The sequence below is a fragment of the Meriones unguiculatus genome, chromosome 4 (genome assembly GCF_030254825.1).
Source record: "Meriones unguiculatus strain TT.TT164.6M chromosome 4, Bangor_MerUng_6.1, whole genome shotgun sequence".
Lineage (NCBI taxonomy): Eukaryota > Metazoa > Chordata > Mammalia > Rodentia > Muridae > Meriones > Meriones unguiculatus.
Window position 1 is genome coordinate 56,928,377 of NC_083352.1, and position 288,358 is coordinate 57,216,734.

At 37.4% G+C, this 288,358-nt stretch overlaps 1 protein-coding gene and 1 pseudogene across 1 annotated transcript; both read right to left on the minus strand.

Moving 5' to 3' along the window:
- Positions 1-15,689: 15,689 nt before the first annotated feature.
- Tll1 (tolloid like 1) lies at positions 15,690-223,002 on the minus strand. The gene is made up of 21 exons (XM_060381848.1): positions 222,022-223,002; positions 140,125-140,235; positions 137,149-137,229; positions 135,057-135,209; positions 134,449-134,566; positions 120,175-120,353; positions 116,052-116,157; positions 113,375-113,499; positions 103,397-103,512; positions 91,826-91,928; positions 88,609-88,725; positions 82,715-82,860; positions 59,427-59,622; positions 57,810-57,935; positions 55,920-56,080; positions 52,050-52,230; positions 46,045-46,170; positions 43,521-43,648; positions 27,574-27,787; positions 20,870-21,120; positions 15,690-19,730 (listed from the first exon to the last, which is right to left on the minus strand). Exons 1-21 carry the CDS (start codon positions 222,188-222,190, stop codon positions 19,596-19,598), a joined length of 3,042 nt encoding a protein of 1,013 aa, XP_060237831.1. The 5' UTR covers positions 222,191-223,002; the 3' UTR covers positions 15,690-19,595.
- On the minus strand, positions 167,257-210,674 carry LOC110562506 (small ribosomal subunit protein uS2-like; annotated as a pseudogene).
- Positions 223,003-288,358: the final 65,356 nt, after the last annotated feature.

The following is a 288,358-nucleotide window of genomic DNA, read 5'->3' on the forward strand; positions in this document are numbered from 1 at the left end:
GACAGCATTTTGCATCTCTTCTCCTTATCTTCCAGCTCTTACATTCCTTATATAAGCTCTTATATTCTTTTCCTCATCTCCACAATGCTCCCTAAACCTTAGAGATAGTCTGCTATTTAGGACTGAGCATTTGATAGTCATTTCTCTGAGCTCTGATTAGCCAGGAGTCTCTCAGTTCACCTCTGTTGGTTGTAAAAAGAAGCTGTCTAATTAAGGATGAAGGTATCTGTACAAACATATCCTGGCAACTCAGTGACTTTTACTGGGAGAAAAATCATGACAAAGGTAGCTCTTATAAAATAAAGCATTTAAATAGGGGCTTGCAGACAATTTTAGAGGGCCAGTTTGTTATCCTTAGGGCAGAGAACATGATGCCAGGCATGGCACTGGGACGCTGGGTCAGAGCTATATTCTGATCTGCAAACAGAGAGAGAGAGGTGGGGAGAAGAGAGGAAGAGACTAGGTGTAGTATGTGATTTGAAAGCTCAAAACTAGAGACATACTTCCCCTGACAAGGCTATGCCTACTCCAAAAGGCCACACCTCCTAATTATTCTAATCCTTCTTAAATGTTTCCACTCCTGATGATTAAGCATTCAAATACATGAGCTTATGGCACATTCTTATTCAAATCTTTACAACTGATTTTGTATTATTTTAATTACATAAAAAATTTAGATATTTTTTCTGGAATTTTGAAACATCAGATGATTTCACCAGGTTACTTATTTGAAAAACCACATGGTTATTAGTGCTCCATTTGTAATTTATAAAAGATGCTAATTATTGAAAATGAATCTAACAACTTTAAATTTGAAATTTCTTTGTTGTGAAGGAATGTAAGAAAAACAAGGGTGGTAGCTGGAGATACAACTCAAACTTTAAAAGCTCCTACTGTTCTTGAAAAAGTCTGAGGTTCATTTCATAGGGGAAATTGGGTGCGAGGTTGTATGAGCAGATATGGTTGAAAGGCATGGGTAACAGCTTAAGAAACGTGGAAAGCCAGGGATCACTACACAAATTGCAGGCAGCTCAAAAAGTTGGGAAGTATCTCTTTCAGGCAGCTTAGGTGCTCTGAGCTACTTCCAGAAGTGAGGAGCAGAGGTACCTAGCCCATTCCCTGGATTTGCTAAAATTTTGAGGCTGTTTATTGTCTAGCTTAAGGACCTCCCCTGCAAGATGTGAACTTTCAACTTTCTACAGAACACCCTGGTGTTTGCCCTCTCTTTTAACATTCTTCACTTTAAGAAAGTTCTTTGTAGGATGGGATGTTTCTTTCTGTCAATCGCCCATCTCTCTGTCTCTCTGTCTCTGTCTCTCTTCCCCCACTCCCGAACCTGTCTTAAAATATACTACACCCTAGAGAGCTTTCCTCTAAATTAGGATGTTTCCTCTCAGAGGAAATTAGTGCACAACAGCATCTCTCAGAAGTAAAAGAGGTTCTTCAAGGTTTTGCCCCATGATCAGTGGCTTTACAGGGTCCATGCAGGATTAAATAGAAATAAAAACACCTGTCTTATTCAATATAAATGACTGTCTTACTTGAGCTTCAATTGACCTAATTTTAGCTTTTATCTTTATAATATACATAAGCTAACAAATTGTAGTTACATATATGAAGCATAAATTATAATATGATTTATGAATATGATGTGAAATAACTGTCATGCTAAAAAACACTATCTTGTACATTTGTTTTGTGTGGAGACACTGACTTTTTCTTAGCCTTTTGAACAGTACATTAATACTCATTATATTACTCTATAATACTCATAATACTCTATAATGCAGTGTGTTCCTGTTGAGTAACTGAATACTGAAATCCGTTGATCATTAACTCTGTGTTTACTATTCCCACTATCCTCGCCTCTAATGTCTGATCATTCTACAATCTGCTTCTTTGGCTTCAGTTGTCTTAGATTCCACACATGGTGAAAACACAGGATGTCCTAGAGTACCTGGAAAACTTCACTTGACAAAATTCTTTATAGCTCTATCTACATTGTCATGTTTTGTTTTAAGGCCAAATAAAATTACACAATGTATATGTAAAGTATTTTCTGTATCCATTAGTTGTTGGTGGACACACATGTTGATTCTATAGCTTGGCTCTTTGAATAATGATAATATGGCTATGAAATATAAACATCTCTTTGATATACCAACTTTATACCTGTTGATTGAAAACCCAGTTGTGAGCCTCTTAGGTCATATGCTCTACTTTTAGACTTCTTAGGAAACTCCATATGTCTCTTCATGAAGTGTTTACTAATGTATTGTCCCACCAAATTTGAACAAGGCTTTTCTTCTCCATATTTGTATCATCCTTTGTGGTCTTTGTGTTTGTTCATTAACCATTAATAGGTGTGAGGTACCATTTTATTGTGATTTTAATTAAATTTCTCTATTAGTGATATGTATGCAGGTTAGGTTTGATATATCTACACACACATATAACATATACATATATAAACTCTAAACATCAAATAATAAAACCCCCTGGCTAAGAATATACATAGATTAAAACACTGAACTCCTATCCTATTAAGTTTAGAAGAAGGATGTTCATTCTCACCACCTTAGTGCAAAACGGCACTGCCAGGCCAGCTAAAAGTATGAAAAACAAAAATAACATGTGTATCCAAAGTGGCTGACCCTGAGTGCAGTGCTTAGCCTTGCATCCTGAGCATTTTAGCTTTTTATTGATGCCCCAGGTCCCGCTTCTGAGAAAAAGGTATCAGACGGGTCTGATGCTCTTTGGGTGGATGACACCTAAAGGAACATTGGTACAAAGTCCCAATTTATTTCTAATATCAGAGATCAGACCTCTACTCTTGCCTGATGCGTCTAAAACAAAAAGGGGGAACTGTAGAGAGCTGCGTAATGCCGCGCCTGAAAGATGGAGCTGGTTTCCGCCTTCCACCTTCCCGATGGTGAGTGCTCTCTGTCACGAACAATTCCACATTTGGCTAAGGCTGAGGATCTGGCTTGCTTCCATGTATGTGGACCTATCTGCATTGCCCACGTGGCATGCCTGGGTTGGCTACCCAGAGGCTATTTAAGCTGTGGGCTGGCTTTCCCCAGCGTCCGAGGATTGTTCAAGGTTCCTGAATAAACTGCATTGAAAAAAATAAATAAATAACATGTGTGCAAATAAAATAAGAACAAGTGAAAGAGAGATACTTCATACTTTTATATTTTGAAAATCAAGGTTCTACTAAAAGAAAAGAAACAAAACTAATAAATAAATGTGTAAAGTTCCTGAATACAAAAGCAATAGACAAAACTGGCAATAATAGTAAGCTTTTCATAAAGAAATCTGCTTATTCAGTGCAATTTTTATCAAAATCCTAATGCCATCTTGAATACAAGTAGAAAAGCCGACAAATGAATGTAGAACAATAAAATTATATCTCCAGAAGTCAAAGGCATCACACTTCCTTAAATCCTACTACAAGGAAACAGAGGTCTGAATAAAACCAGACAGCAATGGACTAGAACAAAGAAAAAAAAAAAAAAAGAAACCTAAACAAACCCACATCCATGTGGCCAACTGGTGTCCACCAAGTTTACAAGAATACACAATGAGAAAGACACCATCGTTTCAACAAATGATTCCAGAGAAACCGGACATGTAAAACAATCAATGCAAAATGAATTAAAGGTTTAAACATAAGACCTAAAACTAAAAAACTACTACAGAAAATGGCAAAAACCGAATGATAGGATATTACTCTAGGAAGTGAGTTTTTGTTATTATTCTTACTTTTACAATCACTACTACTAATATAATAATACTACTGTTATTATCATATTATTCAGCACCAAACATCAGAAAAAAAAAAAAGCAATGACAGTCAAATTGTACCAAGTAACTCTTGTACAGGAAAAGAATGCATTAACAGTGGACAAATCACTTACAGATTAGGAAAAATATTTGAAAGCTATTTGTCTAACAAGGAATTGACACAGAAGATACATAAGAAGCTGGACTCTATAGAAATAAATGTGGTCTTGTTTAAAAATGGCTAAATGACCTTAAAAGACATTAGAGTTTTGGTTTCTTAAGATTTATTTATTATTTATACAATATTCTCCATGCATGCCAGAAGAGGACACCAGATCTCGGTATAAATGGTTGTGAGCCACCATAGGAACTGAACTCAGGACCTCTGAAAAAGCAGCCAGTGCTCTTAACCTCTGAGATATCTCTCCAGCCCCTTACATTACTTAAAGGAACCATACCACAGCCATTTAACTTCTTGAAGTGGGTGGATGATCTCCATTGGTATTGTACCATGCAGTTAATTTGGTCAGATTGATAGTGCTGACTTGGTGTCAGGGGTTTAACTGCTTCTGTTTAAATCACCAAGTCTCTGCTCTGTCACAGTCTCCACTTTCAGACAGTATTAGGGACTTTATTTTCATTAGAGTCCAGGCAGCCTGAGAATCCCCTGATAGAACTTAAAAGAGATGAACAAATAAATGCTCTAAAAACTATGGCAAATAATTCCTGGTCTTTTAAAAATTAAATTAGGGTAACAATCTATTCACTAACAACTAAAATTTCTGATCATTCCAGATGTGTAGACTTTTCTCTCTGAGATTCTGACCTACTTTTTTCTAGGAATAAAGTGAACTATTACAACAACAAAAGGCTTTGAAGCCAACAAACAAAAACCAAACAAACAAACAAAAGTGCTAATTCTAGCTTGTATCTCTGGCTGGCTTGAAATTTAATGTGTTTTCAAAAGTAGGAGGGGGTGCGGGTAGGAAATGCCCTGAACTTGCCATAATCCTCCTGGCTCTGCTCCTGAATATGAAGATTACAGGCATTCATTAGAAAGTCCAACCCCAAAATACCCAATTTTGCAAAACACAAATTTTCAAATAGACTAAAAAGTATGTAAATTTAATACCACTTATCATTTTTTATCCTTTTCTCATATATTACACCCTGAGTGAAGTTTCCTCTCCCTCTGTTCTTCTGAATCCCCAAACCACCCCCAACCTCCGTCTCCTCCAGATCCATTCTTTTTACATTCCCCTTCAGAAAAGAGAAGGTCTCCCAGGTATCAACCAAATACAGCCTAACAACTTACAATAAGACTAGGCACAAACCCTTATATTGGGCAAGTTAACTCAGTAGTAAACAATGGGTCCAAACAGCAGGCAAAAGAGTCACACACACACACACACACACACACACACACACACACACACACACACTCCCACTGTTAAGCATCCCACTAGAACACCAAGCTACTCACTCAACCATGACATATGCAGAGGACATTGCTCCAACCCAATCAGGCTCTGTAATTGTCAAGTCAGTCTCTGTGAGCCCCTGTGAGCCCTTCTTAGTTGATTCCGTGTGTCATGTTTTTGTGGCGTCCTTGACTTCTCTGGCTCCTACAGTCCTTCCCTGCTTCTTGCTTCTTCAGGGTTCCCTAGCTCCACCTAATATTTGGCTGTGGGTCTCTGTATCTGCTCCCATCAGTTGCTGGATGAATCCTGTCTAATGACAATTTGGCTAGGCTCTTCTCTATGAGTATAGGAGAATACCATTAGAAATTATTTCATTGCCTTTGGGGAGGATGCAGTTGTGTTTGGTTCTATCCTAGGTCCCTGGGCTTTCTAGTCTCTGCTTCTCAGCAATCCAAGCAGTGTCAGGTGTGAGCTCCCTCTTGTGTTATGGGCCTCAAGTTGCACCAGTCATTGGTTGGCCACCTCCACACGTTCCGTGACATCATTACCCAAGCAAATCACTCAGGCAGAACAAATTTCTAGGTCAAATGGTTTGTGATTCTCTTGATGTCCCAGTACCACCACTGGAAGCCTTGCCTTATAGAAGATAGCAAGTTCAGGCTTCATATCTCCCAGCATCATTTTTTCAGCTTTATCAAATACTCTTGCATTTTGCTATTAGAGCGATAAAAACCGCACTAAGAAAAATTTTTAAATGTTCTTTTAATTTGTTCAACTGCAGTTAAGAATACTTTCTAAAACCAAGATTGTAAGTTTTCCATATTGGCACTACAGAAAGCTTTTATAAATTTATCTTAGAGTTATATACTAATTCTGTTCATTTTTTAATCTAAAAACCAATGAGAGGAACAGATAGGAGAAATGTCTCTTTACTTTCAAACAAGCTTTCACAGCACTGTAGTATAATTAAACAATATTGTGAAGCTAGAATTATAATAAAATACATCTTATAAATAGTGAGATTCTTTCTATTATTAGTATCATTATTTATTAAAGTTTGACAGCATTACTGAGAAAATATCACAGCACTCATGGTAATGAGGACTTTATGAATGGAATTTTCTTAAAAGATAAGTTTTAGTTTATTAAGCTAGTAAAACTTAGTAAAATTGAATTCCATTTTAATTTGACTCAATTCAGCCAGTGTATATTAACTGATTTTATTGTACAATTCTGTATGAGCATAGGAAAACAGTGACTAAGTCCATATTCCACGAATGTAAAAACTTTGCATAGAAAAAAAACATTCAGTTAAAGAAATATAATCAGCATGATACACAATTTGGAAACACATTGAACAATGCTTTCCAGAAAATTTTCAAAACCTGATCAATCCTCCTTTGAAAAACACACTATCTTAAAAGAGAATTTTTAAAAGAAATGAATAGTGTGCATTCCATTGGAAGCACAGAACAGTTCTAAACTGAGCCATTGTTCTTTCCACAGTGATCTGAAGGCAGCTACAGCATAAATGTGCCTTATCTTTGTTCTTCTTAGACAACAGCTAAAAAAATGCTTCATCATTCCTGCTGTCTGGGGTGGTTTTCTCTTGTTTTACCCAATATCATCTTGATTTCATTAAAAGTCAATGGGGCAAAAAAAAAAAATACACAAGGGAAAAGAGTGTTCTTTAAAATTATTGTTTTAGTAATGCTATTTCCTGGAAGCTAGCACAACATTTTCGGGGAAAAAAAATCTGTAACTTGCAATTGTCCAAACACATTTTAATTCCTCGATTTCCATCTGATCACAGTTTTGATCACAATTTCCTGCCTTCACTGGAACAGAGTTGCTTAGGGTAGTCATTGTCAGACATCTTCCATTGCAAGTACAATTTTCTATTGTTCATTTTTATTTTGTTTCTTATTAACTACATCATTGTCTTTTTCTCCTCTGAGGTATAGTAATGCCTTCAGTTTACAAGTCAGTTACAGTTTACTCAATAATGAGTTGTGTTTCAACATTTCCAATTTCCCTTCAATTGTCATTATGTCAGTCAGTATTTAAATAAGTTAATGATTCAACACATTGATCTCAAGTGAAGCTTGGTAGAGATGAATCAGTCAAGGCGCACATAGTTTCTTTGTCTGTCTAAAGAACAAGGACATATTTAGAAAGAAAACGGAAAAGCCATTCTGGGGTCATATTTGACCCCAGGTTTCTTTTCCTTGAAAGTCTCAAAAGGTTTAAAAATAAAACTCTTTTCAGTTTTTAGGATGTCATTATTGTAATTTGATGTCTGTTTTGGGTGGAATCTATCAATTTTTCAGAAAACTACTGCATCATTAACTCAAATAAAAATTCAAACTCTTTAATCAATTTTATATCAAAATAGAAAATCAGTTAGCTATTGTAAACATAACTGGTTGGTTTTGGTTTAACTTTAAACATTCAGAATTATAAAATCAAGAGTGGCAACACCTAAAATCTAAATTTATGATTACTTTTTTAAATGTGTTTGATACTTTTTAATTCTTTGAGAATTTTATACATTTTATTTTGATCATAGTCACTTTCTCACTATTAGCACCTAAATCCACCTCCTATTCTATACCCACTTTTTATGTTATTTTATCTTTTTTATTTATTTATTTATTTTGAGACAGGATTTCTCCGTGTAACCTTGGGTATCCTGGACTTGCTTTGTAGACCAGGCTGGCCTTGAACTCACAGAGATACACCTGCCCCTGCCTCTGCCTCTGCCTCTCCGGATTAAAGGCTCATACTTTTAAAATTCAGTACGTAAATTGTGTACCTATTCCTCTTCAATGGACTTTCTTTACCATAGAAACTTGAGAGCCTTACCCTACTTTTTATTTCAGAACACTGATATAAAATTATAATAATATTTATCTCACAAGTCTAAGGCATATGTTGTGAACCACAAGCCTACACAGACACATATCACATATAATATCTTGCTTATTTATATAAATAAGGCATATTTATTTTCATAACAGACCCAAAACTGTAAGTAGAAAAATGTTTGGTGATATCTTCCTAGGGTTTCAACTTTGTGTGATAAACACCAGGGCCAAAAGCAAGTTGGGGTGGAAAGGGCTTATTCCAGCTTATAGGTGTAGTCAAAGGAAGTCAGGGAAGAAACTCATGCAGATACTGAAGCAGAGATCAGGAAGGAATGGTGCTTAGTGATTTGGTGCCTCTGGCTTGCTCAGTTGCTTTCTGATACAGTGCAGAACCACCTGCCCCGGAATGGCATTGCTTACAAAGTGCTGAGACTTTCGTAGCAAGTGTCAATAAAAAATAAATAAATAAATAAAAATGTCCTCATGGTTTTGCCTACAAGTTGAGTTAATGTGAGATTTATCTTAGCTGATGTTTCCTCTTCTCAGATAATTTTGGCTTGTGTCACCTTGATCATAAAACTAAACAAAACAGGTGTAAAATGAGAGAAAGGCATTGTACCTTCTAGCCTGAAGATTTAATTTTGAAAAGCTATGGCATGCTTGTGCCTTCATTTTTTTTAATATGGTTAATATTTAATTCTGCATTAATTTTCAAGTTAAATGCCACGTAATAAGTTGTATAACCACATATATATTCTTACATAAAATATACATGTCAGTTATGTGTCCAATTTCTCCCAATTTCAAGTATTATATTTGTTACCTACTGTGGAAATGAAGTTAGCCCTTTCCTACAATGCCTCAGTGCAGAGCCCTGGAGGGCACTTTTGGAAGAAGGCTTTTTTTTTTTTTTTATGCCCCAAGTTCTTACAGACTTGACAGCCTCACAACCTATGGGGAGATTGCTGAGTTGCCTTCATCAACACCAAGCAAGAGTATAGGAGCTTTGTTACACTGAAGGGTGGGGTTGTCAATCAGTGGTGGTGGTAAGATTTTTGCTTATATTGAGAAGGTGTGTGTCTTAGTTAGGGTTTCCGTTGTTGTGAAGTGATGCCATGACGAAGGCACTCTTACAAGGAACGACATTTAATTGGGGCTGGCTCACAGTTTCAGAGCTTTAGTCCATTATCATCATGAAGGCAGCATCTAGGCAAACATGGTGCTGGAGGAGCTAACAGTTCTACATCTTGATCCAAAGGCAGTCATGAGGATACTGGCTTCCACAAGCAGCTGGGAATTTTGTGCTGACAGATAGCTAAGTGCTAGCAAAATTTTGGTATGGTAATTTCTATGGCCTATCCATAGATTTTTATTTGTAAATTCTTGTCCTTCTTTATTTGCCAAAGAGCAACCAGTAAGAGATGGATTCTGTGTTGTCTTGATGCTGATTGGTTTAGAATGGAATGTGTCTTTTTGTGTAATAAATAGCTGACTGCCCAGAACTGGGGCAGGATGTACGTGTATTGGGCTTGGGGACAGGCAGAGACATGAGCAGAGGTGCAGGGAGTCACTGGAGACTCAAAGAGACTCAGAGAAAGCAGATGGAAGACATGTAAAGAGATTTTATCTAGCAGCTTAGAGACTCTGGCAGGAATACAGACACACCCTTATTACACACCTTTAATCCCAAACAATGAATGTAAAGTTAGTTTATAGAAGGAAGCACCCATGTTTGAAAGTGACGTCTAATTGAGAGGAAGCAAAGTAACTAATCACAAAGAGTTGACAGAATAAGATATGTCCAACTTTCATGAGACAGGGAGGAGAGAGAGGTGACTTAAAAGAGAGCAGTGCATACAGTTGGGAGGGTCGAGGTCATTTCACCAGGACAGTTTTACATAGACAGGTTGTAGAGAGAAAAAGTTAGACACAGGTGAAGACAGATGAGCCAGAGAATGAGAATGAGCCAGAAGATTAGAACAGATTAGTAGAATTAGTTTGAGGCCATTTAAGTCAGAGAAATTAAGTCAGAAGCTAACAGAAACCAGTTTAAGCCAGTCAGATTGGAGAAGAGTTTGAGCCAGAACAGCAGAGTTGAAACAGCCAGCAGGAATTCAAAAAGAACTAGAAAGGGTGAGCTTTTTCAGCAGTAAGGCACAGAGGCTGCAAACATTCTAAGTCTAGAATAGATTATGTGGAGACTAGAAGCTCCCAGGACTAGGGCTAGGTTGGCAGATGGAGGCAGTAAGCCTCTGACAACAATCGCCATTTCACAAATAAAAGTTACTTTTACAAGACGGAAGGACCTTGAAGCAGAAGAGAAAACCATGTGGAGAGATCGATGGGATGGTGAAGGAGTTAAGATAAGTTTAGGGAGATAGCTGCCCCAGGTTTAAACTATATAGAAGTCTTCGTGTCTTTATTAATGAAACTGCAGACTGGATCCACAAAAGTCCTGCAATAAATTAAAAGGGTACCCTCAAGTCCTAGAGTTGTCCAGCGCTGTTTCTCTCTTGTGTCATATAGAGTAATTCCTGTGCTGCCATGCTATTCATCTCTGCAAAGTACTTCACAATGTTTGAATTGCATACATTTGTCTTTTAAATATGAGTTGCCCAAATAACTAAATTATCCAAACTCATTTTGTGTTTTTATAAAGATTTTTTTTTCATTGTGTGACTGTGTGTGTGTGTGTGTGTGTGTGTGTGTGTGTGTGTGTGTGTGAGTTCAGCTGCTTCTGGGTTTGTCTTGACAATTATGCCATGTCTCCATCCCCCAAAACTAGTTTTACATACTTATTGGCCATTCTGGTTTCTTCTTTTTATGACTATATACATATCCTCTCCATATTTATTACTTATAACATTACATTTCATAACATAACATATCATTAATTACAGGAAAATTTTGGGAAATGGCAAATAATATGCTAGGATTTACAGGCCATAGGCAATGTTTTCCTCCCTTTCATGATCTTGCTCAGGCACTAACAGACCTTCATGTTCTTCATAGTCTACAGCCTATAAACAGGCAACAAGGTATATTTTATTCATGGGTAGATTTTTTTCAACTCCTTATCTTTTGTGTTCCTCAGATCTAATCAAATCTGAGGGTTCTCTTTCATAATATGGGATATAATTCTTTATTTGGAGTTGTTAATATGAAATATGAAAAAATCATATAACATGGCTTTAAATTCTTTGGAAAAAATCTTTAAATCTTTAAATCTCAATGCCATTCTCACTGAAATCTAAATATCTTCACTTATTTCATGGGCTATATTTTATGATTTTGATGATTTCATATATTTAAAAGTTTAATTTTTACATTCCTCTATATTTATTTTAAATTCCCTGAATTTGTCATTCATTTTACCACTAGAGTCTCTGTATTTTTCAGTGTTCTCTGGAGAAACAGAACTCATACATAATATACAGTATGTATATTAAAATTATTAATGATGCATAATTAATAGATTGATTATTGCTATATTGTATATGTATTCTACATTCTCCATATAACATGTTTTTATGTTGGAAGACTTTTTATATGTCTAAAAACCTTGCAGAAAAAGTCTTTTTGTTTGATTAATTTTAAGAGTTTTCTCTTTTTCTGTGTATTGAGCAACCTTCAGTACTGCATGTCAGGTTTGGCCTTGTTTTATCTGACTTTGCTTGGGTGTGTCCTGTCTCCCTGCTGTGTCCTGTTTTTCCAAAGTGGGGCTCTATGCCTTCCAACAGTCCTTGGAAATTTGATATTTAAGTAAAGGCTCTTCATTAAGTATTTTCCGTTATTAAACTCTTATAATATGAATTCAAAATTTTCAGTCTATTCTACCTACTAAATAGTCTATTTTATGTCTTTGACTTACTGCTGTACCCTGTGACTTGTTCTCTCACCTCGTGAATTATGCTATTAGCTGTATCTATTATGAATTTCTTTTTAGTTACTGTGTTTAATTATCTGTACAGCTTTAGTTTATTTTGTTTTTGAAATTTCAAAATTTAAATGCTAGTACTTTTTCTCATATTTTTCATTTCCTTTCTTTAATCATTTCAAAATACTTTCTTTCTGATCATCATGTGATTATTCTAAAATTATTCAGTGAGGGAATTTTAGATCTATTATTTGTATTACTCTCACCTTACCATTTTATATCTCTTTTGTTGTGGTATTATCATCTTTTATCAGTGGTTGAGCCACTTTGAGCCATGCTGTGCTTCCAGAATGCTTTGCATGCTGTTTACACGCTCACACCCCTGGGACTTCAGTAATGTTTCTTGGAACTGAGGGTGGAGCTCAACAGTAGAAAGTGTGCCTGGTGTTCATGAGGGAGAGCCAGATCCTTTCAAACAACAGGAAAATATGTAAACTAAATGGAAAAAGAAAAACTTGGTAGTTAAGAAGAAAATGCAAATAATAAGACCATGCGACATTTCACTGTCCTTAAATTGAAAAGCTTCCTTTTGTTGTATTAAGCGATAACTGATTGTGATCATAGTTTTCAAGTGTTTCAATGCAGACTCTAATGAAATCTTCAGTGTGTCACTCACATTGGTGCTGACATTTGGTGGTATGTATGTATGTTTGTATGTATGTATGTATGTATGTATTTCTGAGAGAGGGTGTTTCTATGTAGCTCAGGCTCTATTGAACCCACATCCTCCTGAGTTACTCTCCTCAGTGTGTGCACTACAGGGTCAACAGTCCATACATCAATGATTTTGGTTTGTTTACAAAGGTCACTTACTAACCAACTTGAAAACTTAGATGGTTAAAAGTACAATAATTGATGTGAAATAAGTATTTTTATGAATCAACTGAATTTGTTTAAATATTCCAATGTAAAATCAAGTCTAAGAGAAAAGAATGTATATGATAATTCTGGTTTCACAATAGTGACTACATTAAATTCAAAATGTGACCAACATGGTACTAGGACACACAACTATGTTTCACTTTTACAAATTACTTTGGAGAATTACTTTTAATAAATACATGTCTTTCTAATTAAAACTTAAGCTTCATCAGAGGAAAGATTATGACTTGTTTCACTTTAAATGGAAGCAGTCTGTATAGTACTTGGAATAATACTGGACCTTAACAAATATCTGTTGACCTTATAAGTAAATAAACAAAAAGTATATGAGCAACAAATTATGTGATGCATATATATGCATGTCATTTTGGGAATAATATGACTTATTATGAATGATAATTTAGTCTCAGGAAATTCAAACAGTTAAGAAACATACAATGCAAAATTATAATTGCCACATTTATTAGAGCCCTGCAAAATAACTTTCCTGAAAGGTACTTAAGGTTTTAATATAGCCTCTAAGAAATGCCCATTCAGTTATATTTTAAAGTTTTTTTTTTTTTTTACAGACCTGAGATTTATTATCTATGACTCCTTTACTTCATTTGTTTCTAGCAATCACCTGTTGGTACAGTGTTCTTGTGGAATGTATATAATTTACCCTTCTTCATTGAAATGTTGATTTTTCTACCCCACTATCTGGTTTCAAGCTGGACATTGCATTGTGATGTTTGTTCTAAGTATCATCTGTCTCAAGTCTGTGTAAACATGCCACCATTTGTCCTCTGTATTTTCAATTAAACAACCAGCCAATGCTGAGCAATGGAGAGAATAGGGTGGGACGTCCAGGTCCAGAGGGAAGGAGAAGGCAGCAAGTGGGAGGAGCTGGAGGGAGAGGTCAGCAGGTCGGGACTTGGAACCAGGAGGAGAGATGAACTGGACCTAAGACATGACTGAAAGTAAGTATAATGGGTGAAATCTGAATGATAGGAAACTATGCGGGCTTGGAGGTTTAGGATGGAATAATTTTAGCCCAGCATTGTGCTCTAGGTTAATTAAATAAATCCTAGTCAGTGTGGTGATTTGGGTATACAGCTGGTTTAGGAAGAACCACTGATTAACTAAAAGATAAATCAATAAATATTAATAACCAATAGCAATCACCCACTTAGGTAAACATAAAGAAATTTCTTGAACCCCCTGAAACCTTTTGGCTCTGTTTTATTAGTGCTCACTCTTGATTTTGTTAAAATCTAATTCAAACATAAAAATACTGTGAAGGACTGTGGTCTCCTCTTCCCTTGGGGGTTGTTGGCCAGCAGCCCAGGAGGGCAGGAGTTGCAGAGGCTGGGCACAGGTCGTGAGCATGAAGGAATTGCATCAAGGGTCAGTAGCAGGAGGCAGATCTACTTTATTCCAGGGCTGAGGGAAGCAGCTAGGAATTACTCTGATAGGTGTTCACAGTGTGCTGCATTTACATTAAGCAGCATGGTCTCACCACCTGGTGTCACCTGTGCAGAAGCGGCATAATTATCAGATGGATGGGGGCATTCTGCAGGAAGCTGTATCAGAGGTTATGTCTGTGATAAGCCAGGCATCTAGCTCAGAGACATTCTCCAAATAAGGACAGGCAGAGAGTAGGAAGCCCTGCTGGGGGAAGGGAGTCCTGCATCTTTCACAGAGGTCATCATCAGGTCATGGAGGCTCCAACCTTTACCAGCAGTGCCCTCCAACAAAGGACTGTATGTGTTTACTTTCTCTTTTTTATTGAAAATGTTCTTTAATTTTCTACACTTGCTTAGCATAAACAAGTCTAGGAACACTTTGGGCAGATCCAGTCTTAGATTTGTTATAGAGCTAATGACTAATATTATCATCCTCTAATATTCAACCAAAGCATTGCAGAATGGCTCTTAAAACATGGTTTACAAAAAATAATTGATGGGTGAGCACGTGCTTAAACGAGTGAATGTCGGTGTGGTATGGTTGGTTGTTATTTTTATGAAAGATGAGTGTAGACTGAAAATTTTGTGTATTAAAAAAACAAACAGTTCAGCTGCATGGATATTACAGCTGGACAGAGCAAGGTGAAGTCAGAAAGGTTGGTAAAGTCATAACTTGTATCTGTATGAAGGTGAGACACATAATACATGTAACTTCACCACTTATTTCATAGTGTACCCTAGCACCACAAGGCCCACTGGGAGGACTACCTAGACACGGGCTTCATTATTTATACTGAAACCTTTAGGGTTTATGTTTTTTGTTTGTTTTTGTTTTTTTTTTTTTGGGAGGTGGGATTTGTTTTTTTTAAATTAATTTTAAATTCAAGCATATTTCCATAAGTATTTTAAAGTTGAAGGTCAGTATGCATATTCTGTTCTGTTCATTTCTACTTCAATTACTAGATGAGGTAGAGGTTATATTTAGTGAATTATACTCAGGGCCCTAAAACTGCTTTGTATTTCCTGCATTATCTCCTGAACTAGAACGCCATGGCCAGGATATGATCATCATAAATTGAGAATCAGCACTGGAGGAAAATGAGAAGTAGGCAGGTTGAAAGTAGGCATTGAAAAGAGTTGACCTAAGAGAATGACTGGAGACTGGTATTTCATGTTGCATCAGTGCTAGCACGTCCATCCCTGGTTCTTATGCCAATGACAATATTTCCTAATTATATATCGATGATAATCAAAAACCAAAGGTTAATATCTTCGGCAATGTTTTACCCTGCCTTAAAATGTTAAAAAGCTCCGATAATCCATTAGCAGACCACTTGTCTTTGTGGTAAATTTATGTTATATATTTGCTCTGGTAAAATAGAAGAATTCCCCACCATTTAGTTCATAAATATTTAGAGAGGAATACATTTTCCTACCTTTCCCCCACCCATGCTATCTTAATCAAACATTTTCAAAAATTCAAGTCACCATCATTAAGCTTCTAATTATTTTCATAATTCTTCTTAGTACAAACTTATTTTAATACAAAGTATAGATGTAGTTTAATAAATAAAAAATAAAATTTGTATGGCTTTTAAAAGTAAATTTTAACTTCATGAAAAAATAAAATTATTAGATACCATAGAGAATTCTACATAGCAAAAATATTGAAATTTGAAGTTTACTATAAAATATCTCACAAATAAAACAGAATAGGATATTCGAGGAACAAACATGAACAAAGTTTGAATGGGACAGCAGGCTACATTAACATTAGTCCATGAAAGCACAAAGTCAGTCAGTAGAGGTATGGATACAGAATTCCTGGTTCTCATCTATATATTGCTTTATAAGTTGTATAAATATTTGTGAGTGTGTGTGTTTTGGGGAACTGGAATATTTAGTCTTCATTATTTTCAAATGCAGGCCAACTTAACCTCCTCACATATGTGCACCCATGCAGAAGTCTATACATGTGGTTAGAGGACAACCTTCAGGAGTCATGAATCCCCTCCTTCCTTGTTGAAGCCAATGTACATCTTCAGGTTTGGTGTCGAGCAATGCTTCCTGCTGAGTGATCCTCTCAGCCCTCACCTATTTCTTCCAAAATCTTGTCTTGTGCAATTACTTGAACTCATGGTCTCCTTAGTAAATTAGATTTCTCTTTCTAATATACTTATTGTGAAATAATACAGAAAAGGTAGTTTTGTTATGTGTACAGCAAGAATTACAAGGTATTCAGAAACTTGGCAAATACAGAGTACAACTGACATATTATAGAGGTATAAAATAATTTACAAAATTAATTTAATAAAATGCCTAGGGAAATAATGCTTATGAAAAAACAATGATGGTGTCTCTGTTTTCATTTAACAACACATTTAAGGCAAATGTTGAATTACTTTGAAAATATGTTGTATTGTCTAATTTCTGAAATAAAACACAATAAAAATAATATGTACAACGATGATCTAAAGTTATGACAACACACATTTACATAGTCTCTGTAATTTCCTCGTTGTCTCAAGGTTAGTGCTCATGGCCTAGGCGAACATCAACTGGAGTGTCTGAGCTAGTTCTGAAAATAGCGGTGCCTCCCCACCATGATACTTAACATAATTTAATACATTAATTTTCATAAAAAGTTCATGTAGGGTTAGGGTCGTTTTTGTTTTCAGTACTATTTTGATGCGTAAGGACTTTTATGTGTAGTTGACATTGTAATCTTCATGCTGCTTTTGAAAGGAAAATCTTATCTACAAACTAATAACTGTCTGTGGCTCATTATGTGTAGTTGACATTGTAATCTTCATGCTGCTTTTGAAAGGAAAATCTTATCTACAAACTAATAACCGTCTGTGGCTCATACCTGCAATTTATCTGTGTAGAACCTTATGATCACTTAAAAATTCTCCTGCTCAAGTGCACAGTGGTGAAATATACTGCATATTGTAGAGTAAGCACACTTTTTGATAGCACACAGACTGAGTTTCTACACTTAACTTTCTCTGTTACCCTGAGAAGTGATATAGTATCTCTAGGTCTCATTTTCTTCACTACATGGTTTAACACAGAACTTACTGAAGAGTGGGATGCATGGAGTTTAGGAGCTAGCTCCTGACTACGCACAGCCTGGAGCAGTGCAGAACACTTTCAGGGTGGATGCCTTTTTTTTTTTCTTTCCCCACAGAGCGGGGGAGAGAGTTGTATCTTGGTTATGTGGAGATGAGTGATAAAAAATGAAAGAAGTTCCTGGAACAAATCATTTTCACTCACTGGTGCATCTACATTACAGCTAACACATACATATTTTCAATGCAACATTCAATGAGATCCAAACATTGGTTCAAAAACTGTATTTACACTTTACAAGTCATAAGTATAAGAAGAATGATCAAAGGAAAAAAGAGAAAAGGAAGAAATTGTTATCTAGATGTAGAGTTTAATTTTGTAAAAATAAAGACATATACCCCATATTTTTCAGACAATGAGTATTCATGGACAATTAAGAGAAAAAAGCTCCTTTGCACAATAACTCACAACAACATAAAAAATTCAAAGTAGTTTTTCTAAGGGAAAGAACCTTTTTTTTTATGGGACTGATGATAATTAGAATTCTCCATTTTATGTCCATGAAGCTTCAGTGGGGCACTACTTCAAACACAGTTCTAGGACGACCTGGCACAAAGAACTAAACCTGTCAACCACCCGTAGCTCTTCACCTTTTAGCAGACACTCTCATTTGGAGTCTCACATATAAATACCTTAATATTAGAAATGGACACGGCTATAAAGCAAAGGTTTGTTCTAAAATTACATTTCTACACAGAAGCATATTGGGATGTACACATGTATATGTTTCTGTATGCATCCAATGTCTTTGTTATGGAAGTGGATTTTCCTCTTGGAGTTCTTGATTTACACGTGTTACTAAGATGGTCAAATTGCAAGAGGCATGTCTTTCAGATTGGTTTGAGTGTGTGCAGAATTCTAAGGCATTGGAAGTATTTGCTCCACAGGGCAAACTTTGCCCTTGCCATGATACACTCTTGAAATATTTAACAAGTCTTTAGTCTTATTAGCCAGCCACATATAGGGAAGCATTCATAGTCTACAGGCATTTGGCTCAAAGCTCAGAAACTTGTCATTGTTACTGATTTAATGTTTATGGAATAGCACCATAGGAAATATTTCAGAAACAAATCATTTGCCACCCAATATTGTATTTTTTGAACTGAATTCAAGAAGAGAACAAAAAGAGAGATTTCATGTCTCCCAAACTCTACTTCCACTTCATCTCATCAGTTTTAAATATAGTAACACATCAATAACAATAACCATAACAGTAACACATCAACACATTAACAATAAAACAAGACCATAGCAGCAGTAGTAGTAACTGGAGAGAGAACTATCCAGCAGTCATTTGGAAGAAGGCTGCACACATGTTGGGATTATCTTAAAGATTCATAAAGACGTGATGGATTTCTTGAATTTAGTGTGACTATTCAGCACTTTCACAGAGAGAAATGAGTTTACTAATGAACTGGGTATTATCCAGTAATTAAACATGATTGGGATTAACTTCATTGCAGACAGTATAGATATTTTCCAAGGTATAGATACAATGAAGTGGTCACAAAATTATTTGTGTGAGGAGGTTAAGCTGGCCTGCATTAGAATAATAAAGATGAAATATTCCAGTTTCCAAACACACACACAAACACACACACACACACACACACACACACACACACAAGCACACATCTATGTTTATATGATGAATCACTTTCCAAAGACCACTATTCCACATCACCTTACATGGAGTTGGTTCACGCTGTGTCTGACCTACAAAGACTAAGCCAACATGAAAAAACCCAAGAAGTATGTTTCCACATTATGATCTGTCTGGTCATTTTATGTCCCCAGATCTTGAAAAAGTAGTCAAGAAATCACTCCAGAGAAGCACAGCCCCTGGAATGAACTGTCCGAAGAGTGAGGCATCTATCTCAAGCTGTTACTCTTCCTTGAAGCATGTGGTAGCCTTCCACCGTGTTTATTGATCTTCAAGCATGACTTTCAAACATCCTTGCAATGCTAATCAGGTTTTAGTTCTCTTTCATTTCAGAGATAACTTTAATCTTGCAGTTCTCTTTTATTCAAACTCATTATACAAAACATTTGTACTAATATTTTCAATTTTAAAAATGTCTTCTTTCCACATCATGTTCCTTTATGCTCTGAGGGAGGGTCAGCATTAGTTCTCAGCATGCATAGTTTCTGGGTACCTTATACTTTTGTATCTTATATAAAATCCTTTTTTGTTGATAGTATCATCAGTATGAAAATGAACTAAAACTGCATCTCCAATTGAATAGATTTCTTCTGGTGGCTGAAAGGACAATAAGAAAAGAAAAAAAAAAAAGCAGAAACCAAATGAGCAGAAGAATGAGCTACTGTTTCTTGTAATGCACATGCTCTAACAATTCAACCCACTTAGCAACCTAGGAAAGCTCTCATGTTGTGTTTCTTTAGATTTAGGGAGGAAAATGGCATACGGAAGATCTCATGTTTTAGTTCCCTTCTAAATTCTAGAATTTTCAGTAAGATTGAATATTTTTTTCAAAACTTTAATCCATCTTCTTTTAAGTTATATGTAAATAAAGAAGACCACAAAACAATAAGGAGATATTGAGTCATTGTTCTGAAGTGAGTCACTTGTGAAATTTAAATCATCTAAATCTTCATTTCTTCCTCTTTTAATATTCTAAAACATTCTAAGAAGATCTTTTGACACAAGTGCTATTTGGGTAGAAGTTTGATATTATTATTACTATTATTATTATTATTTAATTCTTAGATAAGTCTTAATAAAAAGCCTCAGAAAGTTGAGGCTATTTTCATCTCAAGCAAAAACAGACATTCAGAATAGTTTGACTTTGAGTGCAGTGAGTCCTGGAAGACATAGAAAGTGCTTTTCATTCTAGTTTCTCATGTGGCTCCCCACTTGCTACATCTCGACTCTGTCTGTGCACGGAGAGCAATGGAGCGGGATCCAACTTGGCTCGGCCTACCTTCATAGCTGTCCCTGCCACTCTGACAAGAGAGGTTTCTTAAGAAAGGAATGTGAACTGGAGCAATGTGGATTTACTTTTCTGTCTTGTGCTTTAACGTAGGAGGGAATAACATTGCCGAGGCTGTGTATCTGGATATATTGTTTTAAGATTATTATGCATTTAAATATCCACTGCACAATAAGAACTTAGAATTTGGAAAAAGACAAGAAATCAGAACTAAGTTCATCTACTCACATGAACTGTAAACTCATAAATGAAAAAAAGAAAGGGAAGAGAAGAGCCATGCTTACTTTTGTCAAGCCAATGATAGTAAGAAAGTGTGACTTTTTTTTCAAGAATCTTTATAATTTGTAAATATTATATATATATATATATATATATATATATATATATATATATATGATCAGGCTCCTTATTAACTGGGTGTCAAATATCAATAGTGATGTGTACTTACGCCAGATCCACAGAATCTACCAAGACCCATGGCTTTTGAATTGAGACCATCAAAGATCTCAACATAGTCATAGCCACAGTCAGCTTCTTCTTCTACTTCGAAAGTCTGGAAGGACAATTCCAGTCGAGAGCCTCGTTCTGACACTAACAGCCACTCACAGTCCACTTGTCCTGGGTAGTTATTGTCACCAAACTGAGCATGGGAGTACAGGTCTCTGGGCTTGGGCTCTGCTTTCAATCGACCACCGCACTCTGCCCAAAGATAGAAAAAGGAAATTATTAAGGCGGTGAACTTCCATGGTCCTGCCTCCATTTCAGTGGTCTCTATCCAACCTCTGGCTCCTGTTTCCATATCTAGTTTTAGGTATGTGTTTGTGACCAGAGGTCAGAAAGGATCATGTGTACAGGCAGAAATGGCACACACATCCTGTCTGGCTTCTCAGCTTAAACATCTGACTAGCTATATGACTATGGACAAATGTCTTTGATCTCTATTTTTCCAAAAGTAAAATACATATGATAATGACATCAATTTTTTGTGAGTTTTCAAAATACAGTACCCAAAAGTCACTTGGAAGATTATCTGTCACATAATAATGCTCAATGGAATTATGGGAGATACACCTAATGCTGTTTGTATTTTTAAATGATTCTATTTATGGAGAAAACTTTGAACTCAGTAACCATGGGAATAAAAATAACCTGAAAAATATTAAAACATATAAAATTCATGTATGCATGTACTATATAGGACGGTATGTACATCTATTATTATATATGTTTAATAATGTTATTTAATTGAGCAGTAGTATTATCTCACATGATCAGCAAAAGAATACACAATTCATCACAGAATATGTCTAGATATAATTGGTGTATTTGCTATAATAAAATTTTAGCTTTATTTTTTAGAGAAGTACAAATGCTCTGTGTACTGCCATCATCACCCATGGAAAATACATCAAAGAAATAGAGCTGTGTGAATAAAATCTCTTAGCTTGTCTAATTTAAACAAAGGGTTATTCCCAAAACACTGTAGTAGTTAACTGTGGTCAGAGCCCCCGATTTATTATAACAGATTAAACAGAAGCATCTGCAGGCTAAAATGGCCTGTAAACAAATACACCTGTAAGCACAGATAAAGAAGGAGATGTGAAGAGGTTGGCAGAAAGCAGGCTGCTTGCCAACATCTGAGAGGTTTCCTACTATCTGTGACAACTTTGGAACTAGGGATTCCAAAGCCAAGACCAGGAAATGCCCCAGAAAATAAAGATTTGTGGGACTTGGAATGCTAAACCACTGGGTATGAAAACACGTTCTTAAAAAGTGTCACCATTGGTCACAAGATAACCTATAGTTTGGATGGGCTGGGCAGCAGAAATGCCTAGGACAGTTTTTAGATTAGTGTTTGTTAAATTGCATCGTGCTTGGGGGATTTGTTCATTTTTATTCACCTTGTTTTTATGTGTGTGTGAAGATACTGTGTGCATGTCCACACATTATGGAAATCAGAGGTAGACACCAGGTGTTTTTCTCAATCATTCTTTACCTTATTTTCTTAACACAGTATGTTTCACTAAGCCTAGATTTTGCCAGTTGGGCTGATTTGGCCAGAATATTGGTCAACAAATCCCAAGTTCTCTCTGTCTCCCCAGTAACTAAGTAGGGAGCTGTGTGGCACAATGCCTGCTTTCTAACCTGCTTTTGGGGAATCTGAACTCAGGCTTTCATGCTTGGGAGGTAGGCAGTTTACTGACTGAGATACCTCCCCAGCAATCTGCTTGCTAACAATTTTAGATTAATGTTTCTGAATCTGATATAAGAATCCCACATCTGAATGTATAGGGTCAATAAATCCTTAGGATTTGTTCCAGTGCAGCTTCTCATTCACAGATCTTTATACTTCTAGCTCCAAGAATATCGTCCTCATAGAGTTAGCTAATATACTAACAGAGATGCTACTATTACAGTTATTTACACACCAAATAACACATTAATGATACTATCCCTAAGGACTGGAAATTCCATCAGATTTGTGATTGTGTTAGTCTAAAATCACACATTGGAAGCCAAACACTGCTTCCCCACAGTAGCTCTTCCTTAATCAACTCCCAGGAAATATTCTGTTCTATATGCCACAGACCTTCACAGTCAGATTTTGTATGTCCAAATCTAGGCTCTGTTCCACTCTGTACAGGAACTCTATCCTGTTTATTTTTATTTTTTAATATTTATTTAACATTTTCTGTGGTGCTAAGGATCGAACAAAGGGCAGTGCGTGCAAGGCTTATACCCTACCACTGAGCTAAATGCCAGGCTCTGCTTCATTTCAAAATGGATATCACACACAGTGCTCATGGCAGACAGTCATTGTGGAAAACGGATGATCAACCCATACATAAAATTTAATGCTGCAAGACTCATAGCTAAAAGCAATCTTAAATGCCTTATTTAAGCTATGAGAGTACATGGAATATTCAGGTGTTTTAGTGAAAGCAACAACAACAAAATGGAACAACAGCTTTAAAAAGTATTAATTTTCTATCAGAAAGGAATCGTTTGTATCTTTAGGAGCTGTAAAAACACCACCTGAAAAATGCATCTGATTTTGGGGGCTATAAATGGTTCAGTAGTTAAGAGCACTGGCTGCTCTTCCAAATGGCCTTGATTCAATTTTCAGCACCTACAAGATGGCTCACAACCTTCGGTGACTCTAGTTCTAGGGCATCTGATGCCCTCTTCTGCCTTGCACAGGCAACAGGCATGCTTGTGATACACACACATACATGCAGGCAAAACAGCTGTCCTGAAAAATACAAATGAGCCTGAAAAATACATCAGATTTCAAGGTAGAATTATGTGAACCATTGAATTGAAGTTTCTTATTTTAAAAACTGCCACTTCTTAAGGTTCTGTATGCTGATGGATTGATGTTGTTTCCAATTTTTAAGAACGGTCAGCACTTTAAATACAATAACTCCACGGGTCAGAAAGAACTGGGGCCATGGCAGCAGGAGATACAGGGTACGCGTGTTTGGAATGCCTGCTTCAGAGGCAGTCTTCTGTCATCCCCAAATTGGAAGGAGAGATAGATAAGGTTGAAATGAAATAGAAGAACAAAATGTGTAAAGACACTTAAGACATCTAAGAACTTAAACATAACAAAGTTGTCAACACTTGTTTTTATTAAAAGTCATAGGGCATTAGGTTTAGGAGAGTGTAAAATACTGGAAAAACTACTCTTTTGTGTTCACCAGGTTTAGTCATTCCTCAATGCTCATACATCTCTGTTCATTCCAATAAATGTAAAAATTATTTTACTATCATTAAAAACCATAGAGAAAATTTACTCTGCCCATGATGGTTTTAAGATAAACATTTGGGATCTCATGTCTGCCAGTGGTGTGAAATTTATATGCCCGAGAGAAACCTCACATCATAAAATAATATATATCATGAGGTAATTCATTGTTTTTGACTTCTCCTAGTTATTCAAACACAAGCCAACATAGTGTTTGACAATTTCCTGGAAAAGACAATTCATGTAGTCAAAATGTTGTCAATAAATATCTGTATTAATTTGTCAAGCCAAAATATATAAAACCAGTCTGAGCATGTCAGCAATATAGCTTTTAAATCAATAGCTTAACAGTGTTTTATAAGGTCCCAAGGCCTCATCCATACTTCTGAGAACCTGAAAACAGACCTGTGGTAGATTTCACTTTAATCTGCAAAGACATATTTGTTTGTGTCCTGGTAAGTATTAAATTCCAAGAAGACATCCTGTAATTTGACCTATTAGTGCGTTTAGTGGTCTATTCTAGTTTAGCTGACCTCCATATAAGTAACTTATTTAAAAGGGCATGATAACATATTATTGGAGTTTTAAATGTCACTTGCAAACAATAAAATGCTTGCTACTAGAGAAAAATCATGCAAAAAAGTCAAAGCTACTCTTTTACTCCATTCCCTGTCTACCTTCCTTTCTTTCTTCCTTCCTTCCTTCCTTCCTTCCTTTCTTCCTTTTTCTTCTTTTCTTTCTTTCTTTTTTTCTTTCGAGACATCTGATAAAATACACATTATTTACTGCAAAATTTCTTTCTTTCAATTACCTGACTAAGACAAATTGAAGTTGAATTTGAGCCAACTGTCAGAGGAAAATAAAGTTCTCTTCCAAATGAAGTCCACATCTGTGGCATGGATAGCATCACTTTGTAAAAATTACACTACAGGCACATTGCAACCGGCTGTTTAAAACTCTTTTGGAGACAAAAATTAACACTGTATATAGAAAAATAAATTTAGTCAAATTAACATCTATAGTTGACACCACAAATTACTGCATCTGTTCTATGAGGAGGTAAGTAATATAAAAGTGTTTTACACATATGATGAAATTAGCAGATGTGATCCCAACTTGGGCTTGGACTGAACTAACTGCGAGATGTTAATTTATAGGAATTTCCATTGCCCTTTTCCCATAAATCCCTGGGTTGTTTTTGCCCTAAGTAATGCTAGCACATCACACTGTCTGAGCAAATGCCAAAACCAAATTTTAATGGGAAGTTATGGCACAACTGAATCCAATAGAAATACTGTTACTCAAGGAGATGCGCCCAGCAGGTGGAGGCTGACTAATTTACTTAAGTGCTGTTTTGCAACAGCACGGGAGAAATCCATCCAGAGTATTCTAAGATCACTCATTATTTGAAGACAAAATTTATAAGTACATGGAAAGGCAAAAAAAAAAAAAAAAAAAACCTAGCAGACATATTGATTAGAACAAATGATTGGATTACATTGTGGAAGCTAAAATTCTAATGACAAATGTCACTACTGCTATGATAATTCAGGTTCCTCATATTTTGAAGTGACAAAGCCAAATGAATATTGCTCGAAGACCATTTTTTTTTGTTCTTTGTGTTTAAAATCCACCAACACTTTACCATCAAATAAATTCAAAAGAGGAAATGTACATGAAATTTTCTACACCTTGAATATTTGGCAAATAAACAGGAATATATCTAAAATACCAAATGTATAAAAAATAAGAAGAAATGTGTATAGTTTGGATGTCTTTTTAAAAGCATAATATTTATGACAATTGTTAGGAATGATTAGTATTATTTATGAATGTTGAATAATTAATAGTGCATAACATAATATTTTAACAACTCCCAGTTTCTCAGAGAGTTAAGTGCAAATCAGTTATGCAGTAAGGTAAAAACAGAGTGGAAATATTGCATGAAATAGATAACACATAGATTTCTAAAGTAAAGTTAAAGGAAACCAAAACAATTACCAAGGAAACAAGACAAATACGGCATTAAAATAATTTTGCGAATGAATGTGCATTACTTTTACTTTGCACTATACATTCTCAATCTTTTATTCCTTATAATGGCCACAAGGTGGCATGATAAGCTCAATTACTATTACAAAAAAGCTCTCTCTCTCTCTCTCTCTCTCTATATATATATATATTAACCTAAAATTTTACTGGAAAAGGGAAAAGTCCTTAGATTATTTTGTGGACCTCATATTTCATTTGGCCCCTGGGTACAAATAATTTAATTTAATCTGACTTTTTAACCTTTACATATTTATATAGTTCTAAAGTAAACTTTTCCCTAAATAGCTAAAAACCAAGTTAGAGATCAAGATTAGAGAAGAGATCATATTGCATACCAAATAAGAGTTAGGAAGAAATGAGAGTGGGTTGAACAATGAAATAAATCCCAAAGCCATTAAAAAGAAAAAAAAAAAACAAAACAAAAAAACAAAAACATGTACTAAAGTACTAAAGCAAAAGCTAGCTAAACAATTTAGTAGATGAAATAAAGGTTTTAATAGCAAGGTATAGCTTTCTATCTTTAAAAGGTAACACCTTAAGTGAACCTGCTAAGATTAGTTATACAATTAATTACACGAACATTTAGAAATGTTTCTACTTCTGCATTTTACACTGATAACAGATCAAACTGAAATTCGTTATGACTTTATTGTTGTATGCTTTATATTTCTTCCATGAATCTTCAACTTCTGCAAAGGCATCAAGGTAGACCTTGAAAAGTTTTCCAAATATTCCAATTATTCCTACAGGTTTCAATGAGATTTTACCAGCTGTGATGTTTACTTTTAATTGGCAACCGACACAATGTAGAATCACCTGGAAGAGGGTCTCCAGGAAGGATTTCCTAGATCAGGGTCTGTCCGTGGGGGACTTCTTGATTACATTAATTGAGAAAGGAAAACTTGGCTCACTGTGGTTGCATTTCCTAGCAGGGGATGCTGTCAACTGTGGGGAGGAAGCTGTGATGAAGAATGACTGCATGCGTTTCTTCTCTGTGTTCCTGGGTGGGAATGTAACTAGCTGTTTGTAACCATGTAACTTGAACTTCAGCTTCCTGCTCTGACTTCCCAGTAATGATGAACTGCAACACCGAATTGTGAGCCAATTTTTTTTACAAAGTTGCTTTTTGTCAATGCATTTCATCACTGCAACACAAACAAAGCTGGGACATCAGCTATGATTAAAATTTTGGATAATTTTATTAATAAGACACATCTACATACCCAAAATAATGCCATATATACACATGTATCTATGCATTACATTCATTAAACCCATTAGTTTATATATCAATTTAAAAATTAATTTAAAAGATGATTTTTTGGAAGAATAGATGAAGGTAATTTGCTGACCTGTGGAATGCGTGGCTTGAAAGCCTTTCCTCTGAACAGAGGCATCAGAAATAAACCGAATAAACATTTGATTCCCAGTAGCCATGAGAGGATCTGGAATCTTGCTGCCACATAGTCGGCCAAGGATTGGTGACTTCTCTGTTTCTCCATCAAAAACTTCCAAGTGATCATATGCACATTCCTGATGTTGCTCAACTTCAAACTCATTGAAGGCCTATTTAAGAAAAAGGAAACTCTTTTCCAGCAACAAATCACTCAAAAAGTTCTGTAGGGGATGAAAATAAAATATTTTGGCAGCAAACAAGGGAATTAATCCAAAGAACATCATTGAAAGGGTTGTGAAAGTCACATGGAGTTAACCTGTAGAAGCATAAGAATAAACACAGGTTGTCTGCGGATGTAACTGTTAGCGGTCCAGAGATCCAGGATCCTACAAAGGCTACATGTAACAGATCTGGTCCCAGAGAGACCAAACTGGGAAGTGCTGAAGATGATGGAAGAAATGTTTCAATGGCAGACCTTTGGACATTAGGGACATGTCTCTTCCTTCAGCTTTTCATGTGCTCCTCCAGCCATGGATAAAGAGTATTTTCTTGAATCTTTACCTCCTACTGTGAAGTATCTATCACAAGACAAATAATAGAGTAATGACTCACACCTCAGTAACTGTGGATCAAGATAACTTTTCCCCTTGAACTTTTTTTCTCAGGTATTTTGTTTAGGCATGGTAAGCTGCCTCACATGATCTGAAATTACTAAGCAGGATATTGCAACTAATATTCAACTACTTAACTTTTTTTATTTTTATGAACTTATAAAAAAAACTTGCAAATAAATTAAAAATCACAGTCCAAATAAAACAAAACACAAAGTCTATACAACTGAATAAACTTCTACAGAGTTAGAACAGGCATCAGAATGGAAGCTGTGGAGTGTAAGATTAAATCTTACCAAACTATCAAACAAGCAAACAAAAAAAACCTCAATGGCAGAATTAGAAATAGAGAAACCATTAACTTTACATCGTCTTTCATAACTCATGTCTCTTGCCTACATTCAGACCTCTGTATTCCCTTTATTCACGAATATATGTGTTTACATATGCACATATGTTATTGGCTAAATTCTGCATACAAGAGAGTATGTGTGGTTTCCTTTTTCTTTCTTTCTGAGATTGTGTGACACAGATTAATATGATACATTCTAAGTCTGTCCATTTTCTTGCAAATATAAAAAATTAATTTTCTTTCACATCTGAGTACTAGACATATATATATATATATATAATACACACACATCAAAGTATCATTATCCATTCTTACTTTGATGAACAACTGAGTTGATCCCAATTCTTTGCTACAGTGAATAAAGCAGCAATTAATAGTAGATACCCAGGAATAAATTAGATGTGTCATATAATAGCTCTTGTTTTTTAATTTTGAAAGCTCTCCAAACTAATTTCCACCATCAGTGAACAAAGATTCCTTTCTCTTCACGTCCTCACCAACACTTGCTTTCTGGTTTCTTGATGATAGCCATTCTGGGTTCAGTAAACCATCTGACGGTAGTTTTAATTTGAATTTCCCTGATTGTTGGGAATTATCAACTCTTAAAAAACAGTTATTGCTCATTTGTATTTTTTAACTTCTCTTATTTATTTATTTATTTATTTATTTATTTATTTATTTATTTCAGTTTATTCACTTTGTATCCCAGCTGGAGCCCCCTCCCTCATCCCCTCTCCAACTCCACCCTCCATCCTTCATCTCCTCCCATGCCCCTCTGTAACTCCACCAACCATCCCTCAACTTCTCCAATTCCCCTACTCAAGTCCACGGATAAGGGAGGTCCTCTTTCTCTTCACTCTGACACTAGCCTATTAGGTCATATCAGGACTGCCTGCATTGTCTTCCTCTGTGGCCTGGCAAGGCTGCTCCCCACTCAGGGGGAGGTGATCAGAGAGCCAGCTACTGAGTTCATGTCAGAGACAGTCCCTGTTGCCATTACTAGGGAACGCACTTGGAGACTGAGCTCAAAAACTCAAATGACAACACATGCTGGAGAGGATGTGGAGAAAAGGGAACCCTCCTCCATTGCTGGTGGGAATGTAAACTTGTACAACCACTTTGCAAATTAATCTAGTGCTTTCTCAGATAATTAGGAATAGTGCTACCTCAAGACCCAGTTATACCATTCCTAGGCATATATCCAAAATATGCTCAAGTATACAACAAGGATATTTGTTCAACCATGTTCAGAGCAGCTTTATTCATAATAGCCAGAATCTGGAATCAACCCAGATGTCCCTCAATTGAGGAATAGATATAGAAATTGTGGTACATTTACACAATGGAATACTACTAAGCCATTAAAAACAAGGAAATGGAAATTTGCAAGAAAATGGTGGGAACTAGGAAAGATCACCCTGAGTGAGGTATCCTAGAAACAGAAATACACACATGGTATATACTCACTTATAAGTGGATACTAGACCTATAATATAAGATAAACATACTAAAATCTCTACACCTCAAAAAGCTAAACAAGAAGGAGGACCCTAGGTAAGACGGTCATTTGTATTTCTTTAAGAAATCAACAATACATTCAGTTCATTTGCCCATTTGTTGATTGGCAGTTTTCTTTCATTTTTACTTAATTTCTGCTATTCCATGAAAATTCTGCATATTACGATCCCCTTGCCTGTTAGTTTTTTGCCTTCTCTGTCAAAAATTAAGTGTTCTTAGATATGAATTTTATTTCCAGGTCCTATATTATAGCCCATTGTTTTCCACGTTTATTCTTATTCAAATATCAGGCTATCTTTATCAAAATTGTCAATATTATAATTAAGTCTACATAGAATTTAAGCTATTGTGATATTGGATAATATGTATGATAAATTAAATACTAGAGAAATTTTATCAAAAAATTGGGGTAAACATTAAAAAAATGCTTTCTTTGATTACCACAGTGAGTGAACAACATTTTACCATTTAACCTAAAAAATAATAATAATAATAATAATAATGCTCATTAGGCAACTATTGATGCTTTACGTTTCAGAAAATTTAAGAGTTGTAAACCATTATAGCCTGAGACAATTTTTACTCTATCATTTTAGTTGATCTTACAAACCACAGTATTATAAAACACTAAAATAAATGTTGTGTTAAGCTATTTTAAGATTATTTTTCTGTTAAATGCAATACTTATTCTCTGGCACGTTGGAAACATTGGGGTGTTATTTATACTATTTAAAACTATTTTGTTTTAGCTCTGCAGAAATTTTATATGTAGGTCTTACTAAATTAAAAATAAAAGTTCATTAGACATGTGACACATTGAATGCCCCCAAAAAGTTTAGTTGGGTTGGCCTGAATTTTCTAAACATTCAGTAATTCATACCTCCCACAGAGTATAGGCTATTTACAATTGCCAATTAACTGTCTCTTTTTCTTTCTTGGAATCTTCATAAATTCAAGAAAAAAAAATAGTAGCTTTATTGAAGTCTAAAGAGCAAAGCTAAAACTTATGAAGAATTGAAGTTAAGAAATACAAAGTATGTGTCAATCATTAGTTTTGCTATAACCCCTTTAGTATATATGTACATATTTTTTCTCTGAAGCAATTTGAAAATGACCCTAATAGTCATTTTAACTGAGAAAACACTAAGAAAGTGTACTCTTGGCGTTAGCCTATTTAAATATGCCACACTAAGCTTCTTGCCTTTGGACGAGAAAACACAAAAGAAGAAACTTATAGTAGGAGGTAAGAGAAATGAGTGGAATCAATAAAGCGACCAATGAGAGAAGAGTAGGGTGTCAACATCTCTATTATATGTTATCCCATTGCACACTGCTTAAAAGGTTACTAAAAATGTGCCATCAGTTGCGAGAATGAGACATTGCTTGTTATGGTCGCTATGAATCAAGAGCTATGCTCACTTCATGCAACCCAAAGCACTAGTAAACACAAAAACAAGATTGACTATAGCACAAAGACTCTCACTAGAAATCAGAACTGCTTAGGAAAACAATGAACCAGGAGTCAGTTGCAGAAATTATTTTTCTTGCAGTGCAGCAAACAAAGCAGGCAGTCATCACTCTCTAAGCCAGGGCTTGGGCACAGTAAGGGAGACATAGGTTATGGGATACAGAAGAGACTCAGTTGGTATCTAGATGCTTGACTGCATCTGTCAATCAATGCACCTACCTAACCACCACTCTCATCTCGCCCTGAAAATGCTGTTGATGTAGCCAATCTAACTTTCTGTTTCATGCCTCTCATGAGACATTATTCAATAGCCTGTTACTATTGGGCACACATCCACATTCTTAGGATCAATGTGGAACTTGTAGAAAACAAAAACAAACAAACAAAAAAACAAACAAACAAACAAAAAACAATAAGAGAGAAATTGGCTCAACTATAGCCAGATTCTTTATTAGGTAGGAAACCAAGTGTCTGAAGAACCATTTTACTGTAAGATAATAAAACATTGTTTCAGGAAATCAGAATCTGAAAATCATCCCATGCTGTATTGCTTACTTTTATATCAACTTGGCATAAACTATAGTGATTTTGGATTCTCAGTTGAGAAAAAGCCTGCATGTGACTTGACTGTACACGAGTCTGTAGGCCATTTTCTTGATTGATGGTTGATGTGGGAAAGCCCAGCTCAGTGCAGATGGGGCCACACCTGGCCAGGTGCTATAAGAAAGCAGACTGAGCAAGCCATGAGGAGTAAGCCAGAAAGCAGTGTTCATTACTCCAAGGCCTCTGCATCAGTTTCTGACTCTAGTCTTTGACATCCTGCTCAGATTCCCTCAGTGCTGGAGTGCCACCTGGGAGATGTAGAATGAAATGTGTGCTTTCCTCCTCAAGCTGCATTTGAATGGTATGTTAGAACAGCAACAAAAACTCTAACCAGAATACCTGTCAAGTAATTATCATTCCTGGTTGTGAATTACAGTTACTTTTCTATAAACAGAAGAGGCATGGGAATCTCCCATGTGGAAAAGAACATTTTAAGAAGGGTTGGGGTAATGGTTTTGAAACGGATATCCCATAAATAGCCAAAATCAGATTGAATTCACAAACTGCATGTGCTCAGTTCATTTACTGTTTCATTGAAAAATGAGTGACTATTTCATCCACTACTGAAATTCAGCCTGTTTGGAATAAATAAGAACATCTGCTTAGCGTTGAACAAAGTGGCATTGGGCTAGCAGGCTGTGGGCCATACCCACACTTGCCTAGAGCCAAGCAACTGCAGCTCACCATTAAATTGCTACTAGAACCATCTTCAGCACCAGAGATTCACTCCTCCATTGCTGGTGGGAACGTAAACTTGTACAACCACTTTGAAAATCAATCTGGCACTTTCTCAGACAATTAGAAATACTGCTTCCTTATGATCTAGCTGTACCATTCCTAGGCATATATCCAAAATATGCTCGAGTACACAACAAAGACATTTGTTCAACCATGGTTGTAGCAACTTTATTCATAATAGCCAGAATCTGGAATCAACCCAGATGTCCCTCAGTTGAGGGATGGATATAGAAATTGTGGTACATTCACACAATGGAATTAAAAACAAGGAAATCATGAAATTTGCCGGCAAGTGGTAGGATCTAGAAAAAAAAAATCATCCTGAATGAGGTATCCCAGAAAGACACACACGGTATATATTCACTTATAAGTGCAATATAATATAGTATAAACATACTAAAATCTGTACACCTAAAGAAGCTAAACAAGAAGGAGGACCCAGGGTAAGACGATCAATCCTCACTTAGAAAGACAAATGGGATGGACATTGGAAGTAGGAGAAAAATAAGAACTAGGACAGGAGCCTATCATAGAGGGCCTCTGAAAGACTCTACCTAGCAGTGTATCAAAGCCGATGTTGAGACTCATAACCAAACCTTGGGCAGAGTGCATGAAAGAAGGAGGAGTTAGTAAGACCTGGAGAGGACAGGAGCTCCACAAAGACCAAATGTATCTGGGCACAGGGATCTTTTCTGAGACTGATTCTCCAACCAAGGACCATTCATGGATACAGCCTAGATCCTCTGCTTAGACATAGCCCATGGCAGCTGATTATCCAAGTGGGTTTCCCTAGTAAGAGGAACAGGGACTGTCTCTGACATGAACTCAGTGGCTTGTTCTTTGACCTCCTTCCCCACACACACTCAAGGGAGGAGCAGCCTTGTTAGGTCAAAGAGGAGGACATTGCAGCCAGTCCTGAGGAGACCTGATAAACTAGGGTCAGATGGAAGGGGAAGAAGACATCCCAGTGGACTTAGAGAGGGGCAGGGAGGAGATGAGGGAGGAAAAGTAGGATTGGGAGGTAATGAAGGAGGGGGCTACAGCTGGTATATATTGTAAATAAGCTGTAATTAATATAAAAAATAAAAATTAAAAAATGCTACTAGAATCAGGCCAAATTCACAGAAGTGGAATTATTCAAAGATTCCACATCTTATAAATAGTCACTGGAGTCAAGCAGCTCTCATTCAGTGGAGTGTTAATGAATTTTCCTCTTGAAATAAATAGCGGCTTGTTAGACCAACTGCAGAGAACTGATGGTTCTTATTCTAAAAATCAGCACTACAGTAAGTTCTGTGCGGCTCAGTGGAGGGTCACAGGGCTGCATTACAGATCCCAGAAGTCTGGCCTTTGTGCCATAAAGACACATGTATAGATGAGTGTCCACAAATAATGACATTATCTAAATTTAAAAAAAAAAATCTAGGCCATACAGTTACTGGGGGAGCTCCTCAGAAATCAGAATTATTTCTAAATTCCCACTTAGGGTTCTAGTGGTAACATGTACATTGGATTTGAATCTGAAATGTCCTTCACGGGCTGGTGCTTGCATGCTTGGTCCCTGCTGGCACTGCTATTTTTGGGAGACTGTGGGATGTTTAGGAGATGGGGATTCACAGGCAGAATAGGTCACTAGTGACAGGCCTTTGAAGGATATGCATGACCTGAGCTGTTCTTCCATGCTTTCTCCACTATGACGTACTAAAACGTGTGGATTCAGGAATCAACATATGCATTTCTTACCTTCAAGTTGTTTTTATTTCAGGTTGCTTGTCACATTAACAAAAGTGACCAATATGATTCACAGTATATTATATGACACAGGCTGAGAATGAATAGATATAGGGCAGTCAATTTTTTTAATATTGTTGGTCTTTAAAACATTTTTATTTTATTATTTTTTTCTGTGCTGGAGATTTAACAAGGACTTCAGAGATGTTGGTCATGTGCTGTATCACTAAGCTATATCCCAGGGCGCTACAGGTTTTCTCAAGCACCAAAGCTTCATGAGGATTTAAAATAATCAAAACATATCCATACCAAGATTATATTTCTCCAGTTTGGGAGGAGGACAGTAATATAGGAAGGCTAAAAAACAGGAAATAACCATGAATTCTAGTCAGAAAGTCTAATGTATTTTAATAAACCAAACCAACATTAAGTAGTAGACTTTAAATAAAAGAAAATTATGCTCTTGCTTTGCTAATAGCCTATGCATAGAATGATCATGTGCTTCTAAAAACCCAGGCAAGCTATTCTACATAGCCTTAGCCAGGCTATGTCATCTTCTTAGACAGCCTCTGTAGAGGTTCTTTCATTTGCAATAGACATTGGAGGAATGATGGCACCAGGCAAAGCACACATACATTCACAAAGAAGAAATAAAATGATTGTCCATAATGTAGTTTATATTACGTGAGGTTTTAAACTAAGCAAATTAAAGAATCAGAGAAGGAACAAAATTAGGGGGAAAAGAAAGAGAAAGCAAGGAAAAGAAAAAAAAATAAATTGAGCATCTGTATGATATGAGCCGTATTTGGCCTTTTCTTATTTTGGCCAAGAACTACTGTTTGGATTCAAACAAGATATTTGAGAGAAAAAGATTAGTGGTCACTGAGGAAAATAGAGTGCAATGCAAACTCAGTCCTTTGAGAAAAGGCCTTTTCTTTTCAATACTTCCTTCATAGTTGAGATCAAGTATAATTTCATTGACTTATAATTGGAAATTATGTGAGTTTGTAAATAGCTTTGCCTTCTACATATTGATACCTAAGTTTATGAATTGCCACCAGCATATTATAAATCAAGCAACAAACAATATAAGCAATTTGTTCTATTGTACCATGTCTTTACGCCTAGAATGTGAGTTTTTGTTTTTTCTTTATTTAATGAAGACTGACTCAAAATAGAATAAAATAGGAAAAATAATGGTCAATTGTATTTCTTTCATCCAAGACACAATGAAGACAGAGATGAAGATCCACATCCTCATTCACTCAGAACTGTACGGGTTTTCTAGTGGTCTTTTCATTTAAAGTTATAATACAATGATCTGATCATCTCATGATAAAAACACAGGAACACATACAGTCATTAAAACCAAGGCTAATGGATCCATTTTCTATCATTGCTGTACAAATTGACTATTAGTGGCTTAAAACAATACAGATGTGTCACACATAAAAACATCACATGAAAGGGAGAGAATGACATGAAAAGAGGTCTCAGCAGGAGAGAGATCAGGGATGAAAGAAGATAGGGAAAGGTAAAAGTGGGTGAAATTCATTCTATGCATTTGAGAAATCATCAAAGAATACGAAAAAAGTACTTTTTAAAAATGGTTCTTTCTTTTGCCATCCTTAGCAACACTAATCTGAGATGATATTTAAAGGGGCTTTCTACACATCCAGGTTGAGAATCTCCATCTTTGCATCTTTCCAGTCTCTGGAGTATGTTTACATTCCTTAGCTCCTGTCTCCTCATCAAATCCATGTCTTCTTTCTGGGACCCAAGAACTCATTTTGTAATTGTTGCTTTCATCTTAAAGAACCTTTATGAACAGGTCCATCTTGATAGAGCTGGATAACATCCACATTTTATGCTCTTCCTTTATCAGTCTGTAAAATTCCTCTGAGAAAGTACCTTGCAGACAGGTCACATATTTGTTCATAGAGTCTTGGGATTAGAATGTGGATAGTTTGACAAGGAGTATTGCTCTACCTTGCAGAAGACCAGGGCTAAATGTTGTTGTCTCAGTACATTGTTTTTTTTTTTCAGAGAAAATAAACACACACACACACACACACACACACACACACACAATGCCTCCATGACTACAGATTTTTTTAGTCAAGAAAAGGTGAACGACTGAAGCTATTTTAAAAATAAGACTTCACTAGAGTACAATGAAGCAATACTGGGTATAAACAATAAAGGAATCATAGTTCTTTATTTCAATAGAGCTTACAAAGCTGTAATTACCAAGAAAAACATAGTAGCTGCATAAAAAAATAGACATGTTAAACTTATATAACAGAATAGAGAGCCCAAAAATAAAATCATATATCTAGACCCAACTTATTCTTTCTTTAATTTTTCCAATTCTATCTTCAGATCTTGAACCATTTGTTGATTTCCTTCAATTCCTTCACCTGTTTATTTGAACATTCCTCTGTTTCTTTTACTTCTTCTCTGAAGGCCACAAACTGGCTGCATCTTCCTGTGTTTCTTTATAGATGACCATAATCTCTTTGACTTTATCTTCCTCTGTTTCTTTACGCATTTTATTTGTTTCCTCCATTATCCTCTTCGTAAGCATAGATGTAAGGTCATCTTCTTCAATTTCACTTATGTTAGGGTGTCCCAGGCTACTTGCCCTGGATAACTGGGTTCTGGAGATACCATATTGCTTTGGCTTTTGTTGGCTTTGCTTTTCCTCTGGCATCTACCCATGTGGCTGGTAGTATTGGGCAGTAGTTTCTGGTGCCTCCTGGAATCCTGGGGTAGGGAGAATCCCCTGGGCAGAAAGATGGTTTTTTCTGAAGGAGGCCTCCTCAGGTTTTTGGGTATGGTCACCAAATGACTGGTACTTCTCAGGAATTGCCACATCTTACCTCAGGTGTATGGACCTGTGGGGTAACTGGAGTTGTTGGGAGTCAGGGCATCTCTCCTCTCACCAGAAGTCTTGGAGATGGCTGCCCTGCCACTGGGTTTAGTGAGCTGCTACTGCTGCTGTTCTTATACTGTGTTTGCTGGGTGCAGCCCTCTTGAAAAACCAGGAAGTCCTGCAGTTTTGTCTGCGGTTTTAGCTGGGAAGACCGGTTGCACCTTGGAGCAGTGTCTGGGGCCTTATCCTGTGGATCCCAGGCTTCTGTAGGTCTGAAGTTGGAGCTCTGTGCCCTAGTACCCAAGAGAAAATCAGTGGTAGGGGAGTGCGCACTCAGGAGTGTGGCAGGAGGCTAGAGATGCGATGGGAGTCTATGGGAACCCAGAAACTTTTCCTGGGATTATCTGGGTGTCGTGAGGTCTGACTTGATGTTTTCTTCACCGTGGGGTTTCCTCCTGACAGGTAGACCCAGTCTGTGGTGTTTGGGGGTCCACAGTTCTGTCTGGGATGATGACCAGAGCACTCAGGCATGTGGTTCTGAGCTGATGACTGAGCGCCTGCAGAGACCCAGAAACTCTTCTGGGGTTTACCTAGGTGACCAGAGAAGGGACCCCGTTTGCTTCCCACACAGTGAGATTTCCTCTCACCTGGGAAACACAATAGCTGGGGTTTTAAGGTTGAGAGTTTGGTCTGTTGGTCGCTGTGCAGTCACTGCTGTCCAGGTCATCAGACATAGTGACCTCTTGGCGCCGCCATCTTAGATCCTGCCCCAAGTCATGTTTTATGATAATGTCAACAACACATAATAAGAAAATTGGTTTCTTTGAAAACTGATACTGCACAAAATAACCTGGTATGTTCATGAAAATAGAAACTAAGACCTTATCTCGTGCGAGTTTAGGAAAAAAATAGACCAAAACCCCAAAAGGATTAAATGTATGACCTGGAACTAAGAGCATTCTTGAAAAAAATATAGGAAAAAAAAAAAAAGTCCATCGTATGTCACATTTTCTCTGGAATTAAGCCAATTTTTCCATTTGTAGAAATTTAAATGTAAAGTTCACATTTCTGGGATTTACTAAATTTGTAAATAATTTTAAAGGTGAGACCTTTAGATAGATAACATAGGTAAAATGTACTTAAAAGGGTAGAGCTCTATTGGCATTGAACAGGCATCCTCAGAAGGTCAAGAAAATCCAGAATTTCCCCTAATTTATTAAGGAGAAAAGTAATGTGAGCTGAGCTGATGGCTCAGGATAAAAACACTTGCTGCATAGGCTTGATGACTTGAGTGCCAAAAACCAGAACACATTTAAAAGCCAGATGCAGTATTGCATGACTTGTCCTTGTGGGGAGATGGGAGCCAGAAACAGCAAGTCTCCTTCAAGCATCTTGCTTTCCAGGTAGCATATTTCCAGCACATACAGCAGCTAAGAGAACCCGTCCCAAACAAGACAGAAAGACAAGGACTAATGCTCATAGATGGTGCTCCAAGCTTCACATATGGACAGACTGTGGTACATTCTCACATCTACCTCCACACATGAACAAACACACAGTAAGACATCAGGTGTATTAGACACACACATACACACAAACAACAACAATAAAAGCTGTGTGAGGACACATCAAAAAGTTAAGCATTTAAAAGGCCAGAAGAGAAGCCAACCAGAGACCCAAACAGTAGGCAATTTGACCTTGTACTTTAAGTCTTTATAACTATGAGGAAATTATATTAATTTTGGTTATCTAAGTTTTCCAGTCTATGATACTTTGTTATGGCAACCCAAAAGATGAACAGAGGCATAAAGGATAGCCATGAGCTGAATATGAATATTACAAAAATAGTAAAAGCAATCAATTAGTGCTAAAAAGTCTATTAAGTCTATCCGAGAGAAAATGCACTAATCATTGAAAGGGAAGTTAATTCAATAGAAACCATCCAAGCTATACACTAGATCAGTGTCAACCTCAGCCACTGTCAGAGGCATTTTCTCTTGCAGTAAACGAGAACAAATACAGAGACCCACAGTTAGACAATGTGCACAGAAAGACTGGGAATACTCAGTACTTAGTGAGATGTCTCAATCAAATCCCTCCCCAAAGAGCTCACATAATCTGGAGGAAAAGGAGGCAGAGAGATTGTGAGAGCCAGAGGGGATGGAGGATGCCAAGGAACAAGGCTTTCTAAACAGGACCATTGTACATATGAACTCAGAGAGACTATGGCAGCACAGACAGTGCAGCACAGATCTGGGCCACATAGGGTCCCAGCACTATATAGCTCCAATTAACACACAAGGAAAATTTAGCTTTCTCTAATGGAATCTCACTGGGTATATAAATCACTCTTAAGGCCAAACTCCAGGCCCTGCTCAGCAGTAGATGGACAACACCAAAATGAATTTGCTGGCATTTTTGGAGGGTCTTTGTCTCATAATATTTTGTCGGAGCATTTTTTTTAACCTTATAGGTCTTTCGCATAGTTGTTATCCATGTGTGGGAACATGCATGTCTCTGCTCCTATATGTGTTTCTTGTGATTTTTTTGGCTCATTTTCTTTAGTTTCCTTTCTTTCTTTCTTTCTTTCTTTCTTTCTTTCTTTCTTTCTTTCTTTCTTTCTTTCTTTCTTTCTTTCTTTCTTGTTCATTTCAGTTTGTTTCTTTTTGGTTTATCTTCTTTTATTTTATCATTATTTTTATGTGGCTATGTGTTTTCTACTGAGAAAGAAAAAGAAAGGGAGTAAATATGGACTAGAAGGAAAGTGGGGGGTGTCTTAGAAAATGGAAACCAAAATAAGAATATATTGAATAAAATATATTTTGAAGAAAATAAAAAAGAAGATATAACTCAAGCTGAATCTCAAAAGCAATCAACTGACAAGAATTAAGAGCATCCAAGAGATGTGGGATAAGGGGTGTCATTCAGTCTTGGATATACAGATACAGTGATACAGAAAAGTTAAAGGAAGAAATATTAGAATCTAATGGTAAAGACCACAAGACAGATGAAAGAAATTCCTAGAAGTTTGTAGAAAAATAAGCATCACAAAATAAGACTATCTTGCACACTCAAGCAAACCTAGGTATGGTATTTTCAATTTTTTTATTCAAAAGAGAAAATTTTAAAGATAACCATAGAGAAAAATAATTACTATATATCCAAGATCAATATCCAGAAAACAATGAATAAAATATTGAAAAGGTACAGAAAGGAAAATAAAATTGCCCTAGAACTCTAGGTCCAAGAAAATATTTTTTTTAAGAGCAAGGCTGCATGTATTCTGTGCACAGGATAAAATGAAGTAGTTCAAAGAGAAAAGATACAGTATCAGAAGGAAAAAATGATTTTTATGAGTAAATATGATCAGAAAAAGCCATATTCCCAACTGAATGGCATTCTCTCAATCAACACCTTCGACAGGAGTAGGACTCTAAACTGCTGTGGTGCAGCTAAGCTGTCCTCTCCTCATCTACCATCCTCAATACAGTGACTGAGCTGTGATCACTCAGGAATGTCTCCTACAAACATAGCAAGTTCAAAAAGTTTCATGATGGGAATGTGGCTCTTTTGTCTCCACCTCTGATTTCATTATAGTACCACATTTTCATAGGTCATTTATAGATACAGCAAAAATTAAAAAAGAAAAATAAAAAATCTTTACTCACTGAAAGGATCTAAAGAGGTGAATCTTACAATAAACCTTTTGGCTGGATTTGTCTTGTGCAATGTTTCAGATCAGTGGATTCTCTTTCTTAAGTGTTTTTGCTCTTTAACATAGTGCCTCCTAGACTGTGATGTAAGTGTTGTGAACAACCTCTATATACACATGTGCGGGCAAATATTTACAGTACCATGCGCATTATTTTTCAGTTTATGAGTGTTTCTAATATACAGAATATATGTTCTATAAAAATTCTAATAATTTACTATTATTGGATGATCAGGCAGGAATTCAAGTCTCAGAGAAAATGGGAGAGAAGAGTAAATTATATATATATATATATATATATATATATTGTCTCCTAACCTCGGTATTCTATATATGAGATTTCACATAATATTCTAAAGTATCTTTATTTTCAAAGCTCTTAACATTAGAGTTTAAAATGTTCCTTAAACTTGAGTGTCTTTTGGATATATGCCTAGGAGTGGTATAGCTAGCACTATTCCTAATTGTCTGAGTAAGCGACAGGTTGATTTCCAAAGTGGTTGTACAGATTTCCATTCCAGCAATGGAGGAGGGTTTTCATTTCTCCACATCCTCTCCAGCATGTGTTATCACTTGAGTTTTTCATCTTAGCCATTCTGATGGGTGTAAGGTGAAATCTCAGGCTCGTTTTGATTTGCATTTCCCTGATGACTAAGGATGTTGAACATTTCTTTAAGTGTTTTTCTGCCATTTGATATTCCTCTCTTGAGAAATCTCTGTTTAGCCCTGTACCCCATTTTTTAATTGGATTACTTGATTTGTTGCTCAACCATGTTTGTAGCAGCTTTATTTATAATAGCCAGAAGCAGGAAACAACCCAGATGCCCCTCAGTTGAGGAATGTATACAGAAATTGTGGTATATCTAAAAAATGGAATATTACTCAGCAATAAAAAACAGGGAATTCATGAAATTTGCAGGTAAATGGTGGGAACTGGAAAAGTTCCTGAGACACACAGGGTATATATTCACTCATAAGTGGATATTAGACATATAATATAGGATAAATATACTAAAATCTGTACACCTAAGGAAGGTAATCAAGAAGGAGGACTCTGGCTAAGATGCTCAATTCCCATTCAGAAAGGCAAAGAGGATGGACATAGGGGGAGGGATAAAACAGTGAACAGGACAGGAGCCTACCATAAAGGGCCTCTGAAAGGTTCTACTCTGCAGGGTATCAAGGCAGATGCTGAGACTCATAGCCAAACTTAGGGCAGAGTGCAGGGAATCTTATGAAAGAAGGGGAGATAGTAAGACCTGGAGAAGACAGGAGCTCCACAAGTAGAGCAACAGATCCAAAAAGTCTGGACACAGGGGTCTTTTCTGAGAGTGATACTCCAGCCAAGGACCACTCATGGAGATGGCCTGGAATCCCTGCACATGGGAGATAGATCAGTATCCAAGTGGGTTCATAGTAATGGGAACAGGGACTGTCTCTGACATGAACTGATTGTTCTGCTCTTTGATCACCTCCCCCTGAGGGGGGAGCAGCCTTACCAGGTCACAGAGGAAGAGGATGCAGCCACTCTTGATGAGACCTGATAGACTAGGATCAGAGGGAAGGGGAGGAGGATCTCCCTTATCAGTGGACTGGAGGAGGGGCACAGGTGGGGAAGAGGGAGAGAGGGTGAGATTGGGAGGGGAGGAGGGAGGCAAGTACAGGGGGGAAATGAAGTGAATAAACTGTAATTAATAAAAATTAAAATATTTTTTAAAAAAGTTCCTTAAAGCAATGAAAATGTATCACTTCTTTTCATTATTTGAATTGGCCATACATAGTACTGTGTGACACAATTATAAGGATATTATAAAGATGTAAAAATTCTATTATCAAGATTTATAGATTGTGTAAATTAATATTCCTCAAACCACAATGCAAAATTAATACTGTTTTTAAAAACCATGCTTTGTCTAAGAGGAAAATAGAATTTATACAATCAGAAGAATACATCCTGCTGTTTTCAGGTGAAAGATTAGTCTATTGTTTTTCTCAATGAATTTCTGACATTTTTATTCCTTTACTTATTCTCCCATCTGTAAGTATAATTACCAGTAATGTTAGAATTCAAATCCTCAAGCTTAGAGCAATTTTAATAATGCCTTTTAAAGAGGCCTTGGGAGAACATGGCTTTCACCTCGATCTGGGAAATCAAGCATTTATTTTGTTTAAGTAGGGGGGAAAAAAAGCATAAAAAATTGTCTCAATTCAGTTACATAAAACATTCTTCCCCCTTCTCTGTGCATTAGCCAGGAAAGATACAGACACTCAGCCTAATCAAAGGGGCTCACTTACTAATTTGATGCGGTGGCCAGGAATGGCACTGATCGCCCATGCGCACGCCTTCCTGCTTGGATACTTGTCTGGCCAGTTGGGACTGGTGATGAGGCCACTTGGGCTGTGGATCTTCTGTTCACACCCGGCTGTGCCAATAACAATAACAATAGTGTAATTTGGTTATGGGAATCTAATGCAGGGTTAGGCCAGAAAACATGTAGCCTATTTGCCCCTGCTCTGCTGAAAGATTTCCCTACATGCTAGATAATCATCACACTGTCCGGTGTTGCCATTTTCATCTGCTTTGGAAAATCTGTTGCTGAACAGAATCAGGCAGGGTTTGTAGTCTGAATCACTGGAAGTGTATGTTTGCCACAGGCCACATAAGTGTCTAGAAGAAAATGAGCTTCTATTTTAAACTATTGGATTGGAAATTTCAGACTTTAGTAAAGCAACATACATTGGAAATCAAGCATGTCAACACTGGGCCTCAGCAGAATATGTAATATGTCACCACTAGGAAAAGTCCATGGACTGTGTCTTTTCCCATGCCTATTCTGCTGTCAGCAGAAACATCGCTTAACGATAACTAACTTTGTTAAAGTATTCTATGACTCATAGATTTATATTTTCTCTCTTCTATAGTTAAATATCTACTTGAATGTCTACACTGTCATTTTAGCTGGCAAAATGAATTATCTCCAATGTGATTTGGTGGAATTAAACTCTAAGGTTAAAAGTGAACAAATTGTTACTAATCTTGAGGGGAAAATCTGAAGTAACTTTAAGTGTCTCAGTAAATTACCATAATATGTCATTATGTTTCTCACAACTGATGCCACCTTAAATAAGACCATATTTTGAAGATTCTTTCTTAAATAGATAATATGCTTATTTCACTGAAGGGCTTCTGTACAGTCAATTGAGACAGTTTTTCCTGCTGTCATGACAGTTTCCTTCCTTCCTAAAACACCTTCTATGTTCTCATCGCAACATCTGATTTTCAACAGAGGAATATAGAAGAAGGAAGAGGAAGAGGAGGAGAAGCAAAGAAGAAGAAGAAGAAGAAGAAGAAGAGGAGGAGGAGGAGGAGGAGGAGGAGGAGGAGGAGGAGGAGGAGAAGAAGAAGAAGAAGAAGAAGAAGAAGAAGAAGAAGAAGAAGAAGAAGAAGAAGAAGAAGAAGAAATATGTAGCAAGAAGGTAGCTTTAAAATCTCATGATTTTTCGGCATGAGGCCGAAAACTGCAAAAAGATAAAATTCTGGGCTGAGATCTGGCTTCTAGTGGCCATGTTTTAGCTTTGCCCTATGAAACAGGACATCTACAGGATGTGAGACAGCCCATGGCAAAGCTGGAGTCTCCCAGCAAGGCAGTACAAGGTGTGTACTGTACAACACAAGTAGAGGAAAACTCAACCCCTTTCCTGGCAATAAAAATGAACCACAATGGGGAGTATCTGGAAATCATTTCTCTAGCAGGAAGTTTTCTATAAAATAAGTTCCAGAAAGCTACTGTCAGAAACAGATTTGAGCATGGATTCTACACATAATCTGTAAAAGCTGTTTTCCTTTCTTTGAATTACTTTATGTGTCTACAAAATCATTGGCCTTTTGTCCCAGTCTTTGATTTAGTAGCACGCCCCACCAAGTTATAAACATCCTGTTCATAAATGTAGAGGCAAAACTCCTTGCTTGCCTGTGATTCTGCACAATGCCATTATCTCAAAGAAAAAGAAAAAAAAATCCCTGATATGTGATTCTGTCTGAAAGGAAGGTCCATATTGAAATTATGTGTGATTCTAAGATGTATAAAAAAAATCTTCAAAGGTCTCTGATTTTATACAGATCACATACTGATGATGCAGTTATAAATTTTTTAAAAAATAATTTTTTTTTCAAGAGAGGCTTGATTCCAGTCTAAGTAGGCAATTCTACAACAGAACCACTAAGAAGAAAGAAATAGATAACTGCCTTTTGTTCCCACTTAACTCACAGTAGCCAAAATTAAGGTCATTTAACAAAATCTTAAAAACAAAACTCTGGTAAGTTATTATCATACAGCTAGGACGCTTTCCCCTCCCTAAACTCTTGCTTATGACTTTAAATGGCACAAAATCTACCCTTTGAGTTTGATAGTTCTGATATTTAAAGGAGCATCACACATACAGCAAATGTACACTATATTCAGGAGGAATGTCACACACCAAAAGTAAACTACTTTGGAGGGCATTATCTTCAGAGAGTGTTATAAGGTCTCTCTAAGAAGACCTGGAACTAGGGGCTGAAATTGCATCTTGTAGCAGCTTCTCTATTAAATAAGTTAGAAAGTTGAATTCCATCCATGTGTGAAGTGCAAAACCTTTGGGTCATTTAATGAGGTGTCGGAAAGCATCCTTTGAATCCCTAAACACTACGCAGAATTCCTTAGTTTAATTTTTTTTTTTTAATTTTAGGTTTAGAGAGTCCACCAGCATGCAAGCCAGGCTTCGATCAACCTATGATAGGTTTGAGTTGTTGTCAAGAAGAGATAATTTCTTCCCATACCTTCTTTGCAATCATGTTTGTTCTCGTGCAACACAAATCCATTCCGGCACTGACACATGTAGCTTCCCATTGTGTTGACACACTCGTGTTGACAGCCACCATTATCCTTTGAGCATTCATCCTTATCTAGTAAAGAAATATTTAACATTTGTTACCAGTTTTCAAAAGTAAGTTTTAAATAATGAAGATATGAGGTATAGAAAGGCAATAGTACAACCACAACAGAAAGCTAAACAAGTTTCCAAGATATGTGTGCAGTCTGTCTTAAAAATTGCTTAATGTAACTATGGTAATTGTTTTGTTTTCATTAATTTTACAGATATACATAGACTTAACTACTTTGGGCATTTCACAACAAAGGCAGAAAAAAAAAGGCATTCATAGTCCATTGTAAACATGGGTCTAAATTTATGTATTTTAAAGAGTGATCTGGTTCTGGGTTACCTCACACAAGATGATCTTTTCTAGTTCCCACCATTTATCTGCAATTTTCATGATTTCCTTATTTTTAATTGCTGAGTAGTATTCCATTGTGTAAAAGTACTACAATTTCTGTATCCATTCCTCAGCTGAGGGACATCTAGGTTGTTTCCAGATTCTGGCGATTATGAATAAAGCTGCTATAAACATGGCTGGGCAAATGTCCTTTTTGTATACTTGAGCATATTTTGGATATATGACTATATCTATGCCTGTATTGCCTATAGCTGGATCTTGAGGTAGCCCTATTCCGAATTGTCTGAGAAAGCGCCAGATTGATTTCCAAAGTGGTTGTACAAGTTTACATTTCCACCAGTAATGGAGGAGTGTTCCCCTTTCTCTACACCCTTTCCAGCATGTGTCATCACTTGAGATTTTTATCTTAGCCATTCTATTCAATATAGGATAAACATACTAAAATCTATAGTACTAAAGAAGCTACACAACAAGGAAGACCCTAGGGAAGATGTTCAATCCTCCTTCAGAAGGGAAATGCAATAGACATCAGAAGCAGGGAAAGACAGGGAATAGGACAGGAACTTAACACAGAGGGCCTCTGAAAGATTCTACTGAGGTATTGAAGCAGAGGCTAAGATTCATAGCCAAACTTTGGGCAGAGTACATGGAATTTTATGAAAGAAGGAGGATATAGAAAGACCTAATGAGGACAGGAGCATCAAAAGGAGACCAACAGAGCCAAAAAGAAAACAAACAAACAAACAAACAAACAAACAAAGCCTGAGCCCTGGGGGCCTTGATACCTCAACCAAGGACCATGTATCGAGAAGACCTAAAACCCTTGCACAGATGTAGAACATGGACTGAGTCTCCAAGTGAGTTCCTGCCAGAGACATGAACTCAGAGGCAGGCTCTCTGATCATCTCCCACTGGGGGTTTCAGCCTTGCCAAGCCACAGAGGAAGCTGATGCAGCCAGTCCTGATGAGACCTGATAGGCTAGAATCAGACAGAAGGGGAGAAAGACCTCCTCTATCAATAGACTAAGGGAGGGACATGGGGGGAGAAGAGGGAGGGAGGGAGGGAGGGATTGGAAGAAGAAAGAGAAAGGTACAGCTGGGATACAAAGTGAATAAGTTGTAATAAATAATAAATTTAAAAAAATAAAAGTTGTGTGGTAGATAAGTTTATTAATAAGTCATCTCCTAAAAGGTTTTTGGTATGTGATAAGTAAAACAACAGTTAGAATAGGAAATGAATAAAAACTTTTAGAAATAGCCAGCATATTCACTACAGGGAACAAAGCCAAACTGGATTAACAGGCAATCAGTCCAGTGAGAGCAGCAGTTATCACAGGATGAGACTGAGCTGTCATTCTAAGCCCAGCATTTCCATATAAATCCAACTGGAAGCCTGTCCCTGATGCACATGTAATGCAATATCTTTCAGATGCTTCTTCCACCCATGGAAACAAAAACGGCACAGCAATCTCAGGGCGGCTGAATCTGAATTCTACAGCTGATATTTTCAGCAAGAGCTAGTGAGTTTATAGTAGTATACAAAACAATCTAGTTTTCTTGATTTCATCTGATAAGTGTGTTTCCTGTAGAAGGGACTTAGGGGAAATAGGTTTGTTAATAACCTTAGAACAATTTAAAAATATTTAATTTAGTATTCATACATGCATATAATGTTTGGACCAAATCCAGCCTGGCTTCAACCCTTGTTTCTCATATCCCACCACCACTTTTCACTCCTAACTTCCTATGCACTCTCTCTTTGTTTCTCTCTGTCTGTCTCTCACTAAACGCTCACTGAATCCACTTAACATTCCCAGTATGTGCATGACTACAAGGCCATCCACTGGAGTATGTTCGGCATATCAAAGGTCACATCCTTGAGACAAGCTGACTTTCTATAGCAGCTATCAGTTACCAAGACTTTCTCAATTAGTAGGTAGGGCTTAATGGCCACCTCCCTCCTCCATGCTGGGATTTTGTATGGCTTGAGATTATACAGGTCTTGTACATGCTGTCACAACTGCTGTGAACTCACAAGTGTAACTGGCCTGTGGTATACAGGAAAGTTTTACTAGAGTTCTCCGCTGTCTCTGACTCTAACATTCTTTCCACTCCTCCTCCTGAGATTATTCCTGGCCTTCAGCATTGGCTATCAGATATGGATGTCCCACAGAAATCAGGAAATGAGTAAGGGCCCATGGAGGATGTAGTGATCTAACGGAAGGGAGTTAAAATGCAAATGCTATAAAGGTGGAATGGGGAATAATGGAGCAATAAAGTTTAAGTGGGGTGTAGGATAGAAAGGCAGGGTAGATGAGTATGAGGAGAGATAACTAATACTAAAGAACTTTGAAAAGTTATATAGAAACCTACTTTCATAGAAGCTTTGTCAAATATGTATATACATGCACATTAAAAAAAGAGTCCAATTGGAGTTAGCCAATAATGAGAAACAATGACTTTTCTAGATACACATGGACTTACCAAACATAAAATCAATTAACCTAAAATTTCTTCTGACTAATATTTTATAATTACCTAGAATTGATACATGAAAATTGTGTTAATTTCTCTAAAATGGAAGTGACAAATCATTTTAATTTCTCAGATAAGTTTTCTAAAACATACTTTTTATCCTTTCTCTTAAATGTAAAAGTACATATTTAAAAGCTATGACTGTTTAGCCAGTTCTGAAGATACCTGATAAAACAGGATCAGATGAAAGGGGAGGAGACCCTCCCCAATCAGTGGACTTGGAAAGGGGCAGGGAGGAGATAAGCATGGGAGGGAGGTTTGGGAGGGAATGAGGGAGCAGATACAGCTAAAAGCTATGACTGAAAAAAACTAGAATGTCTGTGATTATTCTATTAGACATATCAAAAGTAATACTATGCATATTAATTTTGCTGAATACATTAAAATTTGAATACATTTGTTTGTCTTTATTCCTGATGAATAACTTCTTGCAATAGAACTTAATTTTTAAATAGTTTTCCTTTTTGGGGTAACATAGAATAACTGATACAATTCATTTTATAATAAATGTTTAAGTTTTCTAGTAATTTTTATTCTAAAGCATGTAAAAATATCTCCATATATTATATTCTTGATTAGAATTTCATAGATTATAATAATATATAATTTTAAATAATAAAATAATAACTTTAGTTTTCCAAGAATAAAAATTTCCGACTAAGGCTTGACAAAATCATCTCTATTTGTATATTAAAGTAGCATGCATATTCAACTGTTTGCCATTAGATAATTCAAAACTAATTCAACTATATTTTCATCATAGGTCAGTATCCTTCACCTCTTGCCATCCCTTATTTGCACATCATGAAGCAACTTATGTCAAATACAATTTTACCCTCCTTTCCTGGAAGCAGATTACTACTTATTTGACATAAAGACCCAAGAGTTTAGGTGTACTGTAGATCTAATTATGTATCCAAACTATTTTAAACCTGAATCTGAAAGATTTCTAAGACCTTCCATTGGAACTAAAAGAGAATAGTGGAATTTTATTTTCTCTAACAATTATTGTGGTCTTTACCACGTGGCAATCTATTAGAGAAACAGAAAGCTGCCAAGGTCATGGCTGACTCTTATGGTTAAACAAATGGCTGGCAGACCAAGAAAAACCAAGGAGTAGATACACTGTGCATTGGAGCAATGTGTTTAATTCCTTCGATGTCACAGCCCTCAGATGAACACATACAAATGAACGTAACACTAGCAGAGTGGGGGCTTCAGTTGTCTCTTTATCTAAATTATTTGTTACACTCATTAACATCACTCTACACAATAAACTTGTGTGAAGTTTTTCAAAATTAACATATTATATAATCTGCATACACAATTTTTTAATTAGAGGATTGATATAAATACCAATATCAGACTGGCTTCTTGAATATGATTATTACCAAGGAACTTGCTTTATAGCTAATTAGCAATTACAGGTGCTGCCAAGGAATGTGGCTATTTCACAGAGCTCACAAAGCAAATGTGTTTGCTTGTGCCAGATGCCCTGCCCTGAGTGCCTTGATACATCTATGTTATAAGAGTGAAACATCTTATTTTTTTACACATTTTACACATTTTTACAGCATTTTACACATCCACGCTACTGTTCACAAAGCCTTGTCTGGACAAAAGTAATAAAATTTAAACTTAACTAATCTATAGAGTTAAACATCCTTTGGAATCAGGATTTGTTTTATTAAATTTTTAAACAGTTTTTAGATAAAATGTTCACTTAACGTAATGTAAAAGATTCTAGATGTTTTAAGTGGCTTACAAAAATTCTTTCATTTCATAAATTCAACTTTTAAGATAAATATTTAGGCAGTACTAAGGTAGGCAGTCTTTTCTCCACATAATTACTGGATCACTTAGAAACTTCAAGATATACAACATTTACAAAATAGATAGGTCTAAAAATGTCTTCTTTTTGTTAAAGTAGGATATTTAAATTCTGCTTTGAATAGTATAAATCTTAAAAAAATGGTTGAAAAGAAAATTTAAAAGGTAATTAAATCTCAGAGAAAAAGTTGAAGGAGAACAAGGAAAGTAAGATCTATTGACTTGGAACTCAATAGTGCTTACACTGAAAACTGCAAGCAAACCCTGGACAATTGGAAATCTCATTAATTTTAAGCTGAGGTAAAACGGCATAGGATGACATAAATACACTTTGAATTAACTCAAACCAAATTACCTAGTATTAAAATATCATTGGGATTCAGCTGTGTTAAACATGTTGCTAGCTACACAGGCAGACTAGATTTCTACGGGGAAGTTTATTACAATGTAATTTTGAAGGTCAGCCCTCAAAACTGCTTTATTAAAAGTGAGACTGAGAAAACAGGATTTACTTGTGTTCATACACATATTTGCAAACATTCGGCATTTTTTACATTTTGGCTTTTATGTAAAAAATGCACTTTTAATTAATTTTAAAGACTACTTACACTGACAACCCTTTAAGTGGCAGTTATTGTTATATCTCTATAAAATAAAATTTAAATTACACTTCCATATATCTATGGAAAGCTATGTAAGATTATTTAAATGAAATCTTTAAAAATTACATTTTCCATACCTACCACAATGATTTCTGTAGAAACTAGACAAACATTATGTTGATTTTAGCCTAATATATTAAAGAAATATAAAAGAGAAAAAAATTTAGTTCTCAAATGAAATCACATTTTCTGAAGCAATAAATATTTGGAAAATCTGCAAATTTTGGGAATGCCTGGTGTCATTATTAACATACACGAGTAGCGAATAGTCAGTATATGAAAATATTGTAGTTCTTGTATCAGCCTTTGCTATATTTAAATTTATTAAAGAGCTATTATTTAGGGAAAGCATTTCATTGAGGTCTATATTATTAACTAACATTTTCATTGATCAAGCTGCTAAACCTAGCTCAGGCTTTCCCTATTATGTGAACAGAAAACAGTGAAGAAAAGATTGCAGCTTAAAGGCAGTACACACAGAGGATAGAAACTTGTGTACACACAACATGCACACACTTATACCTGAGAAAAAATGTGCCTTGAAGCCTTTTTTGGATACCGTGTTGTCCGACTTGAATTCGATCCTCATGTTGTTGAAGTGGGATGTGATCACTTCAGGTACGTCAGCTCCACAGAATTTGCCATGCAGCTTAGACTCAGACGAAAGGCCACTCCAAACCTCCACATAATCATATTTGCAAACCTGGGCAAACATGGTGGTCAAGATCACCAATTAGACAGAACTGGTTGATTGACATTTGTGTTAGAGATAACTGTCACAGTTTTAGTTTATCAGTCCCATGGTTGTCCTACTGGGATTAACTCAGAAGGGGGGAAAAGAAAAAAAGAAAAAGAAAACCAGCAGTAATCATCTGTGAGGAAGAAGGCATAAAAGTTCATGAAGTTTATTGTGGAGAAACACCTGGAGTGTCACATGCTTGTGTCAATTTATTTGTATGATTCATTGTACGTATCTTCTACAAAAATACCAAAATATTAATTAAGATGAGCATTTGTTCAAAGCTGGTGTCAACAGACAGAAGATAAGCTACAGTTGCTGCCTTCTTTTTATTTTTTTTATTTTTAATTTCAGAAGGAATTGTGAAAGCATCCGTCATGTCTTATCTAACATCGATGATAAATACATAAAATTATTTGCTACTTTTTTTTCCCCTGAAATGACAATTATCAATAGAAGTAATCCTTTTCATTTTGTGGATCAACAAGAACAAAAAAAATCTGTGTTCAGATTTTTTTTATATATAATATGTACAAAGGTATACTTTTCACACATTCTTACAATTGACTAATAGACCACTGTAGGTTTAGACCACTGTTGTGTCCTGTAAGCAGGGCTCTCTGATCTCAGCAGCACCAATCATAACTCCAAGCAGAAGATAGGCAATTAATGTGTAGTAAAAAAATCCTGTCTTTAAAGCTTATTTGAACACTCGTGTTCCTCAATTCCCTGCAATGTTTGGTACTGTAGATTATTCTGTAGGACTTCTACTGGATTGTAAACAAATGCTAAATCTCTTCAGTAGAATAAGCCCCTCCATTTGTAACAAAATGAAGCAAGCCAGTCTAATTTATTTACCTAGCATTGTGAAAATGCAAGGAGCCAACTGAATGCCAAGTATTCTTAAGCTGTTTTACGGCCACTAACAGATGTTTCCACAGCACACTTTTCCCAAGCTCTAACAGAGCATATTCTGCAGAATGTATCTTGCATGAACAACTTTATTATATAAACGTGTAATTAGCAAGGTTTAACAATGCATGCAAGTGAACCCTGGGGCATGATCTGTACTTTGAAATATGTCAACTCAAATCACTGGGAGTTTTTGTGATATTAATTAGGTGCTAAATAAACAAACTGCTACTGGGAAGAATGAGGTAATTTTTCTACATACTTTGTTAGTTTGTGGGATTTGTTTAGAGAGAACCCCAAAATAAGAGAATGTTTCAGATTCTGAAGGTCTTCACCGTTGACTTTCTTCAAAGATATCAGTACAGGAAATAAATTAATGAGGTTATGTCTTATTCTAATATTTTAGAAGTCAATGTTTTGCTTGGGCCTTTTATTGTAAACAGTTAAGTTATCAAGCTGTTAAAATACATAGAATGCTGAGATGGCTTTCCACACAGTAACACCATTGTAAGTTTAAGAATTCTGGCATATGTTAACAAGTTCACAGCCAGCTATTCTGTGAATGGGGGCCATTACAACGAGAATGAGGCTTTCCAGGACACAAAGCTTCACTTGGATGAATCCGATTCTGCTCCTCCCTCCTCCTTTTTTCTTCTCATACCATGTGTAAATTCAAAATGTCTCCCCTGACACAAGTAATACATGCAGCGACAATTATGATAGCAGAGCTAATTCAGTAATCATTAATTATAACTCATAGGCTGATCGAGAAATCTCATTTCTGGAATGTGTTGAGCATATAGAAAGCTTTTCTAAATGTATGTTAAAATCAGTATCTTCATTTCAATATTCACCTTGATTTGAAGTAATTGTTTAAAAAAAGTTATATTATGTGGATCAAATATTTAAGAGGATTATTTGATGCCCATCATGTTTTTAGATATGATATTGGAAAGTAATCTAAATAAAACTATTAATGTGTGTGTATCTTCACATGTTTGTAATACGTAGGTGTGCATGCACATGTGTAAGTCAGATGTCAACTTCAGTTTTCATTTTTCATGAGCGGTCTACTTCCTTTGTTTGACAGGGTGTCTTGTGGAGCCTGAGGTTCACCAACTAGTCTAGACTAAATGTCCAACAAGTCTCCCCAGTGATGGAACTACAAGCATGCTCAACCATGTCTAGCTTTCTGTGTAGGCGCTGCATACAGAATTCAAGTCCTCATGTCCACATGACAAGTACTTTACCAAATCAGCTTTGTACTCACGCCAGCCAATTAAGTTTTGTGATCCTACAGTTCTCCAAAATGCCTAAGTTGAGCACCCAAAAGTCACCCATGACATTTCACTTAAAGCCTCCATGGGATTTTTTAAATGCATAAAAGTACCTTAATGGCTACATGTTGAATTACTGGAAAAAATAATATTTAAAGGCAGAATGAGGAGGAAAAAAAAGGAACAAGAGCCAAAAATAAGTACACCAGAGAACCTGTATATAAAACCTGCCACCCCAAAAATGACATCCCAGAAGCATTCATACATTTCTGATCCCATGTTTTACAAGTTTCACTAGGTATACAGTAAATCAAAATGATTAATATTTTTTCATTATACTTAGTGGAACTTAATCAGGTTAAATTAAATGTAAATGCAAAAATAAAAGTTAAGAAAGGAATCAGAACCAACCAAGGACCATGTATTGACTTGACCTAGACCCCTACACATAAGTACTCCACAGACAGTTTGGTTTTTATCTGGACCCCCTAGTAAAGGGAGCAGGGCTGTCTCTGACAAGGACTCTTATATGATTTTCTATCACTTCCTCCTGGCATGGTGGGCTTGGTAGAGGATATGCTCAGTCCTGTTACAACTTGATGTACTGGGATGGGGTCCCCTTTTCTGAGGAGGAAGAGGTGTGACAATACCTGGAAGATGGAAGGTGGGTAGGACTGGGAAGACAGGAGGAAGAGGTTTACTATTGAGAGGTAAAGTGAATGAATGAATGAATGAATGAATGAATGAATGGTTTAGTCAATTAAAAGAAAGGAATCATAAAAAGGTTTTAATAGAAAAAAAAAGACATCAAAGGAAACAGGTATTCATAACCTTGTTTCTAAATCAAAATCCTAGGCAACATTTTCTCAATATCATTCCTAGGTTTACAATTCCACCTGAAGTTGTTTGTGGATTGTTTCCAGAGAAGTAGTTTCACAAGTTTCGATGTGTTCATCGTTCAAAAAGCTGAGCTTTCAGTCCAATAAGCTATATATTGAACAGAAATAATGCCACCTAAATTTATATTTTTATGCTAAAATTAATATTTTGGTCTCTTAACCACAAGTACAATCCATAAATGAAAAAATACATACATAAAAATACACTAATTTCCAAAAGTAGAATATACCTTTTTCATAAGTGGACATTTTTTTTATCTCATTCAATTATTTTTTTGGTTTTCTTTTACTATTTTGCTAAAAATGTTTATGTAATATGAAAGCATATCCTAAATACTCTGTAGCTATTTTGTGAATTTTGAAAATATTGTACTTTAAAACCTCCTGTACTGAAGGTACTGAAAAACCTTCCAGGTAATTTTCAATCTTCCAGACAAAACTAGGTATCACCGATGTCAGCAGACTCATAAGTACTTGCAGAAGTAATGAAGGGACATTTACATAGCATTGTGCTCTTTCCGGGTCTCAAAACATGGTAAAGACATTGCAGATATTGTTCACTTACTTCATTTCCTTCCAATTCAAAAACCTCAAACTTCACAGAGATTCTGTACTGGCTTGGTGCAATCACTTGCCACACACAGTTTTTGTTTGGGGGGTATTCTTTGGGCCAGCCAGGAGTGGTTATGGTGCCATTGAGCTTTGTAAGGAGTCCTCCACAAGCAGCTGGAAGAGAAAAGTTTGTTCCTTAATGGAGGTGCCCCACTCTGCACCCCCCCCAATCCATCACCCACTATGTCAGCATTAAATGCGAAGCAGCTTCTAGTTGTCAGCTCTAGAAGCTGAATACGTAGGCCCTGGTTTTTAGTAAAAAGGTTTTGTCATCAGATCCCACTCATTAATCGGTAGCTTGGGGCAATGCAAATTATGGTAAAGGTATAACATTTTAAATTTCTTCAAAGTTTAAGTGAATAACACAAAACCAGGTCCATATTTTTTTTTCTCTTCTAAATACATGTAAAATATCTTACACTATCTTGGTGACTAAAAAATTAAAATAACTTTTTTGGAAATTAGTAAAATTGTGGAAAACAAGAAAAACATACATAGAGATATATAATAGATAAATGATTGGGAGATGATGGCTAAATAGAGAGAAATAGATAGTTGAGAAATAATAGGCAGAGAGAGGCATACAAACATACATAGATGATTATAGAAAGATGATAGATAGATATAGATGATAAGTAGATTGATGATAGATATCATAAAATGTTCTAATACAATAGTACAAACCTATTTTTAAAAATTGCTTTACTTTATTCAAAGGCAAGTAAGACTATTTAACCTACATTAGCAAGAAAGATAAAATAACAGATAAAACATGTTATTCCAAAGCATTTCATTTAACAACTTGTTTTCTTTGCTATTTAATGGTCTTTTTGGAGTAGACACTGTTTATATTTCCTTTCTTGGTTGCTATTGGAATTACCAAAGTCAGAGGCAAGTTGAATAAAATGAGCACATACTACACCCAGCTTATAACTGATTCCTGGGATGTTCAGTAGTTGCCTGAGACTACTGGCATGTTTACATGCTCATGTAACACACAAGTATGTGTTTCGTACCATATTAGTAAATATTTAGTTACTGGTACACTCAATTTTACTAGGTTTTTGATAAATGACTATGAAAAGATAGATTTATTTCTAGGAACCACTATTAACATGAATAGTCATGTTAATCTGGGGGATACAGGTCAGTGATACAGCACCTGCTTATGACATGCAAAGCTCTGGCATGGAGCTGCAGACGGCAATAGCAGTAGTTAATATAGAGATTACAGTTCCTGGTAACAGAACATTGTTCATAAACCCTCATGTGATATTTTAATGAAGAAATGTGGATAATCACAACAAAAAGTCATTGTATAATAATTTGTTAAATCATCAATATATGCTTAAAGTTTTGCTAAATGCTTACTTATGTCTGTAGTAGATGATGAAGATATGAAGATGGTCAAATTAGGGCTGGTTAATCTAACAAGTGAACAAGTATGATCTATGCATATAGTATGTCAAGAAAACAATAAAAACAAAATATATAGAAATATGTAGATGAACACATGTGGAAGAATACATTCATGCACAAAGAACAGAAAGGAGGGAGGAGTGTACTGATACTGGGGGGGGAGAATAGATGACTGTAGGAATGATGTGAGAATGGGGGAAAGGAAGCTGAGCGCTAGATGCTGGGGAAAGCAGAGCTAGGAACACATACATGTTTCATAACCAAAAGAGGAAAGGACAGAGGTTAATGACAAGAGACCGGGTGAGGTTTTATGTCAGCTGTATTTGCTATGGGGGAAAAAATGAAAGCAGAGAGACAAAGAGAGAGAGAGATTCAGAGACAGAGAAACAGAGAGAGGGCGAGACAAAGAAGACAGAGGTCTCACCTTCACAGCTTCTTCTGTCTGGCCCCAGCTCATAGCCAGGCTCACAGGCACACTGGTAGCTGCCCAGTGTGTTAAGACACCTCTGTTCACAGCCTCCTCGATCAGGCTTGGCACACTCATCTTCTTCTATAAAATCAAGAAAGACACAGAACAACTAGAGTGCTTAGTCTCTGTTAACAAGGCTAAATAAAATATGATGCTTAGTGGCTCTGAATAAAACAGTCAACTCATTTCTCAGCACAGGGTCTGAGGGATAAGCCTTTGCCGTTGACCTGTATGTAGGAAAGCATGATATGGCAACTGACCCCAGAGAACAGGGAGAGTCTGGAAACCTACATGCTACAGGGGCAATGAAGGTCCCATTATCTCACGTGCAGTGTGTTTTGTTTCTGAACATAAGGGCAAATGGAGATCAGTAAATTCAGAGATGTTTTGGAATTAGTTGAAAAAACACAGCATCACTTTATGAATTCACAGCATAATTTCTTTTTTTCATTTTAATTTTTATTAATTACAATTTATTCATAATTTCTTAAATATATCTGAGAACATGCTTTTAGAAACTAGAGACATACAGTTGAGTGGTAGAATATATGATTTACATATGAGAAGCCCTGGAAGTACTTATTAGCACACACAGACACACAGACATTCACACAGATACACACACATAAATACACTCCACACAAATGCTTGAAACAAATGTCATCATCAAGAAGTAGACTGTGGTGACAACAAATTTAAAATACAGGGAAACTTAGTAGTTGACTAGATTTTTTTCATGGTTATAGTGTTTTTTATAAAATATTTATAATATAAACATTTATTTGTATAAATATATGCAGTTTATTGTATAAAACATAATGTAAATGTACATCAATTATGTTATATATAGCCAATAAATATTAATGCATAATAAGCTTCAGTGCCATTTTTTTCAGATGCAGATGTAATAGGCATTATTTTTAAATGTACAAATACAAAGTACTCTATGACTACACTCTTCATAAATAAACTGATACGATTTATGCAAATATGTACACCTTACAAAGACACATATGAGCAAAATATTAAGAACTTTGACAGCTAAACACATAAACACAAAAGGTAGTGTTTTTATCACTGACACATGACCTATCCGAAAGAATTTACACATTTTAATGCATATTTTAATAAATTTGTATAACTGAAATGACAACTTTATCTGCCTTTCAATTTATATAGTGAACTCCTGAACAACTCTTGATGAAAATGAACTGTGCTATTTAAAATATGGAAACACTTAGCTACCTGATGGTGAATTTGGCACATAAAATGACCCATTTACCCTATAAAAGCCAACACAAAGGAAGATTTGTACATTTTTCCTATTTTCCTTCCTATTTTCATTTACGTGTGATACACTTCAAGTAAGTGCCTATAAATGTCCTACATGTAAGTTTGATGTAACTTTTGAATTAAAATAGCTTTTCTTTTTCCTAGTAATATACACTAGTTACAGAATATGAGAGCATACTTCAACTTGCAGTGAACTGCAGTCCAGTTTTGCCAAGACTCAAAGCTTAATGCTATGAAAAATAAAAACAAAACTCAAATTTGTAAGCCGTTGAAAATTACCTTTAAAAAAGTTAGCGGCAAACCCTGCCTTGTTCACAGTCCCATCAGAAACAAACTTCATCCATAGAGTATTGGAAGTAGATCTTATGTCATCAGGCTTGTCATAACCACAGAACCGTCCTATCAAAGGACTGTTTTCACTGGTTCCATCCCGAATTTCCAGGTGGTCGTAGGCACAGCTGTCGTGTCTTTCAATCTACAGTTGGGAATATTTTTGTAAAAATAATCTGTCTCATTAACAGATATTAATAAGACAAGTGCAGTGGGAAGGTTACTAGGTATTTCTAGTGGCATAGCACTGACTTGTTAATATGAAAAATGACACAACTAATGAAGACACATCCATAAAAACGAATTCAAGCTACACTGCACACAAGGAAATCTTAATAAAAATCTAAGAAACAGTGCATCAACATAAGCTAGAGTGATCAGAGGTAGACACACTGGTTGGTTGGTTGGTTGGTTGGTTGGTTGGTTGGTTGGTTGACTGATTGATTGACTGATTCTCACTGTAGAACCCAGCTTATCTTGGAACTATTTATGCATTCCATACTGACCTCAAACTCAACACCTTTTTTGCTTCACATTAAAAGTAATGCAGATTATAATTTAGTGATGTTAAATACAAAGAATCTCAATGGTAAATTGATTACTGCTTTCAAAGTCAGTACCAACCAGGTTGAGAGCAACAGAGACACTATTGGGCAGAGTGGAGGGAATCTTATGAAAGAAGGGAAAGATAGAAGGACATGGAGGGGACAGGAGCTCCACAATTAGAGCAACAGAACTGAAATATCTAGGCCCAGGGGTCTTTTTCTGAGACTGATACTCCAATCCAGGATCGTGCGTGGAGATAACCTAGAACCCCTGCTCAGATGTAGCCAATGGCAGCTCAAGGTCCAAGTAGGTTCCCTAGTAAAGGGAACAGGGACTGTCTCTGACATGAACTCAGTGGCTGGCTCTTTGGTCACCTCCCCATGAGGGGTGAGCAGCCTTACCAGGCCACAGAGGAAGACAATACAGCCAGTCCTGATGAGTCCTGATAAGCCAGGGTCAGATGCAAATGGAGAAGGACCTCCTCTACCAGTGGACTTGGAGAGGGGCATGGGAGGATAGGATTGAGAGGGAATGAGAGAGGGTGCTACAGCTGGGATACAAAGTGAATAATAAAAAAAGAAGAAAGGAAAAAAAACCAGAAAATTTTAAAGTAATTGGTTCTGTACTTAAGAAAAATAATTGATTTTACCGTGTTGTTAACACTCATTATGTTTTAAACTAACTACATACAATGAATCACTTCAATTTTTAAATGATAACAACTTCACTGTTTACTTAGTTACAGTTATAAGTTTGAGTATTTATATGTATAAAATTATCTTTCCAAAGAATATTTCATAATATCACTAACTTCATATTTTATGATATTTTCACTAGTACCTATATATAGATCTGAAATTATTTACATACTAAATATTATGTATCTAGTGCTGATAAATAATCAAATAGAAATGTAAATTTTAATCACACATAGTAAACATTTGCAAGTGCATTGCTTAGCAAATGGATTGTTCCTCGTGTATGTAAGTCTATACTATTCAGAAATGCTTCATTGCATCCCAACACCAACCTGAGAGATATCACTGAATGGTATGGTGGTGTTTACATACTTTTTCAGGTTAAATATGAGTGTGATTAAACACCAACAAAGTAATCCAATTAAAAAATGGGGTGTGGAGCTAAACATAAAATTCTCAACGAAAGAATATTGAAGGCAGAGAAACACTTAAAGATATGCTCAATGTCCTTAGACATGTGGGAAATGCAAATCAAAACGACCCTGAGATTTTACCTCATACCCACCAGAATGATTAAGATTAATAACTCAAGTGAAAACACATGCTGTAGAGGATGTGGAGAAAAAGGGAACACTTCTCCATGGCTGGTGGGAATGTAATCTTGTACAACCACTTTAGAAATCCAACTGTTGCTTTCTCAGAAAATTAGGAATATTGCTACCTAAAAATCCAGCTATTCTACTCCTAGACATATAACCAAAAGATGCCCACCATTCAATAAGGACATTTGCTCAACTATGTTCATAGCAGCTTTATTGGAATAGCCAGAATCTGGAAACAACATAGATGTTCCTCAACAAAAGAATAATATGGTACATTTTCATAATGAAATACTACACAGCAATTAAAAACAAGGAAATCATGAAATCTGCAGACAAGTGATGGGAACTAGAAAAGATCATCCTAAATGAGGTAACTCCAGAAGCAGAAAGACACTTATGGCATATACTCACTTATAAGTGGACATTAGCCGTATAATATAGTGTAATCATACCAAAAACTATAGTCCTAAAGAAGCTAAACAACAAGGAGAACCCTAGGGAAGATGTTTAATCCTCATTCAGAATGTGAAACAGGATAGATATCAGAAGTAGGAGAAGACAAGTAACAAGACAGGAGCTTTCCACAGAGGACCTCTGGAAGACTACCCATCAGGGTATCGAAGGAGATACTGAGACTCATAGACAAACTTTGGCCAGAATGCTGGAAACCTTATATAAGAAGGGGGAAAAAGAAAGACCTGTAGGGGACTGGAACTCCACAAGGAAAACAACAGAGCAAAAATATCTGGGCCCATACTCCAACCAAGGACTTTGCATGGAGAGAATCTAGACCCTCTTTTCAGAGGAAGACGAGTTTCCAAGTGGGTTCTCTAGTAAGTGGAAAAGGGGCTGTCTCTCAGTTGTCAAGGGATGTTTCTGACATGAACTCAGTAGCTGACTCTTTGTTTACCTCCCCCTGGGGGTGTAGCCTTTCCAGGCCACAGAGGAAGATGATACAGCCAGCCTTAATGAGACCTGATAGGCTAGGGTCAGATAGAAGGGGAGGAGGTCCTCCTCTATCAGGCCACCCTGGGAAAGGGTCACATCATGCATTCAATATTTTTCAGCTATGTTACATTATTTTATCAACTAGTATTTGGTATGTGTAAAAATAAGGCTAGATAAGTTAAAAATTGAATCAAAGAGTTGGAGAGATGTCTCAGTGGTAAAAAGCACTTGCTGCTCTTGCAAAGAATACTGGTTCAGCTACCAACACCTACACAGCAGCTCACAGCTGCGTGTAACCACAAGTAGCAGGGCATCCAACCCACTCTAACTGCTACAGGCTTCTGTAACTATGTGGTGCACATATACTCACAGGCTAACACACATACACATTCATTTAAAGAATTAATATCTAACTCAAGTCCATGAATGTTAAGCCAATAACTATAAGTTCCATGAAAAAGAGAAGAAAGCCAATGACAAACAGAAGAAAAAAATTAAAAGAAAAAGAGCAGTTTCTTCTCAAGTTAAAGCAAAGAAAGTTCACAGCTGACTTAAGATGAATATGTTTTGATAATAGCATTGTTGATTGATTACAGCTTTTGAGATAACCAAGTCATAACCTCTCTATGAATCTGGCAAGTTCATTACAATGTCACCAGATCTTATATCCATAAAGACTATGGTGAAAATAAAAGTAAACATTGGACATGTTTTTTCAAAAGCTGATATTTAACTGGCCCTTGAAGGAGATGTAAACACAGAGAAGCGATAAGAAGTTCAGAATCTCAGAGGGGCTCTGTGCTTCACTGAGATTCAGGAGACTCATACTTTTTATTTTTTGTACTACTATTATTATTATTACTATTTAAATTGTTCACTTTGTATCCCAGTTGTAGCCCCCTCCCTCATCTCCTCACTGTCCCACCCTCCCTCACTTTTCCTCTCCTATCCTTCTTCCCTAGTCCACTGACAGGGGAAGTCTTCCTCCTCTACTGTCTGACCCTAGCCTATCAGGTTCCATGAGTACCACTACCTGGATCTTCTTCCTCTGGGGGCTGGCTAGGAGTCCCCACCAGGGAGAAGTGAACAAGGAGCAGGCAACTGAGTTCATGTCAGACTGTCTTTTTTCCCCTTACTAGGGAACCCACATGGAGACTGACATGTCTATGAGCTGCTTCAAGGGGAAACAAGAAAAAGGTGAGTGGTTTCTACTTAGTGAGGACTAAAATAAAGTTAATTGGACCAAAGGGGTCAAAAAACACCACTCTTTCCACAATTCCCTGGGGACTGCTTATTGGAGGGCTCACAGGAAGGCACTACCCTGACTAAGGCCCATCCATTCACACAGTTCCTTTGTACATAGTATACATCATTCATTCACATACATATACATATATGCTTACAATTGTATGTCCGTGTTTAGAGCTAAATGACTGACAGTAGTCAAAAGAAGTAAATAACATCCATCAATTAATATGAGTAGACAAAGAAAATCTGATATGAAAATAGAATGAAGCACTATTTGTTGTTAAAACCGAACGACATTTTGATTGTACTACATTGTGAATGAAACTTGAAAGTGAAAGAAACTAAAAATAATTCTGAATTAATCTACTTACATGAGATACTACACTACTCAAATTCAAAGACATTAAAAATTGGTGTTATAAGGGTCTGGGGTGAAAGAAAAGTGGAGCTACCATTTACTGGGAACAATTTTAGATTGTAAGATAAAAGGGGTCTAGAGATTGGTTCCAAACTATGAAGAATTATTTTATTTTTTTATTTTTATTTTTGAGATTATAAGATTTCTTTTTTTTTTTCTCCAGATCCTTTCACAAAATTCTCCCAGCGCTGCTTCAGATTCATTGCCCCACCCATTTGTCATGGTTGAATACCTCATTTGTCACAGCAGTTTTGAGGCAGAGGCAGGCAGATCTTTGAGTTTAAGGTTAGCCTGGTCTACAGAGTGAGCTCCAGAACAGCCAGATCTATATAGAGAAACCCTGTCTCTAAACAAACAAACAAAACAAAACAAAAAAACAACAAAAGAATTCAAGGTCCCCTTTCTCTAATTGTTATTGCATGCATTTATGTATGTACATACATATTTATAGATATAACTTGTTTACTCTTTATAATGCTATCTGTATATTTTCAGAGCTGAATGGTGCATCTAAAAATGATTATGGTGGTAAATGTTTTACTATACAGTTTTTATTATAGTAAAGAAATCTCATAAATCAAGGTCTAAAGTTAGTTCATTGTAATATAATTAACATAATTAAACATTAGTATTACAATCAAAATGATGCAATATTATAGATACTATAACATATTGGTATACACTTGGCAAAACATTAAAAGTGTTATTTTTTTGCTTTTGAGGAAAGTGATAAAGAAAACTATTTTTAATAATTAGTCAACTTATATTCTTAATGGAATACTCCAAAACATTAACTAAATGATCAACAGAAAAATATAAATTAATTACACCTTCCTGTTGTGGCTTATTAATACATTCACAAAGCATGTTCATTTATTGTAAGCTAATCAAACGTATATAAACAGACAAAATGATTGTTTTTTGTCAGGCACAACAGCAAGGCAAAAACTCATGCATAGTCAGAATGCTGAAGCTTATTTCAAGGACAGCTCACGCTGTTAAATATATCTGGCTTACATAAGAAAAGTTTCATCCAACCAGGGTGTAAAGCAATGTTAACAAGTCCCTCAAACTTAATCCCACTTGAATTAATGCATGTGGGGATTTCAATCTAAACAGAACTAAGCTCTGGGTTTATTTTATTTCTTTCTGTTTTATTGGCATTTCTTTGAAGCTGTTCCTGTAAACATTTCCAGTCTCCCCCCCCTTTCCCCTCCGATGTAGTACTACATGCCAGAAGTTCTCAAATAAAACAGTACTAGAAGATCCTTTCCTGGTAACACTGCCAATGAAAGGAGCTGAAGTGTTACAAATTAATTCCACATTCACACACAAATTTACTTTATTATGTTGGTGTTGAGAGGCAATATATTCAGTAGCAGTAGACAAACTCCCAGTGTTGATCCATTTAGGATACATTTTTGTTTGTTGTTTTGTTTTTGTTTTTAAGACCATAGACCACAGACTGAGTGGCTTGTAGACAACAGAACTGTTTCTCTCATTCCTGGGAGCTGACAAGGGATTCATTACCTGATGGTGGCACTCTTTTTAGTGGATGCCTCCCTACTGTGTCCTCTTGTGATACCTCTGTTAAAGGGCCCTGACCCTACTCATGAGATGCCACCTAATCATCCCTAATTACCCCAAAGACTAGCATCAACATGAAGGACCCAGGTCTCAAGCTATGAATTCTGAGAGCACAAGCTTATGAAACACAGCATTCTCCAAATGACATAGTGTGTCCTCCTAACTCACGTGTATTCCTGCAGAAAACAATATGAAATTCATTAATAAAAAGAACTAATTTTAGTGATTTTGTCTGTATTTGCATAATAGAGCAAGTAGCAGTGTGAACAGTAAAGCTATGGCACACACACAAAACTGTAAATGACGGACAGTCAGTGGGTGCAGTCCAGCAGATGTCAATCAAATGTGGGGCAATTTTATCTTAAAAGCCTTTTGTCTAAAGGGGAAAAGTTACGTAGAGAATAAAAATTCAAAGCCAGAAGCACTTTTTAAAAAGGTATAAAATTGAACTAAACAAATTTAAAGCTGTTTTATTAGACATCACAACAAAAATATTGAGAACCAGTGAACTTGTCTTCTACAATTTTACATTTTCAATACAAAAGACATAATCTTTTGTGCATACCCCTGCCTAGCTCCTGCTTTCAGTGGGATTGCATTTCTATCTGTTTAGTACTACATTGGCTGTACATTTGTTACAATTACAGCCTTTATTTTGTGATGGTACATTCCTTCAAGCCTGGTTTTCTCCAAGACTTTTATCATGAAGAATAGCCAATATTGTGAAAGGAGGCTTCTGAATCTATTGAAACGATTGTTTGATTTTTGTCTTTAAATCCATTTACATGATTTATTACTTTTAGTTAACTTAGGCATATTGAACTATCCCAGCATCTCTGTCCTAAGGCCAATTTAACCTGATCATCGTGGATGACTTTTTATGTAAAACTGTATTCAGCATGTATTACTTTATTGAGGATCTTTGCCTTTTTGTTTATCAGTGATATTGGCCTATAGTTTTCTTTCTTTGTTGAGTCTTTATATGGTTTTAACATTATGGTTATACCTTCATAGGAGGAGTTTAGAATTATTCCATCTGTCTCTAAGGTTTTAAATAATTTAGGAAGCAGTGATTATAGTTCTTTGCAAATTGGGTCTACTTCACCTTTGAATCCATCTGGGCCTGTGCAGAGTTTTTGTTTGTTTGTTTGTGTTAAGTCACTGTTTCATCTCCTTGTTTTTTACAGGTTTGCTTAGGCTGTTGACCTCTCCTTAGTTTAACCTTTTTGATTCGGATGGATTTAGAAATTTGACCAGATTTTTAGTTCTATTGCTCTTCTTGTAGAGCTCATGTTCCCTCCAGGTCTTTCTATCTCCCCTTTCATTCATAAGATTACCTGCACTTTGCCCAAAGTTTGGCTATCTTAGAGTCTCAAATCAGTCTAAAGCAAAGTCTCAGCATGTTTTGATACCTTGCTGGGTAGAGTCTTTCAAAGGCCCTCTGTAGTAGCCTCCTGTCCTGGAGAGCAACAGAACCAAAAAATCTTGGCACAGGGGAGACTGAGACTGATCCTCCAACCAAGGGCCATGCATGGAGGTAACCTAGAATCCCTGCTCATATCTAGCCCATGACAGCTCAGTCTCCAAGTGGGTTCCCTTGTAAGGGGAACAAGGACTGTCTCTGACATGAACTCAGTGGCTAGCTCTTTGATCACATCCCCCTGAGGGGTGAGCAGCCTTACCAGGCCACAGAGGAAGACAATGCAGCCAGTCCTGATGAGACCTGATAGACAAGAGTCAGATGGAAGGAGAAGAGGACCTCCCTATCAGTGGACTTGGGGAGGAACATGGAAGGAGATTAGAGAGGGAGAGTGGGTTTGGGAGGGGATGAGGGAAGGAGCTACAGCTGGGATACAAAGTGAATAAACTGTAATTTATAAAAAAATAAATTAAAAAATGAAATTTGTCCATTTATTTTTGGTTTTCTAGCTTAACAAATATAGGTTTTTAAAGTATTCTTTGATAGTGTTATAAGTTTATTTGATGTATGATAAAATGTTTTCTGGATCACCTCTAATTATGTCAGTGCTAGAATCCCAAGCTAGAGCAAAAGAACAAAAGAATAGGGATACAAATAGGCAAAGAAGAAGTCAATTTATCCCTATTTGTAGATGATGTAATATTACACATAAAGGATTCCAAATATTATATCAGTAATTTTCTGGAAATATTCAAAGCTTTTAGTTCAGTAGCAGGATACAAAATCAACTTACACAATTTATTAGCTTTTCTAAGGTGCACACTAAGAAAGAGATGATGGACATGTGACCATTCACTTTAGCCTCTAACTAATAAACTCTCCAGAAATCAATCCAACCAAGAAAGTAAAGGAATTCTACAATTAAAAAATAAAATAAAATCTTTGAAGAAAGAAATTAGAAAAATGGAAAGCTATCTCACAATCAGGGATTGGTAAAATATCCTACTAATGACCATCTTATCAAAACCATTTATAGACTGGGTGCAACTAGAAGAAAAATCTCCATAATATCATTCACATTAATTAGCAAAAAAAACAAAAAACAAAAAACAAAAAACAAACTCCTAAAATTTATATGGAACCAAAAAAGACCCAAGAAAGCCAAAGTAACTCAGAACCAAATATTTACTGCCAAAGGATTAGCTACCAGATTTCAAGCTTTATTACAAACTATAATAATAAAACCATCATGGTACTGATACAAAGGCAGAGATATAGATCAATGGAAAAATAAACAACTCAAATGTGAAGTCACGTAGCTGCAACAATCTGATATTTGACAATGATATCAAAAACACACCATGAGGAAAAGCCAACATCTTCAACAAACGGTCATTAGAAAATTAAATGCCTGTGGGTAGGAGAATAAAATTAGATGTCTATCTGTATCTGATAAAGGATTAGTACCAAGCATATAAAAACAACTCCAAAAACAAACTCTCAAGAAACAAATGACCCAGTAAAAATGGGCTATATATTTTTTTTCCAAAGGAAGATCTCAAAAAATGAATTTAACTAAAAAAAAAATCTTAATAATTATTTCACATGATTACAACTTAGGAAAAATTCAAATTACAACTACTCTGAAATTTCATCTCACCCTAGTCAGATGGCTAAGATCACAAAAAACCTCTGATAAGAAATGCTGGTGAAGATGCCAGGAAAGGGAGCCTTTATTCACAGTTGGTGGGACTGAAAATTGGTATAGCCAATGTGGAAAACAGCAAGGAGAATTTTCAAAAGCTAAACACAAATCTATGACATGACCCAGCGATCCCACTTTTTGGCATAGAACCAAAGTACCTGGCATCCTAGTACAAAGATTACTCAGCCATGTTTTTTGATCATCACTTCACAAAAGCTTAAAGATTAAAACAACTTTAATGCCACTAAATTGAAAGAATAATGAAAACTGTGGTATATATAAACAAAATAAAATTCCTTTCAGCTAAGAAGACAAGGAAATATCCAGGTAAATGGAACTAAAATATATGTTGCTAAGTGAGCTAACCAGTCCCAGAAAGACAAACACAAGTTCTTTTTAATTTGCAGAACTAGTTCTACATTTTTAAATCTGAGTGTACGAATTACAGCGACCTCAGACCAGAGAAGTAAGGGCAGAGGCAGTAGGACAATGAGCTGCTGAGAGGCAGAAGTAGAAGACAGGTGCAATGAATGGGGGTAAATGAGAATAATGGAAGCATTTTAATTGGGTAGCAAGGTAAAAATAAGTGCAGAAGTAGAAGGAAAGAGATAACACCAACGATGTTTGAAATTAAAAAAAGACACATTTCTAAACTTTAGATATATTATAGATATGTATAATACAGATACAGTATCGATATGTCTCTGTGCATATACATATATTGCATATTTAAATGATATTACACCATATGGAGTGATGGGCACATTCCTCAAGAGTCATACATTATCTGACATAAATCCATGGAAACCTCCTTCAGGTTGTTTTTCAGAAAAATGCAAGAGTCTCCCTAAACAAAGTGACCTATTGCCTTTGTCCTTGGTTGCCTTCCTAAATGTGAGCATGAGACCATATTGCTGAGGGCAACACACACTTCAGAGTCAAGACTTAAAGGGATTGAGCTGAGACTGACCTGAAAGCCTCCTCCCAGAGGACTGGCTTCATAGTATGAGACTGTTTTAAGCAAGCTACCCAGAGAGAGGCAGAATCAGTAGTCCTACCTGTCTGTAAAGCCTACAGGTAATAATAACAATCAAGCCAGCAAGATGTTCCAAATGTTGTGATAGTGGTACTTTTATCTCGGGGTAAGCAGAAGAGTTCTAATTGTATTTAAGGTCCACTCAAAAGGATGGAATTCTTGCCTGAAACTTTACAGCTAGTCAACTACCTCTGACTGAAGAGGTCATGGTCTTGCAAGAACCAATACAATTTATATCTATATTCTACATATTTATCTTTATACCCACAGTTAAGTGCACCCCCTAGGTCTCGTCAACATTTCTTTTTGCAACAGATAGAGACCATTACAGAAATCCACACCAGGTAAAAATGAAGAGAAAAGTGACTGTTGGGTGCCCAGTTCTAAGTGTTACTTCTGCAATACAACCTTTACACCTTAAACTAGGAGAATACTGGGGAAGAGGAAGCAGAAAGATTCTAAGAACTAGAAGCCCAGGATGCCTGTTGCTAGGTAGTGTCTCATAAGCTTGACAAGAAAAATGCACTTGCAAAATTGCAACAACATGATTGCCTAAAGAAGACCAACATAGAGGGGCGGAGCCAAGATGGCGACTAGCACGCACAGTTTCTGAGCGGTGGGATACCTGATCTTCTGAGTTGGAGAATGGAAGGACCCCCAACCCAGGAAAACCACAGTGAGGCTTTCTGAACACCAGGGAACATCGCAGGAGGTGAAAACTTTGGCCTCCGGTCACCCGGAGACTTGCTTGGGGAAGGAGAGAAATGATCCTTTGTTCTTGCGGCACTCCCTTCCCCCAGACCTCCTTCCTCCTCGGCACAGCAGCACAGCGGACTCATCTTTCTAACTGCCTGGGGTATACAGCCGCTGAGACGGAGCCCCAAGCCCTTTAGCGGCAGACAAAAGCCAGCAGTACGTGTCCGGAGTCCCAGATTCGAGCAGCTGCTGCACCATCCTCCCAGGGCGCGAATCTGCTAGACACCATACTAGCTCCACAGGATCGCCATCACTGACTGTACAGCCCGCCCAATCCCACAGTGACAGAGAATACGCTATATACTCACCAAAACCAGGCAGAAACATCATACAACCTGGACACACCAGGCGCTGGGCCTCCCAAGCTTGGAGAGCACAACGAAGAGATCCCAGGACTTCCCAGAAAGCATTGGGATTAGCAACCCAGTCTCCAGTTACAGCGGGACATGGCAGCGGAGCAGCACTGAACTGGCGGGGCACCACAGCCCTCCAGTTTAAGACTAACCAGGGCCAAACCAGAGAACAGAGAGCCTGGTTACCCCATTCCTGCTGAAGTGACCACCCTGAAATCTCCAGCTGCAGCAAGACCTCAGAACCTGGCAGTGACAGCAGCACAGAACTGGCGGAACACATCAAAGAAGCAGGGCCAAACCAGAGAGCAGAGAGCCCCGGATACCAAGATATCTGCCAAGAGACCTGCCTGTAAGTGAGTGCACCCTTGAGAATCTGCAGTTCCCCAGATCCTGGGTCCTTCTAAATCAGAAGCCAGGCATCGAACACCCTCCCACCCACATACCCACTTTGGGAAACAGAGGGGCACTAGGGACATTGAAGTTCCTGCCCTGTGGGCCTGATTGAGGAGTTAAGACAGTTAATGCGAGAAATTGTGCTGCGATCATCATTAGTGCCTGCGACATATACAGTGCAGAGCCCCTCCCACACACTCAAGGGTTCAACATTAGCCATCACTCTGTCCCTCGAGAAACTCATCCACGCACACTTACACACACAGACACTCACACGCGCGCGCACACACACACTTTCATTTGCCCCGTTTGCGCCTGCATACTTTCCTCCCACAGGTACAGCTAGTCCTCAGCACACGCTGAGAGTGCTCAGCTTCCTGAAGAACTCTCCAGACACCAGAGAGAGACAGCACCAGTCTGATCTGCAGAACCCAAAAACAAACAGGGAAGGTTTCAGATAAGCCAATGGCCAGAGGTAGGCGAAAGAACACTGCCAACATAAATCAGGACATCATGACTTCACCAGCAAACCCCAAAATTGATGGATACACCAATTCAGCAGAAGCACAGGAAAATGATTTTAAAGCCATGCTTGCCCAATTATTTGAGGCTCATAAGGAGGAAATGAACAAGTCTTTCAAAGAGATGGCCAGTCAATTGGAGGCAAAGAAAGAAGAACTAGACAATATCCTTAAAGAAACACAGGCAAACATAGCCAAACAAATAGATACACAAGTAGAGGAAAAATTAGTGGCATATAAGAAGGAAATGAAAAAAGAAATAGAGGCCATCGTAGAGAGACAGGAATCCAAATTCAAACACATGAAAGAAATGGTGCAAGGCATGAAAACAGAATTAGAATCAATAAAGAAAACACAAAATGAGAAAACCCTTGAGCTGGAGAACTTGGAGAAAAGATCAGGAACCACAAAAGTAAGCATCACCAACAGAATACAAGAGATGGAAGAGAGAATCTCTGGAGCTGAAGACACACTTGCAGAAATGGATACTTCTCTCAAAGAAAAAGTAAAATCAGAAAAGTTCCAATCACAAAATATCCAAGAAATCAAGGATGCTATGAAAAGACAAAATCTAAGAATAATAGGAATTCACAAAAAAGAAGACTCCAGACTCCAAGGTCCAGAAAATATTTTCAAGAAAATCATAGAAGAAAATTTTCCCAACTTAAAGAAAGAGATGTCCATAAATATACAAAAGGCCTACAGAACTCCAAATAGACTAGACCAGAAAAGAAACACATCACGTCACATCATAGTCAAAACACTAAATCTACAGAACAAAGAAAAGATATTAAAAGCAGTAAGGGAAAAAGGCCAAGTAACATATGAAGTTAGACCTATCAGAATCACACCGGACTTCTCATCAGAAACTATGAAAGCCAGAAGGGCCTGGGCAAGTATCATGGAGACTATAAGAGATCACAAGTGTCAACCCACACTACTATACCCTGCAAAGCTTTCAATCAACATAGATGGAGAAAACAAAATATTCCATGACAAAACTAAATTTACACAATATCTACACAGCAAACCATCCCTACAGAAGATACTAGAAGGAAAACTCCAATCCAATGAAAACAAATTCACCCAAGAAAACAGGGCATACAGATAATGTCCCAACAAAAATGAAAAGAAAACAAGCAATGAAACAGGGTTAGATCATCGACTCCATTACAAAAGGAACTAACATGCATTGGTCACTACTATCTATCAATATCAATGGACTCAACTCACCAATAAAAAGACACAGGCTAAAAGATTGGTTAAGGAAACAGGATCCAACATTCTGTTGCATCCAAGAAACACACCTATGCAACAAAGACAAACACTACCTCAGAGTAAAGGGCTGGAAAACTGTTTTTCAAGCAAATGGTTCCAGAAAACAAGCTGGAGTAGCCATCCTAATATCTAATAAAATAGACTTTCAACCCAAGTTAATCAAAAAAGATAAGGAGGGCCACTATATTATCATCAAAGGAAAAATCCACCAAGAGGACATCACAATCTTGAATATCTATGCCCCAAATACAAGAGCACCGACATTCGTAAATGAAACATTATTAAAGCTTAAATCATACATTGATCCTAATACCTTAATAGTGGGAGACTTCAACACTCCACTCTCACCAAGGGACAGATCAACTAGACAGACACCAAATAGGGAAATAAAAGCACTCACAGAATCCCTAAATCAAATGGACCTAATAGACGTCTACAGATCATTTCACCCAAACTCAAAAGAGTACACCTTCTTTTCAGCACCGCATGGAACCTTTTCCAAAATAGACCATATAGTGGGCCACAAAGCAAGCCTCAACAGATACAAAAGGATTGAAATAATCCCTTGTATACTATCTGACCACCATGGACTAAAGCTCGACCTCAACAACAACAGAAACAACAAAAAGCCGACACGCACATAGAAACTGAACAACTTACTACTCAATGACAGCTGGGTTAAGGAAGAAATAAAGAAAGAAATTAAAGACTTCCTAGAATTCAATGAAAAGGAAGGCACAACATACCCAAATTTATGGGACACATTGAAAGCAGTGCTCAGAGGAAAATTTATAGCACTAAGTGCCTACAAGAAGAAATTCGTAACATCACATACAAACAACTTAATGGCCCAACTGAAAACCCTAGAAAAAAAAGAAGCAGATACACCCAAGAGGAGCAGACGGCTGGAAATAATCAAACTAAGGGCTGAAATCAATCAACTAGAAACAAATAAAACTATCCAAAGAATCAATGAAACAAAAAGCTGGTTCTTTGAGAAAATCAACAAGATAGACAAACCCTTAGCCAAACTAACTAAAAAGCAGAGAGAAACTATCCAGATCAGCAAAATCAGAAATGAAAATGGGGACATAACCACAGACATTGAGGAAATCCAAACAATTACTAGGTCATACTACAAAAGCCTATATGCCACAAAATTTGAGAATCTAAATGAAATGGATAATTTTCTTGAAAGATTCCATCTACCAAAATTAAGTCAAGATCAGGTAGAAAGACTGAATAGCCCTATATCTCCCAATGAAATCGAAGCAGTCATTAACAGTCTCCCCTCCAAAAAAAGCCCTGGACCAGATGGCTTCAGAGCAGAATTCTACAAGACCTTCAAAGAAGTGCTAACTCCAATTCTCCTCAAGCTATTCCACAAAATAGAAACAGAAGGAACACTACCAAACTCATTCTATGAAGCCACAGTCACCTTAATACCTAAACCACACAAAGACCCAACAAAAAAAGAGAACTTTAGGCCTATCTCTCTTATGAACATTGATGCAAAAATACTCAATAAAATACTTGCAAACCGAATCCAAGAACACATCAAAGATATCATCCACCATGACCAAGTAGGCTTCATCCCAGGCATGCAAGGGTGGTTCAACATACGGAAATCCATCAATGTAATCCACTACATAAACAAACTGAAGGAGAGAAACCACATGATCATCTCCTTAGATGCCGAAAAAGCATTTGACAAAGTCCAACACCCATTCATGTTTAAAGTCTTGGAGAGATCAGGGATACAAGGCACATACCTAAACATAGTAAAGGCAATATATAGCAAGCCTATAGCTAACATCAAACTCAATGGAGAGAAACTTAAATCAATCCCACTGAAATCAGGGACAAGACAAGGCTGTCCATTGTCCCCATATCTCTTCAACATAGTACTTGAAGTCCTAGCCAGAGCAATAAGACAACTAAAGGAGATCAAGGGGATACAAATTGGAAAGGAAGAGGTCAAAGTCTCACTATTTGCAGATGATATGATAGTATACATGAGCAACCCCAAAAATTCAACCAGAGAACTCCTTCAGCTGATAAACACCTTCAGCAAAGTGGCAGGATACAAAATCAACTCAAAAAAATCAGAAGCCCTCCTATATACCAAAGACAAAAAGGCTGAGAAAGAAATTAGGGAAACAACACCCTTCACAATAGCCTCTAATAACATAAAGTACCTTGGTGTGACTCTAACCAAGAAAGTGAAAGACCTGTTTGAGAAAAACTTCAAGTCTCTGAAGAAAGAAATCGAAGAAGATATCAGAAGATGGAAAGATCTCCCGTGCTCATGGATTGGTAGGATTAACATTGTGAAAATGGCCATACTGCCAAAAGCAATCTACAGATTCAATGCAATTCCCATCAAAATACCAACTCAATTCTTTACAGACCTTGAAAAAAAGATTCTCAGCTTCATATGGAGAAACAAAACACCCAGAATCTCCAAAACGATCCTGTACAACAACAGATCATATGGAGGTATCTCCATTCCTGATCTCAAGCTGTACTACAGGGAAACAGTAATAAAAACTGCATGGTATTGGCATAGAAACAGAAAGGAGGATCAATGGAACCATATAGAAGACCCAGAAATAAATCCACACACCTATGAATGCTCGATATTCGACAAAGAAGCCAATTCTATTCAATGGAAAAAAGACAACATCTTCAACAAATGGTGCTGGACCAACTGGATGTCTACATGCAGAAAAATGAAAATAGATCCATATTTATCACCCTGCACAAAACTAAAGTCAAAGTGGATCAAGGACCTCAACATAAAACCAGATACCCTAAATCAATTGGAAAAAAAAGTGGGGAACAGCCTAGAACTCATTGGCACAGGAGACAACTTCCTGAACAGAACACCAACAGCACAGGCTCTAAGAGCAACAATCAATAAATGGGACCTCATGAAACTGAAAAGTTTCTGTAAAGCAAAGGATACCATCATCAAAACAAAACGACTGCCTACAGATTGGGAAAGAATCTTCACTAACCCTTTATCTGACAGAGGACTAATATCCAGTATATACAAAGAACTAAAGAAGCTGAAAAGCAGCAATCCAAGTAATCCAATTAAAGAATGGGGAACAGAGCTAAACAGAGAATTCTCGACAGAGGAATATCGAATGGCAGAAAAACACTTAAAGAAATGCTCATCCTCATTAGCCATCAGGGAAATGCAAATCAAAACGACCCTGAGACATCACCTTACACCCATCAGAATGGCCAAGATGAAAAACTCAAGCGATAACACATGCTGGAGAGGTTGTGGAGAAAGGGGAACCCTCCTCCACTGCTGGTGGGAATGTAAACTGGTACAACCACTCTGGAAAGCTATCTGGCGCTTTCTAAGACAAATAGGAATAGTGCTTCCTCCAGACCCAGCTATACCACTGCTAGGTATATACCCAAAGTTTGTTCAAGTACACAAAAAGGACACTTGCTCAACCATGTTTATAGCAGCTCTATTTGTAATAGCCAGAACCTGGAAACAACCCAGATGTCCATCAACGGTGGAATGGGTACAGAAATTGTGGTATTTTTATACAATGGAATACTACTCAGCAATCAAAAAGGAGGAAATCATGAAATTTGCAGGCAAATGGTGGGATCTAGAAAAGATCATTCTGAGTGAAATATCCCAGAAGGAGAAAGACAAACATGGGATATACTCACTTATATAGACCTATAAGATATGATAAACATAATGAAATCTATACACCTAAAAAAGATAATCAATTGAGCGGACATGGGGTAAGATGATCAATCCTCATTTAGAAAGACAGATGGGATGTGCATTGAACGTATGACAGGAGTCTACTGAGCGCATCTGAAAGACTCTAAGTAGCAGTGTTTTCAAAGCAAAGACTCATGACCAAACCTTTGGCAGAGTACAGGGAATCATAAGAAAGAAGGGGAGTTAGTCTGATGGGGAAAGGATAGGAGCTCCACAAGGACGAAATATATCTGGGCACAGGGTCTTTTCTGAGACTGACATTCAACCAAGGACCATGTATGGATATAACCTAGAACCTCCACTCAGATGTAGCTTGTGGTAGCTCAGTAACCAATTGGTTTCCCAAAGTGAGGGGAACAAGGACTATTTCTAACAGGAACTCAATGACTGGCTCTTTGGTCTCCCCACCCCCGAAGGGAGGAGCAGTCCTGTTAGGCCACAGAGGAGGGCTTTGCAGCCAGTCCTGAAGATACCTGATAAAACAGGATCAGATGAATGGGGAGGAGGTCCCCTCTATCAGTGGACTTGGAAAGGGGCACGGTGGAGATGAGGGAGAGAGGGAGGGACTGGGAGGGAATGAGGGATCAGGACACGGCTCGGATACAGAGTTAATAAAATGTAACTGATAAAAAAATAAAAAAATAAAAAAAAAAAAGAAGACCAGCATAATGACAATACCAGTTGACATGGACAGGGGAAATTCAATATGGCCCCAGCCCTAAATGAAGAGTTGTGGTCAATGGCTGCTGAGAGGGGGAAAAACAATTTTCTCAAGGGATAAGCTCCCACGTAGGTTGCCCAATTCCAAATAATTACCCCTTGCCACGTATGCATGAAGACAATCAATGCTAAACACCTCAGTAAGTTGTGTATGCATATGTGCAAATAGGTACATATACATGTATATATACATACATATACATATGTATCTGTAATAATAATTGAGAAGTCATGAACTAGGGAGGAAAAGGAAGGAATGTTGGAATAAGTAGTTGAGAAAGAAAAAGTAGGAGTGGTATAGAGTACTTGTGTATGAAGTACTCAAAAATGAAATTAATAAATACTGAAAATAAAAGATATAATCTTTACATTAGAAACATAGCATTTAAATATTCTCTTTTTAGATTTCTTTATTTTTATTTGATGTGTATGATTGTTTGCTTGCATATATGGACTGCAAGCACGCCCAGTGTTTGCGGGGGTCAGAACACTAGAGTTATAAAAAGCAATGATCTGCAATGCATGTTCTAGAAAAAAAAAACACATGTTTTCTTCAGTGCCATAAATACATATTTAAACAAAAATAGATTCATATAAACAGATAAACAAATTAAGCCAAATGCTTAATAAATAATAAATAAATAAAATAATTAAGGAAATATGTACAGTAGATCTTTTCTATACTTACAGTATTATAAATACTTATGTTCTATAAAGTTGTTGAAAATATATGAATTAACTAATATGGATTCATTGCTCCTTGGCAAATACAATATTGAGTTAGTGAGAGATTCTAATCACAAAATGTTTTATCAACAAATCATTGCATAATCTCGTTTTAAGTGTATTTATATTTTGGGATTCTCTGATTTATATTGTCAATTCATTAGTACCAAACTCCCAGCCAACAGCACTATGACTCATGCTTGAGTGGGGTTTATCTACACACATTCTCTTAGTAAGGCACATCACAGCTTGTAATGTGCTTGCTAGGTGTTGAGTAAGTGTCTATAAATAATCTAAAAACATGAACAGAATTGATTCAGAACTTCTATAATTTTTACTGAGTAGGAATATTAGCAAGTAAAACAAGAATCAACTGTGTAAATATATCAGTGCTGGTTTTATTTGAATTGGTGTAAAACTCTGTATCAAAGCAGATGCTGAGACAGCCAAACTTTGGGCAGAGTGTAGGGACTCTTATGAAAGAAGAAGAAGATGAATGAAAGATCCGAAGGGGACAGGAGTTTTATAAGGGTAGTCACAGAACCAAAAACAAAAACAACAAAAAAAAAAAAAAATTGGGCACAGGGGTCTTTTCTGAGACTGAAAGATACTTCAACCAAGGCCCATGTATGGAGGTTATAACCTAGACCTCTTGCTCAGATGCAGCTCAGTGCCCAAGTGGGCTCCCTAGTAAGGGGAACAGGGGCTGTTTCTGACATGAACTCAGTGGCTGGCTCTTTGATTACCTCCCCCTGATAGGGGAGCAGCCTAACCAAGAGGAAGACAATGCAACTAGTCCTGATGAGACCTGATGAGGCTAGGATCAGATGGAAGGGGAAGAGGATCTCTATCAGTGAACTGGGGAAGGGGGATGGGAGGAGAAGAAGGAGGAAGGGTGGGATTAGGAGGGGGCAAGGAAGGGAGCTACAGCTCGGATACAAAGTGAATAAAAAAATTAAAACATTGAAAAAAAAACCAAAAAATAATAAAAACCTCAAAAGAAGAAAAAAAGTCACTTAATGGCCCAGGCTTGGTTCCTTCTCCTGGAAGATTTAGGGTTCATGAGGGTATCAAAGTCTTTGCTCTTTCTGAGTTTCTTAGAACTCCAGATGTCTGGTCTAACTTGAGCCAGAAAGCACATGAAGACCTCCATAGCCTTAATTTCACTTACCTGTTTATTCTTATTGCCTTTGAAACTCGTGTGCCTTTCCTAAAGAAAGGGTGTGCCAATTTCCAACCACAGAACACCATGCACTCTCATGCCAATATCTATCCTTTATATAATCAAATATTACTGAGAGACCCATTGGTGTTGAAGATACAGTGACCCATAGCACAGGCAATGTCTCTGCTCTTTGTGAATGTATTTTATCGAGAAATATAAAGCAATCCTATAGGTAAACCAATCCTTAGCTTAAATTCAAGTAGTCATAATTGCAATGAAAAAAAAAAGTACAATAGTTTAGAGATAACTATGGGTAAGAAAATGGTTTAAAGTAAGCTGTCAAGCACATATCTTTTGAAGAATTAAATGAACAGAAATCTAAATAAAGAGAAAGAGGAAAAAAAGGAATGTCTAAAGGCCTAAATTCAGAGGAACACTAGAAGAAAAGCTGTCATATGGGAAGAAACTCTTTTTTCAGGAGGTGAGGAAGATAGAAAGACTGAGAATGAAGGAGTGAGAAGGGGAGTGGGTTGAGTCATAGCAACTGAATCTGGATTTTATTTTAGACTCAAAGCCTTTGGGTGATTGTCAGTGATGTTACAACCTTACATGTACAGAATAAGGTCTGTAGATCAAGAGCTAAGGCCTGCAGTTCTTTCTCACCATGAGCTCCAAGCAAGAAGGCAAAGGGTGAGCAGAAGAGTGGTTGGATTGCTGACATAAACTATTATGTATTGTTGTTTAAATGAATGAGTAGATTTGGATGAGTGTTGATATCAAGTGCTGAAAAAAATAAGAGAGGAGGGGTTTAGTAAGTCATCACGATTCAGGTTCAGTCACTTAACTTAAGGAGCTCAGCACACATTTAGATGTGTCCAGCGCATAAATGGAGATAGAAACAATAAAAATAAGGCAAAATGAAGAAAGCATAGAAAATTAAAGATAGTAATAAAATTATGTTGGCCAAACTCAATCTCAAAAGTACAGTGGTCACTGAATCATTCTTCAAATCAATAAAAATTAAATAGCTTGTTTAATATAGTGGTGAGTGCCTGAGGTGATATTTATCTTTATACTGTCTTACTTTTGAAAAATTTCTACTACTGAATTGATCATCAACCATTTAATTGATATAAATAAACTTCAGAAGAGCCCAGCCACCATCCACAAATTTCTCAGTTTTTCTCAGTTTTAATTTCTGCAATAAGAGAATTTCATAACTTATTGAATTATGTGTTTATTGGTGGTTCATCTTTTGATGCTCAATATATCAGAAAACAGCAATGGGAATCGTAGGCATATATATATATATATATATATATATATATATATGATTATTTAAGGTTGTTTAAAAATTTTAGGCATGTAGTTCTGAGTGAATGATGTGTAGCATGCATTGCACCATGTATGTTCATTTCCTTTGGAGGCAAAAAGGGAGCATCAGAGAACCCAGAACCATAGTTACTGGTAGTTGTGAGCCATCTGAAAAGGGTGAAGCAGATTTGGATCCTCTGCAATATCAGCAATTGTTCTTAACCGCCAAGCCATCTCTCCAGACCAGTGTTTACACAGCTTAATCAGACAGCTTAGTGCATCGTTCATTGTAAGCTAGTGTATTTAAATGATGTTTATTATTGTAATTAAAATAACCAAAATCAAATGTGAATCAATTTCAAATCCAAGATTTCCCAACAGTAAAGCTGTCAGACCCATAAAGCACAACATTTCAGTCAAGGGTGAAAGAAGAGTGTGAGGGAATTAAAGTAGCAAATGCAAGAGAGAAACACAAGCATTAAAGACACATCGCAGAGGCCTGAAGGTGATATGGAAGAGTCTCTAACTTCATAGATGTCTTCTAGGTATTCCTTTTGCTGTTGCTATGCTGACAAAGACATAACCGCAATCTCTGCTCTCAGAGCTGAGTACATCTCACCAGTGATTGCATGAAAGACCCTGCTGCCTTTTGGTGGATCGAACACTGAGTCAGGCTTATTCTGGTCATTAGAGAAAGATTCCCCAACCATGACATCTTGATTCCCAACTCTTACTTGGACTTACCACACACATTCATCCCATTAATCTTTCCCACATCACCTTGAGCTCACACTTTCTTGATTCTTTGACTGACTGAAGCATGCTGTGGAGTTCTTAAAATGATTCTGTCCTATATTCACTTTTAATTGATTCTCCTCTTAGTTTTTATTGTATAAGGAAGGAAGGAAGGAAGGAAGGAAGGAAGGAAGGAAGGAAGGAAGGAAGGAAAAAAGGAAGGGTATATTAACCTTCTTGATTAGTAATTTCAGAGTCAGAATTTGGTCCAGAAGTTTGATTGGCCTTGGTATATTCAAATTCTTTACTGGGGAGGATGCTACAGCTGGGATACAAATTGAATAAATTATAATAAATAAATAAATAAATAAGCACTGTAAAATTTAAAAAATAATAATAAAAACCTCAAAAGAAAAAAGCAAATCCTTAGTTAATGACCCAGGCCTGGTTCCTTCTCCTAGAAGATAATATAATAATTCTTCTGATCTCATGGTGTAGTTTTAGCATGCACGTGTGTGTGTGTGTGTGTGTGTGTGTGTGTGTGTGTGCGCGTGCACACATCAGAAGTTGTACAATATCTTTTCCAGCATTTTCCCAATTTATTTACTGAGGCAGAATCTCTTGTTGAGTCAGATCTTAGGGATTCTGGATAGTCTGGTGAGCTGATTTTCCCAACCCTCCCTCCAGGAGCGCTGGCATCCCAGGTGCCTCCACACCTGCCTAGCTTTTAAGTGAGTTCTGGGGATCAGACTCTGCTCCTCAGGCAGGTCTGACCCAAGGAGCTATCTTCCCAGAGCCATCACAAACAGTTCTTGATGAAGTTAAAAAGCTCCTAAAGATGTTTGGAATACTACGCTTGATATAAATAAGTTTTGTAATTACATAAAAGCAAAAAAAAAAAAAAAAAAAAAAGACTTTTCTCCCGTGTAACATAAAAAGAAACCTCTAGAGGGAAAATAAAGGTTCTATGATTTAATGGACCCTCTAAGAAGTCTTATGACACAGGCCCGTGCATTTGCTTTAAAAAAAAAATGGCTTCAAAAGCTATTGTCAACACTTCAAACATTCTAATTCAAATAGCACAGTTAATGTAAACTCACTTTAATCTTCTTGCAGATGTCTGTAACAAGCGAAAGGAAAAAAAAAACTTTCCCTCTTGATGTTACATTTTATAGGCTACCCTCTGCTTCATCGTTGATTAAAAGGCTGATTCTCTACATCTATGTTGACTTAACGAGGAAGCCCTTAAATGCTGCTGTCATTTATAGAGAATATGCCCCATGAAGTTTCTCTAAAATGCTTTACCTCAAAGGCCTGAAAGGTCAGTCCAACATGGTAGCCCTCAGACACCATTATTTTCCACACACACTCTTTCATTGGTCGGTAGTCGTCTGGATAATTGGGAGACTGGATCTGTCCTTCGTTTTTCCGTATCTCACCTCCACAAATTGCTGAAGAAGGCAAAACAAACAAGCAAATGAGTCCTGACATGCTATTTCACTTTACTTTTCTTCAAAGGTATTAGTCAAGATCAGTTGCTATGAGATTGCAAAGAGCCATGTCATAAAGAAAATCAAAGCTGGACAGTTGTGGGACTGTAAAGATTATGGGATAAACACAGTCACTTAAGTGTATACATTAGAGAATGATCAGCCAAGGAGTATATATGTTTTAATTGCTGTGATGCCTTAACCAAAACTAAAGTCTTTCTTGTTTTTGCTTAAAAGATGATTGTAAATGTGTTCCCTGAATTTTCTGTGTGATTCTCTGAGGTGTTTCCTTGGGTTTTTGAATACAGGTAAAACAGTTCATTATCAAGGAAGCTTCATTCTGGATGGAACCCCTGAGGCTTCTGATGCCAGCACCCATGATTCTGTCCAGTGATCCTCTCCCCAGGAAGGAGGGCAATCTTTAAAACAAAATGCTTAGAGCCTTAAATTTTTAAGAGAAGCAGGAATCTCCTGTTTTGGAAACTACTTGCTCCCCTGCACTGGGGAGGGGTTTATCCACCCAACTTGCCCAGAAAGGCAGACTTATAGCCATGAAGCTTGATGGCCAGCCATTGTCTTCAAGAAATATAGAACAAAGCATGTAATAACTTCTTCCTTGCATGCTGACTCTCCAATTTAGACAAAGCATACTTCAAAACTCTACACAATCACCCTCTGTGCAGTTTCCTAGAATGGACTGTTTCACCACTACAGGGGTCAAACAGATTTTTTTTTAAGAAAATTCAGTACAAAGAAAATTACTATTTTTTCTTAAATTTTCATTGCATTATGAAACAAACAGAAATGCTGTTTATCTCCCTGTTTCATTACTGTATTATGCAAGAAAACCTGTTGTTCCTGTTGTTAAAATTTGCGAAGTATCTATGTACGTATGTATTTATTACAATTTATTCACTTTGTATCCTGGGTGTTGCCCCCTCTCTTGTCTCCTCCCAGTCCCACCTCTCTCCCTCTTCTCCCCCTTGTCCCTTCCCTAGTCCACTGATAAGGGAGGATCTCTTCCCCTTCTCTTCCCTACCCTAGCTTATCAGGTCTTATCAGGGCTGGCTGCATCAACTTCCTCTGTGGCCAGGCAAAGCCACACCCCCATCCCCACCCAGGGGGAGGTGATCAAAGAGCCAGACACTAAGTTCATGTCAGAGACAGCCCCTGTACCCCTTAGTAAGGCACCCATTTGAAACTGAGAATCCTATGAGCTTCCTCTGAGTACAGGGTCTAGATCCTCCTCATGCATGATCCTTGGTTGGAGTATCTGTCTCTGTAAGCCTGACTGGGCTCAGGATTTTTGGCTCTGTTTTTCTCCTTGTGGAGTTCCTGTTCTCTCCAGGTTTTCCTATCTCCCTCATCTTCCATAAGTATTCCACACTCTGCCCAAAGTTTGGCTATGAGTCTCAGTATCTCCTCTGATACCGTGCTGAGTAGAGTTTTTCACAGGTCCTCTGTGAAAGGCTCCTGTCCTGTTCCTTGTCTTCTCCTACTTCCAATGTCTATCCTTTTTGACCTTCTGAGTGAAGTTTAAGCCTCTTTCCGGGAGTCTTTCTTGTTGTTTTGCTTCTTTAGGACTATAGATTTTAGTATGTTTACCCTATATTATATGGCTAATATCCACTCATAAGTGACTATATACCATATGTGTCTTTCTACTTCTGGGTTGCCTCACTCAGTATGACCTTTTCTAGTTCCCACCATTTACCTTCTATGGAACACCAAAGAGACTAGACCAGAAAAGAAACTCCTCCCACCACATAATAATCAAATCACTAAATCTACAGATCAAAGAAAAATATTAAAAGTGGCAAGGAAAAAGGCCAAGAAACACATAAAGACAGAACTATCAGAATCACACCAGACTCCTCAACAGAGACTATGAAAGCCAGAAGGGCCTGGGCAGATGTTATGCAGACACTGAGAGATCACAGATGCCAACCTAGACTATCTATCCAGCAAAACTTTCAATCAACATAGATGGAGAAAACAAAGTAGTCCATGACATAAATAAATTGAAATAATATATATTCAGCAATACAGCCCTACCAAAGAAACTATAAGGAAAACTCCAATGAAATCGACTACACCCAAGAAAACACAGGATAAAGACACCATCACAAAAAAAAACAAAAGAAAACAAATACACAAATACACAATCACCATCAACTCCACAATAAAAAGAACTAACAATCATTGGTCACTAATATCTATTAACTTCAAAGCTATCAACTCTCCACTAAAAAATACATACTAACAGATTGGTGGAGGAAACAGGATCCAACATTTTGGTGCATTCAAGAAACACACCTCTGCAACAAAGAGACACTACCTCAGAGTAAATGGCTAGAAAAAGGTTTTCAAAGCAAACAGACCAAAGAAGCAAGCAGGATTAACCATCCTAATATCTAATAAAATAGACTTTTGAATTAAGGGAGGGGACTTCATTTGGGATATATAATGAATAAATTGTTGAGAAAAAGATAAAACTTTAAAAAATTTTAAAATAAACTTTCAACTAAAATTATTTAAAAGACATGGAAAGGGACACTTCATTCTCATCAAAGAAAAAATCCACCAGGAGGAAATCACAATCCTGAACATAGATGCACCAAACACAAGGGCTCCTGCATTTGTCAAAGAAACATTATTAAATCTTTTTAAATAAACTTTTTATTTAAATTTTATTTTTTATAGTAATTATAGCTTATTTACTTTGTATCACAGCTCTAGCCCCTTCCCCCATTCCCTCCCAATCCCACCCTTCCTTCCTCATCTCCTCCCTGCCTCTCTCTAAGTCTACTAATATGGGAGGTCCTCCTCCCCTTCCATTTGATCCTCGGTTATCATGTCTCATCAGGACTGGCTGCAATGTTCTCCTCTGTGGTCAAGCAAGGCTGCTCCTCCCTCGGGGTGGTAGGGAGGAGGTCAAAGAGCCAGCTACTGAGTTCATGTCAGAGTCATTCCCTGTTCCCCTTACTAGGATGACCACTTGGACACTGAGCTGCTATAAGCTACATTTGAGCAGGGGTTCTAGGTTATCTCCATGTATGGTCCTTAGTTGGAGAATCAGTTTCAGAAAAGACCTCTGTGCCCAGATATATTTGGTCCTTGTGGAGCTCCTGTCCTCTCCAGGTCTTTCCAACTCCCCTTACTTTCAAATGATTCCCTGCACTCTGCCCAAGGTTTGGTTATGAGTCTCGGCATCTGCTTTGATACACTGCTAGGTAGAGTCTTTCAGAGGCCCTCTAAGGTAGGCTCCTGTCCTGTTTCTTGTTTTCTCCTACTTCCAATGTCCATCCCATTTTTCTTTCTAAGTGAGCATTGATCATCTTACCTCAGGTCCTCCTTCTTGTTTAGCTTCTTTAGGTGTACAGATTTTAGTATGTTTATCCTATATTACATGGCTAATATCCACTTACAAGTGAGTATATACCATGTGTGTCGTTCTCCTTCTGGGATATCTCACTCAAGATGATCTTTTCTAGATCTCACCATTTTCCTTCAAATTTCATGATTTCCTTGTTTTTAATTGCTGAGTAGTATTCACTTTGTATTTAGCTGTAGACCCACCCTCGTCCCCTCCAAATCCCACCCTCCCCCTCTCCCTCCTTCATTTCCTCCCATGCCCCTTCCCCAGTACACTGATAGTGGAGAACCTCTTCCCTTCCACCTGACCCTAGCCTATCAGGTCTCATCAGGACTATCTTTCATAGTCTCCCTCTGAGGCCTGGTAAGGCTGCTCTTAAATCTTAAATCACACATTGATCCCAACATCTTAATAGAGGTAAACTTCAACACCCCACTCTTTCCAAGGGAAAGATCACCAAAACAGAATCTAAACAGAGAAATAATGACACTTACAGAGATCGTAAATCAAAGGACCTAATAGATGTCTGCAGAAATTTTCACCCAAACACAAAAGATTATACCATCATCTCAGTACCTCATGGAACCTTTTCCAAAATTGAGGATATAGTCAGGCACAAAGCAAGTCTCAACAGATACAAGAAAATTTAAATAATTCATTGTATCATATCAGAACACCATGGTCTAATACTAGTCCTCAACAACAACAGAAATAACAAAAACTTACATACACATGGAAGTTACACAAATCTCTACTCAAGGACATCTAGATCAGGAAAGAAATGAAAAAAGAAATTAGAGATTTCTTAAAATTCACTGAAAATGAAGGCACAACTTACTCTACCTTATGGGACACAATGTTAAGAGGAAAGTTCATAGCATTAAGTGCCTTCTTAAAGAAGTCTAAAGACATCTAATACAAGCAACTTAATGGCACACCTGAAAGCAATAGAAAGAAGAAAAAGAAGAAGAAGAAGCAGAAGAAGAAAAAGTGGAAGAAGAAGAAGAAGAAGAAGAAGAAGAAGAAGAAGAAGAAGAAGAGGAAGAAGAAGAAGAAGAAGAAGAAGAAGAAGAAGAAGAAGAAGAGGAAGAGGAGGAGGAGGAGGAGGAGGAGGAGGAGGAGGAGGAGGAAGAAGAAGAAGAAGAAGAAGAAGAAGAAGAAGAAGAAGAAGAAGAAGAAGAAGAAGAAGACATACCCCAGAGGAGTAGATGGCTCGAAATAATCAAATTCAGGGCTGAAATAAATAAATTAGAAACAAAGAGAACAATTCAAAGAATCAATGAAACAGAGATCTGGGTTCTTTGAGAAAATCAACAACATAGACAAACCCTTAGCCAATTAACTAAAAGGCAGAGGGATACTTTCCAAATCAACAGAATCAAAAATGAAAAAGGAGACATAACAACAGACACTGAGGAAATCCTAAGAATCGTTAGGTCCTACTTCAAAAGCTTATAGGTAACAAAATTTGAAAATGTAAATGAAATAGACAATTTTCTTGATAGATTCCATTTACCAAAACTGAATCAAGATCAGGCAAATAGATTAAATATGCCTATATCCCCTAAGGAAATAGAAGCTGTCATCAAATATCTCCCATCCAAAAATAGCCCAGGTCCAGATAGATTCAGCGCAGAATTCTACCAGACCTTCAAAGAAGAGCTAATACCAATCAACACTTCTCAAACTATTCCACAAAATAGAAATAGAAGGAATATTACCATCCTCATTCTATGAGACCACAGTCACCTTGATACCTAAACTACACAAAGACCCAACAAAGGAAGAGAACTTCAGACCAATCTTGCTTCTGAACATTGACGCAAAAATATTCAACAAAATATTCACAAACTGAATCCAAGAACACATTAAAGACATCATCTAACATATCCAAGTAGGCTTCATCCTAGGCATGCAGCGGTGGTTCAGCATACAAAAATCCATCAATGTAATCTGCCATATAAACAAACTGAAAGGAAAAAACAAACAAACAAACAAACAACAAAACACATGATCATCTCCTTAGATGTCGAAAAAGCATTTGATAAAATCCAACACCCATTCATGTTTAAAGTTTGGGAGAGATCAGGACACAGTAATAGCAATATACAGCAAGCCTATAGCCAACATCAAACTAAATGGAGATAAACTTAAATCAATTTTACCAAGTATTTTTAATAAAATCATCCTGTGTATGTTAACACGTTGGTTCAGAAAATTACATAATTGCAAAGAAGGCTTTCCGTATTGTTTTAATGAATCCAAAAGGAAAACAGCATTTCTGCTGAGAGAGAGATTGTGGGTGAAATGTTCTTAAATTTAATGTGACTTGCCTTCATAGATAGCTGCAAACCCTTTTCCTACCCAGTTACTGCTGCTACGAAACTCGATCCACATTCTGCTGTCTGTAGATGTAAGAACTCCAGCCACTTTGTCCCCACAGAATCTACCTAAAAGAAATAAAAAAATAGTAAAGAGAGGCTCCTAAATCTGAAGATGTACTATGTTCTACTTGTGCCTCACACTAGTTATAAATTATATATAGCTATATTACATATACGCATATATACAAAGGCATGTGGCTCATCTCTAGTGATTAGAGCAGTGGTTCTCCAACTGTGAGTCACAATCCCTTTGGCAAACCTCCTTCTCCAAAAACAAAAAGGGGGAACTGTAGAGAGCTGCAGAATGCTATGCCTTAAAGATGGAGCTGGTTTCCGCCTTCCACCTTCCCGATGGTGAGTGCTCTCTGTCACGAACAATTTCACATTTGGCTAAGGCTGAGGATCTGGCTTGCTTCCATGTATGTGGACCTATCTGCATTGCCCACGTGGCACGCCTGGGTTGGCTACCCAGAGGCTATTTAAGCTGTGGGCTGGCTTTCCCCAGGGTCCGAGGATTGTTCAAGGTTTCTGAATAAACTGCATTGAAAAAAAAATAAAAAACAATAACACAAAAAAAATTATTTTCATTGTGATTCATAAAAGTAGAAAATAATTACACTTAGGAAGTAGCAATGAAAATCATGAGGAACTGTATTAAAGAGTCACAGCATCAGAAAGGTAGAGAACCACTGGATCAGAGCCATAACTTTAAAAAATAAAGCAATCTCTTCAAACCCACTCCAAAAAATCTTCAATCAACTTGCACCAGAATCATCCATTATCATATAAAGAATTAAGAGTTAACCCCTAAAATTCACAATCACATGGTACATGAAGATGGTGCAGTGACCCCATGTGAGAAGCAGAAAAGTTCTCAAGCCATCCTGAAGAACTGGAGCATTTACCAATCTGTTCACCCTTAGATGGGTACAATTTGCTCCAAACACAAAAAGGATTTCTCCCCTCATCAAGGTAAGGATAACATGTCAGGACAAAAGTGTAAGACCCCAGATGTCATACATTAACATATATTCTAGCTCAGATAAAGCTATACTTGTCTGTGGTATTATAGGCAGAATCGCAGTATCAATTTAATTATGAACGTGGATCACATTCTACACACACACACACTCACACACAAGTTATTGGGAGAAAATGAGTAAATAGCAGAATTAGGCCTTCCTTTCTACTTCAACCTTTCACCTTGCTCACTTCATATTACCTGTAACTCTAGCTTCCAAATGAAATAACTCTTTAAACAAACACACACACACTAAATACATATACAAAAACTCTAAAATCATACTATATTGCTATCTGTTCTTACAACTGTTTTTGTTTTAAATTAGCACAAAGCTCCTAAATATCAGTGTAGCAGTTTTGAATGAAGTGTGTTTAATAGGTGTTCCTTCTGCTTCATCTCACCCATCCTTCCCCACTACCCTGGTCTCCCTGGATAACCACCCTCCTTTCAGTCTTTTTTCTCTCTCTTCATCTCTGTGTCCTTTAGTCCAGACCCTGTCCTCCATTACCTAGTTTTACTTCTTTTTTTTATTTTTATTTTTATTTTATTATTATTTTTTCTATCAGTTACATTTTATTAACTCTGTATCCCAGCCGTGTCCCGATCCCTCATTCCCTCCCAGTCCCTCCCTCCCTCCCTCATCTCCACCGTGCCCCTTTCCAAGTCCACTGATAGGGGGGACCTCCTCCCCATTCATCTGATCCTGTTTTATCAGGTATCTTCAGGACTGGCTGCAAAGCCCTCCTCTGTGGCCTAACAGGACTGCTCCTCCCTTCGGGGGTGGGGAGACCAAAGAGCCAGTCATTGAGTTCCTGTTAGAAATAGTCCCTGTTCCCCTCACTTTGGGAAACCAATTGGTTACTGAGCTACCACAGGCTACATCTAGTTTATTAAGCTTTAATCACTTTTATAGCCACAGTGTTGGAAAGAGAAGAAATGCTCAGCATTTACCATGCATGTTTTTGTACTGCGGAAAATAATTATGCACAGAAATTTAGTGTAAAAAAAGACAAAGTAGCTAATTTGAATATTTCTAACAGGAACTCAATGACTGGCTCTTTGGCCTCCCCACCCCCAAGGGAGGAGCAGTCCTGTTAGGCCACAGAGGAGCAAATGGTTCTTTCCAGAGTGTGGATTCAGGTTGAATTCTCCAACTCGCAGCCTCTGAAGTGTTTTCCTGGGATTCCAATTATACATGCAATACATTATTTCATCTAAGCTAAGGAAATAGATGTAGAAAACTGTGGTTTTGTTTTTTTCAACTTGAAGTATCAAATCAGTTAGACTCTTTTTTTTTTTTTTTTTTGTTCTTGTTTTAAAATATTTCCAGAGATGGACTTACTAAGGCAATATCAAGTAAAACAATGTCCATTCAGCATGTTTTAGATGTTAAGAGAAAAGACCAATATTGGACAAAACCTCAACTGAGCAAACTATGACTAAATGTGAAGGAAAGCCCACAGTGTTAAAGAGAAAGGAGGTGAGTGCTGAGGAGCTGGTGGCCTGTGGTCTGGCTCACAGCACCTCTCACCACAGGGCAGCCAAGCTTCTGTGTAGGGTGTGGCTCAAAACTGGAAACAGACATTCATAAGCACCAATCTAAGCTGCAGTTACTGTCACAAAATACAGGTACCTGCCTCTTCTAGGCCCCTGAAAGATTCTCCAAGAAAGAAAACTGAGATGTCTGTTATAAGAACAGCTTTGCTTGTCATAGAAAGGCATCTAACATACCATTGATGTACCCAATGACTTACTCTGCTACCTTAGGAAAGAGACTACACACACATACACACACCATATACATATGCAATCTATCAAAACCATTATCCTTAAATTTCAAATGCAGAAATAAATGTTGTGTGGAATCAATATGCATAATGCTTGGGAAGCTATGCTCAATCACTGTGTTCAGATCAAATAATCAATCCCATATTTAGGTTACTTTAAATCAGTGAATCAATCTATTCATCTGTTTGTCCTGGAGCAGTTTTTGGTATGGTTGAAAAAAAACCCATATAATTAAAATATAAACAACTTCAGTCATATAGATCGAAACTTTCAGATAACTCATGAAAACACCATCTGCCTCTTACCCTGGATAGAATACGTACACAGTCACAGAGGAGATGATTCATATCTTACCAAGGAGAGGGGACTTCCTCCAGTAGCCATCTCTTACTTCAATGTAGTCATACCAGCACAAACTACTCTTGTATAGATCCATCGTGGTAAAATTTAACACAATCTGCAAAACACAGAGAATAGAAGCACAGTGCTTTGATCCAGGAAGGAATGCAAGACAACGAAAATACACTCCTTTGTCTTTCCTTCTCTTTTTAATATTCATGGAGCCCTGGCCATTTAATTAAAAACATTTTCTTATTCTCATTAGTATAGTTTGTGTGTGTGAGTGTGTGCAACCACATGTATGAGAGCACATAAGTGTTGGGGTGTTGCCTGTGTGCAGAAGACAAAGAACAACTTCAAGTGTCCATACTCTGACATCTTCCAGGTTTTGTTGGAGACAGCATTTCTGATTGGTCTGGAACTTTGCTAAGTAACCTAGCCTGGAGAGAGTTTGTAGAGAAGGAGGGAGACCTGTGCCTCTAGAACCTCTGCTGGGACTGAAAGTGTGATCCCTTTGTCTGACATTTTATTCAACTTTGAGGTCAGAACACAAGCCAGCACTTTACCAAAGAAGCCATCTTGAGGTGCATGTCTATTAACAGTTAATAGTAGTTAATCATTGGGAAAAGTAAACATTTTAGCAATTTACTCGAAACTCATAGTGTTAATTTCAGCAGTCCTAAAACAAGGAGAAACATTTATTCAAAAAGTTCAGTTTGAATTTTATAAGATAAAAGATTTGAACCATGAATAATTTCCAATTTTTTCGCAAATGAATTCTTTTTAATAATTTATTTCAAAGACAACCATCAAGACAACTATAATTATGTTAAAAATAAACACCATGTGCTATATTCCCAGAACATAATAATTTTGTGTGTGCTGAAATGTTTAAATACAGCCCTAACATTCAGATTTATCCCTCTGAGTGTAATTAAAGGCAGATGGTGCAGCAGCTCCTGAGATTCAAGAACATACATGGGGAATCTTCAGAGTTAGATGACCTTGTACATGACCCCCTTTCTCTCCTCTTTGTTTGGATAGATGCTGCTTTTTATAAAGATAATTCAAGAACAATCTTTGGAAAGATCATTTTTCTCATGACTTCATAAAAGTTTTTACTTTCAAACCCTTAACTTCTTTATTTTTACTTGATTATATAAAAAATAGAATGGATTTAACACGAGGCATTTACTTCAATGATGTCAAATTTATTTGGAAACAATTTTGTATATGCAAAAGCTCATTTCAACCCTCTTGTACTTTAAATATTCTTAATAGATTTAAGACTCATAGAGATCATTTTTCTTTAGAAACTGAAATGGATGTTAGCCAAAAACAATAAATTGTGAATATTTGAAATGCCTTCCTATAACACTATAGTTTGTAACAATGTTCAAAGAGCCTTTTAGTGGCAGTGGAAAAACTGGATACAAAAAGTTGAGAAAGAGAAGGGAGAAGGAGGAAGAGAGAGAGAGAACTAACCTTCCCACATCCATATTTCAGAGAAGCCTGCCAACTCTGATAAAACATCTGATAATGACATCGTTATTAATATTATTTTAGATGTCTCTCCCATTCTGATGGACACAAAAGGAAAAGGGGTGGATTTGGGTGGGTGGGGAAGTGGATAGGGTCTACAAGAGGAGGGGAAACTGTACAGAGTATACTGTATAACAAATCTATCTTCCATAAAAATAAATAAATATGGAAAATGAACAATAGCACTAATCATCCAAGAAATGTAAATTAAAGCCACAGTGGTTTACTACTTCACACATATTAAAATAACTATTTGGAAAATACAGTAAGAAAAAAAAAAGAACAGGTATGAATGTAGCAAAATGAATTCTGTGTACTGATAGGAATGCAAATTGGTACACCCATTATGGAAAGTAATGGTGCTTCCTTAAGAAACTGATATTTAAACACCATTGTATCTAAAAATCCTACTTCTGTATACACAAAGATAATAAAAACTGATATCTTATGGGAGAAAAAAAGAAAGAATATCACCGAGCTAGTGGATCACACATTAAATAAAGGACTTGCAGCAAAAACATGAGGACTAGTTTGGCTCCCAGTAGTAATTTAAATGCTACGAAGGCATGGCAGCCTACTTGTCATCTTAAGGATTCCGGGGATGAAAGGACCAGGAACATTTGATCCACGCTGACTAGCTAGATTAATCAAATGGGTAAGGTATGCATTGAAGTGAGAGCCTTTACTTCAATATATAAGATGGAGAACAATGAAGGCAGACACCCAACATTAGCCTCTGCTTTCCACATGCTGTGTACATATGTGTATACACATACACATTCCCACATATGTGTGAACACAAGTACACACACCTATGCACATCATAGACATACAAATACAAAAGAAAAAAAGGAAGAAGAATCATTAATTATAGTAAAGCTCATCCTGAGACCACACGTTCGAAGTGTGAAGAGACAAGGTCACTGTAAATAAACCTTACACATCTCATGTCTAGGTACCATAATGATCACTGATGAAATTTTACTACAAATTTCGGTTAGTTTGTCTACATAGCTCAATATGTAAAAGATAAAAACTCCCCAAGATAAGACAGTGGGAATGAATTTCAAAGTTGTAATCCAATATTTTCTGGCATAATTTGGTTTTAATAAAACCACCTCTTCGTTTCTAATATTCCCAATTTGCACTTCCCCTCTACTTTCCTCATTCTCATTTTTCTTTTCTTTTCATCAGTTTATTATCCCAAATTGTTTCAAAATTTTTTCAAAATTTTCCAGTATCCAAGGACAAAGTCCTGATCACTGTTTTCTTTCTGTCTCAGTCTCCTTCCATATTTGATTACAAGAAGACCTTATTTCTGAATTATTTATAGCAACTTCTCAAAACATTTTCTACAGCAACACAACTTTAGCCTATTCTTCGGATACAGCTGAAAAATAATTTCTGGGTTTTTCACCTTAGTTCATGCTTCATTTGTGCCTACTAAAGTAGGAGAGAGAATGCCTGTGCCCAGTCCTTCTGTTTGTTTTCTACCAGCAGCGGCCTAAGGGGCTTCAGATCCTCGTTATCATGTGAAAACTCCTCTAGCGGAGCAGAATAGCAGAAGCCAAATGAAGCCATAAAGAACATAACTGAGGCTTCTGTATGGCCTCCCTTAAACTTAAGAGGAAATTTTATAATAGTGTGCAAATAGTTTCAAGTCCTTCCTAGATGAGGAAAAGAAATCAAATAGATTGGAAATACATTTATAATCAACCTTGACCCCAAACTAAAAATGATGTGGCTGGACCGCAAACAGTTAATACATGAAATCTTAGAACACCCTGCTTCCCCTCTCCCCCTGCCTCCCACAGAGCTGGATGGGATAATTCTGAACAGAAGAGTTCCCTATCTTGTTTTTAATCTTCTAGTTTAAGCTCCAAGCACTGTGGAGGAACAAAACTGGCCTGACACTAATATGAAACACAGAATCCTTCAGAAGTGGAAAATGTAATAAAGATAGGTTTTCTAAAATCAAATCTTAGGGCTGTGACTATGGAAGTAGAACCTGTGCCTTTGAATATTGCTGCTAGGAGAATCCCTAGTTTAAATACAAATTAAAAGCACTTGGTAAACACTGATTTGTTTTGTATTATACTAGTTTATGTAAACATATTGCATCTCTCAAAGAATGATAACTGAGTGTTGCATCAGAATAACTATTTCACTCCTGGTGGTAATAAGCATCAATTTGAAATTAATCACAGCTCCTTCGGAACCCAGAGTAGAGAGAGAAAGCCAGGGGAAGTTCTCAGGTTTCCTGGTCTGTGAGGAGTTGGAGTTGCAAAGCTAAAGTGATACAATTGCAGCTGAGATTGCTCATTAAAGATTCTGTTTGACAGTGCTGCAGAGTGAAGAATCTTGAAGAAAGGCAGATCAGCTGTTCCAGGGTCTGGAAATCTGCAAGTTCCCTGAGCGACAATGAATGAGCATCAGCGGAATGGAGGCAATAGGGACAACTTACAATATTCCACAGCACTGTTAAAAGGCCAATCACAATAGTATCTGCATCTTTGAAAGATAAGTTGAGGGAACATATATACCTAGTCTATTAGATTTATATTAATAAGTGGCTTTTTGGAGAAAGATATTAGCAACAGGATGCAATAGCTTATTGGACTCTTGTCATTAGGAAACCTAGGGAAATCTAATGCACTGTGTTGGCTACAGGGTTTTCCTTAGTAATAAAGTTCAGAAATCACAGATAAAGTGAATAAACTGTGTTCTATAGACAAATTCTGTCTGCAACTTATTTTCATAAATAAATAAATAATTGTAAGCATTCTCTACTGTATTGTCTTTTATATGTGTTTGTGTGTGTCTATGTAAATGTTGTACTGACAATACAGTTTAGGTCAGAAATGAATATATATGGCAAACCTATAAATGTAAAGCTATCAATTGCATGCCATTTGTAATAGGAGAAGCTATTAACTCTTAAGGTTATATTCAGATCAAAACCTGATTTATACTAAAGGGGAAAATATTCTATCTTCTCCTGTAATTAGAAGCTATTCTTCATAGTACTTCAAGGGATCTAGGTTCAAAGTCTAGCACTAGCTTCTCAAATTTTTAGTTTACACAAACATTTAGATGTTGAAAAAAATCTTTTGAATAGGATGTCATCAGATCAAACTTGCATTACCATAATTGCAAGGCTTTAATTGGATGTTGTGAAGGAAAAACAACTAAGAAACCCCAAAGCACTGTGAAATATTCATATGTATATCATTGTCACTGTGAATATGCAAGTATCATTAATAACATAAGCTATGAAAACAGTCATAGAAAGAAGCTGGACTACCAAAACAACAATACAACAACAATGAAATATTTCTTAATGATATTCTGCTATGCTCATAAATCAGTGCCCTTTTCAGTCATCATTAGAGAGGGAACAGATGCAGGGACCCACAGCCAGACATGATGCAGAGACAGACAGACAGACAGAGAGAGAGAGAGAGAGAGAGAGTCTAAATTGGTAGCATCTATCAGGTTTCTTCTCTTGGAGATCAGGAAGAAAAGACAGGGAAGAACGACTGTGTCAGAGGGGGTGGAGGACACCAAGAGAACATGGCAGACTGAATATAATAAGCAGTGCCCACTGGACTCGAAGAGACTGAAGTGGCAAGCATGGGACCTGTAGGGATCTGCCCCAGGCCCTGTGTGTACATGTTACGGCTGTTAGGTTGGTGTTTTTGTGGGACTCCTAACTGTGGAAGTTGGTGTGTCTTTGACTCCTTTGTCTGCTCTTGGGACTCTTTCCCTCCTGCTGGGTGGCCTTGTTCAACCTCTGTGTTACTGCTTTTGCCTTGTCTTAATGTATTTTGTTTTATCCTGTTTGGTTGTCTCTTGGATGCCTGAAAGGAGACAGAGGGGGATTGGATCCGGAGTAGAGAGGAGGTGATGGTGGGTTAGGAGGAGTGGACTAAGGAGAAACCGTAGACAGGATGTATTGTATTGTAGAAGAATCTATTCTCAATTTAAAAAATAAAAGTATAAAGGAAATCATCAGTTCATTTGTCCTAAACCAAATATGCTGTGAAACATTTTTTAAGAAGACATTAATTTTAAAGTTTCATAAGAAAACCAACCAATTACAGTGAGGGATGTAAAAGAACCCAAGCATAGATGAAAGACCTTGGGACCTTCACTGAAGTTCTGCCTTATGGTTTAGGTGACCTCAAGTAGTCAAACTTCCCTTGGAGGTCAACTACATGGCAGACTGGGGGAAAGACTGGGGATTAGGTTTTTAAAAGAATTTCGATACTATGTGGGTTTTAAATTGTGATCTGACATTGCCTGGTGTTAAGTAGTCTCTACGTGTCTTTTTCATCATCACTCTACTTCTTCCTCTACCTGATTGACAACTTGTACATGCTGTGAGGTCTCTAAACATGCCACCTTCCATTCCAAGCTATTACATGGAAACGCGCTACTTTCTGTTTTCTTGATGACACAGTAGCACCAAAACTTAATGCCCTCTGGTTTTTACTTTAATGCTACTCCAGTGTTTCCTGTGCTACCTTCACTTCACGGGTGTTCAATAGACAAGGTCTCTGAGGCCTTTTTGCTGAATTACATTTATGATTTCAAATATATTTATCCCTAACTAAAGACCTACTGGTTATTAGTAGCTTTTGTGCCTTGAAAAAAGTGCCCAGTCGTTAGCACCTATTCCTCAAAGAATACACAGGTGTGCCTGGATTTCTCTTTCCGGTTCCCATGCCTTGAAACTCTTCCAGTCTTTGTGAAAATCACCATAGATTCAGTCATCTTTAGACATTCAGTGAGATCTGAGTGCTACTATATAGCCACAATAAGTTGCATTTTGATTTTCTTCTGATGTTTTCTAAATTTGAGAGTGATAATACTGGGCTACAGGATTGTAAGTTTATTGACAGCAAATATTTATATTACATATCAGTGTATACATTTATTTGAGTAGGATAAGAAATTAATGAATATATATATATATATATATATATATATATATACACACAAAATGCTCGCTGTACATGATACCTTTGGCAATATAAATGCTGGGTTGTGAATCATTGTGATGTACACAACATATACAGATGATTAAAAATAAGGGTTTGCAAAAAAGAGAATACTTGAGTAATAGCTTTTAAATGGGTAACTCAGAAAAAATTGGGAGGCTATTTTAACTCTATTTGAGACATAAACAATCTGCCCTTGTTCAAAGGTCAATCAATTGTAGTGACAGACAGATCGATACCATATGCTTCTGTGTGGCCACCACAGCTAAATTCTGAGCTGTGCATGCTTAACTGTTAAAATGCCAAGAGTAAGCTTGACCTGAATGGTAATGTCGTTACCTGGGGAGACTGGAGCCTTAGAACACACAGTTGTTAACTGAAGGCCTTTGGTTGTGATTGTGGGAGAAGGCCCTTGAAGCCCAACTTGCTATCTTACCCACTTCAAGTGTACAATCCCATAATGTTAAGTATATTCACATGCCATCATATTTATGACCTTATTTTGAAATGAATGTTTTTCATATAAAAACAATGCACTTGTAATGTAGAAAATAAAAAGACAAAATAAGATCAATTTATAAGCTCCTCATAGAGAGCTACCCATCCACCTATAATTTTGTCTCTGCTGCACACAATTTAAAAGTTAAACCATTTAGGTATGCGATGCATAACTTGTGATTTCATTTTCACACCCTTTTGCAAACCTTTTTTTTCCCTCAAATTTGTGTTTTCTTGTCTTATCTTATTCCCAAGTTTTTATTACCAGAATGCACCCAGATCAATGTTCCAAGATATGTTATTGCTGAAATTGCAGGTATATCTTTTAGAATGTAGTACAAGTTGCCAAATGTTTCCCTAGAGATCACTTCAATTTCTTCTTCCTAGAATTTGAACCCTGTCAATCACTTGATAATATAAAACTGTTCTATCTATAAAGGTTTGAGAGATGAAGAGCGAGACACCGCTGTTGGTTCAGAGGGCATCTCCTTGACAGAGTGACAGCCAGTGACTTCTTGGTAAGTGAATGGACAGCTAGCTGCCCTTGCAACTGGTGCCTCCGTCGTTCGCTTCCGTGAGGCTCATTTTTACTGAGAGTTTTTTTTTTTTAAGAGGTTTGATGTGTGAATAACACCAACATCCTCTTGAGCATCTGGGTTATAAGTGTATATTTTAATTATTCTTGAATTTATATTTTAAGACATATGCAAATAAATACTTCATCTTTTATTAATTTCCTAATTCAAGTGCTTGATACCTTTATTTGACATATGACATGACAGAAAATTCTATCATTTTTATATACCTTTATAAATTATTTCAGGATTATTTGTTGAAAAAGTGTTATTTTAAGTAGCATGTTCTTTATAACAGAAATGTATCAGAAGTGCCCAGTGCCACCTGACATAACTTGAACCTTTTTGTTAGTCCATTGACAATGTCATAATCTCTAAACTCTGGAAGGTTCTCATGTTTGTCTACTGTATTCAGATTCAATGTACTCAACCCCATCAACACTTTGGCCAGTGTCACCTTGCTTATGTCAATATTTTGCATCTTAAATAATCTTAAGAAAAAAAATCATTAGGTTAACAAACCCAATCCTTTGGAAACAGGTTTAGAATTACATTTTTACATGAATTTGTAGAAACTTGTACACCTGTAACTCTACAGTGCTTTATCCTGAAAAATAATCTATCGTTCTGTTCATTTTTAGTTGCATAGCAAGCTCTTCTGTTTCTAAATTTAGTTACATATTAATAACATTTTTACTTGAACATCTCTGGAGTCCTGCTTTAATTCTTGCCTGATTCTTTTGAATTATTCTTTGATATGAGAAAAAAAGAACAGGTCTGAAAAAAAGTGAAAAATAGAATATAGCCAATGGGAATAGTCCGAGTTAATTATACGGAATAGTCAAAGCTGGAAAAGAGAGTGTGTATTATTTAAATCTAGTCTTGTAAAGAAAAAAAATCTATAGAATGAAGGAATCAAAAGACAGATTATGGGTCTGTAATTCTTAAAGCTATGTGGGAAAACCTGGGATTCATATATAAAAAGGAACAAGAATGAACAAACAAATTTGAAGAACACATACACATGCAGGTAAGCTATAATATCAAAAATCACAGTAAGTAGAACAGTAATTAGAATTATAGGTAAGGAAAAAGTCATCACTCTGAAATTACAGGATGACTAAGTACATAAGGCAGGATGTGTGTATACCAGCAAATATTCAAAAAACTTGTAGGAGTATCAGAAAAGAGGGTTTAAGATATTTATTCATATATCTATTCATTTACTTAATTGCTTGGTTTCTCAGATTGGTTCTCTTTATATAGACCTTGTTATACCAGAACTCACTATGTATATCAAGTTGATCTCTGCCTCCAAGTGTTAGGATTAAAAGCATGCACCATTATGTCTGGCTTCAGAGTTTTAAACTGAGCCCAGACTAGAGATAGAAATCCCTTATATAGTAAAACTAGATAAATATATCACAGAGATATGATATCCTATGCATGTGATAGTCTATGAATATATACAATAAGATGATATATGTACACACACAAAACAAAAATGTATTACCTCACTTGAAGAAAGCAAAAATATAAAAGTTTAAAGTGCAATTAAGAAAATTACACAATGACGATAAGCAGTGGCATAGCGGCATTGTTAGACAAACTGAAGCGAACAGCAGAGAATGTTAGCTACACCATTTAAAAGCTAATAAAACAAAATTTTAGCATGCATTATTGGACAGGATATATTTTTAAAAGACAGACTATTCTTTATAAATATGCATCCTAGCCAAGGTCACACTAGCCCTAAACTATTTTGTCCAATGAAGAATAAAAGAGAAAGAAATAAGAAAAGAATGCTAAAAGTATATTTTATAATTAAAAGGTAAATGGTGTTAAAATTTAGGTTAAGAAATAATGAGAAAATAATTTGACAGTAAAAATAACCAAAATATGATATTACTACCTGATTGGAATAAGAGGAAGTAAACTTGAGAGACATTACAGTCTCCATTGTTTATACTGAAAAAAATATGTGTTCAAATGACTGAAGCGTGTGTTCAAGTCATTCCATTTGAATTAAGGGGTCAAATTCAACAATAAATTGTAGAAACTAAAGATTACCATCAATTTATATTTGTTAATATTAATACATAGAGCCATTACTATGACAATTACAGGCATGAAGTTTGTTTTTAACACAGAATCCAGGATACATGTTCATCAATTCCATTCTTACCTATTTCTAAGGCAATGACCTAATGAAATTAAGATAATGAAGAACACGAAGCTTTCTTTTCAATTTTGTATGTTAATTTTTTACTCGTTTGGCTTAATATGCAGGCTATGATTTCCCAAGATCAATGTTAATAAATAGAAATGGAAGGAAATTATAGGTTTCTTTTGTTTTTATTTTTTATCTGAAAAAGTTATTTTTAAATTTCCTTAATAATAATGGATTTTTATAATGCATTAGAAAGTATCTTCCCTGCCTTCTTTTTTCGGGTTTGCTATTGCTTTACAATCATTAATACAACTGTTGTGGGGGACAAAATATGCATTTAATGGGTTGTATGTCAATAGTTTATATATTCATACTAATACACAAACGTACACATAGAGGCATCTAAGTTTGGTTTGGTAACTATTGTGGGATTTTATTCTTCTGGTCTCATGTGATTTGGAGGAATATAAATTCCTTTCTTCACTGTCTATATTAATATCAATGTCAAGGTTTTCTTCCCATATAGATAGGATATTTCCTTTATCTGTCCACTGAAAATAACTATTGAGAGGTTCTCACAGATAAAGGCCATTTGAACCCGAGGTTTCTTATTACAAAAAATGTATTTAAAATAACCATGATTACACAATTTAAGTGAGGCCACAATGTTCAAAATACATATTTATGTTAATTTCATGTCTAAATCATACATTTATTCCCCTGTAAGAAATATAAGCTGGGGGAGAGGCATAGGAGAAGAAGAGGGTGGGAGGGTGGGATTGGGGAGGGGATGGGGAAGGAAGCTTCAGCTGGCATACAAAGTGAATAAATTGTAATTAATAAAAATAAAATTAAAAAAGAAATATTAGACAGTTGTGTTTATCCATTATCAGTCTTTCATGATCTCCTTCCCTCCATTTTCTTTCTGAAAAAAAGAAATCTCTTAGTATTTGGAACTTTGTTCAGCCTTTCTGCCAATTTTTTTTGACTTTACTCTTTTATATTTTTTTTCTTTGCTTCTCTAAGTAACTTTTACTTAATTCCATGTTATTTTTTTTCTATATTTTTCTATGGTTATGAGCTGATTGTATCATGACCATTCTATTTCCTATTGCGAATATTTAAGTCTCTTAATTTCCTGCTAATTACTTCGTTAGCTGCATTTTATGGGCTTTTTATTCAAGAGTTTTATTAGACTGTAGTTTCAAATAGTTTCTCATTTTCCTCGTAAGTTCTTCTTGGCTAACTTGACCTTTTATATTTTAAACATTTTTAAATATAGAAATTGAATTCTCTTTCTGGTAGTTTTCAAGTCAATTTCATTGTGTCTGGTTATATGATTCATATTATATCAACCATTCTAAAGCATTCAAATGTTTTAAATTAAGGTTTTCAAAAACTCTGAATTTGAGCCGTTTCCATTTTACTTAAATATTTGAAGAAAGAAACAAAAATAAAACCCAGGCTTGATAGTGTAAATCCCAGTTGTAATCCCAGCTGTTTAACAGGCTGGGGCAAACAAACTCCAAATTAGAGGCTAGCCTGGACTACAGAGTGCATTTAAAGACAGGTGGGACAATTTCCAAAGACCCCACCTCAAAATAAAAAACACCAAGACGCTGTAGCTCACTGGTAAAGTGATTGGCTAGCATGTTTGAGGCTCTGGGTTCAACATCCAGCATAGCAAAATAATAATAAGGAACAAAAATGGTTACTAAACAATTAGCAAAGTATAGTTAAAACCTGTGAAATGTTTTACTCAGAGGAGACTGAAGGTGAACTCCTGGGTGTCAACTACCTTTTCTCCTGGGGTCACAGACACTCTCCAGATGCAGTGTGTATAAGAAGGGTAGCCATTTGGGAATCCTGGGGAAGAAAGGTTGCCACTGGATTCTTGTAGGGTTTCTCCACATGCTGAAGGGGAAAAGGCAGGAAATTATTGACTGATCATTATGAAAGGCATGAACATAACAAATTAAGTATTAGATAGTAACATGTGCTTTTATATCTTTATTTTTTTTTTCTTCTGACTTTCTCTTTGTAGCTAGTGTTAATCTCTAACTCCATATCCCAACACTGTAGCCTTGTGTAATTTGGGGCTTCAGGTATGTACCATCATGTTTATTCCAGAGTCTGGGTACCTTTCTAAATGTATTTCTTTTTATGTCTTTCTTAGAGAACTTCAGTATGCTTCCTGGTGTCACTAAAGATAGCCATAAAACAAGATGATAGGTGATAAATAATTTAGCATATGTAAAGTTGTCTTCATGGGAACTTTTCTCACTCATTCTTACAGCAAGCAATTTCAAGGACACCATATTCATTCAGGCAAAGGAAGGCCTAGCCTGGGTTCGTGGAACCATGATAATATAATCAATATGAATGGAAGCTATATTGAAAAAGTTATAATATTAAAAAATCAAAAATGATAACAATAAATATACAATAAAGGTAATATCAAAATATAATATACAATGATTTAAAATAAGCAATCAAATTTTAAAAAGAGAGAACATCATGAAGAGGCAGGAGCAATGGCTCAGTGCTTAAGAACACTTATTACTCTTTGAGAGGATCTAGGTTTAGTCCCCAGCACCCACACTGTAGCTGACAACCCTCCAAACTCCAGTTCAGGTAACTTTTGCCTTTGTGAGTACCAGGCACTCACATACACAGATACCAATATAGGCAAAACACTCATACACATAAAATAAAAATAAGTTAGTCTTTTAAAAACCATAATGGCAAACACCTATTTTCTAGACTGTTCTATACACATTATTTTTGTTTTATTTTCTACACTCATGAGTAGAAATTTCTAGAGAGGTGATTATATAGTTTCCTCTCTCTAAGCTTGTATTATTCTTTGGAAATAGGTATCAGTGACCTGAAATTGCAAATTGCACATGGTTGCAAGGCTTGTTGTGGGCCCATGGACACAATTTCATTAGTTTTCTCTAGTAACTTCTGCAAGGGTCATGCTCTTTGTGGACCTGAGTGGATTTCAGTCTTCAAGAACTTCCTCCTGATTCTGGCTATTATGAATAAAGCTGTTATGAACATGGTTGAGCAAATGTCCTTGTTGTATACTTGAGCATAATTTGGATATATGCCTAAGAGTGGTATAACTGGATCTTGAGGTAATACTATTCTTAATTTTCTGAGAAAGCACCAGATTGATTTCCAAACTGGTTGTACAAGTTTACATTCTCACGATGTTCCTCAACTGAGGAATGGATACAGAAATTGTGGTACATTTACACAATGGAATACTACTCAGCAATTAAAAACAAAGAAATCATGAAAATTGCAGGCAAATGGTGGGAACAAGAAAAGCTCATCTCAAGTGAGGCATCACAGAAACATACACACATGGTATATACTCAAGAATAAGTGGATATTAGACATACAATATAGGATAAACATAACATAAAATCTGTACACCTAAAGAAGCTAAGCAAGAAGGAGGACCTTGGGTAAGATGATCAATCCTCATTCAGAAAGGCAAGCAGGATGGACATCAAAAAAGGAAGAAAACAGAGAACAGAACAGGAGTTAACACAGAAGGCCTCTAAAAGAGTCTACCCAGCAGGGTATTGAAGCAGATGCTAAGATTCATAGACAAACTTTGGATAGAGTGCAGGAAATCTTATGAAAGAAGGAGGAGACAGAAAGACCTGGAGTGAACAGGAACTCCACAAGGAGAAAAACAGAACCAAAATATCTGGGCCCAGGGGTCTTTTCTGATACTGATACTCCAACCAAGGACCATGCATGGAGATAACCTAGAAGCCCTGCACAATGTAGCCTATGGAAGCTCAGTCTCCAAGTGGGTGTCCTAGTGGGGAACAGGGACTGTCTCTGACATGAATGCAGTGGCTGGCTCTTTGATCACCTTCTCCTGATTGAGGAGAGCCTTTTCAAGCCACAGAGGAAGACAATGAAGCCAGGACTGGTGAGACATGATAGGCTAGGGTCAGAATTCCAGAAAGAGAGGAGGACTGGGGAGGGGCATGGGAGGAGAAGAAGGAGGGAGAATGAGGCTAAGTGGGGTAAAGGGAGAGGGCCACAGCTGGGATACAAAGTGAAATAAATCATAATAAATTTAAAAAATAAATAAATAATCAAAAAATAATTTCCTCCCGACTGGAGCTGTTACAACTTTCATTCAATCTAAATTTAAAGTCTAAAACCACAGTGCCTTCCAGTGAAGGATACTGCACTCAAAACTGAGACAGTCCCTGGATCCAAGGCAAAACTCTTAGCATGTGAACTCTCATCTCATCGAATACTCAATAAATTATAAATGACTCCGCATATCTTGTGTTAAATAAAGAGGGATAATGACTCTGAAAAACATAAAACAGAGCTATAAAAACAGTCTGAGATGAGATAAATATTTATATCATCAGCAAAACAGACACTAAGTTTGCACAACAAAGTAAATCTAAAGAAGGCGAGGAGTGAGCTACGGCTATTCTGGTGAGCCAGGCCAATAAAGGGAATCATCCCAGAGAAAAGAGAAAACTCTCAAGGTCAGAAACACAAAATTTAGCACAGCTACTGCACGACCTGGGGTCCTTGATACTTGATGTTGCAAGGAGACTTAAGAGTCTGTTCCCATTACACCATGTGCTACTAAAAAGGTTGTGTTTAGATGTTAAATAACAACTGGGGAGCTGAATGTGTTTCATGAAAAAAAAAATATATATATATATATACACACACACACACACACACACACACTTTCTATAAACAAATTCCAGGATGAATCAAATCCTCTCCTAGCTAAAATTAAATTTAGGCTGTATTTTCTATAGTAGAATAAAGCAATAGAATGTTTTATTCACAAATATTAACAAATGATACTGTTCTGACTAAAACTAGATCATCCTAAAATACAAACTAAAATATAATTTTAAAAAATCACTCTATAAATTATAGCCTGATTATGTTGTAAAAAAAAAAAGTAAAAGCATTACAATTGAAGCTTTAGCAAGCATTTGAATTTTTTTTTCAATAAACATTCCTGTTTCTTTTTCACAGTCTCCACCTACCACACCCTTAATTGATTTATGCTCAAATATAAAGATTAAACTTTGGCTGGGTATGGGAGCTCCCATCTGCAATCTCAGCTCTCTAGAGCCTGGGGCAGGAAAATTGCCTTGGGTTGGAGGCCAGCCTGGACTACAGAGTGATAGCCTGTCTCGAAACAGCATCATTCAAAGAACTGGGGAGAGGGGGACTAACAATGACAGATGAACCATTTATTCTAATACTTGTCCATTAACACCAAATATAGAAACGAGAGGGCAAATTTAATTCCAATACTCTCATTTACTAATTCCAAAACAATAGCAAATTTCAAAAGCTTTCAGCCTGAAAAGTACCCATGTTGATAATCAGATTTCATGAGGTTGTCTGGTTAGGCTTAAGGATAATACCATGACATGTTTTTATTCTTACATAGTTCCACCCAGAATTAGGAAGACGGAGGGGTGAAGGATAGATATGAAGGTGGTGTGGATTACAACTGCTCCCTCAGTGGCAATTGGGAAAATGAAAACAATAAGCTATAATGAAACAAATGGTTGTTTGTAGTGCTCACAGGTGAACCTAGGAACCTGTGCATACAAGGCAAATACTTTATTACTGAGCTGTATCCCTGAATCATTCTGAGTCCAGATAAGATTTGAACTTATAATATTCCTGCCTTAGCATCTCAAGAGGTTAAGATTGTAAACTTGTGCAAAATTCCCCAGGAGACAATTTATCATGATAAGTATTTTAATCAAGTATAAAATTAAAAATAAAATTCTTTACCATATGGTAAAGAATTCTCTCATGTGTAAATTAGATGACCCATATATAACCACCTTCAACACAAAAAAATTCTAATTTGATACTCTAAAATAGTGTATTTTGAGCAGTTACATAAGTCTCTTTTTTCTTTAACAGTGAGACTAAATTTACAGTGAATGGCATATTCTTCTAGAAATACTTTTCCTATCAATGTTCAAAATTTCCAACAAACATCAAAAAATTCCCCCTCTCTAAATTTTGTAGGAATAAATTTATAACTTTACTTAGGATAATGAAAACATAAGTATTTATAAAATAAAAATACCCTTAACAATGTAGAGTCCCTAATAAATTTACATTATCCATTTCCTTTCAACATCTTAAATTTTGGATTTTGTTTGGGTTTGAAATGATTTTCCAAATAAAAGATAGTAATGGTTGAATCCATAGTTCAGTGAGTGAAGAGCTTGCCTAGATTTTATGAAACCATAGAAACCACTCATGGCACTTCAAGTGTGTAATCTAGAACACCAGTGATGGAGACAGGAATATCAAAGCTTAGGCCATCCATGGCTATGAGGCAAGTGTGAGGTTTTTCTACAAGAGAGCAAGTGTGTATATGTTCACCCATGAGCTTCCCTCCCATTCAGAGTTACTCATGCATGAATTCATATTTTCTTTCCTGTGCCTGGAATATCTGGTACAATATCTTTCACATATTGAAGCTTATTCACTCATATCAATTGAGCACCTAATTTATAGCATGTTTTAATGTTCATAAAATCCTGGGGGAGCTTATAATCCACTGAGGGAAATAACACATAAAGTAACAATGATGAGAGGAAGATATGAGGGCACTGAAGAAATAGACATCATAGTTCTAAGGGCAGAAGGAAATAAAATTGAGAGGCAAGGCTGTAACAGAAAAGCCTCCAAGAGGCTGAGAAGAGAAAGGGGACAAGCTTGGAAGAAAATAGCTTGAAAGGGAAATGTCTTAAGATGTGACAAGAAAGATTTGCATTTTGAATGTCACTTGGATAGTAGTGTGACTGGAGAACAGAATGCAAAGGTAAATTTAAGAGGACAACTCCTGAACCTACTCAGACCTCAGACACCACCACTGCTAGTTCTAGAACTGATGCAAGATGTTCCAATGAGGAGGTGAAGGCTTCTCATAATATTTCCTATAAGCCCACACCTGTTTGTTTATATCCCCCATTTTTATTCATTATTAGCCAGATAGAGCCAAGTAATTGTGGTAATGATACTTGCTTTTTTGCCCAATGCTGGAATGCTAGTAAATTTACTAGCAGGTTACTCGCATGCCTCGCTGGGTGCCTGTGCCCGTTGATGCCCCTCACGCTATGACTCTCTTCAGACAGAAAAGGGATCTTGGAATTACAGCCACCATTGTTACTGCCATCTCATTGGCGGCTGTTGGAGCTACCACCGTGGCATTAGCCAGGAGTCATACTGTGCAGACTGCTCAGACCCTGAATAACCTTTTAGCCAATGTAGCTCATGCCTTAGATGTACAAAAAGGAATTAATGCTCAACTAAAAGGAGGCTTGATGGTGTTCAATCAGAGGATTGACCTCGTGCAGGAGCAAATTAATACCTTATGGCAAATCGCTCAACTTGGCTGTCAATGAAAGTATGCTGGACTTTGAGTCACTAGCATACAACATGAGAATTTTCCCTGTGCTGCAAATCTGTCTAAACAATTGTCTAGCTATATTTTAGGTAATTGGACTGGAGAATTCGATACTATGATGGAGCAGCTGAGAGTGGCCATTGTCACGATAAATTCTACCAGAGTGGACACAGGACTAGCCACAGGATTATCATCATGGATTGCTGCAGCCATGAATCATCTGAAGGAATGGGCTGGCATGGGAGTGTTAGCAGGCCTTCTGATGTTGGTCTCCTTGGTTTGCCTGTGGTGTATATGCAAGATTAGAGTCTCACAACAGCATAATGCAGCCATGACCATTCAGGCCTTTACAGCCATTAAAGCAGGACATTCTCCCCAAGCATGGTTGGCTACCATAAAAAGCTAAAATGTTACCCTCAGGATGCGAGGCTAAGCACTGCACTCAGGGTCAGCCGCTTTGGACCCAGAGAAGAGCATGTCTGATTGCATGCGGATTGATACCCCAGGTCCCGCCTCTGAGAAAAAGGTATTGGACGGGTCTGATGCTCTTTGGGTGGATGACACCTAAATGAACATCAGTACAAAGTCCCAATTTATTTCTAATATCAGAGATCAGACCTCTACTCTTGCCTGATGTGTCTAAAACAAAAAGGGGGAACTGTAGAGAGCTGCGGAATGCTGTGCCTTAAAGATGGAGCTGGTTTCCGCCTTCCACCTTCCCAATGGTGAGTGCTCTCTGTCACGAACAACTCCACATTTGGCTAAGGCTGAGGATCTGGCTTGCTTCCATGTATGTGGACCTATCTGCATTGCCCACGTGCCATGCTGGGGTTGGCTACCCAGAGGCTATCTAAGCTGTGGGCTGGCTTTCCCCAGGGTCAGATGATTGTTCAAGGTTCCTGAATAAACTGCATTGAAAAAAAAATGCTAGGATAGTCCTCTTCCACAGAGCTATGTCCCCAACTTTCATCTTTTTTATAAGATGGGTATCTCTTCAAGTTCCCCAAGCTGGCACTGAACTCAACCTGTTGTCCAGACATGTTCTGACTTTGTGATTCTCTTGTTTCAGCCTCCTGATACTCAGGATTCCAGACCTGTGCCACAAGCTCATAAGACATTTTAAAGGGAATTTATTCAAGTATGATGAATTATGTAAATCAATGACACTAAGTAGAAGGATTTCATTCAGTATTTGTGATATCTGGATAAAAAATATGTTTATATCCAAAATATTTAAAGTTTGCTTTCAATACTGACCATTAGTATGTACAAGGTTTTACATCAGGTAGAGAGAAAGCCAGCCTGGTGGTCTCCACGGGTGCCTCCACTTAGAGCTCAGGGAATGCCCCTGGAAACAAGGGAGGAAGAACTGTGGGAGCCAGAGGGGTTGCAGACAACAGTAGAGTACAGCAAAATCAAGTAATGACGACTTAGGGGGCTCCCAGAGACTGAGGCAGCAGCTGAGATCCTGGATGCCTCTGCACTAGTTCCTCTGCATACATGCTGCTTATTGCCAGGAGGTTTTGGGGGGACTCTTGACACTAGGAGTAAGGGTGTCTCTGACTCTTTTGCCTGTTCTTGAGATCCTTTTCAACCTATTGAGCTGCCTTGCTCAGCCTTGATGTGAGGGTTTGTGCCTGGTCTTATTGTATTTTGTGCTCATTTCTGGAGGGATATGAAGGAGGTAGTGGTTCTGGGGGAGACAGGAGATGGAGGTGTTGAAAGGAGTGGAGGGAAGGCAATCTTCAGTCAGACTGTATTAGGTGAGAGTATAAATTTAAAAGGTTTAAATAGAAAATTAATCAATAATTATTAATTTTCATAATTTTAATCTTTTAATACATTGTGTTATAATGCTTTAAACTTCTACTTGGTGTTCTCAAAATATTTCCCAGCTAGCCCTCAAAATTTAAATTATTGTCTATTATATAATAAATATATATAAGACAGTGAGAAAAAAAAGATGTACTAGATTGTAAGTACAGGCTTAATTGTAACTATATAACTATATGAACATTTAATAGGCCTATATTTTAAGAAATCTATACAATAAAAGTTGAAGGACAATTCTTTTTATTTAGTTTTTATTTATTACAATTTATTCACTTTGTATCCCAGCTGTAGCTCGCTCCCTCATCTGCTCCCAATCCCACCCTCCCTCCCTCTTTTCCTCTTATGCCCCTACCCCAGTCCACTGATAAGGAAGGATCTCCTCTCCTTCTATCTGAGTGTATCAAGTCTCATCAGGACTGGCTGCATTCTCTTCCTCTGTGGCCTGGTAAGGGTGCTCTCCCCTCAGGGGGAAGTGATCAAAAAGCTAGCCACTGAGTTCATGTCAGAGACAGCTCATGTTCCCCTTACTAAGGTACCCACTTGAAGACTGAGCTGCGATGGGCTACATCTGTGCAGGGGTTCTAGGTTATCTCTATGCATGGTCCTTGGTTGGAGTATCAGTTTCAGAAAAGACCCCTGCGCCCAGATTTTTTGGTTCTGATGGTCTCCTTGTGGAGCTTCTGTCCCCTCTAGGTCTTTTATCTAGCCCTTCTTTCATAAGATTTCCTGTACTCCTCCCAAAGTTTGGCTATGAGCCTTTGAAAGATTCTACCCAGCAGAGTATGGAAGCAGATGCTGAAGGAACATTCTGAAAGTCTTCTGGAGGGAGGGTGGTATTGGGAGGAGATGAGGGAGAAAGCCACAGCTGGGATACAAAGTGAATAAATTGTAATAAATAGCAATAATTAATAAAAAATGCAAAAATTCCTCTACAAATTTTGATTTTGACAGATTAAACTTCTTGTCTTAGAAAAGGTTCAGTAAAATCTATTGTCTCAAATCAGTGAATTTATGTCATCACTTGTACTGAATTATGAACCTCCCAGGCATTCCCAGGGTTGTTCAGTGGATTCACTTTTTCTTGCTTTACTCCAGTTATTTTTTTTTTCTTGTACTCTGGTTCTTAATCTATCTTAAGAGTCTAAGCCATATGTCCTTGAACACATCTTAACTTTTGCAAGTGAACCAGCTTTTACATTCTTATATCCTATAATGAAAGTATCCATGACCAACTCAAGAAGTCCTGACAAATTGAATATAAGAGCCTCCATTAATTTAATACAAGAATATCATTTAAGTAAGTTTTTTTTATTAATATATCTATCATATCCTCGATTTCTGCCTAAATTATTACTATATTAGCCAACAGAATCTTTTCTACCTATGTGACCATCTATAAGTTTAATAATCATTCCAGCTTCCAGAAGTAGATTCAACAAGTATGTACTGGGGTGAGAGGACTTCCTTCGCAGTCTGAGGAAACAATCTGAGGAAAGCTTTCTAAGAATCAAGCATGTTTCTTTGACAATGTCAGGGACTTAGGTGAAATATATAAGAGGTGCATGCAGTCCAAACATTTTTTTAAAATTTTGATTAGCTGTTTATTTTTTTTATCTTGTTCCATCAAGGCACCGGATTTCCATTATTCCATTAAGACATTCTAATTAAGACCTTTCATTAATCCTCCTACCCAAATTTATTTGATTAGTCTCTGACTAACATTTACTTTTTGTAATACATTTATAAATCTTTACTAATAAAATGTCCTATTGGTGATCTATTCAAATACAGACCATTCAGACTCTGCCTGTGGGAGTCGTACCTAGGTGAGGTATCCACATGAGTGTTTGGGTTCTACCCATGAAAAAGAGAAGACAGCAGGTATCTTCTGCAACTTTCCTGCTACCTATTGCCTTGAGACAAGGTCTTTCCCTGTATCAAAAACTTAACTGATGAGTTGGCTGTCCTAAAGTCTTGGATCCACCTGTCTCATGTTCCTCCTCAATGCTGAGGCTACAGATTCACACAGCTTTCTCAGATATCTATGTGGGTTCTAGGGATTCAAACTCAGATCCTCATGCTTGTACTGTAAGTGCTCTTACCCATCAGCCCCCCTTCCAATCCTCTGGAATCTGATTGGAAAAGAAAGATTATTCTATTTAATGTTGTCAAGGACACAACATTTGACTACAAAATTTCCTGGTTATTTAATAATTATCAACAATTCTGTTTGGTGTTTTTATCCATTAATTTAAAGGAAATGAAATATACCTCTCTTTGAAATTTGACTTCTGCCAGCTTGTTTCATTTTACAACCACACTTATTCTAAAGTCCTCTTTGTCTTTATTTACAATTGCTGAGTTTGAAATATGGATGTTATTTGCGAGAATAATGACAGACAAGAGAACAGTTGGGGAAATCGAGGCCTGATTATCTTAAGAAGCTCAGGGACACATACAAAGATCCCTGTGTTTGTTGTGCAGTACCTGGACATCGATACAGCTTTCGTGCTTGTGCAATGTCTCCTTTGCTTAACCGGGTCCGTTGGCCAATTGCAGGACGGATGCCATTATCATCACGGGAAGGTAGTATTGTGTCCAGAAACATCCCTCTGGAAAAGCAGAAGCAAAACACACCTAAGTCACCAAATTACACATCATATATCCATAAAAAAAAAACAAACAAAACATAAGGGTCATTTTTCTCAAATTCAATTGGCAGTTTTAATAGTTAAGGCAGAATATGAGGTTCTCAAAACACACTAGGAAAATTTTTAAATGTGTGGAACTTCCCAAAAGTCAGTGGTACATTTTTATTCTTAAATGTGTGTTATGGTTTTAAAAATAAGGATTGTTTTATTACCATACTGATCTGAGATTTCTTAGATCATCCGATTGTGAAATAATTCTTACAAAGGAAAAAAGGCAAGGCAATTATGAGGTTACAAAATACAAGAGCCAAAGTTAAAGTAAAATTTTAGTTAACCTACTAACTGAAGCTGGCTTTCCTTGGATTCAAAGTATTACTGCAGTTTGTGTTGAAAGAATAAGAATAAACAGAGTAACAAATTATACATGACAATGTAGTCAAATGTATATATTATTCAATTTATCAGGACAAAATCAATGAGCAATTTAAGAAACTTTTCTGAAGGTTTATTAAATATTAGCTACAGACACTGATCTCTCTTCTACTCAAGGTTGTGGGGAGAAGTTGCTGTTTCCTTAATATACATAATTTAAAATTCTGACTGCAGTGCACTAAAGACGTTTTCTAACTTTGCACTGTATATCAAACATTTATAACAGTGAAGGAATGATTATGATTGGACTAGAAATGTCTTTGAAAGGGTAGAAGTCAGGAGTATATAAATTGATTTTTAGCAGGAACAACAGAAATAATAGAATACTTTGCACTTTATATAAAATTTTTTAACTTAATTAATAAAAATATAAAGATATTTTTAAAAGTTGATATGAACAAAGGAATATTCCATTCCAAAATATGAAACTGAAAAGTATTGTACTTGAATTGAGGGTAATATGACAGCATTTTCACCTCCACTATTCCTTCCAATAGAAAACATTTATTAAGCACAGTTCTAGGCCTGAATTAAAAACAAAAACTTAAACAAACTGGAATTCTGTCCTTTGTCAAGTGACTCTAATGTGAGAGGGATGTAGATCAAAATCACAATGTGATGTCATTGTACCCTTACTCTTACTCTTGCTATCAAGCTAACACAAACCAATGATGTACTTGTGAGGGCCTGAGAGGATGCAATCCTTGTGGCCACGTACTGGGACTGCAAAATGGCACAGTCACTGTGAAACACACTGTGGAAATTCTTCAATAAACCAAGAGTCAAACTAGCCTGTGACTTTGCATTTCAACTTCTTGGAGTGACAGAGAAAAGAACAGAAAGCAACATCTCCGAGATATTTCTATTCACCCTGCTCATGGCAGTGCTTTTTCAGTTGCCAGAAAGCAGAAGCAACACCAATGCCCTAGTAGACCAAGAGCCCTCTGATAAATATGTGCATGTGTGTGGTCATGTGTTCACACTTCACACCGACACATGCATGCACACACTCATAGACACAAGCACACATGCACGTGATATTACTCTTAAGTATCATGCTGTGATAAGTCTTAAAAACTAATACTAAATGTAACATAACAGTCACAAAGGAAAAAGATACAAGTGATTTCAGTTACAGTATCCAAAATAGAACTTGGGAATGCAATGGTACTGATGGTACTGAGAGATTAAAAAAAAAGAAAAAAAAAAAAGAAAAAGGAGAAAGCAGAGTTGTCTAATTGTCTAATAGATTCATCATTTCCACTTTGAAATGTAAAAGTGTTCTGGAGATACATCATATAAAAATGAATTATATTTAACACTATTCAAATGAACACCTTAAAATGGTTGAAATGATATTTTTTTATTAATATATTTCTGAGAGATGGATAAACTCAATATTTGAATCCCAACTTCCTTACCTCATTGCTATTTGCTAAGTAGAATCATCTTTAGAATAATATAGATAAAAACCCGGACTTATTACAACTCAAAATAAGACATTTAGTTATTAGTGACACAATTTTGAATTGATAGTTATTAGCTACAGTTGTAAATTACTCATAAAATGTTAGGAAGTAAAATATCCTCCTAACATCGTCTTTGAGAAGTCATCTACTAAAATCAATTCTGTAGCATAGGAAGTGCAAAAAGAGGAAGCAAACAGCCTAAAGCAGGATTCAAACACACAATACGGCATTTTCATGCAACAGGAGAATCACACATTTGACTTGTGAATTCCTGGTTTCTATTAAATAATTTTTGCCAATTTAACATGCTGTTGTTTTAAGTAGTTTTCACTAAACATTTAAAAATTGAGGATATAAAATTGCTCAAATAATCTCTATTGCATTGTCAGCATCAGTTTCAGTTAATGCGTTTAGTAAGAACAGAAAAAGTGTATTTTAAATGTCTTTTAAATAAATGTCTGCTGTTGGCATGAGTATTAACTACAATTTCTAGGATTTGCCCCAGGGTAGCGATCTTTGAAAGTAGTTCTAGTTGTAAAGATGAACACGACCTAGTGGGAGTCACATGGGAAAGGGAATTAAAAGTCAAAAGGTATAACCTGAGACTCCAACCTTGAGAAGGTGTTCCTGGCGTAGTGCATAATACTGTCAAAATCGTATCTCTCTCCAAGGGAGTTCACTTCTCCAGGCTCCATCTTCAGAAAGTTATACTCTTGACCTAGCCGACCAGGAAAAACATTACACAAGACTTGTAAGTGAGAGAAAAGAGAACCGAAATCCAGAACCTATACTTGGGTTTCACTAAGTGACGTGGTATTGTTGCTGGTGTCAATACACACATCTGTTCATATGCAAAGTAATAAAGCAAAACCTCATTTTTTGTAATTCCTGATCTCACAGGGAAAGCTGGAGTGGAACCATGAGCTAATTACTACAAAAGAAGATAAAGAGAAGCATAATGTTCTTTCAAATACTCTTAATATTCTTACCTGTAAAATTATATTACTGTTGAGGTGCTAAACAAATAATTATAATGATTATTTACAGCCATAGTATAATACAAATGCAAGTAATCAGGTCTCCACACAAATTTTATTTTTTATCATGGTCATCTACATTACATGTAAATTTCAAGTCACATTTGTGTATTTTAGACATTGCTCTTGAAAACCCACCTAGTTTCAAAATTTTCATTTACAGTAAATCATAAATGCACAAACAATTAATCTGCAATGTGGATTTTTCAGCCGAAATCTTCCTGCTCTGGTAGTTTCAGTCAATCAGGAAACATAATCAGTTAGTGTTCTTTTTCCTATCAGCCTGAATGTTTAACCAAAAAAAGAATTCAGAGTCATAACTTCTCTAGCACTATCCATATTTACTTACATACTGAGTTTTGCTACATTCACACTTCTTCCTTGTTTTGGCATAAGATTATCTTGAATCAGAAATATATTCAAGAGAAGGAAACATTTTAAAATACTGTAACTTTTATAAATTTGTTTTGTTTTCTTGGTCCACATGATAAAAATGATGGGCAGACAGAAAACAAGCAAACATCTCGTCTATTTGATGCTTCAAAGGAGTTTCAGTAATTACCTCCTTTTTAATTCACTTTTTAATTAAATTTTTATTTTTTAACATTAATTACATTTTATTCACTTTGTATCCCAGCTGTATCCCGCTCACTCATTCCCTCCCAATCCCACCCAGCTCACTCATTTCCTCTCATGACCATCCCCCAGTCCACTGATAGGGGAAGTCCTCCTCCTCTTCCTCTGACCCTAGCTTATCAGCTCTCATCAGGACTGGCTGCCATGTCCTCCTCTGTGGCCTGGCAAGGCTGTTCCCCTTACTTCACTCTTAATGATATAAATGTAAGATGAACACTGACAAACTGGTTCTGGTTCCTAGGTATTCCACATGGTCATGTACATTTTCTTTGATTTTTGTCTACTGATTACATCTTTCTCGAAAAAGATTTATTTCCTTGGTTCTGGACACCATACTCCAATGATTTTGCTCTTACTTCTAGGTGTTACCATACTCTTTTAAAAGGCAATCTCTGAAGTTTTCTTAAGCATTGCTGCTACCCATCTTGTATATGCAATCTTTTCTTCCCTGTTCCCTAGGCTTGCCCCTAAATAGTCACATCCACTCCAGAGAGTTATCTTTTTATCTCCTCCAAATCCACTCTTATCTTTCCTTTAATAGCCTGGAGAATGATTACAGAGTTTCCAAATTCAGAATTAGGCTAAAATAAATCAGTATTTGTCTTTTCTTTCTCAAAAACTAACTAAACAAAATAAACAAACAACAAACAAAAACAACCTTGTATTTAGTCCATGTTTCTTATTCCATGTGATAGAAACAATATTCACATTGTTGCCTGGAATAAACCTTTGAAGATTTTCTCTTGTGTTCCCATGAAATAATTTTTGAAACTACTCTTGCCCTTTCCTGCCTAAATACTGAGCAGCTACTCATCTCACAGAAACTATTTATGCAGGATTCTCCTAGTTCTCCAGGACTGGAGCATCTTCTTTGCTGTCCCAAGTTAAAGGTCCCACAGCAGGTAGAGTTTTTCAAATCTGTGCTTTGTTTACTATCCGTGATGGTTTAATGAGCATATCACCCATAAATTGAATACACTTGAATACTTGATCCTCAGTTGGTGGAGCTGTTTGGGAAGGATTAGGATGTGTGGCCTTTTTCAGAGAGGTGTGTCACTTGGGGTGTGGTTTGAAGTTTTAAAAGCCCACAACATTGTCATTTAGCACTTTCTTCCTCCTATTCACAGATGAAGATAGAAGCTTTCAGCTGCTCCTCCAGTGCCATGCTTGCCTGCTTGCTGCTATGCTCTCTTACATGATAGTTATATACTCCAACTCCAACCCTCTAAGACAGTAAGCCCCAAATAAGTCTTGTTTGTATAGGTTGCCTTGGCCAGGGTGTTTTGTCACAGCAGTAGAAAGTAATTAGGATGCAATTCTTCAATTATTCCTCAGTAAGAGTAAAGCATATATTTCCTAGACCTATATAGATGCTTCTGAATCTTTGTAATCTATCTCCCACAGAAAATTAGTGAATAAAAACTGATTCCCCCCACATATAATTTGTCATAAAGTAGTAGAACAGAGCTAAAATAGCTTATTAGGTATTGCAGCCTGAAGATTGAGATAACCTAGAACGCCTGCACAGATGTAGCCCATGGCAGTTTAGTGTCCAAGTGGGCTACATGGTAATGGGAAGAGGGACTGCCTCTGACATAATCTGATTGGCCTGCTCTTTGATCACCTCCCCCTGAGTGGGGAGCAGCCTTACCAGGCCACAGATGACAATGCAGCCACTCCTGATTAGATCTGATAGACTAAGATTAGAAGGAAGGAGAGGAGGACCTCCCTTATCAGTGGACTTGGGGAGGGGCATGCGTGAAGAAGGGGGAGGGAGGGTGGGATCGGGAGGGGAGGAGGGAGGGGCTTATGGGGGATACAAAGTGAATAACATGTAATTAATAAAAAATAAAAAAAAGATTTTATCACCTTTCTTGATCACTGTTTACTTATTTTCTTTGAAATTTTTATGGATTCTAATTTTTTAGGTTATGACTGTTTTTATTTGTCAAAAGAAATATTTGTCATGCTTTTCTTAGACTTTGCAGTGTTCCCAAATCACACAAATTCATTTGTGTCTATCCACAGAGTCAGCAGTAAGCTTTGTATTTTCCAAACAGTATTTCCACAACCAGTGCTGTGGTAACTGGAATGACATAGATGATGAACAGACAAAAGAATCAGTGCTATTGATTACAGAAATTAAGTCGATTAATTGACTGTGAATAAGAAAATAAGACAGTCTTTGACTGCTTGTCCTTAAAATTCACAAGACAACAAAATGCCAAATAGAACTTAGAATTTCTTTTTCTTTTTCTTCTTCTTCTTTCCGCCTCCCAAGTTCTACAAGGAGATTTATTTAAGGAAAGACAAGAGGAGAGGAGTAAAGGCCTGAGTGAGTCATGAAGGTGTACAGCTACAAAAAAAAGAAATAGAGAGACAGTGCAAGAACATAGGAGGAGAGAGACAAAAGAGATGGAAAGAGAGCAGAAGAAGGAGGGCTCAGGGATTGAGGGTGGGTTGATGTCAGAGCTAGGCAATATAGAAACAGGCTAGATTTTTTTTTTCAAATGAAATGTACTGGTATTTCTGAAAATGAAAGTTGAAATAAATATATAATTTGACAATGAGGGTATTATCAGTCACAAGACTCTTAAGAGAAAGTTAGATTTTAACAATAAACTATATTTTAATTAGTAAAAACATTCATTGAAATTTGTCTTTAGGATAGTCAAGTAAAAGAAGAAAAATATCCAAAAACTCTTCAAACTATTTTGAGAATGACTCATTTCTCTGGGATTTTCTCCAGAATTTATACCTGACACAGCATTGGTTCCTGTGGTTGTTGTGCATAACCTTAAGCCCTTTTAAGTCTTTCTAGCATAAATCAAAGAACTGAGTATAAAAACAGTTCATTAAATATTATTAAATCTTAGTAGCTTATTGTTTAAGAACTCAAGCCTATTCATAAAAGGCACAGGTATTTAAAATAAAACGACTACATCTTAGGAAACAAACTTTAGAAATGGCAATTTTTAATGCAGTAAAAGGTTGACTCTATTACATTACAAAAGGTTTGTTTGGTTTAGAAATGTGAGTTTGCAGGCCCCAGAAGCTCTCACCTGGCTGGATGTTCTCCCTTATGATGGTGACATGGTTGTCTCGGTCTGGGCGGGTGTGTTCATGCCAGAAGCCTATCACATGGCCCAGTTCGTGAACAACAATTCCAAACTTGTCACAGTTCTTCCCAATAGAAATGGCCTGAGGGCCATTCCCCCGCCGACCAACATAAGAGCAGCATCTATAAAAATGGAGAGTAGAGAAAGGACTTGTGAAGAGAAGAGAGATGGGCATGACAGCATGGAGCTCCCTGAAACTTCAACGATTAATTGTACAGTCCAACACATCCTGAGTCAGGACAGCCTTTCATTAGTGAGTTTTAAGTTCATGGATGATAAGAGTTTCCCAGTAATTAGGTGCTTGGCAATCATCTTTATATTGGAAGGTAAGCTTTGCCACAAATTTACAAGTATTCAGAAGTTAGATGAGAGACAACTATAATAATGAAGACATAGAACGTGCCATTGAAAGTATATTCACCCCTCAATATACCTATAATCACTACATTGCCAGTGTGTTATGTACCAATAATCCAATGCTACTTTTCTTTTCAGTTAAATTCTGCTTTTATCTTTTGGAGAAAAAGAAAAATATGTATATGTGAAAGACATTGGATGATCAAAATATGAATTAATCTTCTTTACCAAAGGAATAACTTTTAAAAAAAAGAAAAGAAAAAATTGTTTTCAATAGTTAATTGAGGGGATTGGGACAAAGCTCAGGAGTTAAATAGCTGACACTTCATGTGTAAGGACCAGAGGTCAGTTCCTCAGAATCCACGGAAATGTCAGATGGGCCTGGAAGCTCTTATGACCTTAGTCACTCAAGGCATAACACAGGGAAATCCCCAGAGCAAGCTGGGTAGAGATACAGATTTACCCTATGGGCCTAGCTGTGGTTTATTGAAAGACTATGCCTCAATAATAAGATGGAAATGCCATTGAACACAACTCCCCACATCAACCTAGGCCTCCAGATGCAAGCACACACACACACACACACACTAAGCAGAAAAAAAATGTTAATTGAGAAGATCAGACAAAATAGCTGAAAGAGTAAAGGAGCTTTTCTCCAATGTCAAACATGTATATTTGATTCACAATACTCATGTGATAGGAAAAACAAGGGCCCACTTTAGGAAGTTGTTCTTTGATCTCCACACGCATGTCACGGCATGAATACCTATACAAATTAACGAATACATGCATATACAAATTAACAAGTGTAATAATATTATTAAAGCTGTGAAGATGAATTACCTACAGTTAGTAGTGAGTTGGAGAAAGAGGCTCAAGATCAATATCTCTCCAAAATGCATATGTCAAAGTTCACCCCTGATGAATGAGACCTTGTTTAAAGTGGGGCTTTAAAAGAAAATTGGTCATGAGTACAGATTTCTCGTTAATAAATTCAGAGACCTGATGAAGGAAGCCATAGAAAGCTGCCTTCAACCTTTCGAGCATGTCAGAACACAGCATGAGCATATTCATTTAACATCCAAGGAGTGTCCTCAGCAGATGCAGAACCACAGAGTTCACAGTGTATAAGATCCCCTGGCTATGGCGCTCAGGGGCAGAGCGCTGCGTGGACTGTGACAACTCAGGAAGGAGAGTCACCGATTGGTAGCCATTGCAAACACTTATGCTCTTAGACTTTTATGAAGTGTGTGTGTTGATCAGTTACTTAATAGTAGAATGCAATATTTCTTACACCTGCTCAAGGAGGCCTCTTGATAGTCAAACAGAAGTGGTGAGGTCTCAAGAACAACTTACAGCACATTTTTGAACATTTATTAATTAACACTTGTACAGATTTGATTTTTTCATCAAAAATACAAGTTCCATGTATGTAGTTATGTATGTAATACATGCACATGTATGTGGGTTTGTGACAGAGAATCCTATATATACTCACAGGAACAAACACACACACTCACCAGATATCTACTTTACAGTAAGTTTTAAGTAAGTGTAGTCATAAGCGCAAATACATTTCATCTGAATCACTAAAAATTCCAGTTTACAAGTAAATATTCTTTTTAACTATTCTGAGAGACATCAATAGACAGCATCAAATAGTTGATCTTGAAGTTAGGAATCATAGGGCATTAGACACTATCAAAAGCCTCATTTTGATTATTAATGAATTAATTTTTAAATGCAGTAGATTTATTGCACAAATAATGAGAAGGGAATTCATTCCCTCAATATCACTCTTGTCAATTTGACTGTCTTGCTAATGTCCCACAAATATAAATTCTCTTGTTTCTCCCTTGTTCTTCCCAAGTTAAATTGCAGACTTCAAATATCTGTACATTTTTAACTCATGCTATGACAATTTGAGGTATTAATACTCATGTTTTGAGTGCTATGCCAAATAAGTAAGGCTAATACATCAGTAATGGAAGTATTAGAAAAGAGGTGGGGGAGGAGTGATAAATTAATACGTTCTCTCTTGTATACCTGTAGGTATTTTATAAATAATATATACAATTCAAAACACTGCATACTAAAATGTAATTGCTCACATATCAAAAAATATTTATTTACAAATAAAGCTGGTACAAACATGGTTGAGCAAATGTCCCTTTTGTGTACTTGAGCCTCTTTTGGATATATGACGAGGAGTGGTATGGCTGGATCTTGAGGAAGCGCTATTTCTACTTGTCTGACAAAGCGCCAGATAGCTTTCCAGAGTGGTTGTACAAGTTTACATTCCCACCAGCAGTGGAGGAGGGTTCCCCTTTCTCCACAACCTCTCCAGCATGTGTTGTCCCTTGAGTTTTTGATCTTGGCTGTTCTGATGGGTGTAAGGTGAAATATCAGGGTAGTTTTGATTTGCATTTCCCTAATGGCTAATGAGGTTGAGCATTTCTTTAAGTGCTTCTCTGCCATTCGGTATTCCTCTACAGAGAGTTCTCTGTTTAGCTCTGTTCCCCATTTTTTAAGTGGATTACTTGGTTTGTTGCTTTTCAGCTTCTTTAGTTCTTTATATATACTGGATATGAGTCCTCTGTCAGATAAAGGGTTGGTGAAGATTCTTTCCCAATCTGTAGGCAGTCGCTTTGTTTTGATGACAGTGTCCTTTGCTTTACAGAAGCTTTTCAGTTTCATGAGGTCCCATTTATTTTTTTTCACTGCAGCATTTTTTTATTAATTACACTTTATTAATTTTGTATCCCCCCGTAAGCCTCTCCCTCCTCCCCTCCTGATTCCACCCTCCCTCCCATTTCTGCATGCATGCCCCTCCCCAAGTCCACTGATAGGGGAGGTCTTACTCTTCTTCTTTCTGATCTTAGACTATCAGTTCTCATCAGAAGTGGCTGCATTGTCCTCTTCCGTGGCCTGGTAGGGCTGCTCCCCCCTCAGGGGGAGGTGATCAAAGAGCAGGCCAATCAGATTATGTCAGAGGCAGTCCCTCTTCCCATTACTAGGTAACCCACCTGGACACCGACCTGCCATGGGCTACATCTGTGCAGGGGTTCCAGGTCATCTCCATGAATAGTCCTTGGTTGGAGTATGAGTCTCTGGGAAGTTCCCTGTGCTCTGTGCTGTTGGTGTTCTGTTCAGGAAGTTTTCTCCTGTACCAATGAGTTCTAGGGAATTCCCCACTTTTTTTTCTAGCCGATTTAATGTGTCTGGTTTTATTTATAATAGCCAGAAGCTGGAAACAGCCCAGGTGCCCCTCAACTGAAGAATGGATGCACAAATTGTGGTACATCTATACAATGGAGTATTACTCAGCAATGAAAAATAAGGAAATCATGAAATTTGCAGGTAAATGGTGGGACCTGGAAAGGATCATCCTGAGTGAGTTGTCCCAGAAGCAAAAAGACACACATGGTATATACTCACTCATATAAACATACAACATAGGATAAACCCACTAAAATCGGTACATCTAAACAAACTAAACAAAAGAGAGGACCCTAACTAAAATGCTCAATCCCCATCCTGAAAGGTAAAGAGGATGGACATCAGAAGATGAAGAAAAAAGGAAACAACCTAGCAACCTGCTACAGAGGGCCTCTGAAAGCCAGAAGAAGAAAACAGGAAACAACCTAGGAACCTGCCACAGAGGGTCTCTGAAAGCTTCTGTCCTGCAGACTATCAAAGCAGATGCTGAGCCTGATGGCCAACTGTCGGGCAGAGTGAATGGAATTTTACGTAAGAAGTGGGAAATAGCAAGAGCTGGAGAGGACAGGAACTCCACAAGGAGAGCAACAGAACAAGAAAATTTGAACACAGGGAACTTCCCAGAGACTCATACTCCAACCAAGGACTATTCATGGAGATAACCTAGAACCCCTGCACAGATGTTGCCCATGGCAGTTCAGTGTCCAAGTGGGTTACATAGTAATGGGAAGAGGGACTGCCTCTGAAATAAACTGATTGGCCTGCTCTTTGATCACCTCTCCCTAAGGGGAGAGCAGCCTTACCAGGCCACAGAAGATGACAATGCAGCCACTTCTGATGAGAACTGATAGTCTAAGATCAGAAAGAAGAAGAGTAAGACCTCCCCTATCAGTGGACTTGGGGAGTGGCATGCATGCAGAAATGGGAGGGAGGGTGGGATCGGGAGGGGCTTATGGTGGGATACAAAATGAATAAAGTGTAATTAATAATAATAAAAAAATTAAAAAAGAAAACTTCTCAAAAATATTTATTTAGAAAAAGGGATTTTTTTTTGCAAACTTTGAGATTTAAACTAAAGTATTTGCTATTTTAAAGCAACAGTAAAGAAACAGAAGTATCTGGTGATTATACAGCAATTAAAGTACCCACATTGAGTCATTCTAGCAGGATATACTCAGAGAACACAGCACTTTGCAAAGGGAATTCCGAGGGATAGAAAGGCTGACTATTTATTTAATCCTAAAACACCCTTTTGGCATAATTGAACCCAGAGCAATTTCCCATAATAAGATGGCTTTCATAGGGGAAAGAAAAAATAGATTTCATAGTGCCTATTTCATAGAGCTATTATTTTCAATGGCCCAGGGAAATTAAAAAAGTAGTACTTTGATCCTCGCCTAACTAAAGGTCTTAGAAACAGTAGAATTCTAGACATTATTGTTCATTAAATATACGCTTATAAAAATATCAGGCATATGTTGACACAGGAACATGCAATTCAAAAATACATGGCTTAATCAAAACACTGTCTTAGTTTCTGGCAAAATTCTGGTTGATGCTATTTTCTTTTATTTGGTTCTTGGCATTTCATGTCTAATTTATTTGTCACTTTTTACAGCCTGACACCTCAAAGGTCAATCTGCCCTCTAAGAATAAAACCTATTTACACACATAGGAAAGTTTTATTTCACCTTAAATTATAGAAAGTAATGCAAATCTCCTGTTTCTGACTTTCATTCAAGGTTTACAGACCAAAACTCCATAAATGTTTTCCTTATACATAACTTAGGATTGCTTTTACGTTTTTGTGATTCCTTTTTAAATTTCTTCCAATTACTTTCTTTACTCACTCTATGATCTTCATTAAAATGATTCAATTCTTTTGCTCTTTTCTATATTTAAGATCTCAGACCCCAGAATTTCAAGTGTTCCATTATACAGGAAGATACATGAGGGCGAGGGTCTCAGTGACTCCTACTCACTGAAGTAACACAAGCATCCAAGGCAATGAGCTCATGGCAGATAACTGCGTACTGAGGAGCTTTCCTAAATATCTGCCCATCTTCATAAGCTTCTCTACAAACAGTATCTCACTGACTACCTTTCCAGTTTCATTCTCAATAAAGGGAGTACTAAATAAATCAATTATCATCACTCCCCCCCACACACACAAATTAACTCATCCTGGTGAAATTAATGGCAACTTTAATCTTCCTTTGACTTTTTCAGTTCAAGTACCACCAGTAATCCCGAAGTCTCCTTTCTCCCCTGTAGTTAGTCCTGTTTGCTATACCTTTAATCTATGTTCAGAATCCATCCACCTTTCACAGATCACAGTGTGACTGTCCTTTTCTAAGCTGTTACTTCTCATGTGGAGTGTTGAAATTATCCACCATTTTTTTTTCCCTTTTCTTTCTTCCCTCTATATCACAGTGTGCTTCTTAACATCCTGATAGTTTTTGGAGTGTCAAGTAAGATTACACCATTATTCAGCAACTCTGTGGTAAATTGTGCCAGTGCTCAATTTCCTCATTCCCCATCTCTGGCTGGTGATTACATGCTCCTGTTCCACTAATGCAGGGTTTGGTTGCAGGGTTTGGTTACACGGTTTGCTCTGGACAATATCACAGAAGCCCAAACTGTCATTTCTATAGAAAGCACTGACGAGCCAGCACATGGCTGACCATGTGGTTGTCATTTGGTCTGTCATAAGAAGAGCTATGTCCAGAGGGAGGCATCTCTCATGAGACTGTACATAGGACTTAGATGGCCATGTGACAGTTAGACAAATTGTTGGTCTAAGCAACTGAGAGAGAGGGATCATTTGTTTTGGTAGCATGAATTTACTGACCTGACTAAATCTGGCTGTCTGAAATCCTTCTAAATAATCTTATAAATATTAGCACACAGAGCTCATGTCTCTTACCACTATACATGTTATCACTTCATTCTCTCCATTCTTGCCCCTGATTTGCCTTGAACTCATGCCTCATTGTCTTTTTCTATCACAACAGAAATTACAACATCCAAAATACCCCTTTTCTATACCTTTTTCAAGTCTTTGCACAAATGTGACCTTTAATCTTCTCTTTTTACCTTTCCTTTAAGAATGTGTGTGTGGGGGGGGGGGGAGTTGTTGTTATTTTACGTTTTTTTTTTTAGTTTTGTTGATTCTTTATTGTGGGTGTGTACTTTGTTGGCAAGCTCTTTAATTTTTTTTTCATGTAAAATCCAGCGAGTGTTGTTTTTTTATTTAGAGAAATCCATTGCATTTCCTGGTTTTATTAATACAGATTCTGTGAGGAAGATGACATTTTTCCTCTTCTATCTTACAAGGTTTACCACCCAAACTAACAAAGACTAAATAGATGAAAAGGTACACAACAGTGAGTGTGCCAAAGGAGGAGGGCATAGAGTGTTTTCTCAACTGCTTCACCTCGTACACAAACCACAAAAGTTTTTTTCCATGGGGAATGGAGAATTAAGACTTTTTTTATTAATCACACTTTATTCACTTTGTATCCCCCATAAGCCCCTCCTTCTTCCCCTCCTGATCCCACCCTCCCTCCCCTTCGGTTATTTTACTTTTTCTCTTTTGTCTTTTCAAGAATGTAAGCATCTTAGGAGACAGGGCTCCAAGTCTCATAGATGTCACAGCCTCCATAAATACTTCATGAGAAGTTAGGCTCTATAAGTCAGAAAGCAGATCTAAGACTCCAGGGATGATAGCAGGCACAGCAAGACTCGAAAAGACTCATTCTGAAGTTCACCCCTCAACATGGCTCTCCAGTTCTTCCTTAGTATGTTTCAAGAATTTATTTAAAACTTCCTAATAAATTTACTTGCCTCTGTTGTTTGCATACAATAACCTTGACTACCATACGTCTTCTAAATGAATTCGCTTTTTTTCCTAATTTATTACAATTTATTCACCTTGTATCATGGCTGAAGGCCCTTCCTCATCTCCACCCAATTCCACCTTCCCTCCCTCTTCTCCCCCTATGCCCCTCCCTGAGTCCACTGATAGGGGAGGTCCTCCTTCCCTTCTATCTGACCCTACCTTATCAGGTCTCATCAGGACTGGCTGCATTGTCTTACCAGGCCAGAGAGGAAGACAACTGAAATTCTCATGAAGAAACAAAACACCTTCTGTTCAAAGTTATACTCTCAAAACACAGTATGGAAGTCGCACAAAATAGAGTAAGCACAAAACAAGTATAGGATAATTTCACTGTTGTCTTAATCCAAACAGACAAAATTCAAATATTGAAACAAACTTAGAAAAATAGTTAAATATATTTACTCAGTTGTACTTTTTAGCAATCATTAAAGAGTATTAGGCAGAAAAATATTAATGAAGAAGTTACTAGAATAATAGTACTAGTAGATATAAGTACTTTTAGACTAAAGTAATAAATTTGATGACAAATCTCTCACAAAACAAATCAAATATTTTCCATTAAAATACATCACGTTTTTGTTAACTTTCTTATATTAATACCATTATTATAATAGCTATTCATTGAAAATATTAATTTCACAGCTTAAATTTTTCAAATATGTTAAGAACATTAAATTATATAGTCTACTGAAAATAGAACAAAGACAGCATGCATGAACTTTTTTTATAAAAACGTACTTGTGAATAGTTATGACCTTAGAGTATGAAACTCACTAAATCTAAATAAAATAATGTGACTAATGAATAATAGCTTTCAATATTTATTTATTTATTACATTTCATTATTTTTTCTTCCTGCCACCAATTTATGATGAAGTAAAGCTTTCCTTAGCAAAACAGAAAGAAAATATAATGTTCTAGAAAGTACTGAAAGTTCTGTATTCAATAATTCTTAGTTCTCCCTGTGAGGGTGCAGTTTTTTGTTGTTTTTATTGTTGTTTGCTTTGTTTTTGTTGTTCCTATTTTTAGAAATAATCAAAGTTACAAGTTATTGGCAAGCAGATAAAGGTAAGATGTGTTTCTTTACTGTATTAACATTTGAAATAGAACGGTGGGGGCCAAAGGGATTATTCAGTGATTCGGTGCACTGGATTGTAATAAAGGATTCAGGTTTGATTCTTATCACCCCTATGTGCTCACAGCTAATAGTTTCTACAGTTTCAAATGATCCAGTGTCTTCTTCTGGCTTCTGCAGGTACCAGGCACACACATGTTTAGACATTCATACAGGCAAAACATCAATACACATACAATAAATACATTTGAAAGGAAAGAAAAAGTGGAACTGATGAATATTGCCATCAGTTGCCATCAGTTGTACCATGGTATAAGCATGTCACATTCCATAGAGAATCATATTATATGTAATTAAACGCTATACATTCAGTGCTGCAATATGCTTCCAGGCATGTGTTAGTGGCCATTTCTAGCACCGGAACCTAAGCACAATGGAAGACTGGGCTGGTTTAGATTTATTTACCCGGGCTTCTCCTGTGAAACTTTGGTAGGACCCACCTTCAGCTAATCCCTCTTCCCTTTTTTCTTTAATTGAAACAAAAGTTTATACAATGTGTTTTCATCATGTTTCTCTCTCCCTTGGTTCCTCTTATTTTCCCTCCCCAAATCCCTACCCTCTCAGCTTTGTGTTCTTTCTCTTCCCTTCAAACAGACAAAAGAAAATGAAAGCAACAACAACAACAACAACAACAACAACACACACATGAATTACAATAGTGAAAATCAAAATAAACAAGCAAAAGACCAATAATACAAAAAGATTCCCAAAAAAGTAGAGATGGTGAGGGCCTCTGAAAGCCTCTGCCCTGCAGACTATCAAAGCAGATGCTGAGCCTGATGGCCAACTGTTGGGCAGAGTGAATGTAATTTTAGGTAAGAAGTGGGAAATAGTAAGAGCTGGAGAGGACAGGGTCTCCACAAGGAGAGCAACAGAACAAGAAAATTTGAACACAGGGAACTTCCCAGAGACTCATACTCCAACCAAGGACTATTCATAGAGATAACCTAGAACCCCTGCACAGATGTAGCCCATGGCAGTTCAGTGTCCAAGTGGGTTACAGAGTAATGGGAAGAGGGACTGCCTCTGACATAATCTGACTGGCCTGCTCTTTGACCACCTCCCCCTGAGGGGGGAGCAGCCTTACCAGGTCACAGTAGAGGACAATGAAGCCACTTTTGATGAGAACTGATAGACTAAGATCAGAAAGGAGAGAAGAACAGAAGAACCTCCCCTATCAGTGGACTTGGGGAGTGGCATGCATGCAGAAATGGGAGGGAGGGTGGGATCGGGAGGGGCTTATGGTGGGATACAAAATGAATAAAGTGTAATTAATAAAAAATTTAATAAAAAAGAAAAAAAAAACTCAAGTGACAACACATGCTGGAGAGGTTGTGGAGAAAGGGGAACCCTCCCCCAGTGCTGGTGGGAATGTAAACTTGTACAACCACTCTGGAAAACAATCTGGTGCTTTCTCAGACAACTAGGAATAGTGCTTCCTCAAGATCCAGCCATACCACTTATACGCATATATCGAAAAGAGGCTCAAGTACACAATAAGGACATTTGTTCAACCATGTTTGTAGCAGCTTTATTTGTAATAGCCAGAAGCTGTAAAGAACCAAGATGCCCCTCAACCGAAGAATGGATACAGAAAATATTGTACATTTACACAATGGAATACTACTCAGCAATTAAAAAAAGGAAATCATGAAATTTGCAGGTAAATGGAGGGAACTGGAAAAGATGATCCTGAGTGAGCTATTCCAGAAGCAGAAAGACACACACGGTATATATTAACTCATATAGACATATAATATAGGATAAACCTACTAAAATCTGTACACCTAAAAAACTAAACAAGGACAACTCTGGCTATAATGCTCAATCTCCATCCAGAAAAGCAAAGAAGATGAACATCAGAAGAAGGAGAAAATAGGAAACAAGTTAGGAGCCTGCCACAGAGGGCCTCTGAAAGGCTCTGCCCTGCAGACTATCAAAGCAGATGCTGAGACTTATGGCCAACTGTTGGGCAGAGTGCAGGGAATCTTATGAAAGAAGTGGGAAATATTAAGATCTGGAGAGGACAGGAGCTCCACAAGGAGAGCAACAGAACCAAAAAAAATCTGAGCACAGGAATCTTCCCAGAGACTCATACTCCAACAAAGTATCATGCATGAAGATAACCTAGAACTTCTGCACAGATGTAGCCCGTGGTAGTTCAGTGTCCAAGTAGGTTCTATAGTAATGGAAACAGGGACTGCCTCTGACATGAACTGATTGGCCTGTTCTTTGATCACCTCCCCCTGAAAGTTGAGCAGCCTTACCAGGCCATAGTGGAAGACAATGCAGCCACTCCTGATGAGATCTGAGAGACTAGGATCAGAAGGAAGGAAAGGAAGTCCTCCCCTATCAATGGACTTGGTGAGGGTCATGTGTGGAGAAGGTGGAGGGAAGGTGGGATTGGGAGGGGAGGAGGAAGGGGTTTGTGGGGGGATACAATGTGAATAAAGTCTAAATAATAAAAATTAAAATAAAAATGCAAGAATTAAAAAAAATTAGAGATGGAAAGTCTACAAAAATAACCTCAGTTCATTTTGTGAGAGGGTAAGTGTAAGCAGGCTCCCAGCCCTGACCAAGAAGCTCTATGCAGTTGATACCCACTGATGGAGGAAAACTGAGTGTGCTTTAGTAGAGCCTCCCTGCAAATATTAAGTACATCTCAGGATTAGATTAATTAGACTGCCATGGCCAGAAGCACTTGTCCAGAAGTACTTGACTTCTCCATTCTGTCATCATCTGCTTTGACATAAGGATGAATTATCTTATGTTGAGAAATACCACTTTTCATATTGTTCAATCTTCTTTCTTCTCTTGCATTCTAAACACATCATCTACTCTGTAAAGGCATTTGAAATACGAACTATGAACAAAACAAAAAAAGATGGTGAATGGGAAAACTGGCCTGGTAGGATGAATGCGAAATAAAAAACTTCAAAGAGAAAAAAGAAATGAGTATAAATATCAATGTGTTGCAAACAAACAAACAAAAAATAGAGCTTTGTTTTACAAAATTTAATGCTGGAAAAGAGGAAAAATTTTGGGTCCAAATATATTATGCATTTGGAAATATGTAAATTATTCTAATTTTGTCTGGGTAATTAGACAATCAGAAGGAAGCTCAGAGATCTGGTTGTTTAAAACATTAAACAGATATAAGAACTAGGAAGCATTCCAAAGGTAACTGAAAATTACCCAGACAAAATCAGAGTAATTTGAAGAAGACATTACTTAATCTTTGAACAATGGATAATACTTCATGGCACTATCCAAAAGTATCTGGAGACAATAATGTTTGCCTTTATGTTAAAGGCACAAAATTGAAATCCTTTACTGTTTAAAGTTAAATTATCTAGGAAAAATATGGAAAAGTTGAAAATAATGTGATATTATGTATGTTTTCGTTGATATTATGTGTGTTTTCCTTAAATAGAAAAAGGAGACAGAGTGACAAGGTGAGAAACATTTTCTCCACAAGAATTAAGCAACCATTTTGACTTCCATATGAACAGCAAGCACTTAGATAGTTGTAGCAGTTAGGTCAATCTGTGTGCCTAGAGGATTTTCATGTAATAAATTCAAAAGAAATAAAATCACATTAGCAAATCCAACAGTTTTTGGTTGAGAGCCTACACTTTAACCCATATGTATTATTATCTTTTTCTAATGAGAGAGAGCAAAAAGGCTGTGGGTCTGGATTGGAAGGAAGGTGGGGAGGATCTGGGAAGAACTGTGAAAGGGGAAACATTAATCACAATACAGTGTATGAAAAAAATCCATTTTGATTATTTAAAAAATTACATGGAAAAAAAGATACCTAGATACACTGAAGTGATTGACTACCAGTGATCATAATCACTGCTCCTTTGTTTAATAAAAGAACAGAACTTTCCTAATTGAAAAACACATAAAAGAAAAATCAACATTCTGTAATGATGTGGATGTTTGTGATAATTGTGTCTGGCTACCACTGCATCTCTCTACTGACCATTTAAGACATCATAAACTAGGACATCCAACAATATTTGCCTTATGATGAAGAGAACAGAAGACAGACAGAATCACTGCCAAGCATGACTAGAAAACAAATCAAACTACATTTGATTAAAATTTTAGATAAAAATGTAAATTAATTCCAAGCATGGGAAAGAAGTTTGAATATCTTTATAAACAGGCTTTTTAGAAGTTTTTTTTTTTTAATTGCTGTTTTAATTATATGACTATGTGGGGGGGGGTGGTAAATGACCATGAATAGAGATGCCCACAGAAGCCAATAGGCTTGGGTTCCCTGGAACTGGGGTTACAGGCACATGCAGGTAGCCCTGAATTGTGAGGAACAGCGACTTCCCTCAACCACTGAGCCATCTCTCCAATCCAAATAAAAGGGCCACAAAAGTGCTTGTCACTATTGGAGAAGCTGCTCCTGCTGCAGTTTGCAATATTATGCAATTTTGGGAGAGATGTGAAAGCAGAAACAGCTTATGCAGCCATTACTCTAAGTTCCTGATGTTTCTTGAAAGTAGTTGGATTTTGTTTTTCAGCTGAGGCTTACATAAAACATTCTCAGACATGAATATGCACTTCTCAAAGCAGAGAGCGACAGCCTTCCTTTCAAATAAGGTTCAAAATCACACTCAGGTAGTGCAATGGCAACTATAGCTATTGGAACTCCGCTGCGGAAGTAACTACTAACTTAGAATCTCAGTATTTACAGAAACCTTTTTTAACCGAGGGATGTTTACATTTACTATCTGCCGCATGGGGGAAGGAGGTACACATGACTAGGTACACATGTAAAGCTTTAAAGTCAACTTGCATGGGTCGACTCTGCTTATTCCATGGCGTTTTGAGATCACTGAGGCAATCAGAACTGTTTGCAATCACATTTACTCCACGGGACATCTTGCCAACTTCCTAAACTATTATCTATTTTATCATGATACTTTGTTTATTCTTTGACAATTTCATTTATGCATATAAATTGATATCATTCACCTCCTTCCCCCTCAACAACTCCCACTGAATCCCACATACATTCCTCTTTACATGCTTTAACCCTTTTTTAATTTTTTTCTTTTCCTAAAATTATTTTTAATAAGGTATTTACTATCTTGTAAGCACATTTGGTAAACGTTATTGCAGGAGAAAGCATCAAAGGTTATCAGTAAGTACCAAATTTCTTTCAGGCCAGTGTGTTTGGAAGACAGTGCTCATGACAGTAACTTGAACAAGTGAGACTGGAGAGCAGGTAGATCGGCCTGAAGGTCTGAGATGCTGCAGATGAGAACTTGAGTACCAACATAGGACAGCAGAGACCAGTTGACAACTGTGCTAGAAAACAACTGTGTAGACTTGCCTGGGAGGCTGGACACAGGCAGGGAGACTTCTAAATGCAGATAACAGAGCTGTGGAAAACCTGCTTGTAGCAAGAGAAATGACCTGTAAAGGGGCACAAAGCCCAGTGATCAAAAATACATCTGCCTGTATGTAAATTTTCTTCTCAGACTCTCTCTTGGCTATCGCAATATGCAAACAGGAAGACAGGGATCCTACCTAAAGGCTCTCTCCTTTTAATCTTCAAAACTGAAGTCCATTCTCTACTTACCCACAAGGCCTATAGGTGAAAACAATGTAACTCTCTTCTTCACTTCTCTCAGTGAAAGTCACACACGTGTGCTTTTCCCAGTGTCTCATGGCCTGCTTGAACATGGCTCTCTGGCTGCCTGGAAAAATTCACGACTTTAATAAAACAGTGTGGGCTTGCAGGGGGGTGTGTTGTGTACTGGCTCCCCCATCCTGGCTGGCAGTTCAGGACCCCAACCAGCACTGTCATCAACCATGTCTGGTTTCATAGCACTGCAAATGAGTCATGGTTCAGAATCCATACTCACTCTATAATCAGGGGGCTAAGGCCCACTAGCTCTACAGATGAGTACAAGACTCTTGGAATGGGGTGCGCATTCTTCCTGTCAGGGAGGACAAGCAGCCTTCCACAGAAAACATGGAACACAGTTCAAAATCCAGCACAATGCTTGAGACTCTAAAATGCAAGACTAAAGATATATATGCAGAGATGTTTGAAATTAGGTTATTTGAGCCTTTTCTCAAGTTTGATTGGATTGTGTATTTTCTACATTAATATTCTAAATAGATAACCTGTATAAGAGATTACCTTAAAAAAAAAAGCATTCTCACTCACTAGGAATATCTTACCAGTAAAGTTGCCTCCTATGACATAAGGAATGACGCCCCCAGGCCATATTCTCTCCGTCCTTGATGTAGCAGCTCTGGGAACTCGATATTTCTCATTTTGCTCTGATAATTTTGGAGGTGCTTTTCCTTTAGTGGTGTTATTTTGCTCTATGCCTGCAGTGACATTTAAGACATTCTGTCAAACAGAAGTCCTCGGTCAGAGTCACACACCTCTTAAAGGACAAAACTTAAAATGACTTATGTATGTATTCATATAATCATAACTGAACTGCATTAAAGGAAAATGTCAGTCATTTATATGCTTAAGAAATACATAGAAATGTTTATGTGCTTCATGCCCAACCTCATTTCTTATTGCCCTATGGATGAGTTGGAATGAATTTCCACATAGCAGACTTTAGAAGGCAGAAGTCTGGAGAGAGCATAATATCAACATGAAAATGTCTTATATTGTCTATTATATCAGCCCAGCCCATGAGCTATTCACTAGACAAAATAGATAGTGATCAGTAAAAGAGCTTAATTTTTGAGATTATTCTTTAAATTATTCTCACCATATACTTAATCGTTATAATCAAAGTTGATATTTCAATTAGTATGGCCTAAAGCTATAAATGTTGTATCATTTAAATAGTTGAGAAAAAATATGGTGCTAGCCACTGAGACAATGGGCTGTCTCAACTCCTGTCTCCTGTGCTCTTCTCCAGCTTCAGCCTAAGCCAAAGGCTGCTTCAACATAGTTATGTCCTTGTTTGTTTTGCTGATTCATAACAAACTCAAGTCAAGTGTCTTATTTCCTTTGCCATTCTTGGAATTTCTTTTGCTGTGTTTGTTTTTCACAAATGCTCATGATTATTCTTTTCATTCATCAATCTGTCATTGTGATGGCCCACTCTATTACATGCTTTATTGTGGCAAATATTTAACAGAGGCTCCCGTGACAAAGTCTAGAGTGTCTTTCTCGTCAATGTCTTTGAGCAAACAAATTAGAAAAATTTCTACTACAAAGCTTGTTCTTCAACCATTTATTTATTAATCTACCAATTGAAGGCATCTTAGAACATGAAACACAAATAAAGGATTTTGCAAAAAGGTTTCAAAATCTACAAATGATAGACTCAATATTATGGGTATAGACTAATTATGAAATCAGAATGAATTTCTGTTTAAGAAATTTTTATGAAATACATAAACATGTTGCTATTATTTTGAGTTTTGGTTGTTTTTAAATTTATTTCTTTTTGTCCTGTATATGGTTGTTTTGCCTGAATCTATGTCTATGTACTACATTTCTTCCTGATAAATGCAGAAGCCAGGGAGAGTATCCAGTACCCAGAGACTAGAGCTACAGTTGTGAGCTGCAATGTTGGCACTAGGAATTGAAAGGAGGCCCTCTGGGTGAGCATCTAGGGTGCTTAACCATGGAACCAGTGCTTTTTGTTGTTGTTGTTGTTGTTTTGAGTTTAATTTGGGTGTGTTTTGTTTATGGTTTTGTTTTGAGGGTTTGTTTATTTATATGGTTGTTGTTTATTTGTTTTGAGGCCGAGTCTCAGGTATTCCTAATCACAACATAGCTCAGGCCACCTCTAGCTTATGACAGTACACCAGCCTCCAAAGTTTTATAGATTATAGGCATGAGAAAACATGTTTGGTTCTATCATTTTCTGAACTGGAATCTCCTTTTGTCAAGTTAATTAAAATGACTCTTGTCTAAAACAAATACTGCTGTGTTGTTGTTGTTGTGTTTTCCTTATTTGTTAAAAATTAACACAGCTCTATAGCTTATAAGATATTTTGGTAGGAAAAATCAACTGCAAATAAATATCAGCAATACATTAATACTTATGTCATTTTATATAAGGAAAAGCTTAAGCTTAGTCAAAACAACATTTGAGTGTACTCCAACTTAAGCTCTTAAAACCGTACATGAAGTACCAATTAACAAAACACAAATGAATAAGAGATTCTCTCAGCATAGCCTTAACCTGCTTCACAGAACAGTGGCACACTGATCTTTAATAACTGAATTTATATGGGTATCATATTTAGTATACATCAAGTTTAGGGTCTACAACTTTAAACATTGATATACCAGAGCCAATTCTTCTGATCCTGTCTATAAGTTGGTAGAGTGCTCCTCTTTTTTTTGGCATGCCATGATCTCCAAAGCCACCTAAAAAATTAAAAAATAAAATACATATATAGTAAGTCTAATACTATCAGTCATTACAAATAAGCAATACTAATATTGCTAATTTCTCTTTGGTCAAGCTTTTGTGTGGAATTAATGTGTTATAATTTAATATCCATGAATCTTTGTAGAGGGTAAAGTTTCTAAGGGAACACATGTTAGCAAAAAATAAAGAAGCAGATGAAACTCAACAAGCAACTTAAATGACCGTATTTGGGCATCGTGACAATTGAGTTATCTATTGATAATGTGAAACATTTATCTTTGCTGTGACCTCAACACCACCTGTTGCTATATAACCATGTTATTCAGAAAGCAGAATGTCAGGAAGTCACAGAGCCCAAAGATTGCTTCCCAGCTATTTCCTCTATGCAAACTGAGTCTGTTCAGATGTCTCCCCAGTAACCGGAAATCAAAACACACAGGGCAAGCTTGCATAGTAAGTTTGGTTCTCAAACTTTGAAATAGTTCCAAAGTTTCAATAGTTTTAAAACTCAAATTTTATAGTACATTCAGCTACATTTTGAAAGCAATTTCCCCTAATATATATAACCAGGAAAAAGCCACAAGGCAAGTACCCAATGGATTTTCAACTGTAAACATGTGCTGCATTAAGATTATGTGATTCGCAAGATTTAAAAGTAAAAAAATAAGTAGCCTTCAAGGATGCTTCAGAACATAAGGAAGAAAAGAGGAAAGGAATAAAGAAATCTAACTTCTTATAGGAGAAGTCAAATGTCCTTATAAGGCAAACTAGTGGGAGTATAGGCTAGTAGTCTGCTTAATTATTTGCATTACATGGTCACTTTTTTTTTTTTTTTTTTTTTTTTTGCTGTGCATCTTGAGAAAAATTTTTGAAATTTTTCCATCAGACATTTCAGAAAGATGAGGTCACACTCAAATGTATTCATTCCTTAGCAGCTACTTGAAACCCTTTTAAAGTGTGGGCTTCACATGTTTGAAGTGACCATTACACGGAAACTTTATTTATCTTAGAGGGACCAGAGATGTATGTGTGACAAGAGCTTTAAAAGGCTCCTTACAAAAAAGGAAGAAATATATCAAGTTCTGAGGATGGGATTCACAGAATTGAAAGTCAGTGTTCTTATTCTATGAAAGGTAATCATGTTTGGAAGAATATTTTAGCAATTTTGAATAATATTTAGAATAAATGAAATGAAATTTGACACTTGGTAGTTCATAAGCTTTAAAACCTGTTGTCACTTGTTCTAGAACAGACTGGAAATATACAAATCAACTATTTATTTATAAATACAACTCATACATTTTGAAATTAGAAGAAGAGAAAAATAAGAGCTTTGTATAAACAAATTAACATGAAAGGAAAACAGAGAAAAATCTTAAAATATAGGACAGTTAAAATTATTTAAAATTCTCCTGGAGAGTACAAGTTACAACTGAGCTCACAGACTTATAATGTTTATTGTATCAAAACTATAACGTGTCCTATACTGTATATTTAAATCGATGTTATTTTCTCTCCAAATATGTTTTCCCAGAGCCTACCTTTAAATGAAATAGCAACATAAAATGACACTGTTACTTCTTCTTAATCACAGAAAATCAATGGGTCCAAAATAGTGTGGGAAGTGAGGCTGAAGCAATGGCCTAGATATGACTCACAGTAAAGGAGAGAGCTAATAGAAACTTGAGATGCAGTTTAACAAACACTGGGCTTTGCAGAGCAGGATCATTTCATTACTATCCAGAATAAACTGCTCCTGTGACAGTTGGAGGAAGGGACATGCTTTAGAGGAAGGTGGTGTCTAAATTCCATGCAAAGCCTAGCAGAGAGAAGGGTCAACTAGGACTAAGTGGATGCATTTGTTTGCATGTGAGAGAGGATTACAATTTGCATTAATTGATGGTTTTGAAACTCTGAGTTCACTGGGTAAGTTCTGTGGCCCAGCAGATGTACATATGCCAATCACAAACAGTTATAAAGATATACTAGCATATGTATTTATATACATATATAAATATATTACCTATGTATTAATATTTGTGTATGTACATAGACTGTTCTAAGTTTCAAGAAAGACTGACACAAAGAACAAAGTACGTTCACTATTTTTTAATATTTCTGAGCTGTTAAAGTGGGATTTTTAAACCCATAAGCCAATACCTTATTTTAGAAACTGCTTGCCAAGACATATAATGCTGAAACGCAAAGCTGCATTTTATGTGCATTTTCTGTAATTAATTTCAAAACTTCAGATGTGCATATGTGTGTCTACACACACACACAGGGTGGTAGGGAGAGTGGGAGAGAGAGAGAGAAAGAGAGAGACAGAGAGACAGAGAAAGAGAACAAACTGTTAACATCTGCTGCATTTAGGAAGTGCAGCACCTCTGCATTATCATACAGCCATTTGAAATTTGCTGAAATAAAGGTTAAAAGGTTACTAAAACTAATATGTCGGACAAAGAAATATTGGTGCACAGGAAAAAGTCTTAACCGTAAGACATATTTATCTGCTAGACAGTAGAGAAGAATTGCATACATATTTAATATTACTTAAGAGAAGGAAAAATAGTAAAGGGGGGAATTAAATAAGATAGAAGGCATGGCATCACATGAATGCTTTAATGCCTGGACACCAGCATTTTAGAGATGAAGGTGAGAGGATCAGGAGTTTGAGGCCAGCTGCAAGGTTGAAGCTAGCCTGGGCTACATGAGACAGTGTCTCATTTCATTATACCACCTCATTACAAAAGAAAGCTATGATTAACCCACACTTTAGGCTTATTTCCACGTGTACAGTCAAATCTGATGCGGGTTTTTAAGCATATTCACAGAATTTCAATTATATTTTCTCCAAAATATTATAAATGTGTTTAAACAATCAACTATACCTGTGGTATGCCCAAGTTTCCCAAAGGGACTTTGAGTCAGGTCAATTGTCCGGTCTATTTGAAAGATATTTAAGTCTTCATCATCTAAGGCGATGTCACCCCAAAACACAGCTAAAACAAAGAAGTGGAATTAAAATGTGAAAGATATTCAGAGTAAAATCAATGCAAATAAAGTTATTACAGAACTTTATAAAATAATGGAGAAGCCGGATTAGGGGTTGAGTGTACACCGCTACTGCAGAGGACCTGCAATGCCTCCAGCACCTACCTCAGGTGCCTCAGGAACCCCTGTACTGCCAGTTTCACCGCCAATGAACTCATGTGTACCTACACCCCCCCACTCATGTGTACCCACACCCCCAATCAAATAAACATCATTTAAAATGAACCTTTTTTAAGAGCGCATTTTAAAGATAATCTTACCTGGGTAAATTAGACTTGTTATAGTATAAATATGTGCCCACCCCACCCCCAACTTTGGCGTTTCGGCAGAAAGGAAAAAGTATTTTTGCTTGACTGAGCTGTCCTTATAGGATGTTCTCAGCAAGGAGAAGCTGGCACGGTTTTGAGCACATCTCCCAATTTGTGATAAATTGAGACGAATGCTTGCATTTCCTGTGCATGATGCCAGTGGCCCTGTGCAAGTCTTCACCAACAAGTGCAAGCAGTAACTAGGACACCATGTACTGTGATTATTCAATTCAGCAATGCACAACCCAAACTAGGAAGGCTCTGCTGGGGCAGTCCTTCGCTCAGTACATTCTGTGTGCTTCTGGGGCATGTGCTTAAGGACCAACCTACCTCTGGGTATCTAGGGATGGATACACAGTCAAGGAAACTTAGTTTTAAGTCAGTTTTGTGAGGCAATTTATACAGGCAACAACTATGTGCTAGGGTGTTCATTTTTTTGTATATTATTATTATTTACAATTTATTCATTTTGTATCCCAGTTGTAGCCTCCTCCCTCATCTCCTCCTGGACTCATCCTCCCTCTGACTGTATCCCTTTCGAGCTTCCCTAGTTCACTAACAGGGGAAGTCCTCCTGTCCCCTCTGCCTCTTTTACATCTCCTTTCTTTCATAATGCTCTCTGCACTCTGTCCAAAGTTTGGCTGTGAGTCTCTGCATCTGCTTCGATCCCCTGCTGTTTGGAGTCTTTTAGAGGACATCAGTTGTAGGCTCTAGTCCTCTTTCCTCTCTTCTATTGTTTCCTCTCTTCTACTGCTTCCAGTGTCTGTCCTGTGTTCCCAATGTATGAGAATTAAGCATATTTCTTGTCATTTAGCTTCTTTAGGTCTGTAGATTTTAGTATGTTTATCCTATATTATATGGCTAATTTCTACTTATAAGTGAGTACATACCATCCATGTCTCTCTGTTTCTGGGATGCCTCACTCAAGATGATCTTTTCTAGTTTCATCCATGTGCCTGCAATTTTATTTCCTTTTTTTTAATAGCTGAGTAGTATTTCATTGTGTAAATGGATCACAATTTCTGTATCCATTCTTTGGCTGAGGGACATCTAAGACATGCTTTGTCATTTAAGGAACTCCAAAACCATTCCATAACACAGAACACACAGATTCTATTCAGGACTTTATGCTACTTAAAAATCAAAATCTATAAACCACTGTGGAATTATGTGTCCTAATTACAACTAGCATGCAAATTTATCTTTTAAGGTCATAAATATTAACATAATAATGAAGTAGCTGCCTTGGTCAAATCAAAACTAAACTTTTTGATCACGTGTTAGTAAAAGTTATTGCAGTACACTAACTTCAGAGAACTTGATAGAATTTATCACAATAGAGTAAAACTCTGAGAAATGCCTAGAATTTCTAAGATTTTTTTATTTTTAATCTTCCTTTTATTTTTAATACTATTTTACAAATATCCTTTTTGTTTAAAATTAACTTCAGATTTTCTATAAATAAAAGCAGGAAAGACAAAAATATGAACATTTATGAAGTGATCTAAACTATCATTTTAAAAATTCTCTTTTATTGGATTATGTTTGTCTTTATGAATTTTTTTTTGCTTCATAAAAGTAGTTTTATTTATTTATTTTATTTAAAGCAGAGATAGCAGTATAACTAATTCAAGTACTAAATTAAATTATTTTCTTATGAAGTATTACTTTCATTCCTACAAACTGGATTCTTTATTATCTGTGACCTCACACAATACCCACGAATTAGAGTTAGAGTGGACATTCAGGCTCCCTAGTCAAGAGTTCTTGCTGTAATTCTACTGTAACTGCCTAAATGTTTTTGAGGTCCTAAGGGTAAATTGATAAACAATAGCTTAACTATTTCTACATTTTTTTTTTACACAAAAGCATGTCAAGTATCTTTTCCCTCATATATTTCCAAATACTTAAGAGAATTTTTTTCTTTCATTTTTTTTATTTGCTATGTATGTGGACCTATCTGCATTGCCCACGTGGCACGCCTGGGTTGGCTACCCAGAGGCTATTTAAGCTGTGGGCTGGTTTTCCCCAGGGTCCGAGGATTGTTCAAGGTTCCTGAATAAACTGCATTGTCTTTATGAATTTTAGCAATATAAAGGGCTAGGATTTTTTTTTTTTCAAGTAGCAAACTTACCAAATTCCAACTTCATTTTTAAAGGTTATGAACTCTTTGGGACTTTCATCAAAGGCTGTTCTTAATTTATAATTAAATTAATTACTTGTCAATTTTGAGTTTCTCACACATATCTGACAGGAGTGTGACAAGGGTCAGATTGATGTACAAAATAAGACAGGAAAAAAAAAACAGAACTTAGTTCAAGGCAGACTATATAGAAATTTTTTTCTTAAGAATATCAAACTTCAAACTCCCTTCTCAATTCTCGCTCCCACCCTGTCACCAATGCTGAACCTATCAATAGGATGGCAAACTAATCAGAATAAAGAGAGGCTTACTGTCACTTACGATCATAGAAACAAAGTCACGGAGAAAGAACAGTTTATAACACACAAAGCTTTGATGCCTAAAATTAAATCCAGACTCTAAAATTGAATCCCTCTTCATACAAATGCTGCAGAAAACACAAAGGCTCCCATACCCCTAAAGACACTCATCTGTGAAAGGGACAATCTACATTTAGTTTATCATTTTTCAATCATAATGAAAATACCATTGATTTTCATCAAAACAGATTTTCACATTCAGGGTTTTCAGGTAAATTAATGTTTGCTACTTCTTAAAACACTATTGTTATGTGTATGACTGAGGAATGGCTGTGACCAGAGGCTGAGAAAGTAGGCCCATTTCTTCCTCAACTCTGTAGTCTTGTGACAGCTAGAGAGCCTAAAGCAAGGATTCTCTAAACTCACTCAAGAATCAGAGAATCTGCCTAAAACGAAACCACAGGATTCAGTGTGTCTGGAACTGAACCTTGGATCTCTGCAATTAATAAGCTCCCAGTTACTGTGAATGGTTATCACTGTCATTATCTTTAATATTATTGATTTTTATTTCCTTAAAAATAGACTTTCAGACTGGCTGAATAAAAGCCTGAGACACTCTACCTATTCAAGTACAGGTCTGTCAGACTAAAACTCTAGTAAAAGTGTAGTAAAACTCTAATAAATAGAGTTTCCGTACATTACAATCTGAGTGTGTTTTGGGTTTTATTTTCTTATATGGGGTTTCATATGAGGTAGACACAAATGCCCCCAAGTGCATGTTTACACCAAACACAATCATCAGTACATGTTACAGAAGCCAAAAATACCATTTCTAGAGAGACTCAAGAAGAAGGAAGGAAGAAAGAACAGGAGGAGGAGGAGAAAGAAAAAGGAGATATGGAGGAAGAGAAAGAGAAATATGAAAGGCCAGGCTGGATGATACTTAGGTAGAGACAAAACAGTTCTGAAAACATAAGCTCATTTTATTTATCATATTTTGTTCTACTTCATAACTTGAGATAAAGCTTGGCAGATAGTTCTGATTGCTTCATAAACTGACTGGTCCAGGGAAAAATAACTAAACACTTCCTTGGAAGTTGTGAGTGATGAAGCAGGCTCACCTATGTACTGTCAGGATACATATTATACCCCATACATCTTCAAATGCATGTTAGTAACACACACACACACACACACACACACAGAGAGAGAGAGAGAGAGAGAGAGAGAGAGAGAGAGAGAGAGAGAGAGAGAGAGAGAGGACAAAAGGAATGCATACTTTACATTTAAAATGTCCCATTTCTCATATTGTACACGTTTTGGATTTTCTCATTGCATCTCTAGTTAAATTTAAGTGTCATTTTTCTGTATGCTAAAATATCCTGTGTAAGCCTTGGTCCACCATGCTAAAGCATGACAATTTGGACTGTCTATTTACCTTCTTCATTGCAATCTCACTAGATTTGACATATGGTGGCAAAGAAATGCATTCGATTCTAGATTCTATTTGGGATTTTTTTTTTCCTTTTCTGTTTATCTATTTTAATCTTGTGATCTTGATTTTAAAACAACAAAAATAAAGAGCAAAAGTATCAATTACCATTTTTGTCCTATTTAATACAGTGATTTGACAATGAGTAAATTAGAGCTGAAAGGAATACGGGAAGCTGGTCTTTGGGATAACACTGTAAAATAAGTGCTCGAATGGAATTAGGGTAGTTCTTATCTGTCTGGAATTCTGTTGGGATTCCTGTGACCAAAAGGAAGTTAGAGCAAGCTAGTGAGCCAGAACTAAATGTTGAAAGGGCAATTTTGAAACTGCATGCAAAACCACAAGGTATTGTTTTTCACCTAATGGTAATTTGTCTTCAATATACAACAAAATTGGTGGGTGAGGCAGGCCTACATGCTTCTACAGATTTTGTTATGGTACACCAAATAAACGTTCTTTATAAAATAATGAACAGTGAGACTAGAGTCGAAACTGTGGCTCTGCACACATTCCCTGTAAGGAGTCCCAAGCCATACAGCATAAAGGATAGAACTAAAAACAAAATGTTTGATTGCAAATTATTCAATAGGAGATCATTCAGATAACTTGTAAAGGCACATGCCACCAGACCTGATATACTGAGGTTAATCCCCAGGGCCTACATGGTAGAAGGAGAAAATCATCTACTCTTCAGGTTTATTCTGACAGCTCCTAAGAATGTTGACATATAAGATTGTTCTTTGACACACACACACACACACACACACACACACACACACACACACCCCTACCTAAAAACAATCAAGCCTGGAAATAGAAATATAACACAGGTTAGGTAGAAGTTTGGGGGGAAAATAAACTAGATATGATAAATATTTGACAAATCTGTTACATAAAAATACTTGCTGTTTAACCATTCCCCAAAATGAGCATTTCAAATTCATTCAATATAAAGTGTATTATTGAAGTACATTTTAAAATATAATTTCAAGCATCTGCCTTTCTTTTCAGTTCTTGCAATATATATCATGAAGTGTAGCTATGGCACATCTATACCTCTTCTCCTCACTACTCCACTGACAGGCTCATGGAGTACATGAGTGTCCTAGAAGCTGATTACCTAGAGATGCTGGTAATTGGAGGGAAGCTCAGAGAGCTGAGGGTAGTCAAGAGCACCTGCTTTCTCTGTACCCAGTCTCCAACTCTGTTTAAACTTCCAGCTGTTTTTGATACTGGATTTAGGGAGGAATAATGACATCATATGAAGAACTGACAAAATTGCTTTGACTCAACAATGAAAGCCTAATGGAAATTTTTTCAGACAAGGGCAACAGTAAAGTTCTGTAAGTCAACTGTTGTTACATGATAGACAGCTACTCTGCTAACTGCCAAGGAAAAGCAAGATTTGGCAAACGATCCAAAATATGTTTTAGAGACAAGGTTAGGAGAGAAAAATATCTTCCTTTCAGCATTTTGTAGTCCCAGAACAAGTTTTTCCCAAATGAAAACATGGAATTTTATATAAACTCCCAATGGGAAAAACAACTATCTAATTTGTTGTTGTTGTTTCCTTCAGACAGGGTCTCCTGAAGCTAAGGTAGACTTGAGTCCCTATTTAGCCAATAATGGCCTTGAAGTCCCTTTTTTCTACACCCTTCATCCCCCCCCAAAAAATCTAAATATTTAGCTTGATACAGTAAAAATAAATAAATAAAATATTTTATACCAACTGTTAGAAATTTGCTTAAAATAAGGACAGGAGGAATTTCCAGGTAACATATAACTTACTTAAGTTACCAGAAAGAAAAAAAAAAAACTTTTCCACTCCATGTTTTACTTTAAACTATTTTGTGCCATGCCCAGGGGTCATATACCTATATCCCCAGTACTCAGAATTCTGAGAGGCAAGATTACAAGTTCAAGGCCATCAACAACTAAGTAGCAAGACCCTGACTCAAGATACAACAAAACTATAAAAATTATGTAGATTTCTTTCAAAATGAGCACTTCCATTTTTATTGTAGGATGTAGAGGAAAAGTTCCAAGGTCTTAAACATAAATTTAACAAAATCATCTAATCTTTAATTTTTAGAAAAGTGCTTATGTTTAAGTGCTAACACCGAAATAAATATTTACTTAGTCTTTGTTCATGAACAGGATTGGAAGATGGATCCATGAACATGAATTTTACATGGTAAACATGTCTAGGTCATATTGACATATGTACATATTGACATATGACATTGTGACATAGGTCAATTTTAGGTGGAATTTTTTCTATGACAGTAGGGTTGTAGAGATACAATATAAAAGAAAGTTACACTGTGGATTGTTGATTATGGGAGAGATGGAAACTTTTCAAATACATTCTAATCTTTTCAAACAATATGGTTTTGTTTTTTGTTTGTTTGTTTGTTTCTAGTTAAATGCTCCTCTTCAGCTTTTCATTAAATTGGGAATAAAACATACTTCAATGTTTATATCTAAAAGATGAAATAAAATGTATTTGTAACTATATATGTGTGTTCACCTATAGATGGCTAGATAGATATACAGACAGAGACAGGGATAAATGAATGGATAAATGGATAGATGGATAGATGGATGGGTGGGTGGGTGGATCGATGGATGATGGATGGGTGGATGGATAAATGAATATATGGATTGATGGATACATGGATGGATGAATGGATGTATAGATGGAATGATCTAACCTTTCAACAAGGATTAATTTTGCAGAACATGGGAAAATTGATAATAAAGTCACTTCTCATGCTAATTATCACCATGTTAGTTCGAAGAGTGAGTTTGCATTGGTCCCCGCTAATGTAAATGCAGAACACAGAAAGAAAGCTGTCTTTCTCAAATCAATGTTCCCTGTTTCCACATAATTTTACATTATGGATATAATCAAATGCTACATTTTCAAATAAACTTTTTTTTAGTAGGAAAACTCAAATTTTCCCATAACAAAAGACCCATTGAAACTGCCTGTCAATCTGCATTTATAACCCACAATGCCTGTGGATGGGGATTCTTGGGACATTTTTAAAATATCATCCATACCACAAATATTCATTTGGAACTCTCTGTCTCAAACCAGAAAAGAAAAAACAGTCTGAAAGTACTTTGATCAAACAAATGTAAAAATAAATATTGAGACTTTTTTGTGTGTAGGCCTAGTATTTTCTCTCATAAGCTGTAAGAAAATAAAACATTGCAGCTCACACATATTGTAAATCTACCATTCTTAAACTGTCCAAACACAGAGTTCATGATCAGCCACACTAACAAGAGTGGATTTATTTGTTTTTCCCACATCATACATCTGGTAAGGACAAAGCAAACTTCAGTTCTTTTTTTTTCCCCCAAGTATTGTAACTGTTGATATTTGTAGGTAGTTTGCAGTCAGCTCTCACATTTCTTTTTTTAAATTAACCTTTATTTTATTTTTTTAAATACTCATACTGGTTCTTGAAGTAAATCTCAGTCTATGTTCCTGAAAGTAAGACCAGCTTATGCAAGATTACTGTTTTTTTTAAATACTAGTTTTATTTGCTGATACTCTCCTCCCACAAAGAGAAGTATCTTTTGTCTTTTACCTTCTTTTTATCACTTCACTTAGCTTATAGTACAATGATAGTTGTAAAAAAATATTTATATTATAATCCCTCTGGTTGTTGTTCTCTTAAAAGAAGTTTTCCTTTGGAGACAGGTCAAAGGCTAAAGGGTGTTATTTGGTTAATATCTCACATTGCACAACCACAAAACAATTTATGCCCAGTGGGAACCTGATTCAATGCACTGATTTTTATTTCCTCTCTTACTAATAATATAATTTTAAATATTTGGACCATAGCCGAAGAGATTTAAATTCAGACCAAAAGAAGTAAAAAATGGAAATGATCTATAAAATGTTTCTCTGTAGTCACACTAAATATTTTATGACTTTATTTTAAATGTTCCACAGAGTGTAGCATTTGCAACTTTGAAATATGTGGTGCTTAATATTCAGAGTGTAATCTCACCTGATATGATGTTCTTAGCGCATTAAAGTATCCTGATATTTATTAATATTGCTAACATTAATAAAAGTTCCTATGAATTACCTTAAAAAACCCACCAGTTCAGTAGTTCCCAAGAAGCAACAGTGGTATAACTGCCATTGGGGCAGATCTTTGATTGGAATAAAGGCCTGCTTTGCAGGACAGAATTCATGTCTGCTACTGTAAATCAGTGAAAATCCATGGCTGTCTGTGAAAACAGGCACTGAAGGGAACTTAATACTATAGGTTAAGTAAATGAAACATGTCACCAAACTGCTGTGTAAATATTTATGTTAATACTCCTAGACAAGTGCTGTTCTCAGCCTTAATCAGAGAAGCTTCTTCTTCAATGAAGGGCAGTGAATGCAGATACCCCTGGCTGCTCTGGGTGCTGAAAACAAGTGACAGTAAGTACTCAGCCATCAAGAGAAAATTTATGCCACTCCAAACTCCTGAGGCTCAGAGAACATCACTCAAGACAAGACTGAAAGAATGTAAGAGCCAGAATGTAAGGAGAAGGCCTGAAAATATCTTCTTATGGACATCAAGCTGCCATTTTAATCAGGATCTCACAGACAACCTAGTGATTTTCCCATACTAGATCTGCATAAGACATAACCTGTCACCTGACAGTTATGGATGGGGGAAAGGATCAGCTCCTCTTTGCTGAACTATTTGCTACTATGTATTCTGAGAGATTCATTATCTTCAGATAAGTGGCCAATAGTGAGCCTAGCAGGATCCATTACCATGCCCACGGTACCCCAGATAATTCTGGTGAATCAGTGGATCTCAAGCAAAACAAAAAGACGTGAACATGAAAAAAAAAAAAAAGAACCTTTATAAAAGAAGTCAAGTTCGTGGTAGGGAAATAGGAGCATTTGAGAAGTGAGAGAAATAAAAACATATTGCTTCCTGGTTGTGGTGGCTCATGCCAGTTGGATTTGCTGAGGTAGTAAAAGGGGGAGGTAGGGGAATCACAAGTTCAAGGTCAGCTCGAGCTACACATAAGGGAAAAATTATTGCATACATGCCTGGCATTGTCAAAGAAAAAATTGTAATTAATATTTTAAAGGAACAGAGAAATGATTCAGTGAGTAATGGTGATTGTTGCCCCAGAACAGGATAAAAAGAGAGAACCAGGTCTAGCATGTTTCCTCTGACCCGCACACACTTGCCCTGCTACATATACAGAGAAGTAGTTAGTAAGTTAGCAGCTAATTAATTAATTTAAAATGTGAAAAGAATTAAACTAAAACAACGCATGGCCCATAGGGAATGTAGACAATAGCAGTATTAGGAGGTGTGGCCTTGTTGGAGGAGGTGTGGCCTTGTTGGAGGAGGTGTGGCCTTGTTGGAGGAGGTGTGGCCTTGTTGGAGGAGGTGTGGCCTTGTTGGAGGAGGTGTGGCCTTGTTGGAGGAGGTGTGGCCTTGTTGGAGGAGGTGTGGCCTTGTTGGAGGAGGTGTGGCCTTGTTGGAGGAGGTGTGGCCTTGTTGGAGGAGGTGTGGCCTTGTTGGAGGAGGTGTGGCCTTGTTGGAGGAGGTGTGGCCTTGTTGGAGGAGGTGTGGCTTTGTTGGAGGAGGTGTGGCCTTGTTGGAGGAGGTGTGGCCTTGTTGGAGGAAGTGTGTCACTGTGAGAATGGGCTTTGTGGTCTTCTATGCTCAAGCTCCACCTAGTACGGAATCCAGTCTCCTCCTGGCTCCCCTCAGATCAAGATGTACCACTCTCATCTCCACCACCTCCATGTCTGCTTGGAACCTGCCCTGCTTCCCATTATGTTGGTAATGGACTAAACCTCTGAAACTGAGAGCCAGCCCCAAATTGAATGTTTTCTTTGATAAGGTTTGCCTTGGTTATGATGTCTCTTCATAGCAATAAAACCCCAATGAAGGCAGACAGCTACTACCTTTGCATGGCTGCAGAAGCAGGGATGTTGCGCACAATGACATGTGGAGATAATTTTCCTTTCTGGACAAATGGAAGTTACCTATAAACAAAGCCTTTGACAAAGAATAATGGACCGAATCGAACTTTAGATCTTTAGATCTAATAAGGATGAAAGCACCTATGACTCTACCTATGTTCTGAGTGTGATCTTTCACACCTGTTTAATAATTCTGCCAGTACTGGTTCAATCCGTGTCTGGGATAAAAATGGGAAGGGCAGATGTTGACATCAAAAATATGGATGCCTCCTAAGAAAATAAAACATTTTTAAAAAACAAAAATAATAATCCTTAGTACATTGTTCTAAAATGTAAGCATTTTGATCTGTGATAGTAACTTTTACTTGACAAGTGCATAAATTGACTACTGGACTCTCACTGCAATATCATTTACTGATCAATGTTAACTACACCCTTTGACTCACAGCTTATCAGCTCTTTAAATCTGTACACTAAAAACAGAACTGTAATTTTCATCTTAGATGAATCATAGCATAACATGTTAAAGTAGTCCTCCCACATTCTTTTGGGGAAAAAAAGCCTTCAGATTTGTTTATTCACCTCATTTTCCTAGGAAAATACCATATCCAAAACATTTCAACATTTTTCTTGAGGAGGAGTACCACATAATCTAAGGAGCTATCTTGTCAGTTGGCAAAAAAAAAAAAGACTCATTTTGTCTTCTCTCACTCTGTATGTGTGTACACTGTATGCACATATGTGTGGGGAGTATGTGGGCCCGTGTGCATGTTCTGAACCCAGATAATGTTGGGTGTCCTACCCTACACATGATTTCCTTCATACAGAACCTGTCACTAAGCCTGAAGTTAAGCTGGAGACAGTAAGCCACAAAGATCCTCCAGTATCAGTCCCTTATAGATCTGAGCTTACAGGCATGAAAGCGACCTTATCTTGCTTTTTAAATAGGTTAGGGCAGGGGAGCTTAACCTGTGGGCCACGCACAACCCCCTTATGGTCAACAGAGCCTTTCACAGGAGTCAGATATCAGCCATTCTGCACAGCAGATATTTACATTGTGATTCATAACAATAGCAAAATTACAGTTAAGAAGTAGCAACAAAAAAAAATTATGAATAGAGGGTCACCATAAAATGAGGAAATATATTAAAGTATTATAGCCTCACAAAGGTTGAGAACCACTGAATTAGGAGGATTTGAACTTGGGCTCTCACTTCTGCGCAGCAAACACTTTTATCTTCTGAGTCATCTCCCAGACTCTAGATAATCTCCTTTTAAATATACAGCTGGATAGGAAGGAAACTTTAGATAATGATGGTGTTGCTTGCTTATACAATTACCTAACTTTCAGTGCTTTATATCCATTACTATCTGAATTTTTAAACTGCATTTTATCAAGCAGTCCTAAATATTGAAAAAGGCTCATTTACATAAACTCACTCTAATAATAATTTGTAGGTTGGGTAGGCTTTGCTAACAGCCATTCACACTCAACTTTGAATGGACTCTTTAGTCTCCTACTCATCATTCAGAAAAATCTCCCTCAGCCAAGTTTCCTGAAGCCTACGTAAATTATTGCAAGGAACATTAAAAATAGACTACGAGGACAGAATTACTCATACCACCCTACAAGTGTTCCCTGGGTAGGTGGTTTTACCAGTTCTGCACTTGCTAATTAGCCCTAATCCTGAGTATATTGGATGAATGCTGATGCACTTGGGTGGGTTATTTTTCTCTGAGGATGTCACCCTGTCAGCCTTTCCCTTACCAACAGGCCAGAACTCAGGAAGAATAGAAGAAGGGGATGTTTCCAGAAAGGAAAAAAAAGAAAGAAAAGAAAGCCTCTGAACTATTTTTGATTCCAAGTTTAAGTGAGGGCAGAATTAGAAGCATTATCTTGTCTGCGAGGTCTGTGTCCCGAGTTCACTACACATGAAAATACAGACTTCCTGGGAAAGCTCATAAGACACTGAAATCATGAAAATAAAAATTCTAATTCATAATAAGAGGAATAGTTGTAAAAGGGAATGAACATTAGGACATAGTTGATTGGTTGGTTTAACGGCTTCTACCTGGGCAGGGCAGAATGGGGTAGGCGTGGCTAAGGTTCCTGGGCTTCCTGTTCAAGAGAATCACAGGACACACACAAAGAAGTAAGGAGGAAGGAGAAAGAAAAAAAAGACGGAAGACGCCAAGATGGGTTAGCATGGAGAAAAATCTCGTAGGCCGAGAGGAGGGACTCCAATAACGGTGTGAAAAGACCCAGATGAAAAATACAAGCAAGTACCATGGGGTTATGGGTGGAAGGTAGACCAGATGAGGAGGATTAAGGTAGATGGCATTGGATGGGGGCTGGGAGATGAATGGTGAGGATACTGCGTCAGCATAGGTGAAATATCTGCCCGGCCTCAGGTAAATAAGGCAATTATAACATCTAACAGGTGTTTGTGTCTTATTATTTGTTATACAGGTTAGATAATAATGATGTGATAATCTTAGGGCTAATAACAAACATTATAGCCCAACACTCATTTCTTATTTTCTACAACAATATATATTCAATATTATATATATATACATGCTGTAATATATACACACACATATATGTGTGTTAAAGAAAATTATACTAAGAATAGTATACTAAGTATACTAAGTATAGATTCATAGCAAACAAGCCTTCCTAAAGTAGCGTTTAATGGATTAATCTATTCAATATTTGAGAAAACCACCATCCTCCCCCACAAGGAGAGTTTAGAAAAGCACTTTTTACAGTGGCTCTGAGACTATCCTTTCCTAGCCTTTGTATCTAATCTTCTATGACTGACACATCATTTTCTTTTTTATATTAATATGCACAATCAACCAGGCCAGCCATCTCCTTCTGCTTAGAAAACATGCTGTATTTTAAATATACAGAAGAATGCACCAGTTATCTAACTTTGCAAATGTGTGAAGGTTTTATATTTTTGCAATTTTTTTCCTGGAATTTGAATTATTAGAGCATTAATAAAATTTTTCAAAATTTTAATCTATTACTGTCCAAAGTAAGCAGTGTCACCTGTATAGTATTTATCATTCCACTGTATGTGTCCTTTAGTCTATCATTCATGTATGGATATAGAAAAAAACTATAGTATTGCTTCCTCTCTATGGTTTAAAGTTCCATTCAAATACCACTAAACTATGTGTTCTATAACTGGATTATCTTCTCAATACTGAATAAATGTCAGTTTGTGCTATAACTTAACTGTTTCTCTTTTAGTATTTAAGCTATTATTTATGTGACTTTTAACCATTATTTTATCTTTTTCTATCGCAGAAGTTTACATGGTATGTATTACATTTACATGGTTATGTATTAAGTCAAGTAAAACTTAAAATTTCAAATATGAATTGTAATTATCTTTAAATTTATGACAAATCTCACATGTTAAAAGTACACATGGGTGTAAACATGGATCAGTAGTTAGGAGTGCTTGATTATTTACCAGAGGACCAACATTCAGTTCTAGAAACATAGTCAGACAGCTAATAACTTCTAGTTCCATACCATCCAATGCATTCATCTGGCCTCCTAGGCATCTACATTTATATGACATACACAACACACACACAGGTACATGCTCAGGCACAGGCATACACACACACAAATAAAATAGGTTTCCCAGTCTAATGAAAAATGGAACTATTTTCCAATAGAGAAATTGGACTGTTTAAAAGTAAAAAGTGATTACAAGCCTGAAGCAGAAGATTACCTGTATAGCATAATCCCATAAAGCAATGAAGACACGGAAGAATACTATTGTACAGTATAGGAAAGAGAAAAAAAAATTGAATACAATCCATTAGGTCAAAATTTGCATATCAATAAAGATAATAATCCTAGATTGGAACACTTTATCAAATATGGGTAAATCTATTGTTATTATAATACGAGAATATAATTGGGCACTTTTGGAGGATGCTGGAAATTCAGTTCATTTCTTTTGCAAAGAGAAATGAATTTCAATCGGCATGCTGCCTGGTGACCAGCATGGCATAGTGTTGTATCGCCTCCCAAATTCACCCTCTTCTCTGAACACTAGGCTCCTTTCACTGAGGTGTTTGCATGTGCTCAGTGCGGACTTTTCCTCTGTGCTCTGGAGGCCAACCCCACACACCCCCTTTTCCTCTGTGCTCTGGAGGCACCCCCACACACCCACACACATTTCCTCTGTGCTCTGGAGTCACCCACACACACCCACACACATTTCCTCTGTGCTCTGGAGGCACCCACACACACCCACACACACTCTTTTCCTCTGTGCTCTGGAGGCACCCACACACACCCTTTTCCTCTGTGCTCCGGAGGCACCCACACACACCCACACACATTTCCTCTGTGCTCTGGAGGCCAACCCCACACACCCCCTTTTCCTCTGTGCTCTGGAGGCACCCACACACACCCACACACATTTCCTCTGTGCTCTGGAGGCACCCACACACACCCACACACACCCTTTTCCTCTGTGCTCCGGAGGCACCCACACACACCCACACACATTTCCTCTGTGCTCTGGAGGCCAACCCCACACACACCCTTTTGTAACTCCCCCCAATGGGGAGTAGATTTCAGTCTAGAATGAATGGAATTTATTTGTACGCTCAATTTCAGTACTTGTCATTTGATTTCATATAATGAACTTTATGATTTTCCTTAGGTTATATTCTTTTTAATATTTATTACTTTTCTTAAAAAAAAAAACTTTTTTCATGTAATATATAATGTTTGCTTTTTCTTCTCCCAGTTCTTCCCAAATTCTCCTCACCTCCTTACCCACTTAACTTTGGTTCTTTTTTTCTTTCTTTCTTTTTCTTTCTAAAACAAACAAAAAACATGAAGAAAAAAAGAACAAAACCGAGAAACATACATACAAACACACAGAGAGAAACACCACAAACACACACATACACACACACACACACACACACACACACACACACGCACGTACACACCAAAATCAAAACAAGCAAAAGGTCAATAAAATAAAATAGAAGTACCAAAACAAAGAAAAATGAAACCAAAGTCCAGAAAAAAAACATTGAATTTTTATGTTAGACAACTCTTCTTGGGTATGGGCTGTTGATATACCCAGTGAAACTCCATTAAATACCTAATTTTCACTTTGCCAGCAGGTATCAATTTCAGATAGCTTCTTGACTAGAGTGGCAGCCTGTTAATATTGTATAATTTTGAATAATGTTTAAGCAACAAATCTTTTCTTGAGATAATGTAATAGTTTCCCATACTTCCTAAAGGTATTGCTTTGTTTTATTTTTCCAGACAGAGTTTCTCTGTGTAACCTTGGCTGTCCTCGACTCACTTTGTAGGGCAAGCTGCTCTCAAACTCACAGAGATCCGCCTGCCTCTTCCTCTGCCAGCGCTGGAATTACAGGTATGTACCACCATATCCAGCCCTTCTAAAGGTATTTTTAAGATTATATTTTATTACTCTGTGCATCTTCTTGTATGCTTGACCTCTCCTGCTTCTTCTATCCTTCCTCCCACCCCATAACAAGAGGAGTAGAGGCTGTTTTTGAACCTGCTACCTAGCACTGGTGACTGGGCTGCCCTGTCAGTTCCCAGAGGGAGAGGGTTCATTTAGTCCACCACTGACTTGAGATACCAGGGTCAGTTGGTACCTTTTGGGGGCTTCCCTGTTTCAGAAAGGAAGGAAAGGAGAGAATGGGAGAAAGGGAGATGAGGGAGTGGGGCTGGGATCAGGATGTAAAGTGATGGAAAAAAAAGGAAGGAAGGAAGGAAAAAAGGAAAGAAGGAATGAAGAAAGGAAGGAAGAGAAAGAAGATTATATTTTATTTGTATGAGTGTTGTCTATATGCCCATGGAGGTCAGAGGTAGTATGAGATTCCTTAGAACTAGATTTATAGCCTCCTAAAGTGGGTGAGGTGATGTGTACTCATGTAGTCTGATAAAGTGCTCTCAACTGCTGAGCCATCTCTCCAGTCCCTTTCCTAAAGTTTTCATATCAGTTTTCATAAATATTTTTAGATTACAATGAGTCATTTTTAAAATTTTGTGACAAGAATTAATGCTGCATGAGTGACTCACTGCCTCATACAAAAACTGTGTATAATCTCCCCAGATATTTGTGAAACCAGCCCTTTCACCCATACATACATATATGGTACTACTCAGCTTCTTATGACTGTTCCATAATACCCAAGATAAACAACTGAACAGAAAGAGGACGACATTTACAGTTTTCAGTTCATGATCACTGAGCCAGTTGTGGCCAATGGTGATACAGTACATCCAGGAAGAACCCTGACGTAAAGGTCACCACTTGCTTCTTGACAACTCTGAAACAAAGACAGTAAAAGAAGCAGGCCAGGATCCTGCCAGATATGCCTTCCACAGGCAAGCACCCATTGACCAGACTCTCCCCATTAGTCCTCACTCCTCAAGAATCCAGTCCATCCCAACTGTATCTTAACTGCAAACAAAGCCTGTTATATGATCTTTTTGGCACACTTCAGATGAACTCTGTGGCACCTGTGAAATATCGAAGCCTTTTATCCTGTTTCATTGCTACATTAGCCTTTAATACCCTATTGTAAGATAATAATCAATTCATTAAGACGCTTTAATGGAACTTGTCTCCTATTCTCCTGCTGTGCTTTCAGAATTTTCTCAATTGTTTTAGGCAATGTATTTTCCATATAAAATTGAGGAAACAGTCAAAAACAAATATCTCAAGATCTTGGTTAGAATTGTATTAACCCTGTAAATTAACTCATAAGTAGTTACCTGTATGTTTAAAAAAAGAGTTTTTATTTTGTTCTTGTGTTTATGAGACATGTTGAATTGGTTCTTACTGCCATTCAACAAAAGAAACAAATTTTCTCTTCAGTAAGTTGGATTGTGATGTGTTATGTCATGTTAGGTCATGTGTGTTGTAATATGTTGTGTCATGTTGTTTCATATGCTGTGTTGTGTTTTCTGTGTTGTGTTGTATTCATACATTCAAGTTCTGGTACTGCAAGTATGAGTTTGTATATGTTCCTTTTTTGTTGCTTTGATAAAATTCCTAAAAATCTTAACGTAGAACACAGCACTGATAGAAGAAATATCAATTGTATAATTCTTAATGAAAATTCTTATTATATTTTATCTCCATAACTTTACTTAAAAGTTATGGCAGAAACTTTTTACTGTACCATTTGGATTTATAAAAGGAATCAACACCTTAAAAAGTGTCTTATAACTAACTTCTTTTTATAAATTTGGAATCAAAGTGATACCAACCTCACATTATGAACTGGCAGCCACAGTTCTGTTTCTAGTTACTCAGATAATTTGTATATCTATGTGAATTTTTCTTAAGCAATAGGCAGAGGGTGTTGTAAATTTGTCTGGGCATGATATTCAACCTAAGGGCAGACATCTTCTCTGTATAATAGTCTATATTTTCTCTGCTTCCAAAGCCTCTACAAATACAGAAAGGGAGGAGAGAGAATTATTACTGCTAGATTCTTTTTCCTGGGATTTTTCAGAGGATCCTTTGATGGATTGCCAGATACAAACTCAAGACTTAAGTATTTATCCCTAGATACTGGAAAGGTTGTTAACTGAAAGGCTTTAATTGTCAGACTTCTTGGCTGAAACGCTGCCTCATCCATATCTAAAGCACTTCCTACAGGTATTCAGCATACAAACAGTGGTCAGAGTATCCCTGACCTACCTCCACCCAGGTTGGAACATTTTCAAATGGTTACTCTAGCATGAGCTCTTTGAGACCTTCTCTGAGCCCTTATTTGCTCAGTATCTTCTTCAGTCTAACTGTGCTTCCTTTTTCTTCCCTTTTATAAATTATTTCCCTGATCGATATCTTCCATGTTAGCCATCATTGTACAGTCTTCCTTCAGACTACAACAGCAGATACTGACATAAGTACACATAAAGGTAATGCTCTTTTAAGAATGGAGATTTCAAATTGGCTATGAAGGGAAATTAAGACTGAGGTCTAGGACACAATCCTGAGAGTTAACAGAATGACCAAGAAAGAGCAAGCTTCCTAAGCCAAGCTTACCAGCTGTGATAAGGTCTGCTCCACCTTGGGAAATAATGGGATGCTAGTACATAGAATGAAGAAATGAATGTGTCTTCCTATAAATCAGGAACCTACTGATGTGAAAAGAATGTTCAAGAAAAGGAACTTTGAATAGCAAAGTGGTCAAGACAAATATTCTTAACATCCAGCCATCTACACTATTAAAATATTTATTTAAATATTATCACTCTTATGGTGTCTATGCAAAAAAAGTCAGCGTCCTCTGTCATCATTTATTTGCCATGAAAGAATAAGCACTGAGAATGAAGAGATATTCTTTACAGCCACTTAAATATACTTTAAATATCTCAAGGAATTTTCTGCTGAGGTATACTGTATATGGTCATATTTCAGTTAAACACTGCAGAAGATTCTCATGAATCATTTTAAAAACCACTTCCAATGTGCACACTCATTTTACTTCTTCAATACAGTAGCGCATCAAGGAACAAAAACCTCCTTGAAATAACAGCAGCGTCTAACACCTTGAGGGGTTGCTGCTTCCGAAGTCTCCATAAACAATAAAATGCACAGAACAGCAATAGGCAAGGGCAATGCTGATTTTTTTTTTTCTTAATTTCAAAAGTAGCTTTCTATCCTTGTAGCCTATCTCCCAAAGGGAGAGGTTCAGAATCCTCCAGTATCTGAATGGGGCTTAGATTCCTGTAAAATTGTACATATAACAATACGAGAATGAAGGTGTATTGAGGAAAAACAACTGGTCAATGTACTGTGGTAAGAGTGTGCCCCTGTGATAGCACAGTACACAGCAAGGTTCCTCAGAGGAAGACTTAGTGTTTTCAACATTTCAATATGAAAGGGCCACCGAAGAGCAGTGAACACTAATACTGAATTTGTGCTCTACTGTTTGTGTTCAAGACATCTAGAATGTCATGAAAGAAAGTGAAAACCAGACCTTAAGTAATTTGTTAGGTCATCCCAGAAATAATAACAGTCACACATACATCAAATTATGACCTTTCCTGCTATCATGAATCACACTGTTATGTCATACCTAAAATCATGTTAACAAGTATGCACACACACACACACACACAGAAGCTCTCACTACTGAAACAACTTCCATTCATTTACAGAAAGTCAGGTTATTTTTCTTAACATTTTCTTTCTAGTTTGGTTTAGACCTGGAGTTAGTGACCTTCAGGCCCATTTAGAAATACACAGTATATATGTAATATTTGAAAATATGTGTACACCCCATTTGCCTTTTAAATGAGGATTGGTTATCTTACCCAGGGTCCTCCTTCTTGCTTAGCTTCTTTAGGTGTACAGATTTTAGTATGTTTATCTTATATTATATGTATAGTATCCACTTGTAAGTGAGTATATACCCTGTGTGTCTTTCTGCTTCTGGGATACCTCACTCACGATGATCTTTTCTATTTCCCACCATTTGCCTGCAAATTTCATGACTGCCTTGTTTTTAATTGCTGAGTAGTATTCCATTGTGTAAATGTACCACAATTCTGTATCCATTCCTCAGTTGAGGGAGAAACAGAGAACAGGACAGGAGCCTACCTCAGAGGTCCTCTGAAAGACTCTACCCAGCAGTGTATCGAAGCAGGGGCTGGCCAAACTTTCGGCAGAGTGCAGGGAATCTTATGAAAGAAGAGGGAGATAATAAGAACTGGAGGGGACAGGAGCTCCACAAGGAGAGCAACAGAACCAAAAAAATGTGGCCCCAAGGGTCTTTTCTGAGACTGATACTCCTACCAAGGACCATGCATGGAGATAACCTAGAACCCCTGCACAGATGTAGCCCATGGCAGCTCAGTATCCAAGTATGTTTACTAGTAAGGGTTCATGTCTCTGACATGAACTTAGTGGCTGGCTCTTTGATTCCCTCCCCACCACGGGGAACAGTCTTATCAGACCACAGAGGAAGACAAAGCAGCCAGTCCTGATGAGACCTGATAGGCTAGGTCAGATGGACAGGGAGGAGGACCTCCTTTATCAGTGGACTTGGGGTGGGGCATGGGAGGAGAAGAGAGAGGGAGGGTGGGATTGTGAGTGGATAAGGGTGGGGGCTACAGCTGGGATACAAAGTGAAGAAATTGCAATTAATAAAAAAAATTTTAAAAGAACATATTTGTACACAAATACTTACATCAACACTAAATAAAATGTATAACCTACATTGATACTCACCAGCCCATGTTATGAACTTTTCATGTAAAAGACCATTGATACATTTAAAGGTAAAATTGCATAACCAATGATAACACACTGATTAAGTAGTTCAGCATAATTAAACACAGGCTTATGAGGAGTGGCTCAAGACATCTGGCCAACTATCAGTGTACAAATTAAAAAAAATAATAATTTAAACTGAACCCAGTTTTCTGTACTGAAAAACAATTTGATACTGGCAAGGCAAATTTTCTAGGCTCAAAGGAAAAGGTCCATAATTATCAGAAATCTCTCCTAAAATATTGGAAAGGAATAAGAAACAAAAATAATATGACTTAAAATACCCAGAGGTATATTCCCTAAAGGAGAAGGCAGTTTTCTAAGTATGTTTGAAGTTTTGCTACACACAAAATACCTCAACATGAAATTTTATTTGCCAAACTCAAAACACTTCCAGGCTCCCAAGGCTTAACCATAGGCATTTATATTCTTTCTTTCACCACCCAGGCAGCAGTGAAAACAGCTTTCCAAAAACATGACAGGTATTTCTTTCGCCCAAGGTATTGCACTGCTCTCTGCTGACGTCATGATGAGCCAAGATCACACATAGGGAGAGATTGTCATTTCAAGTCAAATATGAGATATCACAACAATTTGAGCTCTGGAGCTGAAGTGGCAGTTTGGTAGGATTACTGATGATTGAATCCTGCTTCTTAATAAAAAACACTAATAAGCCATATATCTCCCATTCCAACAGAGCTCATCTTCCCTCTTAGACCACAAACGTGGCTCATTTGACTTGACTTTTCCCCCCTTTGGGAGAGACCCACTCCTTCCATGTTCATTATAACCCTTAAATGGAGCCCTTAAATGAAAAATTGACAAAGAAAATGGTCTTCATTCCCAAGAGAATAAAGATTGAACATGAAACTGATAGCTTTTGCCTTAGTCACTTGTTTGTGACGGTTATTATTCTCACAATGGGTGGTGTGAATTAGAAATTAGTACTGAGCTCAGAGGTAAAATTTGGAACTGACTGACCTAGAAGCAGTTTGTTTACAAGAATTTCAGTTCTTTGCATACACACTGGGGTGGTTACTCATGTAACTTTTCTTTGTGGGAAAAATGTTCAAAACAGACTCATAAATTTAGATCTATGCTTCTCATTTAGATGTGCTCCTGCAGAAATAAAAATTCTTGTCCCAGAACAGAATCCCAAAATTAACAGAGCTTTGCCCTAAGAAAGTGTGTTCTGAGCTCTCTGTGAAACTGCTCCACCCCTTTACAGATAAGATAGCTAAAATCCAGAGATATAAGGAAACTTGTCTCAGATAGAAAGAGGTGAAATTCAACACAGGAAGTTTTCAGTTATGGAATAACTTTCAGATCATGTTCATGAGAGAACCACCCTCATTATAATCACCTAACGGACTTTGCAATGTAAAATCTGTTTGTTGCGTTTAAAATGTATTTACTTTTCAAAGATACCTAAATGTCCTTTCCATTGGTTTACCCTTCTCTATGCCGATTTAGTGTGAATCATTAAATTTTGCCAGGGCTCCCTTGCCCCACCCCTCCTGTGTTTCATCTGTTCTAACACTCCTTTCACCATGATGTAAGGACTCTCAGCTCCTTCTGGCTGAACTAAGCAGTACCTATCACACTGGCCTCTAGAATCACTCCCTACCAGAGATATCTTTCAGGAACATGCTTGGTATTGCTGAGAAGAAGAAAAAAAACAAAACAAAACAAAACAAAACAAATCAAACACACCCTTCTGTCTTCACTAATCTAATTCTCAAAGTGTGAACCTTGGACAACATGGTTATTAGAGAAAAATTGTTGACCCCATAACCCAATACCAATTTACTGGGATGTACTCTGGGAAGCTAGAGACAAACGTGCATTTATTTTTATTAATAAGTTGGGTTATTCCTACAGAAATAACAGCAGAGAAATACTCCCTGCACTTTCGCACACACATATACACATACATGCATGCACGCATGCACACACATATGTACTCACACACACTCCTAAAAGTCTGAGTTTTTCCTGTGCCTTACTCTTCTCAGCCTTCTCATTGCCCTATGACCTGAGCTTTGCTGTAGATTCCTTTCACTTTTGGACCTAAGAAGTCCAAACCCACAATTTTCATTGTGACTCGGGCGCATATTGAAAGCTTGAGTGAGGGGGTCTTGCACATCAAATTCTTCGATGTGGATACAGGAGAAGAGAGTGCAGTGCACATGTGCCTGAAGTCGGAAAGTACACAGCATTCTTTAGGTGACTCACGGCAGGAAGTCATTGGTAACTACAGTCCCACACATCCGTGTTGACGTTAACAGCACTGCCTTTCTGCTCTGGGTAATTTTTTCTAATAATTGCCTCCACAGTCCCTGCCCACTGCTTTTGCAGTTCTCAGATGCAACAAATATGGGTCAATAAAGCTAATAAGTGAGTTTATTAAGTATGTTATACAAAGAACTGGCAGAATTTGAAAGGCATAAAACGACCTGCTTAACACAGGGCTTGATGACAAAGACCTGTGAAGTTCTTGAATTTGCACTTACTATAGGATTTGAACCTCTCTTCTAGGGTGTTGAAATAGCCACAAATCTAACTTCAGGCTCATTGTATTCATAAAATCTTCTGAGAACAGTCTTGATAGGTGGAGTTCTTGTTAAAGTAAACATCTCATCAAAAGTCATACAAATATTTCTACAAAGAAATACATCTTTACCAATTATTCAGTTATAGACTTCAATTATTCTAATTTGCAAAACAAAGCTAAAGACAAAATATAACTTCAGAAATCTGAATAACTTGAGCATAACGAGATTTCTACATCAACATGATGAAGGAAATTAAATGCTCAGATTATGCAATGATAATTGGAATAGACACATTTATTTATTTTTGATTATGCCTTTAGAGTCTCATTAAAATATACACCACAACCCCTGGAGGTAAAAATTACAACACATGAGGAGAATGAGAACATAAAATGACTCACAAGAGTCACAACTCATGAGCTTCAAGATGGGACCAGAGCTGAGACCTGTGGGATAATATTCAAGCCAGTGCTCTTGTCTTGATTGTGCCTGACCATGAACACACACGCATACACATACTCACACACACCTATACTCTCTCAAGCATACACATACATGTTCTAGAGTTTCAACACCCTAGTTCATGTATATCACCACATTGTTTTCTTAACAGCCTATTCATGATTAATCTCACAACTTGCTGGTTAAACAAAACTTGCTCTATTCAATAAACAACAAACTTAATAGGATGCAACTATTCTTATACAAACAGCTGGGGAGACCAGTTACTTTCCCAAAATTTTGAAATTTAAAAAATAAAATGATGAAGCAAATTAGCCTCAGAAAAATGTGAGCCACTAAATCACAGAACATAATTAAACCCAGTCTAATTCCGGAGCCCAAATATTTAGCTATGATTACTTTTCTAATATCTTTCTCTTAAAATGTTAATTTATTTTAATATCATAGCAAGACATACCTTGCCACTAAGTGGAAAATTATAATGTTCCCTACAGGCTCAGAGCCTTGACCATTTCCTCGGCTGGATCAGCCAACCAGTTCCTCGGCTGGTGTGGCTGATGAGGAAGCCTGTGGGACCTTCAGTATGTGTCCCTTAAGTAGAGGAAGTAAGTTATGAGGGCGGCAGGGGGTGGAAGATGGGGATTAACCAAGCCCTGAATCTTGTTCGTGTCTTCTTCAGTGGTGAATGCATTGGGACAAGTCAGTTTCCTCCTCTTGCGTGCTGCCATGACTTTCCCACCATGATGGACTGTTTTCCTCTGGAACTGGAAGCTAAAATAAACTGTCCAAGAAATCTTTTTTTTTTTTTTTCAGACTACCCCATCATAGCAACAAGAAAGTAGCTACAACATACTCTGCCATATTCAGATTGACTTCTTGGCATAGAATAAGATGCCCTCAAGAGAACCAGGAGGAGTTAATACAACTTTAGCAAAGATCTGTTTTAAGCAGAATGTGCTCTTATATCTGCTGATGTTTTTAACAATGTGCTGAGAGACAGGTATGACCATGTCTCCCCAGCTACACTGTTACATCTCATTAGGTTCATTCTGAACGTAAGCAGAGTTACCACGAATCTGCGAACCAGTGAGGCATTACCATGGAGACACTCTCCTACCTGGGATTCACACACAGCCTTATCTACTGGACTTACACCATACTCCTCATGGTCCATGAATAAATGGATCCGAGACCCTTTCAGATTTTCAGTGATCTCTGTGTTTCTGGATTGTTGTTGTTCATTTATTGTTCTTCCAACATCAGTACAAATATTTTAACAACTGCAGAATAGATACTCAATTGTCCTTGGGCTATGAGGGAAGTATAATTTCCCCAACCACCCCGGTCAGAGAAAGAAAATATAAAACATGACAACATAAGGGAGTGAAAACACAAGCTCATAGAGAAAACACTGTGTATATGGCACACTCTTCATCTGGAATATGTCTTTATAATCTCACTAAATAATCTGAGCTCAACATTTTTTTTTTCATCTGTGATGACCATGGATTCATGTTTCTGCTTCCAGCTCCCAAGCACTGAGATTCTCTTTCTGCCTCCTAAATCACGAGATATAAGTTTTGTGATGCCACACCTTGCTTAGAACCATGACTCTTACCTCCTTGATACTTAGGTTCATCAATCCCCTTCTTTTGTTGTTACACTTTGCTTAGCTAGGTTTTCCCTTCAATTTTATTATTAAGTTCACAGTCCCTATTTCCTGAAGTATCAAAATATCTTTAGAGGGAGTCAACTTGTTCAATATAAATGTATTATTCTTCTGCTCTTCTCAATTGTACAAATATTCTGACTATTTCAGACAAATAGTTACATTGAATCTTATATAAATATTCTTATAATTCTCGTCTTTCCATATCCATTGCCACTCCCCATTTTTACTGCATATTTCTTGTGGCTCTTTAAACATTTCTTATTCAAATACAAAATGAGTGAATATTGTAAAGAAACCAGTCATTGCTTGTGAAATTGAATAAAGATTTCAAATAAAAGATAAGAAAAATTATATTTGAAAGTCAAAACAAATGTTTAAGTTAGGAATCCCAGGCACTGGAGTAATATTTGAGATAGATAAATTAGCTGAATACTAAGGGTTAATAGCAAAATTATCTTCAAGAAAAGTAAAAAATTGAGAAAATATCATCTCTATTTCAAGTGTTTTTCTCCAGGATTCCTTATTCTCTACAGACCCTTATATTTAACATTATAATTGATTTCAGTTATAAAAATCACGTCTCTTCAGTAACGTTTTTCCTCCACAAAAGTTGCAAAAAGATAAAATCAAGAGAAATTGTGTTCTACTATTAAAGTATCCAAATGGCATTGTCTTTGTCTAAACCAACCAACCAAACAAACAAAGAAAACCCCAATAGTTGTGTATAAAATTCTCAAAAGAAAACCATAAACATTTGAATTAAAAAAAAAGAAACTGTATTTTCTCTTTGTGTCTAAATTAGGAAAAAAAGGAGGGTCAGTCTGAAAGGTGTTTTAAGGAGGACTAAATACCACTGCAGTCAACATCTCTGCAAATGAGAAGCAACAACAAGCCAGCGGGATGCAGCAGCATGAGGTGGTGTATAAATAGATGCTCCATGGAGGGAGCACAGCCTGGAGAGGCAGGTAGAAGCTAGCTTCTGATGCTGCATTGCTGGCAAAGCCTACCAGACTCCAGATGGAGAAGGGAAGCATGGGGAACCCAAGTGTGTGGGTCCATCTGGCAGGACCTCACGGCTCCTGAAAACTGCCTGATGGGTAAAAAAGCTGTTCTGAACAATGACAATTAGAAAGAAAGGAATATGTTTACTCTCCAGACCTGTCCCCCACCCCCCACACACATTTGATCTTCTGACATTCAAAGCCACTACACAGTGTCCTGGCGAATGTCATTCTTTCTTTCTTCATGGTACTAGGGCAACATGCAGTCATGCATTTTTTTTTCTCTGTAGTCACCAGTATTCATGCAAAGAAAAGCCTCTCTCATTACGGCTGACAAACATTCTGCTTCATTTTTTAATGCACACACATTTAAAATCTTTACTATTTGGTCATTTTCATGGCCCTTCATTAAAAAAAAAAAGAAATCTGATAGCTTCAAGGTCATAAACTCCTGAACAATATTTGAAAACTCAGGCTTTAATGCCTTCTCCTCCTACATACATGAATTATTAATAAAACATACCAGCTAATGCAAAACTGAGTATTCACTCTCAAACAAGGTTTCGAACCTAGAACAGTTCCTTGAAATATTCCAACTAACTTCTTTAGATCTTGAAAGAAACTTACAGTAGCCTATACGTGGTATACAAGACATCACAACTATTCTAGGCCAAAACCACATACAAAAAATCACCTATTAAAATATTACAGAAACTCAGTACACTAATGTAGAACTTTTCTAATCTAGTGCCAGATCATTTCGCATTTTCCTTGACCTGGAAAGAAATTGTAGGGCTTTTGAGAATAGTTTAATGAGCAGGAAACTCTTCCTTTTAAATCATATGAAAACTATTTGTGCCACAGGTTCTATGTGTAACTTCAGAAATAATCAGGTTCTATATGTAACTTCAGAAATAATCCTTAACTGTTCAGAATGAACTACACACAAAATATGACAAATGAATTCTTCCATAGCAAAAGTGTAACAATGAGAACACTACCCAAAGCTGGGCATTTTATGTCTACCATTAACCTCTTATTTTATACAATTGATAAGAAATAAATATATTTATTTTGAAATGGATTTAACAAATTTAGTTAGGAAAAATGTTTGAGAGGAAAGTTCCATGTGTATGGAATGTACAAGGACATTTTTCCCTAACAAGAACAACAGATGCAACTCTAACAACAGAAAGGTAACAGTCCCTTAGGTTACATGCAAACACAAGGCTTTCTTTCATTCTTCCTTTTTCCTTCTTTTCTTTCTTTCATTCTTTCTTTTCTTTTCCTTTCCCTCCCTCCCTCCTTCTCTCTCTCCCTCCCTTCTTTCTTTCTTTCCTTCCTCTCTCTCTCTTTCTCTCTCCTTCCTTCCTTCCTTCCTCTCTCTCTCTTTCTCCTTCCTTCCTTCCTTCCTTCCTTCCTTCCTTCCTTCCTTCCTTCCTTCCTTCCTTCCTTCCTTCCTTTTTCCAGCTTTTAGGAACTTTATTTTCCTCCCACCTTTTTTTTTTCCTTTGTTCAGGTGTCTGCAGAGGAGCTCAAGACCATTCAGGGTGGCTCCAACCCACTCAGCTGCCTGCACTGTGGGAGCTGCTGACCAATGGCTAGCTGAGCACTCCAGTGTTCAGTAGGGAACTTCTGGATGGTCATAGAGGGCATCTGCTCACCCTCAGACCAGTTTGTCACCTCTGGCTGAGCAACAGTGAACACAGGAGGTGGTGTAGTCCATTTGCTCTGGAATGCCTCCTTGGTCACGGCCTTCTCAGCAGCAGCCTGCTCCTCTTTCTCAATCTGCTTCTGGATCTCTGTAGAAGTAAAGACCAGGCGTAACGTCCTGTGGGTGCTCACGGGAGATAGTGCCATGCAGGCAGAGTACTTCCAGCATCAGCATCCCCATCAGACCCACTGAGTGAGCTCCCTTGTTTGTTGCTTGGGATGGCAATGTCCACATAGCACAGAGGGGAATCTGTGGTGCACAGAGCAATGGTGGGCAGGTTGACATAAGATGCCTCCATGAGGGGCTGGTGATCAGCCCTGGGATCAGTCACCACTAGAAGCCACGGCTCCCCGAAGGTTGCCTGGATCTGGTTAGTGAAGGTCCCAGATGTGAAATGGCCAGCAATTGGAGTGGCTCCAGTGATAGCTGCAAACTTAAGCACAGCTCGCTGGCCAGGGTTCCTGGAGGAGATGCTGCTGCCATCAGCAGGGTTCTCAATTACAACAATAGACTGAGCTGCAAGCAACAGCTTCTCCCAGGTCCTATTCTGATTTATGATGTAGATTCCGTCACTCTTCCTTTTGTAGACATATTGCTCCATCTGAAAGTCAAGGTTGGTGTCATCTAAGTGGATTCCTGCGGCAAGGAATTTGAGGATAGCTTCCTCCTTCCTCTGCAGGACATCAAGGGCTCTGGACTTTGGGTAAGTTTCCCTTTAAGTTACAACTCAAGAAAGACGCCTTATGGACCCGCCAAGGCTTTCTTATGTAATGAACTTTAGGATCAAAAATTTTATGTTGTCTGTTGGGGGCAGAGAAGTTCTGAAATCAATTTCCTGAAGATACCAAGAGGCAATTTTATGTACAAAGTACAAAGTAGCTTTGGGATACTCTGACACTAGGTTTTTGAGGGTTTTATTTGTTGTTGTTGTTGTTGTTGTTTTAGATTTATTTTATGTGTATAAATGTTTTGCCTACATGTTTGTAATGGTAGCACGGGCAAGCCTAATACTTACAGAAAAATAGGGCTTTTGACCCCCTGTATCTGGAATTTCTGGTGGTTGTAATCCACCATATGAGAGCTGTGAATTGAATCTGGGTCTCTAAAAGATCAGCAAGTACAGTTAATCAATGAGGCATTAACTGTCTAGTTTTATGTCAACTTGACACAAACTGAAGTCATCTGAGAGGAAAGAGTCACAATTGAGAAAATGCCTCCATAGGATCAGTCTGGAGCCAAGCCTACAGGGTACTTCTTAATTAGTGATTGATGTTGGTGGACCAAGCCCATTTTGGGTGGTACCTCCCTGGGCAAGTAGTTCTGAGCTTACAGAGCAAGCAGCAACTCCCCATGGCTTCTGATCAGCTCCTGCCTCCAAGCTCCTATTCAGTTTGAGTTCCTGCCTTGTCTTTAGTCAGTGAACTGTGTGATCCAGGACATGTAAGCCAAGTACACCCTTTCCTCACCAAGTTGCTTTTGGTCATGGTGTTTTCACAACGGCATTAGTAAACCTAATTGAAAAAAGCCAACCCTTAATTGGCTTTTATTTCTTGTTTGTTTCTTTTTAAAGATCAACAAAATGTCAATAAAAAGAGAGAAAACAGATCATCATCAGCAATCAGCTGACCTAGCTGGATGTGGTAGCACACGCTTTTAATCCCAACACTCGGAGGCAGAGGCAGGTGGATCTCTAAGAGTTCTGGCCAGCCTGGTCTACTAATAAAGTCCAGGAAAGCCAAAGCTGCACAGAGAAGAAAGAAAAAAAAAAGAAAAAAAAAAAGGAATTAATTGACCTGAAGAAACAGACCATTGTTTACAATACCGTGCAAACTCTGGATTCCAGCAAGATGCCTGTTCTGGCCACCAATGTCATATAAGATCTGCTTATGGAATGTAAAGTGTAACTCAGCATGAGGAGAGTCTTTGCTATTTATCACCAACTCCTAAAACTTCATGCACAATTTGGTAAAGTCTGCCACAAACCTGTTGTTTCACTAGGGTGAGTCATGTAGTACAGTCTTTTTTTTTTTTTCCCCCCCTCTGGAGACTGAGCTTTCTTAAAATAGCCTATGCCTAGTCTTACCTTGTAAGGTACAAGGAGTCACATTAGAAATATAAACTGGCATTAACTATACAGTAGCCAACCAAGACAAGCACAGACCAGGGTCAGGGATGTGCTCCTTTCCTGCCCACACTCGGGTGCCTCTTCATCTACTACCTATGTCTCTTTCCCTTTATTTTGATATTTCAATCCCATAATTCCCAGTCCTCTCCCATCATTCTTTCTTGAAATATGTTACTGGTAACTTTATTTCGTTAATAAGTGTAGGCTATTTAGATTATTATTTCTTCTTAGATGAGATTATAAAATAGTTTGTGAATGTTCAAGGACTTGGTCCATTTATCAAAGCTTCCATATTTATTCCAGAACTTTTGTAGCATTCCCATTTCATGATTCTGAAATCAGAAATGACACCCTCAATTTTCATTTCTGGTGTCCATATTGTGTGTGTGTGTGTTGCCTTGGTCTCTCTGTCTAGAATTTTATTGATTTTTATGCCCAATGAGCTAGCTTTTAGTTCCATTGATTTTTTCTGTCTGCATCTTTTAAATTTAAACTACTTCTGTGCTGATCTTTATGATCTTTATTCCTTTTGGTAGCTTTAGATTTTCTTTTTTTTTTCTACATCTGAAGGTAAATTCTCAAATTATTAACCTTAGAATGTTCTCAGTATAATCATTTGTTACAAATTATACCAAATTTACTTGAAAATGTTAAAATTTTTATATTTAGCATACTTTCTTTTTTCTTCCTTCTTTTTTAATTTATTCACTTTACATTTCAATTATAGCCCTTCCCTTGTCTCCTCTGGTTCCATTGTCCCTCCTTCTTCCCCTGTCCCCTTCCCCTAGTCCTCAGAAAGGGAAGCCCTCCTCCTCTACCAACTGACCCCAGCCCATCAAGTCTTATCAGGACTGTCTGCATCTTCTTCTTCTGTGACCTGGAAAGCCCACCCTAACAGAAGGAAGAAATCAAGGAGCATTCGGCAGAGTCCAAGTCAGAGAGAGTCCCTGCTCCCCTTACTAGGGATCCCACATGGAGACTGAGCTTCCATGGGCTATACCTGAGCAGGGGGCCTAGGTACTCTCCATGCTTGGGCCTTGGTTGGTGCATCAGTCTCTACCGGCACCTCCTTGGTCCAGATTTGTTGGCTCTATTGGTCTTCATACTTTCTTTCAGTTTAAATATTACTTAATTCTCTCTGACATTTCTTTTGTGACCAGCGAATTACTTATTGGTGGGTTATCTACAACACCCACTGTTTCCAAATATTTTATTATTTTCATTTTACCCTTCTGCTATTAATTCCTGCTTTAATTGTTTTATAATCAAAGAAAACGCTTCAAAATTTAATGAAATTGTGTTATGACTCCCAGTGTAGTCTATCCATATTCTGGGGATGGTTAAAAAGAATAACCTCTGTGTATTGTTAGGAAAATGTTCTAAACTGTGTGCTTTCTATCGTTGACTTATGACATGTAGTATACACTAAAAAAAAAGCCTGTATACATTTTTATGTTTTATAATGATTTGGCATTTTATCATAATAATGTCCTCTTTGTCTCTGGCAATGTCCTGTTGTCTGAAGTCTACTTTATCATAAATTACTCTGACCACTCCAGCAAGAGGCATTCATAACACCAACAGAAATGAAATTCCTTGCCTCTATTATAGTTAAATTACTAAATGTACAGAACAAAACCATACCATCAACAGTATTTCTTGTTTATGCATCCTGTAGATTACAATATTGTGTGACTGTTAAGGTTAAATGAAGTTGTAAGAATGGGATAAGCTCTGATTGCATTAATGTCCTTTAAAGAAAAAGAGACTAAGTAAAATAGCAGACTGAAAACTATGTCAGGGAAGGTAGTAAATTACAGTTTGGTAATTAAGGGATCAGAAACATATATGATAAAACCCTATCAGCTAATATAAAATATGTCCATGCATGCTATAATAGCATGAATGTTATAGGGACAACTTGCTGATTTCTGACTAGATTTAAGGCCTGACCCATAGGAAGACACACATGTGTGGTCCTAAAAATTTTGTCAAGAGTTTGTGGTTGGGGAGCTCACAGCTCCAGGGTGAGCCTACTACTACTATTCTATTAAATTGGCACAGTGCTCTGTATATTTCTACAGGTGTATATTATTGTAGCTCTCAAGCCTCATCATAGTAATTTCCTTGCGTGGCAGTGGCCTCTTAGCAAAGAGATACATTATTTAAATTAAGACATGAATGGTAGAAATGAGACACCTAAGTAAATGTGCCAACAGCATTTAAACAAAGAAATGTAAAGTTTCTATAATAAGGTTAGAGATACTATAATATTTTAAAGAGCAGATAAGGAATAAATAAGCAGATATCTGAAGGTCAGATTAGGAGGCAGGATAATTATAATTACATGGAACATATGCTTTCTAAACAAGAGAATGACAAAACTTGATACATAAAAATGATATTAATAAAATATACTTTAGAACCTCTCCCCTTGTAATGTAGCTCAGAATCAACTGTTGAGGTCAACAAAAGAACATCTCAAAATACAAAATGAGCCTCCAAAGAAGTATTTAAATTTTTTTTTTACGTAGATATATCAGAAGGCAGCTTATTCCCAGAAAGCTGAATCCATGAACACTGAAGCAAATATTTATTTGAAACAGCTAAACTATGAATGGACAGGTACACAAAGTGTCAGTCCCCAAGAGAAATGGAAGCTAGCTGGCCTTAATAATGTGATGGGCAGAAGCCAACATAGGTGGACCCATTCAACAGCAATAAAACATTTCTAACTGACAATGTACTATTACAAATAAAATATATGGAAAAGTTCAGAAATAAAAAGTTTGTTTGCAGTCTGTTTGCAGCCTTATTTATATGGCATATGCATTTTCCCATAGCTTTAAATAGTGGAGTGAGTAATAAATAATTTGCTTCACTTTTTCCAAAGAGTAAATGTGGCTTACGAAGACTAGAAGAAACAATTTCCAAGAAACCCCAGCCAGAATTCAAATCCATAATCAACTCAATACTTTTGGACATGAGTATTTTAAAGATGGAATTTTTAAGGCAATAAGCAGTTTCATTTCAAAAAGGCTTTACAGGAATTTAATCTATTCTTAAGAAAAGCTATAATAGGAAAATAAAACAATGAAATCTGAACTATCACCAAGAGAGAAGAATTGGTGAGCTTTTAAAATTTGGCACACTCAAACTCTATGGAGCTTTCTAGAATCATAAAGAAAACTAATGTTACGGTATATGCTATTAATGAGCATTTTCTTCTTTATCAAAGACATAACTCCTAAGAAACTTAACAAATATATTTTCATTGTGGTAGCTTAAATTTCTTGTTTAGAGCATTAGATTTTAAAGTTGCTAAATAGATTATAGAAGAAAATAATGATTTTAAGCAATTGCATGAGCTAGCAAATCATTTTGTATATGCTGAGTATAGTCAATGAATAATGCAGCTAATCTTTGGAGCGCAATTCATTTTTATTTCAGGAACCCAGATAAATAATACAGGGAACTTGGATGTCCTAGCAACCTTTAAAGATGAGATAATTATTTTTCTGTTATTTTTAACCTTTCAATGAAATAATCAATCAGTAAAAATACCTTCCCCAAATGAAATTATTGTAGAAGAAGATTAAGTAATGAGATTTACATCTTGATTCCCTGATAAAAGCTACACAGTAGAGGAGAAATCTAAGCTACTAAAGAAACGAAAACACAACTCATTCACTCTGTAAGCTGCTGACAGTGTAAATATACTTATAACGAATCGTGCTCTAATAATAAAACTATACTGAACTCTACCTAGATTTATTATAGAAAACATACATATTCATTCAGTTTTAAAACTATTAAGTTTATAATTATATATGTTTGCAATCACTGCCCCATTTAACATGGAAAGTTGCCCAGCTAGATTATGTTCTGTGACACAAAGATAGGCTCAGGGTGATCATGTGCCTCAGGGTAATCATGAAGATCAACAAATCAGGCATATAACTATTATAAAATAGAGTTCATAAAACAAAAATATATCAATAAGAACAGTTTAAGTGATGATAAGAGTTACTAGGAAAAGAGTTTCTCAACAATAAGAATTACTAGGAAAAGGACGGGGGCTAAAGGGAGGCCCTGCAGAAAAGTGCGAAGTGAAAATACAGACATGTGAAGTGGCTGGATTTTTTTTCCATAGTTGCCAGTGCCAAGGTTATCAGGACCATGAGACTTGTGGGGAGATAACTGAAAAAAAAAAATGGAAGAACACTGACAGGCATTTCTAATGGAGAAACAGAACTTAACTGCTCTTGAGAAAGTGACCATAGCCATCTGTAAAATGGATTAACAATATCTGTGATCTTAAAAGGCCTAAATGATTTAATTACTCTAAGTTAAACAAAAATAGGCCAAGCTTTATATATATTCAGTTATGTGTGTTTTTTGCTAATTAAAAGCAGAAAGAAAGAAAGAAAGAAAGAAAGAAAGAAAGAAAGAAAGAAAGACGGAAGGAAAGAAAGAAAGAAGAAAGGAAGGAAGGAAAGAAAGGATGTAGATAGTACATTGTGCTCTGTTCTCTGTCTGGGACCTAAACTAACACTGGAGAAATCAGTGTAGGCAAACATATCATATTATCTAGAAAAACACAAGGAACTACTAAGTATTTAATTATTAATGTAGGTGGGTGCTGGTTTAAAAATTGTATCTTTAATTACTTAAACTATATTTTAGCACATTTTTATATTAACATTTACCTACAAAAATCTTAATAATTTGTTAGGTGAAATTCGAGAGGGATAGGGAGGAAGAAGGAGGGAGGGTTGGACCAGTAGGAGATGAGAGAGAGGGCTTCAACCAGTATAGAAAGTGAATAAATTAAAAAATATATATTATATGTAATAAATAAAATACTTTAGCAACAATAAATTACAAAATAAATCTTTTCCTTCATTCAGTAGCCTTATCCTGGGCTTTGTACTTGTGAATTGTAAGCCTTGCTGTAACTGTCTGTACTTTAGCTTCATAATTCATGTTACCTGATTCCTTTGTGCTTCAAAACAATATTTACTCTTCATTTCGGCTCTCTTCTTTCCTAATTTCAAAATCTTGGTTTTTTAATGTAACAATACCAATTTTTGCAGAAAAGCATCAGAAGCCCCTTCGGAGTGTCTTTATCAATAACAATAGCACCTGCTTCAGTTTATCAAACTGCAAAATTCCATTGAATGAATGTCATGTGTTTAGAAGAAAGTAGACTACTAGTCATAAGAGACAAATTGATCACATTTTTCAAACTAAAGGACAAAGAGAACATTTATTTTCCCTTTTATGTGACCTGGACATAATTACAAAGAGCTAAAGGTTTAATATATATACATATGTGTATACATATACTGAATATGTACCTTCTCAGATGTAAATGTTGTAAAGTGATCTTGAACTCTCTCATAACAAAATCTTGTCAAGTCTGAGTTTACGTGTGCACAGAGTTAATAAAACAAGCATTCCTAAGAAACAGGATTGAGCAAACTATGACATTTTAGCTGAATAGCAGGATATACAACACCAGGAAGATGACCCCAAAATGGTGATAGCTGAGAGAACGCAAGCAAGCTTTCCCTTGCTCAATACTGTTCTTGGTCGGGAAACTAGATAACAAAGGTTGGCCATGTGCATTTTGCTCTTTAGTAAAATAGACAGCATAAGAGAACGAAAAGGTCACATGTCCACTCCTGTCTTTCCTAACCAAAACACAGGCAGGAACAACTCAGAGAGGAAGGGGAATCTCATGGTATTTTGCTTGGAACTATGTCTACTTTGGACATTTTAATGTTAGGGACCAACTTTATTTCTTGGAACAATGTAAGAAACCTACTTTTTTTATATCACAAACTCAATCACCATAAAATTACCAATTGCAGCTGAGTTTATGCTTCCCTGGCATAAGCTTGCATTTATATGTCTATGAATATTGTGTATATACAGAAATTATAATTCCTAATATTTTGACAAAAAAATGATGTAGAAAATATACTAGACACATTGATAAAAATATATAATTATACACAATTTTACATTACTAAAATTTCAAGTTGTTTAACTAGACAAAATAGTTCACCTGGATTCTTGCCGGGGAAAAGTAAACATTGAATAAAATCACCCACAATTTTGAAGAAAACCTAACTTAATGACCTAAGTGCCAGTTAAACACGGTTCTGTAGCAAATGGTAATTCTAAAAGATACAGTTTGAACAGGACAGCTATAGTGTCGTGAAAATAAATGAAAGCAAAGAGAAGCTGACTTTGGTGAGGAATATAGCTTTTCTTTTATGATCTGTGCTTCATGGACATGAAAACAACACATAAATGGGAGGCAAGGCTAGCAAGAAGATGTATACATGAAGCTGCAGCTGGTCCAAGCTGTGTGCTGCACTGTGCCAGTAAAACCCTGACAGTACCATGGATGAATTCAGCAGGGGAAGAAGAAAAGAAACCACCATGGGCATTAAAGAAAAAGAAACCCTAGCACACAGCTAAAGTGATGGTAACAGCACTAGATCATATTTGATGACTGGAACAAAACTTTAACACTTTCTTTGACAGTTAGGATTGTGATATTTGAAAGTAGGAAAAGTAAACAGATCCAGGTGGAAGTAAAGTTCCATAATTCCCTAAGTGTAGTGAAACATAGTTGACTTTAACATGTCACAGACACATTGTTGCAGAGAACAAGCTATGAAACCTACACAAATCAACACAGTGAAACCTCAGAAATAAAGAAGATGAATTTCTAATTGTTTTGACTATGGATTTAAACACATTAAATATAAAAATCACTCAATTCTTTTTAAATTTTTATGTATTATTTATTACAATTTACTCATTTTGTATCCTGTTTGCAGCCCCCTTCCTCATCCCCTCCCAATCCCACTCACTCTCCCTGTTCTCCCCCTATACCCCTCCCCTTGTTCACTAATGGGGAGTTCTCCTCCCTTTTTATCTTACACTAGTCTATCAGGTCTCATCAGGACTGGCTTCATTGTCTTCCTCTGTGGCCTGGCAAGGCTGCACCACCCAGAGGGAGGTGATCTTAATGGTACTTAAAAATACTAATTTGGAGGCTGGAGAGATGGTTCAGCAGTTAAAGAAATAGTGTGGTTTCAAGCACCCATGTTGGGCAACTCACAACTGCCTGTAAATCCAGCTTCAAGAGATCTGAAGCTATTTTCTGGCGTTCCCAAGCACCTGCATGCCAGCAAACAAAGATGCACATAACAGACAATAAAAATCTTAAAAATAAAAAAAAACAATCTGTCACTTTTTAACAATGACAGTTAATGAAACTGTTACTTTTTAAATTATGAGATAAAAAATAATCACTTCTCTTGCTTTCCAACATGAAGTTTTCCTCAGGAGAACCAAATAGTAGAAGTTGTAAAATATCTAGGTAAAATTATTTAACATAAATTAAAATCAATGATGGAATATCATTTCCCAATACTCATAGGATTAATCATTTAAACATTAAGCACAAGTAGCTGTAAATGTTTTTTTTTAAGGCTAAAACTAGACATTATGCATGTTCTGTCTAAATGGCTCACCACCACCCAAGAAGTACTGAAGTCTAATGATGGTCTGATGATACGTCCTGCATCTAAATGTTCACTGCAAAAGCCACAGAAGGGAGAGGGACATGTCAGATCAGAAAACCGTGGAATGGGATGAATTTCACCATTTGAAGACAGATTCGAATCTCTCCTTTGGATAGATTATAAAGAAATAGACTGGGGAGGAGGCTTTGGACTTAAAATTTTTAAGACTGAATTTTTTTAAATGAGCCAAACTATCTGTAGTATCTAGGAGACTAGAACCAAGAGAAGTTATTTTTTAAAAAATTAAGACAGTAGGAACATTGGAGAAACCACTGGGCAGGACAGGGTTCGAGGGCCCCTTTTGAACCAGCATAAAGTTTTATTGCTGGAAATTGAAATTAGAGGCTCATGCCTCTAGACAAGCACTCTTTCACTGAGCTATAGTGTTAGCTATGTAAATACTCTTGATTTGGGCCATAGTTATACAGTTATTCAGCTTACAACTAACTGAGATGATTTATTTGATTTCCCGAATCTGATCCTCAGATTTATCATCTAAATGTTAAAATTTCACTGAATAAACACAGATCCTCAACAGTAAGTTAATACTCCATTAAATTTCTATATGGCCACAGTCACAGAGACAGATGCCAGACAAATAACGTTCACTCTTTCAGCACAGCTTTTCCAGTGCGTTCCTATTGTAACTAAGCATTAAACAATTTGTATTTATGGTAGGATTTCGGCACCATGGTATTTCTAACATGATCTATTTAGTAAATCTAATCTGAAAGGCGTGTGTATAGACCTGAGACAAGATTAAATTCTAATCCCAACTCCACTTCTTTTAGTTTTAAGCTTTGCCATTCTGATTCTGTCTCAAAAACAGAAAGCGCAGCTGGATAATATTGCTTTTATAACAGGAAATATTTTATGTAAAATGTCTAGGAGTAGGTTAGGCAACCAGAAACCATTACCTGTGATTTTATTGAATAAGAGAATTTTTAAATTCTAAGAATCACTTCACCAAAATAAAACCCATGACTGATTATCCCCAGAAGTAACCAAGCTACAGTAAAGAAATCAAGTCTCTTGACATTTTTTTACTTTCCTCTGTTGGTTTACATGCATTCAAAACTAATATGAAGTTATAGTCAGCTCCTCAACACAGGAACCTTGACCATGTTGACAACCATGTTGAAGTGACAACTTGAGAACCATGTTGAAGTGCACCAGAGGCCACTAACAGAAAAGGCCAAAGGGAAATGAGCCAGTGGTGGCCCGAGAATCTGTTGAAGGAAACCAAGAAGGTACAAGGGTAAACACAGGGCACTGTAATATGGGAACCCCTTAATTAGCAATGATGTTTGCCATCAAAGGGACTTCTCTCTTTCTCCACTGCTCTCAGGCCACCTGGACATCCTCTGGACCTTGGATATGAGTTCTTTGTGTCTGCTCTATAATACCGTACACTGTACTTTGATGAGGCATTAGAACGGTGACTTGACACAGAAGGTCCTTCCTTTACTGTTTATTTGACGGGATGGAGCCATTATAAGTCACAGGTCAGAGGATACTATTTCCCAGTAGTCCTCTGCACTTAGAAAAGGAGGGTGACTCTACTGTAAGAAGGAGGGGGATATGACACACAGGAATTTCCAATAATATATCAAAACAATCAAAGATGCCCACTGCAGCAGCAAAGATATGAGGAGCAGGAAAACAGTCAAGTGTCTCTACTCCCACACTGAATGTTGAAAGTGTTAATGGTTTGGAGCAAGGAAAAAAAAAAGAAAAAAGAAAGGATAAAGTAACAGGGTAGGCAGAACTATGAACTGTGGGGGGTAAAGAGCCTTTAGAGGAGATCTGCCTTATTGGGGTGTTGCTACCTGGACTAGCACCCAGTTCTAGTTATATGGAAATTCATATTAGCACTTCTAAGCCAAGCATATCTCAACTCATGAATCAGAAAATACGCTCAGTAACTTGCCTATGACCAGTGAAGGATTGCAGACAGTAGCTGACAGAGCTGGGCAATATCCACAAGGAATCACTGCAACAGTGGCAAAAACTGTCTAATATTTAGACCAGAAACATTCCTTCTTTCATGTTATTTCAGCAGTTACACTTTAAAGGATTATCCTGAGTATTGCAAAGCAAATGCAGTAACAATATTTTTTTTTAAGATGAAGAGATTATCAGGGGATGGATAAATGATAGAAGTTGTGAATGATAATGAAGATAGATACACAGATAGATACATAGATAAACGATAGATATGTAGCTAGGTAGGTAGATGGATAGATAGATACATACATACACAGATAGATACATGGGTGATAGGTATTTTTCCAGCTTTTTTTTGCAATTGTTAAATGGTCAGTTTGCCACAAAGAGTCAGAAACTAAATGGAATGAATGAGTTCAGCAGTGTTTCAGTAATTTATTTTTCTGCGTGAAGTAATTTTCTCTCTTTTTTTAATCACTTTGAGAGCAAATTCTAATAGGTAATCAAAAGAAATGTTTGTCCCTATTACATAAAAAACTATCTTTAGGAAATCAATACTAAAGTCTCATATATCACGAGTAAAATGGCTTATCCATTAATCTTTGTTATAGTTCTACTGTTGCTGTGTATTTTCACAACAGAGGGGAGAATGGTAGCCTTGAATGCATTTAGTCGCCACTCCCTTCTCTCCCTCAGAGATAGCTGAGCTTCAGAGATTTCTGGGAGAATGCACCCAGGCTGTGATTTCTAACATCACCCTCTTAGCTCATTTCAGATTAAAATAGTGCTGGCTTCATTTTGAAGCCAAATTCGGAAAACTGCACCAATTCAGCTCCAGCCAAATCTGCTCTTTTCTAGGGTATTTACCAAGATAAGTAAAGTTGTGACAAACGCATAATGAGTGGTTAATGAGGAAATTTTACTTTCTGGTCAAAGAAAAACTCAGGTTGCCAAGTTTCAAACCACTCAGAATTTAATCATGTAAATGGAAAAACTGCTGTTCATGGTCAAAGAAGGTTTTCTTGTGTGCTACACACACTTTTTCTTCTTACATACTTTGAAGACATTACTTCATATGTCCTGAGCAAGGAATAGTAGGTATTCTTAGATTTATTTCTAAAAAGAGTTCAGACATCAAGAAATGGGGTGTCACAGTAATTCAGTAGCTTGGCTGGGAATAGAGTATAGATTTATTAAACTCTCCTGAAGCCATTGTGATAGGTGTTATATAATTTCTCATGGTATCTGGATATTTCCAAAGGTAAAACACACGAAGCCAGGTCTTACATAAACTCTCTTCTCTTGATGACCATCAGGGGGACGAAAGGGAAATTCATACAACATTTATCTGTTTATCTACTTCTTTACAGACGACAGAAAAGTAATTTCCTTCTGAAGACTCTTCCTCCTGTGGCACACAATGAGGGAAGATTCTTATTTTTAGCTACAAAAGAAATCTGAGTGTAGTCATGTAGGTTCTGACCATTGTCGATTTATCACACAAGTTTTAGTACTATTTCTGCTGTCAGATTCTCTATTTTAAAAGTGTATATATTGTGTGATATTACTCTTGGTTCATATCAACTTTGAATTAATCAGTAACTTTTAATGACAACTCTTTTGTTTCAAGGGGTTATTAAAATTCACAATTATTTCAATAGGAATTTCATAAGAGAAATATCAGTCTTTTTTCCTAAATTGGATTTGCTGTACTTGAGTTCTCAAAGTAAGTCCCAGTATTAACAATAGAATAGTCCATTAAGCAAAGGTTTAGGCAAACAAGAAAGAAGTGATAGAGCTAAGGGGACCTGGGATAGTAGCTAAAGCTGGCTGCTCCTGAGGCCTGCACTCAAAGTGAGTGTCAAAACTGGTTTGTCATGGCTTTAAGCATTTTTTAATATGTTAACAGTCTAAGGAAATACAAGAAGAGAATTGTTTTGAGTAAAGACCTTATGTAGACCAGTGTCCTAGGCCATGAAGCTAAGGATGACCTTGAATTGCTTCTAGCTGCAAAGTGCTGAGCAAGCATTCTACCAACTGTAAGTATATCCGAACCCTCTAAGGGAGTATTTTTCTTCAATACTTTTCATGTCTCCAACATACTAAACATATTCAACATTACTAAGCATTGCCTGTGTACTTCGTATGGCCATTGCTTTCCTTTCCGTCTGAAAAGCCCACACTGCCTTTTGTGATACAGTTCCACTCTTTCTTCAAAACCCAAATCACATCTGTGTTTTTCCAGAGTACTTACCCAACACACCTTGAGACAGCAATGGCTGACCTCTCTTTGTACTCAAGAACTACAGTCATGCTTTTGTGGAATGCTCATGAGGGTACATGATCCTTTCTGCTCTGACTCCCCGAATAAATGTAAGAAACCGGAAACCAGAACTACAACCTTATTATCCTGTTACTCTTGGCTCATGGTCTGACCCGGAGACGCTGGAGTTGGGTAGAATCGATGATACTGGGATTGTTTTGACTGTGTTTGGACTAAAAGAAACATTAGATCTTTTCTAACAGTAAATGAATGAAAGACAGAATGACATGACCAAACCATACAGCTGCAATGTAAACCTCAACTGTGTTTTCACTCTGTGCCACATCACAGCTTGAAAAATGGCTCTGAAAATACCACATTAAGCACAAAACAGAGCCACTTGCTCATCACCACACCAAGTGGCACAAACTTCTCCAGAAAGAAAACGAAGGGAATGAAGATTGAAAGATGTTAGAAGCCAAAATATGTATTCTCCTAGTTGTCTCAACTTTAAAACAATTGATATTGTAGGTGAGATAATTCTTTGTTGTGGAGAATTTTCCAGAGTATTGTGAGATGGCTACATCTTTAGCCTCTGTTCACTAGATGCTAATAGCAAACATTCCACTTCTAGTAAATACAATTTAAAATGTCTTAAAACATTGACCTGTGATCCCTGAGCGAAAGACTGTTTCTAAGAACCACAGACCCTGCTGAAACTTCACAGCTGAGGCAATCTCCTGCATTACTTCAAATAACCCATCAATCAATTAGCATGTATAGCACACTGGCTCCAAACCAATATTCTTTTATTAAATGTAGAAGCCAAAACCTGAAAGGCTTAATCCTCTTACATTTTTATTAATCCTTTTAATTAAAAACAATGACGTTGTCACTTGGCCTGTGGCTACATATGCAATAGTCAGAGGGGGAAAAAAGAAAACCTGACTGTAACTCTTCCAGTTCTGAGGGAAATAAAACACACTTAATAAGTTTTAGATATAAGGTTTTTTTTTTTTTTTTTTTACTTAGCTTTACTTTGGAGTTGATTAAAGCTTCTTTATGAACATTAAATATAAGAATCACAAGTGTTGAGTTGACTGTAAAAAAAAATAACAGCATAAGCAAATACCTTTCCTTGACTTCGGCATGTACATTATAAAGCCTTTTTCTTCTATGGCATGGCATACAAATGTTTCTATGGGAAATTTTTAAATGTTTCCTTGCTTTGGAATTTGGGGTTGTCCCCCTTCTTTCTCTTAACCCTGATTTATATTTAATTAATTCTGTTACTGTTGGCTTTCAATTTATTTCTATACTTTTCAGTTCTGATATTCACTTCCAGAGTTCTGCTCTTGTTTCTAGATATGAAGCCTGATGCTAATTGACTTTTCAAAACGATCATCACAAACATGAATACTCTAGGGCCAGAACTATCTGTAACTTAGATAACAGATTTAAAACTGATAAAAAAATATTTTTTGGTTGTGAGCCTATCCTTTAATAGCTGAGCCATTTCTCCAGACCAAAATTTATACAATATAAAGCAGCAAAAACCTAGTACACACCATTTGGTACAATAAAACTTTATTATGCCATAGTAGGTGGAGCCCAAAACTGAATAAACCATGTTTCCTTTATTGTTGTGTTAATGAAAATTAGTAAGCTGGTGTTCTTAGGGTCTTGCTTCCAGCTACTAGCTATGCCATGACACTGCTGGGTAGCAATTTTCCATATTCACTTAAGACCTAATGGCAAAAATGCATGGTAATTGTACCATCTATAAGGTCCAGCAAACGAAGGGACCTATGAAACCTGGGTAATACCATTTTGTTTATATGAACTTGACACAAGCTGGAGTTATCTGAAGGGAAGGAACTGAGAAATGCCTTCATAAAATTGGCATTTTCTTTTTTTTTTTTTTTTGGGGGGTTTTTTTTTTTTTTTGGCATTTTCTTAATAAGTGACTGATGGCAGAGGGCCCAGCCCTTTGTGTGTGGTACCATCCCTGGGCTGGGGTCCTGGGTTCTATAAGAAAGCAGGCTGAGCAAGCCATGATTAGCAAGCCAGTAATCAGCACCCCTTCATGTTCCTGTACTGACTTACTTCAATGATGGACTATGATGTGTAAGTGTAAGCCAATAAACCCTTTCCTCCCAACCTGCTTTTAGTCATGGTGTTTACCACAATAATAAAAGTCCTAACAAAGACAACTATAACAAGGAGCCAAAGCTTCAGCTTCTTGAAAAAGTAGCCACCATTATCCCACCCAACCACCTTTCTAGCAAGATAAAGCACTGAGCCACAAGATAGTACAAGGACCTAGGACAAAACCAAACACAAATGGCAAAGGAAAGTCAATTAAATGATTCCTAATGATGTTCTGCTATAGTCATAGATTGGTGCCTAACCCAGTTGTCATCAGAGAGGCCTTATCTAGCAACTGATAGAAACAGATGCAGAGATCTACAACCAAACATTAGGCAGAGCTTGGGAAATCCTGAGAAAGAGGGGGAGGAAGGATTGTAGGAGCTGTAGGAGTCAAGGATACCACAAGGAAATAATCAAAATCAACTAATCTGGCTTATAAGGCCTCACAGAGCCTGAACCACCAACCCAGCAGCATGCATGGGATTGACTTAGGAACCTCTACACATATGTTATAATTGTGTAGCTTGGTCTTCTTGTGGGACTCCTAAGAGTGAAAGCACATGCTGTCTCTGACACTGTTGCTTGATTTTTTTTTGACTGTTTCCTCCTGCTGGATTGCCTCATCTGGCCCTAATATGAGGGAAAGTGCCTAGTCTTACTGCAACGTGATATGCCTTGGCTGGTTGATATCCATGGGAGGGCTGCCCTTTTCTAAAAAGAAAGGAGGAGAGTGGAAGGTGGTAGGGAGAGGAAGAAAGGGGGAAGGACTGAGAAGAAAGGAAGGAGGAGAAACTGTGTTCAGGATGTAAAAATTAATTAATTAACTATAGACTAGAAGTAAGTACAAATCAAGTCAGATCCACATACCAGTTTTAGTAATCATCTAAATACAGTTACTCATGGTTTTAAATTCATCAAAAGAGGAACATTATATGTTCAAGTATGAAGATTTAATCATTCTGGTTGTTACAGTTTCAGAATAGTCTTAATCTAGAATTAATATGTTAAAAATGAAAAACGACAGTGACAATGAGAAAAAGAGCCAGGCACACGTGTTTGATATCTTCCACTCCATAGCTTCCGAAGTTGTCTGGGACGCTGGGGATCTGGTGTACCAGGGCTAACAACCTACAGCCTAAGGTCACTAACTCATTGATCCATGCCAAGATATATAAGTTTAAATTTTCTTTTAAGTTACATTGCCTAATGCTCCCACAAAACTCTTTAAATATTATTGAAATAACCATTATACTTATGATTCATATTTCTAATAATTATTTTTTCATGAGTAAAAATAAACTTATTATATTTAAAACTCCTAAAACTTCACAGACAAAGTACTGATGATTTAATTCCAAATGTCAGCAAACTTCATTGCCGGAGACTATAAAAATATTTGTATTGCATTTTGAAGACTTGCTTCTTTATAAATAATAACCATTTGTGGAGAATATACACATTTTCTCAGATCTAGCACACATAACTTTACTAAGAAAATGTAACTTTACCAAGTCCAAGCACTGGGTATCAATGGGAGTATTTACTCCCAGACCAATTATAATGCCGAGACAAACCTGGAAGGGAAAGTCCCTTGCTGTAGTCCTAAGGGATGCTTATGATAACGCTTCATTAAATTATTTTTTATTACAGTTTATTCACTTTGTATCCCATCTGTAGCCACTTCGCTCATTCCCTCACAATCCCCCCCTCCCTCTTCTCCTCCCACGCCCCTCCTTAAGTCCACTGATAGGGGAGGTCCTCCTCCACTTCCATTTGACACTAGCCTATCAGTTCTCATCAAAACTGGCTGCATTGTTTTCCTCTGTGACCTAATAAGGTTGCTCTCCTATCAGGAAGAGGTGATCAAAGAACCAGCCAATAATTTCACGGCAGAGACAATCCCTGTTCCCCTTACTAGGGTACCCACTTGGACATTGAGCTGCCATGGGTAACATCTGTGCAGGGATTCTAGGTTATGTCCATGAATGGTCCTTGGTTGGAGTATCAGTCTCAGAAGAGACCCCTGGGCCCAGATTTCTTGGTTCTGTTGCTCTCCTTGTGCAGCTCCTGTCCCCTCCAGGTCTCCAAAGACAAATACAAACTCTTGGGGATAGGTAACCTCGCATGAAAGAACAGGTGCATGCCAGCTCTCAGTCATCACCTGAGGGTTGAAGAAGCAGATGAAATGAGCAAAGACCAGTGCACTCAGAAGCTCTCCTGGAAGCTGGATGCTAAACTAAATCCTCAGCAAAGAGCTGGTGCTTTCTAAATATCATCCTATGTTCTCAACAATTCAGTGTTCACATACATAAGAACCCCACAATCCAACTGTGGACATAGTAAGTGGTTCAGCGTGTGCCTAGTGAATACAGTGAAGAGTTCAATCCCCAGCAATTCTAAATTGAAAATAACTTGTAAAATTATAAGATAATACAGACAAATAACTCCCCAATTCCTTTTCTGAGTAGATAAAAAAAATGTATCAATCATTTTGCATCAGCAGAAACTTGAAAATTCAATGTAGCCCATGAACAAGAAAGAAAAGAAAGAAAAAAGATAAATGGGAGCCAAAATGATCTTTAATATTTTTTAAATGAGAAAAAGGACTGAAAGAACAACAAAAAACAGAAATAAAAAAACCAACCACCACCAACAAAGAAAACAACCAGCCACCACAAACAACAACCATAACAACAGAAAAACCAACCAACTACCACCACTAACAACAAGAGCAAAAACCAGCCAACCACTACCACCATCAACAACTAACCAACCAATCAACAACAACTACAACCACAGACCAACCAACCAACAACGATGACAAAAAACAACCAACCAACCACCACCACCAATAACAACAGCAACAAACCAACCAACCAAAAACAATGAAGACAAAAAAAAAAAAAACCAAACAAACAAACCAAAACAACCAACCACCACCAACAAACAACAAAAACCAGCCAACGCCTACTACCATCACCACCACCACCAACAACAAAAATGATCTCAGTTTTTAACAGATTTGGGGGAATTAGAGAATACTGAACAATGTTCACACAAAGACAAGCTTTCTACACCTCTCTTTCCACTGTAGGTTTCCAAAAGAGCCAGCCAATTACAAAGAATGCCAGCAAGGATTTGAGGCTATCCAGTCAAAAATCCTTTTAAATTATATATTCCTCTTGAATTTATGATGTTTAAACTGTTAACAGCAAGATAAACATGTTCTTCGCCTCCTGTTACATTCTCACTTTTATCTTCTCCCCCAGCCCATTGTTCTTGGCGTAGATCTATTGGACTGTACATTTTCCTAGTGACCCAGAGTGGCTGTCAGCATTTTTGAGATCATTCCTGATCAGCCACAGCAGAAATAAAGGAGTTTCTTTGTCCTTCTCATGCAACATCCTTTTGCACCTAAAATTTCCCCAGTTAATGTTTGTTTGTTTGTTTGTTTGTTTGTTTTTTCTTTTTATGATTTCTACATATTTTTTTTCTCAAACTGTTTGGTTTCCTTTCAGAAAGTACTTCTATGCTTCTGTTCTATTCTGAGTTACTTCATGTGAAACATGTGGTGTGGCTTTAGAAAGGTAATTGAAAGTATGGCTAACTCAGCTGGAGATTTAAACCACAGAGCCGCCTCAGCTCAAGTGTGACCTTACACACCTGTCAGCACTGCACAGCTCACTGGGGATCAATGACTGCTCTCCTTTTTTTTCTGGTCCAGCAACTTACACCTTCACCTTGTCTCACTATAAACTCTCAAGGGAGAGACGTCAAAATATTTTTTGCAGAAAGTCTGCCAGAGCATATGTAAGTAACATGATTCTGATAGACAAGGATCCATAGGGTAAAACATTAAGATCCACAGACAGAGTGGAAAATTCTATTAAAACTGAGAAACAGTAAAGTGGAAGGAATAGAGGAAAGAGAGGAGGAGGAAGAAGGTACCAGGGATTGGATCCAGGGCCTTTAACATATGCTTTTCAAATGCTCTGTTACTGAGGTCTATTCCCAGCCCTGCTTTCACTGAGAGCTACATACAGTCTCACTAAGTTACCCTGGATGCCATGAACTCACTCAGCAGCCGAGGCAGAGCTTGACCCTGTAACCCTTGTAAGTCATCGTCTGAGTAGCTGGGGTCACTGGCCTGTGTCAACAGGCTCAGCTGCTTTAACTTTGGGAAGTCCTTTCATGATTCGGACTTCATCAACTAACATTATTGCAGTCACAGAAGACTGTACCGAACAACAATGCTTAGCAACAATATTTCACTTGCTGTGAACTTTGATAGTAACCTAAAAATTAAAATTCCCCACTTTTGCTTTTTTTTTCAGACTTCAGAAAAGTGAAAATATTCTGACTAATACAAAAGGAAACAAAACCAAGTGTGTCCTGGTTTAAACCATGCTTTTCACCAGAGGGACAGAAAAGAAACTCTTCTAAATCTGACACCAGTGCTAACTTTTCAGGGTATGATGATGACATTAAACACAAAGGCAATGACCACCTCTATGGATAACAACATCATACAAACCTCAGCCACTGAAGGGGTTTGGTGTCCTCCCCCCAAATTAGGAAGTCACGTACATGGCCTCTGACCTCCCATCATGAGAAGTACAGGTGTTCCTTCTTGAACATCAAGGGCTCGGGCTGCCCAGGCACTGCCCCAGCCATGCTTAGAGCAGTGGTCAGCCTGGAGGCTATTTACTTAGAATATATTGGTTTTTGTTTATCCTATGGTGACTTTAAAAATCTAATATCTGCTGGTAGCTGAACTGGTTGAATGTAAATATACAATTTTATTATGAACTCCAGAAAGGAATTAATATGTACTGCTTAAACTTGGAGTAGCCAGATAGAAGGGCCAGTGTACTTCTCCTCAGCTCCACTTAAGACTGACTGACTAGTCTAGTTCAAAGACGCTGGAAAAATCCAAGTTTGACACTCCCCATTTCCAGGAAATGTGAATTCTTACTTTGTTTTGGACTATTTTCTGTAAATGAGTGTTTTGCCATGGACTTAACCAGTGCTCAGGGAAGCTGGAAGAAGACATGAGCTGCCCTGAAACTAGTACGATAGATAGTTGGCCGATGCCTGTGAGCCACCATGTGGATGTTGGAAATGGAACTTGTGTTCTCTGCAAGAACAGCAAACACTCTTAACTTCCAAGGCAGTGGTTCTCAGCCTTCCTAATGCAGCAACTCTGTCATATAGTTTTTCCTGTTGCAATAACCCCCCCAACCACAAATTTTTTTTGTCGCTACTTCATAACTGTAATTTTGCTACTGTTATGAATCATAAGGTAAATATATGATATGCAGGCTATCTGCTCTGCGACCCCTGTGAAAAGCTCACTTGACCCCTAAAGAGGTCTTGACCCACAGGTTCAGAACTGCTTGAAACCCCCTCTCTTTAGCTCTAGTAAATGTACAACCTTAATAGCTCTGGGGCTTATCTACCAAAAGGAGGTTTAATTTCACATCATAAGCCAACCCCAGCAGGTTTGGGGAAGTGGGGAAGCCACACAAACTCAAAACACAAACTGGAGAAAACAAATCAATGGGTTTAAGAGACCAAGGCTGTTCAGAGATTTAATACTGTTACTTCACATAGGTCTGATGCAATTCTGTTTCCTCTTTAAGTTACTTCACTGAGGGACCCTGCTATTAAGGTTGAAATCTGGCATTTGGGGATAGCCTCTGAGCTTGATAAAATATGATGGACTCCCTTTCTCAGCAGCGTTCCCCCTCTGCCTTGGTCTGAAGATTCCCAGATCTTCTAAGGAGCATCACATCACGTAGCCCCGAAAGAGATTACAAGCCCAACCCTTTCCTGATAAGAAGCCTGTTCAACAAGCACACATTTTCATTCCTCTGAATCTCCACCCCAGCTTCAGCTAGGCAGCTGCCTGAACACACTGCTGGAGACCTACTACTACTAACTGAGACCCTAACTTACAAGGTAGGACTGTTAGTCTTTCCTCCACCTCCAGCCTTTAGACGACTTCCAGAATTTACAGCCTGTGTGCCTCACTGTTTTTCTATTAAACCTAAATAAAACTATTCTTGGGCTTAAGAAAAAATTACAAGAGTGAAGGAGAAACCATTTTAGGCAATTCTTCACCATGACATGTTGATCTGACCTCAGAAGGAAGGACTTTTAATTTCTCTCTATGCAAAAAGCACAGTGGGAGAATCTGTACAATACCCATGGACCTTTTCTAGTGCCATTTCCTGCTTTTCTATACTATGGGACAAACACATTCATCAAGGCATACCAACACACTTGTGAATATATAAACAGAAAACAATGAAGAGCTGCCCTTTACCTTCCAAAGAACATATAAACTCACATTCAATTCTAATTCATGAAACCATAAACACACACACATACAAATAAATAAAAATAAAGCTTTACTACTACAAGAGTAAAAGATAGCAAAAGTGATGGAAGTAGCCTAAGAAAACGAAAGTGTTGGTAATTTTGTAGACATCTGTTTTTCTTTAGAAGAACTCAACGATTTTTGTTGTGATATAGGGTCTATTATGTAGTCCTGTCTTCCCTGGAACTCACTATGTAGACAAGGTTGGCTTTAAACTTATCAAAATCTGCCTGCCTCTGCCTCCCAGGTGCTGGGATTAAGGACTCGTGCCACCGCTTGCAGCGTAGACTCAGATATTTTAATACTTGTGTAATGATAGGTTAAATGAAGGCTCAACTATGAACAGAAACAGTGCCTTCTGGGTCCCACTTCTCACTCTGCAGATGCCTTTAATCTTACTTTGCAGAAATTCCCCTATATTCAGCTGTCATCATCAACAACAACAAAAACAAAAAACTATGTTGAGTTTTTCTTAATAATTTATTGAAATTGAAATAACTGAAAAACTGAAATAATTATATAATAAATCACATATACTCTCCTTGTGGATTTTACCCTGCTATTTTTCCCCATTTGCTTCATTGTGTATCTGTCTTGTATATATCGATTCCCATTGGTTTAGGCACTTTTCAAAGTATATCAAATAGCATCGGCATACTCCTAAATATCCCAGTATGCCATCTGCCTTTCATTACAATCTGTTTTCCCATATTACATAAACTTCAAGTATTTAAAACTTACAGGTGTTTAACGTGAGTTCTCTTACATTTAGTTGTCTTCCAAATAACAGAAGCCAAGAAGGGACCCAAAACAAAGGAGAACAGATGTTTTACAGACAGGGAACAGGGAATGTAAAAAGACTTTTGCTCTCAGAGGGTCCCCCTTGTCTTGGAAAGGTTCCCAGAGTTTGCAGCTCCTTCACTGGGGAGGCAAGCACCATCCCCACTGATGCTCTCTCGGATGCTCTGGCACCATCCTGCTGATGCTCTCTAGGCTCCTATAGCATCATCCCCACAGATGCTCTCTCGGATGCTCTGGCACCATCCCGCTGATGCTCTCTAGGATCCTGTAGGATCCTATAGGATCATCTGACTGGGGATGCACGCAGCTGAATCACCCCACCTCTCACCATTCCATGCCAATTGCTGCAAGCCTGAAAGCTTCACTAGCTAATGGGAATTGACTTGTTTTTATTTGTTTGTTTGTTTGTTTTTTCCTTAAGGCTACCCTGGATTCGAAGCTCAGACACTTGTCTTTTGAAAGTCATTTTTAAATAGCAGTCCATATTTTTCTCTCCATAGGGCCAAGCTCTAGTCACAAACTGAAGTGAGCCTTACTACATTCTGGCCACTTCCTTTCCAAATAAGATGTCAACGTAGGACAGACATCTACTGTAACAGTGAAGTTGTCTATGTCTAGAAGAATGATCATTCCTACTAAATTTCTCTATTTTTCTTAATTTAAGGAAGATACCCATTAGCAATATTTCTTCATGACCTACAATTCCTAGAAAGCCTTTTAGCTTTCCCCAGCCTCATTCCTTTCATTGATAAGGTTGAATGGGAGAGGAAGAAGGCAGTGTTAGTAACCTCAATGATACAATGAACACAAAATTCAACTCAAAAAAAAAAAAAAAAAAAAAACATCTTTCTGCCAGCCATTAAGTGCCTGGCAAAGAAAAATATAAACTTGTAGTTTATCAGCTTACCCCATCAACATGAAGCTCCAAGGCTAGCCACAGCATTAACTCTGATTGCAGAGGCTTAAGCTTCTCATGGCTTGCAGAGAGATCTTGGTTCTCTGACACTTGTTGTTTCCTTTATTTTGCTTTAAATTGAATTTATTAAGAGAAAATTCCACCTGGCGTTATTAAATATTATCCACCCCTAATCCAAAAGGCAGAAATCCTAATGATTCCCAATCTGAAACTTTTTGATCACCAATGTGCTCTAAGGGAATTTCTATATCTGACATTACATGGCAAGCAACAGTCAAGATGCAGAGTACCGAACACATTGTTTAAGTTATTATTAGGCATTGTATACAATGTGTATGTGAACAAATGGATTTTTGTGATTTAGCTAAGGTCCCAGGCAAACTATCCCATTATACCTCTGCAAACATTCCCAAATTTGAAGTGAATTCTAAATAAAGAATTCTGACTTCTATTATTTAACATGCTTAAATAAGTACACAAACACAATTAGGCAGATGGTTCAGCAAAAAAGCGGACTCAAGGCTTTTTTAAGTTTGGTTTCCAGCACGCACACTGACAAGTGAAGGTCTCACAACTTCCTGTCACTCTGGCTCCAGAACATCTAAAAGCTCTGCCCTCCTTGGCATCTATACTCACGTGTATGTACACACACACATGCACATAATTAAAATTAAACACTAAAATGAGAACCTCACAGAGGATGCGATACTCAGAGTGTGGCACATTTGGATGGAAAGGAGTCTGATCTATTGTGAATTCTCCTCTGCCCCCATTTAGTTATTGTAGTTCGAGAAACGATCACCAATATTGCCTAAAACAGAGATTTTACAAACGGGGTGTTCCACACTAATGCTGAATAATCTAAGAGTAACAGGCTTAGCTACTCCTTTTTTCTGGGACAGTTTAAGCCAAGAGCATATTCATTGTTCAGGCCTGTGGAGAGCTAATTCTTCAAGTGTTTGTTGAGTTGCTTCACAGCTCATCAGAAGAAATGCTAATGTCCTTTGCTCTGGATTATCTTCTTTGGAGTTTTTCACAAATAACAGGCCACCCAGAGATGGCAGAGGACAGACTAATTGCTGTCCAGTGTGCTTCTCTCTCTCTCTCTTACTCTCTCTCTCTCTCTCTCTCTCTGTGTGTGTGTGTGTGTGTGTGTCTATCCATCTATCATCTACCATTGTCTATCATCTATTGATCTATCTCTCTAGGGTCAAGCTTGGATGGGTTTGTTTACAGCCAATCTGAAGAATTCCCTAAACTTAGTGCCCTTTAAGGTCTCTGAAAATCCTCTTCCTCCCTAGGATCTGCCTAGTCTACTCTGTGTCATCCCCAGAAGATTCAGAGTGCAAGAATGATTCCACAGACACAAAGTCCACACCCTTGGCAGTACCAGGCATAAGAAAAGTTTGGTGTCAAAAATAAAAAAATCAAAAGTATGTCTGCCTGAACCTATTAAGTGGTAGCAGCTCACTAGTCTATAGGTAAGGTCTGAAATACTGCAGCTCTGCACTGACAGTGTCAGTATCCATACTAGATAACCTTGTGTGAAGGCACATCACTAAATTTCTCTCATAACCCTGAGCTCGTTTGGTCATCATATCCTCACATGACCATCTGGAAATCAGAGTACTCTGTGTGTCTGAATGACAGTACCAACATTCACAGATGCTCCTAAGGTCTTTCCATTTGCACGTGTTCTTTATTAATTGGTAGTTCTATTCTGCAGGTAGACATATGCTCATCCATTCCCTAATATGTATTTTCTTTTATATTGATTTATCACTTATTATAATTTATTCACTTTGAATCTTGGCTGTAGCTCCCTTCCTCATCTCCTCGAGTCCCACCTTCTCTCCCTCTTCCACTCCTATGTTCCTCCCAGAGTCCACTGATAGGGGAAGTCCTCTTCCACTACTATCTGACCCTAGCCTGTCAAGTCTCATCAGGACCCCCAGGGAGGCAGCCTTGCCAGGCCACAGAGGAAGAGGATCTCTATGCACAGGTATACTTTTCCAAGTATGCATAGGTAAAAAACCTTGTGAGTAGAACCCTAGGTGCTCTGAAATAACAAGAAACATACAACCTTATAAATATTTTACACATACCAGAGATTGCAAAAATAGACAGAAAACATTATCTAATGAATTTAGTGAAAGTAAAGATAATTAGACATCTTGGAAGTCTACATAATAAATTTTTGCTGTTGCAATAAACTATTAAATATGGGGGAGAATTGTAGAGATTTAACCAGTTGTCTATCTTGAGATTTGGTAATTTACCCATTGATGATGCTATAAATCTGGAATAAACTGATACATAAATCATTTCTATAACACCTCAGTTTGGTTGGCAACCATGAGATAGCTGTTTTGTTTTGTTTTTTTTCATGATTGCAAATTAAGGGTGAAAAGCAGGGTGGGTGGGCTCAGGAAAACAGGATAGAGCCTGGGAACACATATTAACATAGTTTTAAACTAGATCTTCATGTCTAAGCAAGATCTGCTTTGACCTGTGTGTTTCTCAGGTAGGCAAATTATATATCATTTTATATGCTTTTTGGAGCTCTGTAATTAAGCCAATAGTTCAAAAGTAATCTTTGTGATTTGTCACAGAAGAAAAATAGCACGGAGAGCCATACACATAAACTCTGTTTTAAAAAGGCTCTCTCCCACTGCCAACATAGTTAGGAAAATGAAGACAGTTTCTCTAGCATCTAAATGATATTTAGCATATGGAGACATTTATTAAACATTCACTAGGTCAGTTAATACCATTAGTTTTAGTTTCATGTTTTAGGTTTAGTTTAGTTATATTCAGTTTTAGTTTGTTGTTGTTGTTGGATTTTGGGGAGTTGTTTGGGGGTGGATGTCTGTGTTTTATTTGTTTGGTTGTTTTTTGTTATTGTTTTTTGTTTGCTTGTTTGTTTGTTTGTTTGTTTGTTTGTTTGACACAGGGATTCTCTATGTAGTCTTGGCTGTCCTGGACTCGCTTGGCAGAGGAGGCTGGCCTCGAACTCACAGAAATCACGTGCCTCTGTGCCTGCCTCTGTCTCCCTGAGTTCTGGGATTACAGGCATGCACCACTATGCCCCACCGAAGATTTTCATCACCTCAAACACAGAGCACTATTTTTTGTTTGTTTTTTGATATTTATTTATTTATTCACTTACATCCCCGGTCATAGCCCCCTCCTTTCTTTCCTTCTGGCCCTGTCCCCTTCCTATTCTGCCCTCCCCTACTCTTCAGAAAAGGGGATCCTCTCTACCAACCCACCCAAGTGCATCAAGTTACAGCAGGACTGAGTACATCCTCTTCCCCTGTGGCCTGTTCCCCCCACTGGGGGAAGTAATGGAAAAGCAGGCAACAGAGTTCATGTCAGACACACTGCCATCTCCCCTTACTAGGGCACCCACATGAAGACTGAGGTGTCCATCGGCTACCTCTGTGTAGGGGCCTAGGTCTGGTCCATGGATGGTCTTTGGTTCAACACTATTTTTTGTTTAATGATTAATTTGTTATTCAAATAAGGTAAATATCTATTGGTAAACTTGGCTAAAATCTTAGCTCATAAATGGTTTGGAAGGAACATGTGATTGTTTCACACTGTGTGTGGCATAATGATTATTTAAATAAAAGTCTTGCTTTTGGATGCCAAAACATAATTAAAGTAGTTCACTGATTAGAGAAAGAAAAAGGCAGGAATTCAACCCAAAGGAGTTTTATTCATTATATGGTAAGATGAGGACCACTATGGGACATACAATTCCAAACTTAATTAACTCTGATATCCTTACACAATTTCTAAGTGTAAACAGATACACTCTCTGCTTACAATGCATTCTTGTTATATTCACTCTCAACACTAAAGTTTCTTAGCAAGATTCCATAATTAAATGGTATACAGTAATAAAATTTATGATAATATTTTTACTTAGTCTTTCCTTCCCAACCTCTCAGATCACTGGACTAAGAGAAAATCTACATGGGATCTTACTTCAGGTAGAGCAAGCATTCCTGGACTAGAAAGGCACAAAGGCATGCCTTTCAAAATTAATCTCTAGGTCTGATCCAAGCAGAAAGTCTGTACTCTCATCTATACTTAAGAACATATTACTTTAAGGAGCTTCTAGAGGCAGATTTTAAAATGATGCATGTGAGTTACAGAGATAGTGTAAAGCACGAAGGATTAGGCCAAAACTAAAAGGCCTCCCAGAGTGATAATTAAAAAAAACAAAACAACAACAACAACAAAAAAAAAAAAAAAAAAAAAAAAACACTGCAGTCAGTGTTTCAGGTCCAGCAATCTAAATAAGATGATGCAATAGGACCAGAAAAGTCCTCAGGAAACTTGATATTTAGGCTCATAAATTGTTAAATCAGAAAAAAAAAATATTGTTTTGTTTTCTGTCTATGGAGAAAATGTCATGTTTAATAATTCCTCAACTTAAATGTTTTTGTAGTAAAAAGAAATGCTCTTAAATCAACCCATGTACATTTAAACTTAGGGGCATTAAAGTTGTAGCAATGCACTTACATGGAAGACTGTGAGGGCAGGTTATTTCATGTAAAGCATGAATTGAACTATTACCCTGAAAAGAAAAACATGATGATTCAAAATGAAGAAACTTGACAAAAGTTAAACTGAACCTGGTTTCTCTCTCTGAACAACATAAGGTGAATCATCAAATACCCTGTGTCAGTGAAGGTATACAGCGTCAAAGACAAAACGGGGATTTATTCAGCAGTCAAGATGGGGGGGAGAGATGGCTAGAGAGAGGGCACAGTGGGTAAGAGTGCATGAATGCTATGGTTGTGTAGCTTTGTGCATTGTGCGAATCCTAACAGTGGGAGTGCGGGCTGTCTCTGACTCTTTTGCTTGTTCTTGGGACTCTTTTCTACTTACCGGGTTGCCTCTTCCAGCCTTAACAGAGAGAGTGTGCCTAGTCTTACTGCAACCTGATATGCCATGTTTGACTGATATCCCTGGGAGGCCTGCCTTTTTATGAAGGGAAATGGAGGAAGAGGCGTGGATCTGTGGGAGAGAGGGACTGGGAGGGAGGGACTGGAAGAAAAGGGAGGACACACTGTGGTTGGGATAATGTATGTGAGAGAATAATAATAATTTTTAGAATATCCTAGCTCGATTCCCAGCACTCACACTGTATAGCTCACAATTGCCTATAGCTCCAGCTCCAGGGTGACTCTGATACCTCTATCCAGTGTGGGCACAGAACTCGTGTACATATCCACACCCATACACAAAATTAAAAGTAATAAAAATAAATCTTTAATAGTTTTGATTTTCATGGGGTAGCAGCTGTAAAGTCAGGGGGATATTACTTAGTAAATTCTGAAATCTTCATAGGAAAATTGGATAATGGGTAATAAATAACAAGAACTATTTCAAGTGACCAATATGATTATTTGAAATAATGTAAGTACTAAAAATGTATTGCTGAACTGCATTATAATATAGCAGTAGGTTATATCATGGAATTTGTGGCACCTGATGTTCTTAACACATTACTACAAACATTTGCTTATTTACTATAGGTTCAAAAACCTACATCCTGGAACTTGTGGCCACTCAAGTCTGTACAGTCTACAGGAGAGGAAGTACAGTCAAGGAAACTGAGCTGAGCTCCAGCTCCTCTCGTGACCACTCATAGCTGATATGTGGCTTTGCATATTAGAACTCAAATATTTTGCCTTCAATCTAATACTCCCTCTTTGTGGTTATGTACTTACTGGCAAATATCCATTTATTCAATAAATAAAGTACAAAAAGAAATCAAAGGTTGTAAACATTATTTTCAGGGACTCTGGTCAATCTACCAAACTGTATAAAAGGAGAAACTAATATTTAGAGACCAAAGAGATATGGGCTGAATCTTTCTCCGGATGTCTGGAAAGTGAATTTTTACTTCAGATATTTCCTACTTTTCATTTTGTTATGAAATTAAAGGGAGTAATACATCCTAACCATAAGCAACTCAGATGTTCTAAAGATGTGTTCTTCCTCCCACTCTCAGCTTAACCTGGACCTGAAAGTAAATATGGACTCTGGGGCCTCTCAGACTTTTTAATGCGCACGAAAATTCTCTCCTTGTGGAAGTCGTGTGCTCAAATTTCAGAAACCTGAGCAGTTAGGACCAACACCCCATGTTTCCTCTCAGCTAAGGCTGAACCCTACAATTGCCTCTATGAGCATTGTGGTCTACACACTCTCCTGCGGTTGTCCCTAGGGTCAGTCACTTCTCTAATGTATTCTCACTGTTGATTATTCCCACTTACAAAATACAGCAATTGAGAAATTTATTGATACCTTTGTCAGCATGGAGCAGTGCATATGTTATTAGGATAAAGAATGTGTCGTTACTGTAAAATATAATGCAACCTTTCCACTTTCTTTTGTCTCAGTTTCATCAATCCACCAACAAAACCCACAATCCAGAATTTATCCTGTATACAGGATGTGCAGAGAAAAAGATAGAGACTGGCCCAATGCCTTGCCCTACCTGAGACCCGTTCCATGGGAGAGTCAACCCCTGATACCAACAGGATACTCTGCTGTGTTTACAGACAGGAGCCTAGCATAACTGTTTTCTTAGAGGCCCCACCCAAAAGATGAGCGCATTAGATGCTGAGACTCACAACAGCACATTAGGCAGTGCTTGGGGAGTCCTGTGGAAGAGTTAAGAGGAAGGATAGAAGAATCTGGAGGAGAGAAGAACTCCACAAGAAGAACAACAGCGTCAACTAACTAAACTCATGAGGGCTTACAGAGATGGGAACATCAACTGAAAACGATTCACAGACTAGACCTAGGCCCCCTACACATATGTAACCAATGGGAAATTTGATCTTCATGTGGGTCCCCTAGTAAGTTGAGTGGGTGTTGTCTATGACATGGAACTCTGCTGCCAGCTTTCAATGACTTCCGCCTAATGGGATGCCTTGCCTGTCCTCAGTGGATGCAAATGAGCTCAGTACTGATGTGACTTGATGTGCTGGGGTAGTTGATGGAGGGGACCCTCCCCTTTTCTGAAGATAATGAGAGGAGGTGTAGGAGAAGTAGGGTGAGAAAGAGGGACCAGTAGGAGAGGAGAGAGGGGCTATGATTCGGATGTAAAGTGAATATATAAATTGAGGAGGAGAAGGAGGAAGTGGTGGTGGTGGGTCCTGTTATTAATTTCTTACCGTCATTGTAAAAGAACAAATAAACATTCTTTCAAACAACAAGTAAAAGTGTTTATCACTGTGGTATACAGAAAAGATGGACTTTCCTTACATGTATCAGTGTTTGTTATAGCATGAGGTTCAGAGCGTGCTTTGTGGAAAAGATTCTCTATATTTTTCATAGCTGTACAGTTTTTTCCATTCTGACTGGCTTCATTTCAGCTTATCTTAAAACAATTTTAATAATATCAGGCTCCTTATTGGTTCCTTCCTCATGCTCAACGTCCAGAGCATTGTCACATTCCAGAACAAAGACCCTGGACCATTTATCTTAACACCCATCCCCACACATTGAAGAAGCCAAACACTGCCGCCACAAGTACCTGCACTTAGAATAGTTCAGACCTCAAGCCCAGGTTCTCCTATAAACTTTTGACTCAAATGTTCAGTTCTCTACTTAGCATCAGCATTACCATTTATGACTCTACCTTTTAAAACCCTGCATTGGGTTCATTAATACATTCAGGTGTTTCTGCCTTCAAACCATATCCAGGATCTAAGTAGTTCCCCCAGCTGTGACACTGCTGTCCTAATTTGTACCACACTCATGTGCAGTCTGCTCACACATAGCCTTTCTTGCCTCTGCCACTGTCCCTGCTCCACCTCACATATATTCTTTGACAAACAGGGAGCTTCAAAATCTAGCCCCTCCTTGGCTTAGTCTAATTTCCAACATTCTTTATCAGATTTCATTACAATTGACATTTGGTGGTGCTTTCTTCTCTTCCCTTTAAAGGATGCTACAGTATGAGAAAACAGGTGGCTCAAAGTTGGAAGCCCTGGCTGCCAGTTGTGCATCAAAGCCATTTAGGTTCTCTTTTAATCAAAAATTATACTATTTGACATAAAAGGTTGAAAATTGTACTTGATGCATGAAAGGTTTTATTAAATATGAATTACTAGGGAAATACTTAGTTTTCATTGCAGTCCAAAAAGATTTCATCATACTCAAAACCAGTTCATAACTATTTATGAGATATTTACAGAGCATACATACACACACATATGTTCAAAACTAAAGTTATCTCAAAAATAACTATGCCATCAGAATTTTTGAGTCTGTTTTGTTTCATATGCTTTAGCATCAAGCAATTACTGAAATGAATGTTTACTGATTTCTGCAGAAAACATAAAACAGCTTTAAGGCAAACTCACAGCTATGAAACTGAAATTTTGGAAGTGATTCTGACTCCTTGATTGAAGCATTCCATGGGCAGAATGACACTGGGGAAAGGGAGAAGTAGAGAAGCTGACAAACATGACTCTCAGTCACCTCCCTGTAACCTTTACTGAAATTTGGACCTGATTCAAAGTGAGAATGCACTAAATGCAAAAAAAAAAAAAAAAAAAAAAAAAGTACTTGGCATATTACAGTTCTTTCATTGAGAAGTTATATTCATTAAATTAAAAGTAATTAAAAGACCTTAACTTCTTCCTTGTGATTTAAATAGCACTTCATTTTTCTCCTAAATTATTTACCTGCCAACCAAAAATTTATCATACATTTGATATGGAGTATTTTTTAATTGAGAAAATAATATAATTACATCATTTTCTCACCCCCTTTGATTTCTCAAATTCAAAAGAAATGAAAATCAAAGCAGTGTATTGCTCTTACTTCCCGAGCCTTTATAACATTGGTGCTATCTTTTATAACTTCATAGTGCATTGTGTTTGTTCTGCTTTATACATTCGAACATCTTCTAAGACACACCTACTTATTTTATTAGATTTAGAAACTTGTCAGTCTATCTCTCTAAATGTGTGTGTCATATAATAGTGTATGTATCTGCATAAAAATGAACACATACATATATACATAGCACACCTGTAACACAAGCACACACAAATGTGTGAAACAAGCGTGCACATACCTAGATCTACAACAAAAGCTCTGCAGTTTTATTAGCTCATGTATTTATATGTGTCACTTTTACAATTATAACCTAACCATTTATTCAAATGAAAAATTCCATGCTACAGTTGTGCATTATAAAATACTTTGTATTTCTACAAAGTGTTTATTATTATTTTCTTAAGAATGTTAAATTGTTGAAAAAGTTTGAAATAATTTATATTTACCTCTCCAAGTAAAACATTATAGTTACACGATACCTTTTTTAAGTGACAAAACTTCCAGGCTACACTGATTCCATACTTGCACAAATCACCTTTCATGTGTTTTGTCTATCATTCATAAATAAACAACATAAATATAAATATTTTATTATAAAATACAGATCTTAGAAAACTCTATCTCTCTAAAGTACGGGAAGGTCCCCACAGATCAAAACAAATACACTTAACGAATTATTTCTATTTTTTTCTTTCATTTCTTTGAGATTATAATGTAATCATATCATTTCTCCCTTCCCTCCCCCACCCCCAGCCCTCTTATGTATCCTTCTTTGCTTTCATTCAAATTCATGGCCTCTTTTTACATTAATTGTTCCATGCCTATATGTACATGCATATTTATATTTTTCATAGATACATATGGGCATTCATGTTCATATGTATATATAACCTTCTCTGTCTGTATAATGATACTTGTACATATGTTTTCATGGCAAAATGGGTGGACCAACTCCCACAAGCCCTCAAAACTATACAGAAAACTACAGGCAACTAAGGAATGCTGAGAGTGAGAGAAATAGTCTTCCCGAAGGATGAGCCTACCAACTGATCATCCGATATAAAATAACTATTTTTTTTTTGTTAATGTTGCTTGTTTTTCTAAACACAGTTTGTCTGTGTAGACCTGACTGCACTGGAATCACTTTGTTGGCCAAGCTGGCCTCCAACTCACAGAGATCCTCCTGCCTCTGTCTCCCTGAGTGCTGGGGTTACTGGCATGCATCACTGAGGCTGGATAAAATAACTAATTTTTAAAATACCTTTCTTATGGTTCCTCCTGAAAACGTAACTTAATTTAGTCAAATATTTACCTCATGATAAACATTGCTAGCCTGTCCTGGGTTTTTTCTTTTAAAACAATGAGTGCTTCAATACTGAATGAACATCCTATGAATGAACCCACATTCTAATAAATATTCTCGAGTTTTGTTCTGAAAAGCCACTGGGTCATTTGGATGATTCTTTGTAATTTTTTTTTAATTTGTTTAAATTTACCTTATGGAAGTCTGCATATACGGTCTTTGTACATTCTCAGTTGTGGCTAACTCCCTCCTCTCTTCTCACTAAACTTTACCATCTCATACTCACTCTGCAATCATTCACTCAAGTTCCACTGTTGGTATTGTTTTTTAGTGGTCCCTTCACATTTCCTAGGTGTGAAAATTTCTAGACGAGAAACTTTGTCTATAACCAACTCTGGATCAATGGCCAGGATGACTGGCCTTATGTTTCATGCAGGCAACAATGGAGACGATACAAGAGTTTAAGACAAGAGCATTACTGGGGCACACGGAGCAAAGCAGGCTAGTTTCCTTTGGGGTTCCTTTCCCAACATCCTTATTCTTATGGACACTGATGAACAAATCTGATCTTTCATGTTCAGGACTCATGTTCACCCAGACAAGAACATTTGTGTTTCAAAAGAAAAGAGAGAGAACAATCCTGAAAGAGTGGCATAGCACAATGACATAATTCACAGGAAACTATAATTAACTCATTAACTGCACAGTGTGGGTCAGTGAGCGACTTGTCTCATTAACCCCTACTCATGTACACAAGTCACTGCTACTAACACCACTTATTTGCATAATCTGCTTCAAATGGATTAAATATGATAATTGGGATTATTTTAAGACTTCAGAATATCATTATTCTATGAGGGGTTGAGGGTTATAATCCCTTAGCATTCACTGTTAAGTTTCCACAAATTAAAAGAATAAAATTTTCTTTGAGGCCATGTAAGTGAAAGACAATGTTGAAAAAAATGTGAGCAAATACACAATTTAGTTGAGGTTGGAAGATTATCAATAGGCATGGAGATACATGTAAGCCCAGCTACATGAGGCTAAGGCAAAATATCACAAGTTCGTGTTGATGAATAAATGTTTGTAAATTATACATTAATAAGTAAAATTGCATGCAGTTTAAAATGCAAATTTAAAACTTGAAGTATTCCTTAATTTGATAAATGGTAGCTATAGTTTTAAAAAGACAATTTATGGTGTCTGATAAATAATTGAAAGCTCCTCTTTGAAATTTAGACCAGGGCAGTTGTCAGACAACAAGAAAAGTTAATAAACTAAAAGACTTGGAAATGTCAAAGAAGAAGCAAAACTGTATTATTACTTCCAATGATCTGATTTTATATGTGCGATGCATAGGGAGAGGAGCAGGGAATAGTGGAACACAACTCTCAGCCAACTCACACCTCTACTACTTCTACTCAGGAAGTAGAAGCAGTAGAATCAAGAATTCAAGATCCTCCTCAGATACCTGGAGAGTACAGGGCCAGCCTGGGCTAAAGGAGGTTCTATCTCAAAATACAAGACAAGCAAACAACAGCAGAAGAAAAAACAAAATACAAAAACGAAAACCTGTAACATTAATTTAAAACTACTTTATTTAGTTAATGAGAAATTGCTAGAGATTTGAAAGAAGAATAAATGTAACAAAGAAAAAATACAGTTCAGGCTGGAGAGGTGACTCTGTGGTTATAAGCCCTTGCTGCTCCATCAGAACAGACAAATTTAGTTCTCAGCAACCATATTGGGTAGCTCACAACCACCTGTAACTCTAGCTCCAGAGAATTCAATCCCTTCTTCTAAACTCTGTATGTACTGCATTCTCATATACACAAACCTACACAGAGACATATTAAAAATGAAATAAATTTGAAATCAGATATATAAAAGAGAAAAAAAGAAAGATATAACATAAAATAGAAAATACATTACTAAATTTAGCAAAACTCACAAAATGTCATAAACTACTTTTTCAAAGTATATGAATAGATTATGTTCATGTGTCTGTTAACCTGTGTGCAAAGGTACAGAAGCATGTATGTGTACCTACGTGTGGAGGCCAGGAATACTTCAGAAATGTTCAATTCCCATCAGTCTTCTTCGTGGAGACCAGCTCTTTCACATTGAACTAGAAGCTCATTTGCTTGGCTAGGCCAGATGGCCAATGAACTTCAGGGGCCCAGCTCTCTTAACTTCCAGACTGTACCATTCTGTTGACATCATGTCAGTACAAATTTAGATTGCACAGAAGGGACTTTATCAACTGAGCCGTCTCCTCATCCCCTTAAAGAAGGCATGAACAAATACTGATTACATGCAATACTCATTAAAAGATTATCCTAAAAGTAATTCTTTCTAAATTAACCCATAATAATATGGCTCCAGTCAAATGTGAACACTGAAACTTTTCAATCTGCTCTCAAGGATAATATGGAATATAAAAGTCCATATATATCCAGTATAGTCCTGAACATAAAGAGGCTAGCAAGAGCAACTCTGAAGAATTACATCTAAGTCAAATGGACCTTAAAACCAAATGCATTTGCTTGCAAATCACAAGTATAACTTTCATATTGTTTCTTACTCTGCTTATTTCTCCCAGCTCCACCCTCCTTTCCTCACTTCCTCCCTCCCTCCCTTCCTTTTCTGTTTTCTTTTTTGATTATATATGGACATATCTGTGGGTATGTATCTGTGTGCATGTGGTAAAGTATGTGTGCGTGTGTGTATGGAAAGCAGATTGGGGTAGGCTGGTTGTTCACTTGCCCTCAGGCATCTGCCTGTCTCTGCTTGCCCAGCTTTGGGATTACAAGGGTATATCATCGCTGCTTTACATAGGAATGCTGGCAATAGAACTCAGGTCCACATGCTTGCAAGCACCTTTCTAACTGAGACAGGCCCAGCACCTAGATCATTGCTTTGACTCTGCCGACCTTCACTCCCTGTCCTCTGTGATGTCTCTGGCCTTTTAAATCCAATCTTTTTCTTCTGTGACCCAAATGCCATCATGAATTAGTACTATCTGGTCTTCCCCTAAGCCAACAGCCACATTGTTCCTCTCATCCTCCACCCACTATACCAGGCCACTTACATGCTCACATTATCTTGATATGACTGCAATAGAGGCAATCAATAGTCTGCTCCAAATCCTCCATAAGGCCCCTCCTCGAAACAAATAGGATCAAAGTTTGCATGTTAAACATCCTGGACACTGTATCATCCAGAATTATTTCTTGCCAAAGTATAAACTTTTATGTACCCTCTGGTCCTTTCACATTGATCTAATCTCCACTTCCCATACTTTCATAAAAGTCATGAACTTTCTTTTTTTTTTTATTTTTATTTTTTATTTTATTTTTTTTTATCAGTTACATTTTATTAACTCTGTATCCCAGCCGTGTCCCGATCCCTCATTCCCTCCCAGTCCCTCCCTCCCTCCCTCATCTCCACCGTGCCCCTTCCAAGTCCACTGATGGAGGGACCTCCTCCCCATTCATCTGATCCTGTTTAATCAGGTATCTTCAGGACTGGCTGCAAAGCCCTCCTCTGTGGCCTAACAGGACTGCTCCTCCCTTCGGGGGTGGGGAGACCAAAGAGCCAGTCATCGAGTTCCTGTTAGAAATAGTCCCTGTTCCCCTCACTTTGGGAAACCAATTGGTTACTGAGCTACCACAGGCTATATCTGAGTGGAGGTTCTAGGTTATGTCCATACATGGTCCTTGGTTGAATGTCAGTCTCAGAAAAGACCCTGTGCCCAGATATATTTGGTCCTTGTGGAGCTCCTATCCTTTCCCCATCAGACTAACTCCCCTTCTTTCTTATGATTCCCTGTACTCTGCCAAAGGTTTGGTCATGAGTCTTTGCTTTGAAAACACTGCTAGTTAGAGTCTTTCAGATGCGCTCAGTAGACTCCTGTCATACATTCAATGCACATCCCATCTGTCTTTCTAAACGAGGATTGATCATCTTACCCCATGTCCGCTCAATTGATTATCTTTTTTAGGTGTATAGATTTCATTATGTTTATCATATCTTATAGGTCTATATAAGTGAGTATATCCCATGTTTGTCTTTCTCCTGAACTTTCACAGCTTCAGCTTTTATCTTAGTTATTTGGCTCTAAATTGTCACTCTACCTTTTTACCAGGAAAAGGAAAAAAAAAAAAAAAAAAAAAAAAGGACAGTGTCAAGATCCAGCTCAAATGTCAGCCTTCTTGAGAAGCCTTCTTTATTCCACATGTAGAGAATCCCATCTTTAGTACTGACACAATATTTTGCTTTTTACATTTTGATATTTGCAGTTGGAAAATTTAGTGCCCCATTCCCCAAGTATATAACGAAATCCTTTCAGGAAAGGCACAGAACTGTTTTGAATCCACCACACATGTTCTTGAAACCTATCAGGTCGAATGTACTGTTTATGTTCATCTACATCATACAGTGTATCAGCTTACACAGACTTGTGTATTTAGTCCATACCTGTTTTATGGAATGGATATCATTATCCCCATGTTACAACGGAAAGGACTTAAGTTCAAAAGCATTGTAAGGAGAGTAAGTTAATATAATTTAGCACCAAGAGCTATGATTTGCACGCAGGTTTTACTACATGATGCCTGGTGTTCTTTATATTAAATTACACTACTTACATTTCTGTTGTTAATTTCTATTGGACTTCTTTAGCTACTGATATAAAATCCTCCAGAATAAAACTTCCTTTGACGACAGTTTAAGAATTTTGTTCTTTCATTTTAAAGCATGTTTTATGTAAAATAAGTAACACAACAGAGAGTAACTCTTTACTAGGCAAGTCAGATAAAATGAAGCTTTTTGAAGTTCAATCTCAATATGTTTGTGCTAAGTTGAAGAATGTATACGTACAGGTGATTAGTTAAAGCATATTAGACAGGTGTGGTAGTCCACATCTGTAAACTTAGCAGTGTGGAGGTGAGATCTGAAGGTCTAGTTCAGTCTTAGGAAGTTTCAAGTTCAGCCTGAGCTACCTAAGACTGTCTGAAAAACAAAAATAATAATACGCATTTTAATATTTCCCATAGTTTATAAGATGCCTTCGGGCAGGAAAACTTTCTTTGCTTCTTTGCCTCTACCTCTTATTCACTCTGTTATGAAAACTGACCTTAAACTGAGAACATTTTATTTTTACCTTCTTCTGGCCACACTGTTCTCATTTGATATTCAAGCCGTCTTGCCCATGAAACAAATCCATCAGGGTGACCTTCCTGTCTGATGATAATGTAGCACTTATACTCTTACAGAAACAAGTGGGTATACCCACATTGCTTGCTCTTCTTTGGTCAAGTAAATTTTTTATTGATGGACTTAGGTAGAAAAAGAGGATGGAAAATTAGGCACAAATTATTTTCAAGACTACCTTTTTTGAGACATTGTCTTACTCTATAACTCTGGTTGGTCTGAATGTAGCTTTGTAGATCAGACAGGTCTCAAACTCTGCTTCCCAAGTGCTGGGTATGAGGGTGTGCACTACAATGCCTGGATTACAAAGTCACTGTCTGATAAAGAGAGGGAATCTGCAGGGCCTATGGCCACTGCAGCCTAATGGCCACCACAGTTTGGCTCAAACATTGGACCAGGGGCCTCAGCAACAGTGAATCAGAATGGCATACCTTCCTTTCCACTCAGTTGACAGCACTCATTCATCCTGCAACTTTCTGATACCATTTCAAAGGAAATGCTCAAAATGTTAAGGACACCAAAATTCAGGACACGTTGGTGCTCAGATAGGCTTAGATATTTCTAAGCCTGAAGACCAAGACCAGCAAAACTCAGAGGTATCCCCTGTATGGCACACAGATACAGCAGCACAGCCAGTACTCATGTACATATTCCTGGACAACCGGACCAGTTCCTTTGCCAGTTACGGAATTTCAATCCAGATGCAAAGTCACAGTAGAGCAGTACTATTCAAAACAGACCTTCATTTAACTTATTTTATCACCTTTCTACTTTCTGTGTCTGTAAAAAAAGAAAATGTGAACCATTTGCCTTTAAATCTACATAAGAATAAGCACACACTGTGAGGTACAGAAATGTGCTATATTAATTTACTAATACAGGGGAAGGTGACAAGATGAAATCAAAAAATAAAATTGCTTAGGAAAAAGTTATGGAATTACTATCCCAAAATTTTGGCTATCCCAAAATGATTCCAAAAGTAATCACTACTTACATCTCATCCCAGTCTGCTGCTAAGTATCAAAGTCAGTGGGGCACTTACAGGAAGTACTCCTGCCAAAGTCCTAGTCTTCATGTATCCTAAGTAAAGAAAAACAATCTCCTCAAAATGTATGAGATCATAAATTCTGGTTGTCATAATTTATGCTAGTATCCATTTTATAAGCTAAATTGAAATAACTTTAGTATACAATCATGTCACTATTCTGTGCTAAAGTTGAGAGTGCAATTATGCTATTAGTGTAAAACCATGTACATAAACTCTCATCTATTTGCAAAACAGAAAGTGAGAAGATTAGGGAGACAGCTCGATAACTAAACTGCTTGGCATGAGAGCATGAAAAACTGAGTTCAATCCCTAACACAAAGCTGCTGGCATGTTCCTATAATCCTAGTTCACTCTCAGGAGAATGGAGTCAGAAGGATTCCCAGGGCTTGAGAGCCAGCCAATCTATCCACTCAGGGAAATCCAGGTTCAGTGAGAGACCATATCTGAAAAACTAAGGTGGAGATGTGGAGAAGAGATTGAGGAAGAGATTGGATTATGTTTAACCCTGGCCTCCGCACACATGCATGCACAAAGACACACACACACACACACACACACACACACACACACACACACACACACAAAAACACATACACACACATGCATACACCATGAGGTAAAGAACCCCAGGATTCCATTTTACTTCATGTGTCTGTGTCTGAGAAACCCATGCTTTATTCATGGTAAATGTTCAATGAATTAATGAACATTTGAAGCTGAGACCCATGTGCTCAAAATTACAGGGGATTCTATTCACACACTAGCCTTTGTTAATTGAATGTTTTCAATATATCTTGAGTATTTGAGACTCAGGAACACATATACAGGCATCGGACTCTTCTCACAGCTTTCCAAACAAAAACATCTTTGTGGGTAAGACCTTTAACTTCTCAAGAATCAAGGTGTAAGATATTTGAGAATGAATACATTTTCATACATGGCAAGGGAAAAAGACATTTCTCATGCCAACGTTTATGTATATGATCATCTTTCTAAAAATAAGTACTTGTGATTTAAAAATCCTCTCTGCCCTATGTATGTGCACTGTGCACATAGTAACACAGTAGTGAGCCCCAGGCGGACTAACATGCATTTTACACTCATTTCATTCTTATGAAAATAAGAAAATCATATCGTCTCCATTTTGTGTATCAGAGAACTAAACAAGGAAGTTAATTACCAAATTGCCAAAACCATAGTTATTATATGAAAGGTGTGGTACTGGAGTCCACTTGTATCTAATTCTGAAGCCCATGATTTTTCTAGCATTATTTAGTGTATTGTCACCCCGTATAGGTCAGAAAACAACTCTCAGTGGTTAGTTTTCTCCCTCCACTATGTGGGCTCTGGGGTTAAACTCAAGTCATCAGGTGTGGTGGTTTGGATAAAAATGGCCCCCACAGGCAGATAGGTTTGAGGGCTTGGTCACCAGGGAGTGGCACTATTTGAAAGGATTAGAAGGTGTGGTTATTTTGGAGGAAGAGTGTCACTGTAGGTGTGCTTTGATATTTCAAAAACCTATTCTGAGCTCAGTATTTTGCTTTCTGCTCCCTGCGGATTCAGATGTTGAACTTCCATTACTACTTCTGCCAGCACTGAGTCTGCCTGTGTGTCAGTACGCTTCCTCCCTGAGGACAAGGGGACTGATCCTCTCAGACTATATGCCAATCCCAATTAAATGCTGCCCTTTATGACAGTTGCTGTGGTCACAGTGTCTCGTCACAGCAACAGAAACCCTAACTAAAGATACCTGCTATGGAAGCAAACGGCTTTACCTTGCGAGCCATATCACCAACCTCAAATTCTTCATAAATCATTATTATGCCTTTGAAACCTCAAAAAAGCAATTTTAAAACCATATCGAATGCATACAAAATATTTACATATAATAAGAGAAGGAAATAAGAGGAGACAGAGAAGGGGCAGCCTATTTCATTGTCCATTGTGCTGAGTTCAAGTCTTACCTATCACAGTGTGACGTGTGGTAAGTTATCTTTAAATGTTCAGCTATCTGTTCCATGAAAGGAAGGTATGCAATAGAATGTTTGGTTCTGTGTTTGAAGTGTGTGTTATTTTGCTCTGAGTTTCATAATCTCTGCCAAAGATTTGCTCTTACTATGGATATTTCAGTCCTGGAACTCAAGGAAGATGCTCTGGATCATCAATATTTTTCCCTGTGTTCACTACCAGTAACTACTTCATCCAGCCAGCTGTTCACAATTGCCATTCCAAACATACATTGAAAGCAACACAAGCCTCCAGTCTAGTCCGTCACACCCAGTCTTCATATTCCACCCATTGTGACTGACGGCACACATCATCCAGGCCCAGAGAGATACTATTGGTTTTTATGGGCTGAAAGTGTTACTCATAAAGGACAAGTGCCTGCCAGTTTTAGGTTTCAAAAGGAGTGCAACAGCGAGAAAACTTGATTTCACTAGATTTGCCCTAAACAAACACAAAAAGGAATTCTCCTTCCAAAAACAAACAAACAAAACAAACAAATATCATGATAATTTGGTGAAGGTAATATATTTTCTTTGAAGAGATTATCATCCACACAACATATATGATATCCGTCAGCTTTCTCAGACACAAGATAGAATTCAGAGTAGTTTACCAAGCCTACTCCTTACAGTTTTCAAGCATATGATTATGGGTCTTTGAGATACTATGGTTGAAAAGGTGGTGTTTTTTGTTTTTAATTTTTACACAGCTTATTTGTTTTCTCAAAGAAACTCATGTACTATTTCCATATGTAAGGTATAGTATGAATCATTTTCATGAATGACAGGCATTTGAAAGAATGTTCATCGCACCCGTTAAGCATTCATAACCATGAGTTCAATGAACTTCCAAGCCAGTGGCTGAACTCTGCCCAAACCCCATCAAAGAGCCTCCATGGGCATAGTAAATCTGCTGCCATAATTTATTATAAAGATGGCAAATTTTGCACATGTATGTGTGTGTAGTGTGCTGGGAATTAAAGGCAGGACTTTGTACATGATAGTCAACTGCTCGGCCACTAAGTCACCTTTACAATTTAAATACAGGCAAGAAAAATACAGCAGTGTCTTCCCTTCGCCCCAAAACACTCAAATATTGAACTCTACAAAAAGCTAGTCACATGGATTTTTAGTTATTTCATACATGATGAAAGTATTCCATTTCTAGCTCCTTGCACACAGAGACTATTCTCTCAAAAGAGGTAGGGCCTTCATTTTACTTCACAGGAGTGAGAAGCACTGGTCTTCCTCTGACAGGAGTGTAGGGCCTTTGAAATTCAAAAGCGGAGTGGAGAAGATGGAAACTCTTGAGGACAAATCACAGCAGGTGGATTTCTGTGGTAATGTCACCACTTCCTCAATTGAAAGTCTTACTACATTTGTGTTGACTTGAGTTCCAGAGTATAGGCTACACAAAAAGGAGGGAAGACAGCTGAAATGTAGGAACCTGGGCTTATTTCTCATCACTACCTACCCCTGGGACAGGACAGGACACCAGTTAACCTTTCCCAGGCCTTAATTTACTAACATATTCACAAGAGATTATGAGGTTTGTGTGATTGATGTGCATAACAGGGACTTCTTCCACAGACAGGAAACTCAAGATTTTTTTTAAGACTTGGGTGACCCTTTTATTGCCTCCTACCTTTAGGAATAAGGTGTGTGTGCCAGCCCATCTTCAGTATGAACTATGTTGCTACGGTGTGTGTCATGGCCATGGTTCCTACGTACAGAGACACTTGACTTCTATTCCTTTAGCTATTTTCTACTTATCCAGTGTTCTTCCTTGAGGGTATTAAAGGTTCTACTCTATATGCCATGAAATATAGTCATATGTTGCTGAACAATAGGACACAGTTTGATAATAAATGTGTCCTTAAGCAATGTGGCTGTTGCAGAACATTATGGAGAGAGGCAAGGTGGCTATGAGCTCAGTAGGTAATATCATCTTATGGGACAATGGTTGTATGAGGACTGTTACTTACTGAAGCAGTGAATATAAACACATACAACATTACATTTATATAAGTACATATACGTATCTCTAATCACAATACTTACTGGAATATACACACACATTCATACTACACACACCCTCAACCACTAAGCATTTACCATCTCAAAACAGATCAAGGAAGAGGACAAGAGTTCCATGTACCCAGAGCACTCAGTCAACTGACCTGTGGCCACCGAGGCTCCCAGCACAGCATAAGAACCAGCAATTATCCCAATAAACACTTCACACTGAGTCAAAGCCAAAGAAAGAGTTCGAAGGACACTGATAGGAGCAAGGAGGCATGTTCCACTGGAGGTGACTCTGCGGTGCACAATCCATGTGCTGACAGCTCAACATAGATGAGAAATGCAAGGAATGAGCAGACCATTAAACCCTTTGTCCCCCACCTCTGACTCTCCCATCACACCAATTAAATGGCATCAACAGCAACCTCAGCAAAACACAGCAGATATCAAATGCTGATTTATTTTTTAAATCTCAGGCTCCAAGATGACTATTTTCATTGGTAAAATACCACAGTGTTAAACATCGCTGGAGTCTTTTTTTTAAACTCTAAGTCAAATGCTTTGTATACTGTATGGACACACATTATTAGATTTTGTTTGGAGATACTTTTGACCTCATTACTAGCATTCAAATAATTTTTTTAATGTGTGATTGATGGCAAATATTTAGCTGAAACTGTAAATGTGGATTTCAAGAGAAAAGGCTAAGTAGAACAAACAGCTCCTGAGTTCATTTGTTGGGTTTCAATTAACACCTAATTTACAGTGCTTCTTAATACAAATATATAGCTGAGCTCTTCAGAGTGGCCGGATAGGATAAGCACAGTTTTTGTAAGAAGCCAAGGAAACAAGCAATCCATTAGGCCAAGATGCCTCAAAATCTAATAATCAATATCCAGTCTTTGGGAAAGAAGATGGCAAGAAATAAGTAAATAAACAAGAGGTCCCCTCAGCATCCTGGAAAGGCACGGCATTCTGTGGGATTCATGTCATAGCTTTGAGGATAGAAATAATGTTTTAAACATTTCTCCTCTCAAAGTGTTATTATTCAAAAGAGAACTAAAGGCAATAAACCACTTAAACCCAATTGTTAAATAGTTCTACTATATCTAAAGTTGGGGAGAAGACTCTTCACTTTCCAAACTTTGATAATTCCACAGTTCATTCCTGACCTTGAAATAATAGGTATATTATTTTATATATATATATGACTTCCAAAATCTTCCAGAAAATGAAATTTTGCAGTTCCTGAAATCTCTCTGGTCCCCTGAGCACTGGCCTAGCTTTGTTCTGAGCTCATGATTATGCAGAAAACATTCCCAGGATATAGAGGAGGGACGGCATGAGAGCCCCCCACGAGCACCACCACACACCCTGAACACCAGATGGTTCCTGCAGAATGCACCATGGCTTGTTTTAATGGATATCCATCTGTGTCTTCTAACATTTCTTCAAAATGCTGACAGAAGGTCCGAATTTAAAACATTTTCAGCAGAGGGATTAAAGCACTATGAAAACAATATCCTAAAATGAACAGTAGTTAAACAAAGTGTTAGATGGGTGTCTCCATTTCAGTGTCACAGGGACCAACAGGCCCTCAGGACATTTTTTGTAACCATTAGTTGTGAATTTCATGTTTACATGAGTCATTTTGGCTGAGACCCTCAAAAGTAGGATTCATACCTACACAATAAAGGAAGTCTTAATTTCAACAGAAGAAATTGTGTCCATATTAGAATGCCATAGAAAAGTGTTTAATCATGAGAGCACAAGTTGGTTTTATACGTATCAATTTTTTTTCAAAAACTCCTTCCTAAGTTCTTACACACTCTGAGCTATGTTTTATATAAATCCTAAATATAGACAATAGTGCTAAATATGTCTCTCCTTGAACAGATGCCATAAAAAGTCCATGAACCATCATAGGAAATAGCCAGGAAGGGTTGAATGATAAAAGTTATCCTAATAAAGTATGATGGGGATGACTGCAGATATGGCTCAGTTATCAAGAGCATTGCTGCTTACCCAGAGAACACAGAGTTGGTTCCTAACACCCACCTGAAGGTTCACAGCCATTTGTAACTCTAGGATCACAGTCTCTGTCACCCTCTCCTGGCCTTTATAGATAACAGGATCATATGGTGCGTAGATTTACATGCAGGCAACAGGACACAAACACACACAAAACACATAAATACATACATGCATGTATACACCTATACAACAACAAACTGATGAGGGAAATTGAAAAGGGTACAAATAAATGAAAAGTTGCAAGGATATTGCTACAATACACATATTACCCCATATTACCCAAACATATTTACAATATTAAAATCAAAACATTAACATCTTACTTCACTAAAATAAGAAAATAATTCTTTTTTTTTTTTAGCTTTAAGAAAATTTTAGTGAATTAACTTTCTCTCAACTGGATAGATTTACAGATACTGTCACAATTAATGACAAGCCTTAGTTCTTCCTTCTAAAATCAGGGCAAATGTTAAAGTTGTCTTTTTTTTTTTTTTTTCAATGCAGTTTATTCAGGAACCTTGAACAATCATCTGACCCTGGGGAAAGCCAGCCCACAGCTTAAATAGCCTCTGGGTAGCCAACCCAGGCGTGCCACGTGGGCAATGCAGATAGGTCCACATACATGGAAGCAAGCCAGATCTTCAGCCTTAGCCAAATGTGGAATTGTTTGTGACAGAGAGCACTCACCATCGGGAAGGTGGAAGGCGGAAACCAGCTCCATCTTTAAGGCACAGCATTCCACAGCTCTCTACAGTTCCCCCTTTTTGTTTTAGACGCATCAGGCAAGAGTAGAGGTCTGATCTCTGATATTAGAAATAAATTGGGACTTTGTACTGATGTTCATTTAGGTGTCATCCACCCAAAGAGCATCAGACCCGTCTGATACCTTTTTCTCAGAGGCGGGACCTGGGGCATCAACCCGCATGCAATCAGACATGCTCTTCTCTGGGTCCAAAGCAGCTGACCCTGAGTGCAGTGCTTAGCCTCGCATCCTGAGCGTAACATTTTAGCTTTTTATGGTATCCAACCATGCTTGGGGTGAATGTCCTGCTTCAATGGCTGTAAAGGCCTGAATGATCATGGCTGCATCACACTGTTGTGAGACTCTAATCTTGCATATATAGCACAGGCAAATGAAGCTTGATGGTGTTCAATCAGAGGATTGACCTCGTGCAGGAGCAAATTGATACCCTATGGCAAATTGCTCAACTTGGCTGTCAATGAAAATATGCTGGACTTTGAGTCACTAGCATATAACATGAGAATTTTTCCTGTGCTGCAAATCTGTCTAAACAATTGTCTAGCTATATTTTAGGTAATTGGACTGGAGAATTCGATACTACGATGGAGCAGCTGAGAGTGGCCATTGTCACAGTAAATTCTACCAGAGTGGACGCAGGACTAGCCACAGGATTATCATCATGGATTGCTGCAGCCATGAATCATCTGAAGGAATGGGTGGGCATGGGAGCATTAGAAAATAATTCTTAAATTTTGTAGAAAACCACAAAAAGCCTTGGATAACCAATGCAATCCACAACAAAGAGAAAAGAGCTGGAAGTAGCAGAGTATGTCATTCCAAAATATATCACAAAGTTATAACCATTAGTCCAGCATGGTACAGGCATAAAAAAAAAATAGACATGTAGAGCAACAGAACAAAATGGAGGACCCAGACATAGTCTGATGCACTTACATAGCCAAATGACTTTCAACAGAAGCTCCCAACACAGGCCTGGGAGATGAGGTCCTATTTAGCCTAAAGTGAGCCTTAACTTACAGTGTATGCTTCACAACCAAAGACCACATTTGACTCCTGATCTTCTTACCCCAGTTGGCAGGTGCTGAGATTTCACACATGTACCTTACAGCTGTTGAAACACATGTTTAAATAAATAGTACTAGGAAAACTATGTCTATGTGAAATGAACTGAACCCTTATATTTTAGAAAATCAACCTAAAAGAGGTTAAAGACATAAATATAAAACCTAAAACTGTAAAACTACTAGAAAAAATAGGAAGATACTTTATACCATTGATCCAGCAAGGATTATTTTGGTCAAAGATATAAAAATGCAGGCAACAAAGAAAGACATAGACAAGTTAGATTATATGAAACTAAAAACAAGGAAGAAACAAAAGAGTGCAGGGACAACTTACAGAGTAAGAGATTCTGTAAGTTGAGTAGGAAATTAGTCCTGGTCATGAGGAAAAGCAGAAAGGATTCTTTGGGATGCCAAAAGCTTATTTATTTATTTATTTATTTATTTATTTATTTATTTATAATTGTGTATACAGGTGCTTCTCAAAGGACAAGTCCAACCTCTCACCTTCACTGACAGTTAAGAAACAGAAAAATCAAGAACAAAAACAAAAACAAACAAACAAACAAACAAAAAAACATCTACTCAACTACATCTCAAACAACATCTAACAAGTAGTTAATATCCAGAATACTTAAGGGAACCAACAGAACAAAATCAACACTATATAGCTGAATTTTAAATTTGCCAGCCACACTCTTTGGAAACAAAAGTGTGAGGAGTTCAGGAATGGGTAGGGAAATAAAGAAACAGGAGGAAAAGGAAAGGAAGGGAGAGGAGGGGAGGAGAAGGGAAAGGAAGAGTAGAAAAAGGAAAGGAAGGGAGGGAAGAAAGGAAGGGAAGGGAGGGGTAGGAGAGGGGAGGAGAAGTAGAAGGGAAGGGAGGGAAGATGAGGGGAAGGAAATGGAAAGGGGAAAAAAGGACTTGGTCTAAAAAATTACATTCAAGGAAAAATAATTTATCTTTTCTGTAACTATTGTCAGTAACTTCTACTTGTGATCCAAAATATCCACTGCCACCCTCCCCAGGCAAGGGCGAAATAAATGTTCAAGCAAATGAAGAGTAGAATCTGAATATACAGAACATAATGCCTTATCCAGCCATTTTGCTAACCTTATTTTGGCCATTTCTAAGTTGGCTGGCACCAGAAGCAAAAAGAGAAAAAAAAAATATTTTCAATATCTGAGTCATGAAAACTAAGACAGCAGAGACTGGCTAAAGCAGCAGAGCCTGGAAGTGAGTTTTCAAGTGAGGGCTTGGCAGTCTAGATGGGCACCAACTTCAAGGTAAATGTTTGGATATTTCAAATTGTGATGGAATAAAGTAAAGGTGGAATTGAGCATCAAGTTCTGAAATGTTGTACCTAAGAGGATGCCAGTCCAGCCAGAAAATAAAGCACCAAGAAAAACAAGAAAAATGTTCATGAGTTTATACTTTCTAATTTCCCAAGACCTAGGGTACATGGAAACTAGTCCTGGTCATGAGGAAAAGCAGAAAGGATTCTTTGGGATGCCAAAAGCTTATTTTTTCATGACCGTGTACACAGATGCTTCTTAAAGGACAAGTTCAACCTATCACCTTCACTGACCTTTAAGAAACAGAAAAATAAAAAACAAAAACAAATACAAAAAAGCATCTACTCATAAATTTCACGGTAGAAAAATTTCACAGGGAGCTTACATGAGAATATAGAGGGGTAAACAAACTTACTGACAAACATTGAATTTCATTACTCAGTCTTCTAGGTTTCTACGCATCATTCAAAACTCTAATTTTGTTGATCTCTGTATTTCCAGTTTCCTGAACATCCATAATACCTTCTTAAATATAAAGAAAAAAACAAAATGGAAAAGAAAAAATGGGGGGGGGCAGTAGGACAGAAGGATAGAGAAAGAGACAAATGCAGAGAAATGGGAATAGAAGGAAGGATGATGTTTAGTCCAATTATTTCATCAGTCTCTGCTTTTACGCATCATTTCTACCCAAATCTGGCAGATAAACTTGTAAACTGAATTTTCCCAGACACTTCACAGATGTCAGTCCTCAGGTTAACACCTACTGCAGTAGCACCATGAAACCCTGCATCCCTGACAAGCTCCCACAGCCTCAGGCTCCTCATGTCTCTGGAGATTCTTATTCTCCAGCTAGTGAGAACAACTTGACTGTACATTCAGCTGAGTAGATGACCTCCCAGTATCGTGCAGTGCAGAGGTCAGCCTGACATCCCTTAGTGTTGTTCTATCTGCCTAGGTGTGCAAATAGGCTCTCAAAAAGAAGTACCCACCTTCCATTCTAGCAGATTTCATTTTGTGAACATACTTGAAGACATGGCACACTAAACCATGTATTTTCATTTATACCAGAAATGACTCAATCAACCCAACCGAATGATTACAAGTGTTCTTTCTCTCCTATAGTTTTCCAGTCTTGAAATCAGAACTTTTATAGACAAACAATTGCATTCAACTTCATGAAGTATCAATTAAGGATGAAACGATTTTTAACAATTACGATGGTGAAATTTTTCCTTGGGTAGCATGTTTTTTTGTATTTTTTTTAAATTATTTGGAATAGAATTTTGTAGATGATACTATGAACACTCTCATGTTGACAATGTACCAGATTCCTAAGAATGGATCTGGCAACATGACTCTGTGATAAATAATTAAACTGTTCATGATCTCTGACTTCCAGGATTTAGATTTTTAAAACATGAAATTCTCGGTCACTTCACCCACATCTGCTTTGAGAGTACTGTTCTCTAAGCAATCAGAATTAGTGGAAAACCTGGGCTCACACTGTGGCTGTGAGGCTCGTGTTTGTTTTTTGTTTGTTTGTGTTTCAAATAAAGTGTCAAAAAGACAAATTTGAAATGCAGCTGGAATGGAGTTCTGGGGTAACAAAATAAAGGCATTTGATGTCACTCAGTCTCTGTTTTCCTGTCTGTGTAGTGGGAATATTAACAAGCTCCAGCACACAAGAATTCTGGGAACCAAGCTAGAACAAGGCACTTAGTAAAGTTTCAAAACCATAAAGCTATTTGCCATTGTGCCATCAAGCCACAGAATAACAGAACACCAGGATGCTTACTAGTCTCACTCCTGGACCATACACGAAAAACACCAATGGTGAGCTGTACCTGGAAATCGCCTCTCTTGCTTTGGCATGGTTATCTTTCCCAACCTCCACCCCCTTTCTTGCAACCTTCTTTTGACTCTTGCTTGGGTGGAATTTCAGTGTGCTCATGCTTCGCCCTGTATTCTTAACTTTCCTTTGTCTTATACAGTACCAATAAAAGAGAGAGTAAGACTTTATCACTGTAGCTAGAGTGATAAATCAAAACCTTTCATCTCAGCATGTTAAAGGTGGGGGAACACACGTGAAAAAAGACCCCACAACTCACCATACTTCTTAGCTTTCTACACCAGTCATTCATTCTTTCTAGACATATGCAAACAGAAGCACACTCTCACAGACATACCTCTAGCCACAGATAGGTAATAAGAAAGGACAATAATTCTGTTATTATTTTCTGATTTTATTTTAAAATGCTATACTGAAGGGGAAATAAGTCAATATTACTAAAGTCTTTTTTTTTCCTTTCTTTGGGTGTTTTTTATTTTATTTTATTTATTTTTCATGTCTAGGGAGTGCTTGAGCACACAGTTCAGATACCTCACCATCATAGCTGGTTAAATTTTTCTAACAAAAGAACACCAAAATCGACAGTTTTTTTTTCTCACATATTATAAATTTTCCCATATCTTAACAAACAAGAAATGCATACTTTCCTTGTGGCAGCATTACTACAAATACTCTGCCCACCAAAAGTTACATTTGGAAAGCATCTAGTCACCACGATTGCAGAAAAAATGTCCTGGTCCAAACCGTTAAAGAAGTCCCAGGAACATGGAGCAATTGTGTTAACGGTAACATGAGCAAATTTATTAACAACAAACAAAATCAGAGTTCCAGAAAGCTGTCCCCCGAAACCTCTCTGAGTTTTGAATGAGAATCTATATAGAATGCACACCACGAAAGATCTGACAGCTTGCGAACACTACATGTGTCATCAAACACAAAAATTAGGGAATTTCCAGCATTTTCCTCCACTTGTGCATAGGTCTCCTTCATTCCCAAGGGTTGACCAGAGTTTACTCACCTAGGGAAGGGAAGCAAATCCAGCCACAGACCTACCAATCAGTCTTGGAATTTGGATACACTTTAGGTTATTTGCCATTTGGCCTGTCATTTCTCTGCACCTTTGTCTGACTTAGGACAGAACTTGCCTTCTGTTTCCCAAGGACACTGTTAGATTCGCCTGTTACAGCAACTCAAAGATCGTCATGAGTCCACGCTGAACTGAGATTAACTCGGCCACAATCCAACAGAACCCAGGACAGGGAATCCCCACAACTTTGAATGGTGATTCAGTCAGTGCTGGGCGCCCTGGGGCACTGTGCTCACGTGGTCCCCGAGAGTCGCACAGGGGCTCATACCAGGGCAGGACATGTGCGCAGTGCAGAGGAGGGACGCTTGGTGGAGCCTGGCTCATGGGAACCAAGGGCTAGACTCAGGTGTTCCCGGATCCCGCGGGGTGAGCCCTGGGTTTCAGACAGTCCCACTGAGGCTCCCCAGTCTTTTCAGAAAGACACAAGTTTCAACGGGGTAACAACTTGACAAAAAGATTATTTTTAAATGGAGAAAAAGTAACTGAACTTTTATTTAGAATTGAGTTCTTCGAAGGTTGTCACAACACCCTTCTGGCCTGGAACGCACACATAAACTCTAGGTAAAACAAAGAGTAAAGTTGTCCCGAAGTAGGGATGCCATCTCCACCCATCTTTTGAAAACTCTGCCCACTTGGTCATGAACAGACGCTGGGGAACCGCGTCCGGGAACAGGGGAGGTCTTGTCCCTTCCTGATGCATTGACCCCTGTGCCTGCTGGCATTTAAAACCCACAGAAGCCGGCTATGTTTATGACTTGTTTAATTTCACAGGGAATGGGGGAGGGATCAGAGACTCCAGGACTGGGACGTTTGCCTTAAACCAGGGGACCAGAACTTGGCAACTGATCCTATTGAGCATTGAACTCCAGGGAACTTGGGCCGCGCAGGGTGGTGAGGGGAAGGAAAAAGGAGGGGTTGAGAGGAGGGGCGACAGAGGGGCAAGGGAGGGAGAGAAGGGGACAGGTGAGCCCCACTGCCTCCTGTAGGAGACTCCAGCACCAAGGTCTCCAGCAGGGCGCCATGGTCCCAACTTAGATAGGCACTTACCGGCTTTGCACGGGTCCTTGTAATCTATAGGCTCCGTTTTGTCCTCTTCATTCCCATCAAATGTGTAATCGTAATCGAGGCCAAAGCAGACCCACAGCTCCCGGGAGAAAACAATACCCGAGACCACCAACCACAGGAGCATCCTCGGGGAGAGAGCTTGCAAACCCATCCTCCTCCCCCAGAGAAAAAGGAGGGGATCAGACCAGGAGAGCCGCGTGGATATGCGGGGCTCAAGGGACAGTGCTCTTCTCCTCACTGGGAGACTTCTCGGAAAGCCCTGGGTGTTCAAGTGTCCTGAGACTTGCGGGTGTCTTCGGGACGCTACAGAGGGCAAGCGCTGCCTGGCTCCCCCGGGTGCTGGGAAACTTGGCAAGCGGCCCGCGGGTGGGCGGAGGGCAGGTGAGGAGCTCGGCCCCGGGGCAGCCACAGCCAACCCGGCTCGGTCCAGGTCGTCCTTCCAGCGGCGGAACTTCCCGCCCGGGATCGCGGCCGGCAGGGGCGAGAGGCGCACGGCGGGCTCAGCCGCCACCCGAGCTCCGGCTCCCGCGCCGCGCCCCCGCCGCTGTCAGGACCCCGCGGCCGAGCGCGAGCTGCAGCCTCCTGCGCCCTCCGCCGCCGTCGCTGCCGCCGCTCGGGGAAGATGAATCCGGTCTGCACATCAGCACATCTGAACTGAAAGGGGAGACCGAGGAAGGGGGTGGGGGGCAGGCATTTCTACGCCGCCAGATCTTAAAAGCCTACAGAGGCCAGGGAAGCTCCCCCGACTGCCGGGAGAGCAAAGGGGTGTGAGGATTTGGAGCGCCTCTCCCCCACCCCCCTGCTCCAGGCTGTCTTTTTACCCTCTTCCTAACTTGAAAAAAAAAAAAAAATCTTCGCAGCATCTAACCCAATCACTGGCATCCTGCTTACTTATTCATACAATCAGGGTCAGGATCCGGGCCACAGCCTCCTCTCTGACTCCGTTTGATAGCCTTATACAAACAAACAGACACGAGCGCGCTGACATTTCCATTTCTACTTTACTAAAGATTAAAAAAAAAAAAAAGACTAGAAAGAAAAGACCAGTGTATTCCGCATCTGCGTCTACCAACAGCAATTAACAGACGAGGTACGTGTCAGTGCAGAGCGCCAGACCGGGGGTGGCGCGAGGGAGCGTGACAAGTTCGCTGCAAATCTCTCCCTCCTGCCCCCACCCCACCCGCAGATAAACAGGCGGTGTGTGATTCTTTCCCGTGCTGCCTTCCTACCCCCCAAGAGTGGGCGAAAAGTATCTGACCCTTCTCTGTTTAGGTAAGAAAATAGACTTCTGCGCAAAGTGAGTCTCCTAACCAACAAACTTTTACTAGGAAATAGAGGAATTAATCTTTTTTTTTTTTTTTTTTTTTTAATTGAGTTCCAGATCGCACCAGCAGGAAACGCTAGGTCCTAGCTGATGGGCTGGCGCTAGGGCTCACGTGGGCGCAGGAAGGGAAGTTGGAGTGCTCTCCACGCAAATTTTTTGACAGTCCTAGAGTCCTCCTAGAACCCTTTGGCTTCACTTGTTTGATTTCCTCCCTCGGACAGGGTGTAAGAGCCGGCAGCTGGATCAGAGAGGCAAACCGCTCCTCAGCTGAGAAGACTCAAGACAAACACGGGTTGTGGGAAATTGAGGAAGCAGAAAAAAAAAAAATCAGAGGAAATCTCTGCAAAAACCCCTGGTGTGAGCAATTCAGAGGTTTCCCCAACATCTGTAAGTAGTTTCCAAAATAGGTGAGATGACTTCCCCCACCCCCAAACTTCCGGGGGCCTGGCGAGCTGAGCTTTCCTTTTCCAGCAGGATCCTTTACTGTCACTTTAGCAGGGTTTGTCTTCTGTTACCTTTGCATCTTTACTTAAGGAAGCTGCGGGTGTTCCGAGCTGCCATTTAGGCAAAAGTAAAGAGCCAGACGACCCCCTTATACACACACACACACACACACACACACTTTAGGATAGAAAAAGACAGCCTTTGGTTTGGAGATATGACTGATACATGCTTGTTGCGGAAAAGCAAACAGATAATCTTGAAGAGGGCATACTGTTTTCTACTTGAAGGGAGTAGATCCAGAGGCAAAAGCGAGGTGATTGTTTCCCCTTGGCAAAGTTGGAGTTTCTTGAAAACTACAGCGATGGCCTCTTTTCTGTAGATCATAAACATCTAACCCCAACCCAGTCATAAAGAGCAGACCGCAGGTTTAAAGTAAGAAGAAAAACACGCTGGATAAGGAAGAGAAGACACTGCGATCGAAATTTCTTGCTGAGTCATGCTCGATGTCTTTTTTAACCCAACCAGAAAAGCTGTTTGTATAATTAATGCTAGTGTTGCTCCTGAGGGGATGAACGAAAGTGTGTCCTACATAGCCAGCTCAGAACCAGAAATGCAATTTTTCTTTAGAAGACTCCTGCCCTTGAACTGCTGACACCGTCTACATTTCCAAGCAGGGACCCACTCAATGCCTAGAAAAGTCTAAGATTCTTATCACGTGTTGGTTCTCAAGAGTCTGGACCTAGAGTGCACATCCTTGGCAAGAATAAACGTGTTTTGTCATTTTTCGGGAGACAAAATGGTACCATATGGGGACATCTGCCATAATTATTAATAGATAGTGATGTCTGTTAGATCTTCCTTACAGATCTCTCACTGCTCAGTGTAACATTTTTATAAATTTGGACTAGGGATGTCACTCCTAGTTACCATGCACAGCTCCCCTGGGTCAGGTCGTCATTACCACATAAAAGAAACGTAACCCTGGAGAAGGTCATGGAGTTCAAGGTCACCCTCAAAGACATAACGAGTTTGATGCCACACTGCAAAACATGGGACCCTGTTTCCAAGTGTGAGACAGATTTATGAAAAAAGTATAATGTCTTTTTAATCCAGAAAATTGGTGGCTAACATATTAGAGAATCAGATCTAAATATAGAATTGTTTATTTATGGTTAAAATGCTTGCCAGGAGCATTGGTTTGCATCACAGAATGCTGGGCCTCATATCCTGATCAGCTTTGATTTTTAAATTACTTACGCATTTATTTATCTATTCATTCATTCATTCAGTGTGTGTGTACACGTGTGTGTGTATGTGTGTGTGTGTGTACATGTGTGTGTGTAGTTAGGTAGGAGGACAACTTTCTCGAGTTGGTTTTTGCCTTCCAGGTCTTGGCCACCCAACTTGCAGACAGTCTCCTTAGCTGGCCAACAGGATTCTACAAATTCTCCTGTGTCTGCCTACTATGCTGCTTTAGGAATTATGGACGTATGTCATCGTCCAGCTTTTTATGTGGGTTTGGGGGGACTAAACTCAGGTTGTGAGACTTACATAGGAAATGCTTTTACCAACTGACATACCTTCTAGCCCTAGTTTGAAGTTTTTAAACCTTCGAGGTAGCCAGGTTTAAGCATCACTTGTCTCTATAGCTGAAAGCAGAGTTTTGTCATGAACATGTAAAAAGATCAATTTGGAAGAAGAGGACTGTGATTTTGAAGTTTAATCTGAGTGCAGCCCTAGATGTATGCAGTATCTAAATTCAATCTCCAGTAAAATGAAAAGAAGAAATCAATTTCTTTAGGAAAACCTGCTGACCTTGCCCTGGCAGCTAACTGATGGCTGCCCTTGACCACAACTGTGCCACCTGCAACAACATTCAGCCCGTCATAATAGTAGCAAACAGTGACTCCAGAAAATGGGGCAAACTCCATAGCAAATTGTCATATTCTCTTTGCTACCGTAGTAGTTAAATTAAACTCTGTATGTAGTGAGTACCAAATATATTTGTTTTATAATCTAGCCATTTAGTCAAAACCTAAATGTGACTATTTATGACATTAAGTGGATACATCCCCTTCATGGGTTCTGTAAAAAATAGTGCACAAAATAATAGTCTCATTTAAAATAAGAAAATGGAATATATAATAATGCAAAATACATGATGTCTGGAAAACTTAATGGACAAAATTTTGCAAACTTTATTATGGGATGAAGTATGGGTTCCCTTCCCACCCTCTCATCTGAGTTAAAAACTATTAGATTATAATGAGGAAATTCCATAAAGATAGATTTATATAGGAAGTTCTCATAGCTGGGTTCAGACACAGCCAATATTGCCAATGTTACACTGCTTCAAATTAAAAAATAAAAAATGCTTTCCATTACCAGCATTGCTCTTCTGGATGAAATTTTAGATATTTCAGTCAAAGACTTTTCTGTGAAAAGACTTTCTGAAGCTCTGTGGAATTCACCCTCTACATTTTCTTTCCTAAATCTTTTCTTTCTTTTTTAACATTGCAAACTAGGACTTTAAAAATTTGGCTTATTTTCACTTTGTGTATATCAGTGTTTGCTTGCATGTATGTCTGTGTACCATGTGCCTTCCTGGTACCTGGAAGAAGAAGAAGAAGAAGAAGAAGAAGAAGAAGAAGAGGAGGAGGAGGAGGAGGAGGAGGAGGAGGAGGAGGAGGAGGAGGAGGAGGAGGAGGAGGAGGAGGAAGAAGAAGAAGAGAAGAAGAAGAAGAAGAAGAAGAAGAAGAAGAAGAAGAAGAAGAAGAAGAAGAAGAAGAAGAAGAAGAAGAAGCAGCTGGAAGAGATCCTCAGATCCCTGGAATTCTCTGAAAGAGCAGCACATGCTCTAAACTAAAGCTCAGCTACCTCCCCAGTGCCCACACCATGACTTTTAATGCCATATTATTCTTCAAGTCAACATTACAGAATGACCCCAGTTCTTTTGGGTCTGTTTTAATTTATTCTTGGCAATACATTTTTAGAACTTCTTTTTTGAAAATTTCTTCATGGTACCAGGGATTAAAACCAGAACTTCAGGAAAGCCAGGCAGGTATTCTACCACTGAAACATACCCCAGTCCCCACCTACAACTAGACTGATCCTAACACTCAGTCAAGATCTTCCCATACTGCTAATAACAAATGACACATGTCAATGTAAGATCAGCCAAGAAAGAAAGGAACATAGGGCAATATTTGCTTAAGAGTTAAAATTATTATTTATTAAGTAAAAGCTTGCAACTTTTCAGGGCAGAAAAAAAAACTAAGTATTTTGCTTCAGTGCATTCTGGATACTAGTTTGTTTTCTCTAGTTTTTCCTTTTTCTTTTATTGAAAATATATTTTTTTTTCTCACATAACATCCTAATTTCAGTTCCCACTCTCTCTACACCTCCCAGTTCCTCCCCATATTTCCTCCCATTCTAATCCATTTTTTTTTTCTGTCTCTTGGAAAACAGACAAGTTTCTAAGGGATAATAAAAAAAAATAAAATAAAACAAAAACTAACATATTGGGATTGGAAAAGGAGGAGGAGGAGGAGGAGGAGGAGGAGGAGGAGGAGGAGGAGGAGGAGGAGGAGGAGGAGGAGGAGGAGGAGGCAAAAAGCCCACGGGAAGGTACCTGAAACAGGGACTCCACTTGTCTGAAGAGTCGGGAATCCCATAAAACACTAATCTGGAAACCATAACGTATACACAGTGGACCTGGTGCAGAGCCATACAGGCCTTTTGTGCACAGTCCTGTGAGTGAGTTCATATGAGCTGTGATCATGCTGATTTACAGGGCCTTGTATTCTTGGTCCTCGGTCCCCTCTGGCTCTTATAGACACTCTTTCTGTCCCCTCTCTCAGAGGGATCCCTAAGACCCTATGGGAGGGATTTGATGGAGATATCACATTTATGGCTGAGTGTTCAATGGTCTCTCACTCTCTGCAGAATTTCTGGCTGTGGGTCTCTGTATTTGTTCCCATCTGCTGAAGGAGAATGCTTCTCTGATGATGACTGAGGAAGGCATTGATTCTCGATCACAGCAGAATGTTCTTAGGAGTCATTTTAGTGCAAGATTTTTTTTTTAAACAAACAAGAGTATTTTGTTTTATCCTAAGTCCCTGGCCTATCTAGTCTTGGGTTCTTGGTCACCTAAGCTCTGTTGGGTATGGGTTCCGTCTCATGGAGTAGACCTCAAATAAGTCAAATAATACATTGTTTGGTTATTACCTTAAGTTTTGTGCCACCACTGCACTGGCATATGTTGCAGGCAAGACACCTTTGTAGATAAAAGGGTTTGTGGTTGGGTTGTCATACAGAGTACCTTACTGTAACAAAGACCAAAAGTCTGGGTGAAGGCTCTGTATAGCCACCAGCTCAGCTTCTCCGTGTTCAGTGAGTTAAATAGCTGTCTTCAGCAATGATGCCTTGCTGTCAGTTGATGGAAAACAATCTAAAGTATTGGAAAATGCCATGACTGTTTGAGGAGTCCCATGTGACCCCCTTTGGTCAACAACTCAAGTAGATGTAACCTAATCCTAGGACTAGAAACTTCATTTGGTGACAAGATGACGAGTTGGGGCTTTGTCTGCCATATTATTTTGAGATTTAATGTAGATTGCCATCACATATGTATGTATTTTAGGGAATACATACATACCACCCTCAAATGGCTTCCGTACTACCCTCGAGTGGCTCTTTAATTTTTGCTGTCTCTCCCAATATTACCTTCACCCTTTTCTCGCCGCCCCCATGTGATCCTCCTCTTCCACACTGTTATCCACTCAAAACCATCTGTTCTATTTCCCTTCCTTACTGAGCTCTACATGTCCCCCAAGTCCCTTTATGTATATCTAACCTCTGTAATTCTATAGATTGTAGCTTGGTCATCATTGACTTAACAGCTAGTATCCACATATAAGAGAATACATGCCATATTTGTCTTTTTAGATCTGGGATACGTCACTCAGGGTTATTTCTTTTCTACTTCCATACATTTATCTATGAATTTCATGATTTTATTTTGTTAATGGCTGTGTAAGTGTGTAGACATACCATTCTTTTGTTGGGAGACATCTTGGTTGTTTCCCACTTCCTTATTACGAATATAGCAGCAATGAACATTTTGAGCAAGTGTCTTTGGTAGGATAAAGCATTCTTTGGGTGCATGCCCAAGAGTGGTATATATGTATCCTGAGGTAGATCAGTTCCCGTCTTCCTGAGTGGCCACCACATTGATTTCTGTAGTCACTGTACAAGTTTGCCCTCTTACCAGCAACAGATGGGTGTTCCTTTTATTCCACATACTTGCCATGAGCTGTCAGTTTTGTAATTGATCATAGTCATTCTGGTGGGTATAAAATGTAATCTCAAGACAGTTTTGATTTACATTCCCCTAACTGATATATTTCTCAGCCATTTGTGTTTCCTGTATTGAAAATTCTCTGTTTAGACATGTACCCCCATTTTAATTGGGTTATTTCACTTTTTTGATTGTTTGTTTGTTTATAATTTTTATATTAATTAGAGATTATTTACTTTGTATCCCAGCTGTGTCCCCCTCCCTCATTCCCTCCAAATACCACCCTCCCTCCCTCATCTCCTCCCTGCTCCTCTCTAAGTCCACTGATAGGGGAGGTCCTTCTCTCCTTCCATCTGACTCTAGCATATCAGGTCTCATCAGGACTGGCTGCAAGGTCCTCCTCTGTGGCCTAGCAAGGCTGCCCCTGCCTCAGGAGTGGGGGAGGTCAAAGAGCCAACCACTGAGTTCATGTCAGAGACATTCCCTGTTCCCCTTACTAGGGTATCCACTTAGATGCTGAGCTGCCATGGACTATGTTTGAGCACGGCTTCTAGGTTATATACATGCATGGTTGGTGAATCAATCTCAGAAAAGACCCCTGTGCTCAGATATATTTGGTCGTTTGGCGCTCCTGTCCCCTCCAGGTCTTACTAACTGCCCTTTCTTCCATATGATTCCCTGCACTCTGCCCAAAGTTTGGTTATGAGTCTCAGCATCTGCTTTGATACACTGCTAGATAGAGCCTTTCAGAGGCCCTCTGTAGTAGGCTCCTGTCTTGTTACTTGTTTTCTCCTATTTCCAATGTCCATCCCACTTGTCTTTCTAAGTGAGGCTTGATCTTGTTACCCTGGGTCCTCCTTCTTGTTTAGCTTCTTTGGGTGAACAGATTTTAGTATGTTTATCCTATCTTTTAGGTCGAGTATCCACTTATAAGTGAGTATATACCATGTGTGAATTTCTGCTCCTGGGATACCTCACTCAGGAAGATCTTTTCTAGATCTCACTATTTCATGATTTCCTTGTTTGACACCTAGTTTTGGTGGCACCTAGTTTCTGGTTTTAACATAGACCTTTAAGCTTAGAGCCTCTGGGTATTCCTTAGGAGTTTGTGGTTCTGTCAGTCCTACCCAAATGCCCTTTCTGTGGGGGACTGGGGTGATTTGTGTTTCCGGTTTTATTCCATTGTGCTTACTTCAGCGGTTAAAATATAGACTATGAAGTTTCAAATACAACATGCTGCATACTTCCTATATATCACCAGTCTAATAAAAAGTCAATAAAACAGTTGCACATTTTTAAGAGACAAGAAGGCACAAATTGCAGTGGACCAGTTACAAGCCAACCTTTAGCTAATATTTCATGGCATTTTTTTGAAGGTGGAGAATAAGCATTAGAAGGGCAAGTAATGATCGAACACACTCCTTTGACATGCTCACAATGCTAGCGCCTCCAGTTGCCATTTATTGGGCTCTGAAGTTCCACTAATGCTACTCACATGCATTAATTAATAAAGAATGCGTCTGACAATGCAATATCCTTTGGCTCCTCTGAAGACCCATGTTTCCTTCAGGCCTCAGTGTGATACATTCCCCTTGTGTCCCTAGATTTTACTCTAGGCAGGGGTTCCTGTGTTCTGCCTTGTATTGAAGCCATTTGTCTCATAAAGAATGGGAGTCACATTATTGCAGATATCAGTCTCACAAAATATTCTGCACATGCTGTATGAAAACCAAAGTTGTTTCCACTGACAAAGGAAAAAAAAGAGTATTTGGAGGCATTGGGCACCAGGATATAGCTAGACATTAATATTTTTTAAAAGTTGTACATTTAGCATAAAATATAGTGTCTGGAATTAGAAAGCTTGCTAAAAATCTAGATTACTTTGTTAGGTGTTTAACACTTATTCTTTATTAATTTCATTTCTCCCACCATTAAAATAGGAGTGCTTAATCATGAGTTAATCAGATTTCCATCACTCTAAAAAGGCCCAAGACAGCAAAATAGTAAAGAGAAAAGGTCTATTTAGGTTTTTGGACTCATGGTTTGTGAAATTTCAGTGTTTGATTGGTTAGCTTTGTTACGTTTGGAGCTCATGACATAACATATTATGACATAAATCACAGTGGACAGGAGTTGCTCACCCAAAAGCTAAGGAACTGAGTCAGAGAAAGATAAAGATACTAGTGTGCCACTCCCTTTTAAGGGCACCATTGGTGATCTGTAGATACCTCATTCAATCCACCATCTCCCCTAATGTCACAATGGGGACAAAACATTAACACATACTTCTTTATAAGACACTTAACATCATCAACAACAACTTGTATGGCTACTGTAAAATGTAAATGTGGTGAGCTGCTAAGTCATTCAGCATAAAGCCATCATGAGAAGACTCAATGGCTAGGATATCACCACTCATTTTCCTATTCCCGAGCAACGCCTCTTTAAAAGGGTACCAATAATCAGCTTGGACTCTGAAGGTAAATTTGTAATCAGTACTTATGAACAAATTGTCAAGAGCAAGTGGTTTTATTCCCCCTCACCACCACCTGAGGTTAGAAAAAAGTTCTGCGTGAAGGTTGAAATCTAAGAATGTTCAGAGTCATGATAAATTAATTTCTTCTTTTCAGAATATCATCTCTCCTGAACATTCCCTACTCATAAATAACGAATGTCCACATAATAGTAATCCTACAGTAAATTGTATTAGTTTATTTTTGCAAAGTAAATCTCTGACTTGGTTTGGTTTCTCAAATCAGCTTGTAATGGTTAGTAAATAAGTACACAGTGTTTTAAAATGAAAGAGATTTTAGAAACTAGCATTGTTTACTAGCCTCCTAAATAAGTTGTTGCATAATTGCTTACTATATATTTAAAACTGTGTGACTTCATTTTTTATGATGCATTGTAAAATCACCAAGTTATTTTATAACTGATTTAACTCTATTCATTATACACAGCTGCACTTGGACACTAGTTTTACTGTATTTCTAAACTCTACATTATGTTCCCAGCTTAGTTCTGGGACCCTGCCAAATTTATTTTGTAAACTGCACTAGGCTTTTAGGTGGCAATAAATAATGACCTTGGCCTTCATCTTCAGGCATTATAACTCATTTTGGGGTGGCTTTTCCAACCACTAAAACACTAATTTTTGCACTATAAAACTAAAGTAATACAGAATGTCTGAGGCGTGCTTGTTTATATAACTATTGCTTTTCATCTTCAGGGCACTTTAACAACATTAACTTAAGGTCCCTAGAATGCATGGACAGGGTTTGTTCTCAAGTCACAACACGAGCTCTAAAAACCAGACACATCGGAGCATCCTCAACTCAGAGGGGACAATTTTCTTCATGCTTTACTTCCCTCTCACCTCTTGAAAAAAAAAAAAGGTTTCGTTCAGATTTATTCTGTGTTTGACAACCCAAAGTGGAAAAGAAACCTTGTAAACTGAGCTGGACAATCCACTGACCCACTGACTGTTCTAATTGTCTCCAGAGTAAGCAGAGTACCCACTACCCATGCTGTTTTGCCAGTGTGCACAGGAGGGCCTAGCTGTCAAGAGCTAATTACTCAGCCAAGAATTTCACCCTCTATTATCTGCTATTTCCGATGGAATGCTAACGTGTCTTGACGGTTCCCCGTTCAGTTTGCACATATTCTAAGAAGTTATACCTAGTGCTTTCTAGCCCTGTCACCCCTTTAAATGCCATCATTTGGGCTGACGATCCCATTGCCTCAGCATTAAATAAACTGGCGGGGACAATGGCAGAGGGTTGCCTCACCAAACTGGTCTCTGTTGTCTCTCTGTGTGTCTCTGTTTTTCTGTGTGTTTCTCTCTGTGTCTCTCTTCCTCACTGTCTCTTTCACTTCTTCCTCCCTGTCCACTACCCTTTCATCTTTTCCTCTCCTTCTCTTCTCCCTCTCTCAGATCTTCAGTCTTCAGAAGGATTTGAAAAAGTTTACTCATTCATTTGTATTTCAACATTTAGATTAAAATGAATTCAATCTTGTTGCTAGAACAATTTCTAAGTACATGTCCCTTTGAAAAGTGAAACACTAATACTGTCAAGAAGGAACTACAAGATTTGAATATTTCTGAATATTGTGAATGGGTTGTGTCTCTTTGCTTTCTTAATCTGTAATAGCAATAGCTATGAGGAATGGAAATTGTCATGCGTTTGGCTTTAGCTTTATTGCACAGTTTATGAGTTACTCTAAAAACAGTCAGAACACATGCAGAGAAACTGAAGCTGTGTGCTCTTAATTACTAGTAAAACAGGAAAGCAATTAGTAGTGCAATTAATTCAATATGTGCAGGGAGAGTTTATTAGTCACTTTTATTCCCATGTCCTAATACACAAATGCCTCAGTTCTCAGGGCATACCTTAAAATAAAAAATTAAATAAGCATGAATCAGGAATAGAAAACATACATGCCACTTATTGATCATGACTACCCCAATGTACAATGGATCCGTTTCTACATTGTGTTTTTCTTAGCCTTTACATTACAGCCCTCCTAAGTCAAGATACTACTTTGGTCTCACACACAATAGTTTCTGATATGTAATTTTTCCAAGTAATAAACATCAAAGTGAATAAAATAAAGATAAATTTTAATCAGCTGATAGTGAAATTAATTATATTTTTCTTTCAATATCAACTACCGTGGGCTTTATGATGACTAATGTTTGCATGCACAAGATTCCCTGTGGCTTTTGAATTTTTATCAAAGGCAATCTGAGGTTTTCTCAACTTTCATTAGTGTATTTTTCCACAAGATTAATTATGTCATATGTAGATACACATTTCAAGGTAAATTCACAAGAATTTTTTCCACTAAAAAATTCTCTAGAGGATGCACCATAGTTTCACAGGTACAAAGTGTGAGGGGGCTTCTGTGTGTGTATGTTTTACCATTGCTTTGTTTTCTTAATCTTCTACTTAAGGCAAGCAAAGATTAACTGCATAAGTTCCATATTGGAGTTTGAACACTGGAAGATCTGTGTGAAATACGTGAAGATAGAACTTGAGGAATAAGATAATCAAATAAATACTAATGCACACATGAAAACTGCAGATGCTACTAAATAGCAGAACATTATCCAAACTTTTTAAATTTTTAATTAATTTTTATTAATTACATTAAATTAACACATTAATACATAATTTGATTTATTAATTTATTTATTTTTATTAATCTTGTATCCCAGCAGTAGCCCTCCTGAACCCAACCTCTCTCCCTCTTCTCCTCCCATACCCCTCCCCAGACCAGTGATAGGTCCTTCTCCCTTTCCATCTGGCCCTAGCCTATCAGGTCTCATCAGGACTGGTTGCTTTGTGTTCCTCTGTGGCCTGGTAAGGCTGCTCCCCCCTCAGGGGGAGGTGATCAAAGAGCCAGCCACTGAGTTCATGTCAGAGACAGCCCCTGTTCCCCTTACTAGGGTACTGAACTGCCATGAGCTACATCTGTGCATGGGTTCTAGGTTATCTCCAGGCATGGTCCTTGATTGGAGTACCAGTTTCAGAAAAGACCCCTGTGCTCATATTTTTTAGTTCTGTTGCTCTCTTTGTGGAACTCCTGTCTCCTCCAGGTCTTTCATCTCCCCCTTCTTTCATAAGATTCCATGCACTCTGCCCAAAGTTCGGCTATGAGGCTCAGCATGTCCTTTGATACCCTGCTGGGTAAGTCTTTCAGAGGTCCTCTGTGGTAGGCTCCTGTTCTGTTCTCTGTTTTTTCCCTCTTCTGATGTCTATCCCTTTTGCCTTTCTGAATGAGGACTGATTTTCTTACCCAGGGTCCTCCTTCTTGCTTAGCATCTTTAGGTGTACAGATTTTAGTGTGTTTATCCTGTATTATATGTCTAATAACCATTTATAAGTGAGTATATACCATGGGTGTCTTTCTGTTTCTGGGATACCTCACTCAAGGGATAATATCCAGAATATATAAATAACTCACTAAGGTAAAAATTAACAAATCAAGTACTCCAATTAAAAAATGGAGTACAGAGCTAAACCGAGAAATGTTTATCCTGTATTATATGTCTAATAACCATTTATAAGTGAGTATATACCATGGGTGTCTTTCTGTTTCTGGGATACCTCACTCAAGGGATAATATCCAGAATATATAAAGAACTCACTAAGGTAAAAATTAACAAATCAAGTACTCCAATTAAAAAATGGAGTACAGAGCTAAGCAGAGGAATATCAAATGGCAGAGAAACACTTAAAGAAATGCTCAATGTCCTTAGTCATCAGGGAATTCAAATCAAAATGACCCTGAGATTTCACTTTACCCCATCAGAATGGCTAAGATCAAAAACTCAAGTGACAGCACATGCTGGAGAGGAGTTGGAGAGGAATTACATTTCTCCATTGCTGGTGGGAATGTAAACTTGTACAACCACTTTGGAAAGCAATTTGGCACTTTCTCAGAAAATTAGGAATAGTGATACCTCAAGATCCAGCTATACCATTCTTAGGCATATATCAAAAATATGATCAAGTATACAACAAGAATATTTGCCCAACCGTGTTCGTAGCAGCTTTATTAGTTATAGCCAGAAACAATCCAGATGTTTCTCAACTGAAGAATGGATATAGAAATTATGGTACATTTACACAATGGAATACTACTCAACAATTAAAAACAAGGAAATCATGAAATTTGCAGGCAAATAATGGGAACCTAGAAAAGATTACCTAACTTTCTAGCAAAATGGTTAAGACTCTTAAATATTGATTTTGTTTGAACTGACATCCTTGTGAGTGATGCTAATTAAATATCTCTAACCTTCCCTAAAGAAAAGAAAATATGACCATTATGAAAGCTATCGGTCTCAGTATAAGGACACCACAGCTCAGTGGTTAGACCTGCTCTTTAGAGCCTGCTTCTCTCTAAGATCTTATAAGCAGCACTGCCCTGAAACACACACACACACACACACACACACACACTGTCTTTTTCTGTGTGTGTGTGTGTGTGTGTGTTCAGTCATACCACCCTGAAGTCCCCCATACCTCATCTGCCCTGAAACTCTTTAATTTCAAACACAGAAACAGTGCAAGAGTCTCGCACTAAATGGCACTAAGTGTTGCAAAGTTATGGCCTCCTAACTGGCCCACTGTCTGAAGCATACCCCAGATATACAAAGAGCATGCTTTATGCAGAAAAATTTAAGCATCCGTGTCCCTAGTCAGCTCTTTTTGGACATCCTGCGACCTCTAGTGAGAACCAGTTGTCAGCCAGAATAAATATCTTCACCCAATCTGAGTCCCTGTAGAAACTAGAGAAAAGGACAGGGGAAAAACTTATTTCAGCTACACTCAGAACAGCTTTGCTTACTTTTTCTTGATTACAGTTTGAGATAATATAAATATTTTAATATGTTTCGTCGAAATTCCTTTAGTCATTAGTGTGCCTTTCATTACCAGCAAATAAAAATGAAATGAACAATGGTGAAAATGTAAACAGAAATATGAAATCAATTTCAATGAAAACAAAGATATCTCTTCCATATACACAGATTTTAAAAAGTAGTCAGCTGATACATCTTTTAAAGTAGACATTTTTGTAAGTTACATGGCTCAAATTACAGAATGATTGAATTATACTATATAGTTTGACTGATTTGATGAAACATGATTTTCTCAAATTAAAATACTAATGAAGTAAATACACTTCATCTTAAAACACAAATGCATAAATAGATAAGAAAAGAGTAAATGAAAATATTATAATTTCAGACTCCAAGGCACAGAGTAGTTGATATGTCAGGACTCACTCTGAAAAATTTACTTGTAGCAACTGTAATTTTCAGAGTACTCCATTAAGTTCAGCAAACCCCTTCACACATATGTAGCCAATTACGTATATGCATGTACATATACACATGTAGAAATACAGATATATAATTGGTAAATGTACACACAAGGAAGATGAATGCTCACTCTAATAATGTACAGTCCAATAGGGTGGACAATGGGGTTACTAAAGAGCATGGGACGAGGACTTACATGAGGAATAAGGAAGACACTGGAGATATTTCATATTACATTCATGAAATGAGAGGAATGTGTGTAGGAGGCGTGGCATCTCTTAGACCTCCATGGAGACAGTGATGCTAAATGCAGTGAGAGCAACAACTGTGTCCGATTCCTTTGATGCCCTGTGAATTCTGTCCCTTTCCACAGCACTGTTCACTATCGCTCCATGATTTCATTTAAGTGTGAAAATATTCTTTTAAAATCATACCCAGACACTAATTTCACTTCCTTACATATTTTGTCTCTATTTTAACATCCTCTGTATTTTAAAAATCCTGGTGTTAAAAAAATAAACATGTTAATATACTGTATTGCCACTGCATTTGTTATAAAGAATACTCAATATAAATCGGCTTTACAACTAAACATTTATACAGTTTTTTAATGTCTTAGGACTACCGTTGTAAATTATAAATTTTATCTACACTTATATCAGAACACTCTAAAATTATATGCTAGTGCTGTAATATTTAATAATATCCAAACCAAGAGTTTTATTTAAAAAAATCTTCCTTGAAAAATGTAATAAATACTCCTTGATCAAATAATGTTTATTTGGAGATTTATAATATACACACACAGTATAAGATATATATATATGTATATATATATATATATATGAGCATATTCTCCAAAGTAAATGCAATTTAGTACAACTGAATCTCAGACTTCTGACAGTTTAAGAACCTTTCTTTGCTCGTGAGTCGATTCTTGAGAAACACTTGCTACTAATAGGCACAGCAATGTTGTGTACTCACATACGCAGATGGAATATAAAATGCAAGTGATTACAGAACCCTGGGAGGTTTTCATGTGTGTATGCATGTGGTTGTTGCTCTTAAGCCTCTTCCTTAGATTTGAGTACAAATGTAATTTTATTGTATCTTCAAGTATCTTTTGGATAAATTCAACCTCCATAATAACAAAATAGTTGTATTGCTGGGCATGGGAGTGCACACCTTTAATCCCAACACTTGGGATTAAAGAGTCAGGCAGATCTCTGCCAGTTTAACGACAGCCTAATCTACAATGCAAGTCCAGGACAGCCAAGGCTCCAAAGACAAACAAAATAAAAATATTTTTATAACCAATACAGCTAAGGTTTAATTTTAAATTTATCCACATTGTGACTTGCCTTTTTTGTCTTCTTTGTCTTATCACCCTGTCTCCCTTTCTCCTGCCCTTCCCTTTCTCCCCTACCCCAGCTTTTCTTTCTTTCTTTTGTTGTTCCTTTGTTTTTGTTTTTCATTTTAATAAGGAATTTAGTTTAAATATTTCTCTACCTACAGTTGTAGATACATTTTCCCAGTGTGATTAATTCATTTTTTAACTAAACAGAAATATGACAAGTGAAACAATCTTAACATCCATCACATTGGTCAATAGAGGTCTAGTTTCTAATTTTGTAATTAGCAGTTTTGAAAAGTAATTTAAGTTAATAACTGATATGTTTAAACTTAATTCCCTGCACAGGATGAATAAATTCATATTAATTTTAAATGTACTATTTAAATATTTATGTCAGCTTGTTAGCATAAATCATCAGGACCATCACAGGTTTCAAGGTCATAATCTCAACTCAGTGACTGACTCTTCATCTCTCAAAAATTCTTCATGGGAAATGAATCTTTTTACATACTGGAGGTGCAACACAACCTGTCATCAGTAGTAACAGTGCTCAGCTGTGCATCACATGTGAAGAAGACGGATGAAGGCTCTGGCTTCAGATAACAGAAAAATAAGCAACTGCATCAGTGTATGCACTGCTTAGGTCCAGGAAGCCATCACTTCATACCATCTGCCTCGCTCACTTTGAAGTTCTCTGGGTCCTCGGGGAAGTTCTTAGCGGTCCTAGTGCTATTCAAATGCTATGTGGCACACTTGATTTCTGTTTGTTGTTTTATTGCTCTCCAAAGAACCTGATTCGCAAAGCAAAACAGCTAAATGATGCCAATTCAATCATATCATTTCCAACTTAATTCTCATAGCACTTTGGCCCTAAAGAAAAATGAAAATTGAAAGAACAGAGATGGACTGGAAATTATTGTACTAGGTAAAATAACCCACACTCAGAAATATACATAATACATATTCTTTCTCATGCAGATCATAAGTTTAAATTGTGTTTGTGTGTGTGTGAGTGTGCATGCAGAAATATAGGTTGCCATCCAATAAATGGGCCATGGGGAGGCTGGATATGTTGAGGAAGAAGAGAGCAAACAACACACGCATACGAAAGAAGAAAAAGTTACGGTGGCTCAAATGACACAAGAAGAGGGCAAAGGGCTTGGGGAGAAGGGAGGTGGAATCAGTAAAAGCAACTGTTTTTAAGTGTCACAATAAAACCTAATGTTTATATGCTTATTTAAAATATAAATACATATATAATGTATGTATACACATATATTTTGTAAACTGAAAAATATGTGCTTTTATAATCTAAAAATAGTTCCATTAGCTAATTGTTTGGCCAGCCTAAAAGTCCAAAAATGACTATATGATCACAAATGAGTAAAATTGTATAGGCTGGAAATGTAATTCATTCATAAAGCACTTGACTAATGGGATGATCTATCATCATTGTAAACTAAACCATATTTATAATCACATAGAAGACACATTCATGGACATCTGTAAAGGCCTGTCCAGACATATTTAACTGAGATGGCGAAGCATACCACATAAATATGTATCATTATCCCTGAGGAGAGGAAGGAAGGAAGGAAGGAAGGAAGAAAGAAAGGAAGGAAGGGAGGAAGGAAGGAAGAGGGATTGGTACAAGTCTAAACACATACAATATTTCCAGTTTTTGTCTTATACTATTCATCTTTTATGAATACAATATTGATAAAGATAAATGCTGCATATGATTCCTTCATAATCAAAGAATAATTAGAATAGTTACAAATTGCATGCATGACATGCCGTCTTCTTTCTCTGCCTTTGGTTGGATAAATGGAAAGCTATGGAAAGCCGAACAGTACCTGCCAGCTGAAGAAAGGAAAGTGTCTTTCTACTGCCAGCCAAGCACTATTCTTTCATAAGCATTTGCTATTTTGCTATATCCCTTACCCAAACTGTGGTAAGAAAAGCCAAATGTCAAGCCCCTTTCACATGTTTACATAGTAGATTTTAACACTTTAAATCACATGGGTTTTCTACTGCTTTTATAAATATTTCTGAGAGCTAAGAGCACTAAATGCTGAGGTAAGCACTATGGCGTGTAGCCAGCTTAAACTCTAATCTCACCTCTGTTTTTAATGTTTTATTATTTTCCATTTTACAACTCAGAGTTAGAGGACTCTGAAGAGAGTGACTGCTTTATCAGTGAAGCTTCTTATCCGAGAGGATGCTCTGTGATCCAAAGAAGCTTATTTTTTATAAATATTTGAGTTTTCTCCAAATCTTAAATCATTTATGATCATTTTGATCACTGTATTTTTCTTAGAAATTCAATATTTATTCCATTTATTTATCTGACTTTTTGATTTATAAATTTTTTTGTGTGTATATATATGTGTGTTTTAATATGTTTTATTTTGCCCTATTTTATCAATTTTTTTCTAATAAGTTTTTAACATATCAGACTGGCCAAAGTATTTTTCTACCTAATTAATCTTTTTATAAATCCCTTTCTTATCATGAGCTCATTTCAAGCTTGGGTTCCATTTCTGTAGGACTGGGAAGCTTTGTGGTGATGTTGCATATTTTTGGGTTTCCATTGCAAGAAACAGAAAGCATTCTGTTATAAGCAGAAAAAAACTTTTTGAGATAGATGCTTAGAAACACCTTTTGGGACCTAAAGCACCCTTGACTCCAATCCAGGAAAGACCTCAGGAAATCACAACAAACAGACCCACAACATAGGCACCAAAATTTGTTATAATTAAGGTAGAACTGAATGCTTTTGCTGGAAACCTTGACTACAAGAGCACATTTCTGAGCTCCCAGGCCCAAATCTGGAAGTCCTTGTGTCCATGGCATCACAAAACACGGTTGGTTCTAAGAAGTCATGTATATCAGGAGAAGCCACCTCAGCAATGGGAAAATGCTTTCCCAATCTTTATCTTCTGGAACTCTGCCATCCAACATACAACCCTCAGCCATAGCTGTTGAGCACTGGAAATGTGGCTGATCCAAAAGGAGAAAGTTGTGCTATAAGTTTGTAATGCACAGCAGGTTTCAAGATGTAATAACACAAAATAGTGTAAAACTATTTTGTGTTATTACAAAAATTTTAAACAAAAATAATAATAGTGATAATTTGGAGTTATATATATATATATGTGTGTGTGTGTGTGTGTGTGTGTGTAATGATAAATATTTGGGTAAAGGAAATACATCATTAAATTAGCTCTTTCTTTGTATTATTTGCTATGTAACTATTAGAATATTGCTTTTAGATGATTTTTAAAAACACGTTCTTACTATGTTTCCCACAATCATCCTAACTCAGCCTTCCAAGTGCAAAGATTATATGTGCCACCACAATAGTTGAATATGAGGAGATTAAACTTACATAAGACAGTACTATAATCTCAAAGTACTGCTATATTAAACATATATAATCTTTTATAACTTTAAATAATTTTGACAATTTCACATACATATTCATTCATATATACATGTATATGTATGTTATATATGTATTTATGTAGTCACCGGTAGCTTGTTACCCTCCATTATCCCTATCCTCTCCTACTGACCTCTATTTCTCAACCAGTCTCTTTCCTACTTCCATGTCTTATTTTGTATGTGTGCGGGTTTTGTGTAGGTACCCATAGCTGCTGTGTGCGTTCAGCCATGTCACATTCAGAAAGAAAAATGTCATGGAACTCCTTCCCAGCATATGTCTTAACCAAAGCAGTTTCACACCAAAACACAATTTTTTAAAAGTTCCAAGGAAGTCCTAGAAAACATATTTAATATTTCTGTCTTTCAAAAGACTCTTCACGTGAACTATAATCTGGACAAAATATTTTTTTCTGATTAAGTTCTACATGGCTAGAAAAATAGCCAGTTCATAACCTGTATCCTCCATCATTAGGGCTCCTCCCTAAGATCACCATAAGAAATTCCAGGAAGTCTCCACTTCAGGTTTCCATTTTCCCAATGCCAACAGGTTCCAGCTGCCTGTTCTACCTTCTCCTTATATTTTACACCACTGCCAACTGATCCCTCCTGTTCTCTTCCCCACCTCACCCCAGTCTACCTACAGCATTCATTCTATTTTCCTTTTTTCAGAGAGGTCCATTTGTACCCTCTAGGGCTTTCCCCTTTATCTAACTTCTCTGGGTCTGTGGATTGTGGCTTGGGTACCATTCACTTAACAGCTAATATCCAGCTATAAGTGAATATACACCATATTTGTCTTTCTGGATCTGGATCACTTCAATAAGGATTTTTTTTCTAGTTGTATCCATTTGCTTTCATGATGTCATTTGTTTTCAAGGGCTGAATAATACTCCATTGTGTAAATGCACCACATTTTCTTTATCCGATCTTCAATTGAGGGACAGCTAGGTTCTTTCAAATTCCTAGCTATCATGAATAAAGTTACAATGAATATAGCTAAACAAATGTTCTTTTAATAGGCTAGAGTGTCCATTGGGTGTATGTCCAAGAGTTTTATAGCTAAGACTAGAGGTAGATTGATTCCCAATTTTCTGAGGAGCTGCCGTATTGATTTTCCTAGTGGCTGTACAAGTTTGCACTCCCACCACAATGAAGGAGTGTTCCACTTGCTCCACAGCCTTACCAGCATGTGCTGTCACCTGTATTATTGATCATAGCCCTTCTGACAGGTCTGAGATAGAATCTCAATATGGTTTTGATTTGAATTTCCCTGATGTTGAATATATTTTGAAGTGTTTCTCAGCCATTTCAATTCCTCAATTGAGAATTCTGTTTAGATCTATACCCTATTTTGAATTTAATTACTTGTTAGTTTATTTGGTTTTTTTTTTTTGTTGTTGTTGTTGTATTTAATTTCTTGAGTTCTTTATATATTTTCGGTATTAGCCCTCTATAGGGTATAGAGTTGGTGAAAATCTTTTCCCATTCTCCAGGCTTCCTCTTTGTCTGATTCAGAGTGTCCTTTGCCTTACAGAAACGTTTCAGTTTCATGAGGTCCCATTTATTAAATTGTTGATCTTAGAGCCTGTGCTGTTAGTGTTCTCTTCTTAAAGTTGTCTCCTGTGACAATTCATTCAAGGTCATTTTCCATTTTCTCTTCTATCAGGTTCAGTGTATCTGGTATTATGTTGAGGTCTTTTGTTCACTTGGAGCTGAGTTTTGTGCAGGTTGATAAATATGACTCTATTTGCATTCTTCTGCTTGCAAACCTCCAGTCTGAACAACACCATTCTTTAAAGATGCTTTCTTTTGCCGATGTGTATTTCTCTTTTCTTTACCAAAAATCAGGAGTCCATAGGTGTGTGAATCCCTGTGTGGCTCTACAATTCTGTTCCAGTGATTTTTTTTTTTTTAATCCCAGTACCATGTAGTTTTTACTTCTACGGCTCTTTAGCACAAATTAAAATCAGGGATGGTGATGCTTTAAGCAATTCTTTGTTGCTCAGAGTTGTGTTAGCTTTCCTGTGAGTTTTATTTTTTCGTATGAAGTTGAGAATTGTCCTTTCAAGGTCCATGAAGAATTGTTTTGGAATTTTGTTGGGGATTATGTTGAATCTATAGATTGCTTTTTGGTGAATGGTCATTTTACTATGTGAATCTTACACATCCATGAGCATGTGTGATCTTTCCATCTCCTGCTATCTTCTTTAAAGTCTTCAAGATTTTAATCATACAAGCCTTTCACTTGCTTGGTTAGAGTTACCCCAAGATCTATTATTGGAGGCTACTGTGAAGGGTTGTTTTCCAATTTCTTTCTCATTCCATTTGTCATTTGTGTATAAGAGGGCTACTCATTTTGTTTTGAGTTAATCTTGTATAAAACCACTTGTGGGAAATATTTGTTGGCTGTAGAAGTTTCCTGGAGGAATTTTTAGGGTCACGTATGTATACTATCATATCATCTTCCTTTTCAATTTGGGTCCCTTTGATCTCCTTCAGTTTTCTTATTGCTATAGCTAAAACTTTAGGTACTATATTAAGTAGATATGGATAGAGTGGGCAGCCTGTCTTGTTCCTGATTTTACTGGAATTGTTTTGTATTTGTAGCCATTTAATTTGATGTTGGCTGTCAATTTGCTAACTCAGGTGGTATCCTAGGAGAACTATCTGTTTGGGTTTGGTTTAGCTTGGTTTTGATGCTAAGACTGAACCCGGATCCTTGAACATTAGCTTACCACCAAATTATACCCTCAGCCCTGTATCCTGTGGTTTCAACTTTACTTTTCTCATTGTAATGTTGATGGTAATATGTCATATTTGCTCAAAATGCTTTATGTTTTGTTTTTAATGTGCTAAACTTCTAGTTATCTAAGTCATATGTTTTCTTCCTTTCTGTTTTTCCTTTTCATGGGGTGGTGTTTCTGTTTGATGTTTTGTTTTATTTTTTGTTGTTCTTGTTTTTTATTTGTTTAGGGAAGACCTTTGTAGGGAAAGAAGAATTGAAAACAAGGTTTCACTCAACAGCCCATCTAGGCTGGGCTCCAACTTCACCAGTCCTCCTACACTACTCTCTAGGAATGGATAAGACCTACCCATACACGACCAAGTTGTCTTTTTCTTCTTTTTCTTCTTCTTCTTCTTCTTCTTCTTCTTCTTCTTCTTCTTCTTCTTCTTCTTCTTCTTCTTCTTCTTCTTCTTCTCCTCCTCCTCCTCCTCCTCCTCCTCCTCCTCCTCCTCCTCCTCCTCCTCCTCCTCCTCCTCCTTCTTCTTCTTCTTCTTTTTCTTCTTCTTCTTCTTCCTCTTCTTTCAATTGTGTCCATTTTTACTTAGTTTATTTTTATGCACTTCTTATGTTTGGCAATATAATAATGTTTACTTTGTGGTTAAAACACAAGAAGCTATTTGCAAGCCCTTTAGGTACAGTATCAGCTGTTCTATACTACAGACAAAGAAAATTTATATTAACGTTTATATCAGTCAAACCACCTCTACTTTTGTCCTGTCTTCCTTTGTTGCTATTATTTCATTTTGCTTTGCTCTGAACCACTTCAGTACCCCACAATTATGAATATATTGGTAGGATATGGAGTTATAGCCCTTGGGAACAAATTTATGTAGTATTGTCTTTTAATGGTGTAGTGAGTGGGTATGAGAGATACTCCTAATGGCTTCCTGAAATATGAGCTACACTGGAAAAGAAAGGTAATTTTTCTATTATTTATTAAACACATGTGTTAATTCTTTTGGAAATGACTTTTGACAATATTTACCTTCTTTTCAACTGAATGTTTTGGGATATTTATAATTTCTGTGTCCTATCCACATTTACTATTTACTTTGTTATCTGTGTGATAATTTATACATTAAAAAATTCCTGTTTTTCTGGTCTCTATTTGGTCACTCTGGATTATTTAATCACATTTCCCTTCAGCACATATAAGATCAGATGATGATGTTCTTCAATTTCTGTGCTTGTTCTGGCCTTCCTGAGGAAACAGAGATTGGTTTTCTTAAGATTCACTTGAATATTCTTCCTTTTACAGTAACTTTGATTTAAGAGTCTACTTCTAAATGGCAGGTCTTGACCTTTAATATGTCTGTCTATATAATGCAGGGTCTACGTGTTGTCATTCTTTTGTCTTCATATCACATGATTAATGCATGATAAGTTATTTATATTGGAATATACATTTTATTAACTTCTCCATCATTATTATTTTATTAGTCTTCATGTCAAAAATACTCTTCACTTGTTTGCCTATGAACATCTAAAACAATGAAAACAAGACTTCAAGAAAACTTTCTAGAATAATCTGTGGAATTACGTAAATCCATAGGTTGCGATATTTATTCAGGAGCATATTTCTGCATCCATTTATGCTCACTTGGCTAAGGTTTGGTGTGTTTTTAATATTAAAGCTACTGTTAGGTACAGTAACACTAACCTCAGTGTCACCTTGACATATCTGGGAAAAGGAACTGTGGATTGAGAAGTTGCCTCCATCACATTGGCCTGTGGGCATGTTTGTCAGACACACATTTTCTTGATTGCTACTAATAGCTGGAGGAGGGCCTAGCTCACTCTAGGAGCCACTCCAAGGCAGGTGGACCTGGGTTGATATAAGGAAGCTAGCCACTGAGAAGTAGACAGAGAGCCAGTAAGCAGGCACCCATAATGGTTGTTGCTGGTGTTCCCGCCTCCAGATCCCTAACTTGAATTTGTATCCTGGTTTCCCTCAGCGATGGAGTGTAACTTATAACAAACGCCTTCCCCTCTGAGTTGCTTTTGATCCCGTTCTTTACAACAGCCATAGAAAGCAAACTAGAACAGGTACTTTTTATTGCAAATAAATGAGCTATTTTCTAACAATTGCTGGTAAATTTTCAGCTTTATTCCAGTCAGTGGACTCTGATAAATTTTTTTATACAGCATATGACTTTGGCCTTCTTTTTGCTACTGCTCATTAATAGGGGTTTAGCTTACCTAAAAAATATTCAGCATATTAAAATTACATAACTTGTTAAGACTAGTTATTTTATAAAATGGAGTTGTTAGTACTTCTTTCCACCTGGATATACATTCTGGACATTCTATAGTGGCACAACCAGAAAAAAGAAACTTTTTCCTCCCTATAGAAATGTGACCCGCCTACTGGAAGAGACAGCATCCTGGTTTTTCCTCATTATGCTAATACACACATCATTGATTTCACACCAGCAGATGGGACCACCACAGCGTTGTGTAAATAAGGTAGGCTGCAGTCCTGGCTGACAGAATCCTGACAGTCAAACTGTTGCAGCAATGGCATTCACTGAAAAAGTGATAAAGTAAGATGTTTCACAACAAATGGCATGCCTTTTTAAACTACAACATATCAAACTTCAGTTATCTTATTTTGGGCACACCAAGACAGTTGTCATTTAAAATATTAGCAGCAGTCAATAGAGTACATGCCAATTAAAGTTGGGTGTTTGCATACATTCTCTGTAGAGGTCAGCATTGCTTTGCAATACTCCTATGCCAGGAACTGCATTTTCATCAGGTTATAGGGTGTATCTTTTATGCTAAATGCTCTAAAAGTGAGGCATCTTCTGGATCTCTAAAAGTGAGGCATCTTCTGGATCGTTCCTTTAAAAATAATAAATTATATCTGAATCATTAGATTTTTCCTTGTGATAATGAGAATGTTTATATTTTTTCTTTGGGCATAAATGAGTAGCTTCAAGGTCTTATATGGCATATTCTGAATGGAAAGTTTGCTGGGCACAGTGGTGCATGCCTGTAATCCCAGCTCTTGGCAAGAGCAGAAGCAGGTGGTCTACAGAATGAGTTCAGGACAGCCAAGGTTACACAGAGAAACTGTTTTTTTTTTTAAAAAAAAAAAAAGAAAAGGAAGAAAGAAAGGAAGGAAGGAAAGAAGGAAGAAAGGAAGGAAGGGAAAGAAAGAAAAGAAAGAAAGAAAGAAAGAAAGAAAGAAAGAAAGAAAGAAAGAAAGAAAGAAAGAAAGTAGGGTGTTTTAAAAATGTATCCAGTAAGACTCAGAGTCTGATTCTACCTGGCATACTTACTTGTTAATGATTCTGTATGATTTGTTGCTGAGAGAAAGTTAACATTCCATTTTATGAGGTGATTTAGATTGCTAAGGCCTGTGCATTGTGATCCACACAGTTCAAATTAATTATATGCTGACTTTTTATTGGATAGAGTTGCTAGAATTCCATATAGGGAGGGTTATTTTAAAAGAGAGGAGACTCACATTAGCAGGGTATGTTTGCTTAGGTCAATGTTCTGTTCATAATCACAAAACAGTCATTAAATTAACTACTATCACTTTTAAATTAACAAAAGTGAAATAGTTGTGATGAGGAATGTGTTCATGCCTGCACTGCTCTCACTGTCTGCAAGGCGGGACACAGGAACCTGCTGGAAGTTTCATGGAGACAGTGCTTTGAAAACAGCCGATAACAAAACCCAGATTACATGAATCTGTAATTCCAGTGATGGCACGTTATTAATGTAAAATAGTGACTATAGTTTGAAATGTTACAGAGAAAATTTAATGTCTTAGAAAGCACACATCCACGTGTATGTATTCATTGTGGAAGATGTCTCCTGTGAGATGTAGGAACACACACACACACATGCACATCACATGCACACTTGGGCACACACACAGTAAACATTTCCTGTTTACTGGGTTGATTTATGTGGTGCTCTATTAGCTAGCAGAGTCCTATTCTTCTTTTATGTATCATGATATGATAAAATGTTAGCAAATACTACTACTCTCTTTAGCAAAGTATGCCAAAATCATGTTGTAATCTGGCCCTTCAGGTGTGGGAGAAAAGCAGAAGCAGCTTCTCTTAAATACCACACAACATATGGACACTCATCTGCACCTGCCACAAGCGGGCAGAAAAGAAGAAAGTCAGAAATTTATTCCAATTTCTCCATAAAAAAAATTTGTATGAGACAAATTGAATATTCCCTCATGGAAAAATAAAATAAAAACTCAACATACTGACATAATCTACCCAGAGTGGCCACCGCATGTTGGCCATGGTGAACTGCAAGATATTTAAATGGAAACAATGACAAAGCCACACTCTACAGGTCAAAATTCTCAACAAAATTAATATTCAAGTATCTATTATTATTGTTACCATTATTATTATTGTTATCATCATTATTAATTATGTATGTGTTCCAATGAGGGGATGTGTTTGTGTGAAGGGAGGGTGTGTTTATGTGTATGTATGGATTGAGATACCAAGTGTCTTTCTCAATTACTGTCTGTCTGCCTGTCCATTTTGAGACAAGGCCCTCTCATAGACTACACTAGACTGACTATTAAACCTCAAGAATGCCTCTGCCCCTGCCTCTCTACAGCTAGGATTACAGCCAGTCATGTGCCACTGTACCCAGTTTTATATGTGGGTGGTCGGTCCTCATGTTTGTTCTGCAAGCATTTTACCCCATCATCTCCCACTGTCGTTTTACCTTGACCAATCAGAACAAAATATATTTACAGAGTACAATGCAATGCTTTATGCATGTGTATGTCAGAGAATGAGCTCAATAATGTCTTCCCTGTCTTCACTACACCTCACATAGCTTCCTAAATACCTTTGTACTTTCTATGTCTATTAATTTAATATCTTTGGTTTCACCATCCAAATGAGGTCACAGGCATTTCAAAGTCTTTTCTCCTAATATTCCTTTACTAATTTTGAGTGCTGTTTAAATAAAAGACATTCTCTGATACTTTCAAGTCCACAGGCCTTCTAGATGGTAACAGATGATGACAAATTGACTGGATGATTTGAATCACTGCAATAGAAACAAGACTAAGATATAAACCTATGGTATAATCACCAGTTTTTTCCATTTTTACAGTACAGAAAGGCTTAACCATTCAGCCTCACATTGTATAAGACTGGTCACACTCAAGTAAGGACTCCTCACTATTTCTATATTCTTTTTATTGCTTCATGAAACTAGAGACTTTTTGTAGACTTACTATGTACAGATGAAGTTTGAATGGTCCACTCCATAAAACTGATTCAGCTGCTTCCCTAGTTTATTTAATGAATCTGTGAGTAAAACTATGAATTCACCAGTTGTGCAGTAGCTCAGACAAGCCGGCTTTGGAATAGTTTCCATTTTAGTAAAATGTCACAGTTTTATATTCACCTGAGATTTTTAACTAACAATATTGTATTTAAAAAGCTAGAGGAAGGAATAAATAAATTTGAACTTGTCCTTTGTGTTTACATACACAATTTATTACTTCAACAGCACTATCTTTTTCCTGAAGAATTAATCAATATCATGAATTGTGATTACTTTCCACTCTAGATTACTTGTCCATTCTAAATATCTATTCTCAAAGCAAAAACATGGTGGAATTTTGATGTGGAGACTCATAAATGCGGTGTTACTGGAATTGTCATATAGTTTGGCAAGGTGCTCATACAAAACCTGCACTGTGAAGGCAATCTATAGAGACCATGCTTATACCAGTGCTTCATGTCACATTTGCAAATTCATACACAAGAGGCCATCTGAGATTTTAACCACCATATACCAACTGTTGAACAAGAGTTTTAAAACATTGTTCACATAAAGATTGCCCATTTTTTTTCCAAGCAATAAATCTTTTTGTTGATCAAATTCACCACTTAAACTGATTTGTTTTCAGGTTTCGCCACCCATAAATAGAAGCTATTGTTGAGAGTTGCTGCACTGTAACTTTATTCCACGGTTATACAATCTTTTCTTCACCACAAACATACCCTCAGGGTAGTCATGCTTCTTTGCACCTTTTCCTATGATTCTACTTACTCCAATTGTTCACAGTAATGAAAATATCCACAACACCATCAGGTTGGCTTAGTGGATAAAGGTCCTTGCCACCAAGCCTGACATCCCGAGTTTGATCCCTGGGATCCACATGGTTGAACAAAGGTGACCAATTCCTGTGAGCTGTCCTCTGACCTTCATAAACTGTGGCATGCATGTGCCACCATGCCCCCACCTGCGCATAATATAAATGTATAAAGTGTAAAAATTACTTAAAAATCCCATGTGGCTCTCAAAAGGTTCTGTTAGCTGACTACAGAGATAATGCCAACATGAAAAATACAGCTTTCATATACAATCCATGTACGAAAAAGAGATAAATTAGGTAAAAGTTCTGCCTATAGATTCAATGTGATTTAATTAAAATCCCCTTTTGTCTCTGCCTAATAGTTGCATTATTGGTTCAGGCCATATTGTTTGGACTCTGACTCCACATGTTATTTCATCCAGAAAGGGTTGAGCTTAAGCTTAGGAACATTTACTGGAGCAACAAAGACACTGTTGCTAATGCTCATTTTCTTTTCACTCTAAAAGGCCCGTTGACTCCCCAAAAGCAGTGCACAGTTGTTTCAGCCCTTCCGTCCTACGGCAGACACAAAGCCCTTTTGCTTTCTCTCTTTTTGCCTTATCATAAAAGAACATCAGAGGGAGTTCTGCCTTAAAAGAGCATCCAAACACTGGCCAAAACCTTTAGACAGTAAAGTTGGCAGGAAGTACAATGAAAATAGACCTTTTACATCAACCTCTCTGTCAGGAATATTGTCATACATCAAAGTTTGTACATTGTTTTACTTGAGCTTATAATCATGAACAATTTAATGTCAGATACAGATATTATCAAATTTGTTAGAAGAGGACAAATTCATACAACCATATGTAATTGAGTGCTATTCTATCAGTGATGTACAAAAAAAAGGGACAATATCTTTGTTGCTGCTGGATGCTGTATGGCTGCTACTAATTAAGTAATTTTCTAACTGAGCACAGGGAAAGGACATTGGTTTACTTTCTCTGGCAAAGAGGCACTGGTAAGGTCATAAGCAAAATATTTATTTTCCTGTGTTCTCAAAGAGAATTCCAGAATTTGTAATCTAATACAAATTAATTATGGTTTCAATATATAATAAGTGCATGTGCATTTGTGTACATGTCTGTGTCTTTGTATGTATGTGTCTGCCATCTCTCTATATATGTATGTTCCACTGTGTCTGTGTCTATACTCACATGAAAAGTGAAAGAAAAACTACATTCACATCCATTAAATGGTTCTTTCCACCCTAAGCACCACAGCAACTATGAATGTAAAAAAAAAAAAAAACTTTCCATCTAAACTCAAAAAAAACCAATATTGCAATAAAAATTAGTAGTATGAATGTTACTGTGCAATAATATGGTAGATGTAACATCTTATTAGATAAGAACAAAAGAATTTCATGAATAGTTTTCACCTTGCTTATGTGAAAAATGAGAAAATATTGCATTGGCTGATGCCAATTAATGTAAAAACATGAAAGACTCCATGAGAGGCCTGTGTGATATTTCAATATGAAGAACTGAAAATCAAAAAGTTGGATTCTTTTAACTTACTATCTTATTATAAGCAAAATATCCTTTCTGTTAAGCATTGCAATTTAGTCAACAATACTAGACCCTCCATGTGTAAATGAACATTAGTGAGGTATAAACTAACAGGATTTCATAACACAACTCAGTGGTGTTGATGTTTCTAAGTGCAGAGAAATGAAGAAAGAAAGAAACAAAACAATGTCTAGACTGCTATGGCTTCACTTCTGGCATCACTGCCAATGTGAACTCTCTCTCTCTCACACACACACACACACACACTCTCTCTCTCTCTCTCTCTTTGTGTGTGTGTGTTTGCGTGTAATATTGGACCCATATAACCTTCACTATTCCTCAAACTTGATTTAATCATTTATACTCTGAACTCTGAATGTGTTTCCCAGCTAGAAGCTCAATTTTGGAAAGTTGTATAACCTTTGGAAGGTACAGCCTAGCTGGAGGAAGCTAATTGCTAGGTTTTAGACTTGAAGTTTATAGGTCAACCTACTTCCTGTCACATACTTTTTTCCTGTTTTTTCAAGATGTGAGGAAATTCCTGCTGCCTTGGAACCTTTCAGCTTCATTCTTTTTTGGCCTTGATCCTTTCAAGCCAGGAGCCAAAATAAATTTTTCCTCATGAATCTGGCTCCAGTGGTATTCTACCATAGTAGAAAGAGGACTACTTATTTCAGAAAAGCAGCAAGAGTCCTTCTTGTCATATAGTGACCACCTGGTTCCAGGGTCTTAAGAACTTGTTTTCAGGAAGGATGTGGAAGAGTTTGCAGCTGCTGATGTGGCAGAATGTGGTAGAATTCTATATGGAGAACTTCACAGGATATCCTTGTATGAGTTGAAAGACCAGAATAATGAAACAAAGACATGTGGGACAACAGGTGCTTTTGTCTCTGTGATTGAGTTTCATTCTTTTACATAGATGGTTAAGCTTTCATTAAGACAATATCCCAGGTCTAATTAGTAACAATAGTTAGTAGCAAATACAAGTTAATGATATTGTTTTTACATCTTGATGGAATGTGTTTCTTTTGGGCCACAGAACTGGTGCTCACTGCGAAGCATGAATCCCTGCCTATCTCAGCAAAAAAGGATGGTACGGACTTGGAATCAGAAGGTGAACACTTAGGGTTAACTTTCAAGATGACACAAAAATTTGAAGACTTGAAACAAAGGTTTTCTGAGTTAAAGATATTGACAAAATGTTATGAATGCATATGTGTTAATATATATGCTTTTTAGTTCTATCAAGATTTTGCACTGTAGAAATACATTTTGAAACATTTATTTATACATGAGAAAACAGAAGAGTTGTAAGTTAAATGAAATACACAGTATGTTTGAAAGGAGCAAGGATTCCATTTACAAGCTAAAATTTTTTAGCAACCACATTTCTCAAAATAGTTAATATCAATAAGGACTTTTTAGTGGATATTATTTTACGTGTTAAGTTTTTAATATGCTCTTAAAAAAACACAGTCAGAGGAAAGTTATTTTATTTATTTTTAAACACCTTTATTAATTTAATGGGGAAGGGGGAATTGGGGAATGACACCAATGTTGAAGTCATAGAACAATCTGAGGTACTGTTTTTCTTCTTCTACCTTGCAGGTTTCAGAAATTGAACACACTTCATAAGATTTGACAAGAGCCCTTACTTACTGAACCATTTTACTAGATGAAAGAAAAGTATCTGTAATGCTGCTATACACTAGGTAGACAGTTGATAAAACCTAAGTGATGATAATTAGCCCACAGCATATAATACCAAGACTCCTGCTGCCCACACTGATTATGTACAATTCTATAAGAAATGTATTGAATATACTTCTTTCTTAGTTTATTTCCTTTATCTAACCTACCTAATCTATTGGCCTTTTCAGTAGGAAAAACATTCTTTCCATGTGGGGAAGCAGCTGTGTGTATGTGTGTGTGTCTGTCTGTCTGTCTGTCTGTCTCTGTGTGTATAATTATGTATGTTTTCCAGAACACACAAATTCTTGTAGTCAACCCATTGGTTTTTGAAAGCACTGTGCTCTGGTGAGTATGTATGTGAGGGAGCTGCAAAGGAAAGGCCTTTGATAAGACAAGTTCTACAGTTTGCCTGAACTCCTCCAGAGTTCCAAGAAGGTATTCTTGTTGTGAGATCAGTAATTACATAAAGTTCTAGTAACAAAACAGAGTAGACATGAATCATCTCTTTAAGAGCATCTCTTCTAAAAGACACATCTGAAACAAAACCATCTAGATGGTTTCCAGACTCTAGCTATTACAAATAAAGCTGCTATAAATATAGTTGAGCAAATGTCCTTGTTGTATGGTGGGGCATCTTTTGGATATATCCATGGGAGTGATATAGCTGGATCTTGAGGTAGCACTAGTCTTAATTTCTGAGAAAGCACCAGATTGATTTATAAAGTGGTTGTATAAGTTTACATTAACACCAGCAATACAGGAGGGTTCCCTTTTCTCTATATCCTCTCCAGCATGGTCCTTCAACCAAGGAATGATACAGAAATCATGGTACATTTACACAATGGAATACTACTCAGCACTTAAAAACATGGAAATCATGAAATTTGCAGGCAAATGGATGGTACTAGAAAAAAAAATCATCCTGAGTGAGGTAATCCAGAAGCAGAAGAACACATGGTATATACTCACTTATAAATGGATATTAGACATATAGTATAGGATAAACACACTAAAATCTATAGTCCTAAAGAAGCTAAGTGACAAGGAGGACCCTAGGAAAGATGATTAATCCTCATTCAGAAGGGCAAACAAGATAGACATCAGAAGCCAGAGAAGACAGGGAAGAAGAGCCTACCACAAAAAACCTTTGAAAGACTCTACCCAGCAGCATATCAAAGCAGACACTAAGACTCATAGTCAAACTTTGGGCAGAGTGCAGAGAATCTTATGAAAGAAAAGCGAGATAGAAAGACTTGGAAGGGATAAGAGCTCTATAAGGAGACCAACAGAGTCAAAATATCTGAGTCCAGGAGGCCCTTCAGAGACTGATGAATCAACCAAGGACCGTGCATGGAGAGGACCTAGAACCACCCTCCACCCTGCTCAGATGTAGTCCATGGGCAGCTCAGTCTCCATAGGAGTTCCATGGTAAGGGGAGCTGCATCAGTCTCTAGAATGAATTGGTTGTTGGGTCTTTGATCTCTTCCCCCTGGCGAAATGGCTTTAATAGGGAACCAAGAAAAGAAGATCCAAACAGTTCTAATGAGACCTGATAAGCTGGGGTCAGAGAGTAGGGAAAGTGGATCTCCATTATCAGTGGACTAGGGGATGGATATAGTGGGGGAGACAGCCAGAGGGTAGGACTAGGAGGAGATGAGGAAGGGAGCTACATCCAGGATACAAATTAAATAAATTGTAATGAATGATAATTTTTAAATTTAAAAAATGTATCTTTAAAAATATTTTTCAAGACAAGCACATTAAATTATACATATCTATATCTATATATACATTTCTTCTCTCTTCAATTGATCAACCCCTCATGTGATTACATTTTAGTATATATTGGGAGCCAGAAGATTCCAAAAACTGAATTGTTTTGAGAGAGGCTCACCATCCAGCCATGACTATTTCAGAACTTGTTACGTAGAGCATGTTAGCAGTCTACCTGTCTTGGACTGCATATGTTGTTGCTTCAAGCGTATTCCCACACTTGCCCTTGTCACACACTATTCACAAAAAAGACCCAGAGGAGGGGTTGAGCACAGCAAACAAGAAGTGTCATGGACTACAACAGTGTGAACACTGAGCGAGTCATTGTACTCTTCCCACTTCCGTCCACCACGGCTTTCTTTTGTTTTTCCATGAAGGAAAATAAAGACTTTATCAGAGAACATCAAGAACTGATTTGTATTGTACACTGAAAGCTGATATATTCTTCAAATCCTCTATAAGACACAGTGAAGAGGCAGACAGAGATGCCACTACAATATTTCACTGCCACTACCAATGAAAGCACTTAAGTTAAAAACACTGAATATCTAATGCAAATTTTCAATGTTCGTAAAATGTTCAATGTTACTTTTAAATCCATGATTTTTAGTCATTTTTCATCTCTTAAGTATTTTTGGTAAGACCTAGAGTAGTGACACAAATTCACTCAATGACTTTGCAATTCTGTCTCATTTCTTTGAAAAAAAAAAGAAGAAGAAAAGAAAAGAAAAAAAGAAAAGAAAAGAAAAGAAAGACCATAGACTAAAGCTGGACCTCAACAACAGTGGAAATAGCAAAAAGCCTACATGCACATGAAAACTGGACACATTGAAATCAGTTCTCAGGGGAAAATTCATAGCACTAAGTGCCTTCAAGAAGAAATTTGTAACATCTCATATAAACAACTTAATGGCCCAACTGAAAACCCTAAAAAGAAAGAAGCAAGTACACCCAAGAGGAGTAGATGGCTGAAAATAATCAAACTCAGGGCTGAAATCCATAAACTGAAATCAAATAAAACTATTAAAAGGATCAATGAAACCAAGAGATGGTTCTTTGAGAAAATCAACAAGATAGACAAATCCTAGGCCAAACTAACTAAAAAGCACAAACTATCCAAATCAGTAAAATCGGAACTGAAAAAGGGGACATGACTACAGACACTGAGGAAATCCAAACAATCCGTAGGTCATACTTCAAAGGTCTATATGCCACAAAATTTGAAAATCTAAATGAAATGGACAATTTTCTTGATAGATTCCATGTATCAAAATTAAATCAAGATCAGGTAGAAAGATTCAATAGTCCTAGATCAAACAAGGAAATTGAAGCAGTCATCAACAGTCTTATTTCCCAAAAAAGCCCTGGGCCAGATGGTTTCAGCACAGAATTCTTCAGACCTTCAAAGAAGTACTAACTCCAATTCTCTTCAAACTATTCTACAAAACAGAAACAGAAGGAAGATTACCAAACTCATTCTATGAAGCCACAGTCACCCTGACACCTAAACCACACAAAGATCCAACAAAAAAGAGAAGTTCAGACCTATCTCTCTTATGAACATTGTTCCAAAAAATATTCAATAAAATACTGGCTAACTGAATCCAAGAACACATCAAAGATATCATCCACCATGTCCAAGTAGGCTTCATCCCAGGCATGCAAGAGTGGTTCAATATATGGAAATCCATCAATGTAATCCACCACATAAACAAACTAAAGGAGAAAAACCACATGATCATCTCTTTAGATACAGAAAAACCATTTGAAAAAATCCAACACCCATTCATGTTTAAAGTCTTGGAGAGATCAGGGATACAAGGCACATACCTAAACAAAGTAAAGGCAATATATAGCAAGCCTATAGCCAACATCAAACTCAATGGAGAGAAACTTAAATCAATCCCGCTAAAATCAGGGACAAGGCAAGGATGCCTACTCTCTCCATATTTCTTCAACATAGTACTTTAAGTCCTAGCTAGAGCAATAAGACAAGTAAGGGAGATCAAGGGGATACACATTGGAAAGGAAGAGGTCAAAGTTTCACTATTCTCAGATGATATGATAGTACACATGAGTGAGCCCAAAAATTCAATCAGAGAACTGCTTCAGCTGACAAACACCTTCAGCAAAGTGGCTAGATAAAAAATTAACTCAAAAAAATCAGAAGCCCTCCAGTATACCCAAGACACATGGGCCGAGAAAAAAAATTAGGGAAACAATACCCTTCATAATAGCCACTAATTACATAAAGTACCTTGGTGTGACTCCAACCAAGCAAGTGAAAGACATGTTTGGAAAACAAAACTTCAAGTCTCTGAAGAAAGAAATTGAAGAAGATATCAGAAGATTGAAAGATCTCCCATGCTCATGGATCAGTAGGATTAACATACTGAAAATGGCCATTCTGCCAAAAACAATCTACAGATTCAATGCAATTCCCATCAAAATACCAGCACAATTCTTTACGGACCTTGAGAGAACAATTCTCAATTTCATATGGAGAAACAAAAAACCCAGAATTTCCAAAACTGTCCTATACAACAGATCTTCTAGAGGCATCTCCATCCCTCATCTCAAGCTGTACTACATAACAATAGTAATAAAACCTGCATGGTATTGGCATAGAAACAGAATGGTTGATCAATGGAATTGAATAGAAGACCCAGAAATAAACCCACACACCTATGAATACTTGATTTTTGACAAAGAAACCAAAACCATTCAACAGAAAACAGTATCTTCAACAAATGATGTTACTCCAACTGGATGTCTACATGCAGAAAAATGAAAATAGATTCATATTTATCACCCTGCATAAAACTAAAGTCCAGGTGGATCAAAGACCTTAACATAAAACCAGACACACTAAATCAATTAGAAGAAAAAGTGGGGAAGAGCTGAGAACTCATTTGCACAGAAGACAACTTCCTGAACAAAACATCAACAGCACAGGCTCTAAGAGCAACAAGCAATAAATGAGACCTCATGAAACTGAAAAGCTTCTGTAAAGCAGGAGATACTGTTGTCAGAATAAAATGACAGCCTACAGACTGGGAAAGGATCTTCACCAACCCTATAGCTGACAGAGGGCTGGTATCCAGAATATTTAAAGAACTCAAGAAGTTAAAAAGCAACAAATCAAGCAATTCAATTAAAAAATTAGGTATGGAGCTAAACATAGAATTCTCTGTATAGGAATATAGAATGGCAAAGAAACACTTAAAGAAATGCTCAACGTCCTTAGCCATCAGAGAGATGCAAATCAAAACGATACTTTGATTTCACTTTACAACCATCAGAACGGTTAAGATCAAAAACTCAAGTGACAACACATACTGGAGAGGTTGTGGAGAAAGGGGAATCCTTCTCCATTGATGGTGGGAATGTAAACTTGCCCAACCACTATGGAAATCAATCTGGCACATTCTCAGACAGTTAGGAATAGCGCTTCCTCAAGATTCAGCTATACCACTCTTAGGCATATATCCAAAATATGCTCAAGTACACAACATGAACATTTGCTCAACCATGTTCATAGCAGCTTTATTTGTAATAGCCAGAAGCTGGACACAACCCAGGTTTCCCTCAAATGAGGAATGGATACAGAAATTGTGGTAGGTTTACAGAAAGAAATACTACTCAGCTATTGAAAACAAGGAAATAATGAAATTTGCAGGCAAATGATGGGATCTAGAAAAGATCATCCTGAGTGAGGTATCCCAGGAGCAGAAAGATGCACATGGTATATATTCACTTATAAGTGGATACTAGACCTATAAGATAGGATAAATATACTAAAATCTGTATATCTAAAGATGATAAACAAGAAATAAGACCTGGGGTAAGATGATCAATCCTAACTTAGAAAGACAAATGGAATGGACATTGGAAGTAGGAGAAAACAAGTAACAGGACAGGAGCCTACCACAGAGGGCCTCTGAAAGACTCTACCTAGCAGTGTATCAAAGCAGATGCTGAGACTCATAACCAAACATTATGCAGAGTGCAGGGAATCATATGAAAGAAGGGGGAGTTAGTGTGACCTGGAGAGGACAGGAGCTCCACAAGCTCCAAATATATCTGGGCACAGAGGTCTTTTCTGAGACTGATTCTCCAACCAAGGACTATGTATGGATATAACCTAGAAACCCTGTTTGGATGTAGCCCATGGCAGCTCAGTATCCAAGTTGGTTTCTCTAGTTAGGGGAACAGGGACTGTCTCTGACATGAACTAAGTGGCTGGCTCTTTGACCTCCCTTCCTCTTCTTCCCCCCCTCCTCCCTGTGAGGAAGGAGCAGCCTTGCTGGGCCACAGAGGAGGACCTTGCAGCCTGTCCTGAAGAGAACTGTTAAGCTAGGGTCGGATGAAAGGGGAGGAGGTCCTCCCCAATCAGTGGACTTGGAAACGGGCAGGGAAGAGATGAGGAAATGAGGGTGGGATTGGGAGGCAATGAGGGAGCAGAATACAGCTGGGATACAAAGTAAATAAACTGAAACTAATAAAAAAAAATAAAAATTCAATTAAAAAACGAGTTGTAAGATAAAATAAACTTTCTTCCCCACCAAAAAAAAAAAAAAAAAAAATTAAAAAAGAAAGAAAAGAAAAGAAATAACCCATATAAGTAACATTTATTTTTAGAATAAAGGTGTCAAATAATCATGGTTATAATAAATCAACACTACATTTTTAAAATATGTCATTTTTTAAGCTTGAAAAATTAGCTCTTCTTGGAAAAAAATCTGTGCTTCATTTCAGTTTTCCTTATGCTATTATAAATAGTTATAATAGTTATATATATATGCATCTCCTTAAAAAAGTACTGAATTGGAACTATTGTGGTGGACAGGATTTGAAGTTCCAAGAAAGCATCAGATGTAAATACAATTTTGATTTTGTTTTCCTGATCATACTTATGTTATATAACATTGCCCACTAGCAAAGAAAGGAGACAAAAAAAGAACTGTATTAGCAGAATATTCTATTGTTTAAGACTTTTAAATACATAAATTCTTATCAAATTACTTAAGATCTTATCTACTAATATTAGTGTTTCTAGTTAAATGGGCCAGAATTTACCCAAACAAGAAAACAAAAGCAAATAGAAAAATGAAACAAACTGTAAGCAATCAATAGACCACACAGACTAAAGGGGAGGGGGGACTATTAAATATGGGAAAATGTTTCCAGATCCTTTATCATGTAAGGGGTTAATAACCAGAAAATTTTAAGGAACTGAAACAACACAATAGTAAGAACAACTAATTTGATTTTAAAATAGGCATTAACCTAGAAAGATTATTCTCAAAGGAAGACATGAAAATGTCAGCCATTTTCATGATGAAAAGGGCCTACAGTAACTCACCATCAGAAGAATGCAAACTAAAAACACAGAGATGAGACTTCATTTTCTTGAATTGATGATTCCCCAAAAGACAACAGGTAAAGATATGAAGAAAATGGAACCTCAAACTGTTTTGTGGGATGTAAATTAGTATGAAAATCATGAGTTGGGTAGCCATATTACATTGCTTTTTTAAATCATTGACATAAACAACGTACAAAGATTCATTTTGGCTCAGTTTGGCTCCTTCTAGCTTCCCATTCATGGTCGCTTGAGTTTGTACTTCTGGGTCTATAACTTGGCAACACATCATCACAAAAGTCTTTGTGGTGAGCAGAGGTTCTTAATGTATGGCAGAACAAAAGAAAGAGGAAATAGGAAAATTGGAAGAGCAAAAGCAGGGAGAAGCTGGAGACAACATATTCTGTTCAAAGTCATGCTCCAAGTGACGTAATAACTACACCTAGTCCTGCACAACATGTGACCTGTCCAAAATCAATAATCGATGGTGGAAGGGCTCATAGGACCCTATAGCTCCCTGCTGAACTGTTGGTTATTACCTCCAGATTTCTACCCAGTGGTATATCCCCCAGATTCTACTGGATAATTGCAGACCCTTGGTCACTCAAAATGGGTCACAAAACAAACCGAAAACACATGAATATAAAGACAGTGCCTGTAGATGATAAATAGAATTGCAGGAGTGGGAGGGAGATAAAAAGGGGAAAAAATCAGAACACATTACATATTGTATAAAATTGTCAAAGAAGAAATTTAACAACTAAGCCAGATTTATTTCAGTATCATCTAATCAGGTTTCATCTGATCAGGTTTTGTAAAGCCTCAAGGAGCATTCACTTATTACAAGAGAGAATCATGGAAATGCATATATGTATCTTGATAGTTGTGCCTGCTGGTTTGTTGTTTTTGCTTGAGGCTTCTTGGCATAGGAATATTTTCAATTATTGCCAGCCACATTTTTTGTCACTCTATGCAAAACCATGTCACCTCAATTCAATCTCTTTCAGGAATGTCACAGCTGTATTATTGTTTTTCTATTTGATGGCATTGCTACAGAAACACAACTAACTGAGGTTACTGTCCCCAAGAATATTCATTATCTCTGATTCTCATTCAGAATAAGGCATCTACTGACATTCCACACTGGGTTGCAAGAGAAAAAATTCACCTTATAAAAACAAAAATAAAATATTTTTCTGAGATGGTTCACGGTTTTAACTAAGAAAGAAAGAAAGAAAAAAGAAAGAAAGAAAGAAAGAAAGAAAGAAAAAAAGAAAGAAAGAAGAAAGAAGGAAAGGATTCAGAACAACACAGAGCTATATCTAATCTACGAGAAAGCCTAGATAGAATTTCCTAGAAGCTATAAATATTTCAGGGATGCTGGAAGCTAACATGTCCCCATATCCATTGGGAATGAGGATCCGTTTTAGCTGGATTAAACAGTGCACATTTAATGAAGCCTTTGTCTTCATCATGCAAATAAATGTGGTATTTCCAGCAATAGTAATAGTAAAAGTAGTGTCAAGTACCATTTAATGAATGCTTGCATTGGGTGTTAAATCCCGATCATTTCGTACAACAGTAGCCAGAGGGTAGGTTCTAAAGATTTTTTATTTTCTTAGATAAAAAAGCTGAGGTTCCCAGGGTTTGAGCAACAGCCCTAATCATGCAGCGATATACAGATACGCTGTGACACAGATATGTATATTGCAGGACTTATGCTCTTCACAATGCCTTTTGCTCAACTTATACAATGGGTTTAAATTAACCTGAAGTGAAAACTTATTGAAAATCAAATCTGAGTTAGTAAGGACAGGTGCTGAGTGGTTGCCAGTTTATCCTGTGATTGTGAGTTGAAGTGCAGGGGAAAATTTTTATGGATAAATATAAAGTACTTGGAGCTATTGAAAAATACACAAATATTATTTGCAATGAAATGTTTGCACATCCACCACCTTAACTCCATTTGCTGATTCTCCCCACCCTCTCGTGTGTGTGTGTGTGTGTGTGTGTGTGTGTGTGTGTGTGTGTTTGTGTGTGTGTATTTAGGCTACTCAGTGAGAAACTTACCTCAGATTTGGCCCATGTCCATCCTTGGCTCCCAATAGAGACCTGGCCGAAAAGTGAACTCCATTAATTAGAGTGCAGAGTCAAACATGGTTTTATTCATAGGGCTAGACACAATTCAGAAAACAGCCACGATGCCTTTCACATTACAAAGAAAGAACTCATAGAAGCTAAAAGCTGCCCCCTCAGACATTTTTTAAAACATATTGAGAAATGCTCTAAAACCATCCCCATACAAAGGAAAGCGCTCCTTGGGCAGTGTTTGCATAATACTATAAATGTATAATACAAAGAAGTCCTTCAGACAGTGGTTGTAATGCAAGATAAATGGAAAGGCCAACAGTGGAGACAAGGCCAATGAGCTCACAAAAGGACAGGTGTGCAAAAATAGAGGAGAGTTGACACAGACAGAAGAGATGGACTTAACTCTTTCTCTGATATCCAGAGGAAGAGACCGCCAAAGATCTGGGTACCAAATATTAATCCCAACACCCAACTTTACTCACCAATGATTTTATGTTTTAAACATAATTTTCATATCTTTTATGAAATACCAAATGAAATAAAGTGCAAAAATATGAGCGCAATGCAAAAATATAGTATCGCCGATTTGCTATTGCTCCCAGCATTATGCAAGCCAGGTGAAACCGCGCCAGGTGAGAGAACTCTGGAGATGCCGAATGTTCTGGAACACTATAGGCATGTCCTTAATGAAAAGGCACTATTCCCAGGAACGGTGTTTTCTCAAAAGGCAGAGCTACGGCTCTTGGGAGAAAACATGGCAGTGAAGCTCTGGACTGTGTAGTTCTGGGTAAAAAGTGTCTGGTCCTATTTCCAGTCAGGCATTTGATGCATCAGATGCAGAATGGAGCATATTTGTGAGACAGATGCATATTGTGAAAAATGATATCATAATTCCAATATATTCACTATTAAAAATGTATTCTTTACTTTCAGGAATAATTCGAATTTTTTTAATATATTAACGTTTCTTCAGGTTATGTTTCCAAACTTGGTCAATTAACAGAAAGATTATTGAGGCTCAACCAAAGCATTCACTTTGGAATAATGAAGTTCATTCATTCTACTGTTTCTCAGACTTGAAAAAGACACAGAAGACAAAGAGGTGTAAAAATATTTAGATAGCACTTTTAATATGAACATAGTTGTCATCATTGCTTTTTTTTTTTCCTTTTGAGACAGGTTTTTATTTCATTTCATTTCATTTTATTTTATGTAGCCTGGGATTTACTAGGTAGACCAGGCTGGCTTGATTGCATGGACATACTTTATTTTATAATGAGTTTGGTTTCTCCTGTGTAGGATAAGGGTATATGTGCATGGGGTATGTGTGCTGTATATGCCAATGTCTGTCCAGGTGCTTGCACCTACTTACATGCATAAAGAGTAGAGGACGATGTCAGATGTCCTTCTCTGTCATACTTTACCTTATTCTTTTGATAAAAGGACTCCGACTGAGCCTGCAGCTAGGCAAACTAGCCACTAGGCCTTAGGGATCCTCCTTTCTCTGGCTCACACAGCACTGTGGTTACAAGTTCCTGTTCGACATTGGTGCTTGGGATTTGAACTCAGTCTCTCACTCTTGCCCACTGAGCCATGGCCCTAACCCCCACAGTTCTCTTAAAGCAGTAACTAACCATAGACCACAGATTGGCAAATAAAGCATCCTGCTTTAGTTAGATATTGAAGGCTCTAAAAAGAGACAGAGCTGTCCTAGAGACAGCTAGGTTTACAATAAAAATCAGCTTAAGACCGCAAAAGGACCGCTCTTCGTGGGGACATGTATTCTTCCTTGACAAAGACAGCAGTGTGTGCAGAGATCTTCAGTGTCCATGAGACCTGCTAATCTTCTGATGATCCATTCCATTCACCTGAAGTGAATTAAAAGCTGGAAATCAAATATATCATGGACAGATATTATCAGAGATCTTTTCCTTTGGGTGTTGGAGGGAGACGCAGCGAGGATAAGAAAGGAGTCAAAATTTAAAAAATATCCATTCCGTAAGGACATTAACAGGATCTGAATTTATTTTTAGTACTTAGTGAATATGATTTTACATCAAAGGGATTTTACATAATAAGCCAGTGGGTCAGACCACTGACATGGCTTTTGTCTGATTGTTTATTCCTCCCTGAAGCCTCCCTTCTCTGCACTTCCCTGCACTGTTAAAGTTGGCCAGCAGGGAAGACGTTTCCTGCTGACTTGAGGTAGGTTTCTCTACCTCCTCCATCCAATGGCATGTGGTGTCTTTACCAAGAGGGTGAACAAGAGCAGTGCTGTTCTAGAGACCTCTGGGGATCTAGTAACTCATACTGAGCTATCTTAGGCCTTGGGCTGTGACTTTCCTTTAATAACACATTTAATCTGGAACCCACGCTGTCAAATTATGCAGGATAATTGCATTTGAACTTTTATAAAACTGTATTTCAAGATTAATTTATGAACTAGCAGATTTCATATGGCTTCTTCATACCTCCTTAGTATTGACTAACCCACTCATTACCTCCTCCTCTCTGTCATGCTCCTCTCCACCCTAACTAACTGGTAAACCCTTTATTCCTCTAACTCTCCTCTATTCCTTCATTTCACATGTATTCTACTATCCTTTTGGTTAGTTTTTATTTTTATTTAATTAATTATTTATTCTTATTTTTTGTTTGTTTTGTTTTGTTTTGTTTTTAAGATAGAGTTTCTCTGTGTAGAATTGGTTGTCATGAAATTCACTCTGTACACCAGGCTGGCCTCGAACCCAGAGATCTGCCTGCTTCTACTGCCTGGCTAGTTTCTTTCTTTTTCTTTCTTTCTTTCTTTCTTTCTTTCTTTCTTTCTTTCTTTCTTTCTTTTTTTCTTTCCTTCCTCTCTGTATCTCTCTTATTGAGAATACATTTTTTCTTACAATATATTCTGATTACAGTCTTCCCTCCACTTCCACCCACCCCCCAGTATGCAAACTATTTCTGCCTTCTGTTGTCAGAAAACAAATAGCATCTGAGCAATAATTAAAATAAAATAAATAAAACAAAATAATTTATAATATGTCAAAATAAACAGGAAAAATCGTCAAAGAAAAAGCATGAGAAACATATAGCACACAGACACGCATTAACATGCACAGGAATCCCTCTCAAAAAAGAAAAAAAGAAAATCATAATATATATTGCAAAGGACCTGTAAGGTATAGAAGTATGTCAATTGGTGTTTCAAATTGGCTTTCATACATTTAATGTAATAAACTCTTCCTTTGAGTTAGCCTTCTCCACCATCTCCTGGTGCTCCTTATAATTTTGCGCCCCTCCCTGCCTAGGCCATTGTGGCCCACTGTCCAGCTCTCTACTCTCACTTTACATGTAACTTATTCTCCTCCTTCTCTTAACATATCTTCCCTCATAAAGCGCCTTTCCAGTTTCCGGCCTTCCACTCATACTCTGTGGTATTTTTGCTGGCTCACCTTGCTTCTTCCACCAAGTGTGCTAATCCAAATGTCCAATAATTTCAGAACTGTCCAGAAAAGTAATCTGAGCATTTATTTCTTACCAGTGACAACATATATTGATTTTCAAATGCTATAGTTAGATTTTCATAAAAATTGAGATATACATATTCAACCCAAGCTTGCTAGGTAACCCAGCTTTCTGAGCCTTTTTTTTTCTTTTTGTTTGGTTCTTTGGTTGTTTTTGTTTGGTTGGTTTGTTGGGTTTTATTTTGTTTTTTGAGACAGGGTTTCTCTATGTATCCTTGGCTGTCCTGGACTTGCTTTGGAGACCAAGCTGGCCTCAGACTCACAGAGATCCACAAGCCTCTGCCTCCCCAAGTGCTGGTATTACAGGTATATGCCACTGTGCCAGGCTTTTTCTTTTTCTTTCTTTCTTTCTTTCTTTCTTTCTTTCTTTCTTTCTTTCTTTCTTTCTTTCTTTCTCTCTTTCTCTCTTTCTTTCCTAGACTGTATGAAAACTGTATTATTTCTAGGCCTGATAACAACAGCAGGACAATACATATATGGCTGGTGTTCAAGGATTCCATTTCAAAGAAGGAAAGCCCTTCCTGAGGCTTTTTTTAAACTGTGTTTCTCTCCTTCTGTGTCATATAAAGAAGAAATACCAGAGACAAAAGAAACAGGCAGGAGGAAGTAACGCTTGTATATGAGAACACTGTGAGGAGCCCAGGCAGTCTACTGCATGTTTTCTGCTACTTGATTTAGTCCTCCCTAAATATGCTATAAACAATAATCTCCATTGTATGGTCAAATAACGTAAGACTTGAGAAAAATTTAATTTACTCACTTAAACTCTTACTATTTGAAATTTGAAGGACTTCTATGAGGATTCAAAAGTTCTTTCTATCACTTGTACAGGAGAGCCATAGAGAAGACACTTTTTGCCATCCATGGAAGCTCTTTAAGACTCTAAGGCATATATGGTCAATATCAGTATGAGTTTTCATATATGATAATCCTAGATTCAAACTAAATCTTTTACTTACATAGAATCATTATCTTCGGTTAAATAGAATTTTTAGTATTATCAAGCTATTGACATTACTAATGTTACAAAATTGTTAGACTGATCAATGAAACAGAAAGGTGACATAATATTATTTTCATATTGATCATTTCTGCTTTATCAAATGACTGTATCAAACAAATCAGATTTTCAGTCCTTGTGATAATGAGAACATTTTTGGTTATACTTTTCTAGGAAGTATAATTATACCTGCTAATACACTATTATGACAGCTTCTCAAATGGACCACTATTCAATTTTAAATGACTCATTAAACTATTTGATAATGCACAAATATGTTAATAAACCAATCCATTTTCTCATGAATGGAAATTTAATTACCAATTATTGAAATAGCTGATATCTACATTTCCTACAATACCTCAAATTTTTCGGTTCTATTGTTTTGACTATAGATGTCTCCTCCTTCTCTTACCTACCCCCTCCTCCTCCTTCTCTGTGTTTATCCAAGCTCCTACCCCCTCTACTCCCTCTTCTCCTCCTCTCTAAGTAGAATCAGTTTTTCACAACTTTGCCAAACTGTAATTAACACCTTAAAGTCCAGACTTTATCCTAGGCCTAAGCCACAAAATGATGTCTCTGCTCATGCTTTCTTTCTTTTTCATTCTAGCAAACTTCCCCTGCCCCTAAATCTTAGCTAAAACTCCTCATAAAAGCATTCTAAATTCCTCCAGTCAAAAGTATTTAGTCTGTGTTTCTGTGGAAGGAATATGTTACTGTATTTCAGGACAATAAAGTAATGACAGTGTGAATGAAGTTGAAGTGTATAGAGTTTTGCATCACAAAGAGGACTGGCACAGGATGGCACTTTACCTACCATCATGAGAAATAAGTTGTCGGTCATGTAGATTATGTGAAAGATATTAGCCACAGTATCCAGAAACCCTGGCCCAAGTCCTGGCAGAGTCTCCTACTGCTTAACACCAGATAACAAGTATAATCCCTCTCATTTTGAATTTCTATTTATCTGCAGTATGAATGTTTATAACATCTATATATTCCCTATGAATCTGCCAACTAAGATCCTTCCTACTTAGAGCTTTTATTGGACCTTTAAATGCCTTCAAGGGAATAAATTTTGATGCTCTCTCAAGCCTGTCTCATGAGCTACTTTGTCTTGCAAAGCCACCAATGTCCAAGTGTACCTATCCTGTGGAAGTTATTACTCCCTAATCTTAAAAGCTACCTGGCTGAGGGAGGTGAAATTTTAGTTTTGCTTGAGTTTTGTTCGTGTTGTCTCACTCTGCACCTTGAACACAAATGAAGTGAAATGAATATGCACATTCTGTCCTCACAGTGATGGCAGCCAGAGTTCAGCAAGTGGAGAGTGGGATAATAGCTTATTTCCTCTTCTGTAAAAGCAGGAGTTGTAGCCAAAGGTGCTCTGTTGAATTTTCCTTCCTGTGTATACTAGGTATCACTGTGTGAGCTACCCAGGCCAAATGTTAGAAATGTATGCCAAGTGGATTTCATACCAGGTTTGAAGGAAGGGAAAGCCAACAAAGAGAACTCCCCTTTTTACCCTTTGCCAAACAAGGGAAACTCATCTGCCACATGCATGTTCAATGGCATACAACCCTAGTTGCCAAAGCGATGAATCAAATGACATCAGCCATTATTTTTGCCTTGTGTCCCTGTACGAACTCCAGGCAGTTACAGTCAACATGACTGACGGAGTGCAATTTCCTGCCCTCCTTTCACAGCAACACTCATTATGACTAATTTCCCAGCTCTCTGTTATCTTGCCATCTAATCACATACCTGTAAACAGAGACCTGTGTACTCTCAGATTCACTCTTGGCTTCTAGATAATCCCTAGGGATTTATGAAGTGAAAAGGAACCCGCAATTAAATGAAAAGAGAACAAGGAAGGAACTAAACACATATACAGAAACCTAGCAGGAAAAAAACTCAGAGCAGGAAAACGATAGGAGCCAGCAAAAGAATAAGGGCTCCAGATAGTCACAGAAGTTGAGAACCTTTGTTTAAAAGAAAACATTGGCATATATCAACCAGTGACTAGGGGAGCTTGATAGCAATCGAAAATGTGAGTCAGCCTGTTCACCCTTATTCCATGTGTCTTGACTGTTCATCTTTACCATGGGACCTATCTTATAAAGCAGTTATGAAGATTAGGTGATACAATGCAAAGTATTGAGTTGGACATGTTAAGCATTCTAGATATAAAAATAAGTGCCATTATTGTGATGATGATAATAAAAGATAAACTATAATCTAGAGAAAAGTGTAATAAGAAACATTCCTTTGGAGTCGAAAAATTGAAGTGAAAAAAAAAGAGAATATAATATTAAACTGCAGTAGAATGGAAACCCACCTTAGGTAAAGATAGCAAACTATAAAAGGGTTTTCACAAATATAATGCTTTGTCATTGTTTCTTATTTTGATCTAGAGAATGGAATAAAACTGCTGCTTAGAAACAAATCTAATAACGTAATATTTTTTAAACTGAAGAATTTAAAATGTGAGAATCTTCTATCTCTTAAGATTGTATCAGAGCAGCTGAAGAAAGATAAATATGGAAGCAGATGTCAAACACAAGAGAACAGGGATATCCTGGAGACCTGTATTAGCTGCGTGATTTCCTTTCCAATCAAACTCAAGGAAGCTGTGTTCACAGGACAATCTGTAAACAGTTTGATCGACACCAATTCTGACCATCACAGCTAGCATTATTTTTAAAGCTGGGTCGTCATTATCCTCCCAAAGAGTGTGGTATTGTGACATGAGTAGTTTCCAGTGACTGCAGTGACAGAAAGCCCTGGCATAGCCACCTGGCCAACATCCACTGTAGTAAGAACCCTGCAGTGGAGTGCAGCAATTATCTCATCAATGACATAAAAGTGTCCTTCCCACCCTAGAACTCATTGGTACAGGAGAGAACTTCCTGAACAGAACATCAACAGCACAGGCTCTAAGAGAAACAACCAATAAATGGGACCTCATGAAACTGAAAAGCTTCTGTAAAGCAAAGGACACCATCATCAAAACAAAACGACTGTCTACAGATTGGGAAAGAATCTTCACCAACCCTTTTTTCTGACAGAGGGCAACTATCCAGTATATATAAAAAACTAAAGAAGCTGCAAAGCAGCAAACCAAGTAATCCAATTAAAAAAGGGGGAACTAAACAGAAAACGAAACAGAGCTAAACAGAGAATTCTCTGTAGAGGAATATAGAATGGCAGAGAAACACTTGAAGAAATGCTCAAAGTCATTAGCCGTCAGGGAAATGCAAATCAAAACGACCCTGAGATTTTACCTTACAGCCATAAGAATGGCCAAGATGAAAATATCAAGTGACAACACATGCTGGAGAGGCTGTGGAGAAAGGGGAACCCTCCTCCACTGCTGGTGGGAATGTAACTTGCACAACTACTCTGGAAATTAATCTGGCACTTTTCAAACAACGAGGAATAGTGCTTCCTCAAGATCCAGCCATATCACTCCTAGGCATATATCCAAAAGAAGCTCAAGTACAATAAGGACATTTGATCAACCATGTTTGTAGCAGCTTTATTTGTGATAGCCAGAAGCTGGAAACAGCCCAGATGCCCCTCAACTGAAGAATGGATGCAGAAATTGTGGTACATCTACACAATGAAATATTAGTCAGCAATGAAAAATAAGGAAATCATGAAATTTGCAGGTAAATGGTGGGACCTGGAAAGGATCATCCTGAGTGAGCTGTCCCAGAAGCACAAAGACACACACGGTATATACTCACTCTTATAGACATGTAATATAGGATAAACCTACTAAAATCTGTACATCTAAAGATACTAATCAAGATAGAGGACCCTGACTAAAATACTCAACCCCCATCCTGAAGGGCAACGAGGATAGACATCGGAAGAATAAGAAAACAGGAAACAAGCTAGAAACCTGCAACGGAGGGCCGCTGAAAGACTCTGCCCTTCAGACTATCAAAGCAGATGCTGAGACTTATGGCCCACTGTTGGGCAGTGTGCATGGTATCTTATGTAAGAAGTGGGAAATAGTAAGATCTGGAGAGGACAGGAATTCCACAAGGAAAGCAAAAGAGCCAGAAAATTTGCACACAGGGGTCTTCCCAGAGACTCATGCTCCAACTAAGTACCATGCATGGAGATAACCTAGAACCCCTGCACAGATGTAGCACAAGGCAGTTTAGTGTCCAAGTGGGTTACATAGTAATGGGAAGAGGGACTGCCTCTGACATAATCTGATTGGCCTGCTCTTTGATCACTTCCCCCTGAGGAGGGAGCAGCCTTACCAGGCCACAGAAGATGACAATGCAGCCTGATGACAATCTCCTGATGAGATCTGATAGACTAAGACAAGAAGGAAGGAAAGGGGGACCTTCCCTGTCAGTGGACTTGGGGAGCTTCACACGTGATGAAGGGGGTGGGAGGGTGGGATCGGGAGGGGAGGAGAGAGGGGCTTATGGGGGGATACAAAGTGAATAAAGTGCAATTAATGAAAAAATAATAATTAAAAAAGTCTCCTTCCCTGCAAGATGGACCTGTGTTGTACAGTAAAGAACAGCTTACTACAAAAGATTTGAAATGTCACAAGTGTATATATATATATATATATATATGATAAGAATATGTACACCATATAACTATATGACAGGAAGAAACAAAAATTTTTTTGAACTATTTATTTTTATGTATCTGAGTGTTTTACCTGCATGTACTGTACTTGCTAGTAGAAGCCAGAAAAGGGCATGAGAACTCCTAGAACTGAGTTACAGACTATTGAGTGCCCTGGTGACTGGTGGGAAACAGACACCCAATACACTGGAAGAGCACTTGTGATCTTAAATGTGGAGTCATCTCTCCAACCCCAAAATAATACAAATCTTCACATCAAGTAGGACTACCTTAGATTGTGTAGGTGCACAACCCAGTACACACATCTTCATACATATTGTAATATTAGTTATGATAGTTAATTTCACTGTTTTTCTTGGGGAGGGGAGAAATGGCAAACAAGAAAAAAGACTAAGAAAAACTGTGAAAATGAAGACATTAGAAATATGTATACCTCCATTTTGGAAAAATTAATAAATATGAGAAAGAAGCTGATGATGAGTTTGTACTCACCTGATATGCATGGAAGGCAACTTATATGTGGGACTGAGTATAATTAAGAAGTCAAATCTCTGTGAAGCTGGGATATGCTGAAAGGTCCTGGTAGCCATCTGGAATGTCATTCTCTAGTACATACTTTTTAGATAGGTTGAATTACCAAATTTGCAGCCTTTGATGTATTTAGTTCTTGGAGGATTACATTCTAGATTCCTTGGCACCTGAAATTCTTTAAGTTGCTGAAGAAAACTGTTTTCTTATGCAATGCCTATTTTTTTTAAACGTATCACTATTTTGATGTAAATAAGAATGGCTCTCATGGACTCTCCAGAAAAAATCTTCTTATAAATAAGAGCAATCATAACAGATGAAAGCAAACTCTTTGCATTTAAGACATGAAAAGAAACTGGTATTCATTAATATATAAAATGTACTTGACAAGAATACAAATTACTAATGTACCAAACAATACCTATCAGTACCTGATGAGTGAAAGCCATACATCTTTCATTTATTCACATGTGTACAAACATTGTGTATTACTAGAAAAAAAGTTATGTCTGAATACTTACACTTATCACAGTGTTCAACTAAAAAACAATCATTATAACAGTTCAGTTTGATGATCAGATTCAATAAAGACACCATAACTCAGTATCCCCTCTTTATTTTCACACATGCTATGCATATTTCCACACGAAAAGTTTAGCATACCCTCAAGCACACTTTAATCCTTTTTAAATAGCAGCATGAGCACCTTGCTCACCTTGGTATTATAGACAAAAAAGAAATTTCTAGCAAGTATGTTCTTTTTGAATGAGTATAAATTTCTACCATGTTCAAAAGTCAAATGAGTGGCCAGAATAGTGACTAACTGGATGGCTAAATATCTGTAAATGTAATAGTGCTGCTAAAGAATGCTTATTTACACTGTTATTTAATGTTAAAGTTAAAGAGAAGTGCAAAAACAAGGTATACTCTTTATACTTTCAATGCAGGATAAAACCCGAATGCTGAAATACAGTGACAGATAATGAAAAACTAGGGAAAGCTGGTATGGAGAAAAGAAAGAGAGTAACCTAATTTAATCAACATTTCCTTAAAAATGTAAGCAGCATGATAATTCACAGACAATGTCAAATGAAGAGAGTTTGGAAACTCCAAAAGTCTATAAGTCAATTTTCTTTTCATCTAAGTTTGCAGGCAAAATAGAAAAACTGCTTCAAATGAAATTATGAAATTTGCAAAGAAATGTATAACCATGGGAGAAATGATATTAAATGAGGTGGCCATACTCAGAAGGCAAAAATCTTCTTTTCTCTCAAATGTGATTTCTAACCTTTAGTGTTTAATAGGTATGTAAATAAGGAAGTGTCAGAGTGGGTAAAGGTCATGAAATTGGGTAGAAAACCCTGAAAGTGAAAGAGAGGAGGTACACATGAAAAAAGAGAAGAAAAAAGAGGCAAGAAAATAATCAACAAAAACATTTTGTTTGGAAAATGTCATAGTGAAAATGAATAATTTGTATGCTATAACAAAAATAATAAGTAACTAAAAATAAATGAAGGCATATATAAATAAATGAATAAATAAATGTAAGGGTTTTTGATCATCTCTATCTAATTCCTAAAATTCAGGAATTTTTCCATTCATTTAGGCATTTTCAGACTTACTATTTTTGCTATGTTTCTAATCATCTTTAGAGATTTGTTCTAAATTATGCAAAAATGGCCAAAATTTTAAGCTCCTAACAAGCATCTTGGAAATGTAGACCCAAATCTAATAACAGCAGAAATAACAACAACAACCAAAGCCTGAATTCGCAAACCTAGAACCAGACATTTTGACATGACATTCATGTCATGTCAGTTAAAAGCTAACACAGCTCTAAGTGGTGTGCAAGCATCTGTGGGGTACAGGAACTCTACCCAAAGGCTTATGAGCCTAAGCTGAAGTGCACAAGAGACAGCAGGAGCTCCTCCACACCCAGTGAGGCACAGAAGCAACACTCACTGCAGATTCCCCCACACCACCCATTCAGTCTAATTCATGTTGACAAAAGTACACGGAGATGGGTATTGCCCCCTTAGATGGACCACATTCTCAAGTGCCAGAACAAACAAACAAACAAACACTGCTTCTCACCAAATAGCCTTAAAATAAATGTATCTCTCATTTCACAAGGAAATGTCTACCACAAACTTAACTTTTCCACAGGCTAAGAGATCGTTATCACACACATCACCAGAGAGAAGCCAACAGTAACTCAATCAGAATGTTCTTAATAAATCTGAAAGACCTTACAGGCCTGAGCCTAAATGGTCCAAATCCAGCAACACTAATTCTTTTGAACTAATGTATTTAGTCTAAAATTTGAATCCCAAGCAAATATTTTTTTTAAATTCCTACTCTCCAAATGGAGGAACTTCACTGTTCCCCCAGGCTCCCAATGAGTACAGTGTTTTGATTATTGTTGATATTTCATTTTCCGAAGGCCAGCTTTGCAGCTTAGAAGGGCCAAGCTGATGGTCAAAGCTCAGTTTTATAAAATAAACACTTCTGTGAGCACAACCTACTTGCTGTCATAACTCACTCCCAGGCTTTGAATTAATAAATAGTAAGAGTATATTTATAATAATAATAATAATAATAATAATAATAATATTTGAGCTTATGGGAAATTTCATCAGTTAATCCCTTTTCAGATCTTACAAACTATAACACAAACAACCTTGACCAAAGGGTATTAGAAAAGGGTATTAAAAAAAAAACATTAATAGATTCAATCGTTGTTGACTTTAGGGAACAATTTGATTTTTCTCTCTTCCTATGTGTAGCTTCAGCCTGCTTCATTTGTTCATTCTGATCCTTCTTCCCAGTTCTTCAAATCCGTACATTCTTTCTGAGCAATACATTCTCTCCATAACTTAATTTCCACTCCCATTTTCTCTAGGATTACAGTCTGTGCTTTCCATAAGTTAGCTAGATAGTTCAAGTAGCAGAAGTCTCCTACATGGATAGACATGCATGTAAGCAGTGGTTTTAGTAATCCAGAGAGCATCTTCACCAGTTTGCATGCTGTTCTGTCAGGTTTTTGCAAAATTTAATGTCTAATCTTGTCAATTAAAGAGGATCACTCTTTGGAATGAGTTTCAGTGATATATCCTGGATCGAAATACCATTGAGATGTAATAACAGGGAAATTTAACTTTATTACTCGAAACAACAGAATTGCCTGCTACCACATGCTCAGATGGGTTTCACTCGAGTCACACTTAAGTAGCAAGGACTCTTATTATTCTTATGCCAGATCTGTCTGACTAATGCTTTTGCTTGTGTACCACAGGACAGATTTGTTATCTGTGCTTTCTCAGTTGCTCTGCCAGCACCAGCACCCTGCACCCTGGAGGTCTTCATGCTGTTTCCCTAATTGCTCTCCGAGTGGATAAAGCTACCACCTGTTCTCAAATACAACCACACTCTCCACACAGGGTGTGACTGAAATGAGCTGTCATGGGATCATGACCAGGACAGCAGCTTCGCTTCTGTATAAACACAAACCCCTGCACCCTTCGCTTACAGTAGAAGGGTTTTATCTCAATGACAACAATGGACTATTATCTTTCATGGTTTTCTTCTGTTCTACCACTGATCCTCTGAGACTATGCTGTGTCTAGACTGAGCAGATACAGTTCTCCCCTGGCAGGATGAAATACTCTGCATATCACATTTCTTCACCTTCATTATTAGTTTTGCTCAGCTCAGAAAATGAAAAACTCACAAAAGAACATTTTTTTTCCATTTTTAACATAGTGAAGTAATTTAAAAGATTTACCAATTTTTCAGCTCTTAAAATATATATACAAGTAACATTATACAGACAGAGCAGATTATATTTAGGAGTATATGTGTATAAACACACACACACACACACACACACACACACATATATATATACATGCAATAACAATGAAAAGATGGTCATGAATTTGGAAGAAAGCAAGGAGAGGGTATGTGCAAAGGTATGGAGAGAAGAAAGGGAAGGTAGAAATTGTTTTATAATCTAAAAGTAAAACAAAACTAAAAAAAAGCTTTTCAGCAATGGAGATGATGTTAGTACACACCTGGAAATACACTATGTATTGTAATTTAAGTAAAATTTTTTTAAATGGTAGCTGGAAACATTATATATAATATATATATATACATTTATGATTTTTAAACATATAAAATGTATATATACATATTTATGTATTACAGTACCCTGTGATTTTTAAACATGCATGCATTCTATAATGGTTAGAACAAATAAAACATAGTATCTTTTCTAACACTCATTATTTCTATTGTGGTGAAAACATTCAAAATTCTTTCTTTCCGGCATTTTGAAATAAGTAATAAATTATTGTTGTCTGTAACAGACATCTAATTGTGTAACAGCATCCTCTTTTTTGTGTGTGCATATGCAGGCCCGAGATGTCTTCCTCTATCAGCCTCCACATTATTTTTTTTGGTACAGAAACTCTCATAAACCCAGAACTCCGGACTGGCTAGACTGGCTGAGCAGCAGATCCTAAAGATCTTCCCGTCTCTGCCTCCCAGCACTTTCATTGCAGGACTCACAGACAATTCTGGCTTTTTAAGTGAGTGCTCGGGATGCAAACTGAAGCCCTCAGGCTTGTACAGAAAGCACGTCCTGCGTGATCATTCTGATGTCATGCTACAAGTTCTTACACCTCTGTAGTCATAACTCAGTACGCATTAATTAACTGCTCCTTATCTTTGCTACTCTGCATCTTGTCCTCTCCCAGTCTCTAGTGGTCATCATTGTACGCTCAACTCTTCTAAGATCAGCTTTATTTTTTGTTCTGCATACAAGTGAGATGATGAAGCACTTCATTCCAAGCCTGGATTTTCTCACAATGTTATTAAGTTCATCCACATTCTCACAAATGAGAAGGTATCATTTTTATGGTTGTATAGTATTCTACTTTGTCTGTTGTTCTGGCTAGCTCATTATCAACTTTGGGAAAAGGAACTAACTCTACATATAATACATGTTTTTTTTTTTTTTTTTTCTATTTGTTCTTCTTAGTATAGGAGGAACTTGTTCCTTTCATTTGGTAAGTAAGAACCTTTTAACTTTCACTGAACAGACTAGCTTTGCTGCTTGACTGTGGCATATCCAAATCACAGTCACTAATACTGAATAGGGGTGGAACTAACTTAAAAACCTTGAGCACTAGCCACTAGCATGAGTCGGTGTTAGGCAGTCTGCTCTCTGAATGTCGCTGACTATTGGAACGGGAGCGTATACGGAGCGTGTACAAGTGCTGCATCCCAGGTGTCCAAGTGCTAGCTTCCAGGAAGTTTCCTCATCCGAGGTCAAGTGGAATATTACAGCATAAAACGCCGTGCTGATACGCAGGATGGCATGAAACTTAAAACCTACAAATGGCTTATTTTTAGAAATTTTCACTTAACCTTTCAGTCTACAGTTGAGAGTAACTGAGACCTTTGCACACGCCAGGCAAATGAGAGTTGTGATACAAAGTGAATGTGCAGATTTTTGTCAAAAATGGATCCTTCTCAAATTTCCATATTTTTCAACAACATTCCAATTCTTATCATCTAAAAAAAAAAGAACAGTTTCATCCCAAATATCAAAAGAAGAGATATATCTGATACCTCCCTTGACTGTCATACCTGTCTAGAAATACTAGGAATTGACACACAACCCAAATTTTTTTCTTTTTTTTTTAAATTTTAACTTTTATTAATTACACTTTATTTACTTTGTATTGCCCATTAACCCTTCCTTCCTCCCCTCCTAATTCCACCTTTCCTTCCCCTTCTCCATGCATGCCCCTCCCCAAGTTCACTGATAGGGGAGGTCCTCCTCTCCTTTCTTCTGATCCTAGTCTATCAGAACTCATCAGGAGTGGCTGTTTTAACTGCCATGTTGTATTTCAATACTTACAATGAATAAAACACAGATGTATTGTACATTATATATAAGTAAATAATCCAAAGGACAGTCTTTAAAAGCATGTTCTACTTGAATTTTCACAATTTCTAAACTACAGCCATCTCGATTACATAATGTAAAATTTTCCTTTTGCAGATAAAGAAATTAAATCCCATAAACCCCACAAGTCCAGAAAGAGTACTATTAAAACATGACTAAATGTATACCATTTCATTCTTAGACTCTTCTGTCTTCACAAAGGAATAGGGACTTGACAAAAGAATTGTTCAGTAGACATTAGAGTGAAAATCAAGCCATGAAAAGCTGAATTTCTTTTTATACTTTTAGTGCCTGGATTCTGCTTAATGTTTTGCAAATAATTATTGAGTAATAATTTAGAACAAGGTTTGTTATATTGGTAATATAAATTTTTCTAAATGCTTGTTCCCCAGCTAGTGGTATTCTTTGGCTGTGGAATCTTTAGAACATGAGTGTAGATGGCAAAAGTAAGTCACTTTAAAGGGTGCTGGTATACACTCCCTGCTTCCCGATCTGCTACACCATGAACTGCCTTTTCCTCGTGCTCGCGTAGCCAGAGAGAGCCCCACCATCCTACCTTCCCTACCACGACTGGAGAAAATACTCTGAAGCCATCACCCAAGCTAGACCTTCCTTCAATGAAGTTATCTAGTTCAGACATGTGGGCCACAGGAAGAAGAATGTAAGCAACTACATACAAATATGTATATAAAATGTAAATAACTAAAGCTAAAATGTAATAACTAAATACTAACAGCCCACAAGATAATAAGATGTTGAAATCTGAATGGTGTGACTTAGCCTTAATATATATGTGTGTATATATGTAAATATATACATATATATATATATATATATATATATATAAGGTGTGAAGTAGGTTAATTACTACAAGATAATTACAAAATGCTGAGAAGAAAGATATTACTTACCATCTTGACATCTGATAAGTCTTTATGAGCAAAGTAGTAGTTTATACTGTTTACAGTGTTAGAATGTTACCTTGACATTCAGAAAACCAGACTGTAGAAGGCCTTGGAAGTCAATTCTTTTTTTTTTTTTCTTTTTTTTTTTCTTTTTTTTTCTTCAATGCAGTTTATTCAGAAACCTTGAACAATCCTCGGACCCTGGGGAAAGCCAGCCCACAGCTTAAATAGCCTCTGGGTAGCCAACCCAGGCGTGCCACGTGGGCAATGCAGATAGGTCCACATATATGGAAGCAAGCCAGATCCTCAGCCTTAGCCAAATGTGGAATTGTTCGTGACAGAGAGCACTCACCATCGGGAAGGTGGAAGGCGGAAACCAGCTCCATCTTTAAGGCATAGCATTCCGCAGCTCTCTACAGTTCCCCCTTTTTGTTTTAGACGCATCAGGCAAGAGTAGAGGTCTGATCTCTGATATTAGAAATAAATTGGGACTTTGTACTGATGTTCATTTAGGTGTCATCCACCCAAAGAGCATCAGACCCGTCTGATACCTTTTTCTCAGAGGCGGGACCTGGGGCATCAACCCGCATGCAATCAGACATGCTCTTCTCTGGGTCGAAAGCTGCTGACCCTGAGTGCAGTGCTTAAAAAGAGCAATACTTGTCAAATATGAACAGTGAAGATGGGATGGAATATATTGATTATTTTAAGAAAAATATCATTTACTCTTCCTATAAATGTTTTTCACATTGAAGTGGTTTTGATGTTTGTTTGTTTGTTTGATTGATTGATTGAAATGTAAATACTTTCACCTCAGGAAACCAGGGGAAACGATAGGAACTTAAAAACCACAATTCAAAGAATCTCATACACACACACATTCATAGGTATTGGTAGAGAGATAGAGCGGGTGTTAGAGAAATGGCGTAAATAGAGATAGACAATGAATGGACTGATGATAGATTAGAATGATGACAGATGTTAGATAGGTAATAAGATACAGGATAGATGAATGATGGATGGTAGAAGATAGAGAATAGATATATAAAAAATGGATAGATAATAGATAAATAGAAGAGAGATGATAGATACATAATGATAGATAGATAGATAGATAGATAGATAGATAGATAGATAGATAGATAAAATGATGGACATAGAGATAGATGATAGGTAAGAAAGTAGATAAGATAGTTAATGATACTTAGTCAGACAGGTGAGATAAATATGCCCTATCTTCTGTCATGCTTACAATAGTTACTGCAACAGTTCTTTCAGTTTTACTGTGTTACAGTCTATCTTAACATAAACACCAATATCTATGGTACTATTACAACTTCAACATATATTGTGAAGATTTCACTTACCCTCCCAGAAGACATTAGATAAAAATACAAGATAACATTTGGTGGATTTTCTAAAACTTTTAAATTTGATAGTCCTATGACTCCTTGAGCATCCAAAGTTATAGGAATCTGATGCCATTAATGTCAACACATACAATGAGCATAATTGATGCTATCAAGCTGACATTACCATCTTAAACATGTATGTCCCAATTCTGGTAAACCCAATATCATAAAGAGTGTACTACTGGAATGAGCAGTACAGAATAACATCAACCCAGTGATAGCAGGTGATCTCACTACCAGAATCCCTCCAATAGAACAGGTTACCTAGATAAAAAACTAAGCAGAAAAACATCAGACTTAAATGACTTTGTATATCAAATAGACTGCTATGTGCTCTGTCCAAAGACTATCCATTTTACTCAGCAGCACTCAGAAACTTGATTAAATAGACCACATCCTGGGATACAAAATAAAGTGTAACAAACTTAGAAAGACTGAATAACTTTGTGTTTTCTGTCTGACCACACCACAGTAAAATTTAAAATTACAGCAAACAAATCTCCAGTAAATATGAAAGCTCGTGGAGACTAAAAAGCTCTTTACTGAATGACTAATAGGTCAAAGAAGAACCCAAGAAAGATAAAAATTGTACTGGAACTAAATTATCCTATTTTCTTGCTTCACCCAGCACAACCAGTGTTAGGTCCTCCCACATCAATCATCAATCAAGAAAATGCCATATAGACTTGCTTACAATGCCTCTGATGGAGACATTTTTCTCAACTGAGGTTCATGTTCCCAGATCACTCTAACTTGTGTAAAGCCTCCTGGAAAAAAAAATATTAAGGCAAGACACTATTTCTTTTTATAAACCAGATTATGCAAGAATCCATATTATTTTGGCTTAAGAAAGCAAAATGTACAAACTCCCTGTCTTTTTGGCAGGGTCTTAAGTAAGCTCACATTGCGATTTAAACTCTGGACCAGGAGGCACAGATGGTAAGGACCTCATCTTCTTGCTGATCACAGCATGGGACTGTATTGCTTGGTCTGACAGTGCAGTCATTTAAAATATGAGTCATTTGAAATACAATGCTCCTATGAGGCCTCCATTCACTTCTGTTTTCCAAACAAATGCTTCATTATATTAATACTAAGTATATTGTTTCTATTTTGGTCATCCTGACAAATCAACTTGCAGCAAACAAAAGCAACAAAACAACGCCTTCTGTTAGACTAGGTTTGGATGATAGTATGTAACCAGAAGTCTAATTTCTTCTTTTAGTAGTATTGTCAAGTAGATTTGCTTTCAATTACCTGTGCAAAATTTTCTAAGATCAAACTCAACTGAATAGATCCTTGGAAGAAGGGAGATGGGGAGAAGGACAGTATTGGTTATATAATCTGAATAATTATTTATTTCTACTGAAAAATTATGACCATGATAAGACACAATTATTTAAATTTTTCTTCTCAAATCACAAACTTGATTTATAAGGTTGTCTTATACTGTTTTAAATTAGAGGTTGTGTGCTGAAAAGTGTAATAAATCTTTTTTATTTCTTTGTTTTTACTTTTATTTTTTATATTAATTATAGTTTATTCATTTGGATCCTAGCTGTAGCTGCTTCCCTCATTCCCTACCATTTCCACCCTTCCTCCCTCATCCCCTCCCATGACCCTCTCCAAGTCCACTGATATGGGAGGTCCTCCTCCCATTCCATCTGATCCTAGCCTATCAGGTCTCATCAGAACTAGCTGCATTATCTTCCTCTGTGGCCTGGAAAGGCTGCTCCCCACTCAGGGGGAGGTGATGAAGGAGCCAGCCACTGAGTTCAAGTCAGAGACAGCCTTTGTTCTCCTTACTAGGTACACACTTGGATACTCAGTTGTCATGGGCTACATCTAAGTAGGCATTCTAGGTTATCTCCATATATGGTCTTAGGTTGGAGTATCAGTCTCAGAACAGGTAAATAGACTGAACATTCCTATATCTCCCAAGGAAATAGAAGCAGTCATCAACAGTCTTTCTTCCAAAAAAGCCCTGGGCCAGATAGTTTCAGTGCAGAATTTTATCACACCTTCAAAGAAGAGCTAACTCCAATTCTCTTCAAACTGTTCCACAAAATAGAAACAGAAGGAAAGGAATATTACCAAACTCATTCTGTGAAGCCACAGTCACCTTGATACCTAAACCACACAAAGATCCAACAGAAAAGAGAACTTCAGACCTACCTTTTTTGTGAACATTGATGTAAAAATACTCAACAAAATACTTGCAAACCAAATCCAAGAACACATGAAAGATATCATCCACCATGACCAAGTAGGTTTCATCCCAGGCATGCAAGGATGGTTCAATAAATGGAAATCCATCAATGTAATCTTCCATATAAACAAACTAAAGGAGAAAAACCACATGATCATCTCCTTAGATCATGAAAAAGCATTTGACAAAATTGAACTCCCATTCATGTTTGAAGTCTTGGAGAGATGAGGGATACAAGGCACTTACTTAAACATAGTAAAGACAATATAGCTAACATCAAACTGAATGGAGAGAAAGTTAAATCAACCCCACTGAAATCAGGGACAAGGCGAGGCTGCCCACTCTCTCCATATTTCTTCAACATAGTACTTAAAGTCCTAGGTATAGAAATAAGACAACTAAAGGAGAACAGAAAGGAATAAGTATCATTGATTGCAGAGAATATGATAATATACATTAGTGACCCCAAAATTCAATTGGAGAACTCCTTCAGCTGATAAACAACTTCAGCAAAGTGGCTGGATACAAAATTAACTCAAAAAAAGTCAGTAGCCCTCCTGAATATAATAGACAAAAGGCCTCAGAAAGAAATTAGGGAAAGAACACCCTTCACAATAGCTACAAAGGACATAAAGTACCTTGGGGTGATTCTAACCAAGCAAGTGAATGATCTGTTTGAAAAAAACTTCAAGTTTCTGAAGAAAGAAATTGAAGAAGAAAGAAATTGAAAGATTTCCCATGCTCATGGATCGGTAGGATTAACAGTGAAAATGCCCATCTTGCCAAAAGCAATCTACAGATTCAATGCAATTCCCATCAAAATACCAACACAATTCTTTACAGGCCTTGAAAGAACAATTCACAATTTCATATGGAAAAACAAATAAACAAAAAAAACAGAATTGCTAAAACAATCCTCTACAATAAAAGATCTTCTGGAGGTATCTCCATCCCTGATCTCAAGCTGTACTATAGAGGAACAATACTAAAAACTGCATGGTATTGGCATAGAAACAGAATGATGGATCAATGGAATCTAATAGAAGACCCAGAAATAAACCCACATCCTACGGATACCTGATTTTTGACAAAGAAGCCAAAACTATACAATGGAAAAGAGGCAGCATGTTCAACAGATGGTGCTGGTCTAACTGGATGTCTACAGGTAGAAAAATGCAAATAGATCCATATTTATCACCCTGCATAAAACTAAAATCTAAGTGGATCAAAGACCTCAACAGAAAACTAGACACACCTAACCTGTTAGAGGAAAATGTGGGGAAGAGCCTTGAACTCATTGGCACAGGAGACAACTTCCTGAACAGAAGATCAACAGCACAGGCTCTGAGATTAACAATCAATAAATGGGACCTCGTGAAAATGAAAAGCTTCTGAAAATTAAAGGACACTATTATCAGAACAAAACAACAGCCCACAGATTGGGAAAAGATCTTCATCAACCCTGTATCTGACAGAGGACTAATATCCAGAATACATAAACAACACAAGAAGTTAAAAACCAACAAATCAAGTAATCCAATCAAAAACTGGGGTACAGAAATAAAGAAAGAATTCTCAATAGAGGAATATTGAATGGCAGAGAAACACAGAAATACTCAACATCCTTTCTCATCAGAGAAATGCAAACAAAAACGACCCTGAGATTTTACCTTACACCCATGAGAATGGCTGAGATCAAAAACTCAAGTGACAATACATGCTGGAGAGGTTGTGGAGAAAGGGAAACCCTCCTCTATTGCTGGTGGGAATGTAAAGGGTACAACCACTTTGGAAGTCAATCTGGTGCTTTCTCAGACAGTTAGGAATAGCGCTTCCTCAAGATTCAGCTATACCACTCCTAGGCATATATCCAAAAGATGCTCAAGTACACAACAAGGACATTTGCTCAACCATGTTTGTAGCAGCTTTATTCGTAATAGCCAGAAGCTGGAAATAACGCAGATGCCCCTCAGCTGAGGAAGGGATACAGAAACTGTGGTGCATCTGAACATGAACATATGGCAGTTCATATATAACATTTAAACTGAACGTGTTGGCCTATAGGACACACTTTATACCCAGGATCTCAATGGGCTGCCATTTTGTAATGTCTTCAAGCCTTTGTGGATTTTCCTCATCTAAAAACTACCTATTTTGGTATTATTATGTGTTTCAGACTGGATTTCTCTGAAATTTATTTGTTTTGTTTCAAAGAGTCCTCCTTGGCCTTTACTTTAGCATTGAATTTCTCAGTTTCTTCTTTCTCCAAATCTGTTTTACTCTGGTCGCTGCCAAGGAGCATACACAAAACTGAAATTGTCACTGAAAATATTTGTAAGCTAAAAGAAACAAACTCAAATGAAATCCAGAAGCACTATGTTGTAGTCATAAGGTTACTGTGTAATTCAAATGCTAATTTCTGTACTGCCCCCACCCCCATACATGGTTGTAATCCATATTCTGAGAGTCTACTGTCTCCCCAACTGTGCCAATATGCCAATAAAGCAACTTGCAGCCAGTCACTGAGCAGGGGAGAGAATGGGGCTGGACTTGCTGCCAGCCAGTTAGAAGAGTAAGTAAATCAGAAGAGTAAGTAGCTGTCCAGGAGGAAGTGGGAGACAGAGCTTAACAAGGAAAGCTACAAAGTGTAAGGAATGCAGGGGTGCATGCTGGGAGATAGCCAAATACCTTAGAGGGTTAAGAATAGAGTTAATACTGCTGAGGATTGTGCTGTGAAGCTTATTATTAAACGAATATAATAGAGCAAATTATTTGTGTGTTAGCCAGATTAAGAGAGAAACCAAGAATCAAATGCAATTATATAAAAATAACCTTAACAAATCCAATCTTGATAATCAAGATAATCAATTTTCATCTTAGTCATACTTATCCAAAAGGGCTACTTTACATAAAGATGAAACATGTTTTAACTAATAAAAGTCGTGTTTACAATTGCAGGAGCATCCATTTCACAGAGATGTTAACCAGAAATAACTCTTAATGCCTTTCAGTGCTACTTTTGTGAGTTTTAAATTAACTTGCAATTGTGTTAAAATCTGAATAACTTACAAATAGGTGGGCATCTCTGCAAAGCCTCTAATTCTGTTTTATCCTCAAAAGACTTCCACTCACCTAATCCAAAAGTCTTATTCATAAAACTTGGTAAAACCTTCTGTGTTGCCTTGTAATTTACATACCACATCAAAAGGTGGAGGGTAAAAGTAAAACTATTCTTTCAAAAGTAATAAACTAAAATTATACTGGAATTTTCACTTCAGAAGTTATAAATACTGACAACATCAGGATAGGAAACAACTGTAAACAAGAAGCAACGCAGGTCAAAATGATTTACACAGAGAACATACGAGCAGTCACACTGAGCCTAGCTCCCGTACGAAACAAACGCCTGCCATTGTCATAGCTGGGAGAGTGACCTCTTCAACTTTGCAAGTCTCCATCTTCGTGAATTATTGTCAGTTTCCTCACTGTGAGGAAGGCATCCTCTTCCTCCATACCATGATCTCTCTGCTTCTTTCTCTATTTGTGCAAGTAGTTTAAAAACAAAGCTACTGGAGGCTGGATATTTTGGTGCACTTTGTGTTATAACTCCTTTTATATCTAAATGCTAAACTTTGAATGATTGTAGGAACAGGAGAGTTCAGGCTAAATGCCTGACACTGTTTTTGTTTCATGATGCTTGTTAGAGGCTCATCCGGAAACATCACAGGAGAATCCAAGAACCAATCGTCCTGGAATGAAGCTGTTGCATTTATATGGGGAATAAGTCAGGTTAATTATTTTGTTTCTATCAGTTCTAGGAATTAACTCTAAAATGTACTCAGTCTTACACTGCTGGTTCACAAAGAAAGGCAGACTAGACAGGAAACGTTTGGACCTTCAGTTGAGCATCTGCTGCTGAAGCTGAGGTGCAGGACAACCTAATGCTGCTATTTTCTGGAGCACCTGCTCTGGATTTTAGTCTCCTGAGACTTCTGCATTTCTGCCATGTCTGTGTTAGTTCATAGATCTGTAGAACGCATCTCCTTTTCAGAGTGTTTTTAGTCTGTTATTTAATTTGCTCCTTAAGACAAAGTTTTGTTACAGATGAAGAAATCAAGGTTAACTGGTTTTAACTTTTCTGTGCAAGATTACAGTAGAAAGTTGAAAGGAAAAAAGGACTCCATGTGGGTCCAGTCTCTGCTACTTCCTCCTCTGTAATTGCCATTAGAGTTTTACAGCATTGGTGCTCCCAGCTGCTTTCAGAGCATCTCTGCTGCTAAGGAGAACCTCTGAAATACAGCAAGGTTTTCTGAGAGGCTGGATTTCCTGAGTGTCTTTCCAGTTGTTTGAATTACCATATAATTGGAAGAGTTGACTGTAGTCCAGATTAAAATACTCAAATATTTTTTTAGCATAACTGGTCTACTACTCCCCAATTGATAAATTTCTTATAAATATAAGTCAAAGTGCTAATACTTCAAAACTACATTTAAAGGTGGCAACACTCCTTGAGAGAACCATAGCGGAGTCTAATTACAACAACAGGGGGATCTAGTTTTGGAAACCACCTAAGATAGGTAGTTAGAAATTATAAGGAATTACTAACAGATCGTTCACGTGTTTAGTTCATATCGTGTATCCTCCAAATAAAGAACAAAAAAAGAAATAAATAAAAATAAAAAAATAATATTGATTCATATATGTGTGTCCTTTTCTTGTTTCAGTATAGATGATAACAACATAAAAATTAAAAGAAATACCGGGGAAGGAACTATGATTTTGAAAGTAGCATAAGTCATGTTTAAGTTAGGGTGTGTTCCTCTGGCTAGCTTATAGATAATACAATGCACTTGATTTGAGCTATATGCAACAGAGTAATTCCTGCAGCTAGGAGGCCACAGATAACATGGAGGGAGAGTAAGAGGAACATTACATAATAAACATGTTACAAAGGCTTCAAACTAATATGCTTTGTGCTCACCCTCTGCTCACATTGCCAACCTAACTTCCATGACTCTTTATGCCTTGAACAATTCAATAGTGCAGAAATAACAAGATATGTAGTAAATTATACATAATGCAGTTGCAATCA

What these genes read in the sequence shown, in the direction of transcription:
- Tll1 (XM_060381848.1), bottom strand. Translation starts at nt 222,190, where the DNA reads ATGGGTTTGCAAGCTCTCTCCCCGAGGATGCTCCTGTGGTTGGTGGTC. An exon ending in CAAGGACCCGTGCAAAGCCG is followed by an intron (nt 140,236 to 222,021) that starts GTAAGTGCCTAT and finishes TCTTTGTTTTAG; the next exon opens with CTGTGTTTTGGGGTGACATC. An exon ending in GATCAGAAGAATTGGCTCTG is followed by an intron (nt 135,210 to 137,148) that starts GTATATCAATGT and finishes ATGTCACTGCAG; the next exon opens with GCATAGAGCAAAATAACACC.